This window comes from Antechinus flavipes, chromosome 3 (assembly GCF_016432865.1).
Source record: "Antechinus flavipes isolate AdamAnt ecotype Samford, QLD, Australia chromosome 3, AdamAnt_v2, whole genome shotgun sequence".
Lineage (NCBI taxonomy): Eukaryota > Metazoa > Chordata > Mammalia > Dasyuromorphia > Dasyuridae > Antechinus > Antechinus flavipes.
In genome coordinates, this window is record NC_067400.1 from 592,338,828 (window position 1) to 592,624,912 (window position 286,085).

At 35.7% G+C, this 286,085-nt stretch overlaps 1 protein-coding gene across 2 annotated transcripts; it reads right to left on the reverse strand.

Annotated features, from left to right (window-relative positions):
* Positions 1-1,434: 1,434 nt before the first annotated feature.
* Positions 1,435-185,996, reverse strand: PRDM2 (PR/SET domain 2). Of its 2 annotated transcripts, none has more exons than XM_051988511.1 (9): positions 185,889-185,996; positions 170,224-170,297; positions 146,567-146,684; positions 141,165-141,268; positions 134,760-134,912; positions 125,007-125,133; positions 76,279-76,392; positions 64,572-69,018; positions 1,435-3,323 (listed from the first exon to the last, which is right to left on the reverse strand). In XM_051988511.1, the coding sequence occupies exons 2-9, from the start codon at positions 170,230-170,232 to the stop codon at positions 3,317-3,319; spliced, it is 5,079 nt and encodes a 1,692-aa protein (XP_051844471.1). In that variant the 5' UTR covers positions 170,233-170,297; positions 185,889-185,996; the 3' UTR covers positions 1,435-3,316. The 2 variants fall into 2 exon arrangements, with proteins under 2 accessions (XP_051844471.1, XP_051844470.1); XM_051988510.1 differs by lacking the exon at positions 1,435-3,323 and adding an exon at positions 57,573-60,941.
* Between the last annotated feature and the right edge of the window lie 100,089 nt (positions 185,997-286,085).

Sequence of the window (286,085 nt, forward strand, 5' to 3'; positions counted from 1 at the left end):
AAACGGATGAATGTCCTTTACTTTTCAAGCATGGAGAGAATGGGTCTTTGATTGACTAGAGAGGTTGGCAGCCTGGGCAGGAGTCACAGTTTGAACAGGCTCTCCAAGGGTCATCTTCTCACAAGGAGGTTTTCCCTCTTGCTCTAATCCATGGGCCTTTGGACAATATCAGCAGAATAGGATGTCAGCGGGAGGAATAAGTAGTTTCTGGCTGAAACAAAGCCCTTAGCTCAGCCAGGGGAAGTGGTGTCACAATGGTGTCAGACTGTCTCTCAAGCCCTTCCCTGTTCTTTCCTTCCCTCCCCTCTCTTCTCTGAAAATGGAAAGGAAAATGGCAGGGTATGAGATGAGCCAAGAGAAAAGAACTAACAATCTACTGCTTTTACCTTTTCCTTTTATTTCTGTTCTTTCTAATCTTAAGTAAAATGTGTTTATTTCTCTTAATTTCTTGAGGCAAGGTGGATGCATTAATGGGAAAAGTTTGAGTTTTCATTTCTAACCTTTGTAGAATTAAGCCAATTCTGAGCCACTCCTGAACTTCCCTTATCAACAATGTTCTCTTCCTAACTTTCCCCTTTATCTCTTCCATTGATAGCTAATCTAACCTGCCTATTAACGCCTCCACTTCCCACCACTAACTTAATCTCTCATCAGTATCTTCTCCTCACTTACTGTCTAAAGCTTCCCCATCTATTAATACCTCCTTCACAATCTCTTCTGTCAATGTCCTTGATTCCTATTAATGATTTCCTTCAATTTCTCTATCATACTAATTTCTCATCATCTCTTATCAATGTTTATTCTTCATCTTTCCTGTCAAGTTTCCCCAAATTTCCCATCAATGCCTTTATTGATTTTCACTTCTTTGCCAACTTTCCATTAATGAAAGATTTTCAAATGCCCATCAATAGATGTTTTTAAAATTACCTATCAATGCTTCTTTCCCCACCTTCCCTATCAATATCTTCTCCTTCTCATGAATATCTCCCTCAATCTCCCACGTCAATATCATAATCCCCCATTTGTTATCTGTTTTTCAACTCTACCTTATAGTTGTGGCCTCCTAGACAGGCTTAGTGGTCCCCTGGAAAGCCCTATAATGCTGAAAATGTATAGAAAGATGTGGTTCCTGATTGGGAGGAAGGTAGGTGAAAAGATAGAAACAGAGAAGAAGAGAACAGAGGAGAAGGAAGGAGAGAGAGTCATAGTGAGCAACAGGGGAGAGGGAGAGGGAGCAGGAAGAAAGCTGTGGATGTTGAACAGCAAAGGGGATTACAAGTCAATGGTTCAGCTCCCAGAGCTCTCTCTTCCCTCTCAGAGTCAAAAGCTCCTGGCTAGCCCAACTTCCCACCCAAATGCAGAATTGCTACTGCAAGCGGAGAATAAGAGAAAAGGATCTTTCTTCACACATGCTTCTCCTATAGATGCACTTCATTTTTGTTTGTTTGTTTTTATTGTTAATTTTCTTCACATGGCAGACAAACAACAGAGTCTTCAGCAATCAATGTTCAGAAGACCAGCACTGACCAGGAAACACCACTTTAAAAAAAATAAAACTTTTTTTCTTTTTTTTTTTCTTTTTCATTATTGGGACATTCAGATCAGGAATCACATGAGGAGAGTGCTAAAAGATGACCAGCAAAATTTCACATGCAAAAAATGATTTCCCCTCAGTTAATAAACCTTACCCCCAATAATAGTCATTATTTTAGGGTAGAAGGAGAAACTCATGGACTTTCAGCCACAAAACCCTTTCCCTGGAAGCAGAAATACTTTGGGAATTGGAGGAGGGAAGAAGGAAAATTTTGTGAATTTGAACAATGAGAGGGTCAAAATTTTATCATTGGGATAAGAAAAATCCACCATTTTCATGCTAGAGAACTAATTTGGAGAGGAGAGTAAGGCTTCCATTTTATTACCTACTGAGAAAAGTTTTCCATTGATGTAAATGTGCAAATTGTGACATTAAAACTGTGATTCCATTTTTTTTTCCTGCCCATGTGAGGATTTATCTCCATGAGATCCTTCTCCTGGACCCATCTCCATCACCTTACTGCAGTTGGTTGAGTCATTAAATAACACGAGTTAGAAAACTTTAAAAATGGAGCATTTACAATCAGGGACATAAATACATGCTTTTAAAATCATCTTCATTCATATTTACAGAGTTGGGGGATTAAACCATTGTAGCCCTGAAGGAAAAAGGAAAAAACAAAACAAAAGCAAAACCCAATAGCCTCCAATCACATTATGTCAAGATTCTTATACTTTGATAAATGTCCTTCAACTTTGGGTTTGAAATATCAAGCCAAGAATATTTAATGGCGCCAAAATGATCCCAAGAGAGTCTTTCCACATGGCCTGCCTTCAAAGGCACAAAGCCTGGGAACTGCATTGGACCAATTCAAAATCCCAGCCTTAGTTCATCTATTCTTCCTAGGTGTAGAGGGCTCTCCCACCTCCACCCCTACTCCATCTGGCTGTTCCTGACCTCTTTTTCTATACTCCTAAATCATTTTTTTTTCCAAACTCATATGTTACTTGAAACTGAGAGCCTAGGGACTTCAGATGCCCATGACAGCATCATAGTCAGGGACAAGAGCAGAGGTGAAAGCATCCCAGCCCACCTTCTCTGCCTTCCCTGGAGAAGCTAGACTTGAAGGGAAGGCCCTAGGCCCAAAGTCAACAATACAGGCACTGATGGGAGTTTAAAATCTGGAGGTAAAGACCCACCAAATCAATTTTTAGGCAAGAAGGCTTGCTTCTTCCTTACCCCCTCCCAGGGGTGGGGGAGCCTCAGATCACCAGGAGACTTTCAGCAAGACTCCAGGAGCATCTCTGCCCTCTGCGAATTTCTGCAGAACTTGGAGAAAAAGAAGCTGGGATTGGGAAGTTGGAAGAGGGGAGTATCAAATCCAGGAACCTTCTCCCCTCCTCCAACTTCCCAATCCCAGCTTCTTTTTCCAGCTAATGGCAATGGATGACTTTAGAGGCAAAGACAGGGTGAGGGACTCTTGAAAAACAATTGCATAGAAAGAGAGACCCAAACCTGGCCATGACCTTCTGCCATGGGGTCGTGTTGTTCTTCCCCTGCAGCCCACCCCAGAAAGGAGACACTCTAACATCACCCTTGAAGGGACCCAGGGCAGTCAGTGACCATCACATGTCCCCCTAGGGCTCAGGTCTCCTTTTTGAAGACAGAAATTCACACCCAGAGACTCGTCTTTTTCTCTCTTTCTCAGGACCAAAGGACAGGAAGAGCGCGTCATGCATGGCAGCCTCGGGGCCCGTGGGCCTTGCTCATGCAGGTGTCATCTCAGGAGCTGTGGAGGAGCAAAAAGGCACAATTGGGTTAGGATTCGTTTGCCTGGCACCGGCTCTCCCACTAGGGCGATTCTGTCTCTCCTCCAATTGCACATCTCACGCCCTGTGAGACTCCCTGAGCATCATTTCCTAGACAAGGCCCTTCCTCATCTTCCCAGGTGTTAGAGCTCACCACATATACACCACCCATTACTTTATACATGTTTCAAACTTACTTACTGGAGTATAAGTTGCTTTCCCTTAAAGTATGCAAACTCCTCAAGAGCAGGGAAAGGTTTGTTTTTATTTGTGAACTGCTTGGTTCTTTGGATAGGACTTTGGGCCTGATGTCAGGAAAATGGGAATTTCAAATCCAGCTTCAGACACGTAGTAGCTGTGTGACCCTGAGCGAGTCATTTACCCTATCTTCCTCAGTTTCCTCAACTGTGAATTGGAGCTCATGGTAGCAATTACCTCCCAGGGTTGTTAGGAGGATCAAATGACATAATAAATCACTTTGCAATTCTTAAGACACTATATAAATGTGGATTATAATTATTACTATCATCATTATTTTTATTGGCATCTAGTTATTCATCTTTCATTTTTGAAGAGGACAGAGGATATCATACAGTAAAATCTTGACTCATGTGCAAACTGGATTTAAGTGAGGCAGAGTTCCACAAAGTCTTGACCTCGTTCCCTCTTCTAGAGTTATCGCAGTCCAGAGGCAGGACTAAAGTCAGTGGGGCTGTGATGGTCCAGGAGGCAGAGGATGATTTGGGCATCTTTGATGTCTGGCTAAGCTCCGGGAGTTCCATAGTTGCTGCTTTAGTCGCCATCAGGACCCCTGGAACAGGTTGTTCTCATCTGCCCATTCCAGAGAGGGAAGTGCTTGGGATAGACACCCGCCTAACTCACCAAAGGACCACCTGTTATGCTAATCTTGGTGTGGCCTATCTGCCATGAGGTTCTACTGGGCTATGACTGCCAGAAATGCTACAGCTTCTGGGAGCCACCGGGGAGAGTTGACTGGCAGGTAGACAGTAAAGGTGGATAAGCATCCCTGAAAAGTGCTCGGTAAGTCCTCATGCCAGAGGTGCTGGTCCTCCCTGAACATCTGCACCCCACTAACACCCATAAAAGTGTCTTGCAAACAGTAGGCATTTAGTATATTTTTGTTGAATGGACTAAATTCCCATACTGGCTGCCCTCAAAGATTTTCTGTGTCAGGCTTTTGGCTTTCTTGTTTTAGGTATCTGAGGAGGGGGTGTATTTTGAGATCCATTTCTCCTCCTAGAGGTCCCTGGAAGATCCAAGGACCAATCCTTTTCTTAGCCCTTAGCAACCACCCAAAATGGATGAAATCTAACTACTATGCCTTGGAAAATGGTGAATATAAGGAATCCAGGGATTCATGGGAAGAAGGACAATGGATGAAGTGACAATGAACAAAATCAGCAGACTTCACAAAGCTAATAGAAAGATGAACTGGGACAAATTGTAGAGAGCAGGAGCAAGGGGAGGGCAAAGGATGCAAGATCCTGCTTTGCTGTCAAGAGTTACAAGGAGGGGGTCAGTGGCAGAGACCACCAGCCAAACTATAAGGAAAGAGGAGGTGTCCAAGAATAGAACCCAGGAATTCCCAGGCAAAGAGCCCTTCCAGAAAGGGAGCTGCAAGTCAGCATACTTTGTCACGTTGCTTAGCAAGTTGCTTAGAGCATAGACTGTAGTAAGGGGATTTGCCCAGAGTTAAAGAGCCAATACAGGTCAGTGGCAGAATTTGAATCCAGGCCTTCCTGGTTGCAAAGTCAGCTCTCCACCCATATGTAGCACGATAAATGTAGAAATATGTAAAGGATAATTGCACATGTTTAAAATATATTGGATAACTTGCTGTCTAGGGAAATGGTAGAAGAAATGAGGGAGAAAAATTTGGAATACAAGATTTTGTAAGGGTGAATGTTAAAAGCTATTTTTATATATATTTTGAAAATAAAAAACAAAAGTTGTTTTTTTTTTTTTTTTAAACAGCAATATGGTGGCCTAGAACAAGTGTGACAAAAGATGGCAGGCCACAATAGAAACATCCCCTTAAAGCTATCTACTTTGTAAGACAAATATAGTTGTGAGGGTGGGCAGAGATACCCCTAGACACAGGACCAGGAGGGAATACACTGGGAGATATATTTAGGGAGGAAAGAGGGATCATCTGATAGCTTTCCTTTTTATCTAATTTGTCTTGAGAAGCAGTTTAGTGTAGTAGAGAGAGAGTTGGCTTTAGAATCAAGTTTTGCCTCTGAAACATGCTGGCCAAGTAACCCCAAATGAGTCTTCTTAACCTCTCAAAGGAGACAGGCAGCTCTTCATATCTATAAATTTCAGAGAAGGTGGCTCATGTGAATTGGGAGAAAAAAAGAAATAGGCATTTATCAAGCACCTACTATATTATCTGTGTGTGTGTGTGTGTGTGTGTGTGTGTGTGTGTGTGTGTGTGTGTTGGTCACTGTTAGGGATTTTATAAATATTATTTAATTTCATTTTCACAACCCTGGGAGGTAAGTTCTATTACCCCCTTTTTAGTTAGAGAACCTGAGGCAGGTAGAAATTCCCAATATTACACATCTAGGAAATATCTTATGTAAGAATTGAACTCCAGTCCTCCTGTCTCCAAGTCTGGCACACTAGCTACTTCACTATCTTGCCACCTGTAAGAGATGAGTGGAGCTTCTTCAGCCCAGAGCTTTCTATAACAATGAAATCACAGGCCCCCCCTTTTTCATCCCTATTCTGACTAGCTAGATACTAAGCTCAGCTGTTTCTATGCTACTTGGTGAAAATAATGCTGCTAAATGCTAGTAACTAATTGCTAATTGATAGTAACAACTGTCTAAATTCTTGTGCCCTGCAACAAAGCCCTGGTTATAGCTCTGTCAGTTTATGTTTCACCAACCTAGTCTTTGACAATCCAAGATCATATTCACACAAACAACACACACACACACACACACACACACACACACACACATTCCAAATCTGGGGCCAGTCTGGTACCCTGGGCTTCATTATGTGGACAGCTCCTACCAAATATAAAAAATATTCTAACCCTTCTGACCCATATCTCTGGGAGTTTCCTGGAAAATGTGTTACTCTTTGAAGTGGGACAGTAGCATTTCAGGCAGTTAGGTGGGCCAGGTGAATTGGAGTAAGTCAGACCTGAGTTCAAATCTCATCCCTCTAATAAGCCTTGCAAGTCACGCAAGTGCTTTGTGCTTCAGTCTTTTCAACTGTAAACCCTGCCTTCCAGGGACATTTTGCTAATCAAATGAAATAATACTAGTAAATCATTTCACAAAATTTAAAGTACTATTTAAATGCTAGCTATCATCATTAATATGATTAATAATATTAACTAGCTTTCCCTTGTCCAACTTTAAGTCTAATGCCAAGTATAATTCTCACTATGTTCTAAGAGTCCTATACAAGAAGCAGGGAGGGGAGTGAAATGCCTAGCATTGGCAACAAGTAAAAATAAAAGAATAAACAGGGGATGCTGGAGGCCCTTTCCACTCTGAGATCTGGGAATCTATGAAAGAAGGGCTGGAAATTTGGAATTATGTTCAAAAAGTTATCAAATTGTGCATACAGTAGAAACACTGGGCTTATATCCCAAAGAGATCTTAAAGGTGGGAAAGGGACCTGGATGCGCAAAAATGTTTGTGGCAGCCCTGTTTGTAGTGGCAAGGTACTTGGAACTGAGTGGCTGCCCATCAGGTGGGGAATGGCTGAATAAATTTTAATATATGAATGTTATGGAATATTATTGTTCTATAATAAATGATCAGCAGGATGATTTCAGAGAGACCTGGAGAGACTGACATGAACTGAAGCTGAGTGAAATGAGCAGAACCGGAAGATCATTGTACATGGCAATAACAAGACTAAACATGATCAATTCTGACGGACGTGGCTCTCTTCAACAATGAGATGATTCAAACCAATTCCAATTGTTCAGTGATGAAGAGAGCCATCTACACCCAGAGAGAGGACTGTGGGAACTGAGTGCGGACCACAACATAGCATCCTCACTCTCTGTTGTTGTTTGCCTGCTTTTTGTATCCTTTCACAGTTTTTTCCTTATTGATCTGATTTTTTTTTTGTGCAGCAAGATAATTGTATCAATATGTATATACATATACATATATACATATATATATTGGATTTAACATATATTTTAACACATTTAACATGTATTGGACTACCTGCCATCTACGGGAGGGAGTGGGAGAAGGAGGAGATAATTTGGAACAGAAGGCTTTGCAAAGGTCAATGTTGAAAAATTACCCATGTATATGTTTTGTAAATAAAAAGTTTTAATAATAAAAATAAAAAGTTTTATAAAAAAGAGAATCAAGAAGGAAAAAATAAAAATGCTCAGCAAATAGCTTTGAAGACTTTGAAAAAAAAAAAGAAAAAAGGGCTACAGCATGGGTCGGTTTAGCAACATAACACTGACAGGGGCGGCTGTGACCTAGGACCCAGAAATGGGAAGGCAGAGTAGCTGAAAAATAAATGTCACTTGCTTTCCCATCCTGCCTGGGGCAAACTGTGTGGGTGGCCGAAACTGGAGTTTAAAATTTTCATTCTGTCCCAAATATAGGACATAAAGTTATGGGCCCAGTTCTCTGAAGAGAACATAAGTCTTAGGAATCAGAACATGGTGTTCTCCTGGGAAAATGAAGTGCTTTTGAGCCATGTCTTTAAAAGCCTGAGCAATACTCAAGGTCTCCCATTTAAGATTAAAGTTAGTTTGGGGCATACTTCATTTGACTTGAGACTAAAAATTAAATACCAATATGGAAGTGTAAAGTGTAATCCTTGCCCTCAGCACTGAATGTGAAGCCCACTGGGCTTGTTGAGCTGCCTGCTTGGCTGATCCATGAGAAGTGTGAATGTTATGAAGGCTGATGTGACTGCTTAGTACCAGCGCTTTGGGGTATCTGCATCAATACGTAGGTGATAGCTGACACTGTAGATGTAGCATGAGGGCTGTTTTACACACATGATACGTGTGATTTCTCAATTCTGCCTCTTAAAAGCCTTATCACTTCTAGGTAGGAACCATCACTTGTAGAGAATCCTAGACACTGGGGTTCTTTCTCTTCTCTATCTCTTTGATAGAACACTTATTTTATCCACATCCATTTTTGCATGCTGTCTCTCCCCATTAGAATCTAAATTTCTTCACATCAGGCAACCTCTTTTTGCTCTTCCTTGTATCTTCAGCACTTAGCCCAGTGCCTGGGACAGAGAAAACATTTAACAAATTTTTTTTGCCCCCTGACTCAGTCTAAAAGTCTACTGAGCTCTTTTTTTCCCCCACTATGGGGAGAGGGAAGGCAGATAGGGAAGCACAGAGCTATAGTTCACACAAAACCTAACTTCTTCAGAAAGGTCATGGTGAAGGGCTAAGGGAATAGAAAGAAGGGTAGACATATGTGAAATCAATTAGATTCCCCTGTTCACTGAGGATGAATCAGGAATAGTATGAACATTGCTCTGAGAAGATAAAGTAGATCAATTAGAAAATCAGATCAAATTTTCAAAATCTTCATCATGATACTCAACTTCTCAGGCAGCATGGAAGACAGCTTCAGGTGCAGGCTCTTTTGTTTAGTGAGTGACCTCTTTCTGCCTCAGTCTCACTACCTGCTGCCCCCGCCCCAGGCAAATACCTGTTCCCATGCTGCAGCCAAGGAATCTTCCTATTACCCCAGGCTGCCTCTCACATTTGGGAAGGGATAGAGCTAGAACTTAAACTTGTTTGGATTGGATTGTACCATTTTCCATCCTTCCCTTAGAGAAGAACAAGAAAAGCCTCTGACCTTCAAGCAATGTACCATTTCATTTGTTTTTTAATAAATGATTCACTGCACATCCAGCCATTCTGGAGAGCAATTTGGAACTATGCTCAAAAAGTTATCAAACTGTGCATACCCTTTGATCCAGCAGTGTTTTCTACTGGGCTTATACCCCAAAGAGATACTAAAGAAAGGAAAGGGACCTGTAAGTGCCAAAATGTTTGTGGCAGCCCTGTTTGTAGTGGCTAGAAACTGGAAAATGAAAGGATGTCCATCAATTGGAGAGTGGTTGAGTAAATTGTGGTATATGAATGTTATGGAATATTATTGTTCTGTAAGGAATGACCAGCAGAATGAATACAGAGAGGACTGGCGAGACTTACATGAACTGATGCTGAGTGAAATGAGCAGAACCAGGAGATCATTATATACCTCAACAACGATACTGTTTGAGGATGTATTCTGATGGAAGTGGATCTCTTCAATAAAGAGAGCCCTAATTGATCAAAGATGGACAGAAGCAGCTACACCCAGAGAAAGAACACAGGGAAATGAATATAAACTGCTTGCATTTTTGTTTTTCTTCCCGGGTTATTTATACCTTCTGAATTCAATTCTCCCTGTGCAATAAGAAAACTGTTCGGTTCTGCACACATATATTGCATCTAGGATATACTGCAACCCATTCAACATGTAAAGGACTCTTGCCATCTGGGGGAAAGGGTGGAGGGAGGGAGGGGAAAAATCATCACAGAAGTGAATGCAAGGGATAATGCTGTAAAAAATTACCCTGGCATGCGTTCTATCAATAAAAAGTTATTTAAATAAATAAATAAATGATTCACTGATATACTTTTCACTTTTTTCATAACTGCCAAGTGATTTCCCTCAAATCCTCCTTCAACAAAGAAGCACAACCAAGAACAAGGAGCCAACTCATAGGCTGTGGCTGACCACACAAGCCTCATTCTGTACTAACAGTCCACCACCTTCCTATCGAGAGGAGTTATGTTGCACAGCAAACCCTCTGGTCAAGATTGCACTGATCTGAGAACCAGTGCCTTTTGTTGCTGTTTTTCTTGACATGATCACCTTTGTCTGAACAATTTAATTTGCTTAGCAGTTCCTAAACATTTCCTTAGGATAGGAAAGAAGCTTTGTTGTCGGGAATCCCCACTTTGCTCTGCCTCATCCTATGAATGAAAGGTATGTTACCATTCCCTAAAATGTCTCTCTCTATATTTTTATATATGGCTTCTTCTCAAGCTTCCCAGGGATCTTTTTGTGGGCACGCACCTGCTCCAGTCCCTCATATCTCTTTTCAGCAGCACAGCCATGTACTCCAGTCAATCTTTGATACGTATATATACACAAACTGTATACATATGTGTATATGTGAGTGGATAGATACATAGATTAATAGACAGACAGACAGATATAGGTAGATAGATGAACAACTACAAAGATAGATAAACAGACAGGTAGATGTACAGAAAGATAAACAGATAGATGATAGATAAGATAGACGATAGATATATAAATGAACAACTACAAAGATAGCTGGACAGAACTAAATGAACAATGACAAAGATAGACAGACAGACAGATGAACAGTACATACTATCTACCCAATAAAGATTAAGAGGCTTCAAAAAATTCCCTGGCCTCTAATATCTGCCCCTTCATTGCTTTATTTCAAATTCCTCTTGACTATTTAATCAATATTCTTGACGATTTAATAACAGTCTATTTTTCCAGGCACATCATTTTCTCTGTCTTCCTTACCCCCCCACAATATACATATACACATATACATTTATGTGTGTTTATGTGTATATTATATATACACACATACATACATATCTGTACAGACATATACATATATTACACACACACCACTACTACCACTTCCAGAAAAAAAAAAAAGAAAAACTTCTTATGACTAATATGCAGAGTCAAGAAACAATATTGGCCACTTTCAAACTTCTCTGACTCCTTCTGGCCCCTGAGCCCACCCACCTCTGTCAGAAAGGAGGTAACTTGCTTCATCACATGCCCTCTGGAATTATGACTGGTCACTGAATTAATTAGGGCTTTTAGGACTTTTAAAGTTGTTTGCTTTTCCAGCTGTCATGCATCAGTTGTTCCAGGGATTTACATTCTAGCAAAGGAGATAACTTTAAATAAATAATTAATCTTGCCCTAAAATATGTATAGAGTAGATAAAGTCATTTCCAGGGGAAGGCACCGGCATCTGTCCTTAATGTTGATGCATAGATCTGCTCACAGTCCCTCCTCTGCTCACAAAATGCTAGTAGCGCTATACTAACCCCTGAAATAATTAGGGGACATACAGTGCATAAAGCATCAGAACTGGAGTCAGAAAGATTCATCTTCTTAAGCATCAAACACTTCTTAGCTGGATGACTCTTAGAAAATCACTTAACCCTATTTACCTCAGTTTCCTCATCTGTAAAATGAGCCAGAGAAGGAAATGGCAAACCATCTAGTATTTATGCCAAGGAAACTCCAAACAGGGTCAAAAAGAGTCGGACACTAAAAGCAACTGAATAATGAAAACTAAGTCCTGAGAAAATTCAAACTTTTTCATCTGGCATTTAAGGCCCTCCACAAACTAACACAGACTACTTTTACACCCGCCTTGTTATCTATGCTTCAATCATATTAAACTTCTTTCTTTCCCTCTAAACATACCCTGTGCAGTCCTGCCTTCATGCTTTATATCACACAACTCTCTATCCCAAATGTTATCCCAAACCCAACATAAATGTTGCTACTTCTATGAAATCTTCCCCACTCTTTGTTACCTTATTCCTGATGGGCACTTCCTCTCCCCATAGCACTATATTCACATTTAAGCAGAAACTGTACTGTTTAGTTATCTATGTTCTGTTCTCCTATTAAACTTTACATTTCATAGAAGAAGGGTTCCTGTGTCTTATTTAAACTCTTTCATTCCAGCACCTAGCACTGTGCTCAGCATAGAGAAGATGCTATACAAATATTTGCTGCATTAAATTGGTACTCCAAATTCCCAGCATTACAGCCATTCTTTGGGGTTTGTTTTTAGTACAGACTGTGCATTGGGAGGGATCTCAGGATTTATCTAGCCCAACCCATATATGAAGAGGAATCTCCTCTTTGATCGTTTTGACATGTCAGTCAGCCTCTACATAAAGTCCCAAGGACAGGCACCTCACTACTTCTTGGGGCAGCACATCCCACTTTTTGTCAGCCTTAATTGTGAGGAAGCTTTCCCTTTTGTGGAATCCAAAACTGCCTCTGTGTTACTTCCAGCCACTGCTCCTAACGCTGTTAGAGCTGTAGAGTCATAGAGAAGGCTAGAACATTCCTCTTTCTCCCTTTTGAGAACAGAAGACTTTCTAAGGTACAAATGTTACCTAAAAAGAGTAATATATTAATCTATCACCATCTGTTCCTACAAATTCAGTTGTTATAATATGAGTTTATAAATTATTATGAGTTTAAAAAATAAAACCTTAGAACACTGAATGTTAGACTGAGAAAAGGATGGGCTTCCATTAGCATATGGAATTGGTATAGGAAAACACACAAAGGCTACTTTGAGTCCGGCTCTCATGCTAAGCATCAAGGGCAAAAAGGAGGAAATAAGTGGGGAAACTATTCCCCTACAAGTGCTAAGAGAGAGAAGGGGAAGAACCTGTGAGAGAATCTTTGCAGACTGTTCTGACCTGCCAGCTGGAGAGTGATTGCATCATCCTGACACCCTCCTCACTGAACAGGCAGTACATACTGTCCCAGGCGTACATGGCACAAGAGACATATCCAAGACAAAAGATCCCTATTACTTGTGGGCCAGGGAGTGGAACACCATGCTCCACCAGTTGAAGGAGATGAGTTGATTTCAGGGTACTTTGGAAATGATAACAATTATGAAACACTGAAATTGGGAACGCTTAATGCACTGTGATGCCTCTTAGCCAAAGGCTATGTGCCCTACCATTTTAAGGAGGGCAAGGAGGCAAAGGGTATGGGAAGAGCACAAGAATACAGAAAAAAAGATATGGGCTTGAAAGGCTGTCCTGCTCTCCACTGCTTTTGGGAACTCAGACAAGCCCTTTTGGGAAAACTGGACTGAAGCAGAGAATTGCCAAATTGCATAGAAGTGTCTTCAGAAGCCATCTCACCCAACCAGTTCCTCAAAAAGCATTCCTTTCTACACACAAGACATTTTCAGACTTCCAAAGAGAAGCTGGCCTCTAAGCTGAATTTTGAAGGAATATATATATATGTGTGTGTGTGTGTGTGTGTGTGTATGTATGTATAGCAGAAGAGTTTATGCTCGATAACAGAATTAAAAGGGAGCCCCTGGAATACAACAAATAGGGAGTGAAATTCTAGCTTAAGCCTTGAACACATCACTTTAATGACGCTGGTCTAAAATGCAATACAGTAGAGACAGAATTGAAGCAGAGAAACCAAAATGAAGATCATCTAATCAACTAATACACAATCATGGTGAGCATTAATGAAGGGATTCCTCAGTTTTCAGTTTTATCCTCTTCTCATCATTATTATCTCTCAATAATTCAATGTTTAATTTATCAATATTTATTTATTTAGTAAATAGTATTTTATTTTTTCTAATTATATGTAAAGATAATTAACATTCATTTTTATAAGATTTTGAGTTTTACATTTTTCCTCTTTCCCTCCTTCCCATCCCTCTTCCCCAAGATGGCAAGAAATCAAATATAAGTTCTTCATGTGCAATCATGATAAACATATTTCCACATTAGTCATAATGTAAAAGAAGCAACAGAACAAAAGGAGAAAAACCTACAATAAAAAAGTGAAAATAGTATACTTCAATCTGCATTCAAACTCTATAGATCTTTCTCTGGATATGGATGGCATTTTTCACCAGAAGTCTTTTGGAATTGTCTTGAATCATTGTATTGTAGAGAAGAGTTAAGTGAATTATAGCTGATCATCACACTGTGTAAGATGTTTTCCCAGTTTTACTCTCTTCACTCAGTATCAGTTCATATGTCTTTCCAGGTTTTTCTGAAACCCATCTGTTCATCATTTTTGATAGCACAATAGTATTCTTTCACATTCATATAGCACAACTTGTTCAGCCATTCTCCAACTGATAGGCATTCCCTTAATTTCTAATTCTTTGCCACCACAAAAAGAACTGCCATAAATAATTTTTGTACATATGGGTCCTTTCCCTTTTTTATGATCTCTTTGGGATATAGACCCAATAGTGAGTTATTACTGGATTAAAAGGTATGCACAGTTTGGTGGCCATTTGGACATAGTTCCAAATTGCTTGCCAGAATGGTTGAATTAGTTCACAACTTTACCAATAATGCATTAGTGATCCAGTGTTCCCATATCTTCTTTAACATTTATCATTTTCCTTTTCTGTCATATTATCCAATATATCCAATATCTAATATGAGGTGATACCTCAGAGATGCTTTAATTTACATTTCTCTTATCAATAGTGATTTAGAGCATATTTAAATAATAGTGTTAATTTCTTCACCTGAAAACTGCCTGTTCATATCCTTTTACTATTTGTCAACTGGGAATGATTTGTATTCTTAAAAATTTGATTCAGATCTCTGCATATTTAAGAAATTAGGCCTTTATCAGAATTGTTTCCTATTTTTCTGCTTTGTCTCTATTCTTAGTTGCATCTGTTTGTGCAAAAACTTTGTAATTTAATATCTATTTTCCATTTCAAAATATTCTCTAACTCATTTGGTCACAAATTCTTCCCTTCTCCATAGAGCTTACCAGGTAAGTTATTCTCTGCTCTCTTACTTTGCTTATGGTATCATCCTTTATATCTAAATCATATATCCATTTTGACTTTATCTTAATATGGTCTATGAGATGATAGTCTATGCCTACTTTCTACCATACTATTTTCCAGTTTTCCCCAGCGGTTTTTGTCAAATAATGAGTATTTATGCCAGAAGCTGAAATTTTTGAGTTTATCAAACAATAGATTATTATAATCATTTACCATCATATGTTTCTAATCTACATCACTGATCTACCACTCTGTTTTTTAACCAGCATCAAATAGTTTTGAAAATTGTTACTATATAATATTTAATACAAGTGGGTACAAGTAGGTTGCATTTTTTCATTAATTTCCTTGATTTTTTTTTTCCAGAGGCAATTGGGGTTAAGTGACTTGCCCAGGGTCACACAGCTCAGAAGTGTTAAGTATCTGAGATCATATTTGAATTCAGGTCCTCCTGACTTTTCAAGGCTGGTGCTCTATCCAGTGCTCCACCTAGCTGCCCCTCCCTTGATATTCTTTACCTTTTTTTCTTCCACATGAATTCTGTTATGACGTTTTTCTAGTTCCATAAAATACTTTTTGATAACTTGGTTGATATGGCATCAAATAATTAAATTAATTTAGATAGTCATTTTTATAATATTAGTTCAGTCTACCCATAAGCAACTGGTTTTTTCCATTTTTTTTTTTAAGATCTGACTTTGTGTGAAAAGTGTTTTGTAATAGTGTTCGTATGGTTCCTGGCTTTTTCTGGGAAGCAGACTCCCAAATATTTTATATTGTCTAGTTATTTTAAATGAGATTTTTCTATCTCTTCTTGATGAGCTTTGTTGGTAACATATGGAAATGTTGATGATTTATGTGGGTTTATTTTATACCCTGCAACCTAACTAAAGTTATTAATTAATTCAAGTAGTTTTTTAGTTAATTATCTAGGATTCTCTAAGTATATACCATTATGTTATCTGCAAAAAGTGACAGTTTGTTTCCTCTTTTGCCCTAGTCTATTTCCTTCAATTTCTTTTTCTTTTGTTATTGCTAAAGCAAACAATTCTGATATAATGCTGTGCTCATGGGATATTGTGCTCGTGGGAATCCTTATTTTACCCCTGATCTTATTGGAAAGGTTTCTAGATTATCCCCATTACAGAGAATGCTTGATGGTTGTTTTAGAGAGATACTATTTATCATTTTAAGGAAAGCCCGATTTATTTCTATTTTCTTTAATGTTTTTAATAGAAATGGATGTTGTATTTTGTCAAAAGCTTTTTCCACATCTATTGAGATAATCAAGATAATCATATAATTTTCATTGATTTTGTTATTGATATAGTCAATTATGCTAATAGTTTTCTTAATATTGAACCTGTTCTGCTTTCTTGATATAAATCCCACCAGGTCATAGGGCATTATCCTCAAGATACTAATTGTTGGCATCTATTTGTTAATACCTCCTTTAGGTATCACTATCTTTCAAACCAAAACTTTGGTTCATTTATTTTATAAGTTTGAAAAAAATGAAAAAACATTTGCCCCACATTTGTGTCCTTCTTTGCCTATTTTTCCAAATAATCTCTATATTATTGGAATTAATTGTTTTTTAAATGTTTGGCATAATTCACTTGCAAATCTGTAATGGGCCAGAACTCTGGAGAAATATACTTAGGCAAGCATTCTTATAACAAGGTATTAACTCAGTGGAATTGATGAGACAATGGTTATCTAGTTTAGCATGCTGATTAATAGTTCTCTAGTTCAGTATGATTGATTTAACCTTACAACAAATAATGGTTCCCTAGGAATATAATGATTGGTTTATATCATTATGATGAATGGATTTAGTTGTAATAGAGTATTTAAGAGGTTCAGAGTCAGACCTAGAGGAGGACTGGAACAGACTTGGAGAAGACAGAGGACTGGAGGCTGACCTGTCCTTCTCCTTCCCCAACTGAAACCAAGGTCCATCTGAAGGCCCTTCAGAAAGCTAGCCAGGGCCCCAGACAAGGAGACTAACTGTGAAGGAGACAATAAACACCTTAGGACTTTATCACCTGGCTCTCATGGTGATTACTTTGCAAAAACGAAGGCTGGTCCAAAGACCTCCAGAAAGCTAAACCAGAACACTGTACAAATTCATGTGGATCTGTAAGTTTTTTTCCTTAGGGAGTTCATTGATGGCTTGTTTGATTTCTTTTTTCTAAAATGGGATTAATAATTGTATTTCCTCTTCTACTAATCTGGGCAATTTATATTTTTTTAAATCTTCATCTGTATCATTTAGATTGTCAGATTTATTGGCATACAATTGGGCAAAATAGCTCCTAATTATTGTTTTAATATCTTCTTCATTGGTGATAAATTTACTCTTTTCATTTTTGATGCTGGTAATTTGGTTTTCTTTTTAAAAATCAAATTTACTAAAGATTTTTTATCTATTTTTTTAAACAAAACCAGCAATTAATTTTATTAGTTCAACAGTTTCCTTATTTTCAATTTTATTTACATCTCCTTTGAATTTCAGAATTTCTAATTTGATATTTAATTGAAGATTTTTAATTTGTTCTTTTTCTATCATTTTAAATTGCATGCCCAATCCACTGATTTGCAATTTCTCTATTCATGTAAGCATTTGGAGATAAAAATTTTCCCCTAAGTACTGCTTTGGCTGCATCCCATAAATTTTGGTATACTATCTCATTATTGTCATTCTCTTTGATGAAATTATTGATTGTATCTATGATTTGTTGTTTGACTTATTCTTTAGGATTAGGTTATTTAGTTTTCAAATAATATTTCATCTATCTTTTTGTAGCCTTTTATTATATATGCATTTAAATTAAATGCACACAAGAATGAATTTCATTTTTCTGCCTTTCTGCTGGTTTTTATGCTCTAATATATGGTCAACTTTTGTGTAGGTGGCATGTACCACTGAGAAAAAAGGTTTATTTTTTTCTATCCCCTTTCAATTTTCACCAGAAGTCTGTGATATCCAACTTTTCTCAAATTCTATTACCTTCTAAATTTTTTTATTTTTTATTTTGTGGTTAGATATATCTAGTTTTGATAGAAGATTGAGGTCCCTTTAGTATAGTTTCGATGTCTATTGCTTCCTATAACTCACCTAACTTCTCCACTAAGAATCTGGATGCTCTATCACTTGGTACATATATTTTTAGTATTGTATTACTTCATTGTCTATGGCATCTTTTAGCAAGGTATAATTTCCTTCCTTATCTCTTTTAATCTATTTTGGTTTTACTTTGAGATCAGGGTAGCTACCCCAGTTTTTTTTTTTTTTTTTTTTAACTCTGTCATGCTTCAAGTGTGTTTTCTGTAAACAACATGTTGTAGGATTCTGTTTTTTAATCCACTATGCCATTCACTTTTTTTATTGGAGCCTACTAACTGTGTATTTCTCTCCATCCTCACCCTACCTTTTTATACTTTTCTCTTTTCTTTCATTCTGTCCCTTTTCACCAGTTATTTTGCTTCTGACTACTGCCTCCCACAGTCTGCCCTCCTTTCTATTGGCCTTTTCTTTCTCCTTTCCTCCCTTACTTCTCTATAGGATAAGAAGGATTTCTCTACCTGAGTTTTATATTATTCCTTCTCTGAGTCAAATCTGATGAGAGTAAGATTCAAACAATTCTCACTTCCACCCTTTTTTTGCTCTATTGTTTTAAGTCTTTCCTGTCTTTTATGCCCCATTCTGCCTCACCTTTTCCTCTTTTCCCAGTACAATCCTTTTTTCACCCCTTAATTTTTTAATCATCTCCTCAATGTCAACTTATACCCACAAACTCTCTGCCTAAATATATACCTTCTAACTAGCCTAGTAGAGATGCAACTCTTAAAAATTACAAGTCTCATCTTCCCATATAAACCATTTAACCTTTTTGAATTATATGTTATTTTCTTTACTGTATGCCTTTTTATGCTTCACTTGAGTCTTCCATTTGAAGATAAAATTTTCTGTTCATCTCTGGTCTTTTCATTAGCAAAGTTTGAAAGTACTTTATTTCATTGACTATCCATCTTTTCCCCTAAAAGATTATGTTCAATTTTACTGGGTAGCTGATTCTTGATAATAATTTAAGCTCTTTTGCCTTCCGTAAATATGATATTACAAGCCCTGTGATAGTCCTGTATAATTCTGACTGACTCCATCATATTTGAATTGTTTCTTTCTGCCTACTTGCAGTATCATCTCCTTGACCTGACAGTTTTGAAATTTACCAACAATATTTCTTGGAGTTTTCAGTATGGGATGCATCTCTTTCAGAATGATGATTGGTGGATTTTTGTTTTTTTCAGTCAATTTTTGTCCTTTTTTCCCAAACTGTTGACTCTTTTTTCATAATTCTCTGACATGACTCATTTCTTTTCTCAATTTTTCTTCTACTTCTCTTATTTGATTTTTAAATTTTTTGAGCTCTTCCATGAGGACTTTTTGGGCTTGAAACCAATTTATTGAAACCCTTTGAAGTTTCACATATAGAACTTTGACAATGCTGTCCCTTTCTGAGTTTGTGTTTTGATTTTCCCTGCTGCCATAGTAGCATGGTCAGGGCTCTTTTTTGTTTTTTGCTCCGTTTTTAAAGTTGAGTTCTGCTCCCAGGGTACAAGGAGCACTATCCCAAATTTCTTGCACTGGCCACTGGATTTCTGTGCCAGGGCATTTGGGATTGGCAGCTTGCCCACTGCATTGGGATGGCTGGCCAAGTCAAATCTGTTGTGTCCTGGGTTCTAGGGCTAGCAGTTTGCCTGCTGTGCCGGGGGCTAGAGGTCTCACAGCTGGCCTGCTGAGCCACAACTTCTGTGCTGTGTCCAAGAGCCTCCACTTGTTTGCCCAGGTACCACCTGCACTGTGCTGAAATCCCTTTTTACCCAAGGGAGACAGATCTTTCAGGAAGTCCTGCTAGCTGGAAGTCCATGGGCTAGAAAATTGTTTCACTCCATCTTTAGGTGGATTCTGTCATTCCAGAATTCTTTTAAAACTTGTTTTATCATTGTTTTCAAGGGAAATGGGAGAGAGCTCAGCCAACTTCTTAGCTTCTCTCCACCATCTTGGCTACTCCCCCTCATCAAATATTTATGAAGCGCCTTCTAAGTTTTAGCATCAAGAATACAAAGATAAAGCCTTTTCCCACTACTAAATGGTAAAAATAGAGAGATTAGTGAATTCAGACAAAGGACCTGGGTTCCTATCCTGTGACTTGCTTGTCTAGGGCTTCAGTTTCCCCATATAGACAATGAAGAGATGCAAACATATGGGCTTTAAACCTTTTTCCACCCTCTAATTCTTAGGACCCTATAATAATAAATATATTTTTTTTATTTTTATTCCCAGAACTATTATAATGTTTTTATTGATTATTAATATTTTAATAATTTTAACTAGGTGAGGCACTTATGTGTTGTATATTCCTAACTCAAAAAATTAGGAAGAAAAAGGTAGTTTTTTGGGGAATGAAAAAGAAGAAGGGAAAGACCAGACAGCTTCAAGGGGAAGGAGTTCATAAGGTCACTGAAAACATTTCCATAGGGAGATAAGACATATTGGGTGAAAAATCTCATTGAGCACAAAGCCAGACCTCAAGGATTTTGCTACTTCCCCATAAGGACTTAATTGGGGGTTTGTTTAGTTTGCTGAAGAGTTTGCCAATGGCTTTTAATTAATCTCAGGGGAGCTTTAGAGCACAACACCACAGATAGGTTATCCTGGTTACTGAAGCATACAATGTCACAGTTTAGAGAGACCTTAGAACACAATGTCAGAACTCAGAGGGCCCTTAAAAAACAGAATGCAGAGCTGGGAGGGAGGGACCTCAGAACTTAGAATGTCAGAATCAAAAAGGGACGATTGGACGTGAAATGTCAAAGTTGGGAGGGCCCTTAGAACACACAATGTTTATGTTTTAATACATAAAATGTCATAAGGGGGGGGGATGGAATCTTAGAACAAAAGGCTTTCAAAGTGTTTTTTGTTGGTGCAATCTTATGAATGCAGATGTAAGGTAGATAACATAAGCTTTATTCCTATTTTACAAAGGGTAAAATCCAGAGGCTTCAAAGTTAAATGAATTGTCCAAGGTCAGAGTGAATATTTAAACCTGGGTCTCCTGACTCCAAATTCACTATTTTTTCCAGTCTACACACCTTTGAATTGACTATCCCCTATGCCTTGAATGCCCTCCCTCCTTACCTCTATTTAAATCTCCAATTTTCTTGAAAGCCTAGTTCAAATAGTACTTCCTACATGGGACCTTCTCTGTTTTTCTAACTGCTTGTGTCTCTGACTGAAATTACCTCATCTTTAGTTTGCATATAAATATATGCAATATATATTTATATATAATAAATATATGAATACATTTATACATATACATAGGATTTATACATAGGATTATAGTTCATAAAAGTAGAACTTTGAAGGAATCTCATCACCTCCAATGGTCAAAAAGCATTAAATGCTTACTAATAATCAATAAGTTTTAAGTGCTTACTGTGTGCCAATGAAATCAGCCCTGCCTTCATTTACATTCTGATATAGAAGACAGGGAGTAGACAAAATGAATATGGTACAAAATAGCATGAGGAAGATTGGGGGTATCAGGAAGGCTTCATGAAGAAGGTGGTACTCGAACCAAAAGAAACCCAGGAATAGGGATGAAAACCAGAAGTAGAGGGAAAGGGGGAGTGCATTCTCCGAATAAAGGGCAACCAAGGCAAAGACATGAAAGTGTGCAATGGAGAACTTCACACTTAGAGAGACAAGGCCATTGTAATTGGATCATAAAGTTCATGGAAGTCAAGTATAAGAAGACTAGAAGCTAGCAAGGGGTCAGATCATGAAGGAACTTAAGTGAGAATTTACATTTGCCTCCTAGAGGCCCAAAGGCCAGCAATCTTTGTTGAGCAAAGGGAATGCTTTAGAAAAATCACTTCTGTGTCAAAGATGGAGTAGGAAGAGACTCTAGGAGACTATTGTAATATTACAGGCAAGGAGTGAAGAACTCAGGTGGTGGCTGTTGAGTAGAGAAGAGAGGATGTATGTGAGAAATGTTGTAAAGAGAGATGATAAGTTTTGGCAACTGACTGGATGTGTTGGAGGAGTGACAGTGATTTAAGGGTGGTGATGATGTGACCAATGAAAGTTTTCATCAAGTATCAAAGGAAGTAAGTTTCAGAAACAGGTTTAGTATCCAGTTCCTCTCAATCCAGAGCCATTCTACTACACTGCCTTCCAAACATGTGGTCTCTTCCTACAGAATAAAAGCTCCTGGAGGACAGAGCATTTTATTTTTGTCTTTGGAAAAGTACTTTTCAGAGCACCTAACACAGCATTTGGCACACTGGGTTGTTTTAATAAATGCTCACTGATTAATTCCCTTTTTTTTTTCATATTACATAGAATTAATCTTTTCGATGAACTGGAATGGACTTTAACTCCCTTTACTTAGACATATCACTTAACCTTGGAGTATCAGTCTTATTTTCTATAAAACGGAATCATACTTGAACTGTTTGTTTTACCTATATTCGCAGAGTTGTGGAGAGATTTTCAATTGCAGAAATTGTTGATCTTCTGTTCCTACAATATACAGCAAGTCATGGATGTGAGAACAGAATGCCTAGAAGAGGTTGAATCCTCTAAGAACCCTATTGATTTGTCCTTCAAACCTCCCAACCTCAGGCCTCTGTCCTTTTCTTTCAAGGAAGATCCTGCAATGATAATTCTCAGCTCTAGCTTTGCAGCACCAATTTTTCTTCCAAAGGGATTGCACAAATCTTGGGGAGAGGGTTTCAATTTTAGATCTATTTATGTTCTTCTGTGCTCTTTAGGGAAGGGGAAGACAATATAAAAAGGGAGGGGAACATGGACCAGTGAAAAAGAATGTGTCAAAACTCTGGAGAAGACCAAATTAGGCAATGCATTCTCCTTTCTTGCCACTGGAGGGCACATTGATTAGTGACAGGTGATTTCTGGGTAGGAGAATCTGAGCAAGAGAACACAACTCTCAAAGGAAAGCAAGCCTGAGTAGCTTCCCCAGGAGATTGAACAGAAAAGAGCCTTAGAGATCACCCGGTTCAAGCTCTCCCTTTTTATAAGAGGGAAAACTGGAGTCCAGAGAAGGGAAGGAACTTGCCCAGACTCAGATAGCTAGCTAGTAGAAAGCAATCAAATCTGTCAAAACAACTTTCATTGGACAATCGAATACTGAAACTGAAGCTGAAAAACTTTGGCCACATAATGAGAAGACAAAGCAAAAGAAGAAGGGGACAGCAAAGGATGAGATGGATAGAGAACGTCATGGAAGCAATGAACATGAGCTTGGACAGACTTCAAGGGAAAGCAGAGGACAGAATGGCCTACACTATGGTCCATGGAGTCATGGAGAGTCTAATGTGACTAAATAACAAAGTGGGAGAACCAGAATTATCAATCAAGTCCCAAGCATCTGTAAAGCTGATTATGAGCCAAGCACTGTATTAAGAACCAGGAATACAATGATGGAAAATAATGAAATAATCCCTGCTGAAGAGGAGCTTGTAGTCTATGAGGAAGACCACAGGGAGACAGCCCAAATATCAGGCAGTTGGGGAAGAAAGAGCTGGGCAGATGGAACCCGGAGTCTGTAGACTTGGAACTCTCTCAACTGGGCTAGAGAAGTATTTAGAATTGTGAACTCTTATTGAAAAAGATACCTTAGATCATAGGATCATAGCTCTAGAGCTAGAAAAGATTTCAGAGACTAGTTCAACAATTTGGAAATGAGGTTACTGAGGGGAGAGAAATTAAATAATTTGTTCAAGTTCACACATCCAGTAGGTATCTGAAGTAGGATCTGAATCTAGGTCCCGATTCCAGGGCAAAGATTTTTTCTTTCCAGCAGACCTCCATCCTATCTAACCCCTCTACAACACAACCACAAAAAGGATTCTCCAGATTCTGTTTGACCACTTCCAGAGAAGAAGAGCCCACTGACTCCAAAATAGCTGTTTTCTTTTTTTTTAATATTTTATTTTATTTTATAATAACTTTATATTGACAGAATCCATGCCAGGGTAATTTTTTAACATTATCCCTTGCACTTGCTTCTGTTCCGATTTTTCCCCTCCCTCCCTCCACCCTCTCCCCTAGATGGCAAGCAGTCTTATATATGTTAAATATGTTGCAGTATATCCTAAATCAATATATGTGTGCAGAACCGAGCAGTTCTCTTGTTGCACAGGGAGAATTGGATTCAGAAGGTAAAAACAACTCGGAAAGAAAAACAAAAATGCAAATAGTTCACATTCGTTTCCCAGTGTTCTTTCTTTTGGTGTAGCTGCTTCTGTCCATCATTTATCAATTGAAACTGAGTCTTTGTCAAAGAAATCCACTTCCATCAGAATACATCCTCATACAATATCATTGTCGAAGTGTATAATGATCCCCTGGTTCTGCTCATTTCACTTAGCATCAGTTCATGTAAGTCTCTCCAAGTCTCTCTGTATTCATCCTGCTGGTCATTTCTTACAGAACAATAATATTCCATAACATTCATATACCACAATTTACCCAGCCATTCTCCAATTAAGGGGCATCCATTCAATTTCCAGTTTCTAGCCTCTACAAACAGGGCTGCCACAAACATTTTAGCACATACAGGTCCCTTTCCTTTCTTTAGTATTTTTTTGGAATATAAACCCAATAGAAACACGGCTGGATCAAAGGGTATGCACAATTTGATAACTTTTTGGGCATAATTCCAGATTGCTCTCCAGAAGGGTTGGATTCATTCACAGTTCCACCAACAATGCATCAGTGTCCCAGTTTTCCCGCATCCCCTCCAACACAAAATAGCTATTTTCCTATGGGACAGCTCTAGTTGGGAAAATATTTTTCCTAACGTCTAACAAAATTCTTGCTTCTCTGCGACTCATCCCTCCTGCTCCTCATTCTGACCTCTGGGGCCAAAAGAACAAAGCTAATCTCTCTTCCCATGGACAGTCTGAGTATTTGAAGATAATGATCTTGTCCCCCCCTGATTCTTCCCTTCTCCAGCTAACACTGATAAAAGCCAAAGCCAAGTGATGTCTTTGAGAATTTGTAAGGGAATTTGTAAGGTTATTACAAAAACCAAGCAGAAGCAGTCTGGTCCCTCTTCTGATACACAAAGACTTCACCTAGATAAATCTCTCCAGTCCCCTCAACAGATTATTTTCTGAGAGGATGGCAGTCCTCTGCAGTTCAATAATCTCCTCTAAAAGCTCCCCACCTAGTCAGTGCACCTAAGTGCCTGCCCCGCAAGTGATGTTGCAGGTGGGGTCTGACTAGGGCTGAGTTCAGTGAATCTATCATTTCCTTAATTCTGAAAAGCCAAGCTGCTATCTCTCTTAAGGTAGCCTACAGCTGTTGTAGCTTCCACCTGACATCATTAACTGGTGTCAGTCCACTAAGATAACAGGATCTTCTTCTCACAGCTCATAATCTATCACTCCCCAAAGCTAATCTGGTACAGCTGACTTTCAAACCAGATTCTAAGACTGTAAGACTGTATGGATCTCTATTCAATTTTCGATGTAGTACAAAGAACAATCATGGGCAAGAAGGAACCACAATGGATACAGCATCAGGTCTGGAGTCAAGAAAATCTGAGTTCAAATACAGCTTCAGATATTTAGTAGTTGTGTGGCCCTGGACAAGTCACTTCACCCTTGTTTACCTGTTTCCTCTTCTATAAAATGAGCTGAAGAAGGAAATGGCAAACCACTCCAGTACTTTTGCCAAGAAAATCCCAAATGGGGTCACAAAAGAGTTAGATATGACTCGAATGATTAAACGAAGAAAACTGAATTTGGAATCAGAATACCTAGCTTCAAATTCTAGATATATTATTCCATAACTGCATGACCTTGGGAAAGGTCACTTGTCTTTGATTCAAGAAGCCTTGTTCTGAAATTTTTCTGTGCCTTGGGACTACAAGGTCAGTGTCTAGGGAAGCCTGGAGATCTCTTCTTAGAAGAATATTTTTAAATACATAAAATAAAATACAGAGGAATACCAGGGAAACCAATTATGTTGAAGTAAAGATGTAATTTTTTTCCTGTCTAGTCTCAGGGATTCTCTAAAATCTAAGCACAGATTCCTCCAGTCTCTAAGATCCCTTACGGTTCTAAATCTTATCTTATGAATATGTCTACTTGTTTATCAGAATTTTTTTGGATCTTAATTGTAACATTCAACACACCAGCAACTATGAAACAAAATTCTAGGGGTCTGAAGGGAGTGAACAAATGAAGAATTTTAATAATGTAAATGAAAATTACAGTAAAAAACAGCTAAACACAGATAACAACAATGACAGATTACAGAATGTTAACAATGTTGGCTCTGAAGAAATGAGAAAGAAAGACACACCCCTCTTCTCAGTAATTAAAAAAAAAAAAAAAAGAGGATTAAGGGTGTGGAATATTACATACTATGGAAGAGCTGTTTGCTGTTCCTTAACTGTTCTGTGCTTCAAGAGAGGATACCCATATGTGCATTTGCAATAGTAGGTATGAGGAAATTATTGTGATGTTTACCCAAAAAAGGAAATTTTGTTGTTGTTGTTGTTTTAAAGACTGAAAGGGAAGGCCAGCATCCAGAGGGCATGGCCTTTTTAGATATATGAAGTCCCTGCTAGTTGTACTAGAGGTCATGTCCTTCTCAAAGTCATACAAACTTGATGATCCTGCCTTCATGGCTAAAAACCTGGAAGTTTCAAATGCAACATGATACAACCCAATGATTTACAGAAAGGCCGTCTCTTGGTAGCGAGCCCTCCAAGAGAACCAAACAATGGGCCCCTTCTCAGGCTGCCCAAGCCTGCTTCTAGTCGCAGGTAAGATATGTGGCCTCCTAATATTGCATCACCTCTCCACCAGCGGACCATATTACAGGGGCTATTGTTCACCTGTACCTGTTTTGCTTGAACTATTAAGGTCCCAGGGCACAACAAGCTTGCAAACCGCTGGCCCTGGAGAAATTGGAAGAGCTCGGGGGAAGCTGGGCCTGGCATGTGGTTACCCCAGCAAACTCCAGGAGGTGCAGAGGGAGACGGGCAACTCAACTAGTAACAGTGGCTGAATAACAAGTTGGAAACAGGCTTGTCTCTTCGAGGGGAGAGGAACAGAACCAGAAATTTCATTAGCATAGAGAACTCCTGGATAAAGAAATCCCTCTTTCAATGGCAGTTGGTACCTTCTCTGCTGATAGGCTAGCTAGAGTGCCAGAAGTGGCACTTCTGGCTCTAAGGTTACAGTGACTTCCCAGGCAGAGGAATCATAAGGTCATAGAAATATTAGCTAGAAAGGAACATCAGGGACAGCTCACCCCATTTTATACAGGAATATGCTGAGGTCCAGGGAAGTGAACAGACTTCTCAGTGATCACAAAGAGAAATCCTGGCTGTATAAATATAGGGGGGCGGGGAGAGTAAGGGCAACACAGGGCATAGAGGGTAAGCCTTGGAGTCACAAAGACCTGGATCCAAATCCTGATTCTGACATGTAGGATCACAAGCTCAGAAGCCACTTAGTCCACCCCCATTTTACAGTTGAGGAAACTGAGGCCCATAGAAGCTCAGTGATTTGCCTAGAGTCACACAATTAGAAAGCTCAAATCAAAGCCCCTTGTTTCATGCTCTGCCTCTGCCTCTTACTACATGACCTTCCTCTCACTTTGCTGGGGTACTTTCTGATCCTCAATAATCTAAGCAATCATATATTCCATTATAATCATAATCAGAGCTTGGGACCCAAGATGTCAGAGCTAGGAGGGCCCTTAGAACACAGGATGTCAGAGCTGGGAGGGCCCTTAGAACCCAGAAGGTCAGGGCTGGGAGGGCCCTTAGAACCCAGGAGGTCAGAGCTGGGAGGGCCCTTAGAACCCAGGAGGTCAGAGCTGGGAGGGCCCTTAGAACCCAGAAGGTCAGGGCTGGGAGGGCCCTTAGAACCCAGGAGGTCAGAGCTGGGAGGGCCCTTAGAACCCAGGAGGTCAGAGCTGGGAGGGCCCTTAGAACCCAGAAGGTCAGGGCTGGGAGGGCCCTTAGAACCCAGGAGGTCAGAGCTGGGAGGGCCCTTAGAACCCAGGATGTCAGAGCTGGGAGGGCTCTTAGGACCTAGGAGGTCAGAGCTGGGAGGGCCCTTAGGACCTAGGAGGTCAGAGATGGGAGGGCCCTTAGAACACAAGATGTCAGAGCCGGGAGGGCCCTTAGAACATAAAAGTGTCAGGGTGCAGATTCCTCTATATTTCAAGTAGTTATAGTCATAGATTTCTATTAGGAAGGGATCTTAAGAGTCCAGCGATTCCAACTTCTTCATCTTATAGAAGAGTAAAGGCTCAGAGAAGTTAACTGTTTTTCTTGGAGTCATTTAGCTAGTCAGTGCCTGAGGGCAGACTAGAAGTTGGGTCATCCTGCCTCCAAGGCCAGCACTCCATCCACTAGCTAGGGAAGAGCTACTGGTCCATATTAGGTGAAGAAGTTTCCACATTAGAGTAAAAAAGGTCATCTACACAGTTAGGGTCCAAATCAAGTCTACTGGCTCCCAACAGCAAGCCCTTTTTCTTTATTCTGTTGTTTCCTGATAGGAACCCAAATACTATGATCCATAGAGCACACCCTCCCACCTTTCACAAGGCTCCATTAAGAGCTATGGTTCGGTCAAAGTCAGGTGTTCATGTTCTATGATAGGAAGACATCCTATTTTCATTTATTTATTTATTTTTTTTTAAATAACTTTTTATTGATAGAACCCATGCCAAGGTAATTTTTTACAGCATTATCCCTTGCACTCACTTCTGTTCCGATTTTTCCCTTCCCTCCCTCCACCCCCTCCCCCAGATGGCAAGTAGTCCTTTAAATGTTGAATAGGTTACAGTATGTCCTAGATACAATATATGTGTGCAGAACTGAACAGTTTCTTGTTGCACAGGGAGAATTGGATTCAGAAGATATAAATAATCCGGGAAGAAAAACAAAAATGCAAGCAGTTTATATTCATTTCCCAGTGTTCTTTCTTTGGATGTAGCTGCTTCTGTCCATCCTTGATCAACTGAAACTGAATTAGCTCTCTATTGAAGAGATCCACTTCCATCAAATTACATCCTCAAACAGTATCATTGTTGAGGTATATAATGATCTCCTGGTTCTGCTCATTTCACTCAGCATCAGTTCATGTAAGTCTCGCCAGTCCTCTCTGTATTCATCCTGCTGGGAAGACATCCTATTTTTAGCTCCTAATGCTGAGTGGGAGACGTTAGGGAAATCAACAGGACCCTTAAATAGGGTCTGTATCTTGTTAAACAGGGGAGCAGGTGAGAGATGGGGAGCTCTTGCCCAGCACTGCATGGCAGTGCAGTCCACCGGCTTTTTCAGATGGCCTTGTCATCTCTGAGGCATAAGCCCATCACAGAAAAGGCATGCTTGCCATATGTGGCTCTGTAAGGCCACAGAGTAGGAGAAAAGGAGGAAGGGCTAGCTTTATAGAGTGAGCTGACCTTCCAAAGAGAAGGCCACTGATCTACTAGAACCTAGAAGAAAAAGGACTGTTGTCTCCTCCTATAGAATGTAAGCTCTGAGGACAGGGAATGTTTCATTTTGGTTCCTAGAATCAGAGATTCTACAGAATCTAGTACTAAAAGAGACTTTCGAGGCCATTGAGTCCAGTCCCTTTATATTCTAGAAGAGTTAACTGAAACACAAAGAGGTTAAATATACTCAGGCCCACATAGTTAGGGCCTGAACTCACATCTTAGGGACCCCTATCCCAATGTGCTCTCCCTTCAGCACCTGCCTTGTAAACTGATTAAGCTGGATCCAAGTGTGATTGTGAATAGAATTCTGGAAAAACCTGAGCTCAAACGTCTCCATTTATACTTGCTAGGAGCAGAGTAGACAAGTCCAGCTCGCCAAGACTCAGCTGCCTCAACTGTAAAATGAGGATCAGCATATCAACAGGATCTACCACAAAGCATGGTGTGCCAGCTATTGCATCATCTGACCCTTTCATTTGGCAAAGAAAGAGACTCAGGTTCAGTAAGAAGAATGAATTTGCTGCAGATAAAGCTATAACATGAACTGAAATTTCTTCATTTCTTCCAAATCAAGCATTCTTTTGTAATAAGAAGGCTGAGAATGAAAAGAACTCTGAGATATCTTCTAAGTATCAGAGTGGCTAATATGACAAATTTTGGAGGGAATACAGGAAATTGGGATACTACTGCATTGTTGATGGATCCAACCATTCTAAAGAACAATTTGGAATTATGCCCAAAGGGCTATAAAATTTACCACTGCTAGGTACATATCCCAAAGAGATTTTTAAAAAATATTTTATTATAATAGCTTTTGATTTTTCAAAATACATGCAAAGATAGTTTTCAACATTCACCCTTGCAAGAGCTTGTGTTCCAAATTTTTCTCCACCCCTTTCCATCCACCCTCTTCCCTAAATAGCAAGTGATCCAATATAGGTTAAACATGTGCAATTCTTCTACCCCAAGAAATTTCAAAAGAAAAAAGACAGACCTACTTGTTCAAAAATATTTATAACAGCTCTCTTAGTAGTAGCAAAGAATTCAAAATTGAGAGGATGCTCATCATTTGGAGAATAACTAAAACAAATTGTGGTATATGATTGTAATGAAATAGTTCTGTGCCATAAGAAATGGTATACAGGATGGTTTCACAAAAACTTGCAAAGACATATAAACTAATACAGAGTGAAGTGAGCAGAACCAGGAGAACACTGTACAAAATAATAGCAAGATTATATACATTGCTGAAATGTGAATGATTTAGCTATTCTCAGCAAAACCTTGATTCAAGACAATTCAACAGACTCATGAAGAAAAATTCTATCCACCTACAGAAAAAGAAGTGATGGCATTTGAATGTACAGATCAAAGTGTACTATTTTTCACTTTCTACATTTTTTTCCCTTTAGGTCTGTATCTTCTTTCACATCATGACTAATATAGGAATATATTTTGCATGACTGAACATGTATAATCTATGTCAAATTGCTTACTGTCTCAAGGAGGGGAGAAATAAAAGAGGAAGAGAAAACATGGAATTCCAGATCCTTTAAAAATCAGTGCTAAAAATTATCTTTACATGTAATGAGGGGAAAAATATTTAAGACAAATAAAAAAGGTTAAGGATAGCATAAGTCATCTAAATAACAAAAAAGACTTTCAGACACTGGGACCCTGCAAGGGAAAATTTAAATGGCACTTTTCCCTAGGGTCCAACCAATTTTCTACTTGCCTAGAAATAGGAGAGAAGGAAGACGGCTCTGCCTAAGCAAGAATTTAATCAAAGGGACCCCAGGTAGCTCAAAAAACTATATGTTTAGGACTGGAAGGGACCTCAGAGATTATGTAGTCAACTGGATTTCACAGAATATGTGATTCAGAACAAGCCACAACCTTCTGGAGATTCATTTTCTTCTTTAAAAAAATACTCTTTTTTTTTTTTTTCCCAGTAGAAAAAGATCAGAGAGCTAGTGACTTGCTCAAGCTTAAAGAATTATTAAATGGCAAAAATCAGGGTTTGAAATCAAGTCTTTTGATTCCAAATATAGAGTATAATGCAATGCATTGTGGTGTCTTGTACATGTTCTAAAATGTCAATCCCAGTCTGATCCTCATCAGCAATGTCATAGCTGGAGGGCCCTTAGAACCCAGGATGTCAGAGCTGGGAGGGCCCTTGGAACCCAGAATGTCAGAGCTGGGAGGGCCCTTAGAACACAGGATGTAAGAGCTGGAGATTAACTTCAAAAAAAAAAAAAGGATGTTAGAAGTGGCAATGATCTTAAAAGATTAGCTAGTCTACCATTGATTCAAAGCTGGAGAGATAAAGCCTGGTCATACAGATTAAAAGACTTGTCAAATATCACAAAACTAGTTCATCAAAATTAGAGAAAGCAAAAAAGAAGACAGATCTTTTAACATCAGCATTTATTTCTAGAGCTAGAACTATGATGAACTATGGATGCTACCTGGCCTAGGATATAAAACATGATTAGAAACCCAAGGTACCAAATAATTCTAACCCTTGAATGCTGAGTCCAAAGAGCCCACAAATTATACTCTGTATAGCTCATCTGTGAAGGGGCTTAAAAACCCTTTTATATAATATAATATTAATAATAATAACTGAGGCAGCTAAGTGATGCAGTGGATAGAGCACCAGCCCTGAAGTCAGGAGGACCTGAGTTCAAATATGACCTCAGACACTTAACACTTCCTAGCTGTGAGACCCTGGGCAAGTCACTTAACTTCAATTGTCTTGGCAAATAAATAAATACATGCATACATACCCCAATAGCTAACATTTAACACAGAACTGTAAGCTTTGAGAAGTCCTTTGCAGAAGTTATTTGATCCTCACAATAAACCTGTGGGACAGGCGCTATCATCATCTTCAGCAAACAGGAAAAATAAGTTCAAAGTTCAGTCACACAAAATAGATGTGAGACTGCATTTGAACTCAGGTCATCCTGAATCTAAATCTGGCACTCTATTCACCAAGTCACCCAGAATCTCATTGTTAAGCCTCCTCTTTGAATTTGTGGAACAGGGAACAGGCCTGAGTCTATTCCACAAATGGGAGTTTGAAGCAGTGAGAGAAAAGTGACTTCTTCCAAGATCATACAGGTAACCCATGAAATGACTCTTATAAGGACTAGTTTCTCTTAAGTACCCTAGAGAAGGCTGTGTAGAGTTTGATTTAATGACATAAATCAGCATAATAGGTTATCATAAACACCCCCACAAAATTTCTGGAATCAAATGCTTCCAAGGCCTCTGACTTGCCTTCATATAGAAGCAACCCTTTCCCCCCCAAAAAAAGCAATGACAACAAAACCAAGAGCTTAAGTTTCTCCTTCTCCCACACTACTTATTAGAAGTAATTCCTTAGTGTTGACCGAAACACTTCTCAGGTTAGCTGGGCTATCACACAAGGCATCCTTGTGCCTCACCTGCTATAACTGGGACTGTACCCAGATAAGGGAATGAAATTCTGCAGAGGCTGCTGGCTGTCCCGCCTCACAGGATCAGGTTCTTAAGGTTTAGAAAGTTACAGAGTTAAGATGCCGCCCCACTTTCAGAGGCTTTCCTGGCCAGCAAGCCTTCCTAAGTAAAAGTTTGAGGGAAGGTAAGAGCAGGACAGTCCATCAGTGTCTCCAGACGCTTGTCAGCCTGCATCTACTCATGGATCTGTTTGCTTTACAGGGTTATACCATTTTTGATCTGGAAAAGATCATCTGGCCCAGTCCCTTATTTTATGGAGGAGAATATTGAGGCTCTCCAAAAAGGAGTGACTTGCCCTTGATCACACAAGACATAAACAAAAGAATCACAAGATTTGAAAAGAGTTTCAGATCAGGATTTTTTCAGGGTAGTTAGGTGGTTTAGTGATTCTGGAATCAGGAGCGCCTGAGTTCAAATCCAACCTCAGATACTTACAGCTGTGTGATCCTGTGTAAGTCATTTAACCCAGACTGCCTCAAAAAAAAAAAAAAAAAATCACCATATTGCAGGTTTCAAAACAAGGAAATGAAGAAGGAAAGAGAAAACACTGATTAAATATTAAAAATTGCTTTCAAGATTGCAAGGGAAATAAATTCCTAGAAGAAACACTATGGTCACTTGTGGTATCTAAATCATTGCCTCTCTGTGTCTCCCTCTCTCTCTTTTCTGGCCCACCTGAACTTCAGCAGCCCCCCATGAGTATTTCCTGGCCTTAGCAGAGAACCTCAAGGTACACAAGAGGCCCAGTCATTCTAAAGTGTCAGTTTTGCAGGGATTGTAAAAGGTAGATGTGAAGTTATCTAGGATCTTAGAAATCACCTAACCTGATCTCTTCATTTTACAGATAAGGAAACTGAGTCCTGAAAAATAATGATGAATGTTGGAGGGGATGCGGGAAAACGGGGACACTGATGCATTGTTGGTGGAGTTGTGAACGAATCCAGCCATTCTGGAGAGCGATCTGGAATTATGCCCAAAAAGTTATCAAACTGTGCATATCCTTTGATCCAGCAGTGTTTCTATTGGGCTTATACCCCAAAGAGATACTAAAAAAGGGAAGGGGACCTGTATGTGCCAAAATGTTTGTAGCAGCCCTGTTTGTAGTGGCTAGAAACTGGAAAATGAATGGATGCCCATCAATTGGAGAATGGCTGGGTAAATTGTGGTATATGAATGTTATGGAATATTATTGCTCTGTAAGGAATGACCAGCAGGATGAATACAGAGAGGCTTGGAGAGACCTACATGGACTGATGCTAAGTGAGATGAGCAGAACCAGGAGATCATTATACACTTTGACAACGATATTGTATGAGGATGTATTCTGATGGAAGTGGATTTCTCTGACAAAGAGACTTAACTGAGTTTCATTGGAGAAATGATGGACAGAAACAGCTACACCCAAAGAAGGAATACTGGGAAATGAATGTGAACTATTTGCATTTTTGATTTTCTTCCCGAGTTATTTTTACCTTCTGAATCCAATTCTCCCTGTGCAACAAGAGAACTGTTCGGTTCTGCAAATATGTATTGTATCTAGGATATACTGCAACATGTTTAGCATGTATAGGACTGCTTGCCATCCTGGGGGGGGGGGAGGAGGGAGGGAGGGGAAAAAACGAAACATAAGTGATTGCAAGGGATAATGTCGTGTAGAAATTATCCTGGCATGGATTCTGTCAATGCGAAGTTATTATTAAATAAAATAAAATTTATATATATATAAAAAATTACCCTGACATGGATTCTGTCGATATAAAGTAATTATTAAATAAAAATTAAAAAAAAAGAAAAAAAAAAAAAGGAAACTGAGTCCTGGAGAAGGTCATGGTCCATGGAGAAGGGGTGCCAGAGGCAAGTTCTAAACCCAGCCTTGCACCAAGCTAGAATCTAGTTTCTCACAAACTGGAGCAAAGCTGGAGAAAAACAAAGCACCGCTTTCAAGTCTTTTCAACTTTGCAAAAGCCAGATACTATTGTTAAGAGATACTTCTTTGCTTTTGTTATTGGACTTTTCTCTTACGTTTGAGAACAAGGCTGGGCAGGAACATGGATTCTTACAGGTTCATGCATGATTTACTCCACAAATGGCTTTTCAGAAAGAAGCCACGCTACCCACCCCACCCCACCAGCTGGAAGAACGGTTGGACAGCTGTAGGTGATTACGCATGTCCCTCATTTGAAGAGGCAGAAGGGCATCTTGACCTACTATGCAGAGCTAACGAAGGTTAGATTTACACAGAAGCACATAAAAAATTCCACTTGTGAAATAAGACTGCAGGGGTGCTTTGGTCTCAGGGCAGGCTGCCCCAGACTTCTCAATAAGCTCCCGTCATCCACCCACCATCAAGACATTACTTCCTTAGTTAGCCACAGAACATGCTTGTACGATTCCCTCTTTGTATCCTATTCTAATCAGAGAAGCTGAGCTGGAATGAAAATGAACCTTAAGGTCAAAGGTCCCATTGTACTGGAGAACTAGCTCTCAAGAGAGATCACATTGTCTTACTCAAAGTGACACAGCCAACAAGTGCCTAGGATGGTCTGAATCCAAGTCTTCTGACTCCAAATCCAGCACTTAGTGCAGATGGTCCTAATTCACCACCACAATACCCTGTGAACCCAGAGAGAGAAGTAGAAAGGTGTAGGGGAAGAGCACTGAGCAAACACTTAACCACGGACATGATGTGATCAGATAGGAACTCTTAATTCTTGCTATAATCAGATTAATAGAACCATGACTATTTAAAACTTTTTTAAAATTCTTGTGACTATAGCTTTTTAAAATACCATTTATTTTAAAGATAAAAAAATACAATTTATGTGATCATCTCATTTAAGATCCCATAATAATTTCTAAAAGGAAATGATAATGGAAATTTCTGTAGTAGAATTAATGACTATTATCAATCAGGGACAATATTGGATTCTTCACATTTTAATACTTCTGATGATTTAGGAGAAATCTAAGTTTGAATCCAGCCTATTTGATTACTAATTGTGTGACTCTAAGCAAGTCGCAGTTTTCTTATCATAAAATGAGCATTGTGGTATTGAACTCATAAGGTCACTGTAATCAAATGAAATAAAGTTTCAAAACATTTTTAAGAATAATCTTAAATGATTATATATATACATATATGTACATATGTATATATATAATAACAAACCTTAAATCATATATATATATATATATATACATATGTGTATATATGTATATATATAATAACAAACCTTAAATCATTCTATAACTTCACATGTTAATTGGGAAGTAACAGGATCCATAGTTAAAAGAGATCTTAAAAATTATCACTGGACCAAATGAAACAATCTGAGAGGAAGGTATCTTTCCTTACTCACAGATTGAAGAAATAGAATAATTTATAATATGACCATGATAATGTCAAGGAGCACAATACTGAAAGACTCCAGAATCGATCCATTGATGGTGAAGCATATCTCCTACCTCTCAGTAGAAGAGGTAGTAGACCACAAGAATGAGGCATATATTTTCAGACATGACCAATGCATTGATTTGTTTTCCTTAATTGTACTTATTACAAAAAGAGATCTCCATGAGGGGCTGGGAGGAAAGGGACAGAAGTCATTGTAATCAGAAAGAGAATAAAACACTGGATTTTAAGTAAAAGGTTGGTTCAGTTTTAAAACTTGTTTCTGCCATTTACTACCTATATATAGTACTAAGAAAATGGCTTAATTCAAGACCTGCCTCTTTCTCTTTCTCTTTCTTTTTTTAAGACCTGTTTCTTTAATCTATCAAAGGCATGTATTAATCTAGTTGGGTTCTAAGATCTCTTCAAACTTGAAATGTATTTTTTTCTAAGGCCACCCAACATTTTAGATCAAATCCAATATCCTCATTTTACAGAAGAAACTAAGGTCCAGAGATATAAAGGAATGACTTGTTAATCCTCATAATGAATATAAGGGTTAGTTTTCTAATGAGGTAGTGTGGCATAGTGGGTGAAATGTTGTAGGTGGAATCAGGAAGATCTAAGTTTAGGGCCTGAAACCACTGTGGGTCACATGTACTCTGTGAGCCTCAGTTTTCTTAACTGTAAAAATCTGAAAGTGAGAAGAGACCTTAGTGCCCATCTCATCCAAACTATACACAAAAGGAATCTCCATTATATCCAACAAGGACTCATCCAAATCTAAACCATCTCTGAATCTTATTACAAGCTCATACATGTCCTATCTAGTTGGAACAATTTCGAATTAAGACAAAACACTAGGTTTGGATTCTTCTACCCAAAGACTAGCCCTGCTAAGCTTCTGAGGGAGGCTCATAACGTTGAAGAAATCATAGATTCCTGACATACACAAATAATTAGGGCCTCTGAGAAGATCTAAGGAAATTGCTGGGTATTTAAGACATAGTCTGTTGGTGTTTTTCTTTGTGGTTTTACTCAATATCCATTCAACAAATATTTATGAGTGCCAGCCACATACGGGTTCTCCTGCCGACATCCTGCTCAGATTTAGGGAATTTTTGAGCCAATGACTCATAAATATACTCTGTTCCAAGTACTTGTAGCACATGGAATATTGATATCTATCTTTGATGTAGATTTTCTGTAGAATAAATATAAATGGCAGCTATTGGTGTCAAGTTCACAGAAGAGAAAGCAGAGATTCAAAGAGTGACTTGAGAGAAAACAACAGGGGCAAGATTTGAGCCATATCTTCTTGATTTCATGCTAAGCTGAATTTGTTGGGATTATTATATCCTTAAAGAAATATCTCACATGTAAGAAAAAGTTACAAGAATTAAATCTATCTCTTAAAGAATTAAAATACTCTACTTTAGTATTTTAACACTCGAAGGAGCCTTTCTCCCCTTCCCAACATAGATGTCTCCCATCCTTACCACTACTATTGTCTCAATAAATAGTCCTGTGACCAAAATAATTCATCATCTTATAATTAACCTGGAATGAGGTCTGCAGATCAGAGACACACAGCTCAATCTTGGACAGTTACTCAGAATTTTTCCAGCCTAGTAAGATCTGCCAAAGCTTATACTCCTTTGAGTAGTGTTTGAGAATACAGGGTCACATCCATGTCATTTGGGATCTTCCTGGACATAGGAAACTTTACTAGGCAATAAGCAAGCTTTCATATTATTTGAGAAAGATGGAAATTTAATCTTTTGCCTGACTTTTCACTTAATAACCTTTATAAGCTACATTCAATTCCCTAGGTAGGAGGAAGATACCTCAATTCATCAGTCAGATGAATAAGCACAATATAGCATCATATACAGAAAGTTGTCCTCAATTCCAATAAAAAAGTTCAGTTATAGCAGATTGGCTGTGTGACTATAGACAAGTCAATTATTCTCTCAGTGCTCTGGATAGCTTTCTATGCCTGTAAATTGCAGAGAAGGTGCCAGCCTGAAGCAGTAGATGTAGTTTCCTCTCCTGAGGAGTTTCCAGCAGCAAAGAAATACTAGGTATGGTTGCATTTAACAACTCAAAGAAAATTAAGCTCACATTTTGTGCTAGACACTGTGGTAGGTGTTGGAGAGAAACAAAATAAAAATTAAATATTTGCTACCAGTTTGATTTTGAGCAAATGATTTCACTTCCCTGAGCTTCAGTTTCTTTATCTGTAAAATGAGGTTGGGCTAAAAGGTAAGTGAGTTCCCTTTCATTTCTGGAGTTATAATATTATGACACCAGTTTCAGTCCTTAGAGAGCTTACATTTATTACCCATGACTCTTTTTGGAGCTCAAATATATATTTGTACTTACCAGCTGGACATTTCCATTTGGATATACTGTTGTCAAAAGTGATAGGTCTATAAGCAAAAATCACTTTTCCTCATGAAAACAACTAATCTTCCTCCATTTCTTGATTTCCTGTTTCTGTTAGAAACAGTACTAATTCCCCATTCAGGCTGGTTAAAAGTACCCAGGGAAAAAGAACTAAGAGCACTGAGTGGAAGTCACAAAGAGGGAGATTTAGCATGATTATAAGAAAAGGTTCCTAACATTTGGAACTCTCCAAGAGAGGAAATAAACTATTTGGGAGTTCTTGAGTTCTCCTTCGCTAGAAATCTTTAAGCAAAGACTAGAAGATAGCTTGTTGGGTAATGTTATAAAAAGAACTCTTGTACAAGAGTTAGTTGGACTATAGATAGTTTCGACGGATCCTTACAACTCTGAAACTAATTGTAGTATCTTTGGTTCACGAAATATCAAGTTGATATGCTATTTTACTCAAGACAAAAAAAAACCTCCAGGATCTTGGTATAGTAACATCTCAGTTACCTGATCTCTTATCTAGAAACCTCATCCACCCAACTGAGAAACAGGTGGCCAAAACAGATGTTATAAAATCCAATGTGACAGAAAAGAGAGGATTGTGATATGCCCCCTCCCAGTCTATTTTATACTCAGCTCCAACAAGTTCAATTACCCGATTTTTAGTCTAGTAGTTTAGAAGCAATGGTGAAAGGCGTGGCTGGAGGCAGCAACAACTTAATTTGGCAAAGACAAGCAAGGGGGTGGGGTGGGAGGGACTATAAAAAGCAGATCACTAGCTGTGACTATTTATTCAATACAGGGAGGAAATAGCCTCAACAAGCCCCTGGAGGTCTAGATCAGAATAGAAATTAGTGATGATGCCCAGTCATAAAAAAAGGTTTAAGATATAGTCAGTGGACTGTCTGATAAGCAGCTTCGGGCAAAGCCTCTAATATTTGGTTTGGAGTCAGGAACACTTAGACTCAAATGTCACTTCGGATACTTAAAAACTACATGATCTTAGTCTAGTTTTACCTCCTTGAGCCTCAATTTCCTTATCTGTAAAATGAAGGGGTTTAGACTAGATGATTCTAAAGTCCTTTCCTGCTTATAGTTGTGAACTGCCTCTGTGAAGGAAGTACACAAGAAATTTCTCACACTGACAGAAATCAGCTCTTTCAGGATATTCTCACACCCTTTTTAAAGGAAAGAAGGGGCAGCTAGGTGGTACAGTGGACAGAGCACATCCCTGAAGTCAGGAGGACCTGAGTTCAAATCTGATCTCAGACACTTTACACTTCCTAACTATGTGACCTTGGGCAGGTCATTTAATCCCAATTGCCTCAGCAAAATAAATAAATAAATACAATAAAAGGGGAAAAAAAAGACTTTTTTTTTTTTTTTTTGGGATTAGGGTTATATGTTAAACATGGTTAAGGTGGGGATGGGGGTGAACCAAACAAGTTTTTTGACTTAAACAGGTAAGCTTCTTGAAAATTCATTGGTATGAAACAATTTATTTCTCAGTACGGTGTGATCTTTGACTTATCCCTTTCTCCACACATCCAATTAGTTAGCAAGTTCTGTCAATCTCAGCTCTCCCACAGTAATCTCCTGTCTAGGTTTTTGGCTGCAAGCTTTGTAGAGGGCCAGGCTGGGCTACAGAAACAGCCTCTTAATTGATCTTCCTGCTTCCTGTCTCTTCCAATTCAATCCATACTCCACCCAGACCATGCCACTTCCTACTCAAAAATTGTCCCTCCCTGCCTATCTCCTGCAGGTAAAATACAAAATCTTTCTCCTCAGACACAAGAACAATCTGGGCTTAACCTACCTCCCTAGCCTTATTTCAAATCAGTCCATTTCACATTCTTAGTATTCCAGGCCAAATGTCAACATCATATCCCACCTCCATTCGTTTCTGCAGGTCATGCCCTTTGCTTGGAATGCAGTTATTCATCTCCACCTGTCAAATTCCTTCCCTTTCTTCAAGCTCAGCTGCCACCCCCTCCCCAGGAAGCTTCCCTTCCTACCCAACCCTCAGCTGCCAAACTACAAGTGTTCCCTCCTTCCTGACTCCAATTCTGCTATTGTCTGTATCTTTTATTTGCCCCCATACATCCATGCTTATATTTAGGTTTATCTGTATATTTCTTTCTTCTCCCAAAGACTTTCAAGGGCAAAGACAGATGAATCTTTTTTTACTTCTATAGCCCTAGTTAACATAGTATTTTCTATGCTTTAAGTGTGTAATGCACGCCTGTTGAATTGTTTGTTGGTTAATTGCTGTACTCAGACATAATAGAAAGGCGATCTATGAATCACTGATTCATAGCTTCAGATCTGGATGGGACCTCAGAGGCCATTTAGTGCAACTCTCTCATTCTTCAAAGAAGGGAACTAAGATCCAGAGCGTTTAAAGTGACTTGCCCAAAGACCCATTGATTCCAATTCCTGAATCTTCTCATTGTGCCACACTACCTTCCATTAGTTCCTGCTTCCTTTGTTATATTCTATATTGAAGACAAAACAATTCGTTATGCTTATGAGGCAGGGTAGGTTGCTTAGATCTGTGATCACCTAGATATTTCTCATTCATGCTAAAGTGATTATTATTTGAGCAACTGTAGGCTGCCCTTTGTACAGCAACACAATCTGGGTAGAATATAGGACTTTTCATCAGGTATACCTTGATTCAAATCTCTCCTCTAACATTTGTGAGTTGTGACCATGGTAAGTTACAATCTCTTTAAGCTTTAGCTTCCTCATCTTTAAAATGGGGATAATAATTTCTACAATATCTTCTTCATGGGGTTATCCTGAGCCTCCAATAAGACGTTAATAAAGTGTGTTAGTAACTTGAAAGCAACTATATAAATGTTAGTTGCTGGTATTATACCTCCAATCTTGGTTTCAGCAGGTTCAGGCAAGTCAAGGGAAGGAGAAGGGAACAAGAATTTGTTAAGTACTTACTATGTGTCAGACACTCTGCTAAGCACTTTGCCAAGATTATCTTATTTGAAGAGAGAAGCCCCATGGCAAATTATCTGAGAGGAGAAGGCACATGGATCCAGATTAGGGACTTCCATTTTATTTCATCATTCACAACATAATGGCATCAGGCTCTTTTAGTTTCACTTTCAAAATTCTTTTTGCAGTGTTATAAGAGAAATCTTTTCTTTGGACCCTACCCAGTTTCCCTTCTCTCTTCTTAACCCCCACCCTTCAGCCTCTTTGGACTTTGAAATTCAATACCAGAGGAATAAAACATTATACAGGGGGGAAACAGAAAAAGATGGAATCATTATATTTCTTCGTTCTTCTTCTCACTCAATAGAAAAACTCTGTCCTGTTTCACAAAGGGCCTATTACTTCTGAGTTCTGAATAGTTGGAAGAAAGGGACATAAGAAAAAGAAGTGTGTATAGTCCTTTTTATTAAAAAAAAAAAAAAAAAAAAACCTCTGGCCTAGGGCATAACAAAGGTCTCTTTGTGCCACTGAATTCAAGGCCAACAAACAATTTACAGGCAAATGAATGAAAATTTTTCTTTCTGGACATAAAGATAACCAATGGCAGTTTTGGCTACTACAACTGAGGGAGCTACAGAGTCTAGTCCAAGGCAAGCCCAGCCCACCATGGGTTGTGACTTACCATTCATCTTACTAGGTTCATTTTACTAGGTTGATCCCATCAGCATTCAATAGCACATATGAGTTAGGAAAATGATGCTGAGGCATAAGGTCTGTATGAACACTGGAGTCTTACCTTCTCCCTTTTCCTAAGAAGATTTTTTTCCAAGGTCTGGTTTGGGCTTTTGTTTCCATTGGATGACAGGGAAGGACAAAGGACAGCTTTAAGATGTACACTACATAAAGCCACTCTGGGTTAATTGGCTGATAGGTCGACTAAGCACTGTGCTAAGATAGGAGGTTCCAAAGGAAAATTAAAAACAGTCCTTACTCTCAAGTGCTCCCAGTCTAATGGTAAAAACAACATATAAACAATTACATGCAAACAAAACATAGGAAGTTGAACTATGGATAATGAACAAAGGAAAAACACAATGGAAAAAACTTTTTATGGAAGAGGGGGATTTTCTGGGACTTGAGAGAAATCAGAGAGGCCAAGAAATAAAGATGAGGAAGGGACATGGGGGAGAGGCAATGAAAATGCAGTCGGGAGATGAAGTATCCTGCAGAAACACCAAGGAGGCCAGGGTCAGTGGACTGCTGAATCTTGAAAAGGCAAGAGGCAAGTAATGTAAAGTTTAAAAACTGCTAAGTTCTCCCCAGGTTACTTCAGCCTGCATTTTGTCTTTGTCTTGGCATGGCAAACAAGCTGAAGATGTATGGAATAAATAAACATGAAATTCATTACAAATTATTTTCTAAAAAGTGAAGAGGAAGGTTATTGATGAAAATCTATGAACCAAATAAACTAAAATAGAGGATAATTAAAATAATCATTGAAATGAAAAGGCAACATAAGAAAGCAGACAATATTCACTACATTAAAAACATTCTCATGAGAAGAATCATACCCTATAATGAAAATCCTATCCTCAGAAAGAGAGACATTCTAAGGCAATATTAGTGAAGCTATAAACTAGTTCAGTTGTTTCAGTCATTCCATATTTTCCTCTTTTCTACAATGAGGGGATTTGCTCTTTTGGCTTCTAAGGTCCAGCTCTAAATCTATGATCCTATGAATAGAATTAGGAATTCTAGGAGAAAATATATATTCTTTGACTCAATAATACAACTACTAGGTATACACTTCAACCAAGGATGCAAATGGTTTTGTAAAAGTCTCACTGAATAAAAAATACTTATGATGGCAACAAAGAATTGGAAACAAAGTGGATGTCTTTTGGTTAGGGGACAGCTGAGCAAACTGTGTATGTATGTATGTAAAGATATTAACCCAGTATAAGAAACAACAAACACATAGAATTAAGTGTAATCTGAGAAAACTTGTATGAATCAATATGGAAAGAAGTAGAATATGAAGAACAATTTACACAAACTCTCACAGTAATGTAAAAAAGACACTGAAAGACTTCAGAATTCTGATCACTATACAATCATTTCAGAGTTTTGATCAGGCAGCTTTTTCTATGAAAAAATAGTAGACTATAGGTGCAGGATGAATCTTATATTTTTCATATTCATATTTTTTCATATGTTTTTCATATTATAACAAATTAGCGCATGATTTTTCTTAAACTATATCTATAACAAAGAAATATTATGGTGGGGCAAGGCAGTTGGGGGAAATGTCAATGATATTTTAAAACGAACATCAGTGAAACATTAAAACAACCCTTCACTCCCCCCAAAACAACTATATTGGGGAATTGTGGCTGACACAACCAGCCATGTGAAAAAAGACTTGAGGTATTTAGTAAGCCAAGCTCAAACTTAATCAATAGTGTGATATGACAACCAAAAAAAGATAGTGTAAGTTTTGCTTCACTGAGGGACATGGTGACCAGGATTACAGAAATTGCAGTCCTATTGTACTCTGCCCCCGTCCTTCTGAAGTATTGTGTTCAGTTCTGAATACTACAGTTCCAGAAGTTCTTTGGCAAACTGAACAGTGCCTGAGAGAAGACATTCAGGAAGGGAAGGGGAAGGGCCTTAAGTTCATACTACATGAAAGAACAGGGGATATTTACTACTATTTATTGTCCTTGACTCAAGAGATATGAACTGGGGCAAGGATCAACGCTACAGAGACAAATTTAGGTCTGATGGAAATACAAATTTCTATCAGAAAGAGTAACAGACTTATTTTGGAACTAGTGAATTCGCACTCAGTTGAGGTCTTCAAGAATAGGATGAATTGACAGATTGATGTAGCAAGGATTCTTGTTTAGGCTAGCTGAGGTCCCTTTTTATTCAGACTGCACACAAAAGCACTGGAACTGGTAGTCAGAAGCCCTAGGCTTAAATCCCAACTCTGTGCTGACTGCCTGTAGTTTAATCAGTCTCTTAATTTGTTTCCTCATCTACCAAATGATAGAATTATAATAGTCTTTAAAGTAAATTCATCTTCCAAATTTATGATTCTATGAAGCCTGTGCTTTGATTGTGGGTAGGGACCACATTATTCATGTTTGAATATATCATAGCAAGTGATCAGTAAATACACATTTAATAAACAAATCTAGTGAACAATGTGCATTGACAAAAAGGCCCTTGTAACTAATGTGACAGACACAGCTTTGTTGTGTGCTGAACCAATAAATAAAAAATATATTCATTGGTACTTATTACGTTCTTGCTCCCTACACTCCTTCGGGATCATTGAAAAATAACATTTCTCTCACATATTCTGAAGCAACACAACTATTCATCTGGGTCATGTGCTTTCATTAATAATTCAACAGATAAGAATATATAAGCTTAAAAGCTTCTCTTAGACAAACTTTTTAAAGTACTACAGGGAACAAGTAAAATGGAGGGGAAATATAAATCTTAATTTTTACAAGGAAGGGAAAAAAAGGACTTTTTAGAACAAAGTAAAAAACTAACTATAATGTAGACTTGTATATCTCTGGCCACAGTATGATAAAATCACAATTCACTAGTATACTACCTACCTCCTGACAAGAGAGGTGATAGACCAATAAGCAGAATGAGACACATTTTTGGATACAACTAATAGGAGAATTTGTTTTGTTTGACTAAGCATTTATTAAAAGGATCTTTTTTCTTTTTCCCTGGGGGAAAGTAGAAGAGAAAAACAATAAACGTTTGATAATTTTTAAAATTTTTATATGAGAAGATATGTGTATATAGTTTTATTTTTATACATATCAAATACATACATACATACATATATATTATATATATATATATATATATATATATATATATATATATATATATATATATATATATATTTCCTACATGGTATATGGAATGTAGCATACATTATAAACAAACATATGGTAGGTAAATAAAATGTTAAGTTTGCAACAAGCTGTAAAGGGTTTTAACAGTTAACACTAAAATTTTATTTTATTCTAGAGGTAATAAGGAGTCATTAGAGGCTAAAGAAGAGGGCAGTTTACTGACCAGGTCAATTCAGCCCTTAAGGAAATCACTTTAGAAGCTGTTGAGATTATGTATTGTATAAGAAGAAACTAGTAACAGGGAGAATCTACATGTAGAGTCAGGAATATCACTTGTACCTTTTTTCTGCATCACTCTAGTAAAATGGGATCAAATTTAGATGGTTTGCAATAGCTTCTATGTACACATTTGTGAGATTGGAGAGGCAGTAATTGTTATTGGGTCATTTTTCAGTCATGCCTCACTCTTCATGATCCCATTTGAGGTTTTCTTAACAGAGATGCTGGAATGGTTTGCCATTCCCTTCTCCAGTTCATTTTACAGATGAGGAAACTGAGGTAAACAAGGTCAAGTGACTTGCCAGGGTCACATAGCTATTAAGTCTCCGAGGCCAAATTCGAACTCTGAACGATGAATCTTTCTGACTCCAAGACTGGTGCTTGATCCACTGCTGGAAAGAACAGTGAACCTGAATGGCAGAAAGCTTAAGTTCACATCATGGCTGTCACTTATGAGCCATTGATTGCCAAAAAGGCACTGTAACAATTTGGTTTCCTTATACTGTGGGGATAAGTCTTACTGCCTATTTCACATATAGGAACAAGGTAATCTGGGAGACAAAGTCTTGAGGCTCTTAGGCTTAAGATCCTGGACTGTTTGCCTCTGGATCTGAGGGACAGTAGTAGTCCAGGTACTTTGGTCCACCTACCCTATCTTCCCAAAGAACACTTCACTAATGTTGTATCTAATTGTTTTTTGGTGTTTTGCCCCCCCCCCCCACAAATGTTAGTAATAAATTCAATTTTCATAGTATTTTAAGGTTTCCAGTAGTGGAAAATGTAGAGGGCTGAAACTCTTGAGTCGTTGGACTGAAGTCGGTTCAAGCACTTAAAGCTAATTACCAATTGCACAATACTCTATGAGCATATGCTTGGAAAATGGTCCTTCCCACTATCCTGTGCTGGCTCAATGACTGGTGTATACAGAGGACTGTATATAGAGACTAGGGGGTGGAGTAAAACGAACCAGAGTCACTTTTTGCTGTGGACAAGGAAGAAGGTGGTTACGGAAATTCTCTTCCATCCCCTTCACTTCTACCCCTAAAGACCAAGAATAAAGACTAAGGACTTTTGCTTATCCTGACTCTGGCTGATTCTGAGGTATCCTGGGTGCTAGCGCGGTTGCCACAGGAAAATATTCATCTTCAAAATTGTAGGATTCCTATATGTTATCAGGCTCCCTCTTTACCTCTCCTTGTCCAGCTACCATCAAAACCAGTCCTTGCAGAGAAAGGGAATGGCCTACCCATCACCAACACAAAAATCCTGGGAAAAGTAGCACTTTTTAATCCTTCAGCCTGCTTCCAGGCTGACCCCTGCACCACAGTCCAAAGAAGCAATTGTTACATCCCTTGCATGCTGGTAATTTCCCTTGTACATAGTACAGTCGCTGTTTCCTTAACAGCCACATCTACTTAAGACCTGGGAAAGAAAATTCTTTCTCCCCAAATCCCTGGTACTGTCAGCTGATGCACTTTAAGAAGCCATATGTTTTTAATAATGAAAATAGTATTATTGCCTACTGTTGTACTTTAAAAACCACTGAGATATTTTATATATGGTGCCCACGTTAGAATGTGGGTTTGAGAGCCTGTCCTGATTTTCTATTTGTATACTAAATGGGTAGTGAAGTTTAATAAATGCTTTATGATTATTACTTTTGTTATTCATTTTTAGTATAGCATGTCCATCTCCAAAGCACGCTGAATGGCTCTCCAGCCACCATTTTCTATAGAATTGAAGGGCCCCAGCCCTGTAACTCAAAGGTCAGACTAGTGAGCTTTTCACTTACCCTGCCCAGTTTCTAGCTGACTAGGATCTTCCCAGACATCTATAAGCCATTATGCATTGCCATTAAAGGAACCCTCTTCCTCTCCTGTTCCCAGGCCTATCCTGCTCCTAGTACTATCATTCTTGGCAAGGACATCTCAAGCAACTGCCCTGTTACTCCTATTACTATACCGACTTTTCTCCCAAAAATACTTCTTCCCTGGTTGTCAAGCCCTTGTGTTGTCTTTCCCTATGGAAATTTACTCTTGTTTTGGAACCTCAGCACTTGTTATATAACCTGACACAAAGCAGATGCACCACAATTTTTTTTTTTAATTCATCCAGGGGCAGCTAGGTGGTGCAGTGGATAGAGCACCAGCCCTGGAGTCAGAAGGACCTGAGTTCAAATCTGGTCTCAGACAGTTAACACTTTCTAGCTCTATGATCCTGAGCAAATCACTTTACCCCAATTGCCTCAGAAAAAAAAAAAAAAAAATCCATCCATTCAAAAACTGTCTTAAAAATTACTATCCTATAAAAAGCACATCAATGTTTACAGTATTTATCACATCTAAAGTCTTTCCTTATAGCACTTTTTCAAGATTATGGTAATCCATCTTCCAGGGATCTACTTATCCTTATATTGTGTAAATGTTGATAAATCGACAAAGAAAGATGAGTAGTGGCAGTTGTAGAGATTCCTTGCTGAAGGGTAAGAAGCTAAGTAGTTATTGCCCTGATAATAAAGAGGTCTGATGTCTTCCTAGGATATGTATCTAAGACATGATAAAAAAGCGACACAAAATATGTCTAATTGGGATATATTAATATGATTTCAAGTGATTGACAAGGCCAAAGATGGTACTGCCAGAAGTCTAGACAGCACAGCTAAGGTTTCTATAGTCGTGGATAATGAACTTAAGACTTAAGGGGCATAGAAGATATTTCCCCCTGTGCTGCCCTTTGAAAGCAAAAGATTTAGGGGGGAAAAAGGAATATCCTTGAGAAAGGTATGGAAAATAAGAGGTGGTTTTCTGGAAGATAGGGCAGTGTCAAAAGAACTGGCCTTCCTGACATCAAAGACCTGGGCCCACATCATGCTTTGGACACTTATTAAGTGTGTCATTATGAAAAGTCAAACTAGCCTTGGTTTCATCTCAGGGTTATCATAAGGCTCAAATTAGTGTGCATAAAGCACTTCTTAAAGTGCTAGATAATTGTCAGTTATTCCTGAATTTAAAATACAGGGATGACAGGCTCATGATGATGAATCATGGCTCATGGATGGAGGGCACCGGAGCAATACATAGGAAAAATCTATTTGCCAAAAGCCTTGCAAATCTCTTCATGGGGGCTTTCAGCCAAAAAAAAAGGCAGGTGAAAAAACTGTGACTAAGGGGAAAAAAGGGAAGAAATGGACTCTCAGAAAACAAAATAAAAATCTAAGAAAGAAGTCAGAAAAAATTACTTTAATCATCTACAGATAAATGCACAGGACGGTTAATAAAGATGAACTTGAGAGCTCTTGACCACTTCCCTCTCTGCCTCCTTTGCTGCTCATCCTTCACAGAATGCTTCCTAAATGTGATGTACCCAAAGGCTCTGCCTCTACTACCATCCCTTGTGACTGCAGTCACCGTTTAATGATCACCTCTGCAGAAACTACACACAGATCTATCCATTCAGCCCTAGTCTCCACTGAGGTCATCCTGTATCAGAAATCCAGTCATTCAGTAAATAAATATTCACTATTCTTCCAATTATTTGTCAGGCATTATGCTTAGTCCTGGGGAATACCAAGAAAAGTAAAATGGCAGTTCCTCCTTTCAAAGACCTCAAAGTCTAATGGGGAAGATGGCATGTAAACAACTACTTGTAAATAAGCTATATATTGGATAAATTAGAAATAACTGGCAGAGGGAAGGCATTAGAATGGAGATTTATAAAGGTTTCCAGGAGAAGGTGGGATATTAGCTGAGGTTTGAAGTCAAGGGAATCAAGATGAGAAGAGAGAGCATTCAAAGTATGGGGAACAACCAGTGAAAATGCCCAGTGTTTAGTTCAGTGAACAAGGCCAATGTCACCAGATCAAAGTGTTACATATGCGTGTGCCTATGTGTTTGTGTATAAGATGTAAGGAGACAGAAAAAGATGTGGCAGGGTATGAAGCGTCTTAAATGCCAAGCAGAGGATTTTATATTTGATACCTGAGATAACAGAAAGCCATGAGTTTAACTGGTAGAGGGTGGGGAACAAAGTAGTGATGACACGGTCAGATCTAATGTTTATGAAAATCACTTTGCCAGTTAAAAAGAAGAAGGACTAGAGTAGGGACAGATTTGTGACAGGCAGACCACCTAGTGGGATATTGCAGTAGTCCAAGTGTGAAGTGATAAGGGCCAGGACCAAGATAATGGCAGAGTCAAAGGAGAAAAGAGGCACATATGTAAGATTATTTTCCTACATTCATAAAGATCCATACCATTCTTCAAAAGTCTCAGATTTGCAATCTTGGTATTACCCCAATTCCTTCCTTTCTCACATCCATATATCTAATCAGCTACCAAAATTTGCTTTTCCTGTATTCAGAAAATCATCTACCCCCTTTCTCTGCAGTCATATAGCTTCCAACTTCAGGCTCCTATCACAATCCAGATTATTGTAAAAGCCTCCTAATTGGCCTATCTGCTTGAAGTCTCTCCTGACTGCCAATCCACTCAGAATTCAGAGTTTCAAAGGTGACTTTGTACTAGTATGACCATATCATTCCCCCTTTTAAATCTGAGTGGTCCTCCTCCCCCCGCTCCAGCTTTTTTTAAGGACAAAATGCAAATTTCACCTTGTGGTTTTTAAAGCACTTCTTTATCTGGCACCAAATCTATCTTTCTAGTCTTACAAATTAATTGATTTTCTGCACTCACCAATCTAGTCTTCTTGTATTCCTCACACAATCTACTGTCCCAGACCCTGGAATGCAACCCCCACCATAACCTCTTCCTCATGTCTTCCTCTAAACAGCAGGGGAGGGAGGTGCTGTTAGATGAAAATATTAAGCACTTATTATGTTTCAGGTACTTAGAGCCGAAGTTTCACTCCTGAAGGAGTGTACGTTCTAATAGGGTAGGGAGGGGAGGGGGAACACTATGTAAACAACCCATGTACGTGCACAATATAAACTGAGTAAATGGATAGTATAGGACACTAGGCTCTGAGTGAATCAGGAGTGATTTCCTGAATAATGGTTGTTTGAACTAAGTCTTGGAACAAGCTAAGGAAAGTAAATTGAGGTGAGGGGTGAGATTATTGCAGGTGTGAAGAAGAGTTAAGTGAAATAACTCATGGAAGTGTCATTTATGAGAAACTCTAAGTCACTGAGTGTGACTAGAATGTAGGAATAAAGTGTAAGACCGTCAAGTTAGAAAGGATCAGGTTATAAAAACCATTAAATGTCAGTGTTATTTTAATCTGAGAGGTAAAAGGGAATCATTGGAGTTTAATGAATGATATGGTCAGAATAGTGCATAAGGGAAATCACTTTGATATGAGTGAAATAAGAATTAGGATGGAGAAGAGACTCTAGGCAAGGACAGTAATTAGAAGGCTATTGCAACAGTCCAGACAACAGGTGATAAAGAGACTACATTTGCTATAAAGAAGCCATGAGACTTTGCAACAGATTGGATATGCAGGATAAGAAACTGGTGGTCCCTGTGACACTTCTAAGGAAGAGAGGATGACGTGGGAGAAAAAAAAAATGAGTTGTTTTGGAAATAGCACATTTCACACAAATTAAAACAACTCTGAGGTACCACTTCACCCCTCTCAGATTGGCTAGAATGACAGGAAAAGGTAATGATAAATGTTGGAGGAGATGTAGAAAAACTGAGACCCTAATACATGGTTGGCAAAGTTGTGAACTGATCCAAACCTTCTGGAGAGCAATTTAGAACTATGCCCAAAGTGCTATAAAACTGTAACCCTTTGACCCAGCAGTGCCATTACTGGGTCTGTATCCCAAAGAAATCATAAAGAAGGGTGTAGTGGCAAGGAACTGGAAACCGAATGGATGCCCATCAATTAAAGAATGGCTGAATAAGTTATGGTATATGAATGTAATAGAATATTATTGTTCTGTAAGAAACGAATCAGCAGAAGGATTTCACAAAAGGCTTGGAGAGACTTACATGAACTGATGCTAGGTGAAGCGAATAGAACCAAGAAAACATTGTACACAAAAAGATTATGTGATGATCAACTGTGATGGACTTGGCTCTTTGCAACAAAAAGGTAATTCAGACTAATTCCAACAGACTTGTGATGGAGAGCCATCTGCATCCAGAGGGAGGATTAGAGGGATTAAATGTGGATCACATTAGTATTTTCACCTTTTTTGTTCTTATTTGCTGCTTATTTTTTTCTCATTTTTCTTCCTCTTCGATGTGATTTTTCTTGTGCAACATGATAAATGTGAAAATATATTTAGAAGAATTACACATGTTTAACCTATATTGGGTTACTTGCTGTCTAAGGGAGAGGAAGAAGTGGGGAAGGAGGGAGAAAAATATGGAACACAAGGTTTTGCAAGGATGAATGTTGAAAACTATCTTTGCATGTATTCTGAAAAATAAAAATTATTATAAAAAAAGGAAATGATACATTTCAGATGACTACAGCATGCCTAGTTCAAGATGTCTAAGATGCAATTGGTAATGTATATAGCATTATATAATTATAATTGTATAATGCATATATACTATAGCTCAAGAGATTTCTAGTTCTAGAAATCATCTGCACACAGATAACTGAAGAGATCACCAAGTGACAGTATACAAGTAAAAACAGAAGAGAACCCTAGATATATCACAGGAATGGGGGGAGAGGGAGATGACCCACAGTGGGCATGACAAGGATGAAAAACTAACAAAGGAGATTGAGAAGGGATCAGGTAGATAGGAGAAAAACACCCTTCTCAAAGAGAACAGTGTCACGAAAACCAAGATATTATCCACAAAATGATTAACTGTGTCAAATAAGAGAGAAAAGGTCAATAGATTTAGTAATTATTAAGAGAGAATTGTTAATTTTGGAAAACAGCTTCAGTTTAAAAATGAGGTCAGAAGCCAGACTGCAGAGCTTTAAGAGAGTGAAGAGAGGAAGCAGAGGCAATAAGTGTAGATGAATTTCTCAAGTTCGACTAAGAAGGCGAGGAGAAATGAAGGTTAATATAAAACTGGAAGGAACAGTAGGATCAAGTGAGGCCTTTTTTTTTTTTTTTTTTTTTTTTTTTTTTAAAATGGACATTCTTGCAGACAGCAAAGAGCTAGGGGAGGGAGGGAGGGAGGGAAGAAGGGAGAGAGAGAGAGAGAGAGAGAGAGAGAGAGAGAGAGAGAGAATAAGTAAGAAAGCTGGGGTAATAGTGGATACAATTTGCTAGAAAGAAAGAAATGAGATTAAGAGTACATATGGGCAGAGATTCCAAACATGGCTACCATGTGAGGACCCTCTGTCTAGTGCCCTCCTTATCTCCACCTTCGCCTATACTTTAACTTTGCTTACCCAATAATTAACCTCTTTTATCTGCCAAGAATAAAACTGTCCCTCCTTCCAGCTTTAAAAAAAAAAAAAAAAAAAAAAGTACATATGGAAAAATAAATAAAAGTATATGCAAAGGGATTGGCATTGGCAGGAAGGATCACTTTATTATCCGAGACCATAGAGAAGATGATAGAGGAAAACATCTGAATGCAAAACGAAGAAGAAAGAAAGGGGAACTCTTGGTAAATACCCTCTTTTTTTTTTTTTTTTTTTTTTTTTTAAGTGAATGAGGGAAGGTGTAGTGGAGGACTGAATTAGATCACACTCTATGAAATATGAATCATGGTTCATAGGACTTGCTTCTTGGCCAGACATGCTCTATGGAATTATGTACCAATCCTCCACGTTACTTCTTTTACAAAATCAAAGTAATCACCACCTTTCTATAAACTTCTCAATCTCCTACATGCTAGTGTGTTGCTTTCATTACTTGATAGATGGATGCAAAGATGGGCATTCACACATATACACAGTCTCCTTTGAAGCAGGTATGGTTCTGGAAGACAAAAACTTCCACTTTTATCTGTGTGACCCCATTATCAGAAACATAATAGGCTTGGTAGAATGAAAAATGACTAGAGAAGATCCTTTCTTGCTCAATATAAACAGGAAAGGCAAAGCATGTAAGAACATGGAAATCTAGCACAATATATCATGAAGATGGATCAGAAAAGGAAGAAAGGATCATAGCTTACAATAAAGGATTGAAAAATTCCTGGCTAGAGACAGAGTACATGTCACAAAGGCTGATCATTTAGCTATATATCATGTTAATTTTAACCAAATGGGTCTTTAACTAAAAAAATTGAAAATAATATGCAACAAATCAACATAACTTATAACTAAACTAAAAAGAATGGGGGAGGGGGTGGTGACAGATAGTTGGTATAGTAGATAGAACACAAGTCCTGAAGCCAGGAGGTCCTGAGACACTTAACATTTCCTGGCTGTGTGATCCTGGGCAAGAAAAAATGAAAATGAAAAAAAAAAAAATGGGGAAGACAGAAGACTGTGAAAGTTTAGATATTAAAGTAGTCACAGAAAGTAACAGCTTAGACTCCCCTCAAAATTTTCACATGATAAAATAATTTACATATCATTTTATAGTTTGCTAAGTACTTCACATATGGTATCTCAAGTGATTCTCACAAGCGTCTGAAATGCTATTATCCTCACTTTACAGATGCTAAAATTGAAGCACAAAGAGGTTGCTACCTGCACTTACAGATTACATATAGATATTACATGTTCAAAGCAGGATTCAAAGATAAGCAGTCCTGACTCTGAGGCAGCTGGTGACACAGTGGATAGAACACTGGGCCAGGAATCAGGTTAAGAAGATCAAATCTTATCTCAGACACCTAAAAGCTTGGGCCTCAGTTCCCTCAACTATAAAATGGGGATAATAATAACACTTAACTTGAAGGGTTGCTGTATCAAATGAGGCTTTACATAGTAAGTGCTATATAAATGTTTATTCTTTTTGACGGACTCCAGAATTCTATACATCAAGCTACCCTATTCTCAAATGTCTAAACACAAACACCCAGAATTTAGGTATCTTTGAGATGTGGGTGGATGAAAACCTTGACAGATTCTGAATGAATGACCATATTCAGGCTGTCAATCAACAAGCATTTATTTATTAAGTACTAGGTTCTAAGTATTGTGGTATACAAAAACTATCTCTGCCCTCAAGGAACTTACATGATAATGGGGAAAACAATAGCGACATATATGCAAGACATAGTTTTTGTTCTTCCTACTCAAAAAGGACCAAAATCATATCAGTGTCAGGGTCAATGTAAAGTGTGTCTGACTATGGCTGATCAAGACCAATATGAGCTCAGAAGGTTCTACCACAGATCAGGCCCAAGTAGTCCAATGTGAATGTTGGGATGGATTTGCCATTAGACTTCGCATAAGAAATTAAGTAGTAATCTTTTTTCCTCAGATATAATTTTCCAAATATATGTAAAGATATTTTTCAACATTGAATTTTGTAAGATTTTGTGTTCCAACATAATAGGCCGTGACAACTGATTGAATAATGGAGAGAAGGGAGGAGTCACCTGAGGATGACATTTACATTTTGAGTTTGTGTGACTGAAAAGCCCGGGTACCTCAATAGTAACAAAGTTAGAAAAAGGAGAGCGCTTGGTGGAGGAATGCATTGCAGAGTAAGTTAAGAGATGGGGACAAAATCTAGCTGCTCTTGATTAATGGACCCTAAATTCAAGTCACATGGCCCAGATAAATCTAGAAGTGGAAAAAAGTGACTGCTAAGGCATCAGTGATCTCTGAAATATCATGAAAAATGGAAGAGTTCCACAGAATGGAGAACAAATAAAATGGAGACAAGAGTCTGCAAACTAATTTGTAACACTATTGTAACATCGACTTTAATTTCTTAGAAAATTAAGTAATGTATCATTCAAGAATAGGTATGCCAACATTTATAAAAGGAAGCAATGATTTACAGGAGCCAGCATGAATTCAAGCTGTGAGGCATGCCAAACAACATTTGCTATTCCCCCTTCCCCCCCCCCTTTCTTTAAAAATAAAATCACCAAACTAGTAGAAGGAAATATTACTTGTATACCTCAATCTAACCAAAACTTCTGATAAAGGATTACATACCTTCTGTGAAGACAGACAATAGAATCAAATTCAATTCAGAATTGGCTGGATGGCCAAACTCAAGGAATAGTTAAATAAGTTCAATAGCAACATGGTAGGCCTCCAGTTAAGAGATATACTTTGCCCTATGCTATTTAACATTTTAGTCAATGACCTCATTAACAGGTAACAGAATCAAGCCCTAAAAGAATCCTGAAAAATTAAGAGCATTGAGCTTTATCTGGAAAGATGAAATTCACTAAGATTAAACTCTACACATGGTATTGGGGGAAAAAAGTCATCTTTACAAATATGACTGGGATAGTAGGGAAAAAGTCACTGATATAAAAAAGTTAGCAATATGATGCTTAATGCAATTCAGAATTTCACAAGAAGGGCTTCTAGGAAGAGAGTAGATAATTCTCTATCCTAATCTAACCTTATTGGAGTATTTGGTATCAGGCATCATGGTTTAAGAAGGGAATAGATAACATGAAGAGCATAAAGTTCCCTAAGTCCATGACATGAGAATCAGCTGTATGAAGTGGACATTCTTACCTAGGGGGAAGATTCAGAAGAGATAGAATAGCTGTCTTTAAATTCCTGGAGGGCTCTTAAGTGGAAAAGAAATATTGGACTTGTTTGGCCACAGACATGACAACCAAAAAGGGTGGGAATTATAAAATTATCAAAGTAACAATTAGGGCCTATGTCAGGAGGGGAAAAATAAAACTTCATTCACAACTAGCTTTTCAAAAGTGCATTATTGCTTAGAAAGATGGTGGGCTTCCCCTTCCTGACCCTCTCCAAAGTTTGAATGACCACTGATGAAGCATGTTAGAATAAGGATTCTTTTCACATGTGGGCTGAACTACATGGACAATGAAGTCCCTTTCAAATCTCAAATTCTGTGGACAAAATCAATTAAATATTTCTTATACTGATTAAGGTTTGGCTGTAACCCAACTTGAAGCTATGTGGGACCTAGTTTTTCTATTCCAATCTAGACAACCCAGAGGCAGGACTGATTTTTATTGCAGACGAAGGTATTGTGTATGCTATGAGAATTGAGGGAGTTGTTAAATATAAATTAATAAAGCAATTCCAAGAAAAATTTTTGATTATTCAAGAAATCATTTTAAAATGCTGCAAGGCAGGTGACCCTTAGTAATCAATAACTAGAAGGAGTTAGTAGACAGACAGCACAAGGCAAGATGAATAGAAATCTAAAAAAATGATATTGCCAAATATAAAAGGGAACATATGCAGTGGACTCTTGAATCTGACAGGATAAATATCACCTACAAAAGGAAAAGAAAACTATTTTCTACTAACAGCATCATCTTTAAATCACTTTCATTTCATTTTCTGGTTTCCTGATCATATCTCTTGCTTTCCTATTGTTCCTATTCCACTTTCAAGGTTACTCATCTTTGATAGTTTGCATTCTGATTAAACACACACACACACACACACACACACACACCTCCAAAAGGATTCCATAAACAGAATAAAATTTAGATATAATGAACACAATATTAAAGCCATAAAGTATGCTGTTATTTTAGCAAAAAAAAAAAAAAAAAATTTAATGCATGTATGACATCTACAATTTATTATTAATAACTGGCATTTTAATAGTGCTTTAAAGTTTGCAAAACATTTTACATACATTAACTCATTTGACCCTCACAACAACCCTGTGAGGTAGGTACTGTCCAGGTATTAACCCTATTTTACACATCAAGGAACTGAGGCTGATAATTAAAAGTTACTTGTCCAAGGTCACACAGCTAGAAGTGTCAGAAGTGAGATTCCAATCCCAGCCTCTTAATTCCAAATCCAATATTCTTTCCACTATGCTGCAAATATCATCCTTCTGAAGGTTTAAAACTCTCACCTGTTCTTTTTTTAAAGTTACAAAAACAAAACCACCACACTTAGATTTAAAAAAAAAAAAAAGTTAACCACTGGTTTGGAAAAAACAACAACCAAGCAACATTTGATTGAATCCATATTCATTTTGCATGAAAGAAAATTTTTAACATTCAAATGAGAATAGAATTAAAATGAATTTCTAATGAGAAAACACAAATTGACACTTTAAAATGCCAACAGGAACAAGCTGCTTCCATGAATAGTTTTTTAATCCTTCAGATTTTTAAGCCTAAAGACATTCAAACCAGCCACTCCTGTTTAAGAGCCTTACTGTCAAAAAGGTAGGCAATTATTTCAGTTCTTGTGCTTTCCCTTTATCAGTGTCTTTTACAGTAAAAAAAATCTGTTCCAGAACCTTAAAGAGAATTCCAGTGATATATTTAATTTGTATGGAGCTAAAAACAAGACCAATGGGATGTGCTGGCACGATAAACTAATCACTTTGGCTCCAGGTAAAGCATGTCTTGAACATTAGAAAAACAGGTAGAGATCAATTAGAGACAGGCTTAAAGAAAATAAGAAGACTATCCTGACATAAACTACACTGTCATCCTCATGAGTACAAGAAGTCTGTAGATCTAGATTGGGTAGTATTGCAGGGCAATCTCATCGTGGGCAAGATAATTCCAAAATCGATCAAAAGAAAAACATCTGTCCCCAACAATTAGCCAAATCCAGAGTTAAGTATTAATAACATATCAAGGATCATAGATGTTATTCACATGAACTGTAATGGATGTTAGCCAGTTCTATGGAATGGGCAGTCAAGCAGAAGAAAAAACGAACAAGTATGTCACTAGTATATGCTAAGTAAATTTCAGTGAAACAGGCAAACTGTTAATACTAAGTATCATCTTCCCTAGGCAGAAACCTGGCCATACAGCATAGAATGGTTATACCATTATTTTAAATTTCCCTTTCTGCCTGAGTAGTGAGGAGCTTTTAAAGCAGGTGTAAATACAGCCATCTAAAATATTAAACATGTTAGAACTGTTGTTTGTTTCATGGTATGAGATTTATATAATTTAAAATGACATCAACTTTGTTTAAAGGTAAAATTATGTCAACAAGATCAAAACACAGAGCAATGTTTAAAACAAGTGCCATGTGTATGAAATTCATCTCACTCTTGCAGACATTCATTAGTTCACAAAGTCCTCATTAGCACCAGTGCTATTATACTGCAGTCACCATTTGGTGCAGTGTCTCAATTAATACATCTTTAGCTCGATGCCAGAGAGACCACAAAATTGATTTTTTTCTTTTTTTGGTTTGCTTTTTTTATTGCACTACTCTTATTGAAGAACATAGGCTTTCAAAAGTCTTCTCCCACATTACCTTGATGATTGGGAGGTGGAGAAAAAGGTGGGGGAATTTGGACAATCTGGATTTCTGTACAAAATGAAAGCCTTTCACAAGTGTTTAGAAAGTTTACTTTATTGGTTACAATTATATAAAATGTTTCTTCAGAGCCCATCTATCTGGTCATTAAGTGTTTGCAACAGCATAAAAAGATCTTTTTAAAGATCTGACAGGTTCACAAAATTTATTTCATGCTGGGGGTGGGCGAGAGGGAGAGCAAACACCACTCTGTAGTCTTCTACCTGTACTAAAGATTTCTGTCAATGGTACATTGGTTGAAAGCAAAGGGACAACCCCATTTGTACAACAAACTGTAAATTTTAATGTTTGCATTAGAATAGTCTTTAGATCACTCTTCAACAAGAAACAGTAATGTAACTAACAGCAAACTTCAAATACAGGAACACTCTCCAGATTAACAACTCAAAATAAAACAAAAAATTAATGTAAAATGTAAATCACATATAATACAATTGAAGTGTCCAAAACAATTTAAATAATTTTAAATATTTTATTTTTTTAAACTGCTACAAATGCTTTATACAATATTTCAACATAAAGTCCCCATAACAGAAATGTAACAAAATGGGAATGATAGTGAAAGAGTTAAAGTGGCACAAATTCACCAAACAAGTATTAAACTACAAATTTTAAGAGGTAGATTACTTTTAAAAGTCAAAAACAAATAGGGTATGTGAATGAAATTAACCATTTCCACCAACTCTGTCATTGACCCTTTTTGAAAAGGGCACAGAAATGCATGGTAAAATATTTTCCAACAGTAATATCATACTTAAGGAGACCAATTTGTTACTTTTAATCTCAATAAGAGAGTGAAGTGTAAGACCTGGTACAGTAAACTCATTTAATATTTATGTGTAGAGACATACATTTATACAGACCTGCTTTCTTTTATCCTGTGCATTAATAAAATGCTACACAGCATCCAATAATATTATAGTTATAAATTAGTGCCAGGTAATAATTTGTAGAGGATAGTTTCCATTTGGATACATAAAAAGAAAATTAGAAAATGCATAAGAGTTCAAATCCAACCTGGTTTCCTCAAAATTATGCTGGCAATCCACTCTTGATAAGAAAAAAAAAAAAAAAAAAAAAAGAAAGAAAGAAAAGAATGGGGTAGGGAGAATCCTGACAATTTAAATTCCTTTCCTTCTACTAATTCATTTAAAAGAAGGCATCAAGACAATGTGACCAAAATACTTTAAAATGAGTGCATAAGAATTTGTCATCCCTGAATCTACAAGAAACTATTGATAAAACAGGGAACTTGCTTTGCAAGAATAAATTCAAATTGTCTTTCTCTGTGCCATTCACCAGAAGCAGGGCAACACTAAAATCTGAGTTATCAGTCCAGTGATGACAGATTCAGTTCACCTCAGCCCATTTTTACAGTACCCTTTTCTTTGCATCTGAATCATCTTGTAGCCCAGCATGCATCAGGCACCAAGGGAGAAACATATGCCTGACACTAACAACATTAGCACAAAGCCTGCAGGCAATCACGGTTGCATTTAAGATTTTTTTGAGTCAGCTTCAACCGGTCTTGAAAGCTTGGTGGATTTCACATCCATTGTCGTAGTGCTTATCCTAAGTTGAGCATGCAATAGCTTTACTTTGTCAATTAAGATTTGTTTTGTTTTGTTTTTACAGGAGGTTCCTAGAAAATAAGAAAACTGAAGATAAATGACAAAATAATATAACCTGTTTATGAACTGAACATGCTTAAAAAGAAAAAGGTGAGTAGACCATAAGACAAACAGTATTAAGACAGTGATGCAAATGAGCTTGAAGGAATATTTAGGACTTAAAACTTCTGATCAAAAGAAGACAAACTAAAAGAAGTCAGTCAGCAAAGAATTGCTTTTGTTTTATCAGCAGACTTTCCCGGCAAAATCAAGTTAATATTAATTAGAAACCTAACATTTAAATTCTCTTTAAATACAAGATCTCCTGTTAATTAAGCAATCTATAGGATTTTTATCTACAGGATTTCTTATGCAAGTCTATGCATAAATGAATATGAAAATTATTCTAAACTATGCTTACTCCTATTTCACAAAGATTTTAAAGCATATCATTACTGGAATGAAGACAGGAGATGGAAAATGCACTTCTTTCGCTATAGCCTTCATTTGGCTATCCTGGAAATTAATTTAGGGCTGCAGACCTGATTATTTAGCATATAAAAGAAAAGTTCCAAAGCTAGCTTTGGAAATGGCATTAAAACAGAGTTCATTTATTTTAAGCAAGAAGTGTGATAGGTATAGGGGAAGCCAAAAATTGGTGATACATATTTTCCTTTGCTCTTTTGTGCCATGAAATTTCTTTTGACTGGTCTATCGTGGGCTAGGTAACAATATTGATTAAGATGTAGATTGTGCTAAGCACCAATCATGACACTGAATGGAAAAAGTTTGTATGACTTATATGACAAAAAGGCTGAAAAATCGTGGGGGGAGGAGGGAGGGGTGCGGAAAAGGGGAGGAGGAAAGAGGGTTGTGCACAATGGGGAGGAGATATCACTATTATAAAATGGTCCTTTAAATGAAAAGTAAGGGTAAAAACAACGTAAACTCTCTGATTACTATTCCTTAAAAAAAAAGTTAAGAAAAGAAAAATACATATTGTTTTGTAATGGTGTCTGGAATATGAACCTCAAACAACCAAAATGATTACTAGAAATTATACTAAAAATAACTTTATGCCATATAATAGCTGACTTTTTATAATCCAAAGTTTTCATTAGAAAGAATTTTGGAAGCTAAAAAGTATTTGAAAGTAAGGAGAATTTTCATTTGTTTTTAAAGGAGAAAATTCTTTAGTTTCCAATTTAATTCAAACAAATATTTATCTGGGCTATAGAATCAAAAGCAGCTGCCATACTTAAAAGAAAATGACTCAGGAAACCAATGTTTAGAGTTGCCATTCAGCAGACAGAGCTTAGAAAAAGAAAATGACCTTTGTACTTTATTGCACATTTTTAACAATCAAGTCTTCAAGGCTCCATTTCCTTGTGAACATATTGGTTTTTTTAAAGAACACTTCACAACATTTATGGTCAGCTACATGATAGGACCCTGATAATGAAAGTAAGACTGTTTAGGATTCACTCATTTTCCAGTCGCCACAATCACGTATATGACCCATGAAGAGACAATGATTTCATACCTGTTAAATGGAAAATTATATCACTGGTTCAATTCTTTATCTAAATGTTTAAGTCTTTCTGCATATCGAATTTTAATTCAACAATATAATAATTCTTCAATTGATTACTTAGAGTAAAAAATAGTACCTCTAAACCATAGAAACAGGAGTAATGCTGTATTCGATAGGACTTTTCAAACTATTAAATATTTTGAGATTATTCAAAGTAGTTTTTACATAATTTCCAATGAAGGATGTATTTTATTTTATTAATGCAGCTGTTGTGTTATTCAAATTGTGCTTTTCATAATTTTCTTTTTTTAGATCAACTTTCCACTCAAAACCAAAAAAAAAAGGATTCAGAACAAAAGAAGCTATTCCCTTTATAAAATATTCAAATAAGAGGCCCTCCCCAAAGACCTATGTGAGGCACATACTGGAGGGATTTTAAAGAATTAATTACATGGAAGTGCCTGAACTCTTAACAAATTCATGAGGCTGTTCCTAACCATGAATATAGGCAGAAGAAAACATAAAAAAGAATCTGTGCCCAACAACCTCTTAGAGAGGTGGTTTCACCTCAAAATATGTATAAGCATATATAGGCATGTGATATATTTATGTAGGTAATGGCTCAAGAACAAATGTAGCTTAATATTTACAACAACAACAAAAAAAAAACAATTAGTATATTCATGAGGTTTGTAATAGTTGAAGCTAACTATCCTAATGGTTCTTCCTCTGTTGCTTGCCATAGTATAGTATATATCCTATACCAAAGGACAAATACTTTGAACAAATGTACAATGATACATAATAGATTTTTTTTTTTTAATGTTCTTAAGTTGACTATGTGTCTACGGCAATTTCTTCCCAGACAGAGTAAGAACAAATTAGCAGCTAGAAAGAAATTCTGGAATGACAGGTTAAGCAGCACTGTTTCAAAAGGCAAGAATTTTGCAGAATTTGGGGCATTATATCTGGTAGTGAATGCATGAATGAATATATTCTTGTGGGATTGCTTTGTACACAGGAATCCTAAGAATGTGTTCATCATCTCCAAAATTTTCCCCTAGCTGATTAAAAACATCATAAAGTAAGGGAATCTAATGTGGCAAAAATAAGTGACACAATCCTTTTGGCTTTCATCAAAAATCATGGGTCATTTTAACAACAGTAATATCAAATATTCCACCAAGATTCAATTCTTTATGTAAAAATAAAGATGTTTCATTAGTATGCAAATTACTTTCATGGTAAAATTATATGCATACCAAATAATTGTTTTAAAATAAATTTCTTCATGATTTATTAACAGTAAATGTTTGATTTACATATCGTATTTATATACCTATATATTCAGGGTTATATAAAAGCTTCTCTGATGAAAAAGGTCATGAGTGCAAAAAAGCATAAGTCCTGCTATAGAACATAAAACTCTGGTATCAATTCATACATTCCAACTTAAAGATAGCAAAACAAGAATCCTGATCCATTAAGTTAATTGATCCATTAATTAGAGGGGGGGAAAAAAAAAGACTTGGGAAGTTTTCAGGGTTCCTGTGTTGCTGTCCCATTCCAAGTTCTCACAGCCTATCTAACCCTCATCTTGCCTCCCTGACCAAAAAAGGAGCACTACTTACCATTTTCTTGCTAAAGAAAAGGATGGGTAACATGTAGCATATTCAAAAAAAATGTTGACATTTTATTAATATGCTAAATACTTCAAATGATAAACAATGAGCAATAAGAATGACCTGATGAATAGTAACAGAGAAAGAAATTACTGTCATCAAAAGAAGCAGTCAGCATGCTCAACAATGTCAGGAATCATGTTTAAAGTACGTACAAACAAAAACAGCTCAAGACACAAATTACAAAGAACATTTTCACTGAAGTTTCGTTTTCTTTTAGTGCACTGACAGTACTTTTACCAGATTTTCAACCCTAGTTACAACCAGCTATTTTCTGTAAATGATGCCAAATCCTCATAATTTCTCAGGGATGAAATAAAACCTGGCCATTCACACACCCAAAGCACCTTCAACTTTTATAATTATTGTCTTTTAGTGCTCAAATTATTCGATTCAAAGATATAACAGAAATAGGGGCTTTTCTTCCACTAAAAGAGATGGCTTACCTGAAGTCCTTGGGCTCCTGCTTTGTACTGCTCTCTTCCTTTTTGCTTTCAGTGAGGTCTGCAGAGGCAGCCAGTTGCAAGCTTCGAGTGATGGGCCCTCCACTCCTTTCTCTAGATTTGACACTAAATCTGTCTGATTTTTTCTTGCTCGCTAAAGCAGGCTTGCTTGGCAAAACAGCTTTGTTTTTCTGTACCCTCACATGCAGATTCCGGGACGTTTTGCTGGAGAGATGAGCAGAATGATTCTTGGCTACTGCTTTTGACTTCTTCCCCTCCATATGAGACATTTTGGCCATTCTTACAGGACTGGAGTTTCTTAGAGAAGTAGAGCTTGATTTTTTGGACTTCACTGAAGGTACAAACTTCACCTTCTGTTTCGCTCTAAAAGATGGAGAGGGTGATGGATTTGTGGTAGGTCCTGAGCTTCGTGCTCTTGTCTTGCCCAAGTGGGTTTGCATGCTCTGCATTTTAATCTCAGCATCAGCTGTCCGTCTTCGTTGGTTACTATTTTTCTCACTGTTTGCAGGTGATGAGATCCCACCTTTCTTGGACGAATGAGAAACACTTCTTTTGGTGGAAGGAGAAATTGGCTTTTTAGGACAGCTGTAAGCTGCATGTTTATTCAGGCTTCCAATGTAAGTGAACTCACGATCACAGTAAGGGCAAATGTGTGAGTGAGAATCTGAATCGTTATTTTTTAAGTCTGCTTTTTGCTTGGCAGATTTATTTTTTTGCAGAATTGCTTTATGTACTAACTGATTTTTCTTCTTCAGTGCACTTAGTTTGAGCTTGTTAGATGACATTTTGCTGAGTTCAACACTAAAATTTAGTCTTTTGGGTTGTCCCATACGTCTAAAGGCATTTTTCCCAGAGTTATCTATAACCACGACACCATTTTTGGGTTGTACAGTCTGTTTCAGTGGTACTGGATTTTTCTTGGGTGTGTACCTTTTTTTGTCACTAGCTGAAGCACATGCCAAGATATGTTTGTGTAATTCAGGCATGTTGTCAACACCTTTCCCACATTTGGTACAGCGAATGGCAGTAGTAAAGGTTTGTGGGATGTTGTGAGTGGTGAAATTTGTGGCTGTAACCCCTATGCCCATAGGGTTTCGGTGGTGATACTGAAATGGGGGTGGTTTAAAGCTTGGGTAGTGCTGATTGAGGCCCAATCGAACATCTGGATCTTTCGACTTAACTCCAGAAGCCATTATTTTTATGGTAGTATAAAGTTCTTCTGAAGAATCATTGACCTCTTCTTCCTCCTCCTCCTCTTTAGAAGCTTCTAAAGGATGCTCTGGTAGACAGTGAACATGGTCTGCCTTAGCCTTAGAGGGATCTGTAAAATTCTGGGGCCTGAGGGTGCCACTTTCAAATTGATGGTGTGTGCATTCTCTATCTGGATGGAGATCTCGCTGGTGCTGCTGTAAATTGCACAAAAAGGCAAATTCTTTTTTACATACTGAACATACAAATATATTCCCAACTCCATGAAGCAAAAAACGATGTTCTGACAAGCCCGTTTTGTCCCTAAACAGTTGCACACAGAATTCACATTTGAAGGGCCATTCTTCAGCATGAACAGTTAAATGTTTGGTTAGGTCTTTAATAGAAAGAAAAGGTGATTCACAAACATTACAAATAAAGTTTTTATTGAATGTTTCTTGAACAATATCCTGTTCATCTGATGTCTGTGGGTCATCACTTGGTTTCTGATCCTCATTCTCTGTGTCTTCTTGTTTGAAAGATATAGGGAGAGGAGCTTCCAAGTTATCACCAGATGAAACAACAGATGAGACCACTGAGAGTGGTGGTGGTGATGGGGAAGAAGAAGATGAAGATGAGAATGAAGAAGAGGATGAAGAGGAAGAAGATGAGGAAGAGGAGGAGGAGGAAGAGGAGGAAGAGGAAGATGATGAAGAAGAGGAGGAGGAGGAAGAAGAAAGTATAGGTGGCCCAGGTGAAGCTGCAGAGTTCAGAGGCTCAACAGATGGAACAGGAGATGCTGATGGAGACACTGTAGGTGAAAGAATGGGAAGTGGTGATTGTGTAGTAGTATTAGAAAGTGGTGAAGGACATGAAGGAGGAGAAACACTGGAAGATGGAGCTGGAAGTGGTAAAGGAAGAGTAGGAAGGAGAGGTGGCGGAGGTGTAGCCACAGTTAATACAGGTGGGCAGGGTGGAGGAGAAGATGGATTTGTAGGGATTAGGAGAGGAGGCAGCTGACCAGAAGACACAGAAGTCTGTGGGAGGGGTGATGGAGAATTGCAAGGAGAGGAATGAGCAACTGGGGCGGGTAAACTAGAATCTGGGTCAAGATCTGGTTCTGGCTGGGGATCTAATGATTTACATGGACTCGGGCTCCTATTTTCATCTGGAGCCTTTTCCATAGCTAAATCTACGCCATTGTATTCATTGAGAAGAACTTTCTGTAACATGCAGGTTGTTGGTTTCTTCTTCTTTATAACACTGCAGGTAGACTGTGCTGAATTGTTCTCTTTGTATTCCTTGATATCAATGTCACCACAGGATTTCTTATTCACACTAAGATCCAATACAGATTCCCAAGGGACCTGGGCCTTTCCTGCAAGCTCGGACTTCTGCTTTACACCACTGGATAAATCCAGAGGCTGCTGATTGCACACATTACCAAAAGTGGTGCTGGCTGCCCAGTCTTTGGATATTTTGTAATCATCAAAACAGGAAGGGCTCACAGTGTCACTCTCTTCCCGCCCAGACAAACTCCAGGCAGGGGAACTGCTATGACTTTCCAATTTGGGTATTTTAGAACTAACAGCTGGATCGTTCCATACTGCTTTGCCCTCACTCTGTTTTCCAAAATCTCGAAGAGCAGGACTATGCTGTGGAGAACTTGGAGGAGAGCTGGTTCTTCGCTTAAACCTACTTGATGACACAGGCAACATAGAAGAAGATGATGAGACAGATGAACTTAATTTAGGGATGTCTGCTGTGGATATAACTGCTGTTAGCTTGTTGCTATCTTGTGTTTGAAGAAGCTGTTTGAGCTTTGAAGACAAAAAGACATTTTTCTCTTTGTGATAAGAAACAGTCTCTGCAGTGGATCCACTGAGAGGTAAGTTTAAGGAACAGGATGGTGTTATAGGTTCTGGATCAGTTTCTGCCTTAATTTTAGGTAAAAAAGGTGGACTGGTGGTTCTTCGCTTCTTTGAATCATTATTTGTACTACTAGAGGAGTCCTTGGGAAGATCCTCTGCTACATGCATTTGAGAAGTCTTTACACTCTGAGTAATTTCCACTGTAACAGGAGTAAGCAAACAATTTAGGCCATACAAATCTGCAGTACTAGGTTCCATTTCAATCACATCACAATTACTAGTGCTGTTATTAGACTGAATCTTCCCATCAATATAATAATTTAAATTCTCAGAGATATTGCTAGAAATATCCATAATGTAGACATCATCTGATTCTCCTTCTTCTTCTAGTTCTGTGTTTGCTATATATACATTCTGGGTCGGCTGAGTCTGCTCTGCTGGAAGTTGTGGCTCTTCAAGTAAGAATCCTTTTCTCCTTACTCCTTTAGGAATCAGATGACGTTCATGAACCCTACGCTGATGTCTCCTCATGTTTGTATGTGTTCCAAACACCTTTTTACAGTATTTGCATGGATGCAGTTCTTTGAGGTCTCCATTCTCTTCCGCAACAGAAGAAACGGCAATTTCTTGAGAAACTCTCTCTGAATCCAAAATCATGCGATCCTGCAAAAAATTGGAAGCATTTGATTCATCTTTAAGACTTATATCATCTCCAAACACTGGGCCATCTACAAGGTCATCAGGCTGTTGAAGAGTTGAGATTGGTTTCCTTTTTGGCCCTGCTTCATGACGTCTCTCATGCCTTCTCCTGTTAATCTGGGTGCCAAAAGCTTTTCCACAATACCTGCATTTGAAAGCATGATTGACAGTAGATATATGGATATGCATGTGACGTTCCAGTCCTTGTTTGGTTGTAAACTTCCTTTCACAATGTTGACAAGGAAACATGAATGTTTCAAATACATCACCGTTGGAATCGCCTTTTGTTTTAGGAATTTTGATAGCAGGCATTACTTCAAGAGAGCCATCTAAATTTTCTTCAGTTGTATTTCTTGGTTCTTCTGATGTTTGTTTTTCTTCACATTCTACTTCTGGCTCTCTCTCAGAACTTTCATTTGGAATATTAGTATCTTCTTCCCCTTCCTCATCTTCTTCCTCTTCTTCATCTTCCTCTTCTTCCTCCTCCAAGTCATCTGAGCCACAATGTACTACTTCAGGTGTCCCTTCTGGCAGTGTTTGAGGCTCAGAGACAGGAGGAGGGATTATTAATTTGGGAAGTACATCCTGATTTACCATCTCCTGAATGACAGCTGTCTGTTCTAGGGAGAGCACTGCTGAAGCTGAAGGCTTCTCTTCTTCCTCTTTAGGTCCTAGAATAAATAAAGGAAAGTAGAAGTAAAAAAGAAATATGAAGTTTGCCAATTGGAAATAATTTCATATTATTCTAAATATTCTTCTTGACACTAAAATTTTTAAAACTCATGAAAAGTAACATATAACTCCTTTCTATTCAATTGTCTAACAGAGCTGCATAATAATTACTTCATATTAATGAACCACTTCAAATTTACAAAACATTTTCTTCAAAACAATCCATTATAAAGATGAGAAAATTCAAACCCAGAGAAGTTAAGTGATTTTTCTTCCCAGCCATATGGCTATTAGAAGCCTTAAACCCAGAGTTTTTCCCCCCACTACTCTTCAGTGAATATCTGTAACAAAGCTCAGTAAATGAGAGGCAGATGATGGCACAGCAAAGGAAAAATCAAGACACAGGGAAGAAGCGGGAAAAACCAGGACCATGTAAAAGGAAGAAAGAATATCCAGAAAGATTAGTGTCAAAGCCTACAAATAATGACACTATGAATCATGATGATTGAGGAAAAAGCCATTAGATTTGACCACTGTGGAATCATTAGTGAAACTGGATGAGAAATGAAAGGTTAGGAACTGTATACAAATATATATATATATATATATATATGTGTGTGTGTGTGTGTGTGTGTGTGTGTATATATATATATGTGTATATAATATATATATACATACACACACATATATATATAAATATATATAATTTTTTTTAAATAAGAGAGAGAAAAATATATAATAATTTAAGGAAATGGCAGGATCATGCAAGTGAGAGATTCTTAAAGGAGGAGGAGCCTGGGGAACATTAAGTAAGGCAATGAAGGTAAAAGACAATTGAAGTAGGGAGAAGGGGTAATCAAAAGTACAAGCCCATAGGCCTTGGCAAGAATAATACCTCACTTTGAAATTGGTGTAAAGACAGGATGAAGGAGGGAGGGAGGAAAGGAGGGAGGGAAGGAAAGAAAAAGGAAAGAAGGAAAAGGAAGGAAGGAAGGAAGGAAGGAAGGAAGGAAGGAAGGAAAGAAGGAAGGAAGAACCACGTTACTAACAGATGGTATCAACTTTTTCAAGCAATTAGGAAGAAAGGAGATGTTGTAAAAGAGAGGAGGTGGCAGCAGCTGCTTAAGAGAAAAGTGCGATTTTTCTTCTCTGTATTTCATTCTTTTGAGAGGAGTTGGTAGTTTTGTGGTCTGTAAAATCTTCTATCCAGTGTTTTCTCAACAGCACTACTGTAACCAGTACATTTTTCTACTCTTTCATAATTAATCGAGCATGTAAATAAGCAAGGCTTCAAAGTAGGGCAAGATCCAATTCAGCTTGTCTTTATCTTGCTATAAAGAAGCTACTCACATCCTAGATACTGGCAACTTGACATTTTATGAATTTGTTTATCGTGTGTGTGTGTGTGCACGCGCATAAGCATATATCCTGTATATATATCCTGTACACACACACACACACACACACACACACACACACACACGTAATTTCAAGTTGGTAGAAATTTATTTTTGTGATGATAGAATTGATTCTATTTTCCAAATATCTCCTGAAACCCTAGTCAAGAACCAGATGGCAGGACTGCCACTGTTTTATCTATACAGTATTAATCTATACAATAAATTATTTTGCCTCAGAAATATTTATCCCGGCTTGCTTTTGAAAGGAAATCCCTAGACTCCAAAGAGAAAACCCCACAACTTCAAACAAAAATGCCAATAATAAGGAAATTTACACTATATACATCCATTCCGGCACATTATGTCATAAATCCACGAACAAATACTTCTGATCAATTCATTTTAAAATAAAAGTTATTTCTCCCCAAATGGTTGTTGACAATGGGGGAAAAATGCAAGATAGATATAAGTAGGCTAAAAAAAGAGGTGGCAAGCATGCAACCCAAAAAACTGAAAAACCAAATCAGCTTAGAATATAATTAGAGATATTTAACAAAAAGTTAAAATGCAACAAAATATAGATAATATATTGTGAGACTAAGTCTACATGAGGCCAGGAAAGTCTGAAGATTGGTGACCATTCCATTTTAAAATTCCATTTTAGCTCGAGTTTCACACCACTGGGTACACAGCATGCTACCAATAACAACTGCTTATACAGAAAATATAACACTAAAAAGGTGTATAAAACAGAAAAGCTGATAGCTAATTTTGTTAAGATGAATAATAGCGGACAGCTCACCTATTCCACACTGATATCCATGAAAAATAGAATTAGGATCCAATGAGAAGGTATGGACCATAAATTTAATTCTGGAAAGGACTACTGATTTCATGTCCCAGATTAGTATCTAGTCACACAGGAAATAAGTGGCAGAACTAGGATTCAAATATTGGATGTTTTGTAATTTATACCAAGAAAAAGGTATTCAAAGGGATAGGACAAAAGAGCTATTAAATTATTGCCTTTGAATATCTAGAACCAGAAGATGGTATTCACTACTATAGAAAAATAAGACACTATAAAATATTGAATAGATGTCAATTTCATCATCTATCTGGGTGCTTTGTTTTGAAAAACAAACTAAGAAAACTAACCTCTTCTTTGTGTAGAAATGTCATTTTGTTATTAAAATGGAAGAAAATACCAGAAAGCAGAAATATTTTAAATCATCTAAAGGAAATCATGATTAGATAACACCAATAAACAAAGATACCTAAATACAGTTAAGAGAAGAGTGTTCTCTTGAATTTTCCCATACTTGGATATTTTTGGTTTTTATGATCTCCAAGAAAATGCAAAAGTCTCCATTAAGTCTAATATCATATAGCATGAGCATGCAAGGAAAAAAAAAAAAAAAGAAGCACTATATATTGAAAATTTAAGACTGGGAGGAGTGAGGAGAAAAGAGAGGCAAACATGGGATAGGGATAATTAAAATAATACTGATCTTTGAAGTCACTTCAAGTTCCAGTTTACAGTAATACCTGTATTACCTTTCGACAATATCTTGAGTTTTCAAATCTATGAAAAGAATAAAATACTTTCTGCCTTGCATCTCATTTAGGATTGCCATTATCAATCCAGTCATGTAATGATGATGATATTGCATCCTCGTAGGCTATCCCAGCAGAGAATACAAACTTACAGTGATTCCTTCTGAAACTAAAAAGGCTTGGCATACAAGCCTGGAAACAAAAACTGTTTTTATAAACCAAGAACAAGTCCAGCTCAGCTCAGAAAAGCTTATCACCAGAAAGCAGGCCACCCCAAGTAGTGAAGTTTTTAGGCCCAGAAATTTGTGAAGTACCTACAGCTGATGAAATGGCAAGTACTGTGTTGTTATGACAAGATATAATAGAAGTCATGGAAAGTACTTGGATAGAAATTCAGATAGAATGATACTTCTACATCAATGATTTTGGAAGAACTCGGGACAGTTCTTAATTGGTAGTGAGAAGGGAGGCAAGAAAAATGGCTCAGAAAAGTCCAGAGAGAAGAGCAAGTTAGCAATAACTGGGCATTTTAACCCATTAATCATGAAATCCACAAATACACTTTCAATATGCTCTAAAAACTATCATTCTGATATAAAAGGGGGAGCCCGTTCAGTCTATTTAAAATGATTCCAAACGCTATTTGATTAACGTTTTTGTAATTATCTCCTTGAACCTGAGTAAATCAGTAAGGACTTTCCAATTACTTAAATAATTGTTAAAATACCTACAATTTCACTCTCCCCCATCTTTCCTCCCACAAAGGACAAGATTTGTTTTCTTCTCCTACTGAACTTTTGTTCTTTAAGTCATTCCCTACATAAAAAAGCCAAATGAAATAACTAACTCTATTAGTATCTGAAATATTTAAAAGTATATTGTTGAATCTGAAATATCATTTCTATATTTATCAAGCTTAGTCAAGAATTTGTCAGCTTTCACTACACAAATTTGAAGAAACATTCTTCTTCTTTTTTTTTTTTTGCAATACTTTTTTCCTGAATTTTTTTTTTTTATATAACTTTTTATTGATAGAACTCATGGCAGGGTAATTTTTTACAACATTATTCCTTGCACTCACTTCTATTCCGATTTTTCCCCTCCCTTCTCCACCTCCCCTCCCCCAGATGGCAAGCAGTCCTTTACATGTTAAATAGGTTACAGTATATCCTAGATACAATATATGTGTGCAGAATCGAACAGTTCTCTTGTTGCACAGGGAGAATTGGATTCAGAAGGTATAAATAACCCGGGAAGAAAAACAAAAATGCAAGCAGTTTATATTCATTTCCCAGTGTTCTTTCTTTGGGTGTAGCTATTTCTGCCCATCCTTGATCAATTGAAACTAAATTAGCTCTCTTTATCGAAGAGATCCACTTCCATCAGAATACATCCTCATATAGTATCGTTGAGGTAATGATCTCCTGGTTCTGCTCATTTCACTTAGCATCAGTTCATGTAAGTCTCGCCAGTCCTCTCTGTATTCATCCTGCTGGTCATTTCTTACAGAACAATAATATCCCATAACATTCATATACCACAATTTACTCAACCATTCTCCAATTGATGGGCATCCATTGAAGAAACATTCTAAACCAATTTCTTCAAAAAACCTATCATGCCTTCTCTAAGTTATTATTGAGATATTAGCTACAGTCAAAAGACTGGCCAAAAAGTAATGAATTTCTTTTGTCATGGTAATAAAAAATTAGTTTAACAAAGGCAACTAGAAATTACCACCTGTGTCCATGTAGGGAGGTTCCATATCAAGAATACACCTCTGATGGGTAGTATTCATTTATTCAACAACAAAATGCAGTGAATAAAGGAATGGCCTCAAAGCCCTTCAGACCTATCTCGGATGCACATTGGCTCTGTGACCTTGGGTCAACCTGGCCAAGTTACTTAATCTCTTGAGGCTTTAGGCGAATTTCAACAGATCTGTACTGTTATAAATTTCTTTACCAAGAACATCCCTATAGCAATGAAAGCATATGTCCAGCCCCTACAATATCTCTTTCCTTATTCATTATGTCAATCTCCCCTTTTTTCTAAGCATACCAGTCTTGCTTTTCCTCCTGTTCTAATATATCTATATTATAAAACCAATGCAAAGTGCAGTGATGAATGAAAATTAGTTCTCTTATGTTCTGAAAATACACAAAGTGGGGCTGCAGGACCCAGTCATCAAGCAGAAAGGCAAGAAAGTGCTAGGGCCATCAAATAACAAAAATGCAGAGTTATTAACTGAAATGTTATGTAGTTGATGTATGTGTTAGCAGTATGGTTTTCTCTTTTAAATAATAAAGTCAGCTTTTCTTCTTCTCTAAGTCAAATTTCACATATTCCACTTCCATGAATTTTCCACAAAATGAGGAAAACAATAGTTCAATGGTGCTAATTTCAAAAAGAGGTTCATTTGTGACCTTCCTTAACCAAAATTTCCACACAGGATGTTGCTTTAAAAAAGACAAAAGAAAATAAAAAAAAATCTTTTCAAGTTTGGAATTCTATCAATAGCTCAGTTACACAACAATAACTTGCTTTTTACAAGGGTAAAACGTATACATTTAGAAGGAAATAAAGTGCTATTTAAGTAAACAATTCCAGACTTGGCACTTAACATTTTGAGATACAGAAGTGTACAAAGTAATAAAAGCTAAAAGCTGTTCAGCTCTACTAACTACTAAGGAGAACAAAAAACAGTCTCCATGCCTCTGATGCAGGTTTCTTTATTTTCTATCTCTAGAAAGAACATCGAGTACAAACATGCATCAAGTAAAATTGTTTAATGAACAATGGCACAATTAATTACTCATCATATCCATCATTTGTTAAACAAAATACAGCACACATCCAGGGAAGTACTACAAATGCTTTTAAACAGTTGCAAAAGGGTTTTAAATATTAACTGAATCTCGTTTCAAAGATGTAACTGTTTTAGAAATCTAATGTTACGTCAAAAAAAAATACTTTTTGAATGTAATCTTTTAAAATGTAGAATTTTTCAACTGAAAATACTGTCACAAAATTGAGTAATGTTCTCCTTCCTGTTCTGACAATTTTCTCAGCAAAATCCATGGCCCCTACTCTGATAAGTCTACTGATCTCCTGAAAGTGAGATTGCTTATGTGCATTTTATAACTCATCATGAAGATTTACAATCCTGTATAAATATTACCACCAATGATTATATTGAGGAAATGATGTTAAAAGAAAACTCAGCTTCCAGAATTTTCTTTGCAAATGAATCTGAAAATCATTCATTTTAGAGTACATATAAACAAAAGAGAATTGAGCAAGCTACTTCTTTTACCTTCATTTAGTACATAACAAATGGCGATACCTTACTACATAGCTCTACGAGCAGCTCAATAACTCTAACAATAAACCAGTAGCTCTACTTCCTAGGGAATTCTAAAATCATGTCTCATTTGGAAGGCTCGCATTCTAGTGTACCCAGAATATTAACATTTAGGGTATCTTTATAACATAACAAGAAAATAGAACAAGCACTAGTATAGCGTCAGCAGGACCAGGTTCGTGTGTGTGTGAGTGTGTGTGAGTGTGTGTGTGTGTGTGTGACAGACACAGAGTCAGAGAAAGACAGACAGAGAGAAATTAACTGCAGGAAACTTCCTTGACCAATGTGGGGATGAGAAACTATCAGATGTCTTGAGGATCTAAATCCTAAAACCTTAGATATGGGTGAATAATTAATGAGTAGCTATAGAGAATATTTTACAAACCAACAAGACTCACTCCCCTCTCCTAATCTGTCACCACTGTTTGTTTTAAGGAAGAAAAATCATTGTCACATATAAATACATATATAGCTTGTTGCTATTAGATCAATGATTTCATCAGTGTGAAATCTCCCTAAAGAGCAGCAACTCTTCTGTAACTAATAGTCTTGGCTACTGGCTAGTGCATTGAGCAGTTACATGTCCACCATATGGTCAATCACATCAGTTATATGTGTCAGAGGCAGGCCCTAAATTTAGTTCTTTTGAATTCTAAGAGTACCTCTGCATATATATATTTTTTAATTTCCATCTTCTTCTTATAGCTAGATATATATCTATATATCTAGAAGATATCTTATATCTTCTTATATATCTTATACCTAGTAAGCAAAATTACACCACTAGAAATCATTAAATTATCCCTTAAACATACAAAGCTATATTTCCCCATTATCATTCTTCTAAAGTCCTTGGGAAGGCAGAACACCAAGAGTACAAGTAATCAACAAATCAAACATGGTCAAATCTCATTTTAAAGTTCAGTCTCAAAACTTACCTTCTTCAGAATCCCTCATGTTTGCAGAAGCTGAGTCACTTTCACCTTTCTTTAGTTTTGCTTTGTCTCCGGTCTTGTTTGCCTTATTTTTACCCTCCTGGGATTTTTTCTTCCCTGAAAAATAAAAAAATCCATGTTTTATTGCTATTCTTGACATTAAACAGTAGTATAAAATAGGGAAAACAATGATGACAATTATTAATCCAATCCTGGCAAACTGTTTACCTTTAGACATTAACTACTTTAGTTTCTTTTAAATAAAATAATGGACAAATTACCAATATAAAAAGTTGAGTGGAAAAAGTAAAAGGCAACATTTTGTAAAATAAATACTAAAAGAAACTTGCTGTGCCTATTTTAGTAAGGGACATGGGGGAATTAATTCCATAAAATCTGATTTAAAAGTGCTGAAAAGAAAACAAGATAATAGCATCATATAATACTGGTAATTCATAAAAAGCAATTGGGCAGTAAATATTGGCAAATTTAGAAGTTTTAAAAATTATTTTTATTTATTTTATTAAATATTTCCAAATTACAGGTAAATATTTTTAAACAATTTTTAAAAATTCGGAGTTCCCAATCCTATCCCTTCCAATTGCCCCTCCCCACTTCTTGAGTTTGAGGCAAACATTTTGATTTCAAGTATACATTTGATATCATACAAAATATGTTCTGGTGCAAAAGAAAATATAAAACAATAAAAGAAATTTTTTAAAAAGATATGCTTAATGGACCCACACTTAACACCATACACCAAGATAAGATTAAAATGGGTCCATGATTTAGGCATAAATAATGAGTTTATAAATAAGAGGAACATAGGATAGTTTACCTCTCAAGACGTGTGGAGGAGGAAGGAATTTGTGACCAAAGATAAACTAGCAATCACTATTGACCACAAAATAGAAAATTTTGATTACATCAAATTAAAAAGCCTTTGTACAAATAAAATTAATGCAAACAAGATTAGAAGGGAAGCAACAAACTAGGAAAACATTTTCACAGTTAAAGTTTCTGATAAAGGCTTCATTTCCAAAATATATAGAGAATTGACTCTAATTTCTAAGAAATCAAGCCATTCTCCAATTGACAAATGGTCGAAGGATATGAACAGACAATTTTCACATGATGAAATTGAAACTATTTCCACTCATATGAAAGTGTTCCAAATCACTATTGATGAGAGAAATGCAAATTAAGACAACTCTGAGATACCACTACACCACTGTCAGATTGGCTAAGATGACAGGAAAAAATAATGATGAATGTTGGAGGGGATGCGGGAAAACTGGGACACTGATGCATTGTTGGTGGAGTTGTGAATGAATCCAACCATTCTGGAGAGCAATTTGGAATTATGCCCAAAAAGTTATCAAACTGTGCATACCCTTTGATCCAGCAGTGCTACTACTGGGCTTATAACCCCAAAGAGATACTAAAGAAGGGAAAGGGACTTGTAGGTGCCAAAACGTTTGTGGCAGCCCTCTTTGTAGTGGCTAGAAACTGGAAAATGAATGGATGGATGCCCATCAATTGGGGAATGGTTGGATAAATTGTAGTATATGAATGTTATGTAATATTATTGTTCTATAAGAAATGACCAGCAGGATGAATACAGAGAGGACTGGCGAGACTTACATGAACTGATGCTAAGTAAAATGAGCAGAACCAGGAGATCATTATATACCTCAACGACACTAAAAAGAGCTGTCATAAATATTTTTGGGCAGATAGGTCCTTTCCCCTCTTCTCTGATCTTTTTTAGATAGACCTAGTAGTGGTATTACTGGGTCAAAGGATATTCACAATTTTTAAGCCCTTACAAATTGCTCTCCAGAGTGGATTGGTCAATTTCACAACTCTACCAACAATGCATTAGTTGTTTCAATTCTTACATTTCCCCAAGGCATTTAACCATTTTCTTTTTCAATCAATCGATAGGTATGAAATATTAAGTAGTATTCCAGAGCTGTTTTAATTTGCACTTCTTTCATCAGGAATGATTTAGAACACTTTTTCATATAACTATTGAGAGCTTTCCTAAAACTGCTTGATCCTCTCCTTTCCCATTTATCAACTGGGAAATGGCTCTAGTTTTTATAAATTTAGCTCAGTTGCCTATGTATATGAGGAATGAGGCTTTTATCAAGGAAACTCGCTGTAAAAATGCTTCCCCCCCCCTCCCATTCCCGCCAGTTTTTAATTTTGGTTAAATTGGTTTTGTTTGTACAGAAACTTTAATCTTACAAAATCAAAATTATCAATTTTACTTCCTGTCACTTTTTCTCTTGTTGGTCAGAAACAATTTCTTTTATCCATAGATCTGACAGGTAGTTTTCCACCTTCCCCTAATTTACTTATAATTATCGCTCTTTACATCTGAATCATTTATCCATTATAATCTTATTATCATGATATACAGTGTAAGATATTGGAATTCATGCCTAATTTCTGCCAAACTGCTTTCCTGTTTTCCTAGTAATTTTTGTCAAATGCACCAAAATCTTTGGTTTGGGGGTTTATCAAACATTAGAATCCCATGGTCACTTATTACTTTATATTATACACCTAAGCTACTCTACTAACCCACCATTTTATTAGACAGTACTAAACTGTTCTGATGATTACCGCTTTGTAATACAGAAAATATGGAACTGTTAGACTGTTTCAATTCACACATTTTTTTATCGACTCCCTTGATATCTTTTTTCTTTTGTTCTTCTGGATTAATTCTGTGACTTATTTTTCATAGGTCTATAAAATAATTTTTTGGCAGTTTGGTATGGCACTGAATAAATAAACTAACATAGGTAGAATTGTCATTTTTATTATAGAGGCTTACCAATCCAGAAGCAAATAATATTTCTCCACTTGTTTAGCTCTATTTCTGTGAAGTGTTTTGTAATTGTCTTAACATAATTCCTAGGTTTGTATTGTTAGGTAGATCTTCAAGTATTTTATACTGTTTACTGTTATTTTAAATGGATCTTCTCTATCTCTAGCTGCTGAGTTTTACTGATAGTATGGAAATCCACAATTTATGTTGGTTTATTTTATATCCGGCAACTTTGCTGAAGTTGCTGCAACTAGTTTTTTTTTAAAAGAGTTCTCAAAGTACAACATCATATTATCTGCAAAAAAGTAATAATTTTATTTCTTCACTGCCTATTTTTTCTTTCAATTTCTTGCTTTGTTAACTGGTTTTTCAATAGATGCTAATCATTTTAAGAAAGGCTCCCACTGATTTCTATACTTTCTGGTGCTTTTAAAACGAGTATTGGATTTTGCCACAAAATTTGTTTGTGTTTCTCTTCATACAATCGTGATTTTTGTTGTTTTGTTATTGATATTGTCAATTGTGCTGATAATTTCCTTAATATTGAATCAGCCTTGTTTTTTTCATATAAATTTCACCTGGAGTGGTATGATATTTGAAATACATTCTAATACTTCATTAAAATTTTTTGAATTTCTTCTTAGCAGTATAATCATTTAAAACAATTCCAAAAGACTCATGATGAAACATGCTATTTTTATCTAGAAAAATATAGGGATTCTGAATGCAGACCAAAACAGAGTTATCTTCACTGGTTTTGGAAAAGTGAACATTTTATTTACAGTTTTATTTTTCACAAGATAACACAAGATATTTGTTTAATATGATCACACATATATAACCTATAAGGTGGGAGGGAATGAGAAAAGATTTGGAACTCAAAATCTTATTAAAAAATGAATGTTGAAACTATCTACCTAATTTTTTTTTTTTGGGGGGGGGATTTGCATCAATATTCACTTAAGGAAATAGAGCTATAATTTTCTCTCTGTTTTTGTTCTTCCTAGTTTAGGTATCAAAATTACATTCATGTGGGTAAAAGGCATTTGGTAAGACTCCTTCTTTACCTATTTTTCCCCAATAGTTTATATGATATAAGAATTAACTGTTCTTTAAATGTTTGGTAGAATTCACTTATAAATCCATCTGGTCCTGGGGATTTTTTCTTGGAGAGTTCACTGATGGCTTATTCAATTCCTTTTCCAAAACTAAGTTATTTTAATTCCTCAGGGCAGTATATATATATATAAACTGGACAGTATAAAATATGTAATAATATAAAATATAAATATAGAAAGGATAAAATATAAGCTGGTCAGTTTATAGTTTTAAAATTTCACTTAAATTGTCACTTTTACTGGAATATAATTGGGCAAAATAATTCCTAATAATTGCTTTCACCACCCTTTTCATTTTTGATACTAGTCATTTGGTTTTTAATTTTTTCCTTACATCATAGGAAATAAGTCTAGTTACTTAAAAAATAGAATAAACTTGAGTATCTTTTGGGTACAGTACAGTTAGTCACTTGCACTTGTCAAAATGAAACCACAGAAATATGAATTCTATTAAGCTGAAAAAAGCATAATGGACTCCAAGATCAAGTGCAGAATAACTCACTATCAAGTTATAAGGTATTCATAGTATTCTATGGAATTCCACTTTAATTTAATACAATTCAATATTTCATTGAACAAATATGAAAAGAACATTCTTAAAATACTAATTGCATTTTTTTAAAGTAATATCATAATCTTCTGGAATAGGAAGCAAACACTTTAGAAGACAGAATGAAAATACAAATGTTTCTGGTAAATTTAAATAAGCTAAAAACAGTAAGATAAATATTCAATAAACAAATAACATGTTCACAATAGAAAAAATATGAAATGTTCCTAAACTAAGTCTAAGGAACAGGACTTTGTATGTTGTAACTTTTACCCCTTCTATTTCATATTCTATTTCTTTTCTTTTTTCATGTCTCACAGTGTTTTGTTTCAAGGACAAGTACTACTTTTAACGAATTTGCTTAACGTTCATTTCCTAAACCTTCCCAGACAGACTTCAAGGTATCAACCTGATCTTTTCTTTTCTCAGCACTGTTTCAACAGCAGTTTTAAGGTTTATAAAATGTTTTCTTCGAAAAAAAAAAAAAAAAAAAGACTGGGGGGAAATTGACACAGAGTAGGTAAATAAAGCAGTTAGACAGCTAATAAGGAAAAGGGATAAACTTGAACCCAAATCTGATTCCAAGTTCAGAGTTCTCGCCATGACACTACACTTTCTATAATAAATGGGTAACATGTTAGAAACTAGTGCTAGGAAACATAGGATGGCCAGCTACAGAGCAATATTTATGAATTAGTATAGAGGACCGCAAATATTGGGGAACTCTGAGAAAAGTATACTAGAAGCAAAGATTCTTACAACAGGGTGTTAACATAGTGTGATTAATGAGATGATGGTTCTTTAGTTCACATACACTTAGTGTGCTGTAATGATGTAATCATACTGAGGTATTTAAGGGCTGAGAAAACTGGAAATAGAGACACTCCCTCTTTGACCATACTCATGATGGCTCTTCAGCCTCCTGCACTCCTCCATTAAGATCAAGGCTGATCCCAAGATCCTCCAGAGAGCTAGTCCGGACATTACAAATTAGCTATTATATCACATTTTTAAAAAATGGTTTTCTAGTAAAATAACAAACCTAGAAAAATATATGCTTTTAGGTACTGAATTTTGCAGAGAGATGAAGAACATAACAAATTAAAAAAATATTCAATACCGTATAGGGGCAGGGGAGGAGGGGAGGGAGAGCAAGAGATGTGGTTTCTCAGAGACTATCCGGTAAAGTACGTAAAGCCTTAGGCCTTAGTTTTGATTTCCTAGAAATCATGAGATCTTAAAATTGTAAATTTTGCTTGCTTAACTTCTTTCTAGTTGGCCCATTGTCACCCCACCCTCCATATAAGGGAAAAGTAACAGCAAGAGCCAAACACTTTGCTTAAGGGGATTTTGAGGAGAGGTTGGGTATTGCCTGTCTATTTAACCAACCTCTTTATTTCTGGACCCAGCTTTCTGACTTACTTACCAAGTACAGACTGCCCACTTCTCATGAGATTCTAATAAAAACTTTCTACCTTCACTTTTAGATATCGCTGAGTGGTCAATTTAGGTTAGGGTCTCTATGCCCCACACAAACACTATTTAGAATTCAAGACTAATTTTTACAAGGAAAAAGACCCATATGTACAAAAATATTGGTGGCAGCCCTTTTTGTAGTGGCCAGAAACTGGAAACTGAGTAGATGCTCATCAGCTGGAAAATAGCTGAATAAGTTATCATATAAGATTGTTATAGAATATTATTGTTCTATACAAAACAATCCAGCAGAATGATTTCAGAGAGGCTTGGAGAGTCTTACATGAACTAAGTGAAATGAGTACATAGCAACAACAAGATTATATGATGATCCATTCTCATGGATGTGGCTCTCATGAACAATGAGGTGATTCAGACCATTTCCAATGGTCTTGTGATGATGAGACCCATCTCCCAGAGAGAAGACTGTGGAAACTGTGTCTGGATCACAACATGGCATTTTCACTTCTTCTGTTGTTGTTTGCTTGAATTTTATTTTCTTTCTTTTTTTTTTCCTTTTTGATCTGCTTTTTCTTGTGCAGCAAGATAATTGTATAAATATGTATGTGTATGTTGGATTTACATATATTTTTACCATGTTTAACATATACTGGATTACTTGTTATCTAGGGAAGGGGATGGGGGAAGAAGGAAAATTGGAACACAAGGTTTTGCAAGGATCAATGTTGAAAAATTATCCTTGCATATGTTTTGAAAATAAAAAGCTTCAATAAAAAAAGGAAAAAATTACTAATCTTTAAAAGATCTCATTAAAAATTATAAATATTTTGCCTCAGACAAAAACAAAAGTATAATATTTTGTAAATATGTAAAGATTATTTTAGATAACTGAGAAATTCTTTGGATTCTCGCAGAACTGAAATAAATAGTTTTTGAATTACTATGTCAAGTTTTATATACACTTTCAAAATTAAAACAAGTTATTAAAAGTTCACACTTGTTCATTATACTATTTATAATCTATTCTAGTCCTTTCTTGAAGACCTGCTGATGGACTTCAACAATTTTTTTTTTCTGTATAGGAGAATTCAAGATATTTCCAATTTATTAATAATTCATTCTTTGATCTCCCCTCAAGTATTTTTTCTCTTTTCAAATTAACAAAGATAATTCATGTCTTTCCCTCAAATCAAAAGTTTACTATCTCTTTAATTCTTTTTGGATTTGGTTGTTTGGGAAATGGGGACAGAAGGGAGAAAGGGACCAAGATATGAGAAAAGAAATATTGCTTAAAGAAAACAGGATTCTATACTTTTAGTTTTTTGGTTTTCAAACTTTCATAACATTTTCTCCCCTTCCCCCCCTTGCCCCCCCCCCCCGATTAAAAAGACTCTTTCAAACATAAGGGCAAACCTAAATCTATGTATAAATTATTTTGGCATTAAGATCTGCCATTGATCAAAATATATTACCAAAACAATTTGTCAAAGTAATTCTATTTAACAAATGATACTTAATAATACTTGTTTCATTTTAACTAATGATTGAATAAAGAATAAATGCTTCTTTGTTGGTTATGTGAATCAAAATTCTGCTCCTTTGCCAAAAATTTAAAAAAACTAATAGTTTACTAGCTATGCTTTCTAATACAAGAATATATATTAGTGTTCTTTATCTCCTCAATAATCTGGATTTAATCACCTTTTGTGGAAAAGTTTTATATCATCCAAGCAGAATGAAATTCAAGGACAACATTTTCATCTTGGCTTCTTTGTCACCAGACTTCGCACAGATTAGACACTTAAGAAATGTAAGCTGAACAAATGGCAAACTAAGAAAATTGTAGACTACTCATTTCTCACAAGACAAAAAGAGTCAAATATTGTTACCATGATGCTTCATTGCACAGATTACCTGATCTGGACCACACTGAGTCCACTCATATCAATTAATGCCTAGAAACACACCTACTGATCAACTACTGTGGATACCCAGAAAATAGAATCTTGATAAGCTTTTAGGGATACAATGCCAAGCTTCTTTAGTTCTAGATGCAGCCAAAAGTCATAATAAACATCTGGGAGAGCTTGGTATTCACCAATCATCAAAGCAATACTGGTAGTTTACAAATAAATCAGTGGTGCAATCTCATCATACAAACAAGGAACAAAAGACTGTACTCTCTAAATGTGAGTCATTTCTGAATATGTGAAATATTTAAGATAATGAACAAGTTATTTTCAAAATGAAAAAACAAACAAACACCACTGAAGTTTTCCTCTAGGAGTATTCCCTTAACTCTCTCAAGTACAAAATGTGTTCCATATATTAAGTCACATTATATATCAGAAAATAAAATTAGAAATCTCAAAGATATGGAACTCCAAATATATAGACACATACTAATTTTTTTTCACTTCAAAATAGGAAGAACAAAGTATGCAATCTCCCTTCCATCCTCAAAGTGGCTTACTAATTGTTACAGTGTATAGAGTACAAAGTCTGGAGACATTTAGATCTCAATTCAACTACAATCTTAAACTCACATAAACTGTGTGAGACCCAGGTAAGTAAAAATCTCTTATTTGCCTCAGTTTCCTCATCTTCACATCTATTAAGTGGGTATTACAATGGTACATACCCCAGGGCTATTGTGAAGATTGAATTCGATAAAAATTGTTAAATGCTTGCCATTGCATCTGTCATACAGTAAACAGTCTATGTTAAAATATATATAATAATATACAAAAATGTCACTGTTACTTTAAAAGATAAGTATATGGAATGTCACATATTATCACATTGGAAGCAAAAAGACATGAAACCCGCATCTAACATATTTATCAAATCTTTCTTAGAATAATCAAAATTTGTTTCACTGAAAATACATTTGGTCTGATACATATGTACATGTGTGTTTGTGTATAGATGTATGTGGACACATATCTATATGTATGTAAATATTAATTCTGAAGTCGAGAGAAATCCCTGAGCACTAAAAAAGCCCCAATAGTTATGAGATAACCTACTCACTTTAACTCTAAGCAACTGTGACTACCACTAGAATGAACTAATAGTAGGGCACTGGCTCTAACTTGGAATATAAATGCAAATTATTAAATTGAGCAAGATCAGGGATTTCACAAATTTGAATATTCCTACCAGCAATGCAAAATGTAATCCTTCCAGGTCTTATACATACCATCCCAAGAAAAGAGTTTTTTTGAGCTGTCCAGTTGATATTAATTGAATCTATAAATGGAACCCTTCTTGCCAAACTCTTCTCTGATGAATTACATCTTTATTCTAATTATGCTATAAAATCCCTTTCTTGTCCCTCCATCCAATTTTGGGTAATTTCACAGTTTTCCTCCAATACCACTACTTGGTCTGTATTCCAAAAAAATCAAAGAAAATAGAAAATGATCTATTTGTATGAAAATAACTTTTTGTGACAGCAAAGAACTGGAAAACTAAGGAGATGTCTATCAACTGAGAAATGGCTGAAATACACTTATGATGAAATAGTATTATGCTATGAAATGACAAACAGGATGGTTTCAGAAAAACTTGGGAAGTCTGATATGAATGGATTTAAATTGAAGTGAACAGAACTAGGAGAACACTGTACAGAGTAACAGCAATGTTGCAATGATGATCAAATGAAAGATTTCACTACTTTGATCAAAACAATGATTAAAAATAATTCTAAAGAACGTATGTAATTTCTTTTTTGCAAGATGGCTAATATGGAAACATGTCTTATATGATATCATATGTGACCAATATCATATAGCTTGCCTTCCAGAGATTTTTAAAAAATGAATGTTACAAAAATTTAATTAGAAGCATTTGAACAAAACAAAATATATTTGAAATACATACACACAGTCAGACTAAGTTGATGTGTTGGTTAGTTTTAGAGAACTACTTTTTTTTGGGGGGTGGGTTCTTTTTTTATTCTGTGTTCTTTATTCTTTTATTCTTTGTTACCCGAGTAAGGATAAAGAGGGATATATTTTAAAATGAAGGTGATTAGTTTTTTAAAGTTGATAACAATTTTTAAAGACTATTTTTAAATTTACTTTCATCTTTTGTCTTTAAAGTTTTATTCTTAAATTTACCAAACATTTATTAAGTGCTTACTATATGCCTGAATGACTGTTTCATTGCATCCCTTATGAAACTTTTGTTGGACTAATTTTTCCTTCATGGTTTTGGTTTTATGAGGTACTCAATCTTCCATCATTCTTCATAAAAATTTTTAAAAACAAGTTTACATTCTAAATCAGTGTTTCTCTTGGCTTCATCTCTCTTCACTAGACAAATAATTGTGTTTGCTGGCTGAAAAAGACAGTTTCTAATTTTTTTTCTTTTTATGGCAACTAATTTATATCAGGTAAACTCTATGAAATTATCATAATCAATGGTAATATCCTTTCCTCCATCCACATTCCATATCTTTCACTATCAGTGTAAACATGTCTGAATAGGTCAAGTTGGGATTGTTTTAATTTCATGCAACAGTTATACTTTTATTTTTTCTTATAGCCACCTCTTCATTTTTATCTATTCTCTAACAACTTTTGTACCAACTTTAAACAAAGAGCTCACTCAAGAGTGACTCCCATTACCAATAATTAAATTAAAACAATTTTATTTCTAAGTAATGTTTGACATTTATCCATTGTCCACTTATACTAGATGATGCAATGGATAGAATGCCAATCAGTGGCCAACTAGGTGGCTTCCTCTTTCCCTCCTCTCATTCTTTTCTTAACTTTTTACAATCTGGCTTCCACTTCATTCCAACAAAATGCTCTCTCGAAAGTTAACAATGAACTTTTAATTGCTAAAAAGAATGAAAACAGTTTCAATCCTCACTCTTTTACCACACTGTAGGTTTTGACACTGTTGACCACCATCTTCTCCTTGACATTCTTTTTTCTATAGGTTTTGGGGATATCACTGATCCTGGTCTTCCTCCTACGCTACTTGATCACTTAGAGTCTCTTTTACAAGAGCTTCATCTGGATTAATTCTTCTAATCATTTGTTTCCTACAGGATGCTGCCCTGGTCCCCTCTCCTCTTTTCCTTCTAAACTACTTCACTTGACGATCTCACCAACTCTTATGGACTTAATTACTAATACTACTATATCATCATTCTCTATATCATATTATATCATGATGATATCCCTAACATATAGAATACCTACTATATGTCAGGCACTGTACTAAGCACTTTACAAATCTTAGCTCATTTAGTAAGGCTATTATGCCCTTTTCCCAGATGAAGAAACTGAAGCAATAGCAAACATTTAGTGACTTGTGCAAAATCAGGACAAGTGTCAAGACCAGATGAAGACTCCAGATCTCTTGATTCCCTAGACCAGCACTCTCTTCCTTGTAGTGTGCCTCGCATCTCTATGCTGACTGTTCTTAAATCTACTTCTCCTGCTCTAACCTCCCTGCTGACTCTCAATCTCACATCTTCAACTACCTTTCAGACATCACAAACTGAATGGTCAAAAGACATCATAAAATTCACATGTCTAGAACATAAAAATTCATTCTTTTTTTCCATAAGCCCTCCTCTCTCCCTAATTTTCTTATTAGGGTCAAGGGCAACACCACACCCCCATGTCCCTTAGGCTCCCAATCTCTCATTCCCCATATTCAATCTGTTGCCAGGGCCTGTCAATTTCACCTCTGCACTATGCTCGATCTCCTGTCTCTAGTGCAACTACCATTCTGGTACAGGCCTTCATCACTCTGACTATGGCAACAGCCTACCAATGGGCCTCCTTGTCTCAAGTTTCTCTCCACTCCAATCTAGCTCCCATTTAACCACTAAAGTAATTTTTCTAAAACAAAAATGTGATCCTGTCTCTTCCCCTTACCCCTAATCTCAATATTTCCTATAAGCTTCTGAATCAAATACAAAATTTTCTGTTTCACTTTCAGAGTCATTCATAACCTAACAGCCTCCTACCTTTCCAACTTCTTATACTTTATTCCCCAACACATACCCTTCAATTCCATGACACTGACTTCCTTGCTGTTCTATAAAATATTTCATCTTTAAGCTCCAAGAAACTTTTTTTACTGTCCCCTATGCCTGTAATGCACTTCCCCTCTCCTCTCTGCCTGCTGCTTCCCTGGCTTCCTTTAAGTCCCAACTAAAATTCCACTTCTACAGGCCATTCCTGGTGGCTCTTAATTTTAGGGTCTTCCAATTATTTCCTATTTTTCAGATGTGGTTTATTGGCTAATGTCTTTCTTAAGATCCATACCTTAAATCAAAAACAATCTGATTCTCACTGGCCACTCATAGGTCCTCGATAAGTCCCATTTGTTCTTCATTTGAGTCTGGATTGACTCAGATTGAATGTAAACAGCAATCATGTGGCCAGAAATCCTGAGGAGATTCTTTGCCTCCACTGCTACCTAGCCTTAATCACTGAATAAATGTGGTCTAAGTCAAACTGAGACCTGTTGAAGACCTCAGCTTAAAAAAAGCCAAGCTCTCTCATTACATCCAGGGCCATCTGCAGTTGTCCTGAAACCCAGATGGCACTGGAGGGAAAGTGAGGCAGCTACCTATGACAGCCTTCCCTCATTAAACCCAACTCACTCCCATGTCATGGCATCTCCCCTTCCCAGCCCCACTGATGTCTTGGTTTTCTTCAAGAACAAAGGACAAACCACACAACATTCCAGATGTAGAAACTACTGCCCAGAAAAGCTGTAACTCAGCTCAAGTTGCCCACCTAATTAGTAACAAAATCAAATTAGGACAATGGGAATCAGTTTTCTGATTTGTAATCAATGCCACTTTCTACCATATCATACTATCTTCTTCATAGAAAGGAAGTTCTTATATAAAATGAGGAGGTAAACAATACCTGATATTAACTATTATTATATGTTTTTCAACAAATAAATGTTATTCTGTACTTTTGTTTAAAACTACAGTAATTTTGCAAAACACACCAGTTAATTTTCAGACTCTAAAACTATATAAGTGCCTATAGATCAGCACAGAACCCAGTGGAAGCCTGATAAGTACACATGTGCACTTACCATCAGGTTCCTGTAGGGTCCTACATGGTGGCTACTGACAGCTGGATCCTCCACATGGTCTAAACAAGAAAGATACAGGAATGAAACATAAGGAAAGTGAAATGGAAACAGTAACAAAGAATATAATGAAGAACAGAACAAAGCTGTGTAAATATAGAGGAAAGTGATTCATAGCAAGGTGAAAAAGAAATCAGAATGAAATAGCAAGACAAACAATCAAGTAATTTATGGCACAGTGGATAATGCCACACCTGAAGTCAGTACCTTTACTAGAACTGTGTCCCTAGATAAGTCACTTGACTCTGTTTCAGTTTCCTCAACAGTAAAATGAACTAGAGAAGAAAATAGCAAACTACTCCAAGATCTCTGCCAAGAAAACCCCAAAAGGGGTCAAGAATAATCAGTACAACTAAAAATGACTAAACAATAAATCTATAGCAATGACATAAGGGAAATTTCTGATGTAATATTGCTTAAATTTGTATTTTGGGTTATTAAAATCAATTTGGTTTTTCATTATTTTTCATCCTATATTTCCTAATGTCTATATCATACTAATCTATTAAAAAGGATAAATTTTTACTATAAGATAGCTTATAGATTTTCTGGTCCAATCCTCTCATTTTAAAGATGAAAAACTGAAATCTTGAGAAGGTAAACAACTTCAAGTCTGACAGTTAAATGGCCAGGCAGAGCAAGGATTTGAACCTAGGACTTTAAACTCTGACGAGAGGTTCATTCCATTCCATTCTACTATACTGTCTCTTGCAGAACTAGACAATTCCTATTCTCAAAACTAAGGACCTCAGAGAGCTCCTACCTAGCCTACTCATTTTATGTGTGAAGTCTGAGGGGTAGAAAACCTGGACTCCCAAACAACTTGCTGAATGTTACACCTATTTTCTAGGGGTTTTATATTTACTATTTCATTTCATTTAAAAATACAGAACTAGAAAACTGAATTTATCAAAAAGGAACACCACAATTGTTCAGTCTGCCAAGTAAATAAATTCTTAACAGTCAATGGATCAAAAACTTCTAAATAGTCCCTTTAGACCAAGAAGGAGAAAAAAAAAAATCAAGACAAAGTCTCTAATTCTTTGACAAATATTCAATTCAAAACCACTATAGTAAATGTAACTAGCAAATGCAAAGACCCACCTGGAAGTAAGACAATGAAAATGATTCATTTTTCAAAGAACCATGAAGGAACATACCACCAAACAACTGGGCAAATGAGATGCACAGCTAAAGGCATGAGAGAGAACACAGAAATAATTCAACCCCAGTCTAAAACATGAACTGCTAGACTTAGACTCAGAAAAGAAAGTAACTTTGCCAAAAGCTATGGGTGAAACTTTCCAGAAGGTACAAAACCTCAGAATAACCAGTCAAGTATCAAAAAGAGAGATAGAAGATAATCTGTATGTAACTTCAGTTTTCCTGTAGTAGATTGGCTTAAGATAGATTGCTAAATTTCATCAACTTTGAAAACCAACGTCTTTTATTTGGGAGTGCTTGCCATTAGAATGTATAAAATACAAACTTAAGCACCAGTGCATTAATCACATGAATGCTAAGTTTTTTGTACAGTTAATCATACAGAATATGCCCCAAATACATGATAAAAACAAAAAAATTGGCAATGAAATCAAGGCGTAATTATGAATAAAAGAGTAAAAGACAGCAGGCCAAAGATGTTAATGGAAGTGGGGAAAAAACAAGATAAGACTTCAACAGTTTAAAAAAAAAAATTCCATCTTAACCCTTTTCAATCTTACTTTCATCCTTACCATCATACTGAAATGGAACTTAAAGAATATCGACAACCACTAAACTGCCTTGTCCTCAGTCTTCATTCAATTTCCTCTGTTACATGAAATTCTGCTGGGGAAGCCTTCTTGAATTCTTTCCTTCCAATAGGTTTAGTAGAATTGTAATTTATGTTTAACCTATATCAGATTGCTTGTTTTCTTGACAGGGTGGGGGGAAATGAAACTTTAAAACTATCTTTTAATATATTTGAAAAAAAAAATACTACTGAAAAAAAATTCCTATCTTTGGCTTCTGTAATTCAGATTCTGAATTGGAAAGGACCTTAGAAAACCTACTTAGGTCCAATACATTCACATGAAATGGCAAATGGAAAATCTTTTATTTATCCCTATTAAACTTCAGCCCAATACTGTGGGCATGTTACAAAAATTTTAAATCCTGATTCTGCCATTCAGCTCTCCCAGGCTTTTGTCATCTTTGACTATTAATCATGGACAATTACAGCTTCACACAAATTGGTGATTAACAAAAATCTTATAGTATCTTCACAAAATAACACGTTTTAAGGGGTTATTATTATAATCACCAACACAATAAGGGCAAGTGTTGTGATAAGGGAGGCACTTGTCAGTGGCTGCTGGAGGTCTAACTCAGACTTATAGAATGGATCTCTTCATGTGAGCAGATGATGATGATACAAGTAGATTGAGAGGCAGTTGCTGTTCTCTGATTGCTCCACTGAGAGGCAGTTTCGTTGTCTGACCTCTCTCCTCTTACCTCTGCCTCCAATTTATTTCATTCACAGTCCACAAGCAACACCTGTGTCAGTAAAGGCTGCTTTGCAACTCTTTAGACATTATGATTCATAGCTAAAGAGGCTCCTGGAGAATTGACTTGCCCCTTCACCTAGGTATGGTTCCTTAATAGGTAAGAATTGAGTAAAGTCACATTTCTACAGCAACCTGTAAGTTTATAGAACATGAGACTAAATAAGCACAACAAGAATAATATACTCAAAAATATGATAAAGCAGCTACACAAATAAGCATCCAATCCCCCTATGATCAAATAGGTTAACAAAGACAATATTTTGTAAGGACCTGGCAACTCCCTTTAAAAAAAAAAAAAAAAAAAGCAACAGAAAAAGCTGCAAAGAATTAGTGAATCATTTACTCTCTGTCAAAAGGCAACTTTCTCGTCATAAGTGACATGATAAATATCTCATGCCCAAATATAAAAATATAGAAACAAGGATGGCTGTACAGTTATCTACCAAATTTGATCAATACAACAATACCTTTATTTATCTATTTTTAAACAGTTTCTTTGATTACTGCCATGACTCTTCCATTCAATCCTTAAAATGATAACAAGCTTCAATTTCTACTATGCAACAGAAAACTTACTAAACTATACCTTGGATCATCAAATCAGACAGAATTGTCCCAGGTCTCATCTTTCTAACACTGTCTCTCTTAGTAATAAAGAAGCAAAGTTCCTTTTGCTTTCTGCACTATTATTTTTCTCAAACTGAAAATCACATAAATAAACAGCCTCACTCTGGGGAAAACGGAAACTATTGTGCAGGAATAATATACCTATCATGACTTGGACTCAGTTTCTGATAAACAATTCCATTACTGATCAGGGAAATATGTAATAATACTTTTTTATTCTATTCCTACTTCCTCCTAGGCATGACTCTGACTGTCTAGACTTCAAAATCATGTCTCTACTGACATTTTAACATAGAACTTTCCTCAGCGCCTAGGACCCTTCACATCCTAAAAAATCCCACTACTCCTGCAGTGTGCTTACCTTGAATTACCTATCCCTCTGGCATGGCCCTACATCACTCCATTTTTCCCCTACTGCTAAGTCCCTTAATTTTTCCTTTTTAAATTTAATTTTATTTTTTCAATTATAGCTTTTTATTTACAAAGTATATGAATGGGTAATTTTTCAACACCAACACTTGCAAAACATTCTGTTCCAAATTTTCCCTTCCTTCCCCCTTTTCTTCCCCTAGATGGCAGGTAGTCCAATACATGTTAAATATGTTTAAATATATGATAAATCTAATATATGTATACAGTTATCTTCCTGCATGAGAAAAATTGGATCTATAAAGAAAGAAAAAAACTTGAAAAGGAAAAAAAAAATGTAAGCAAACAATAATGGAAAGAGTGAAAATGCTATATTGTGGTCCACACTCATTTCCCATTCTCTCTGGGTGTAGATGACTCTCTTCATTAGTGAACAATTATAACTAGTTTGAATTATCTCATTGTTGAAGAAAGCCATTAGACCCTTCATTTTGTAGGGAAAAAAAAAAAAATCAAAGACATCTTCATTCCCCTCCTAGCCCTATACTTAACCTTGAAGGACTTCAAAATAATGTTCCCCTTTGCGAGTCCCTTGTGTGTCATCACCCCATCTTTAAGCTCCAACAGGGCAGGAGACTGTATTTCTTTATGCTTATATTTGCATCTCTGTACCCTAGTATTGTATCTAGCACTTAATAAATGCTTGCTTCTTTCCTTCTTTCCTATCTCTGTATGTGTTTCCCTTTTTTCCTTCTCCATACCCAAATGTCAGTTTCACAACCTCTACTTCAATCAATCAGGTAATTTAAGAGATAAAAGTGAACTGGGTCTGATTTCAGGCTCAGTTTGCCATCCACTCTACCATCCAACTGCTATTTTTCCATATAAGAGCGCATTAGCAGATATCCAAATGAAGAATTCCATAAATATAGCATCATGCATCTTAAAAGTAAAGTTCTAAATGCCTGATATTATCATGTCAAATTTTTAATTTTTTCTCCAACATCTCAATTAATTCTCCCTTCTACCTTTATATCATATTTGCATGGAAATATTGCTTCTGTTGTATCTTCTATTGATTTTCACCCAAAAACTATTCCCTTCCCCTGCCTCAGTAATCCCCCAGAGATGGAGCGAAGATGGCAAAGAAGGCAAAGAAAAAGCAGTGCTCACCTAAGATAATTCGGCCAACAAAGAAATCTATATTACATGTCAGTCATATTAATAGTTTTAGATGTATGTGTATATATATGCATATATTTATATGTATCTTGTACATGTAGGTGGTATACATGTATATATGTACACATTGTATGCATATGTATACATAAATATATCTGTGCTTAACTGTAGCCTGTTTGGGGAGGTAAGGGAGTAGAAGGAAGGAAAAAAAATTGAAAGTAAAAAGCACATAAAAGAGAACAAAAGAAAATCTACAAAGAAGCCAAAAAAAAAAAAAAAGACAGTTATGAATATAATGTCTTCTATTATTATATATGCTTGCTTGAAATGGAAATTTATAGTTACATATTTTGAAAGCTTCCTTATATTCCATCAATCACCTTCTGAAAAAGATCCCCAAATGAAAACTCCTAGATATATTATAGCCAAATTCCAGAGCTCCCAAGTTAAGGAGAAAATATTTCAAGAAACCAAAAAACAACAACAACAACAACAACAACAACCAAAAAAAAAAAAAAAACCCTTAAATACTATGGAGCTAATACAAAAAAATTATAGCTTCTACAATAAAGGATCAGAGGCCTTGGAATATGATATTCTAAAGGGCAAAGGAGCTAGGATTACAACAATGAATCACCTACCTAGCAAAAGTGAGTAAAATCCTTCAGGGAAAAAACCAGATATTTAATAAAAAAAAAAAAATAGGACTTTCAAGCATTCTTTATGAAAAGATCAAAGCTGATTCAAAAATTTTACTTTTAATTAAGACTTGAGAGGCATAAAAAGTTTCAGAATCCCTGAGTATGGGAAAGCCTTCTGGAAAGCTTTGCAATGAAAGCAGCAAACTTCAAGAGCCAGGGCAGAAGAGATCTTTTTCCTCAGAGTGCAATGATTTTTTTGTAGTTGTTGTTCTTTTAATGTTTGTTTTAATAAATTGTGAGCACTGGAAAATTTACTCTTAATGGTGTCTGATGTGACATCCTGGCTGAATGAACCCTTCCTTTTCCATTCATCACTTTGGGAGAGAATACCTACCATCTCATCTCCACTGGGAACAGCATTTTCCAGCAAGACTTTCAGAGTCAAGAGATCTTTGACCTGAAGCAGGTATGCTCAGAATCCAATGCCCAAAGCCCTGGTGCCTTAACACGTAGAAAACAAATAGCCTGAGAGGAACAATTTTTTTTTTTTTAAGTCATTCTGATATGTGTGTGTGCATGGAGGAGGAGGACTTCAAACTCTTCAGAGAAGAAAAGGTTTTGAATGAAAAGTGCCAGTTACAGATTGAGGAAAAGATGTTACATAATGAGTGCACAGAATTTAGTTGAGAGGGACAGATGGTATAAAAATAAATAAAAAATCATTCTTAATGAAGAAACATAGATTTACTTTTTGTTAATCAGAAAATTAATTTTTAAAAACTGAGAGGATTGGGGGGAAAGGGGAAATAGAAAACAAGGAAATACTCTGCCATCTCCAACTTACTGGGCACCAACTAGTCATTAGTTTTTCAAGTAATATATATACAGCCGTGCTGGTTTTATCTAAGCAGTGACTCATAAGATTAGTGTTCTTGAGATTCATTTCAAAGCACCTATTTTTTATCCCAGTTTCCGGTGTAGTTTGGGGGAATTCATGAACTAGAGAGTTTACTGTTAGTCCATTTGATACACCAGATTACAGGTTTTTATTGTTCATGTGTCTTTGCCTTAAAGTGAATTTTTACTCAATTTTTAGATCCAAAGGGAAGCTTAAGAACATGCCCAGTACTGTATATACGTATATGTTTTTGCATATATAATAAATACATAACCATATTCTATGTATGCCCACACAAACATTGTTAGGGCATAAAAAAGTCCCTTTTATGAATTGCTTTCTAAAAGGATGACCTATTTTTTTCCTTCTTAAATATTATTGAGAGTGGCTTCCTTCAAATCCAGCACTGGACCTTGATGCACATTCTTCTCTGTGGTCAGCAAAATTTAAAGAGGGACAATTTTATGGTTATGAAGCTACCCCTAAGTTTAATAATAATCAAAGAATGTAACACATGAGTATCATTCTCTATCCTGTATTTTTCAAATGTTTCAAGGCTCCAAAGAATCCTATGTTGTTTGGGTTGTCCTTTTTTTTTCTTTTTTTTTTTTTTAAACCTCAGTTCCTCAAATGCTTTTAACAAAGCTGCATAATAAAGATACACATATCAGAAAATCCTTTTGTAGAATGGTAAAAGACTAATTTTTTTTTAAATGGTAGTTTCAAATTTTATTTTATTTTCCATGGAATAAGTTCTGAACTGGGGAATTAACATCAAGTTAAAAATCTAAGTTGATTTATACACCATCAAGAAGTTAAGCATAGAAGATCTACCTTAGGAATAAATAAGGCAAAATTACGTCTTTGTATGACAACTTCCTGCAGCATTTGAAGAAAGTATTTAAACTTGTAGAGGCTAAAAATTAGTTGGAATATATTTTGCTTAATTGTCTACTTATTCATAAGTTATTCATATTGGAGTTATTCATAGGTATCTGTGTGAAAAATTCCATTATCCCAACATTCACCTGTTCATTTGTCCATTCAACATTTATTAAGCACTTACTGTACGTAAGAAATAGTGCTAGACACATTTTGTATGCAAAGTACCAAGTATCTGGATATTTGGCAGCCTCTGGATGCCTGGATTCCAGATGATAAGATTGTTCACTATTTAATTATAATAATATATAACTATATAATAATTATATAACAAGATAGTTATGCTTGTGTTACACAAGTAAATCAGATTCCTTTATTTGGTAAATAACATGGTATAAGTCCTGGGAAATCTGGGTATATTTCATCAGCAAGCATTTTGCTATTAAGTAAAGAAAACCTTTTAACATACTTAAGTGTTTTTTATGTCCCATTTGAACATAAAAGTATCAGTACTCTGTAAAAGCCATAACTTCATCCCTTCTAACAATATAAAATCAACTTGACCAGAACCAGGACTAGGAAAAGACTTCCTGGTTTTGTTTTGCTTTGTTTTCCCTTTTCATTTATCACCTAAAGATTTTGAAACTGGAATAATTTTTATTCATAATCACTGGTCTTTTTAATTTGTCACAATTAAATTATAATTCCATTGGACAAAGATCATCTGTCAATTGTACCAAGATCCATAACCATCCATGTTATTATCCTGTTACATTGTTTATAAGAAACAAAAGTAGGTTGGGCTAGTTCACATCTGCTTATTTTCTTGGATTGTTGACATATACCTTGTTTTTAAATCTGTATTTAATAATATTATATGCAAGCCATCTCTACCTGCAGTTTATATTTTTTCCTATGAAAACATATATCTGTCACTATTTCTCTCCCCAGTTCTTTATTAATCTAACAAAATGCTTATATTATATTCAGTATCCACCCAGGAACTGCAAAAATTAACTCTGCTCTATTCTCTTCTGACCATCAAGAGATGGCTGGCACTTGTGCCTCTATCTATAATCTTTGAACAGAGGAAGTTGTTCTAGAGATGGTCTTGCTCCTCCCCTATGACAAGAAAAGTTATCATTTCTACTCTGCAACTGAAGTGATGCAGTAGTCTTTTCTCCTTCTTTCTCTATATCATATTCTTCAACTCTCCAATGTCATTCCCCTCTGCTCCGTTGCCTTTTGCATTCCCCAGCTTATTTATTTTCTCCTTTAGCACAGTGATCAACATTTACTTTTTACACAAGGAAGAGATATTATATAATAAAACTTATATCATCCTCTGGGTACATCACTCAAGTTTAACCCCAACCCAGAGCTCACTTCTAATTAAAAAACTGGTAATCTACACCTGAATATTCCACTAGCACCTCAAAATGACACATCCAAAATCAAAATCCAATCCAATTCTATCACCCCACCACCACCAGAATGCAGTTCATCTAATAGCATCCTGAATTCCACAATTTATATGGAGTTGGAAGAGAGCTAACAAATCATCTAATCTCTCATCTTTATATATGAGAAAAATGAGGCCTTGGGAGCTTAAGTTTTCCCAAGGTTTCAAGGGTAGTAAAGTTGTAAAGCTATAATTCAAAGATAATTTAATAAACTTTTACCAAGTGCCTGCTACATAAATGATATTGGGCTAGATGCTAAAGATAATGAAGTAACAAGTTCTTGTTCAAAGAGTTTTCCAAACTCCTTATATTCTAGAATCTCTCCATGTAAATAATACTAACCAGCTCTGTGGAGAGAAGAGAAACCTATTTATGTTTCTAAGCATTGTTACACATGCTAATCAGACCATGGGTGAGTTGCAGTCTTCATTGAAGACCTTAGTACAATAATATCTTACTGCCCAAGCCTGGTCTACTTCCAACATTCCCTTTTATTGTAGAAGACACCACTATCCTTAAAGTCACCCCAATATGAAACTTCAACATCATCTGTGACTTCTCCCTTTCCCTCCCCCCATTTCTAATCAGATGTTAAGTTGTCATTTCTCCACAATATTTCTTCCATCTACTTCTTTCTCTGCTCTCAGAACTACCAAACTAATTTATGCCTCATCACTTCTTGCCTGGATTGTTGAAAAATTTTTTTAATGATTTCCTTTCTTCTAAAGCACAAGTCTGAGAGAATAACTCCCCTACTCAATAAATTCCAGTGGCTCCCACCAATTGATTTATGATCAAAATATTTCATTATTATCTCATCCTTTAAATTTTCCTTTTGTTTAAAGTTTTATGATGTGCCTAAATAGTTAAGACATTGCATGTATCAAATTTATAAAAAATAAATATACACATATGTAAGGGGTAGTTTTTGAGGATTTTTTTGTTTTTGCAGAAGGCACATAATCATAAAAAGTATTCACATGGGGAAGAACTCTGGAAAGGATGGCAGATCAGATTGGTAAATTTCAAGCTCTTCAGATTTCCCCACAAACAGAACAAATTTGCACTTCAGGGCAGAGACTGGTAAAAATCCAAGAAGACTTGGGGCACAAGAGTCCTCCTCGTACAACTACAGAAGATCCGAAGAAAGATGCAGGGCTAGGGATTAACTTCTATGAAGCCCTGTAGTCAGCCTAGTGGGGTGGGAGAACCTCAGCAGGAACCACAAACACTTTCGCCACCCAGATTGTGGAGTCAGGGTTTGAGTTTAGGAAGACTGAGTGAACCTCAACTGACTGGGAATGCCAAGCCCAGCTGTGCTACTGAGACAAGGCCCTGGACAAGAACAAACTAGCACCAGCTTGGTACAGCAGCTGGGCAGGGGCACTGTTAGCTGTGGGCACTTTCATGAACACAGCTCTTCATTTGGGGTTTCTGGTCAGAGTGGAGAGCTGAAGGAAAAGTTGAGGTACTATTCTCTATGATTAAAGGTGCTTATACTACCAAAAAAAAAAAAAAAAAAAAAAGACCTGGCAAAGAAGAAAGAGCCAGGCCATTGAAACATATTAAAGGAATAGGGAAGACCAGGATTCATCTTCAGAAGAGGACACTTTAGTTTAAAAAAGCTTCTACCCCAAAGAGCAACCTGAAATGGCTTCCTGACACCCAGAAATAATTTATAGAACTCAAAAAAGAATTTAAAAATCAACTGATTGCGGAAAAACTAAAAAGAAAAATAAAAACCATCCAAGAAAAAAATTTATGAAAAAAAGTTCACCAACTAGAAAAGGAGATACAGAGTCTCAAAAGATGAAAATAATTATTTCAAAATTAGAATTGGGCAAGGGAAAGCCAGTGAAGCTATGAGAGCTCAAGAAATAAAACAGAATGAATGAATAAAAAGAATGAAAAAATAGAACAGAATGTGAAACATAAGAAAAACAACAAATTTGAAGAACAGATCAAGAAGACAAAACAATAATAATTAGACTGTCAGAAAGTTGTGACCAAAAAAATAATGTTGACACAATAATTCAGGAAATAATCCAAGAAAATTGGCCTGGAGTAATAGAATATGAGGGGAAAGTAGAAACAGAAAAAAATCCACCAATCACCACCCCAAGATCTTTTGTGAAAAACACAGGAATATTATTGCCAAATTTTGAAATCCCCAGATCAAAGGGAAAATTTTGCAAAAAACAAGGAAAAAAATTCAAATAAGCTACACAATTAGAATTGTGCAAGACTTATGAGCAGTTACCATAAAAGACCACAGGTCCTGGAATCATATCTACCAGCAATCAAAAGAACTAGGCCTGCAGCCAAAAATATTACATCCAACAAAATTATATATAATTTCAAATGGGAAAAAACAGACATTCAATATACTTAAGAGATTTTCAGGCCTTTCTATTAACCAGACATAAACTTAACAGAAAATTTGACATATAAGAGCCAATATGAAAGATCAATTTTAAAGAACTTAACATGGACAAATTGTTTAAACATGGATAAATTATTTGGGTTTTTTTTATGTATATTATATGCTTTAAGATTCACATCAACAATAGGGTAGCTCAAAAGACAGATTGGCAGAATTAAGATAAAAATAATAACCATGTTATGCAAATAAGGTACAAAGGAAGAATTAACAGAGGCACTGGGAGAGGGGCTCCTAGTTCTGAAAACTAGGAACATGTTCAATAGTCAATACTACATATATACCCATGAAGTGTACAACACCCTCCAAAATCTATAAAATAAATAAAGGGGGAGGGGTGGGCAAACGGAGAAGCAAAGGGTGAGGGAAGAATCCCTGGATGGGAGGAGATTAAGTAATAACAAGACAAATTTTGGAGCAGAATTTAACTAAAGAAGCAGCAAGGATAGGAAAGACATGTATGTATATTTGGGGTAGATGTGAGTGTGTAAAGTATCTATTTATCCACATATGTATATATAAACATATTTTTCCCTTAACTGTAGCTTGCTTGGGGGTAGGGACAGAAGGAGGAAAAAGAATAACGTAAATAAGGTGTGCAGCAGAGAATCAAAGAACAATTTGCAAGGAAGTAAAGAAAAAAAGGACATTCATGAATATAATTGTTTTCTACTAATATATATACTTTCTGGGTAATTTGTTGTTATATATTTTGAATCCTCCCTAATGTTCTACTGGAAACATGACAATGTTCTCTTTTGTTTTGCTTTATTTTGTTTTGTATTTATCTTACTGTTTTTTCAAATTGAATAAATTAAAAAAAAATTTTTTTTTAACTAATAGTGCTTCCGTGTCCTTAAGAGATTGGCTTAATCATGGAAATGGAGGGGAGGAAAAGAAAGGAAATATAAAACCAAAACCAAATACTTGAAGAATATATATTGCCTTGATTATAACACGATGCTTATCTGACCATGTCAGTACATACTGTCTTGGACTGAACAAGGAAGATATAGCTATCTTTCTGGGTTTCAGTTTATTTACTAATAATAGCTAAGATTTATATAGTGCTTCAAGGTTTGCAAAGTACTTTATATTTGTCTCATTTATAGAACTATCATTTACTATTGTACTTATTTAGAAAACTATTGAGCTATACTGAATTGGGGAAAACTGACAAGTCACCCAAGCTGCTCATTGCCACAAAAATTCATCTTTTTAATGCCAAGACTCACCTGTCAGTCTAAAGAATATAAAAATCTTAGAAGAATAAAAGGGCAAATTGGATGCGACATATTTCTAATAGCAAAGCTGATCTCAAAAAATTACAAAATTTGTCATCAGAGAAATCTTGTCAGAAAAGTAAATAACTCATTAAGAGTTGGGGATTACAGATGAATAATTCAAATGCTGCAGCTATAACTACACAAAAGTCTTCTATAAGGTTCTCTTGAATCTAGTTTACTTTACTCTGCATCCATTGATATTTATCTTCCATGTTTCTTTGGATTCATTTTCTTAACAACTAATGTTTGGACAAATGATCATAGATTACTATGAGAAGAGCATTAATCTCTTCAACTGTGATTTGCTAGCTTTTATTTTGCTTCTAAAAATTCAGAAATGGCAATGATATCATATATGCTCATCATAACCATTCTGGAAAACAATTTGACTTTATGCAAATAAAATGATTAAAGTCCCTCTGATCCAGAGATTATACATACTAAGCACATACCCCCAGTTGGTCACTAACAAAAAGAAAAGTTCCAAATATACTATTTACAGTAGTACTTTCTATAGAAGCAAAGAACTAGAAACCAAAAAGATGCCCCCTGACTACAGAATAGCTAATTAACTGAATGCAATAAAATATCACTGTGCTATAAATGATAGCATGCAAAGACCTATTTGAACTAATGTGAAGCTAAACAAGCAGAATCAAAAGAACTAATATGTATAACAACATAAATGGAAAGAACTACTACAAAACAAAACTCATTGCTGAAAAAAATAAAAATAAAAATGAAGTTTGATCCAAAAAAACTGAATATGAAAGGGCACTTTTCTATCCTTTCCAAAAGATGAGAAAAGCACATGGAGAAAACAATATTATGTCAAATTATTTTAATATGCTGGCTGCTTTTGCTTTATGTTTTTTCTCTTATTTAAAAAAAAAAAAAAACTTTGTTAAAAGGACTGTTCTCAGAGAAGGAAATATAAGCAATATAAAGCTGCTAATAAAAAAAATTAGTTTTTAAAAAGATAGTATACCATGTTATGATCCATATTGGGCCAAGATTAATTTTTCTAAAATTCATTTTTTTTAAACCCAGACTAAACTCAATCTGCAGAATTTCTATGATAAGGCCATACCAAATAAGTCTTTTGTGAATGGTAAGGATCTAGTACAATATCTTTTTGAACTCTTCCTTCATTGGCATTTGAAACAATAAAGTGAGGAACTAAGTCAGAATTAGGATAAGTAATACCTACGTTTTAAGATACCTTCTTCTCCCCCCTCTCCCGCAGCATTATTACAATTGGTTTAGGCACACTAAAAACTACTGATGGTGGTCAAAGGATATGAACAGGCAATTTTCAGATGAGAAAATTAAAGCTATCTATAGCCATATGAAAAAAATATTCTGAATGGTTATTGATTAGAGAAATGCAAATTAAAAAAAAAAAAAACCTCTGAGGTATCACCTCATGTCTATCAGAATGGCTAAGGTAACAGGAAAAGAAAATGATAAGTGTTGGATGGGATGTGGGAATACTGGAATACTAATGCACTCTTCGTAGAGTTGTGAACTGATACAACCATTCTGGAGAGCAATTAAAGGGTTATAAAACTGTGTGTACCCTTTGATCTACTACCACCAAAGAAATTATAAAAAAGAGAAAAGTATTCATGTATGCAAAAATGTTTGTAGCAACTCTTGTTGTGGTAGAAAGCAATGAGAAATTAAAGGGATGCTCATTAACTAGGGAATGGCTGATTAAATTGTGATATATGAATGTAATAGAATACTACTGTTTTATGAGAAATGATGAGCAGGCCGATTTCAAAAAAGCCTGAAAGATTTATATTATATGTATGTAATATAATACAAATGTTTCAGGCTTTTCTGATATATATATATATATATATATATATATATATATATATATATATATATATATATTTTTCAAGCATCAAGCTTTCCCCCCCCCTCACATTTCCATCATTTTAAAGAATAAAACAAAACCACATACTTAAACATAATTAATCAAAACAAATTCCCATGGTGACCACATCCATAAATGTATGTCTCATTTTGCTCAGTGAGTCCATGATCAATCTGTCAGAAGCTGGGTAACATTCTTCATCGCTAGTATTTTAACATTATAGTTAATCACTGTATTGATCAAAGTTCTAAAATATTTTAAAACTTTATTTCGACAGCATTAATGTTATAGTACAAATTGTTCTGGTTCTTGCTCACTTCATTATGTAACAATTCATATACATCTTCCCAAGTTTCTCTGAGTCTCCTTTATTTCTTATAGCAATGATATACTACTATAGCCATACAGCATATGTTCAGCCATTCCCTGATTGAGAGGCACCCCTCTTACTTCTAGTTCTTTGCTACTGCAAAATGAGGTCCTAAAGATATTTTGTATATACAATCTTTAATCTTTAATTTTAATGTTTTTGAAGTATAGGCCTAGTAGTGGTGTCTCTGGATCAGAAAGTATGGACAGTTTAAGAACTTTTGGTGGCCACAGTTCCATATTGCTTTTCTTAATGGATAGATCAATTGCTAGTTAGGCTACTTCCAAAAGTGCATTAATAATTCTGTTTTCTCACAGCTTAATTTGCTTTTCTGCTATGGATTTGGAGTACTTTTTCAAAGGATATAGACAGTTTGGATTTCTTCTTTTCTTGAGAATTGCCTATTCGTAGCTTCTGTCTACTTATCAATTACCAGATGTCTTATATAAGTCTCTAACAATTCTTGAAAAACTAAACCATTATCGGAAAAAACTGCAAAGATTTTTCACCACCTGTTTTCCTTCAAATCTTAGCTGCATTGGATTTGTTTACATAAAATCTTTCTGATTTTATATATCAGAAATTGTGTTCTTTATATACTAAAATCTTCTCTGTTTGGAATATGAACTCCTCATAGATTTGAAATTTCTTCCTTGTTCTTCTCATTTCTTTTATTGATCTTTTATATCTAAATCCAAATAGAACTTATTTGGAGCTTTTATGTGCAATGAAGTATTGGTATGAATACACCTTCTACCGGACTTAGCAGGGTGTTTTGTTTTTGTTTTTTTTAATAATCTTTTCCCCAGGAGAAAGGTATTTGAGTTTATCAAACATTATTTATAAATTGAGTGCTTACTTGCTCCACTGATTGACTTCTTTATTTTTTTAACTAGTACCAAACTCTTGATTACTGCATTTTAATATGATTTGAGAACTGGTATTGCTGGGTTTTCCTCTTCTTTCCCCATTTTTCCCTACACCAAAATATTAATACTTTTTGAGGTAGCAAATAACCAAAAATAAAATAGATGCTCATTAATTGTAAGAATAAAACTAACAGTGTTACACGAATATTACTGGGTCATAACAAATAAAGCTCTAAGGAATCACATAAGTAGAACCAGAAAAACAATACACATGATGACTATAATGTTAACAGTAAACACAAATACCACCAAATACTTGAAATTGAAAGTATTTAGTAATTATATATCATTAATTATAATAACAAGATTAAGCAGTCCACAAACATTTATTAAACACCTAATGAGACAGGCACTGTGCTAAGCACTGAAGATACAAAGTAAAAGACAATGCCAGCCCTCAAGGAACTCACAATCTAATGGGGAAAACAACATAAAGAAATTTAGTTCCAGGAAAGCACCTTCTCTTCTTTGTAGAAGTAAGGGACATAAAGTGTGAATTGTGACATAAATTGATAGGTATTATTGATGTGTTGATTGATGCAGCTGAAAGGGAAGGGGAAATGTTATTATTCTGAAATGATGGTGGTAACACATATAAAGTGGCCTTGAGTTCATGAAGACCTAAATTCAAGTTCCAAGCAGGATTCAGGAGATGTGACCCTGAGGCAGCCCTTTTAACTTTTTGGTGCTTCAGGCAACTCTTCAATATTACTCTGCAGTAGAGCAAGCATTATTCTGCATTAACAGAACAAATTCCTTTTCTCACCAATTAAATCATAGAAAAGAAAGTAGGGTGGAAAGAAAAGGTCTTTTCAAAATAAAAAGTATTAAGGAAAATAAAACTCTAAAAAAAGACAACAGAAAAAGTGTTTGAAGAGTCCAGCAACATTCAACATGTTTCATAAATCTCAACACAGATCTTAATTTCTGACTATTTCTGGGGTGTAAATTATCTTTCTTAACAAAGCAGTGTCCACTACTTCCAGGGACAATAGTGAAGAAACTAGGGTTGGAGGAGTTTCCCCAAAACCATAAAAGACAGGAGGGCAATTATTAATCAAGCAGAATTGTAGAAACAATTTAATTTGGTTAGTTCAAATCAAAAACGATTAACATTCATCATTTCTAGCATCACTATTTCAAAAATCCTCTTTCAGATACTATATTTGTGCTGCTGAAATGAGTGCCTTAGTGAAAAACAACATTCAACAAGGTTGAAAAGTCCAATATTTTAAATAAACCAATTAAGACCAACGAATATAATAGACCATAACTAAGTTAATTAGATTACAAATCCTGGTTTTTCTAAAGGTGTGTTTGTTGTTTTGCCTTATTTATTCATGAGACTTTATTACTATTGAAATTCATAAATTGGTTGGAAAGGATCTTGGAGTTCATCTAGTCAAAACGAAGAGACTACCAAGGCTTCAAAGGGTTAAAAAACTCACCTATGGCCATATAGGAATTAAGTGACAGGGTCAGGACTTCACATTTCCTAGACTCAAAGAGCAGTCTCCCCTCCCTCCCCCCACTCCTATCAGCATGCTATCATAACAATTAATCCCTTCTACTTAGCTATTAACTTTCATTGTCAAACTCAACTCACAGAAATAGAGACTCAGAAGACAGCTCCGAGGCCATTTAGTTCAAACTCTCTAACAAGGAATTCCTTCTAAAAAAAGAACCAATAGGTTACTCTGTCTTTGCTTGAACTTGTCAAGTTCTGAACTTGTCCTTTCTTCTGGAAGAAAGGAACCCAATATCCAAGATAGTGCAGCCCACTTTTGCATCATTCCAATCAGGAAATTTTCTTTGCATTAAATCAAAAATTATTTCTGTCATTTCTCTCTTTTGGAGCCAAGAAAAGTTTAATCTTTTATTTGCATGAAAACCTTTCAAATACTGAAAATAATGATATTTCCTGCAAGTTTACTCTTCTTCACATTAAGTATTCTTATTTTTGCTAATCCTCTTGTGTCATGACTTAAAGCCTCATTTTTACCATTCTGGTTGCCAGTTCCTGGACACTATAGTTTATGAAAGAGAGCCCAGAACTGAAAATAAAACACTATACATATGGCCCCAAATAGGGCAGCAGGGAGGAGTACAACCTACTACTTTTTTTGACTACCTCAACTCATCCCATTGAGTCACACTGAGCTGGCAGGATCTCCCAATTCTTTTTCTAGTTATGTCTTCTTGATCTGATTTTTTGAACGTTAACTTGAAGATACCACACTTATTTCCGTGAAATTTTCTATCATATAAATTTTGTCAATATAGTAGTCTATCAAAATCTATTTAAATCCTGTCATCCACCCTGTTAATTATCATCCCCAACTCTGTCAAGGATAAATTTGATCAATATATCATCTATAACTCTGAAGGTCCCTGTCTCCCTTATCTTATAATAACTATCTCAGTGAAAAACAAAAGCAAAAGAACAAAAATGAAAAATCCAAACAAAAATCTTCACGCTCCCATAGGGAAAGAATTTTTTTTTAATGAAAAAGTTTAAAAAAGAGAAATAGCATATTTCATTATATGTGTGTATATATTTCTCATTATCTACATACATATATATTTATAATAATATATAATGTATAAAGTAGTGAAAAGACAAGCCCAAAGAATATATAGACTTAACAGTACTTACTTAGATTCTGCTTTAAGAGATACATTTTACATATATTATTTCATATTATTACATTATTTTTACATACATTACATATTATTACAATTACATATTTACATATATTACAATTATTACATATATTATATATATATATAAAATACATTTTACATATATTATTTCAATTTTAAAATAACCTTTGCTTATGGTTCCAAAGGATGGTACTATTCCCATTTTCAAGACGAGAAAATTAAAGATCAGGATAAATGTTTTGCCTGAGGTCATAAAGTGCCAGAGGGATTTTAAACTCAAATCCTCCAGGCTTTGATCCTAGCAGTCCACCCACTATACCAATTTAGCTGTTTCAAAAGTTTTCTTGTCAAAGAATGGTCTGCCAATTCCTTCTCCGGCTCATTTTACAGATGAGGACACTGAGGCAAACAGGGTTAAATGACTTACTCAGGATCATACATCTTGTAAATGTCTGTTGTCAGATTTGAAATCAGGAAGGTAAATTTTCCTGACTTCAGGTCTGTTCTCTATGCACTGTGCCACCTAACTACTTGGATGCCCACCACAAAATTAACAAGCATAACTGTTGAGTATCCACGTCATATTAAAGCTTTTTTTTTTTTTTTTTTTGGGGGGGGGAAGGGGAAGAGGCAAGGAACCTTGTGGTATGTCTACTTTTTCTCATGGCTCCCTTTGAAATAAAAATTCTTAGGTTCAATGAAGAATAATTTGGTAGGGAGGAGATCCAAAGGACAGAATGCTGGACTTAAGAGTCAGGAACATCTGAATTCAAATCGTACCTACCATAAACATTACATTTTGACAACTAAATTCACTGTCTCTTCAGTAATCTTTGACAATGGCCAGTGAAATTCAGTTAAAATTAGACACAACAGAGTTACATAGGTACAAACTCTGAAACCACCTAGTTCAACCCACAATGATTAGTTAGGCATAACCTGTTCTAAGATTAATACCCAACTGCCCCCTCCTCTTTTGTAACCATTTCCATATTATCATTTTATATTTTTTTAATTATGAAAACTGGATTTACAAAAAACCTTTAAAACACTGATTTTTTTTAAATTAACATTTATAAATAGCAATGTACTAACACCAACACTTTGCAACAATACCTGATTCACCCACCTCCTTCCCCAAGGAAGAAATGCTGACTTGGTGGAGAGTAAACAATAAAAGGAACTGATGAATTGAGACAATTTTTAGAAGGAGCAAACTTTATATAACAATGCTTTTGAAAGTTCTAGTTTAATTCCAACAAAAACTCAGTGACGATGGAATGTAATTACTACCTGTTTGATGGCCTATGTGAAGCTGTAGTTTCAATTCCAGGCATACGTAGGGTAACTACAAATAATTCAAAAATCACAATCACAAATGACTGCTTCTTTTTTTTTAAACATGAAAAACAGATTTACTTCTGAAAAATGTGACATTAAAATACATTTCTTGTAATTACTCATAAAGAATTTACTCCAATATGGCAGTTCTAAAAGGTCATTACTGTTCCAACTTGTAGAATTTAAATTCTATAATTATGGTTTCTTGAGTCAAGGAAACTATTACCCTGGTCTCTTCCTTTCCATATAACTACCATTCTCTACACTAAAACAGATCATACTGCTTTGCATAATCACTCTCATATTTCAACAGATTCCATTTTTTTCTTATTCACTTCTCTCTCTCTAAATGACTGCTTCTTGTCAAGACCTTGGCTAAGCAGACACGAAAAATATCACAAGTGTCATAATACAAGAATTACTATCTGACAAGTTTCATGATACTATCTGCAGTTCAAAACAGCCATGGAATAATAGAAAACTGATGATTAAAAGGCCCCATTTAAATCTTTATATTAATGCTAAACTACAAAGTGGGAAACTATAAAAACATAAAAATTAAAAGTATAATGAACACAAGATCACACACAAATGTTCTTAAATCCAAAGAATAAAATTAATAAAGACCTAAAATGTTAAGGACCAGGAAAAAAAAAAAAAGGCTAAGGAATTGGATTTCTGCATACCCTGTTAAAACAAATATGCACTGTCAAACATTAAGTATACAAAAGCAACTATTCAGTTTAGGGTTCTAAGCACCAGTGAACAAACCAGTTTGCCTTCATTTTTTGTGGCATGCAGTGGCTCATGAAATCTTTAGTACAAGACAAATCTATTAGGATTATAAGGACAAAAGAAAAAGTAATCATTCTACCTTTACTAGAAATAGTATCAGTCTAAACAAAGAAATACGTTTGACTTGAATCACTGGAAAGTCAGTCCTTTACCACTAAAGTGATTTTTTAAAAACCTACTTGATTATCAATTTTTGCTAAATCATCAATAAAATCTATAATACAATGTAAATGAAATACTTTAGAAAGAGATGCACCAAAAGCTATTTTTTATTTTAAAATATCTGGAATAAAATGAATGGCTCATTTTTTAAATACTACAATAAAAGGCATACTCCTGGCATTACTCATCTGTTTTGTGAACTGAAAATAACTTATAAACATTTACCATTCTTCTGTTAAAATAATCTCTTGAAAAACATTTTAATAAGTCACTGATAAACATGACAGCATTCAGAATTTGCCAATACCAGGGTTTTATTTTTTAAGTTTTTTTTTTTACTTTTACAATGCAGGTTTTCCAATCTACCTTAACTATCATCACTTGGGATTTGTTCTGCTTAACATGTCTGCTTTCTATTCAGAATCAAATCTTTTTAAAATAAAGCTACCTCCATCTGAGTTTCTGGGAGGCAAAGTTGAAAGGAGTGAAAATACTACTTAGAATATTTTTTTAGGGGCAACTAGATAGCAGAGTGGAGAGAGCACCAGCACCAGAGTAAGGAGAATCTGAATTCAAATTTGAACTCAGACATTTAATACTTCCTAGTTATATGAACTACAACAAATCACTTAATCCCAACTGCCTCAAAAACAGAAGGAAAAAAAATTAGATTTTTTTTTTTTTAATTAAGAGCACACAACTGATAAGCAGGTTGGTCTTGCCTATATAGTAAAAAACAGCTATTAAAAAAAAACTCATTGGACAGTATAGCTGTGTTGTTGATAGAAAATCCAACTAAAATACTTTCAAAGTAAGTTTATTCTCTATTTTATCAATTAAACACTTTAAGCATATACTGTTCAACATACACACATACACACACACAAACATGCACGTGCTCATGTCCACATATACAAATTCTCTTTTTTCTATATCAAAAACTGAGTAAATAAAAACACCGATTAAATAATTTTTTTACACCTCAAGAAATTCCAGAGATCTGAAACACAAAACAGGTTAGGACAGATCCCTTCATGTTCCTTCTAGCTTTGTTTTATTTCTTCTTTGTAAGAGATAAAATAGGTTACCAGGAGGGGGGGAGGGGGAAGAAAGTTGTCATCCTAAAAGAGATGATGCTACACTATGTTCAATATTATTTATTTGGATGGGGAAAAAAAATAATAATAAAAGGCAATGGCACAAACTTTTTTTTTTTTAAGTACTTATTATTATAACTTTTTATTGACAGCGCTCATGGCTGGGTAATTTTTTTTACGATATCCCTTGCACTCACTTCTGTTCCAACTTTTCCCCTCCTTTCCTTCACGCCCTCCCCCAGATGGCAAGCAGTCCTATACAAGTTAAATATGTCACAGTGTATCCTAGATACAATATATGTGTGGCACAACTCTTACTCCTAACAAAACCAAAATCTATTTTATGGGGAAGAATAGTCATTAGAACAAGATAACAATGAAGACCATCTATATAGATGAGATTAGAAGGCAAAAGCACTGGATCTGAAGCCTATAAGGACAAGCCACTTACTACTCTTGGACTAGAAGTCACTTGCCTACTCTAAGCATCAGATTTCTTAAATATGTTATTGGGGGGCAAGGGATATTTAGACTACAGAGCTAGTTGAAAGGGACCTCAAATGTGATCTAATTCAGCTTTTTCACTTCACAAACGAGAAAACTAAGGACTAAAAAGATGTGTTTGTTTATCCAAGGTCACACAAGTAGAAACAACTTTAAGGTCCTTTCTAGCTCTAAATCCAATGATTTTATGAATTTAATAAATATCACAACCCCAAACCAAACCCAGGTTGAACAGATATTCTCATTTTTAGCCTGCAAAGATCTTAAAAATAATTTCCAAAACTTGATTTTATGTACTTTTTGTTGCTTAACATATTTTGCCTAAAAGACTGATTTTGTTTTCTTCCATCTCACAGACATTCTGCCTTATAAACAGACTAATGATTTGCTGCAGATAAGAAAACTGAATGTAATGCTAGTACAACAAACTTAGTGAAAGCAGGACTGCAAAAATTCCAGTTTCTTTCTGCACCCTGCATTGCAGGGGAACGTAGACTCTTCTATACCAAAGCGTAAAGAACAGATTTTTCATGAACGTCCTGAATAGGAAAGTGATAAATCAAAGAAATATTTATAAAAAACTAGTAACAGCAGATTAGTATAAATATACTTTAAAAAACCAAGAAACAGCAAAGAACAAAAAAGTAACTACATATCAGTTTATTTTTTAATGTAACATGATTCAAAGTTATCAGCTACAGTGTGTATCTTCAAAGCATCAGCCAAATATATACCTATTCTAAAGTACTGAAGAAACAAAAGAATTTAATACACTGAAAAAAATAATTCCACAAATCTCAGGATTTGTTAGTCACAGCCTTATTATTTAGATTTAAAAGAAACTATTCTCTTTACTGAAAAGTAGAGAAAGCAATGAGAACTTAACATGGACAACAGGGATCAAATAATAAGATTTAAAGTGCCATTATTTTTAAAACGTTATTATGGCATGATATAAAATACAGACCAATCATGTAAAATCTGAGAATTTATTTTGTGCACATGCACACAGTGGAACTACCAGAAAAATGCAGAAAATGTTTCACTGTCAATAAATGAAGGTAGGTAAGAGTTAGTGAGTTAAGTCTTCTTCTCCCACACATAAGATTCCTCAAACTGCAAAAAGAGGGCTTCCATTTCACCAAATATCCTATTAGAACCAACATAACCTCACCAACAGCAAGGCTAGGAGTGTAGAATATAGCCCCATGCAATGGGAGTCTCTATAACTTTGCCAGTTGTACTACTTCCTCTTTCTAGAAAGGCTGTTACCACCAGAGCTAAAACTCTTTAAGATTTTAAGATTACTCCTAGCTCTGAGCATTTGAGAGATTGGCAGGCGCCACCCCCCCAAAAAAAAAAACCTCTCAAAACAAATTGATATACAAGACTCAATTGAGATTTAAAGCTAATTATTGCCATTAATTTAGCCAAGTCTATGTCAATGAGCTTTAAGTAGGAAGGAATCTGCTCAGTAAACAATGAGAATTACTATTATGATTCCAACTAGAGGAACTGCAAGAATAGGGTTGGCATAGAGGACTAAGAATACAAATATAATGTAGATATTCCACATAAGCTGTTATTGATTATACTATGAGATATACTCCTGAGGCTAAAAAAGAACAATTAGTCTTCCCATATGTATTAATAAAGAAATTACATTATACTCTTAAGTATGATCACAGAATTTAGAATTGGAATGATCATCTCATCCACGGTAGTGGAATGTCTGCCCCACGGATCACATAGTATAAATTATTTGCTAAGGAAATCCTGATGATAGCTGAAAACTGGGTACAACAACCTCTTATTGTTTGGGTTCTGTAAGTTGATAATTTTTAATGGCCTATGAATGATGTTATAAATATCCAAATGACCACTGGCGAAAAAAGATTTCCTAACCCCTGATCTAATTCAACCCTTCCCCCAACCTTCTTTTAAAAACCCAGGGATTCTAAATTCAAATAAAGAGTTCTTTTCAGTACACTTACAGTTGTATGTCTCTGAGAAATTTTTGGAAAACTAAATGTTACAAGATGCATTGGAATATAGTCAAACAAATATAGTCTATTTGATGAAGCTAGTAAATTTTGGGCAATTTATTGTTCCAGCTGCTTCACTGAGAATCATAATTACCTATTAAATGTTAAAGGAGAACATAACTTTAGCAAAGAAAATGAAGAAAATAATATAAACACAAATATTTTAAGCAGGTTGGTTTTACAAGTTATTAGAACATATTGAGGAATCAGAGCAATTTGAGAGCAGAAAATTCATTTTCACTCATCACTATAAAACGTTGTCTTTTTGTGTTGATTATGTGTCATACAATATTAAAAGATCATTACTTCAATAACTTAGAATAGATTTGGCTAAACAGCCCTGAACTATTATAATGTATTTTTTATGTTCATTTGCACAATTTTTAAAAAAAATCATATTTTCAGTATTAACATTTGACAGTGGGACAGCCATAATATTACATCTTTTCTTTATGTCATAAAGAAACTCGTGAATTGGCATTTATAAAGCTCAAAACTACAGAACATTTGAAAAAAATAAAAACTATCCCAAAACCAAGATTCCAAAGTAAATCTATTTGAAATACCAAATCAAGTGCATATTAAGAGTATACATAGAAAAAACACTAGAGAAGCACACAATTAAATATAGTAAATTTCTCACCTATTCATTCAAATTTGAACCTAAATAAAGATGTGGAAAAAATAATGCATTTGTGACTTATTAATTTTAACAATAAAAATTATTGTGACTTTTATCCATAAAATTGTAGAATTTCAGAGTTGTAATTTTAAAGATCATGTACTTCAAGCACACATGGTCGGAAGAGCCCAAAACTGCTATGTGACTTTCATGAAGTGACGCAATTAAGAAGCAGAGCTAAGGAGTGAAACAAGGTCTCCTGACTGATGTTAGGGATCTTGCCACCTCATTGCCTTATCTTTCTCACAATAAACCTTAAACCTTAAAATCCTATTATTCCTTTTGCTCTTCCTGTGGTTCCAATATACAAACTACCAGGTGGAAACTCATCTAGAAACCAGGAATGCTTCATTGAGAACATCAACATCAACTCTATTGATGAGTTTTTGTTATTTTAATGGGGAAGGAGAGAGAAAAATGCTTAGATAAATGGAAAAAAATAAAATTATTCTTTAAAAATTTTAACTTTATAGATTCTTGGGCACTTGAGAGAAGATGATTGGCGATATTGGTACCCTCAAAATAGTAAAAGAATCCCAGCAATCTTGGTGAATCATTTATAGAAGAAGATAAGGATTTACTATGGTCAGTTTTTATTAAAAGTAAAAGCATGAGCACTTATATTAATGAAATTATAGACTTGTCAATCACTAAAAGTGATTTACAAAGGTTGGCACAGTGGATAGAGCATCCCGTCTCAAGTGAGGAACTCATTTTTCTAAGTTCAAATCCAGCTTCGGACTCTTCCTAGCTATGTGACCCTGGGCAAGCCTTTTTTATCATGCTTGTGTGCTACAGTTTCCTCATCTGTAAAATGAACCAGAGAAGGTAATGGCAAACTACTCCACGATCTTTGCCAAGAAAACCAAATTTCAAACCCAAATCTTACAAGAAAACCCTCATGAAGAGTGACTGAAAAATGATTCAATAATTATCATAAGTTAAATATTTCAAAAACACTTACTGACTTCTTTCAATGGTGAATTGTTTACTTTCTAAAAACTAAATTTTCCTTTATTTTATTTTTTTTGGAAAGAAAGTTCTTGGAATAAGTTCTTCTCCATAGTTGGGTTTATCTTACTGTCAGTTTGACAAATTTTCATGTAGTCCTTAATTTATAAGTGCACAGTTCCTAAACTCTACATAAAATAATATCTAACATTACATATTAAGATATAAAACTTATAGTTTTTATTTAAAAAATGTTCAGTTACTGAAACACAATTTTAAAACCTGCAAATCGCTTTGCCCTTTTAAATTAATCCAAACAATTATGCCCCAAAGGGCATACCCTTCGTGTAGATCCAACAGTGCTACTACTGGCCACTACTGGATCTGTATCCCAAAGAGATCATAAAAAAAGGAAAAGTATTCATGTGTGCAAAAATGTTTATATCAGGTCTTTTTGTAATGACAAGGAATTAGAAATTAAGGAATTTGCTTATCAATTGGGGAATGGCTGAATAATATGTATATGAATGTAATGGATTATTATTTTGTAATAGATGATGAGTCAGCTAATTTCAGAAAAGCCTAGAAAGACTTACATGAACTCATGCTTAGTGAAATGAGCTGGACCAGGAGAACATTGTACACAGTAATAGCAACACTGTGCAATGATCAACAATGATAGACTTAGCTCTTTTCAGCAATACAATCCAAGACAGTTCCAAAAGACTTGTGAGGGAAAATGTCATTCACATCCAGAGAAGTAACTATGGAGACTGAATCAGATCAAAGAATAACTTATCTCATTTTTTTGTTTTTTCTTTCTCGTTTTTCCCTTTTGTTCAGATTTTTCTTTCCTAATGTAAATATAGAAGTATATTTAAAATGACTATATATATGTATACACACACACACACACACACACACACACACACACACACACACACACACATATATAATCTATATCAGATTGCTTCCTGACTTGGGGAAGGAGGAAGGTGAGGGAGGGAGAAAAAATATGAAACGCAAATCTTACAAACATGAATGCTGAAAACTATCTTTGCACATAATTGGAAAAATAAAATACTATTTAAAACTAATTTTATTTTTAAATGGACAAACCAGAACAAATTCTACTCATACCTAACCTGTAAAGGATTTCAGGCCAAGCAATAAACATTAAAGTCATTCTTACAACAAAATAAGTCCTACCTAGCACCTTGACATAAACAGATATGAACTTATATGTGCTAAATTAATTTCACATTTATAACAATTATACTATATCTATCTGCTTTGGTTGCTTAGTACCCATACCAATCAGGCCTGGGGAACTGTGGTTTCAAAATGTGGAGTTTCTTGTGGTGCCAGAGTGGCTAAGCTGGCCACTTCATAGAACTCCTTATAGCCCCATCTCCTGGCACTTTGCCAATCTGCCATTCTGCATGCGCCATGTGGCCTGAAATAGTCCCGGAACGTCAGCAGGAACCAGCTCCACTACAGCTCAGCTGCTGTCTCCATCTATTAAATGTATTATTTAACTTTAAATAGAAGCACTCTTGTCATCTTCATCCTTGCTGTTTGTAGCAGAGGTAAACTGACTTCTTTACTATGCTAAACAGTAAGGTGATTTGGGGGAAAGAGGAGGAGTTGGAATTTCTATATGGTTGTAAATATAGTAGGAAAGGATATGAAAAAAAAAAGGATTGTTATCCTTCAAGTCATGAAGAGAAAGAAATTAAGATGATAGGCAATGAAAATCTACAGTGGGTGACAGAATTCTCGCATGAAATTATTTCTTATCCAGTATAACAGGAAAATCAGGCTTAACACTTAAATAATCTCAATTAAGATCAAAGGATTTAAGAATGAAAGGGACATAGGAAATAATCTAATTCAACTCCCAAATTTTACATATAAAGAAATTAAGGTGAATTGACTTGCCCATCATCACATAGCTAGTGAGGAACAGAAAATAGAAAACAACCATGAATTCTTCATCACAGCACAATATCAATTACGACAAGAAATTTTTCTGGGTGAAGTGAAGTTCTCCCCTCAAGGTTCTAAATCTAAAACTTCATTATCAAAAAGGAGACTAATATAACTAAGAATTCTTTCAACATATTTTCTTTAGGACACAATCCGTCCAGAAAATACTAATTCATAATTTCCAGTTATAAAGTACTTTAATGTTTGCAAAGTGCTTACCCCAAAAAATCCAGGGAGGCAAGTAGCCTTAATCCCATTTTACAAGTGAGGAAACTGAGGCTCTCAGAAGTCCAGGGACCGTGGTTAGCTAATGAGAAAAGCTTTGAATACTGGTATCCTAACTCTAAATCTAATGCTCTATCCTCATAATACTAAAATGCCTCCCTAAAAAGAATAATTCAAAGAACAAAGTAAGTTTTATAGCTCATGTAGATTTTTGCCCAATACTAAGCACTAAGATTAAAATATCAGGAAACAGATTTCATTCTCTAAAGCTCCAACCTACACAGAAATGAAATCTTCCAATGAGTGTAGAGAGATCAGTGACTCTAGTTATTTTATTTTTAGAACTCAAGCACTAACTCTCTCTAGTAAATATTTCTTTTTCTTAAAAATAATGAAATATGCAAGTGACCTTATGAAGATATTTAAAGATCAAAAGGCTAGACACAAAAACTCAGTCTGTTCCAGTCAAAAAGTCATCTAAGTTGATTTCTCTCTAGACAACATGCACATGTGTATATATCTATTCACATACATACATAATACATATATACATAATAGTACATACATAATAAATATGTACACAAAATACACATATTGTACAACTTAGTGGACTCAATCAAAAATGTCTTAATTGTATTAATGACTTAATGTAAGGGTGGAGAATCTCTGATCTATCTATGGACAAAGATCTGAACAGAGTCAAATGCAAGTTACAAGTACTAAGAAAGGTTCTGGTTCTCTGACATTAAAAATGCTTCTCCATTCAACACACAACACAGTATAATCTTAGATCTTTTCTCAGTCTCCCCTTTATTAGCCTCCTGCTATTATCTTATCAATCCTTTTAAATCCAATTCCAATACCAACAGAATCCCCTGGTAATCTGCCAGTAAAGACTGTTCCACAAAGGAAATATAGGGAACTTCAGTACTAGCTGGTATACAGATACTTGTGTACATGTTATTTCCTCCCCTTTAATATATAAAATATAGTTATACTAGACTATAAATTCCAAGAAGTCAAAACTATAGATTAATCAAATTTTATCTCCTCAAATGTCTACAATAGTACTGAGCACACAAAAGTTCTGTGCTTATTAAAAGTAGTTATTCAATTCAACAGACATTTATTAAGTGTCTATTTTAGAGATAAAGTAAATACAAATACTTTGTAAATAAAAGGGAGGGCAGAGTACAGGGAGGGGAAAGGAAAAGTGTTAATAATAATTGTTGAATTGTTTCCTATAGTTAAAATACCCCTCTATTCATTAAAATCCTACACATCTTTCAAAAATTAAATTTAACCTATCCCCTACAGGAAACTTTCCTGAGTACTCAGGTGCAAAGTAATCTCTTTCTCCCTTCCCTCTTTTTTAAGCTGATAAATCCCATGCTCATAATCACATTTATCTACCTACTATTGTTAATTATCTTTTCACACTTAAATCTTAGTTCCGTAATAAAAGCCAAGAATCCTGTTTTCTCTCTTTTAAACTTGCCATTCTGACAACTTGGAGAAAAAGATGCTATTTCCCTGAACTTTTGTCCCTATGTGATGATTTTTTTTTCATTTAAATGGATTTTTTCCTAAAATATATTATATATTCTCCTTTCTTCTTAAGCTGAAGAGTATTTATTTTTATCTGGAGGGCCCTAGGATCATCATTCTGAAGAAAACCTCTGATTAGAAGACATTCTCAAGACATCTATGATGATGGTGAAGACTAACATCTCCTGGATCCTTTAAACTTTGTTCAGGTTCTTTAAACTTGATTCAGCTTTCTCTTCCCAACTTTGGAATCAGTGATACAAGTTTTACTGGCCCATCTGTCAGCTGAGGTCCAGTTCAGAAGGGCCTAAAGAATTCACCTATGTCCTAGAGTTAGCAAGTGTTATTCATCTCCATCGAGGTCAGTTTTAAATCCCAGGCTCTTTGAACTCCTCTATGTTGTTGTTGTTGTTCAGTCATGTCCCTGTGAACCATACTGTCCATAAGGTTTTCTTGGCAAAGATACTAGGAGTGGTTTCCCATTTCCTTTTGCAACTCATTTTACAGAAAAGGAAACTGAAGGAAGTAGGAAGGTAAATGACTTGCCCAGGATCACACAGCTAGTTAAGTGTCTGAGGCTAGATCGGCACTCAGATCCTCCTCACTCCAAGTCCAACATGCTATCCACCAAACCATCTAGCTGTCTCCTCCATGCTTCCACTCACCAAAAAAGACAAGCTTTCCCCCATATATTATAATATACTAGACAACTATACTTTTTTAATTCTGAGTTTAGGGAAATGCACGTATATCTCCCTTCCTGTAAAATACCACTTAATACTAGAGTGCTGTCACTATGACAATATGATTATTTGGAAATACCTTCCCTTGGCAATGTATCTCATTCTCCCTCCCCCCATTATGACGTGATTAATTAATCAAAATACCACTTTTGTAAAAATTTGCTTAAAAACTTAATAGATTTAGAGCACGGGACTATGAGGTTCCCCATAAGCAAAGTATACAAAAGGATATAGACTTTGTAACACCTCTTAATTTTGCAACACCACTTAAACCATTTTTGGTTGTCATAAAGTCTTTTTTGTTGTTGTTTTATTTCCGTTTCTCAGACCATGTTCTAAAGAAAGTCACTAGCTAACAGATGTTGGGCTAAGTATTTATAACCCCCATATAACCGAATAGGTGCCACAGAAAAAACACATAAGGATCATTCCATTCTGTATCTGCCACCCTACTAGATTTCAATTCCACTGTACAGAATTAACTCCCTTTTAAACTCAGCATTATGCTGGTAACTTAAACTAGCACCACCCTCCTTCAGTTTCTTCTCCTCTCTGATTGGAGGACCCCATACCAAATTCTGAGAAGCATTCCTTTATAATGGGGAGAAATTAGGCTCATTCCACTTTGCACCTGCTGCTCTGCCTGGTTTTACCTCCACAGAACAAGACACACCTCCAGTCAGAGTCCCACATTCTTCATGTCCCTTTAGATTTTAAGCTTTTTGAGGGCAGGGATTGTCCATTCATTGTATCTCTAGAACTTGCACAGTGTCTGGCACATAAGAGGTACTAAATCAATATTTATGGGATTGGATTGTAGAACTAGAGCTAGAAGAAATCTCGAAGGCCATTCAGTCCATTCCCCTTATTTTAAAGATGAAGAAAATGAGAACCACAAGTTCACACAGGGGGGTGCTATAAGGAGGATACCAAATATTTCTTTAGTGGTTTGTGTTGTTGCTTTGCTCCTCAACAAGCAAGTTAAGCAAACATCTTCATAAACTATGCACATAAAACATAGTCTTCCTGCAATTCAAACCAAAGTAAATGGTCTACAATCATCAAATATTAAGTTGTCTCAGTAAGAAATCAATTTGTAAACTGAGGGGATGAGACCTAAGCCACCCAATACAGCTATCATAACCAGTACCATTTAAGGGACTCCTCAATCATTATTTTATTATAAATACCATCACCACAAAAATAGGATCAAAATTAGGCAGCCTTCAAAGTTAAGATGCCAAAGAATGTCTGATATACACTTATAGTCCATCTTTAGATCAAAGCAAAATTGTGTTGGTTACATTCGATGGTCAGAAGCATGAAGTATGAACTGTCCACTTTGAATCAGTATCACTCAGAACATCCATTCTATTCCAGCCTACATGAGGATGATGAATTCTGAAATGTATTATATTCAGCACACAGCAGTACATACAGTAGCTATCACAAAAAGAAAACTTAATAAGGGACACAACTATGTACTGCATATGTCATCATATGACATGCACACACATCACTGTGTGGTTTTACATTATAAAGTAATTTGAGCCTTGCAATAAACCAGGAGGTACAGTATAAATACTAGCAACCCAGACTCAGTTACAGATTTAAGTGCCAAAGGTGGGATTCAAACCCATATCTTACCTCCTAGTCTAGCTGTCGCAAACATAAGTTTGGAGTTACATAGTTTTTTCTCCTTCTCACCTAAAATAACGGACTTAGATTTTCAGCATCTACCATACAACTTCAGTGCTTGACCTTCCCATCCAATTGTCCGACAGGATACTGGGGCTTCATCAACATGGGCAACCTGCCATATGCCTTTCTATAACAAGTATACTACAATCCTCCCTCTTGTCAACTTTTTATCTGGGAATAATCAAATCAATACCACCTCTGCTACTGGAAGACGCATGACAATTTACTATTCCAGGGATTCACACAGAAAGCCCCTAACTGTCCAGATAAAAATTCCTTTCCTGATACTGCCCTAGTAGAATGTAGGTTCCTACCAGGAAGCACTATTTGATTTTTTTTATTTATTTTCTCAGGACCCCACAGAGTACTAAGCATAAAGAAAGTGTTCAATAGATTCCCGCTAACTGACAACCCAAAAGTGAAATTTAATCTGATTCATTTAGTTTGACATCACTGTGGGAGAGGCTTTTCTTTAAATGTTTTTGAATTTACACATAAATCCTATGTAGGATTTCTTGTGGCCACATGTATTTTTTTAAAAACATGTATCCACATTGTTGGTGGAATTGTGAACACATCCATCCATTCTGGAGAGCAATTTGGAACTATGCTCAAAAAGTTATCAAACTGTGCATACCCTCTGATCCAGCAGTGTTTCTACTGGGCTTATACCCCAAAGAGATACTAAAGAAAGGAAAGGGACCTGTATGTGCCAAAATGTTTGTGGCAGCCCTGTTTCTAGTGGCTAGAAGCTGGAAAATGAAAGGATGTCCATCAATTGGAGAGTGGTTGAGTAAATTGTGGTATATGAATGTTATGGAATATTATTGTTCTGTAAGGAATGACCAGCAGGATGAATACAGAGAGGACTGGCGAGACTTACATGAACTGATGCTGAGTGAAATGAGCAGAACCAGGAGATCATTATATACCTCAACAACGATACTGTTTGAGGATGTATTCTGATGGAAGTGGATCTCTTCGATAAAGAGAGCCTTAATTGATCAAAGATGGAGAGAAGCAGCTACACCCAGAGAAAGAACACTGGGAAATGAATATAAACTGCTTGCATTTTTGTTTTTCTTCCCGGGTTATTTATACCTTCTGAATTCAATTCTCCCTGTGCAACAAGAAAACTGTTCGGTTCTGCAAACATATATTATATCTAGGATATACTGCAACCCATTCAACATGTAAAGGACTGCTTGCCATCTGGGGGAAGGAGTGGAGGGAGGGAGGGGAAAAAATCGGAACAGAAGTGAATGCAAGGGATAATGCTGTAAAAAATTACCCTGGCATGCGTTCTATCAATAAAAAGTTATTTTTAAAAAAATATATGTATCCAAGATTTAGGCATTTAAAAATCTGTTCCCACATAATAGTTAATTCAAAAGAAGTTAGGAGTCACCACATGTCAAACTTTTGATTCTGAATGACAAGCAGGACTTTTTTTTACTCACTTGGCCCTAATTAGATTATTTATCTAGGGAATGAATTTCAAGTAAGTACTTCAACCAAGATATAGTACTCACTGGTTTTATGTTGAACTATAGTTACTATAATAATCATTTAACAAATGATGGGTTATCCAGCAACATGTTAACTAAATCCAAAGTTGTCTCTTAAGCTCCCCAAAGTTATTAAAAAAAAAAAAAAAAAAAAAAAACTAAACAGAATTTTCCCTAACTTTCTTTTATACAGTCTTAAATATACAAACTATAAGACCCCATTCTTCATGGCAAATGTTTCCAACTCAATTCATCAACAACAAAATTAAGTAACAGTGTAAATAAAAGCACACAAGATGAAAGATGCTATGTTAAAGAGCAGAAAAGTTTCAAGGAAACTCATACGAATAAAACAGAATTTGCTTTTAGTGACTGAATATAGATACCTAGATAGCAACTTACTTAGAAAATCTAGAGAAAGATAATAGTCATTTCAAGTATGAATAAGGTAAATCAACATCAATATCTTAACAAAAAAATTAATTTAAGAAATGCAAAACAATCCCAATATTTTAAAAGAACAAGAAGTGGGCAATATTTTAGTTCTAACAAGTTTTTCCAATTATAAATAAAATATGTAAAATTACTGCTAGGGAACAAATCCTTGATTTGGATGAAAAACAATTTTACTGAGCAAAAAATGTTATTCATAAATGGACTGGTCTTTTCAGAGTTTCTTTTCCTTGGAGACGCAAAAATTTTATCCATTACCCAGGGGGAAAAATGTCAAAAAAAACTATATAGTTAAAAAGTAAAAAACTAATAGTTGAAAATGTTTAATGTGCATTTAATATGACATCTGTAAATAATTCATATTTAGGGATATCTGATGCATGGGATATTACTAAATTATTGACATTTATAACTGAAGTTGGCAAACAAATGTGAAAATTTATTTTTACATAAAACATCCAAGCTTATGACACGAATTACGTATGCATGTATATTCAATCTCTGTGAAGGTTCCTCAAATTCACAGTAATACTCCAAATAAAAGCTTGTCAATGTGTCAAATAGATTATCATATGAAATACTCAATCAAAAAATTGTCCTAAACAGAAATGATTGGAGGAGGGAAAAAGAGGAGAAAAGGGTAACCATAACCTTAAACTCAGATTTCAAAATGTCTTGTCCATTAAGTATATTCTATTACATTTTGAAGGAAATTTCCACCGTGAGCGACATTAAATGACATTGTTTTTATTTTCCTAGAATACTACTGCTGAGGTGGAGTCTTCACAACCTAACAGAGCTTATTAGTAATTTTTAAATTTTTTTTCTTTCTATCCCCCTGAAAGCAAACCATACGTACACTAGAGAAACACTACTATATCTACTTTTTAACTGTAATTATAGAATTATTTACAAAGGTTCAATTATTCATCACTTAAACAATATTAAAAAAAAAATTAAACTATACGTCCAGTTTTACCAACAGTCGAATTGTTTGACACTCTCAGCTGTGGCTTGCTGCCTTAAGACCAAAAGGAAACTCTGAGAGAATCTTGCACTGAGGTATGCTTCTACAAGCTGAAAATGTCGCTCTTTACATTTTATGTCGTGTGGGCTAAAACTGCACTTCAAACACAGTAACTTAAAAATACTCCTTTCCCGTCAGAGTTCAAACTCTTTACGTTTACACAGACTGGTCGCCCACAGCCCACTTTCTTTTCCCCCAGGAGCAGCCGGCTCTTGCACCCTCTATCTGCGGAGGAACAAGTCAGAAAGGCACCGAGTCGGTGCCCGATTCCAGCCCGACTCAGGGAGCCGCGAGTCCGGGGGCGCTGGCGCGGCCGCCTATGATTCAGCAGACACGCCGCGGTCCCTTTAAGTCAGAAGTGCTGAGCCCGGCGGCCGAGCGGGTGAACCGCGGAGTCCGCAAAGGTCACCCAGCTCCGGGAGCGCGGCCCGGCCGAGGGGGGCCCTGCCGGCGCCGGGGAAAAGTTTCTAAGTCGGACGACCCTCCTCCCTCCCCAGTGCGGGCAGGCCCGCGGGGTCTGCGGCCGTTCTTCGGGCCGGGCCGAGGCCGGCGGGGAGAGGATCGGGACGAGGCCCCGGGGGGTGAGGGAGGGTGAGAGGCCCGGGAGGAGAAGAAGGAGGAGGAGGAGGAGGAGGAGGAGGAGGAGGAGGAGGCAGCAGCAACGACGGCGGCGGGCGGCCCCTACCTTTCTTGGCTTTCGGCGAGCTCCGCTTGCTCCGGGTATTGGCTCTCTCTTCCTCTATAGCAGCTGCTATCTCCGGGTTGTCTTCCCCATTGTACCACACTAGCAGCTCCTCGCCCGGCTCAATTGGCTGCAGGGAGAACAGAGAGCCAGGCCACACCAATCAGGACGAGGGTTGTTAGCGAGGGGGGAGCCAGCCCGGGCTCCAGGCCAGAGGGCGTGGAGCTGGCGCTGGCGATTACAAACAGCTGGACGCGGCTCTCGCCACAGATTTCCTAACTCACTCACTCACTGACTGACTGACTAACCAAACAGGAAGAACCCTTTAACCCGCGGCGGCGGCGGCGCGGCAGCCAAGCCTGGGTCGGATAGAGCGGCCGCGCCTCCGCCCCTGCCCCCGGAGAGCAGCGCGCCCCTCAGCGGGGAGGAGGACCGACGCCCGCCTCGGGGCGAGCGGCAGGAGGTCCGTCAGACTCGCCTAACTGGGCTGGCTGATCCAGGGAGATGTGAGATCGCCTTCAAAAAAAAAAAAAAAAAAGGCACAGGAACTCAAGGATCCAAGTCCATGGCAAAACAGGAATAAGATAAAGTATAGCCAGGAGAATATCTGCCCCTGAGAGAGGTCATTCGACTCTACCAAGAGAGGGTCCTGAACCTCATTCAAGGTTCATTTATTTATTTTTAAAATTTAAAAAAAAAAAAAAAGGGGGGGGGGGGCAAATAATGGAACTGTTTAGCCTTGGGAAGTTGTTAATTCTTTCAAGACTGTCAGATTTCAAAAAGGCTCAATATTTCTTCCCATATTTCACTGTAAAGTCCAACTCATTAAGAAAAGAATTTCAACCTGAAAGACCCCAAAGGAGATTGAAAATTGAAAAAAACTTAAAAGGCAACAATATAATTGCTTATTTTACATACATATATATACACACACACAACTCAGAGAGGCAATAATTGCATAAAAATCAAAATTATTAAATTACAAAATTGTATTTACTATTCAAAAAATTCAAAAAGAATTTAGGAAATTCAGCTTAATAATACTGCATATTTAGAAAGAGATTAAAAGTAAGAGACACAAATGAAAGCACAGAAATATGTTTAAGAGAATGCCAATTAACTGATATAATGACAAAAGTATACATGCCATTCTATTTATAAATACACTACTATTTATAACATACTAAAAAAAGACAGACATCACAAGTACAGAAATTATAGTTTTATTAATAAGGCATTTTAATATTGCTAGTCAACTACTTAGGAAAAACCACTCAGGAATAGGACAATTATTTTAATGTTTTGCTCCTATGTATCGTATCAGAATACTTAAACATCAGTATAAGTTTGAGAAGAAAATATTGAACTTTGAAAAAATATATATTGCATACAAACTGATTAGATGGAAATTTAGATCCTTTTAAGATGAATACTGGAATTGACTAAAAATCCTTTAACCTTTATAGATTCTCCATACATTACCAACACCCTCCACACCACACAAAAGATCTTTCAAGAAATATAAAATCTCTCCTACATGATAATATATTCATCTATAAGTTCTTGTCTAGAATCAATTAAATTTAGACCAAAAAACTTATTAGACTTTATCAATAGTTAAAAATGGTAATTAAAGTTACTTTTAACATTCATGGGAAACTGAATTATGTTTATCAGTTTATCTATATTTCCCTAACTCATACATCCCAAATATAAACATTTCTTACCCATAAGTCAACCTGTTCCATGGCAATGTAATTTCAAAATATTTGTCTTCTTGTTTATTGGCATGTGCAATAATTGGAACATGGGAAAAAATTATTTGAGGAAAAAAAGCAAAGTAAAATAAACATCTAGATGTTCTAGGTGAAAAATAGGAAGAAGGTTAAGGAAAGTTATTTTCCTTTCTCAAAACTCAAAGACAATCTCCAATTTTTTTAGAGTAGCACAAATTGCAAGCAATTTCTACATCCCTGGTATTCTATTCCAAAAGAGTTTAAGATTATGTGGTTTTTTTTCTTTAAATTTCCAGTACTTAGTATTAAGGAAGCATGTTGTTTAGCTGAATAGAGTGAAAATGGGAGGAATGCTACATTTGAAATCAATCAGGAGAGCTGAGGCAGCCTGATATAGAGTATGAAGTCTGAATGTGGGAGCCAAAAGATTTGGGTCCAAATCTCTGGGTGGTCTCTAGCTGGTGATCTTAAACAATTACCTTAATTCTTTAGGGCATTAACTTTCTTACCAATAGATTATTAGGCCATTAAAATGTCACCTACACAAAATTACAAAAATTCCCAAAGATGCCTCAGTGCTATTTATATTAGCAAATGGTTTCCTATAAGAACACAGTTTCACAAATAGTAATACTCCTTCCATTTACCATGACTCTTTTATTCCTTTTTTATGTCCTATCTGAAAGAATAGGACACTTTTTAAAACTAAGTCAATAAATATGTAGTTTCAGGGATCCTTTTATAAAAAGATTAGGTGACACCATTTCTATTTGACACCAAATATCTAAATGGTTAGATGGAGAATAGATGGGAGTGCAGGGGAGAGAGAAATAAGCATAATGTCAGTTTCTTTCTTCCTTTAAAGCCTTTAACACAGAAATTTGGCATAATGAATATAATGAAAAATTAGATAACAAAATATAACAAATGACAAATTCAAAAAAACATTAGGAAGATCTATATGAACTGATCCAAAGAGACATAAAGAAAAATATAAGACAAAAAAGACATGCTATGTTTACATTTATAATCTATGTAATATATATTATATATATTATATGTATAATATTAGAGATTATATACATGTGTGTATATACACACATACACATATACATAAACTGGGAAAGAAGGAGAGAAGGGAGAAAAGGAGAGAACATGACATCAATTTAGTTAATAGAAGCTAAATATTATCTTACAACATCCTGAAATCTTAAAATCTTTACAATTTACTACTGGTTAACTTGTGAAGTGGTTTAGACAGTTTGCATTTCAATTTGGAATTAGGAGTGAGCTTCTGATACCCTTTGACCGATAATTCCACTATAAAGTAGAAAGACAAAAACAAAAGTTCTATCAATATAGTGAGAAAGAGAAAGAGAAAAAGAAATAAAGATGTCTGTACACATTTTACATACACATGTCTTGCTATATAATTTTGTATTATATCCATTAAGCCTTAGTTTTTTTAAGTTATATCTTAACTTAGCCATAAATATAGTATGACAGAATCATACTGTTTTTTGAGTTCGCCACTTATAACAACAAATACTACTATGAAGACTAGAGAGCAAGAAGAGGTGTATAAAGAGCCCCACTTTGTCATAACCAAGAACTGGAAACAAACTATGTTCTTATGAACTGGGCAAAGGCAAAAAAACAAATAAAAAATAAAATAAAATAAAGCAAAACACTAAGGCATAATGAACTTAACAAAAAATTAGGTAGCAAAATATAAACAAATGAGAAATTCAGAAAAACATGGAAAGATCTATATGAACTGATCCAGACAGAAATAACAGAACTAGAGACAATATATATATATATATAGTGAATCTAACAATGTAAATTTAAAAAAAAAAAAATGGATCAAGTGAAACTGAACTCTTAACAAAAACAAAACCAAAAAACAATAAAGTCCTGGAGGACAGATAATAAAACATTTTTCCTTCTTCATGACAAGAAGTTACAAACTTCCAGAAGAGAATATTCTATATCAAGATAGAGACAATCACTATTTTTGATGCTTTTCTTTTTCTTTGTTAAAAGGGAGGGGGAGAGGGAAGGAGGAGAGAAAGAGAGGGGGCTGAGAGAGAGAGAGAGAGAGAGAGAGAGAGAGAGAGAGAGAGAGATCATAATCTAAAAGGGATTGGAGGTATGAGATTACCAATATAACAAAAGGCATTATTAAAACATAATTTTCAAAAAAATTTAACTTAAAATCTTGAAAATATGACAAAACAAATTCAAAATTGGCTAAAAATAGGGAAGGCCAAAAATAAAATTAAGAACATTCAAAACTGACAGATCAGCTAAGAAATAAGCAGCCAAAATATCTGGCACAGATTATTTTTCTTATAGAATAATTTGTCAATATAAATTAAAGCATAGAAAATTGGTCATATCCTTTGAGACAATTATCTCATTACAGATACTATATTTTAAATATAACAAACATATAAAAGAACTTTTTGTCTATTTAAAAATAGTTACTTTGTGCAAGCAAAAAACTGGTGAACAACCAAAATAGTCAACACTCAAAAATTGAAGAAAGTATAATCTGTTTGTGAATATTATGGTGATATTTAAAAGGAAAAAAGTTCACTTATAAAGAGTGAGCTAAGACCTTGTGAAAGCCCAATCAATAAGGCACAACTTGGGTAGTTTCTACCAGAATGGAAAGTCTATTTCTACACAATTCCTAAGGATTTTCTAAATATGGAAAGGCCTACACAGAGAATATTTACAGAAACACTTTTCAAGGTAGCAAAAAGGAAAGGAGGAAGGCTAATAGAGAGGAAACAAATGGTTTCTCAATTGAGAAATGATTAACAAGCATGTGAATTAGGATGTCAAAGATAAATGATTATACCATAGAAAGATACAAGCATCAGGAATTCAGATATATGGAATGATTTCTACGAACTCATACAGCACAAACTAACCAGCACCAGAATATACACAATCACAACAACATTAACAAAAACACTAAAAGGTAATGGCATGCTGCAGAACTCTTAATAACCAACCAGTATAGAGAACTGATTATGAAATATTCTTCTTCCCTTCTTTCAGTGGAGAGGTGAGACACAATGGATGAGGAATGTGGCACAGTAAGAGAAAGTTACATTTGGCTGATTTTCCTATAATTTATTTTTGTTATAAAGGAAGGTTTCCAGGGGAAAATCAAAAGGGAACAAGAAGAATGAAGTAAGAGAGAAGGGGGAGGTCTCAGGAAGAAAAGACTCATTTAAAGAGAAATGTTGGTGTGAAAACAAAAGAGAACAATACAAACTTTTTAAATTTTGCTTATAGACCTTTTACAATTTATGATTTTTGTACCCTTGTGCTTCTATCCTTTGTGAATATATTTCATTTTAGAAAAATATAATTTTAGAGGCAAATACTGTCTCTTTTTGAAATGAATGTTGAATAAAGAAAATGTCCAATAGTCAACCATTTAATACTAAGAATGAAAAATATATATGATAGTGATATATAAAATAAAAATGATCAAAAAAAAAAAAAACCAGAATGATAGAATAAAACAAATATATGGTATGTTATTGTGGTTTTATTCTCTTCTTCTTAACAAAATAAAAATGGTTGAAATTTTGGAGTTTAGGTTTAAAATGAATTCCACATTTGGTTCTCTTGGAAATGGTAGCTCTTTTTAAGTGTTGTAAATAACACATTTATAATTTTAAAAATTTTTTAAATGATACAAATACTTATCAGAAAACAGATAACATGGCTTATAGATTATTTTAAAAACATACATATAGTAGCAAGGATAGAATTTCACTAAGAGGTAGTGAATTGTTTTAAGTATTCCTTAACAAGCTTAATGATCCTATGATCCTTTTCCAATGAAAAGGTTTCTTTTGTTTTTCTTGTTTTTTTAATGCATGAAATAAATATGTTTTCTGGTGAACACCAAAGATCAAAATTCATAAGAAATTCATAGACAGGCCAAGAGTAGGCATTTCCCAATCACAAGGCACATTCATGTGCAGAGCAGCTTCTAACTCTTCCCTATAGTTTCTCCTGGTGTTACTCCTTAGAACTTCTACTTATATCACTTCTTCCAAAGGCATATTAATTTGCAGGTACTATTTTTAACAATCAAAGAAGTCGGGGAAGCTAGGTGGTGCAGTGGATAGAGCCCCAGCCCTGAAGTCAGGAGGACCTGATTTCAAATCTGGTCTCAGACACTTAACCCTTCCTAGCTGTGTGATCCTGGGCAAGTCACTTAGCCCCAATTGCCTCAGCAAAAAAAAGAAGAAAAAAAAAATCAAAGAAGTCCATATTATCAAAAGAAAATGAATTCCAAGGGATCTGAACTACCAACGTCAAGGCAGTACAGTTGAAAAATTCTAATAACCAACCTGTCTTTCCTAAGCCTTGCTAAACCTAAGTCATCATACAAAGAACTATCTGCATTTATGGTTGCTAAAGGATGAGAGGCTTGGAGAAGTATTTTACCATACAATGAAAATTATAATGCTATTTGCGTTTTCTGTTAGGCTTTTTGATACTTCTTAAAATTGTGCTATAAATTCCTCTATCCAAGTAGGAAACAGTTAGTTTTATCATGCGAGCTCACTGATCTGTAAATCTGGGAGTGCTGCTCTCTTGGTTTAAGTTACACTGTTCTGTAATTCACAGAGGTTTTCCCAATCTCTCTAATTATATTCCTTGTTTCTTAAGCCACAATATTATTTCATTACATCCATATGCCACAATATGTTCAGCCATATCCTAATTAAAGGACATCTAATTTATTTCAAATTTTTGCTACTGCAGAATGCCACTAAGATTATACTGTTATATATTAATCAACCTACAAGCATTTAAGCATCTAATATATTCCTGGCACTAAGGATTCAAAAACAAAAAATGAAATAATCCCTATTCTCAAGAAACTTATCTAGTCAAGATATAGCACAAGCACATATATATGTAAATTTATTTAGGGTAAGAACTGTAATTTTATTGACTTGTAAGTTAAGAAGCTCCCTCTCCCCCAATGTAGGCAGGGCATCATCACCTGACATATTCTTGAACTCTAAGAATTGAAGTGCCTTGCCCAGGGTCACACAGTTAAAATTACACACACACACACACGTATGTATATAAAAGATCAAAGAGCTTGAACCAAATTGAGTTTTTAGTGATTTCAAAACTAGCAGCCTATCTATTATATTATGTTTTCTTCTCAGTATATACAAAATATTCAGAATACATGTCTTTTTAGAATAAAGAAAAATGCAAACTTATTATTACTATTATTAATAAAGTAGCTAGAGAACACTAGTACTTGTGTAAAAGAAGTGCTTAAACTGAGCCTTGAAGAAAGTGAATTTTATAAAGCAGAATTGAAGAGGGAATGTTTCCCAGGCAGCAAGTACAAGGCAAGAGTTAAAAGATGGAATACCACATGGAAGAAGCCAGTCACACTAAATTGGAGGGGAGGCAGGAGCTATGTAAAATAAGGGCCAGAAAAAATAGGTTGGGTTCTATCTATGAAGAACCAAACCTAATCCAAGTTCTGCTACTCTACTGTGTTGATGACTTTAGGACAAGTCATCACCCCACTGTGGGACCTTAGTTTCCTACAAAAGATGAAATAATTGGATTTAGGTTATTACTTCTAGTTGCAAATCACTTCTATCACTTCTAGTTACAAATTCTAGTATCTTACAAAATACCATTTTGCCATTTGTTTGTGGCACATGGATGAAAGAGGGTAGACACAATGCTAGCAGACCAACATCAAAAGGCTATTTTAATATTCCATGGAGGAGCATTAAAGGCCTGAGCAAAGATAGTACGCATTCTAATAAAAGATTTGGCAATATAGAAGTAATAAACACTAAAGACTAGTTATTTGAAAAGACCTATAAAACATATAAATCTTTAGTCAACCCAAATTAGAAAGAGGAAGAAAACCAAATAAAATTTAAAATGAACAAAAGGAAATCCTAAAAGAGAGGAAATAAAAATTATCAAAATCAAGTATGCATTTAGTTATATGCCAACAAAATAAGGGATTCAGAAGAAAATATAAAATACACAAATTAAAAGAATATCAAATAAAAAATAAAAGTGAGCTAGATATAAATGAACCACTAAAAGGAAAAAAAAAAAGAATGCTAACAAATTTTATTATTTATATTTCACATACTCTTTTTATCCTTTTATTTTTAGTACCAGATTCTCTCCTTCCCATACTCATTAAGATGGCAAGAAAAATGTTTTTTATAAATATGAAGTTATGTAAAACAAAATATTCTCTTATAAAACTGAGAAAAAAAGCCATCTACAAAACTCAAGAAGTACATATAATCCTAAAACTTAAACTAAGGAGGAATAAAACAAAGGAAGAAAAATGTAGAATTCACTAATTGAGTACTGATTCAAAAGCTTTTTCAATGTCTTATTCAAAAATGATTATAGAAATTTATTCCAAAAAATTATTCATTACGATCAAAAATTATCATCACCTACTTTCTGGGGTTGTTGTAAGGACAAAAATGAGATAATTTCTGTAAACCATTATATAAACTAAAACTACTATATAAATAGCAGCTACACAGCAATAACAAAATTTAAAAAAACAATAGAGAGGTTCCATTCAAAATAAAGATGAAGTATGTAAAATATTGGAGCCAGTTAATTAATACACACTCAAAATCTGTGTAAAATGATCCTTAAAGAAATAAAGAATAATTTAAATAACTGGAAGAATAGTTAATGCTCCTAGCTAGGCCATTCCAATAGAACAAAAATGACAATAATACTTAAATTAATTTACAGAATGAGTGCTACTAGCAATCAAAATAACCAAGGGGATGCAATAAATTTGGAGGAATAAAGGTAAATATTATGGGAAAATAATAGTAGACAAAGAAGATAATTTTAATTGACTGATATTTTAAAACTTAGGTTTTTTGTTTGTTTGTTTTGTTTTTTATAATGGTCCCTTCTAGCTGCAAATTCTATTTGTCCTACAAAATAATTCAGAAAACCAAAAAACAATCAATGTACAAAATCTCTGATATGAATCTAATAAGCAGGAAATATAGAGAACTAACAGAAATATATGACTAAAAGTCATTTAATTATAGTAGGTAGGCAAAGCATATGAATAAATAGTTCTCAGATGAATCACAAACAACCAGATGAAAAAAAATCCTAATTTACCAAGAAGAGAAATGTAGGCAAATTTTAACAACAAAAAAATTGTTTCATGTCACACCCAGAAAATTAGCAAAGATAAAACAGTGAATGTTGGAGGACCTGTGACAAAACAAGTACACTAATATGTACTTGTGGAGAAATAATTTGTTCAAATAATTCTTAATTTCAATTTGGAAGCAAAAAAAAAATGACTAAAATGTCCATATCACTTGACCCAGAATATCTACTATCTAAGCACATAACCCAAAGGAGGTCAACGACAAAGAGAAAGCACTCATATACACCAAAATAATTTATATGTACTATATTTTCCCCAATAGCAACAAACTAGAAGCAAGGTAAATACCCAATGACTGAATAACTGCTAAACAAAGTGAGATGCACATAGGTAAATGGAATATTACTATGATATAGGAAATTATGGCCATTTTTATTATGGTAAATTTAATGTGTTACAGAGGAGGAGTGTGAATATAAGTGATATAAAAACAGAAAATAGGAACCTGTGATTTCATTGATACAGGAAGGAAGGAAAGGAGAGAAGAAAAGAAAGAAGTTCTCCCTATGCAGATACCAATACAGTTGCAGATTGGTAATTTATCTGTTTTATAGTTTCTCAGAATTGCCTATCATACTGCAGGCTTAAGTGACTTGTCCACAGGAATACTGCTAGTACATGTCAGAGGTAAAAACAAAAGGTATCCATCTTTTGCTCATCAAAAACAAAAGATAGTAATAAATACTTTATACACACATAAGCACACATATACACAGATTTTCTTTATAAAAATGGCATTTGAACAATGGAGACAAAGGATACCTTCAAAGTTTTATAGTAAATGGTCCTGTTGATTTCCAGTGGAAAAAGATTTTGCTCCTTTCCTGATCGGGCCCAGTTCACATACCGAAGCCAATTCCCTTTCTTTGGATCAGTGGCATCAACACACATCCATCCCAAGTTTGGATAATATACCTTAAAAAAAAATTATTATTGTTGGTGTTGTTAAAGATGTGGTACTTTAATATATAATACTTCATAGTACACAGAGAACTTCCCTCACAATTTTGTGAGACAGGAAATATAATTGACCACCCTAGCCAACAGGAGTTGCTTCTATTATTTAGAACAATAATTCCTAATGTGGGGACCAACATAATTATTTCAAAGTATGCTGAGGCCCAGGTGCATAATGAACCTTGTTATTTTGAGTTTTCTTACCTCTAACAAAAGGAGTCTTATGATTCAGAACAGTAAGAACAAATACACCGTATTAAAAACAAGTTTATTTCTATTTTTCAAAAGAGATTTAGATTCTAGTTAATATAAATTATCTTTTCAGCACAAATTAATTCATAGTAGCTTTTTATCACATTTTTTCAATTAATAAAGGCTGAGAATACAACTACTATCAAATGGAGGTTTCTGAAGTAATGAAATCTGAAGAAACAAAAAATGCAGAATATCAAAAGAAATAATGGGAAAATATGGGAAAAGGAAACTGCATTTCCAAACTGCAAACAACAGTATAAAGCATATTCAATAAATCATTTAATATTAATTTTTTAAGTATATCAATGGAATGGATTTAACAAAGGAGAAACAAATAATGAAATTCAATATCCCAGGGTTTGATAAACCTGAAAATATAAATTGCTTAGGAAAAAATTTCCTATCTGATGAAAGCTGCTAGTAAAACTGGACAGCAGTCTAGCAGGAATCAGGCTTAAAAGTCCACTCTACATATATTCAACAATAAATTCAAACTGATAAGCAACTTGAATTTTAAAGTTTATACCATTAAGAATCATAAGAGAAGCAGATTATATATACCTTTTACAACTTTGCAAAAATGTATCCTTAAATAAACAAGGGCTAGAAACAATTTTAAAAGATAGAATAGATAACATGAAATAAAAACACTTCAATAAAAGTACATCTAGTTAGTTAAGAAGTGATAAAAAGAGAAAAAAATAGCAGTTAGACTTAATACCAAAAGTCATTTTTCACCAGCTAAGTGACCAGAAGCTATCAACAGATTTCTTCAAAAAAGAGCTGTGAACTATTAACAACCATATGAAAGAATGCTTCCAACTACAAATATTAAGAAAAATGCAAAATCAAAACAATCCAAAATGTTTCACCTCATATCCAGCAAAAAGACAAAAATTATCAGATGCAAAAGTCAACATTGGAAAAGAAACTGAAAAGAGTTGTAGAGATAGATTAATGCATTGTCGATAGATTGAATTAGGACAATTTTGCAAGATTTATTGTCGAATATGGTATAGAATGTTAGCCAAAATCTAATTTCTAACAGACTTTTCCAATTTTGCCAGATGTATTTAAAAATTGTTCATTTATGTTTTCAAGTTTAAAGAAGAATGAATTATTGAAAAGTAGGAAGTAGGTCCTTTCTACTTACAACAGGAAATGTATTTTGTTTTTAAAATCAAACAGGTGTCTGTATTTTATTCTACTAAAAATAAGAAACCAGTGACACCTTTTGAACAGAGAAGCAGCACAGTTAAACCTGTACTTTGAGAATATCCATTTGGCAGTTAAGTAGAAAACAAAATGAAAAAGGAGAGACAGAGAGACCAATTAAGAAGCCACTCTCCCAACCCTGAATTTAACTACCTGATATATACTTGTATTTTTATGTATTCACTGAATATTTACGTCTCCTTCATTAGAATGAAAGTTCCTAATATGTACAATCTTATACATGTTATTTCATTCTTTCTACATGTATTCTCTAGTACCTATATGGTACATAGTGGACACTTAAATACTTATTAATATGTAGATATAGAATGTAAACTAAAAGTCCAAGCAACTACTTGGAGTGGATAAAGGACTTGATCTTGGGAAGATCTGACTCCAAATTTTGCCTCAGATATGATGTACTATTGAGCAAGTCACTTAACTTCTCTTTGCTGCAATTTCTTTATAATACCAAAGTATTGGACTTGATATCCTCTAAGGTCCATTCTAATTTGCAGTCTATGATCCAGTGTTTCCCATTTAGGGATTAATTTTAGTCCAAGCAGTTTGAGTAAAAAAATCTGTAATTATCCCTTACGCAATAAAAGACAACAAATATATTTTTCCTATGCATCTTTGAAGTATGTACGTGTTTGAAACATTATTATCACCTAAATGAAACTATTACGACCATTTGCAAAACAACTTTGGTGTTCATACAATGATTACATTCACTTCAGACCACTTCTAACTAAGCATAATGTATTCTTGCAGTTTGTCACTAAATAGTTTCCAAACTATCCAAAAACTCAGCATTTTAGTAGCAAACCCAATAAATAGCTAGATGTATGGGTATATCTTCATTTACATTCTGTAACCTGCAGCAGAGTAATCCTCTCGTTTCTATTACCCTATAATCATACTTCATCAGCTGCATAATCAAGCTGTTGACAAACATATGCATTCTTACAGCACAGTATCAGGTTATTTGAAAACCATGTTAACTAGGCATTCATATTACAAGTCGTCTAGAAAGCATCACAGACCCTCACAAATGTTCTGCCAAAAACAACAACAACAACAAAAAACCTTACTGAAGTAGTAAGGTTATTTTCCAATTTAAATTTATTCTCCATTTACTTCCAGCTGGAAGAATTTCAAATGAACTGATTAGAAAAACTGATCAATCATTCAGTAATCTTAATCAGAGTATTATTGGGTATGCTACTAGTAGGAAAAAAAGTCTGAAGGGAATCTTCTCTTACAAAAGTTAATTTATATGTAAATATTGTTAAAAGTAAAGCAGTATATGAAATTGAACTTCCAAGTATACTCATTGTTTAGTACAGTGCTTGTCACTAGGCAATAAAAAAGTAAATATCTCATATAACAGCTATTCATGTTCATTAATTTGTTAGGTAGCAAAAATCAATCAATTTCCACTGCCCAGAAAAAGTCCTTGTAAAATTCTAACACTATCCAACACATATTTGTATGAACAAACATTTTTACTTTGTTGCTTCAAATCAAAATGTAGAAATGCATTTTACATAGAACTAGATTTCAATTTGTCTAGTGTTTAATTAAATATTGTAAACTTTTGAACAAAAAAATTTACAATACTGAAATTAAATTTATGTCATTACATGGCATTAAATAAAAGTTATGGTGTTCCAAATTGTACTACTTATTTAAATTGTTATTTCTGGGACAACTAGATGGTGCAGTGGATGAGAGTACTGGCCTTGAAGTCAGGAAGACCTGAGTTCAAATTCAAATGTGGTCTCAGATACTAGCTGTGTGACTGGGCACATACCAACTGCCTCACCCCTTCCCCCCCCCAAAAAAAAAACCTAAGTTAACAATGTATTTTGAAACTGTGTTTTGGATGTAAAGGAGACATTTTAAAAATTCTGCTGAATTGAAGGTATTTTTTTCTGAATTATCTCCCATGACTCACCAGCATTTGCATTAATTGGTTGTCCACTACTATGCAGTTTTAACACATTAAAATTTGGCTCTTTCTGTACCAAAAGTTTGGAGACTTCTTGGTTGCCAAAGCTCTCATTTCTACTTCAATTCTCTCACATAATTACCCATTTAAAATAATGACTCTCATTACTAAGAAAACAGATATGGACATAGGATAAAAAAATTAACTAAACTTTTGTTACAGAATGAATAGGCTTACAAGAAAGACTGAGTGCACTCCACTGCAAGAACCCCTTAGCATCCCTGGTTTCATGGTCCTATTACACTCAAAATCTCAGTCACTTCCACATTGGCATGAAATCTAATAGGAGGACTTATGCAGGAATGATATTAACAACTAAGGCAGGGTAAATATAATAAACACCACAGGACAACAGAGGAAAGAAAACATTGCACTTCATCTTTCTTCATCTTGAGAACATGAAAATTCTGAGGAAAACAGCATAAGCCCCTAAGCACTCTAAGGGCATTGGTGATTTGTGTACATCATAAGAGGAGCTCCTTTTCATGTATAGATTGGACATGAATCTCTTCCAATTCTCAAATTCTATGATTCTATAAAGAACTTAAATATTTGTTCTTCAATCAGTCGGGGGAGGGGGGGGAAGTTTCTTCCCACTGTACTTAACTCTGTGTAACTTGCTACTCCATTTTCACTGGTTCATCTGAACAGGTAGGGGGAGTTAATTGCCTCTCTCCCTCTAGAAGCTAACACTTCTAGAGCACTTTAAGGCTTTCAAAGCATTTAAACATACAGTCAATCCTCAATATTCATACCTTTAGCTTTTACATCTTTAAGCATTTGTGTAATTTTTGGCAACCTTATTTTCACTTTCACATTGGTAACCCTGCACATCCATGCTTATATGGAGGAGTAGAGGAAAAAAAAAAAAAAAATGAGCGGTATGATACACACAAGTCTGTGGAGGAGCTGGTATTCTACAAGGCTCTGCTATGCTCCCATATTCCAAGATCCTTAAGGATCTGGATACAGCACACAAAGCAGATGTCACTGATGGATTATTTCTAGCTAGTGCATCCTTCATCATCACCAATGCCATGTACTATCCATGAAGGAAAGAGTTTCAGAGATGACATTAAGCCCTCACCAGTCTCAGTATTTTCCAACAGTAGTAGCTAAAGTCCCAGCAACCTCTTTCATTATTTTCAGAGAATAGCCAAAGAAGACCAGTTTACAGCAGTAAAGTATCCAGTACAATACCCATCTGACAGAATGGGAAGTAAAATTCAGGTAAATAAAAGTTTTAGTTTTAAGAATCTTACTTGCTATAGTGTATAACACTGCAGATAAGTGTTATAAAAATAAATATTGTCTAAAAATCAATTTTGGGGGGCTTTTTCAATTGATAATGTTAGCAGAAAAGATCAGAGAATTCTAGGAATTACAAGCAGGAAAAATGTTTTGCAGGTTACCAATTTTATCTTGTATATTATATTTCAAGATTATTTCATGATTATGTTAGAGAAAGCACATATTATCTGATGCTTTGTTATAAAGAATTATATGCAGAAAGGCTCATTTTTAGCAATTCTAGCTAAAGACTACAGTCTTTGATGGTCACAGGAAATTAAGCCCTTATTTTCAGTAGATTCAATGCATCAACATTTCATGTTTTTTTTTTTTATTTTTATGTCATTTTCTAGGAACATTACCCCCCAAAATTTGAGAATTCACTGTATTATTTTATTCTCATATCATTCCAGTGAGAGCTCTTATTATTCCAATACTACATATGAAAAAAATTAAGGCAAACAGAAGTTAAAAAACTTGCCCAAGCTCACACAGCTAGGAAGTATAAGAAGTTGGATTCAAATTTGGGAATTTCTGACTCCAAAGCCAAGCACTCCCTCCATTATAACACATAACTACATATAACAACATTTTCCCCTTTCCCTCCCCCATATTTATGTACTATTTTAATTTTGCAAAATGCTTCAGTTGAGATTTATAACCATCATGTCAAGTACTGCTGGTATTATTTCCATTTTGCAGATTTTTAAAAAATCAGTTCAAAGGGAAAGCTAGGTGGAGCAGTTGATAGAGCACTAGCCCTGAAGTAAGGAGGATCTGAGTTCAAATATTATCTCAGACACTTAACACTGCCTAGCTATCAGACACTTAACACTGCCTAGCTATGTGACCCTGAGCAAGTCACTTAACCCCAATTGCCTCAGGGAAAAAAGAAAAAAAAAAAAAAAAAAAACCAGTTCAAAGAAAAAACATCTGTACTTTTAAAATACCTGTAGAACTAAATGAAAGAAAAATACTAAAATACTCTTTCCTTTGAAATTAAGACGTCTTGCATCTTAATTTCTCCTAATTTTAGAATTCCTAAAAATTCTTAAATTTGAACCAAACTGTTTCTCATAATACACAATACTATAAAGTACAAGACCACTTCACAGGAGGCCAAGCTCTTACTGCAAAGCCTACAAACAGGGCAAACAAAAAAACCACAGCTGATATTTACTGCAGAAAAAGGCCAAGTTTTGGTTTCACGAGCAAAATAACTGCACAAGCTCTTATTTGTGCTTCAAGGAAGAACATTTCATATAATGTAAACAAACATTCCTTGCTTTACATCTAAGAATCTAAAATGTAAGGAGGGAAGGATTAAAAATATATTAAGAAATATCAAATATTCAGGGAGAAAAAAAATCTTATGTTAAAAAAGATTGCATGCAACCCTTATTCATAGCTTGGCTCAGAACCCTGTATATACTCACCTCCCACATGTACACATTGTTCTTCACCTGAGATCTTTTTTTCTTGTCACCAATAAATGGGCCAAACTTTTTCCCTTTTAAAATTGGCTTTGCAGCCCAGACACCTAATAGGTAAAAATTAACAACAAATAGATTGGGTTACTGTTTTTTTGTTTTTGTTTTTTTTTAAGAGTAAAAATAGATGCAAATTTCAAAAAGTAAATAAGGAAAGATCAAAAAAGGCTAGCTTAGCATAAAAGTAAAATTTCATTTAAAAAATGGCAACAAAAATTTTGTTTTATTATGATGAAAAAAGTATACGTATCTTTTTAAAAAATTTTTTAAATTTATTTATTTATTAAAAGAAAAAACTGTCATATACATAGCAGAACCTAAGAAGATTCAAAATATGAAACAATAAATTTCCATCTCAAGAAAGCCTATGTAATATTACATGTTGTTGTTTTCTTTTGTTTTGTTTTATTATATATAGCTTTTTATTTACAAGTTATATGCATGAGTAATTTTACAGCACTGATAATTGCCAAACCTTTCGTTTCAATTTTTCCCCTCCTTCCTCCTCCCACCCCCTAGATGGCAAGATGACCAATACATATTAAATATGTTAAAGTATAAATTAAATACAAAATAAGCATAAAGTATACATATCTTAAGCTATCAAGGGTATATAGTTTATAATCACAAAGCTAAATATTATAAATAGAATTGCATTATACTTAAAGGACAGGTACTTAGACAAATTCTTGCTTTATTAATTTAAAAGAAATATTTTGTAAGACAACTTAGTATAAGCAAATCACCACATTATAATATGAAAGCCTTTCATTACATAAATTAATTACATTCAATCTTAATATGCATAATTAATTAGGAATGAGTCATATCTAAATGTTAAACAAAACTGAAACCATCACTTAGGGGATCTTTTCCTAGCTTTGTAACTCACTGGTCAATGCTGACCCGTTCATAAGCTTAGTTCAATCAAAAACTGTGGAAACAAAATTAAAGTAACAAGGCAGTATTTCACAGAGTAGCACCTTACTCATCCAGCCCCATCTATTCAAAGCAAAGCAGGAAAGAAACTTCCCCAAAAGGCTTCTCCTGGCAGCCCAAGGAAATGACAAAGTCCATGCTGCCCTACAGCGTATGATTTGTCCTTCTGGTAGAGGGTCCTTCCACAGTTATTTCATACAAATTCTTAACTAGCAAGTGTAAGTAATTTCAATTTCCTAGCAGATTAAGAGAGCTTGTACTATTTTTTTATTAAAACTTACTGAAGGTAATATATATTCCTGTGGTGTTCTCCCTATCAGAACAAACAAATGTCAGCGTGACCATATAAGAAAGAAAACACTGGAAACACCAGAGACAGAACTTGAAATGTATAGCTACATAGAGCTATTTTGTATGCAGGCAAATAGTCCTATATATCTCAATAAAGCCTAGTAATATCACTGTATTCCAGCACAGTAGAGCAAGTAAGTGATGGTGATTGAATCATCAAGAGAAAACAATTATTTTCAGAATATTTTGCAAGATTTCCTGTAACGTTCAGGTTAGCTTTCTGGAAGTCCTTCGGATGGGCCTTGGTCTCAGCAGGATAGTCACCACAAGAATGATCAGGAATAGAGTCTAGAGTCTTAATTCTGACCCAGTCTTGATCTTAATGAAGGAGTGCAGGAGGCAGGAGAGCCATCAGGAAGTTGGTCAAAAAATGGAATATCTCCTTTCCAGTTCTTCTTAGCCCTTACATACCTTGTTGTAATTACATCATTACAACATACTGATTATGTGTGAACTAGAGAATCATTACATCACCAAGCTAAGTACTAAGTATATGTATACTAAAGAACCATCCTCTATCTCATCAATTCCACTGAGTTAACATCTTGTAAGTATCCTTGTTTCAAGTATACTTCCAGAATTCTGGCCCTCTATAATTTCTATGAAAAACCACTTTAAATATAAAAAGTTTCAGTACTTATGGAATAAACCACTCAATCAAAAGTTGAAATCAAAGGACCCAAACTCATATTCCAGTTCTCCTACTATTATTAACCATATAAACTTGAGTTAAAATTCACTTCTATTCTTTGGACCCATATTTTCTCCATAAAACAAGGGAATTACAATAGATAAGATTCCTCTACAACTTTCAAACTAACGAACCTATGAATAATTTTAATAAATCTTCTATCAAGAATGCATTATTACTGATTTAATACCATTCAATTTCTCCTATAATCTTATGGTTTTGTTTGCTAAGAATTATAAACAAAATTTAAGGTGAGTTACCTCATTCTGTCACAAGTTTGCTATATTTTACAACTGAAACTTTATTATTAATCTGTAAATGAACACTTTGCCTCCTCTGAAAAATCAAATAATGCTAGATTTTAAAAGAAACTCTATACACCACTTGGGACAAATATTATTTAAATAAACTACCACAAATGTCCATCCAACCTCTCCTTATAAACATTCTATAAAAAAGAACCCACATTTTCCAAGGCAAGTGATTATTCAATGGGGAGCTCTGTTAGCAGGTTTTATCTTATTTCAAGCTTAAATTTGCCTCTGTAGCTTTTAGGTCTGTTCTCTCCAGGCAAGCACTATAAATCCAATCCCTCTATCATATTAATTTCCTTCACATATATTATCAATTAAACCACCATTGATTTTACCTCTACCATATGTTAGGCATTCTTGGAAGACAGCCATCATGTTCCTCCAAGATTTACCTTCTCTAAGTCAAACAATACCTTTAATTCTTTCAAAGAATCCTCATACCTCATGAACTGTAAGTCTTTCACCTTCCTGGCTCCAACCTTTCCTTTGATATGCTCCAAATCATCAATGTCCTTCTTACAATTATACAATTAATTAAATCCAGAATTTAAAAAAAAAAACAAACAAACATAAAACCATGCTCTAAATGTGGTCTGACTAGGAGAGTACTCTAAATGTGGTCTGACTAGGAAAGTACACCAGGGCTATATTCTTCTTACTCTTGGAAATTACTATTTTAAATCCAGCTCAAGATCAAATAAGCATTTCTGGTTTCCATGCCACATTGTTAACTCATATTAAGCTTATGATCCAATGAAGATCTCCTAAAAAGCCATGAGAATTGCCTTTTAACATCTTTGGTTCCCATCTCTAAATCTATTCACTCAAAAAGCACTAAATGTTCACTAAGTCCTAGGCTTTATCCTAAACAATGGAAATATAGAGACATAAACAAAAGAGTCCCTAACCTGAAAGAAGTTACATTCTATTGGGAGAAATAAGAAGTACACACACATATAAATACAAAACATATACAAAGTCATTTCAGGGGAAGGAAACAGCAACTGGAGGAAAAGCTTTGTGTAGGAGGTAGTACCTCAGTTGAGCTTTGAAAGAATCCAGAAATTTATTCACAGTGGCAGAGCTAAGGCAAGAAAGCATTTCAGTCCTGGGGGACAGCCTGCACAAAAGCCTAGAGACATATAATGAGGAGATGTGCTTTAGTCAGGGACCTAGAAAAATTACCTTACCTCCCTGTCTCTACTGTTGAAGGATTTTTTGGCTTGACCAAGGTCATAGGGTAAGGCAAGGATAGAAAGGGAGGATCTAGGACCCTGGCTTGATTCATGCCACTTACACTATACACTGATATTTTACAATTTGTGTACATAGTAATAGCACAGATTTGTTATTATGCTCAGATAAACAATCCAAGAGAACTCATTTTCATATATTACAGAATAAAATGAAATATATTTTCTTAAGGACCTTGCTCCCATTTTGCTTCTGATGTTTATTTAGTATGAAGTTGAGTCCTTACTTAACCATATTTTAGTCTAAACTGTTTTTACTAATTTTTAATGACACCTAGGTTAAAAGCAAATTTCAAAGACTATAAAGGATAAGTGGGATTTTGTAGGCTATCTTTATAGAAAAATCATACCAGGAAGGACAGGAAGTTCTCAAGAATGAAATTCTAAAGCCACAAAGAGGAACCAGTACATTGAGGAAGAAAATGTCGCCTAGAGCCAGAAATGGATGTGAAAGAAGCTCCCCAATTGGTTCTGATTTTAAAAAGAAGATGGAAAAGCAAGCAACTAGGTATGAGTAGTCAATTGTGACATGATGAGACAAGACTAGCATCAAGAGTGTGTAAGATCACAGCACATGGAAACTAATAAGGAAGATAAAGGAGCCAAGTCATTTGTAGCTCTGATGAGGATCGAAAAAAAGATCAGCCCGTGCTGGAGTATTGAGGAAGAGGGGGAACAACGGCCCACTGGGCCCTCACAAGTACTTTCTTAAGTGAGAAACAGAGAATAAACTTGCCGAGCTATTTGTACTTTGATTTTTGAGAGACTATACACAACCTGAGAATACTGAAAGCCTAAAAAAGGCAGGTCTCCCAATTTTGAGAAAGAGAAGCAAATGGAATCAGTAAATCATAGGCCAAGTGGTTTGAATTTGGTTCCTGGGGAATTTCCAGAATGTATCATACAAATTTTAAATTTTTATCTGTATCTTTTTTAAATTTCATTTCCTCTTCATCTTGCCTCAAACACAAAGAACCTTCCTCTTATTCTTTGCCATCTCCTCCAGCAGACTGCCCCACTGTCACCTCCACTTACCCTCAATTTCTCCCTGTCTGCTAACTCAGCCCCTACTGTTTACAAATATGCCTATGTCTCCCCAATCTTTAAAAAACCCTCACTTAATCTATCCACCTCTACTACTCTGGGACAAAACAAGGACCAGAAAGAACCCTTGGGTGACAACAGCATGGCCATGATCACTAATTAATCAATTCTTTCTGCTAGGTGAATTCATCTAATTGTATTACCAACCCACTTCCCTCTCTCTATCTTACAAGGAAAGTCAACAACTTTGTTAAAAGTCAATAATTCTATATCTAATGAATTCACCTAACACATACTAGTCTAATTTGGTCAGTTTTCTTATCTGTTTATAGAAAGTCTTATCCAATCATAGGATTATTATGAGGTAGTTATGATATTTATGAGTGATATTTATGACAGTACAGTAAAAATTGTAAAGGACTCTATAAAGGGAATGGGCTATCATCATTTGTTATTCAAAGAGAAACTTTTAAGTACTTTGGCATAATCTTATTTTTGGGTAGCAACTACTCTCATTTACTTTCTTTTTAAGTAATTTTTTTAAATTTCCTGTCTCATTTCAATTCATTTTCAACCTGAGATGTAGATTGTAAAGTTCTTAACTACTATTTCATCTATTCAAGTCAGACAATAAATATGTAGAAAATTCCCTTATCTTAAAATATGAAAAATTAGATAACATTCCAAGGTTGCTAATTTTTTGTTGTTGTTGTTGCTAAACTTTGTCTAATATTTCTTCCTAACTGTGTTACTCACCAATCCGTGTCTTGTCAACAGCAGATGGAAAAAGCCTCACTTCCTCAGGAAGTCCTCGAAACACATGTTCAGGTACATCAGCCAGGGTCTCTGGGGCTTCCAAAGACTCAAGAGTGTTCTAAAAAGTTTAAAAAAAAAAAAAAAATCTTATCAGAAGGAAAAAAACAAACAGTTTACTTTGTTGTTCTTCAAGTTTAATTAAGCAGAAAGTAAAATAAATAAATACAAGAATGTGGGCATGAAGTGGGTATCCCAAGTAAAATATGCTATGAGATACTCCAATAGTTGCTTTGTTATTTCCCATTACTTGTTTATAGGTTTCCAAATAGTGGACAAAAGAATTTTTAATAATTCAATAAAAGTACCTGGCACGTTATAGTTGCTTAACTAAATGCTAATTATTTAAATAAATAGCCTATTTTATCAAACTACCTTAACCCAGCAGCCAAATAATATCAAAATTCACTTTTAATCATATTATCCAATAGACTTACATCATACTTTAAAAATGGAACAAAAAACATTTTAGTCTAACATATATCTTAAAAACATCATGACATAAATAACTAAAGGCTTATGATTTTGTCACTATAATAATCAATTACATTAAATTTTTCCATAATAAAAAGAGTTAACCCTAGCATAATGGATAGAGACCATCTTCTAAAACCACAAGACCTAGTTTCAGGTCTCATCTCTGACTTATACTGGCTATCATCACAGGCAAGTAACAAGTTTTCTCTCAGTGTCCCTCAGATAAGCATTTACTAAGCACTTTCTGTATGCCAGTCACTATGCTAAGAACTAAGAATACAAAGAAAGGCAAAGTCCTCCTTGTTCTCAAGCTCACCTTCTAATGGTAAAAATAACTAAAAATAATGGAGATCCACATAAAACATATACACAAGAAATGAAAAGGAATCTCAGGAAGAAACAGGCAATAGCTGCTGGAGGGAAAAGAATAGGGAAGTAGGTAAGGTCTCCTGAAGAAGGCAGAATTTGGGCTGAGTCTTAAAGGAGCCAAGGAAAGTATGGAGACAGGGATATGAGGGCTCATCTTCCAGGCACTGGAACTAGTCAGGCATGCAAATGTGATGCAGATCACGTGTGAGGTAAAGCAAGAAGGCCACTGTAGCTGGATCATAGAATATGTGGAGGGAAGTAAAGTATCAGGGGACCAGAAAGGTAGAAAGGGACCAGATTATGACAAGCATTAAATGCCAAACAGAGCATGTTATCCCTGATCTTGGAGGTCATAAAGAAACACTGGAGTTGAATGAGTGAGAGTAAAACACCTATGACCTGTATTTTAAGAAAGTCACTTTGGCAGTTGAGTGCAGAATGGATTAGTGCTAGGAGAAATTTGAGGTAAAAAATCATGGTGATGGTCCAGGTAAAAAGTAGTAAGGGCCTGAATTAGGGTGGTATGAGTAGAAAAAAGGGAAAGCACATAAGGGATGGTTTTGAAAGCTGAAATAAAAATATTTAGAAATAGATCATAAATGTGGAATGTATGAGAAGACAAGGATGACCCTAACACTACATGTCTAAAATGTCTACAAGGACATTCCAGTTAAAGATGATCAAGATAGTTGGTGACTGAGGCCTGAAATTTAGGAGACTAGCTAGGGACTGAAATTCTGGGAACCATTTGCATAAATATGATAAAAAGTTAATTATCTCCATTAATAGAGGGAAAATTCTTATCAATAAGTACAAAAATGAGATTGAGTCAAAATAAATTGAATGAAAATAAAGTAAAAAGGACACTAAAATAAGTTCATCACTCCCACCCCCCAATATCCGTGTCCCCCCCATACAAATACAAAGAGTGAATACAGATTTAGATCTATAAAGGTAACTTGGTACACTATTCTAGAGTTTTAGAAATAAAGAAACTGAGGCCTAGAGTAAAACGACTTGCCCAATGTTCCTAAAGTAACAGATCAAGATTCAGACCTAAGTTTTCTGACTTTACATCTAGAACTTTTCACTGTACAACACTGTTCCCTATTCTTTTAAATTAATAATAATTTAGTTCCCTGGATAAAATAATTTTCATGTAAAATCATCAGAAATGAAAAATGGCTATTATAAAACTACAAATCAAATTGTGGGAGATATATCAATTCAGAGTATTAAAAACAAAATTTACAAAATTTTATCACATAAAAGCTAAAAAAAGAACAATTTCAGTTCATTGCTAGACAATTTTAAGAAGGAATAAGCATTCTCTAGTTCTGTAGGTCAGACAATGATGTGACACTTTATTTAAAATAACTTTAAATAAAAAGGACAAATCAATCACTGCAGACATCTCAAAATTACTAAGAAAATATTTTGCACTAAACAGAAAAATATCAGTTGAGGATTGCCAAAGGAACCAATCCCAACAAGATGTAAATTAAGTATTAATTGGATGAATTTGTCCCCAAGTCACAATAAACCACTGCTTTTTCTTGGCCTGGAGGAGATACGAAGGAAGACTACACAATTCCCTCTATTAGCTAGAGAGCTAAGAGCTGGCCCAGGAAGATACCACAACAGCCTATAGACCCTCTCATTCCAGCTTCAAGATATTTAGGTCCACACAACTGGCAATCAGATATTGTGAACAATAGCAACTCATAAAAACTGAGGTATGGAGAAGGTGGAATCGTTATTAATGGAGGAAATACCCTCACTTAAATATATGCCAAAAATAGTAAATTATATCAATTGATAAAATCTGATCATTCAAATTTCTGACCAAAAAAGAAAGCAGTCTCTACTGAAGAATCTATGGGAACACAGAGGAACCCCAGCATATGGGAGCGAATTATACTCTGTTGGTATATTTGTGAATTGTGAATATTCAATTATGTAAGAAAAGTGACTCAATTGTTCTCACACACAACAATCCTATTACTGAATATATAGCACAAACAGTTCAAATACTTATAGAAAAGGTTAATATATAACCCAAAATATTTATAATAGCACTTTTTGTGGAAACAAAGTAGATATCTATCAGTTGGGAAAAGTTGCATGTATTTCAGTATACAAACATAAGGATATATTATTACACCATCAGAAATCTAAAATATGTATTACTCAAACATAAAAGACTTGTTATTGAATAAGGGAAAATAAAGCAAAATCAAAAGAACATTCATACACCAAAATAATATAAATGGAAAAAATAAGATATAGAGAAGGCAAACTGTACTTATTTTAAAATTCTGATCTTAGCAACATATAAAATAGGCATTTCTGTAGATCAGAAAACACAGAATGCCTAAGAAATTGTAATTCTCCACTCTGTACAATGTGACTTTCCTCCCAAATACATAATAAATTTACCATGTATCTATCAAATCTATCTTGCCTATATATAAATTCCTTCTGATTTCAATGTATTCTGTGCATTTGACAAAACAGACCACTTCTGTGACCCTTTTCTCTTTTTTGTGAGGAAGAAGTTTGGGAGGGATGAGGATCACTATCATAAACCAAATCTTCTCTTCCCATCTTCAAACTTGAGGGATGAAAGAAGAGAAGGAAAGTATTTATTTTTAATTTCTCTCTCACATACCCCCAATTTTAAAAATACATAAGTAAAAAATCAAGCAAAATGAATTCCCATATTGGCTAGGTCATAAAATATATGGCTCATTCTGCACAATGAATCCATTACCTGTGTCAGGAGCTGAGTAGCATTTTTCAACTTCCACTATAATCATGGGTTAGTCCTTGTGTTGAAATCTCTCAAAATTAATTTTTAATAATATTTTTAGATAAATTGTTCTAACTTCTATGTCAGCTTATACAATACAAATCTTCCCAGGTTTCTCTGAAACCCTCCATTCTCTTCTCTCCTTCTCTTCCCTAATATTGCCCTTTTTCTAATTTCCTTATTACTATTAAGAGTACTACCATCCTCCAAGTCATCCAAGCTCTAAACCCCCATTGTGCAAGAAACCTGTCCCATTCAGTCTAGTGCCTTCCCAGTGAGACTACCTCCAAATTATCTTGTATATATAATCTTCTGTTTCAGTCAGAAACTCTGAGGATCTTCCCCTTCCAGACTGATTCTTTTGTGAAGGCAAACTAGGCCATCTGTTGCCTCCATTCTTACCTAGCCTTTAATTACTTGAATGGTTGTTGCCTCAGACAAATTGAGATCGGGAAGTCTTTTGCTTGAAAAAGTCAAGATCTCCCACTGCATCCTGGGCCATCTCCAATCATCCTGATCTATATCTGGCTACTGGACCTAGAGGACCCTACAGGAGAGAGGCTGGTGACTTTGCATGGTTCTGCCTCACTTAAATCCAATTCACTTCCCAGAATAGACATCACCTTCCAGATATCACTGGTTCATTAGTCCTCTTGGAAAAGGAATGATGAATAACAACAAATAATATAAATTTATACATAATATATATGTAATATATGATATATATATATATAAATAATATAGCTTTATACACTTTTTTGCATGTTGCACTTGTTTGCATGTTGTCTCACATCTGATTCTAAAGAACAGAGGCTTTTCTTTGTATCCCCAGGATCATAAACACAATGACACATAGAAATATTTAATAAATACTAGGTGACTAACAATAATATTCAATTACATTGTTTATTTTAGCAATTTCCCAACTGATGGACATCCTCTTACTTTCCAGTTCTTTACTAGTACAAAGAGAACTGCTATAAATATTTTTGTACATTCTCTTCTTTTTAAAAAATTTTTCTTTGGGGTACAAGCCTAGTACAGGCTAGTGACTTTGGAAGCATAGTTTCAAACTGATTCCCAAAGTGGTTAGACCAATTCACAGTTCTATCAACAGTGCAATAGTGTGCCAACTTTTTAAAAGCCTCTCCAAAAATTGTAATTTTCTTTTTCTGTTCTCTTTATGGGTGTGAGGTAGTACCTAAAAGTTATTTTAACTGGCCATATTGTCTGTTTGCTAGCTTGGATTTTTTTCCCTCAGAAAACTACCTGTTTATTATCCTTTGCATATTTTTCTATTATGGAAATGGTCTTGTTCTAATAATTTGAATCTATACCTTATAGACTTAGGAAATACAAACTATAAGAAAAATTTCCTACTTCTGTTTTCCTTTTCATTTTAATAGCAGTGGTTTTGTTTATCCAACTAACTTAAAATTTCATGTGATCAAAATGGTCAATTTTATCTTTTGTGATCCTCACTGTTCCTTGTTGAGCCATGAAGGGTCTCTAATCCATAGCTCCAAAAGGTACTTTCTTCTTCACTCCTTTTAATTTGTTCATAATGTCATCCTTTATATGCCATGTATCCATAGGAAATTTAAATTAGTATATAGTGTTTTATGTTTATTATTTTTATATTTATTATATTTATTTTATGTTTATAAATTAGTATATGGTATATATAAGATGTTAGTATATATCTAATTTCTGGCAGAGTATGTTCCAGTCTTCCAAGGAATTTTTGTCAAATTGTAAATTATTACCCTAGAAGCTAGGGTCTTTGGGTTTATCATACAATAAATTACTGGGGTTTTTGTGTCTGTATACTTAGAGGGGGTAGAAGTAGAAAAGAATCAGATTAAAATGTAATTGGGAAATATTTAGCAAAATGCATAAAAATACATTATTACAAATGTTAATTTGTGGTTTTCTAAATCAATTTTCAATAGTCAGAACAGTCATGAGTAATTAATATTTCTTCAGTTATTTAAGTCTCTATTTCTCTAATATTTATAAGCTTTCCATGTGTGTCCTGATAGGTAGACCCCCCAAGTACTTTAAACACTAAAGTTCCTCTAAAAAGTTTTTCATCTCCTCTTCCTTGATTTTGTGGGTAATATCAAGCAAACATTTACATTATATTATTTAATTTACTGTGTCAATTTGATCCTTGTTATCAGCCCTGTAAAACTGAGGCAGTTATTATGGTCAATTAATAGATGAAGAAATTGGGCTCAGAGAAGTTAAATAACTTGCCCAGGTATACCAATTAAGTATCTGAGGCAGCATTTGAACTCAGGTCAGTCTTTATGACTCCAGGTCCAACACTAACTACTGTGCTACTTAGCTATCTCTTACATTATTTTAATTAAATTTGTGGTTGAACATTTAAAGTGCTTGCCATCAATAAGAAGTGATAAGTTTTATTTCATTTATTCCCACACCTTGTTGAACTGTTATAAATCACTTATTTCTTGATCACTCATCCAATGAGAAAGGGCTCTTTATTACATATATATGTATACACACACACACACACACACACACACACACACATACTTCTTTATTAGTTCCATACTTGTCTTAAAGATCTGATCCTTATCAGAGACATGTGATTCACAGTTGTGTCCCCCTCCCCCCCAATAACCATCTTACAGAAAATATTCTTTAAAGAAAAGAAATGATGTGGAGAAAAGAACAGCAAATGCTTTAACTTGTAAAGTTCCAGAGCAGCTATCTATGGCCAAATAAATCACCAATAATAATAATTAGCCAGGGTATAAGATAACTTTGGGATCAACACATGGTATTTTCATCTTTTTGTTGTTGGCTGTTTGCTTGTTTTTTCCTCTTGTGTTTTTTTCCCCCTTTTGATGATTTTTTCTTTTTAATGTTTAGAAGAGTTGCACATGTTTAAGCTATAGTGGATTGCTTGATTTCTCGGGAAGAGAGGGAGAAAAATTTGGAATACCAAGCTTTGTAATGGTGAATGGTGAAAACAATTTTTGCATGTATTTGGAAAAATAAAATATTTTTAGAAAGATAACTTTGGTTGTATAATCCATAATAGTTGTGACTTATACAGCAAAAGCCTATTAAGTATCAAAAAGTCACACTTAGCCCATTAACCCTTCAAACACAAAGTAGTTCTACTTTGAAAACTAATTAACCAAAAACCACTTCTCATTAAATTTTTTCACAAACTAATTGTGCTGCTCATCCCTAACTTTCAAACCAACAGTAGGCCCAAGTAAGCTATTGGTCAATGGATTTCATTTAAAAAGTCAAAATTTGAACTAATGACTCTTCTTTTGAAACACATAAGAGTTCAAATTTAAAGTTAACTTAAACATTAGCAATTTTGCACCTCAGAATTCTCAATTCCAATGAAATTGCTGGATCAGTCTTTATGCCCTATAATTCAAAATTTAAAAGAAAACAATAATTAAGAACTCCTCCAAAAACAATAAGACTGATCTCTCAATTTGTTGTTACCACATATCAAATTAAAACAACTGGAACTATGCCCCAAATGTTACTAAACTGTGCAAATCCTTTGACCCAGCTGTATCAAAGCATCAAAGCAAAAGGAAAAGAGCTATATGTTTAAAAAAAAAAAAAAAAAAGTTTATACAGCTTTTTTTTTTTGTGATGGCAAAGAATTGGAAACTAAGGGGTTACCTATAAACTGAACATACTGTGTTATATGAATGTAATACTATTGAAAACATAAGAAAAGAAAAGGTGGCTTGAGAGAAAACTGGAAAGAATAGTATGAACTGAACTGATACAGAATGAAGTGTACCAGGAAAATAGTATATACAATGACCGATATTTTAAAGAAAAACAACCTACAGAACTCTGAGCACCTCCTGACAAAGACTGCATGGATAAACAGAATGAGACGCTTTCACTCATGGGCAATATTCAGATTTGTTTTGTCTTAAGATGCTTGTTACAAAGGAAGGTTCTTTTTTTGTTGGGTTTGTTTTGTTTTGTTACTATTGGATGATTAGTGAGAGTGATGCCTTCCAAAAGAGAAAATGTCCTTAAAGCAATTTTTAAATGCACAGAAAAGGACTCAAAAATATTCAAAGGAAACAAAGACAAAGACATCTTTGAAATTTATTATTGAATTGAATTTATACTTTAAAAACTAAGCTGTATGTAGATGATTTGCAGTTACATAACAGACTTTTTGTGTTCTTTGTATACAGAAATGTTTGTATTTCTGTTGTATATCGAGTTCAGAATAAAAAAAAAAATTTGTTTAAAAAAAATTTGTCTTCCTTTCTCCAGTTGCTTTACTTTACATAACCAGACTGAAAACTCAAGTATAAATACTGGCGCTTCTCGTTATTCTATCGTTCACCACACAAAAACAGGCACACAGAAACCCTAAATAAAAGCTTGTAAAAATTAATTGTTGAATTGAATATACTATGTGTTCATTGTTCTCAACATTTTTCTAAAAGTGGAAGTTTCTAAAACATTATTAGCACTAAATATTTAAACATTTAATATTCACCATTGCAAGAAATATCATTTATTCAAAACAGAAAAGTCAAAGTCAAGAAAGCTCCCAAACCAAAAACAAAAACAAAAAAACCCACAAGAATTCTTACCATAGGAGTTATCAAAAATGTTTAAATTTTTCTTCAACTATTTTGTCATTACCTTATTTGAGAGTCTAAATATAATCATGAAAGGGAGTGAGGTGATCCAATGGATAGAAAACTAGCCTTGATGTCAATAAGCCTCCCCTCATACTTCTGGTTCACACCTGTTCAGCTGGAGAACACTAAGCAAATCACTTAGGCTTTCTCTGCCTTATTTTCCTCATCTGTAAAATTGGGATCCTAATAGCCCTTGTTCTCCATTATTGTGAGGATCAAACAAGGTTAACTCTTTCTCTTGGTGGCTACTTCCCTGTTTCTTCTTTTACCTGGCTCAAGGGATATGAGCCATTTAGTATCTATTGAGAAGTCAGTGTGAAAAAATCTTAAAGCACTACAGAAATGCCAGCCATTACCATTGCTAATTCATACAACAGTTCCAGTGCTTAAATCATAAGGGTGGAAAGGACTGTTCAAAGGCTAGGCCAGGGCAGTACTCAAAAGACCTATAGAGTGGAAGAGAGTTTCTATACAGATCTAATGACAGCTAAACCTTTTTAAATCACAATTTACCAAGGGACTATGAAGCAGCCACATAGATACACTGATAAGTCTTTGAAATACTGAAGTAAATAAATAAGGTAGGAATAGGGTTATTTGATTGCTTTTTTGGTTTTATAATCTGATTGACCTTTTTAAAAAATGCCTATTTAGAAAATCAGATTCTTTGAGCAGTAAACTAACCTCAAGCCAAGCCTAGCATGAAACATTGTTTTCAAACTTTTATTTTAATAAATTTGTATACATATCTCTACACACATTGATGTGCATAGAATGTAAACAATATTCTGGTTTGGGGCTCATGTTCTATATTCTATGTTCTATGATCCCACTACTCCCCCCAAATTCCTAAGCACAGTAAACTGAGAATGGCTTACATACTGGGAAGTGGGGGGGGGGGGGGGGAAATAGGAGGAAGAGAGAAGTCATCACAATTAAATCAAACTTTTTTAAAAAATTATTTCCATAAATAAGGTTGCTTATGTATAATTTAACTTAGATACAAAGCAAAGAAACCAAATGGACATAAACTAACCAATTTAAGTATAAAACACAATAAAATGTGATTTTTAAAAGGAAATCCTACAACCCTTTTTCTATAAGGTGGGATTTTTGGAAAGATTTTTGTTTTTAAGTCTTCAGCTTCAGCAACTGATAATTGATACTCTCTGATATATAAAGGGAAGAGGGGAACAGTTGGGGAAAATTACATTATCTAATACTTAAATTAGGAAAAATGAAGACCTTGCTAAGAAAATTAGTTCAAGAAAACCAAAATTGAATTATACAGGGTATCCCAAAAATCACAGTGCATTTTAAACTGCATCAAAGGCAGCTACGTGGTATATCCCACTAGGAGGCTTTTGCAACAGTCCAGCTCAGGTGATAAGGACTGAATTCAGTGATGGTTGTGTCAGAGGAAAGAAGATGGTTACAGGAGACGCTACAGAAGTAAGAATCATCAGGACTTGTCATTCAGTGTGACACCAAGATTGTGAACCCAAGTGCCTGGAAGGATAAGGATGCTTTCGCACAAAACAGAATTAACAAGCCACCTCTGGGGTTACATGTAAAATCTGAGGTCCCTGGGGGAAGAAGGGGGAGAGGTTATTTCAGTAGTCTCGGATTCCAAGAGTAAAAGATGGAAGCTAGCTAAGCACAGAGCAAGCAGTGTCTTTTGAGTAGGACTCACACCAGCAAGAGACCTATGAGACAAAGGCTAAATCATTTTCCCAAGAGAGATGGATTCAGAGACTCTTTCTGTAGATGAGGTTCCTTGCAGCAGGAGCCCCACTGGAGGCTCTGGTCTGGGGGGTGAACTTAAGCAGATACTCCAATATTCCAAGGGGCTTGTGATCTCATTAACTGGGGGGAGGGGCAGTTCTGAAATGTCATAAACCACAACTACCCATAACTACTTATCCTGTGCAGCTTTTATCCATGGCTGTCCATAAATTCACCATGGGGGGAAAAGGAAAGGTACTCCACCCAAAGTATTAGATTCTTCTCTTGATACAAAGAATTTTAGCAGAATCTATGAGCTGCCCAATTCTTCATGCACTATGTGGCAAGGCTATCTTTTTGAATACATTTTTCGTGACAATTTTTACATCAATTCTATTTCAGAAATCCTTGTTTGCAATGTGTAGCATCTTCTCACATCTACCAAGCATTTCTCTTTTGCCCCAGGAATGATGCTCAACCTCATTACTTCAAGCCTCTCATATTCTATGATTCACAGCTATAAATCTCCAGAAAAACAGAGGTACAAAAAGTGGACCTCTGTCACTAAAAGAATTGCAATTTCCCAAAAACAGAATAACCTACTCTTTTCCTATCCCATTATGGGTCCAACTCGTTGTGCCATTTTTTATTGGCCATAAAAAATGAGTAGGTAAAAATGCCTTCTTTGCAGGATCTCTCCCAAAAAGATTTCCCACATAAATGTCAAATTGTACAAGATTTTCCAAGATACAACAAATAATTATGTTTCACCACTCTCTGACTGTAATAGTAAAGAATAAAACAAGGAGACAGAAATCTGCCAAATTTATCTATCTCTGTCACAGAGAAGATACGGCAGTGAGTTCTAGGCCTAGGGCCACCATATGCTCTTGTTAGTACTTGACATTGTCTTTATTACTTTAAATGCTGAATTACTCAAAAAACCTGGCCTAACTATCCACACAGGAAAAACCAAGTAGACTTAGGATACCTACTGTCTGGTCTACAATAACCAAGTCAGAATTCTTTCATCAACATCTATGGACAGATAGCAAAGTGGACAATGAATTAAGATGATTTGTTTTTTTTTTTTTTTTTAATTCAGACCTGTGATTTTTATCATTATAAAGAACATCCTGTGAAGAAAATCCCTCAAACCATGAGATTAGGACCTGATGTGCACCTTAAAGAAAGCATCAATTAACTAAGATTTAATCAGGGTAGAACCAATATTTTTTTTGACTTTGAGATAGGCTATTTTCATGATACTTCTTAATTAATCATAAAAGCCACATGGATTAAAATGGAAAAAAGACAACCCAATTTTAAATGAAACAGTATGAAACTGGTTCCTTCTGCTTTGATATGTATACATGTATGCGTGTGTGTATGCATGTATATATATATACATGTATGTGTATATATGTACACACACGTAATTCCTTTAACTATCAGAACAGTTATCTTTCCTCCTCACATAACCCACTCACAGTATTACTTCTGTAACTACTCTAGTGATGACACTAACCCATGCTACATAATTACATCATTCTTCCCTGCTGTGAGGTAACTGGGGTGTCTGAGAGGTGGTCTAATAAAGTCCACAAAAGACTGAACATGGAATCAAGAAAAGCTGAATTTAAATTTTGCTTCAGACTTACTAAATAAATCACTTACTCTTAGTCATCCTTTCCTCATCCATAAAATAAGCATCATAATTGCATCTACTTTGCATAAGTAACATAATATGTGAAAATATATAAAAACTTAAAGTCCTATAAATGTTAGTTATTATAATTATTTGTGCAAAATTGTTTGACATATTGTACTTAAAAATTCTCAAAACCACATTCATTCTCACATTGAGCCAACATAAGGGCCCAGGTCATAGGTCTATTTAGGTAATCCCCAGTGGAAACCATCACCTGTCTACATGGCAAAATTCAATAATTCTGAGATCCAGACCTGACTTTTGCCTAATACACACTGTGTATGTCAGTCAATTAATCACTAAAAGCATTTACTATGTGCTTTCTATATGCTATGGATGCAAATAAAAGTCCAGTCCCTCAAGGGACCAAAAACAATCAAAGGAGAAAAATACTACAAAACCAGAAGTTCAAAGGGGGTGGGTACTTGACAGGTATCTGGAATGGAGACAGGATATTCCTGTGGGGTTGATCTGAGCCATAATAATCTTTCTTCTATATACTTTAAAGTCATTCTTCTGCTCTTAATACAACCTATTCCTTCAGAAATAAAATTCAAATTTAACCACAATGCTAAGGCACCATATAACATTGCAGTTGCATGCTCACTGTACTATTAAGACTATAATAACTTGTAAGAAAAAAAATCTTTCTATCTGCCTTGGCTGAACTTTGTATTTCCTCCAATATTAATATGGTATCCTAATTCCCACAGATACATAAAAATGTGTGGTGACAGAGACAATGAACTATCATTCAAGGACCAATCTAGCAAATGAGAGGTTCATCAACAGGACCTACTGACTTATAGTTTGTGTGGAGGATTATGATACTCATCATAAGAAACAGTATTCACTGTCACTTGAAATATTAAAGATGTATTTTAGAATTACAGCTGTCTAACAAAAGAGTATAAAAAATTACATAATGGTTCAGTGATCCACTGAACCAAAAAAAATTTTCAGTACAGTAGAAAACTCTGCCATCCATAATTATACTCATTATGCCCAAGAATCATGCTTAATTGCATATCCTGAAACTGTCATCATGACACCCCAAAAGAAATAAACTAGAGAGCTCCCTATTCTGACCATTTTAGAGTAAATACTGCTCTGTTGCCACAAAAATTCCATAATCTATCTTATTCCACATATTTTTCAAGTCAGAGGTCATAAAATTAGATTCAATATTCTCCATAATTTTAAGTTATGAAAATAAGTAAAAGATTCTTCCCTTTTAATCATGGAATTTCAGTACCAATAGCTTTTATTATCAGAGATAATCAATTAGCTATTGAACAAGGTTGTAGATTCAGGATGCAACAATTGGTTACTCCAAAGACAAAGTTTATGTTATTTCATTAATGAATTTAAAAGAAATTAAATTGTACTCCTACTTCAGTATAAATTTGTAAATTTCTAAGAATTAACCCAGATATAATTAGCTGCCACTTGACAATGATGACAATCATAATTAAGCTTACCAGGAGCAGACATTAAAAAATATCTGGTCATTAAAATAATCTTAAATTACATGAACACTCCTGTATTTGCCACGGTTTGGCAAATTTAATTGCTATTCTGAGTCCAAAATGTTTATATAAATTAAACAAAGATCTTATAGTGAACAAAGCATTAATTCCTAGTTTGTTAATAAAAGAAAAGCTCTACAAAGACTACAAAGAATCTAATATAAAGACTCTTAAGGGAGCAGGAAAAATCACATAGCATATTTGTGCACAATTCTTCAGAATGAGATGTAATTTATGTATTTTCAAAGCTTAACAGGACTATTTGTCAGAATGAAAAAAGATTCTTCAAATACTGAGTTACTCAATTATGAACAATTACGGATTTCTGTTATTGTTGAGTTTTTTTAAAAGTCACGTCCCCATTTGGGGATTTTCCTGGCTAAGATAATGGGATGGTTTGCCATTTCTTTCTCATTTAACACATGAGAAAACTAAGACAAAAAGAGTTATGTGACTTGCCCTGGATCACACAGCTAATAAATGTCTGATGCTGTATTTTAACTCAAGAAGATGAATTTTTCTGCTTCCAAGTCAGTCTCTATTTAATGTGTCACCTAGCTGAACCAAATTAGGAATAGCTAAAATGAAGCAATGGTCATTGAATCACTCTCCTATTCAAATGCAACCCATATTTGAAGTATCAAGTGATCAAGGACTGCCTTCTATCAAAGGCATAAGAAAACATAAAATTAGTCTATGGCCTCTTTTGAGATTTTATGAATATGACAATATGATATAGCAAGCACTAGAAAAGTGGTCAGGATATGAACATTCTCTTCATCCACTAGGACTTATTTTCCTAAAGCAAGGAGGAGCATTTCAAATGAAATTTTAAGTCCATAAGCATTATTAAGTGCCCTCTATGTGCCAAGCCCTGGGAATATAAAGTCAAAAAGCATTCCCTGCCCTCAAGGAAATCACAGTAGAATGAAGTAAGACTACAAACAAACAGCTCCATATTTAAAAAAAAAAAAAAGGATATGGAATAAATTAGGAATAGTTTCAGAGGGAAGCATAAAGATGAAGGGTGAAAAAAGTGCCTTTTGCAGAAGGTGAGACATTAGCTAGGACTTGGAAGAAAACCAGAAACTAAGAGGCAAGAAGGAGGAAAGAAAGTATTCTAAGAATAAGAGACAGCCAAGGGATGTCCAGTCAGAAGATGGTAAGTCCAGTATGTCAAAAAAGGAGATTCTAAATTGTAGAATAAATGTAAAGAAATAAGGCAGAAGAAAACCAGAAAGGTAGACAGGGCTACCTTTAGGGATGTTAGGGATGGCTTTAAAAGCCAAACAAACAACTTTAGTTTTGATCTTGGAGTTTGTAAAAAGGGAGGCAATGGAGTTTATTAGGGGAAAAAGGACAGGTTATACCGTCAGACCAGATAGCTAGGTAGGAGAAAAAACTAAAGCAGGGAGAAGAGAGGGTGAAAGAACTACCAACAGCAGACAACTACAATAGTCTAGGCATGATATGATAAGGCCTGGACCTGGAGGGGAGCAGTGTCAGAGGAAACAAAAAGGGTATAAACAAGAGATGAAGAGACGCTACTCAAGGTATTATGGACAAGACCTAGGTTGTTCGTCTGTATGGTGGGAGGATGGTAATTCCCTGAACAGTAATAAGGGAATTAGGAAAAGGAAAGTTTTGTGGAGGAAAAGAATAAATTCAGTTTGGGTCATGCTGAACATAAGATGTTTATGAAAATTTGAGATAGAACAAACCTCTTAATAAAGACAAATCCAGTGTAGGATTTAGAGGAGGAACTAAGGTCAAAATCAAGGAGGAATCCTTTGGTTATCATCTTACTCAAAAGTGCAATAGGGGGTGGAGCCTGACCCTGGCACAGAAACTAAGAATAAAGATATGAGTAAACAAAAAGACATCAAATACTATTTTTTAAAGATTATAAACGTAGAAATAACTAAATTCTAAACTATAGAAAAGAACTGATTTCACAATAAGCACACAGCTAATACAAAGAAAAAAATATTAATTTTCTTCAATAATCACAAGAATTCCAGCAAAAATGAACCAAGAGATTTTAGAAATTAAATAAGAGCTCTGACAAAAAGAACTGGAAGGAGAATAAATAACTTAGAACAAAAAATGATAAACCTTACCCAAATAATGGAATTTCTGAAAACTAAATAGATTAGAAAGGAACCAATCACTATGGCAAATATAAAAAAAAATTAAAGATTGAAAAATAGAAAATTGAAAAACAGAAAATAAGATATTTCCTATCATGAAACAACTGACCTGAAAAGCCCTAAAAACATCAAGATAGTTACAGTAATGCCTTTATCTCTTTGCAACGCCTATCAACTGGGAGAGGGCTTAAAAAGATAACAAAATATTATTATGTTGAAAAAACATCAAATAACATAGAGAAGTTTGAAGTTATATGACCTGATGAAATAGGAGGTAAACTTAGACAAGAAATCAATATATATAACGATTCAAGAATATAAATGGAAAGAAATGCAATCAAAGAAGAATGTTTCAAAACACAAGAATGATGCCAAAGAAGAAATATAAAAAGATCACACATATAAACATATAACCTTTTGCTGAGGTAGGGAGTTCTATGGATATGGAACAATGTATGTATTGCCAGATTTTTTTCAACTGATTGATTGATTTTACTGAGGATTTTTCTCTATTTCCTCTTTTTTTAGTTTTTTTTTTTTTTTTTTAATTTGTTACTATATGAGTCTCAAGGAAAAGGAAGAGAGAGAACACGGAATTAAATTTAAGAAATGTAAAAACAAAGGATGTTAATTTTATTTTAAAAATTAACCTGGACATTAGGTTAAGAAGAGTTAATTTTATAATTATCTGACTCCTGAAAACCATAATCTAAAAAAAAAAATTCAAAGTCAACATACATTTATCACATACAGGCACTATACTAAGAGGTAGGCATACAAAGAAAGGCAAAAAAAAGAGCTCACAGTTTAACCATAGAAAACAGTCATGTTTTTTATCTTCATTTATAATTTGTGCCTCCCAATGCCCAACTTTATTAAAGTGATATGGTACTTCCTATCAGGAAACAACTGATCTGAAAGCCCTTAAATAACATCAACAGTTTTGTTTTTGTTTTTTTGATAGGAAAGCTTATCAATTGGGAGATGGCTTAAAAATATAATGGAATATTTACTCTGATAAAAAATTGTGAATGAAAAATATAATCCTTGTAATAAACATGTATGGTTCAACAAAACAAATACCCACACTGTCCACACCTGGAAAATTATGTTTCTATGAATTTTAAGTTCATTACTTCTCTGGTAGAAGAATTAAACTATTGGAACTAGAAGGAAAGTGAAAACCTTCAGAAAGAAAGCAAAGAAAGCAAAAGTCCCAAAAATATGAATCAAAACCCAGAGCTTCCAGATCAATTAAAAATACTCCAAGTAGCCATAAAAGACTCAAATGTATCCTCAAATGTGGCATTAGAAACTTCCCAGCTTTGTAAACAAGGGCAAGTCCTTTTGTCAAGGACAAAAAAAACAAACAAACAAACAAAAAAAAAAAAAAAAAAAAAAAAAAAAAACCACACACACACACACACCAATAGGATCACAGAAGACCTAGAAGCTACTGCAATAAATAAGAGATCTTAGGATACAATATTACAAAATGTCTAAGCAATTCCTTAAGAAGAAAATCAACAACAACAACAACAAAAAAAAAAAAACCCACTAAGAAGTGCCTATTAATTTCCTTATCCTCCAATTATAAACTTTCTTCAAACTGGCTTCAGACCTCATCATTCACCTGAAGAAACAGTTTATCTCCTAATTCAACGTTTTTTTGGGAAAACTCCAATAGCCCTTTCTCATTTCTCATTCTTCTCCATCTACTTCACTCTTTGACATTAATGATCACCACATATTCTTTTATAACTCTTCTCTAGATTTCCATTAGACCATTCTCTGATTTTTCTGTCAGTCCCTTCAAAATCTCCTTTGCTAGATCTTTAGAGAACTTATTACCACGACTAAGGATTTCTTGTCCTTGATCTTCTCTTCTATTCTATGGTATCTCACCATATCATATCAACTACCATAACTATGAAAATAATTCCCATATCCAAGTATCCAACTATTATCTCTTTTCTTTTTTTACTGAAACTTTTTATTTTCAAAACATATACATGGCTATTGTTCAACATTCACCCTTACAAAATCTTGTGTTCCAAATGTTTTTCTCTCCCTTTCCTCAACACCTTCCCCTAAATGGCAAGTAATCCAATATATGTTAAACAAGTACAATTCTTCTATACATATTTCCATAATTGTCGTGCTGCACAAGAAAAATCAGATCAAAAAGGAAAAAAATAAGAAAGAAAACAAAATGCAAACAACAACAAAAGCAACTATGCTGTGATCTGCATTCAGTCCCCATAGTCCTCTCTCCAGGTTCAGATGGCTCTCTTCATCAGAAGATACTGGAACTGGCTTGAATCACTTCATTGTTGAAAAGAGTCACATCCATCAGAATTGATCATCATATAATCTTGCTGTTGTCATGTACAATGATCCCCTGTTTCTGCTCACTTCACTTAGCAATAATTTCTGTCTTTTCATGCTTTTGGAAAATAGCCTACTGATCATTTTTTATAGAATAATATTCCATAACATTCCTATAATAACTTATTCAGCACTTCTAATTTCTTGCCACTACAAAAAGGGCTGCCCCAAACATTTTTTGCACATGTGGATGCTGTTCCCTTCCTTTGTGATTTCTTTGAGATACAGGCCCAGTAGTGGATCAAAGTATATGCACAGTTTCACAGCCTTTGGGCTTTCCAAATGTTGGATCTGTTTACAATTCCACCAATAATGCATCAATGTTCCAGTTTTCCCACATTCCTCAACATTCATCATTATCTTTTCCTGTCATCTCTGCCAATCTGAGGTGTCCAACGATTATCTCTTTACTGAGCTCCAGATCATATCATCTTTGGATATCTCAAACTTTATATCCTACTGATATTACAAATTCAATATTCCAAAGCAGAACTCATTTTCTTTCCCCCAAAAAAGGCACTCTTTCAAACTTTCCTATTAATGCCCAAGGCCTATTATCCTCCAGAAGTCACCCAGGCTTGCAATCACAGTGGCTTGCAAATTGGGTGTTATCCTGAACTCACTCTCACAGCACATGGACAAATGTAGTCAAATCTTGTTATTTCAAGGGCAGCTAAGTGGTGCAATGGAGAGAGCGCCAGTCCTGAAGTCAAGAGGACCTGAGTTCAAATATGATCTCAGACACTTAACACTTCCTAGATATATGACCCTGGCCAAGTCACTTAATCCCAATTGTCTCAGGGAGGAAACAAATTCTTGTTATTTTTACCTTCATATTATATTGCATGCATATATGTAGAGGGCTGAAACTCTTGAGTCATTGCACTGAGGTTGGTTCAAGTACTTAGAGCTAACTACTAATTGGACAATACTCTATGGGCATATTCTTGGAAAATGATCCTTTCCACTATCCTGTGCTGGCTCAATGATTGGTGTATATAGAGGATTATAGGAGGGACTAGGGGATGGAGTAAGACTAGCCAGAGTCACTTTAGTGGTAAAGGAGGAAGAAGGCGGTTGCAGAGATTTTGCTTCCATCCTGTTCACTTCTATCCCTAAAGACCAAGAATAAAGACTAAGGACTTTTGTTTATTCTGACGCCGCTTGATTCTGGGGTGTCCTGGGTACTAGCATGGTCATCACACATATACATATATCCCCCTCTTTTCATTCAAAATCACCATCCTTGCAGAGAATTCATCACTTTTCTCCTAAACAAGTACAATAAATAGCCTAGTTTTCCTGTTTCAAATCTTTTCCCCAATTCAAATTTGTCCTTCTTGATTTTCCTAAGATATAAGTCTGACCCTGTCTTACCTTACTCAGGAAATTCCAGTAGCTGTCCCTTTCCTAGAGGTGCACATGAAACTTCTTCAAATTGTTATTTAAAATCCTTCACAATGCAGCACCTTCCTAACTTTCTAAAGTCTACTACTGCCCCTCTATGATCTAGGTAGATTAGCTACTGCTATTTCTCTCGTATAACATTCTTTAAACTCTTTTCATAGCTTCCTCCCTCCCCCCATTTGCTGGAATGCCCTAGAGGGGAAGAAGGAAATAAATATTTATAAAATACCAATTATGTATCAAGTACTGGGCTAAACACTCTATTAATATTATCTCATTTGATTCTCACAACAACCCTGGAAGGTAGATATCTTATGCTCATTTTATAGCTGAAGAAACTGAAGCAAACAATGAAATGACTTGCCTATGTTTACAAAGCTGGGAAGTTTCTGATGCCACATTTTCACTCAAGTCTTTCTGACTGGAGGCCCCAAGCTGTATTCACTGTACAACCTCACTGGCTCTACCGGACCCCCCCCTCACCTCCACCTCTTATGTTCCCTGGCTTACTTTCAAAACTCAGTTTTTGCAGGATTTTCCAGATGGAAGAAGGTGGAACTTACTATTTCTTTTATTTGGCTTGCAGGAGAAAAGTATATAAACATATTGCCCAAGTTTTAAAAATTTCAAGCCCAATTTGTTCTGTTGCTCAAAATGATTTTGTTTTAGTCACATTCCTTAAGTTTTTGGTATGTCATCTCATTATTATCATTTTCATTGGTGAAATTTTCTATTGCAGCTATAATTTATTCTTTGACCTACAAGTTCTTTAAAATTATATTAATTAGGCTCAAAATGATTTTTAATTCTTTCTTTAAAGGTCCTTACCAAATATATTATTTGCATTTATATGCAAATTGCATTATATGATCAGTATATAGTATGTTAAAGACGTCTTTTTTTACATTTTTTGGTAAAATCATTCATATGCCCCATATAGTCAATTTTTGTTAAGTTTCCATGTTGTACTGAAATTTTTTTTCTATTAACATTCAATAATCAGAGATTTATAATCTCTAATTTTTCTAATGTTTTATTCAAGTCTTTAACTAATCCTTGTCTAGTTAAAGTTGTACACTATTAATTCCCTACCTTATCTCTATTTTATCGATATTTTATCAATATTTACCAGTCTTATTTGAAATCATGAGTGTTACTTCTAGTTTTTCCAAGATGAAGCATAATAGATTTTGCTTTAGATTACTTTAAAATCATGCAAATCTGTTTCAAATGGATTTCTTATAAACAAATTGTCAATTTCTAAGCTTTCTTATGCTTTCTTGTAAACATATTGTCAGATTCTAAGTTCTTATACTTTCTGCCCTCCCCTTCCATTTAATGGTGAGCACATCATGTTCATATTCACAGTCATGATTTGTTAATTGTGCATCTCCCTCCATCCCATCCACTTGTAATTTTTCTTGTAATGTTTCTTGTCTATTTTATAAATAAGGTGGTTGACAGAAGAAAGGGAGCTTGCCTAACACTTCCTTTCTGTTACAGCTTCTTTTTCTTCTTAACCTGACCCAATCCAGGTTTTTACTTTCTTTCCATTTAATCTTCCCTTCATATTCTTCCATACAACAGTTAAGTCTGTTTTGCTTATAACTATTCCCTTACCAATCCTAACCTCTTTCTTAGACCTTTCTCCACCCCCTGCTTTGTTCCTATCCCTTTCTTGATTCCCTTTTGAATTTAATGTACATTTATCTGATTCAGATGAAATAAAAGGAGAACCTGGAAAGAAAAGGACAGGAAAAAAATGACAGATCTTAGGTATCTAATAATCAGGTATTTCAGTTATAACCTAATAATTTATATACACCCAAGTCAAACAAAATTCTCATTTAGGAAAATAAAGGGTTAAGTATTTCTGGTGAGGTGCCAAAGCTAAATCTACAGAGAAAATTTGCTTAGTACAAAAACTAATATGGTCTAGATAACAGTGATGATGTGTTTATGTAAAATGATTAAAAAGCTCAAGGGTAAATTAATTCAAATAAAAATATGTTATAGATCCCATTGTTTTCTTTGAGGGAATCATTACAGGGACATAATGATAACACTTCCTTTCTTTTTCAGCTCCTTAAAATTTAACAATTCTAAGAATTAAGATACTATTTCATCAAGTACCATATGAGGTACTATACTTGCCATAACCAATCTAAAAGAATGACCTTTTAAAATAGCTTATGTATAAGTACTTAGAAAACACATCTGGAAACTCAAGTTTCTCTAAGCACTGCTTATTAATTATTAAAGAATATAACTAAAAATAACCCAACTCCAAAGACATAACTCAGTTGTTACTATACTCCTAACCAATCCCAATTTAACTCAAATTTTAAAATAACCAAATTATTTCATATAGAGATATCTATAAACTCCTTAAGCACTGATTTCCCATGTTCAATGTATTAAAAATTAGTAAGACGCAAATAAATTTAGAATTTATCGAGAAACAAAGTGATGAAAACCCCTTGAAAAGGAAAAAAAAATTTTCCCTCCTCAAATCAAAAAGGTTTGGTATGATAGTAAAGACCAATTATTATGCAACTAATTCTCTTCAAATAATTGAAATGTAGATAATGTTGGCATAAATTTAATGAAGAAAAGTGAACTACTCTATTTAATCTAAACAAGTGTTTATTTCATCACCATTTGGACATTTAAATTATACTCAATTCAGAAATGTGCTATTAATCAAGATAATACTTGAGTTGATATTACCATGTGGCATTAAAGGCTATTCTCCTGCAGTTCTGATGTTAAAACTTTCCAGAAGCAAAATGAAATCATGAAAGTAAGAAAGGTCCACAGAAAAGCAGTTTTGAACATTGTAAAAATTGTAAAAATCAAGTGTGACTTGGAATGCCAAACTGAAAATGGAAAGCATTACAAAAGTTTTTCTATTAGAAATAAGGTATTATTCTTGGCTTAATATTGTAAGTAGCCTGATGCTGAAACTGCACTTACATCTGGAAATAAATCATTACTGAACAGTCATGCAGCACAAGCACCACCACACTATGGTCTCTTCTATATAGCATTAGGAATCAGTCTGAATATGACCTGAGTACTTGGGCCAGGAAAACAGTAAACTCCCTTGGGCTAATGCTTAGTGCACATTAAAAAATAATAATAAGACTAATAGTAAAAAATAAAAATCTGGACTTACGAATATAATTTCAATGGAACAATATTCCAGAATTCATTACAATCTGTTTTCCCTCCCCACCCCCATTTGCAAAAAAAAAAAAAAAAAAAAAAAAAAAAACTCGCCTTCAAAGTATGTCAGTAAATCTGCTAGTCTTTAAATAATAAAAACCACCTGCTCCATATGTTGGCCAGAACCTTTTCTTTAGATGTATGGTACTTTGAATTACAACAAACAAAAACATTTTAATTTTTAAGACATAACTAAAAGGAAAATTCTATTTCCAAAAATTTCAACAAAAAAAGGAACTAACTATATCAAATTTGCTTCACTAATTAAAATAAGTTATGATGATCAGAACTGCATGAAAATATGAACAAAAAGTTATCCAAAATGGCAGAAGATTGAGGAAGGGGAAGGCTAGGGGAGACATGCTTGTGAGGTTCATGATTTCAAGCTAACTTGTGAAACTGATATGCTTCATTCTTTTCAACAAAATGTTTTTGGTTTTGTTCTGCATAAAATGACATTTGATTTGAAGACACTTTTCCATCATGCATGACAGGCACTTCCTATAATAACACCTTCCATGCTACTGACATGTTCAAGCCATGACAGCTTCAATGCCCGTATAATTCCATATCTTTGTAAAAGGAAAAGGAGATTTAAATATCTGTCCCTTGATTTTTATGACAATGGCAGGTCCTTCAGGACTCTGAACAATGTAATTCTCTCACTGGATCAGTTTTGACCCTACAAGTCCCCATTTTAAAACAATGAAGAATAACCAAAAGAGAAGGTGTTAAAATAGAAGTCAACAGCTTGTATAATAAGAAAATCATCACTGGGGAGTCTAGGTCTGAAATGGGTTCTCAAAGAGCATCTTGGAGCCAGTATTTTATAAATAGTACCATGGCTCTTTTGGATAAGAGCACAAGTTAAATGTCAACACAGTCAACTAAGGACGACGACGACGACAACAACAACAACAACAACAACAACAACAACAAAACAACACTAAACTTCACAAACAATGCATACTGTGAAAGACAATGGATTGATTAAAGATATTAAGAAACACAACTACACAGTCTTACATTTTATGGGGATGAATGTTGTGTTATTATGTCTGTTAAGAAGTAACTGGACTAACATCTAGGTAATGTACTGTTATAAATTCTTATTGTCAAACTCACCTGATTCATTTTGAATTCCTGTTGTGTTCTGTAAAGATACACACAACAAAGAAACTCCTTTGATTACATGAGTCCTAAAAAGAAAAACAGACAATTGTAATATGTACCTACCTACAATTTACAGTGATTTAAACCCACACACAGAACACTACAAAGTTGCTCAAAAGGATATTCATAAAGCAACTGTACACCAAACCAACTTCAACCTAAAATGATGTCTCCCCATTCACCAGCTTTGCTATCACCATCCATAAACATGGATCTCACTAATTCTCCTTATTTCTACATCACATTCTAATGCTAAAAGTAGACTTATTAGAAAGGATGACATCAACCTTCTGATTTGGGAGTTGCATCACCCTTAAGAATAATGAAATCAGCTTTGTTAATTTCTGGAAGCAAATTTACATTTTAAAATGCCCCTCTTTTTTTTTTCAATTAACACTAAATTTAACAGAAAAGACTACTTAAAAATTACTTTCTATTTTCCAAGTTCTTACAGTAGGAAAATAAGGAAAAGTCTTAGGGCTTTGTGGCACCTTAAAGTTTACAAAGCATTTTCACAAATGTAGGACCACCAGTTCCAGAGCTGGAAGAAACCTGAGTGATCATCTGATCCAATATTCATTTTATGGATGAGGAAACTAAGGCCATGAAGAGTATCGTCTATAGTCATGGCGGTAGAATAGACTAGGGAGCAGGCAACCACAAGTTAAATCTCCTGCTCATTGGTCTATTTTTCATTAAGTTCTCAAAGCAATATCATATGTTTAGAAACAAGTCAATCTTGAAGTAAATGCAGAATGTTTTGATGAACTATGCTCCCTAAATTCAACCTCTGATAGAATATTATTTTCTTTTAATCAAATGAAGCTAAATTATCCCCAATAAAAGTATAATTATGTTGATAGAACAGTTAATCACAGGCCACAGAATAACATTACTCACAAAATACATATGGCATAATTCAAAATACAATATTAAATTAAAATGGCCTATTTTACCATGAGGATTCTTTCTTCATTTAGTTTGGGAACAATATTTTTATGTGAAAAGTGTGTCATTTCAAATACAACTTTCACTGTAACATATTAAGAGTTTGGGTCACATTTCTAAATATGTGTATACACACATACACACACACAGACAGACACAAGTATACATGTGTATATACCCACACACTGTCCCCAAAGTCTTAGGGCAATTTAGGCACAGTACATATTTGAAACTAATTCTTATCTCTAAGAAATTGATTTAGAACTGAAAGGGCTTAAACCAACTTCCTCCTTTTACAAAGGAAGGAACTCAGACCCAGAAATAAAATGGTCTGTAAAAGTAGCAGAGTTAGGAATCCAGGCCAAATCCTAACTCCAAATCCAAATGAAAACTTTCTTTCATACACTTTCTTTTCTACCCAACTACTGTTAGGCAAGTCCTGTAATGTCTCTGATATTGTTTTGAACTAATTGGCCTTTGAAGTCCTGTCCAGCTCTAAATCTTTCCTTAATTTTTAATAGACATCTTCATAACTTTTGTATATTTCTCATACTGAATGTTTTTAATTAATTTAAAATATGATTATGCTCTCCTTTGTGAAAGATATTGCTAATTCTCCACAGCACATTTTTCCAAGCCATTAAGGATAATGGATTTGATCTGGTCTATCAACCTGACCCTCACAGTAATCAATGAATGGCAAAATGATTATTGGTCAATTGAACTATAGCTTCCAGTTGTGAAACAGAACAAAGTTAACTGCCACAAGGACTGGAAACCGTGGCCCTGGTCTTGTTTATTAGCAATATGCTCTAACCAATATGGATATAAAAATGAAGGATGATTTACATTTTATTTTGTAATAGAATTTTTAGAATTTATAGTTGACTTTGTGTTCTATTAACAGAATTCAAAAATCCCAGAATCATCTTCTTGCCACTACAATACATACAAAGAAAACATAAGTGAAGGAAGATAATTTATCACAAACGAATGTAGCCTTCTCTTCAAAACTCATTATTATGAACATTAGAATAGCACACAGTAACACGTTTTGGGCTACTATGATATATTCATATCTTTGTCTTTACACTGAATCCTCTCTCCCAGCCCTATTCAAGTATATGAGGGAGGGGAAGAGAATTAGTGACCTCAATGACCCCAGCCTATACTCCACAGAGCATGCTGGTCCTTGTAGCATGCTGACTATGCACCTTTCCCCCCTTCTCCTGACAATGTCTGTTCTGTTGTTTCTCACAAATCTGCTCTAAACTCTCTTCACTCTCTCTTACTATTTCACCTCCACTGCAAAAACAAAACAAAACAAAATAAAACAAAACAAAAATCTACAATTTTGTCTTTTTCTTGCCAATTTTCAAGTACTTCTTGGCTTTGGCACTGGCAGAGCCTGGCTTGGGAAACTATCATTAGCCCCTGAGAATGTCCTTTTTCTCAGATTGGTGAACCAATCAGAAATGAACACTTTCCAGATTCTTTAATCCCTACGTTCTCAGATCTCCTAGCATAGAGGCTGGTCATTAAATTTTATGTCACAGATCCCTATGATTTTTCATAAATTTATGTGCAGGTGACTTGTATCCCAATCAGATGTTCTATAGATGTAATTCTTACTAAGAAGTAGTCTTGATTTCTATTAGTCTCCCTCTTTTCAAAACATTTTCAATATGCAATTTGCTAAAGGTATAACACTACATATAGTATAAGAAGAACACTAGCATCAAAGTATCTAAAGTTCAATTCCTGACAAGCAATATGGTAGATAGATCATGAGTCAAAGAGCCCCAGGTTGAAGCCCTACCACACTTGTATTGATTAGGTGACTAGGCAAGTTAGTTAAATCTAAGAATAAGCTGCAAAATGCTGTGATCTGCACTGACAGAGAACAGTTTTTCCACTGGGAATTCCCCTCACTGATCAAGGTTTTACTCTCAAAGTCAGTTTGAAATAACTGGCTGTCAAAAATAAACTAAAACCAAGAAAAAGGGATGAGATGGAAGATTATCTAAGATGGGTGTATCAGTAGTTACAGGACTACTAAAATATCAAATTATATCCCTAAAATGAACAAAATGTAAAATACAAGTTACAATGCCATATACTTTTCAGGTGCAATACTTTGGTTTTGGGGTTGGATTTCTGTTTTTGTTTTAGGTGAAGTACTTTGCTATTAGATCTTAGATCTATATTCTCAGAATCATACATATTCTTAATAGTATCTCTTAAAAGTTTAGCAAAGATGAGAATTTCATCTATGAATCTTTGAAAGCGAGGGACTTATCTTACACAATGAAAACTTATTAACAGGTATACAGTTTTAATTTTAAAAGGGTAATATGCCAGGATGTTTAAAACCTGCACTCTGGAACTAAGCAGGTGAATGTTAGAGGGTTTTTTTGTTGTTGTTGTTTTTTAAGTCAACTTCAGGGTTAAAAACTGTGGATTACAACAATTATGTCCTTGCAGCTCTGGCACATACAAGTTCATATCCTTCTTCAGAAAGGTCTTAAGCCATTCTGATTTTACAGCCTCAGTCTTTTCTGATACCATTTTTAATTAAGGACAGGCTCCCAAAGAATGACTCTTCCTTTAATATAACAAAATCCTTAGTTTGCATAAAATGTTTAACATTTTTCAGAACTCAAACTCAATTAAATTCAAAAACCTACAAAGTTCAAGGTGAGAGAAGCCACTCATGTCAAGGTGAATGAAGTCAGTCAGTGAACAGATATCTACTATATGCCAGCTAAGACTACAAAGAAAGGGAAAAGACAGTACTTGCTCTCAAGAAGTTCCCTACCTCCTCTATCTTCCCTCCTCCCTCTCTCCCCGCTCATCATCCTCCCCACAACCAAGTTCTCTTTGACTCATTGACACAGGCCTCCTTGTTGTTCTTCTCTCAAGATACTGTGTCACCAGATCTATGGGAATTTTCACTAGCCCTCCCCCTCATGGTTCCAACGTTCTCCCTCATCTTTCCCTGGATTCCTGTAAGTCCAAATTTAAATTCCATCTTCTAGAAGTCTCTTCCCCTTACTGATACTACCTTCCCCTCTACAAAAAATCTCCAATTTATCCTATATATATCTTGTTTGTACACTTATTGTTTGCATAATATCTCCCCCATTTGACTATAAGTTCTTGAAAACAAGGGGCTGTCTTGTGTCCTTTTTGTATCCCCAAAGTTTGTAGCAGTATAAGCATCTCATAAGCACTTGTTGACTGACTTATGGGGATATCATGGCAGACCTGTGAAGGAAGCCAGAGGATAGAATTCTATATAGCAAAGGTGAGGAGAGAATACTTTCCAATATGGGGAACAATTTGTTGAAAAGCATAGAGGAAGGAATATCAGGTGATAGAACATGAAATCTGTAAGAGAAGGAGGAGTAGGCCAATTGGATTAAAATGGAGTACATATTGAGAATTCAGACCAGAATGGTAGACAGGGGTCAGATTGTGATTTATTTGTTTGGGATGGGGGAAGTTCAGGGAGAAAACCCAGGTCTATGTTTTAATAATATACCAACTTGGCAACAATGGAAGCTATTAATGAATATTAGTTTCAATGGCATTACAAAGCTAGTTTGGTAACAAGTGCTCAGTAGTAATACAATGACTACAAGAAATCACAGAATTTTTTAGTTAACAGGAACCTGGATAATCACTTACCCATATTCAAAAAGGAATCCTTATTAAAATATAACCAATAAGTAAGTTTCCTGTCTTTGCTGGGACCTATTACGTTCCCAAGGTATCCTATTCAAATTCTAGACCGTTCTCATTGTTGGTGAATTTTTCCTGACACCAGGCCTAAATCCATACTATTTCTGCCCTCAGAACAAAGTCTCATTCCTCTTCCCCATGAGTTTCAGACATTAGAGAGAATAATGATTACCTTCCTGCCCCACCTCCAAAAAAAGAAAATATGGTTTAAACAGCATACAGACCCTTCAACTAATCTTCATTACCATGGATTACCCTGAGTGCCACTCCTATGGATTTTCTCTTAATTTATCAACATTATTCCTAAATGTGAAGTTCCCAAAACTATGAACAAATTACTCAGAATGTGGCCAAAACAAGGAGAGTATAGAGGAACTATCACTCCTTACTTGTCACCATTACCTGATCTTAACAGTCCACAATTCCATTAGCACTCTTAGCTATCATATCATACTACTGATTCATTGAGCTCACAGTTCACTAAAAAAAATTTAACATTGTTTTCAAACTGCTATCTAGCCATGCCTTCTGAAAGTTAATTTCACAAGTCTTAAGAGTTTACACTTTTACCTAGTAAGTTACAATTTTATTAGATTCAGCCCAATGTTCTTGTTAAAGTTATTTTCTTACAACACTCATCTAGTTATTAACAAAGCTCCTTGCTTTTTTGCCATCTGAAAATTTCATAAGCCTATAATCCCTGACTTTAGCCAAGTCACTGATAATGTAACTGACACAGGGTCAAGGACAGATTTCTGATATAGTATTGAGGGCACGCAATAGTCAAGAAGTTATGAAATCAAATCCTGCTTCATTCACTAGCTCTATGACCCAGGGTAAATCACTTTTGATCAATGTGCCTTATTAACCTTATCTATAAAATGAAGGTATTGAACTTGATGGCCTCCAAGATCTCTTCCAACTGCAAATCTACAATTCTTTGAAAGCTGCAACCAAACCAGTAACAATTATTCTTTGGAACGAGGTCATTCTTCTAGGTGTAAATTCTTCTCAATCTATCTTTTCCATGAGAATAGCATGAGATACTTTTGTTAGATGCCTTCCAAAGTCTAAGAACTAGACACTGCCACCATTAGGCCCTATTAAGTCATCAGGGCTTCTTCAGCAATGTTATTACCAACACTGATGATAATGACCAATTTCAGCCCAGAGAAAGGAAGATAACATACCATTCATTCTCTCCTCTCTATAAAAAAGTAAAGGATAGAAGCAGCTAAATGGCACAATGGAGAGAGCACCAATCCTGGAATTAGGAGGACCTGAGCTCAAATCCAGCCTCAGACACTTGACACTGGCTGTGACACTTACTAGCTATGACCCTGGGCAAGTCACTTCACCCCAATTGCCTTGCCCTCTAAAAAAGGGAAAAAGGACCACAGAGCATGAATGATATATATGTATATATATAAATGAATATAAATACACACACACACACGCGCGCGCGCGCGCGCGTTATGTAGTTACTTGCATTGGTCAGCTTTGATTATTTTCTCCAAATTATGAGGGAGGCTCATTTAACAGTTGGGAAAGGATTTTGAAGCAAAAACAAAAAGATATTAATAATAAAATTTGTCTTTAAAAAATTACTAGCTAATAGTATAACAGTTGATGGTGAAGGTAAAGAACAGAAAACTACCTATACACTCCAGGTAAATATTCCAGTGTCTGAGTCATAACCAAATGTCATAAATAATAAACTACATGGAATAACTTCTGATAGTCATTCACTGATGCCCAATAAATGAGCAATTATTTGTAAGTGTACAGATGCAGAAACTAAACACATAAATTATGTGGAACTTCCCGCAGTCTGAAGAGATTGGGGCAAATTACAACCTGAATTTCAGTTTCCTTTTCTGTAAAAGAAGGCTGTTTCCCTAGGGGATCTCCATTCCAATTTTAACTTCTATAATTCTCTGACATTAGAAGAAAAAGTATACTATATGCATAATTCTAGGTAAATGAGGGACTTGCCTAGGTAAAATAAAAAATTTAAGATTTCCAGCCATTTCTGTTGCATAATAATCCCAATTTGCATATATCTATATTTGAAATTACTGTTGCTATCATAAGGGAAGCAACGGAAATTGAAGAAATAAGAGAAATAAATATCCTAAGCCAATTTAATTTAATTTAATGCAATTACCATGCATTTATTTTCCTAAGCATTTCAATGATTTTCATTAAAAATTACAATGGTTTGAAAAATGTACATAGATACTTCAGTACCTTCACATCTTTTGTAAAATACTTATCAATCTTTCTAAATTACTAGTGTTACCTCATTCCTACAATGAAAAAAGAAATCATTGTTCCACTCAAAGTATTTTCAGATTTCTTACTATACAACTACATGGCAATGTTCATACAGAAAAGAAATTCCTTAAGCTCCTCAAAAGTCCAAACAAATTTTTGAGATATCTGTATCTTAGGAGGGCAGCTAGATGGCACAGTGGATAAGAGCACCAGCCCTGAAGTCAGGAAGACCAGCATTCAAATTTGACCTCAGACACTTAACACTTCCTAGCTGTGTGATCCTGGGCAGGTCATTTAACCCCAACTGCCTCAGCAAGAGAGAGAGAGAGAGAGAGAGAGAGAGAGAGAGAGAGAGAGAGAGAGAGAGAGAGAGAGAGAGAGAGAGAGAGAGAGAGAGAAATCTGTGTCTTCTCTCAAAGGTGTGAAAAGATAATACTAGGTGCTTTTCACAATCTCCATTCTCATTTACCTTGAAATCAAGAAAGGTTTCATGGAGCAGGTGAATTTGGAAGGTTTCCAAAGAAGGGATTCAAAGAGGCTGATGCAAGAAAAGAGTATAATCCAAGCATAAGGGACAGCCAGTACAAAAACATAGTGACAGAAGATGGATGTTACAGGATGAGAGAGTTATACGTAAGAAGTAATGAAAATATAGTATTAGCCTAAATGTGAGAAAATTTCAAGTGTTCATTCTATTCAACAGAAAAACCCTTCACAAGAGCCCAGATCTCCAATAACATTTCAGATGTGCATAATTAAAGTGTTAGAAAAAAGGTAAACCAGTCACAGAACAGAATCAATGTTCTCTCAACCTAAACTTTATTACTTTAGTATTTAAATCTATAGTCCTTGTATTACTAACTCTATCTTTACAGATACACAATTTCCTCCATATGGGTACTCCCTCCACTGGTAAAGATCACAATTACTGTTGGGAATATGCTGCAACTTGCTTACTCTAACCATCCCATCCTATCCCATCCAATCTAACAAGCTTTTATTTATAAGTGCCCATCATGTGCAAAATATTGTCCAAACACTAAAGTTATAAATTCAAAGCAGTCCTTGCCCTAAAGGAACTTTCATCTGAAGTGAGAAGGATAAAAGATACTACATTTGACCAAGTACATAGATTTCTAAGGAGAGAATCTAAAGGAATGGGAAAAAGGCTTCCTCTAGTAGGTTGGTTCATTCCACTGCCTTTGGGTCACTTGCAATTCTGGTTCAAGAAGCTCTTTGATTCAAATTATCTGAAAGAACTTTGGGCAGCTTTATGTCATTTAAAGTTTTGTACAATCTCTCAAAAGAGATCTTATTCAATTTCAAATATGACTGAGTTCAAATCACTGTCCATTTGTAATGTATGTCCAAACGACACATAGATATTCAACTAATTCAATGGTCAAGTGACAGATGCCCATTCAACTTCATGTCATAAAAGTCTAGGCCAGTGGTTCTCAAACTTTTGTTTTCAGAATCTTTATCCTATTAAAAATTATTGAGGATCTCTCCAAAGCGTTTTTGTTTATCTGGATTATATTTATAAACATTTACCATATTGGAAATAAAAACTATTTTTGAATTTGTAGACCCTTTAAAAGGGTTTGAGATCCCCAGGATTCTCTCCAGGGGTCCTCAAACTTTTAAAATAGTGGGCCAGTTCACTGTCCCTCAGACTGTTGGAGAGCCGGATTATAGTAAAAACAAAACTTTGTTTTGTGGGCCTTTAAATAAAGAAACTTCATAGCCCTGGGTGAGGGGGATAATCATCCTCAGCTGCCACATCGGCCCACGGGTTGTAGTTTGAGGATCCTTGCACTAGACCATACTTTGAGAACCACTGGTTTAAGCAATCAGCATTTCATCCACTTTCTCTTTCCACTGTGAATAGCTTAGCCACTTACAGGAGCAGGCAAGCACTTCCCTTCCATCTAGGTTTTGTCAGATTTCAACTCAATACAACTGGCAAAACATTATCTGAATGGGAGACTTGCGATAACTTTATTTTGATAAAGAATACCTTTTTTATTTAAATGTAACAGGTCATCGCTAATGGTACTGGCAAGCTCAGAAATTTATTTTTAATGTCTTGTTTGATAATAAGACTCAAAGGATAAGTGAACCAAGTTATTTCTGGAAGTTTTATCTTTCCAAAAGCCTTGTCTTTATTAAGTTAATAAGACAGCTTGTTCACAGAGAGTCTTTAAGGTCACATTTTGTTCTGCTCCATCAATTAGAACTGGAGGTACTTTTAGAGACTAATCTACTGATTTTTTTCGGATAGGGAAATTGACAAAGAAAGAAGAGGCTTGTTCCAAGTCACCCACTGTGTCCATGTTCCCTTCACTACATCCCGCTGCCTTCTTAATGTTCACCTTAACAAGAGTTAGAAAAAAATTGAGATACAGGCTAATGCTGAAAGATTTAAGTTAGCTTTAAACAGTCTGATTTTTAAATCCTGAAAACAGACTGCAGTGCACAGTGGCATAAAACTACATGAAGACGTCTCAGTAAATTCACATAAGAAGAATTTTATAATATCTCCATCATACCCAAATAAAAATGCACAGCTCTTCTTTTAAAAAACCTAGCAGAGAATAAACTGTTTTAACTTTGCAAAGCTAGAATGGAAACATAAGACTAATTAGAAATTTCCTTTTGTTCAAAATGTGAAAGCCACAAAGGTAACAATTCTCCAAGAATATTTAAACTTGTGAAATTTACAATATAGTATTAAAAGACTCAGCTAATAATATCTATAGATAATGACCCTTCACCCCAAAATAGATGATTAAATCAATATATAAACTAATCTACTTAACATAAAAACATTCTTTTCTTAAATCAGACAGGAAAGAAAATTCAACATGGATTAAAGCAGCAATTCTAAAAAAATATGCCACAAAGAACTAGCTTCAAAATGAAATAGCATAAAGTGTATGTGTGTATATATATATATGTATGTATGTATATAAAATCTGCATGTGATATTTTAAATAACCGCTACTGGAAATCTTCACTTTCGAAATGTAACCATATTGCTTCATTCTCATTTAAAAAAAAAAGAAGAATGTTATTCACAATTTTGTCATAAACAACTGGCTTTTCTGGCTTTTCCCAGATCCAATTCAAAATTCACTTTTTAAGTAAATAACATAAAGTCATAAATATATAATCATTTCATAAATATTCATTTATCTGAATGGAACTAGAAGCTAACAAAAGTAAAAGTATTCAGTAAAACTAATATTGTAAGAATTGTAAAGAATAAATAAAATGTATTGAAAAAGTTAAATATGGAGATTTATATCAAAGAATCAATTAAGTGCCTAGGAAGTGAAAAGCAAAATGAAAAGCAAAAGAAGCTTATTATCTAATTGGGATGAGGCATAATTAATAAAACAAGATGAAAAAGATCACAAAGTTATATCCTTGTTTATTGATCTTATTGATGTGTTTTAAGGATCACTGAGTTATAAAGCATTTTCATGACTGAAAAATCCAAGGTATCTTTCCTGCAAAAAGCTCAAACTTTCAGACAACTTTCCATATCATAGTAAAACTGAGAGGAAGTGATATAATCTCATCTTCAAACTTTAAAACATAAGGGTTCTCACATATTGCAGAGGCCAGCCCTAAAGTCAAAGTTGGAAGTCTGATCTCTTATTCTATAGGTAAGCAAATCACTCACCCTCTCAGCACCCAAGGGGGAGGGGGAGGAGATAATTTATAAGAAAGATTGGAACTTAGAGAGAATCCACAGTTAGGCTTTGGTTTCCACATGAATAAAATCCTAGGTGCAGAAATTTGAAATTTAAAAAAAAACAAACTTAAATTTGCCAAATTGTTACCATCACCAAAGACATACATTGAGCCAAAGCAAGTTAACGTCCTCAACAAGTTCATAACAGAACTGAATAAGTGTATCCAGCCAAGAGCAAGAACAACTAAGCAACTACCACAGTTACAAAAGAACTCTCTGAACACTGTAAAATGAGGCATTCGCTATACTTGAAACAGGAACCTACAAAACTATAGCCAATCTCAGCAAACTTTAAATTAAAAAATAAATTTGAAATATAGTAATTTCCCCATAGTTCACATTACAATTAATCACACTGTCATCATCAACTGAATATATATGTGTGTGTATGTATATGTATATATATATATGTGTGTGTGTGTGTGTGTATACATATATATATATTCTAGCTTTTAACTACTTAACTTTTATGAAAATACCATCAAAAGAATTTAAGGCTATCTTAGTAAAACCCTTATAGAGAAGTTCATATAAAACTGTATTTTAATGATTTCCAAAATATACTTTCAAATTAAAAGCTAACTTATACTACTAACATTTGCATATAACTGTATATTTCAAGTACAATGTGAAGAAGTGTGTATATATGCAGATAGCCACCATCCACTAAGGAAATGGAAACAAAAACAAAACCTCCAAAGCTATCACAGTAATCATGTGCTGAGATGGCTTAGTATTTGAAATTTTCCATATAAAAGTAATCTGAAATATACCACTAAAGATACACTTACACACAATACTCTCTTTGATGGAAATACACATGCATCTTCAGCAAAGTATTTTAGTTTCTATGGAAAAGAGCATCTGTTATAATGAAGTCTTGTATAAGCACCACAATTATATTATTCACTAAACATCTTTTTCGACCAAATCAAGTTATTAAACACAGTGCTGGAGCATGGAATGGGGTAATAAAAGGATTTTAAATTTATTTATTTTTTATTTATATTTTAAATTTATTAAATTTAAATTAAATAAAAAATTACATTAAATTAATACACTGAAGCACTACTTGCCCTCAGGAAGATTACATTCTACTAGAGAGGTTACACATGTAAGTGTAAAATAAGTACATTTAAACGAAGGTAATTTTTGTTGAGAATTGTCAAGAAAGGCCTCACATAGGAAGCAGAATTTAAGCTATGTGCTGACAGAAGGATAGAGATTCCAAAAGACAAAAAGTGCATGAGGAACAGACTATAGAAACTCATAGAAGCTAAAGATGTAAATGTCATGTATTTAGGCAAAAGGCAGCTTGGCTAGATCAAAGACCAGGAAAAGAGTTCATACATAATTAAGTCTGGAAAGGTATAGAAATCTGATGACATGCGGTAATAATTCAATTAACACTGTGGATACTGAGAGTTAGATTGACTTCATAAAAACTCTCTGGCTCCAAAATACATAATGAGCGCCTTCCAGAGCAAAACTGCCAAAAAGCAACAATTTACAAAGCCATTAAATCAAAGAGCATAAAGAGACTGCAAGAGGGCATGTAGTTCATGTCCCATCTTCAGAAAGGACAGCATAATAGCATCTTAATAATCAGATAAGAAAATCCTAAAAGATCTTCAGAAAAAAGAATATTCATAAAGTTCCCTAACCAATCCAGTCTTGGAGTTAAAACTTCAATCTAACACAAGTAACACAGAATGATATCATTTCAGAGCTGGAAGAATTCTTGGAGATCATCAATTCAATCCCCTCTCTTCACAGATGAGGAAACTGAGGCCCACAAAAGCTTTTAAAGAATGTGTTGATCAGCTATCAAATTCAAACAAATATTTTGAGTGATTCATGGGCATTTAATGACACAATTCTAACTTAAAGAAGAGAATGACAGAATATCTCAGACCTTCACATCAAAAGTATAAATGACCCAACGTGGACAATTCCAAACAGCGGGTGCCTCTGCAGGATTCTGTTTTTGTTTCCTATAAAAGAGTGGGAGGCAAGGTAGCAGATGGGTGAGGTTCAGTCCAGGACCTCAGACCCAATTCTATCAGTGCTAAGAACTATTTGACCTTGGGCTAGTCACTTCATACTCACAAGCAGGATTTTCATTATCTGTAGAAGGTGACTTGGAGATCTCCAAGGTCTCTGGTAACTTTAAACTTTCTGATCCTGTGTCTGCAAAAAGTGACAGCACACAGTTTTCTTTGTACAGAATTAATAATAGTTTGAAAGCAAAGCTTGCAAAAACACAAACCAAGAAGGTATCAAATCACAAGCTAAATGAATTAATAACTATAAAAGCTTAAAACAGACCAATATTAAAAGAAAAAATAACTAACTAGGGAAAAAAAAACCAACAAAATCACAACTAATATCTCTTGAATTCCTGTATAACCCGGAGAAGGATTAACAGTACAACTTGAAACTGAAAGTTATGTATTCCAATCGCAAAGGCAGAAAATACAGGCTTAAATTCTAGAAAATCATCTAAATTTTGTCTATATTAAGGTTGAACAGGAATAGCTTATTTTAAAATTCAAAAAGAAGCCTCTTTAAGCAAACTTTTTGTCCCCAGGACCTTTCTCCACAAGATATTCTGCAAAATCCCTGAAATGGTGACATATGTAATTCAGGCATCTTAGTAAAGGTGCCAATACCAAAGGAAAAAATGACAAAGAAATCTGAAACACCAGAGGAAAACAATTTATCAATCAAAAAAAAAAAAAAAATCAATCAGAAAATCCAAAATGGGAGAATTTCCTGAATTTGAAGTCAGAGGAAAAAAAGATTTTACCAAACACATCATCAATATATATAGGGGCAATTTCCCAAATAGAAAACCTTTTTCAAAACCTAAGATGATTTGTAACAGGTCCTACCAAAAGGAGAGGGACATATACTTCTCTGAAAACTTTTGGAAGAGCTACATAGACTCTTTTCAAAAGTCAAAGCTTTAGTTAACATGGAAGTAATAATAGAACATGGCTCTCAATAATTCTTTCACAAAGCAAATAGACATTTTTCTACAATGACTGGAACTCAAATACAACAGGGCAAATTAAAATGTATTACAAACTCTAAGGAAAATAGAATCAGGGAAAGCTAACTCTTTAACATTTTATAATACTTATTTTTAACATTTTATTTAATAAAACTTTTTTTAAACAATCTGCAGAAAAGGCAATTTAAAAGAACTGGCCCATCAACCTTCCTTTCTCCCATAAATCAAGTTAAAATTTAGGCTGTTTCTGAGCACAAGTTTAGCTTTGTTCTATCTTAGTACCTCCCAAAGACCAGGCGTTTATACCCACAAGTCAAAATAGCAACAGGTGGAAATCAGAGGAACCAATAATATCCATCTTATACCTTAGGAAAAAAGGTCCCCCTGAGTAATTTGCAGAGATTATTACAAATTTATCAAACATTATTATGATATCTAGCACTTATAAATTGACAAAGCTTTACAAACACCAATTTACTTGCTACTCAAAATTACAACAGCAGATAGGTACTACTATGATGCCCATTTTCCAAATGAGAAAAAGGAAGCAGGTTAGATCCCCCTGCTCCTATGTATTTCAGAGAGAAAGCTGACTTCTTGATTCCAAGTCCCACACAGAATCTAGCTTCCTATTCCCCATATGGCTGTCACCTATCACAACCATTCTGAGCCAGGAGCCCCTAGAAGGCAAAGGGTATCTTAGGTCTATGAGTTTTCTCTAGTCAGGGATTTGTACGTGTTAGATGCTTATCAAATGTATCAGACTTAATTATTGTAGAACTGCTTAAACTATAGCAGCCTACTTTCACAAAGCTTTATATGAGATTACAGTAGAGGCAAAATTATCTTATTCAAATGTCATTAACTAGTTTATTTGGAGGAACTACAATGTATTTAGTCATAACAAGCTGTTACAATTTTATTGCATATTAGGAGGCCATCAAAATCATTGTTATGGAAATAAACACACACGACACAACTTGTAGGAACAGGATAACAGACTTTAGAACTTGAAAAGGGACCAAAGATATGCACCTCCTTTTACAGGGGAGGAAACTGAGGCCCTGAAAGGCTCTATGATTTGTGCATGACCTGAGAAGTACGATCAGAGTTAAGGATCCCAAAATAGGTACTCCGACCCAAAATCCAAAATTCCTTTTATCAAACTTGGGTAATAAAAATTTCCCAAACAGAACAGTAAATGCAAGCTCAAAAAAAAAAAAAAAAAAAAAAAAAAAAAAAAAAAAAGGCATTTTAAAACAAGGGGACATAATAACGGTATTAGAACAAACAAAAATTCCTATTCAACACTAATGTGTAGGAAAGGAAACCTTCGATTAAGAGGTTGTTCCTGATGGCGTGCAAGTGTCTGCGCGCATCTCTGTGCGTGTCCGTGGGCCTGTGTGCGGGTGGAGGGGCTGGGTCCGCTACTTCCTCGGCTCGGCGCTCGCCCCGCGGCTCGAGCAGGATAGAGCCTGGGCAGAGAGCGCGCTCAGAGCGTGCGGCTGCGGCGGCCGGACAGGTGCACGCGGCGGCTGGCAGCAGGCGGGCGGGCGCTCCCGCTAACTCGGCCGGCGAGAGAGAGGTCCCGGAGCGGACGCGCGCCCCTCCCCGCCGCCTGCGCGCCCCCTACTTCTTTTCCTACCCACCCCTCCCCCTCCCGCAGTCACCTGCCTCTCTCCCCGCTCCGTGCTCCCGCGGCCCCTCCCCCGCGCCCTCCGCTCCCCACCCAGAAGAGCTGACGGATAAACGGACGGAGGGGGCGGCGGCGGCGTCGTTGCTCCCCGGCCGGACTGCCTGTCGCGCGCTCCCTCCCTCCGTCAGTCCCAGCCGCCGCTGCCCTCGGTGAGTCCGGGCCGAGCCACCTACCTGTGCCTGGCGCCTTCGCCGCCACCCGCGGCTCTAAGGATCCCAGAGCAGGCGCAGCCGCCGCTGCCGCTCCACACGCCTCAGGGCCCGGGATTCTCGGGACGCCATTTTGTCTCCCCGCCGGAAGTGACGCACAGTGCCCAGCCGGCGGGAGGGGCGGGGAGGGGCGGCGAGGGGCAGGGTGGGGAGTGGAGAGCGTGTGCGGGACCCGGAGTTTTGCGTGTTTCCTAGACCGCGGGTTCCTACATTTAACTCCTCGCACTTAGCAAGCCCTATAAAGTTCGCTGCTGGGAGGCAGTGCTCAATTTCTTTATCTGTAAATTGACGGGATTGAATTCCATGGCCCCAAATACTCTGATTTGTGAAGATTCACAAAACGGTGAATGCAAGCTCAAAAGAAAAATGACATTGAAAACCAGGAGAGGGGTTAAGGTTAGATCTCAAATACTCTGATTTGTGGAGATTCACAAATAGTGAATGCAAGCTCAAAAGAAAAATGACATTGAAAACCAGGAGAGGGGTTAAGGTTAGATCTCAAATACTCTGATTTGTGGAGATTCACAAATAGTGAATGCAAGCTCAAAAGAAAAATGACATTGAAAACCAGGAGCGAAGGTTAAGGTTAGTCTCTAAATCTGTGACCCTAGAAAATGACTTTTTTTTTACCCAGGTTTTGAACCCGGCTTTTGAATAGGACTCTTCGCCTTTCCAACTTTTTTCAGTCATCCAGCAGCATCTTATCTTCACTGCCTCTACCTTGGAGTCACAAGAGTCAGTGATCTTAGATGTCACCTCGCCCAAATCCCTCTTTGAGGAAGATGGAGAAACTGAGATTCAAAGGTCAGAACTAGTAAGCAGCACCTGAGATTTGAATCCAGGTCATAGGATTATTGATGGCCAAATCTATCTTATCCCGAAGTTCCCTCTCGTTCTCAAGCCGCAGTGATAGAGGTGGACCTTTTGAATATCCTATAGACATCTTAAACTCAACATTTCCAAAATAATTCATTAACTTTCCCCAAACGACTCACCCCTCTTTCTAACATCTCTGTTAGATTGGCCATTCTTCTCACTGATCTTTGTACAGACTTCCTCTCATATCTGTAACATTATTCCTTTAAATCCCCATTTATTGGAATTACTACTTAAATTCAAAGTTCAACTCAAGAGCCAGGGATGACATCTTTCCTAATTCTCCTCATTTATTATTCCTTTCCAAACACTAAAATTACTTTGTATTTGTTTTGTATAAATGTTGGATGTACAAATTGTTTCCTTCCAAGAGAATATGAACTGCTAAGGGCAAAGATTGTTTTTATTTTTGTCTTCTGCCTTGCACAGTAAGAGCTTATTCGATTGAATTGGAGGGGATCTCAGTAAATTTACAAATTGTGAAATGGAGCCCCAGATCTCTTATGCCAAACAATAATATTTCCTCTTGGCCATGCTGCCTTCATGGCCTCACAATATAATTTTTTTTAAGTCTCCCAAGCATTAAAACGTTCAGTTGAGAATCTTTAAAGTTGGATGCATGTGTGATACAAAGGAAAAATTTAGCAAAAACAGACTTTTTCCATGGATAAGCTGTGCCTGTTATATTATCCTATCACTTTTTAGAAAGATAGCTGATAAACTGAAGAAAGGTCAAAGTAGGGCAACCAGAGGGTAAATGGCCTCAAGTCCACAGGGTAGGAAGATAGCCTGAGGAACCAACACTGGTCAGACCCAAAGAAGATAGCTATTTTCGAGCATTTGAAAGGTTAGCATGTCGAGCTTCCCCTTGGATCCCAGAGGCAGAAGCAGAAGTTATAATAGCAGAGCTAGATTGTCCCAATGAGGAGAGCATTGAACCTTCTGAAATTAACAAAGACATTCAGTCACTTATTATCTGTGTGACTCCCAGATAAATTATTTAATTTTTGCCTTGATTTCTTCATCTGTAAAGTGAGGAACAACAGCTATTTTCCAGGATTGTTATGAAAATCAGTGATTTTTGTAAAGTGCTTTGCAAACATTATTATTAGGAGGATGTTACAAATGGAGTCAATTTAGTGCCTCAACAATTAAAAATGCTCCTAAAATGAGAAATAGTGGGCTTCTCCTCACTGGAGGACTCCAAGCAAAGGTTCAATGGCCATATGTCAGGTGTGTGGTAATGGGGATTCATGTTTAGCCAAGTATGGGACTGAATGGCTGAGGTGCTCCCAATTCTGAAATTCTATCATAAGAGTCAGTCATTCACTACATGAAGGGCACTGGATTTTAACAGGTCATGGGACCTGTGTTCAAATTCTAACTCTACCACTTATTTTGTGACTTATTTTGTAACTTCTGACTATTGTTCCCAAGCCAGACCTGCCCCCTTCTCAAGTCAAACACCACAGAAATCCACAGTCACTAGCCGACAGGTGCAGGTTTATAATTTCATCATCTACCAATTCTAGACATACTAAAGAAAGCAACCAATAGGGAAGTAGCACCAATAGAATATAGACCAGGATATTAAAACACAATCTTTAAATAATCTCTTCCCTGACATGGCACTTTGTTCTCCTTTGAGTGATGAAGGCAGGCTAATTATAACACGATTACCATACATTAATATCTCCCTAAGTGGGTTTTTCTGAATATGTTCTATGTTACTGCATACCCAGTTCCACCAAGGCTTTAGGAGTTTCCCATGTTAGCAAACTCCTCCTATAACCGCAGGATTTACATAATTTGTGATGTACTCAGGACCATTTACTCTATAAAAATCCTTGTCTTGGTTTGCTGGGGCTGCTGACTCCTTCAAGAAGCTTGGCTCATCTAATGAATGTATAAATGTCATTAAAATTCCTTTGCTTAAGTTGGAGACTGAGTTAGAATTCTTTAAGAATTGTCCTGGGATGTGTCTTGATATCAGACACATACCTTATACCTCATGATGCTACCACTAGCATGGTACAGGTCTTCCTACCTTAAGTCCTTTCCAACTTTAGCCCATCTAGTCTCCACGAGACTGTCAGATGTTCTTCCTAAAGCTCAAATCTGGTCCCATCACTACCACCTGCATTTAATAAACTCCAGTGGTTCCCTATTATCTTCTGGATCAAATATGAAATCATCATTTGGTTTTGAAAGTCCTTTATAATCCAGCATGCAATCTGCAGTCTAATGATACTGGCCTCTGAGGGTCCATCCCATAAGATATTCCATTACCAGACTCCAAGCATTTTCATTAACTATCCCCATGGACAGTTGATGTACTTTTCTCCCTCCTCATCTCTTTCTCCTGATTTTCCTGGCTTCTCTTTCAAGTCTCAGCAAAAGTCCCAACTTCTGCAAGAAGTCTTTTTTCACCTGTCTTCATATCGATCTGATATCATACCCCATTTAACTTGTATAGATCTTGTCAGTGACAAAATTCTTTGCACGTTGTTTCACTTGTTAGAATTGTGAGGTCCTTGAGGGTGTCATCCAGAGTATCTCTGTTGCTTATTAGCACATAATAAGGGTTTCATAAATGTTCATTGACACTTGTGCCATTTCCTCCTCTGGTCCCCAGCTTTCTCATCTGTAAAATGAAGGAATTCAACAACATGATCTCCAAGATTCCTTCTAGTGTCAAATCTGTGCTCTATAATACCAGAATTAAAAATTCCAGTGAATAGACACAAACTGGATGAAAATCATTACCAGTTAGAACTTTCTCCCTGTAAAGGGCTGAGAAAAAAAGACTCCAGATCCTTTGGGCATGGGCATAAAACAAGAAGGTTGCAGTGATCATGAGGGAATTTCAAACAATCCTCTGTACTAGGATTGGAACTTTCATGTGTGTTTTTTTTTTTTTAATCATTGTGATATTTACATTGGATTTTATTTTTTTCTGAATCATAATTCCAGTAAGATTTCAGCAAGAAAAGCATATGCCATCCAGAGACAGCTGAGTTACACCAATGGACAGTTGCACCTGTCATCACTTCATCTCCAAGCCTTAGTTTCCTCCTCTATGACTAGGGCAGTTTTGGCTGTGGAATCTCCCTCATAGTGTAATTTTGAGAATCACCTGAGGTAACTGATGCAAACCATACCTGCTACCTATTATTGTTATGATATAATGTTTATAATATCTTTCTAAATAGCGACAACATGGTTTAGTGAAAAGAACTTTGGATTTGAACTCGGAGCATATGGATTTGAATTCAGATTCTGCTCCTTACTGGCAATAATCTTGTGCATTTTATTTCATTCAATGTTATCTCTGAGCATGGCACAAATGACTCTGCACTTTAAACCATTAAGACTCTTATATTGGAGAGAAGGAACTGACCACCATAGGTAGCAGTCAGCTGGCTCACTTTAGTAGTTCTCATACTGGTGAGATCATGGATTTGGTCCTTATCTTCTGATTGTATGAGTGTGTGTGTGTGTTTGGGGGGTGGGTGGGTAATGAAGTAATTGTTATATGCCAGACACTGTGATAAGTACTGAAGATAGAAATACAAAAGTCATGATCTTTGCCCTCAAAGAGATTACAATTTAATTAGAGAATAGTGTGGACCAGGAAAAACACTTTAGGAAGTCTGGAATGAAGAGTGGAACAAATGGTAATCAAGAATACATACTAGAAACATGTTAGTACTCTTTCTAGAAGACAAAAATAACTGCACTTAACACATAATTAGCAATACTTGTTAACCTAGGAAGGTTCTAGAACATGTACTTGCTCTCTCTTCAAATGCTACCTCCTCAAATCTTTGTTCCCAGTGTTCAAGAGTCTCTGACACATAGTACCTTGTGTCCTAATTTGAGGCTTCTCTCTTCCTCCTCTCCATCCACCTTTGAATTTTTCTTCAAAGGTGATTTTAAGGTACCTTTTGTACCACATTTTTTTGTTATTGACTTTTGGCATCAGAATTGCATTTACAATGCTGATCAGTTTCCACATCTGCAAAATGGGGGTATTGGACTAGATAGGTCCAGGCCCAGCTGGACTAAACAGAGCCAGATTCTATGATCCTAAAATCTTTCAAAGACCCTAACTAGCCATTGAGAAAAGGAAAAACCAAGGATAATGCAGTAGAAGAAAAAACCAATGTCAAAAGTATCTCATGTAGTTGAAATAAGACATCAGCTCTCTAATCAGCAGTTGCCTTTATCCAGAGCCCTGCCCCAAGTAATGGATTTTCACTACCTTGGAACTCATGGGGTTAGGAGGAAGAGGAATCCCATCAAAGTACTAAATTTAAAAAAAAGCATAATTGGCTTCTCTATATATAATTCATTTATGATTGTTCTTTGAAACCATAGGAGATGTGGCTAGGTTTAATAGAATAAAATTATGGATAGTCTTCATTACCTTAAAAAAAAAAAAAGTACTTAGAATCATAGCTTGAGAGTTTGAAAGGGCCTTAGAAATAGAAGAGTAATGAAGTAAAAGGTAGACAAATGCAGAGAATAGAAAATATAAATTAGGAAATTTCTGTCACAAATTAGTAAAGAACCTATTAAGGGGCAACTAAGAGTATACTGGATAAAGCACCATCCCTTGAGTCAGAAGGACCTGAGTTCAACTGTGGCTTCAGATACAATGCTTACTAGTTGTACAATCCTGGGCAAGTCACTTAACTCCAATTGCCACATACACACACACACACACACACACACACACACACACACACACACAAAGAGTTAGTTACTGGTTCTTCCCAATTTTTTTTCTGAAACCATCCTGCTTGTCATTTTTTCCTAGCACAATAGTATTCTATCATAGTTATATGCTACACAAGATAACTATATAAATATGTTTACATACATATTTAACATATATTTTAACATATTTATTTAACATATTTAACATATACTTTAACATATTTAACATGTGTGTGACTACTTGCCATCTAGGGGAGGGAGTGGAGGGAAGAAGGGGAAAAGTTGGAACAGAAGTTTTTGCAAGAGTCAATGTTGAAATATTACCCATGCATATGTTTTGTCAATAAAAAGCTATATAAAAAAAATTATATGCTACAAATTGGTCAGCTATTCCCCAATTTATGAATGATCCCTAAATTTCTAAATTTTTACCACCACAAAAAGAGCCACTATAACTATTTTTATACATATAGGTCCTTTTCCCTTTTCTTTGCTCTCTTTGTGATATAGACCTAATACTGGTATTTTGGGACCAAAAGGTATCCATAGTTTTGTTACTTTTTCAAGCAAGACTGGCAAAAGGATAGGAGAGAAAAAGTATTGTCCTCAGAGAGGGAATTCTAATAGCAGCTCTGCCACATACAAGATATTGGACTTTAAGGAATCCACAACATGAAAGCTCTAATTTCCTTATTCTCAAACTGGTTCCCATAGGCTTTAGAGCAGAAGTGACTTAAAGAGTCTAAACTGGTCATTTTACAGAATTAGGAGATGGACACTTATCAAGATGCAAGGAGGCAGAAATGCTACAGTAAACATTTTATCTGCAGAACTGTCTTTGAATCCTGACTCTTCCACTTACTAACTATGTGCCTTTGGACAAACCACTTAATCTCCCTGGGATTAAACTTCCTCACTATAAAATAAAACCATCTTTGGCTTTTTTTATATCCTTAGCATTTAGCACAGTGCTTGGCATATCACAGGTACTTAATATATACTTAGTGACTAATTGGCTGCTTGACTAGATAACATCTGAGTTAGCTTCCAACTCCAAATCTCTAATTTCTATTGTCCATGTTTATAAATGATGAGAAGCAATGTGGTGCAATGAGAAAGCTAAATTTGGAGTCAGAGAAGCTGTGCTGGTTATTACTTATGTGATCAGAGGCATTGGAAAATGAAGGGATTTGTTGAATTCCTTGACAGCTAAGTTCCTTTCTACTTTGTATCTATGATTCAAATAGCAGAAGCAGCATCTGAACCCAGAGTGTCTGATTCCCAATCCAACCCTTTTGCATTGCCAGCCACAGAGCATTGTCCTACTGATCAGATGTTGACATATTTGTCCATGTGATTTGAAACTACTGTAAAGTAAGGAAAAATATGAGAGTCGGATGAAAAGAAATATACAATTAACAATCACAGTTGTGAATATGAAAGGAATGAATTCAATAAAATCAAAACATGATGGTTAGATTAAAAAATAAAATTGTAAAGGGTTTTACAGTTCTAAACAATATATTAATGATTTTGATGGTAATTAGCCCTGATTATAGTGAAGTACAAGCTAGTGACACTGAATGTGACTCCCTTTTCTCACTATCAGTCAAGTATGAAACCTACTTTATCTCCTCAGAAGCCTTGTTACCTCATCCTTGGCTGGCTATCATTCTCCCATGGTTCTCATCTGTCACTAATTCTGGACACACAAAGCAGAACTGAGTTCTTCAAAAGAAAAGCTTGAAAAGAGAAGATAGTTGTTTGAAGGAGACGTTTAACTATCCTCAAGTATTTAAAGGGTTGTCAAGGAGAGGTTAACCTTGTTTTGTTTGATCCCAGAGGGCTGATCTGGAAGCATGGGATAGAAATAACAAAGAAACAAATCTAAGTCTGCTACTAGGGAAAACTTTATAACCTTCCAAGATATGCGGAGGTGGAATGTGCTATCTTGGGAAGTAGTGGGTTCTCACTTTCCAAACAGAATTAGAGGGTTTAAGGAAAACTTGTCAGGCCTGCTATAAAGATACTTTTTTCAAGCATGAATCGGACTTTATGGTTTCTTAGATTCCTTCCAATTCTGAGATGCTGTAATTCTGTACATAAAGATTACTTATCTAGAGGCTGATCTTTGAATCCTACCTGATAGAGTAATACAATCCACCTCCTTTGGGTTTTTCTTCAAAACCCTATCTTTCTTATATCTTCTAATTTGCCATTGATTCTGAACCTATATTTAGAGTTATCTCTGCCTCCACCTCAAACTCATTAGAGGAAAGGTAAACTAGTTTTTGCCAGATCATGGATTTTCTTCAGAAAATTAACTCTTCCACTTACCACCACATAGCCCCAGTTCTTCAAAGATGCTGTTTAGGTTACCTCTATTGGTCTTTTATTTACTCTTAGACTCATTGAGCAAAGTCAAGATCTACCAACTCCTATTCGTTACTCCTTCCCACATTCACTTAAGATGTGAAATCCCCAGTGAGAGGAAACATGACTTTTGATAGTTTTTTTAAAATTAATTATTCTTTCTAAGAGGCAATATAACCTAGTCAATAGAGAGCCGGAAATTAAAATCTGGCCTCTGACATATACTTGCTTGTGTGACTCAAGAAGTCACTTTTTTTCAGTGCTCTAGGCAACTCTGTATTTTTTTTTCTTTTGAAACATTATTCTCAGGAGTTCTTAGGCTTCACCAGACTGCCTAAGTAATTTGTGACACATATAAAAGTATAAGAATCTCTGGTCAAAAGCAATAAATTACAAAGAAGTTAGATAGTTCAGTGATTATGGAATCAAGAAGATCTGAGTTCAAATCCTATCCTCTACACTTACAAGCTTTGTGATCCTGGTCACTCTCATCTTCAATTCTCCCTCTAGGAGTTTTATGAAGATCAAATGAGATAACACAGGTATATAACCTCTTTGAGACAGTTGCTGTTATAAATGCTAGATAATCTGAACTGTGCATACAAATATATGGGAACTCCTCATGGGGAATTTCCTATACTAAGGAAATCACAAGTCCTGTTCCTATCTCCTATCCTAATGAATGAATAAGTGAATGAATGAATGAATGAATGAATGAATGAATGAAAGAAGTTTTTATAAATTACTTACAAATGCTAGATACTTGCTAAGTGTTTGCAGTATGATGCAGAAGCATCAGTCCCTGCCTTCAAAAAACTTAAATTTTAATTAAGGAGAACACAGATATGGGGGAGTGGTGGCCAGAAAAGAACATTTTGGTCTAGAAAGTCAGAAGGAGGATGAGTGGGAACAAAAAGGCAGTCAGCTGATACATACTAACAACATATTAGTATTCCTTCAGCTGATAGAAACAACTTAGCTAGTTAGCAAGAACAATGGCTTAAATTAGGACGCTACTAGACATGTCCTTCCCAACTCCTTCCAACTCCTATCCATCAGCAAAGTCCTGAAACCCCTTTCCTGAACTAGTTTCTCCTGCTTTCTTTATGTAAGTCAGCTAATCCAGATTTTAAGTCTCTTCCTTAGCTCCCTACCTGATCTCTTCTCTCTTTCTCTGCTTACCACCCCCCATCTCCCATCAACTGGAATGTCTTTAAAAACAGATTGAATGTGGCTAGCAATGAAATAGCCTAAGTATTCTCAGCCATGTCTCAATTGAAGAGGAATGAGAATATTCCATAGCAATGGTAAACTTGGCATTATTAGAGACATTTGGAGGCAATATTTTTTTAATCAGTGTTTCTTCTATTGGCTGCTATGCATGGGAGCCAATGAGGTATTTCATTGATCTTCACATTACTAAGGGGGAAATCAAAGTGGTTGCCTGCTGTTGAGATTCTGGCATATGGTCTTCACTTGGTTATTTTCCTGTGCATTTGCACTTCTGAGAAAAAAAATTCATTTTGACAAAAAAAGAAAAAATGGCAAGGAGTATCAAAGCTCAGAAAAGACAAGCTGACTCACGTTTATGAGTTGTTTGGAATTTCCATGTGTTTCTCTGCAGCTCATATTGTGGCAGTCAAGCAGCAAGTCTTGACATGTGGGCTGAAAGGATGTCTCTATGCTCCAGACCTTGTTTTAGAAGACAAAAGTTTGTTATTTTAATATCTATGTTTATATATTTTATATGGAGGTCTTTAAAACATTAATGACTGATTGGTACCCTTCTACATATTTCCTTTGAAGCCTTTTGAAATCCCTGGAGAGAAATGCATAGTTCTCTCAGCATTAAAGAGTCATTTCTGGAGAGGACTGATTTTGAAGGCAAAATACAGGTCTCAAACATAAAACTACCAACTATAAAAGTCACATAGCCCTTCCACCTGCCCTACTAATGGATCTCTCTTGGGTTCCTAGTTTATGCTGAATTTCCTTCACTTTTATGCCAATGCAATACTAGTAAGAATAGTTAAAATTTACCTAAAAATATTTACACAAGAGTTTATTTGATTCTCACAACAAACCTATGATGTAATTATCCCTCTCATTTATCCCATGAGGCCCAAAGTAAGGTACCCTTCTTTGGGTACCTTTGGTGTGAGACAATTGAGGTTGCCAGTCAGAAGTGACTTGTCAGGGTCACATTGCTAATAAGTGTCAAGTGTCTGATGCTAGATTTGAACTCAGGTCCAGCGCTCTAACCATAGTACTATCTTTGCCTCACCAGTTAACTTTTTCTAAAAAACAAAGCCTTAATTTTATTTTTAAGTTGTATTGATACATTTGTTTTTATAGCTTTTTTTTTTTTTGCTTCCTAGTCATTTTCTAAATTGTCATCCTGTCCAATGAGTCTTTTCTAATAACAAAGAAAAACAATTCAATTAAATCAACTCACACAAAGACCATGACTGATAGTATATTCCACATTCTATACCTATAGCAAGCCTCCACATTAATGAAAAAAGAGTAGTGCTTTTTTTCTTCTTCTGTAGGGGTTATAATGATAAGAATAAAAATAAAACTTACATGTAGCCCTTTAAGCTTTGCAAGATATATTATTTCATATTTGAGATTTCTTAAACCATAGTTTTATTCCATTTCATTCATAATAGCATGATATTTTTCAGGCATTCTCCTGAATGTATGTTTTCTCTAACATTATTCCTGCCTTGAACTTCAGTTTTTTTATAATCATTTGGCTGCTGGACAGTTCCACCTATATGTCCCATTGGTCACCATAAATTCAGGGTGGGTTGAAACAGATTGTTAAATTTTCAGTGTGAGGATATGCACCTCAGATATGGATAAATGCTACAAATTAGGCCTTGATTTATTATTTTGTTGATTGCCCAGACTTAAGAAATTGATGTAGAATAAATCAGTGATATAGCATAAATTTAAAAGTTTGTCACATGCATTTTTCCACCAGAGAGGATTGTTGTTAAACATTAATAAGCAGACTGCTATATATCTCATTTCATTTTCTCCAAAATCCATTTTTCCTAGCCACAAATTTTTGTAACCTTGGAGTCATTCTTACTCCAACTGCTAGTACTCCTTTCCAGCCTCACCAAAAGAAAAACAAAATAGCCTTGTATATATTTTATATACACTCATTTATGAACATCTTGTCTCCTCAAAAAAAAAAAAAATGTGAACTCCTTAAAGGAAAGGACTATCTCAGTTTTTTCCTTGTATCTCCAACACTTGGCATCTAGTACTCACCCAATAAATGTTGATTGTTTCTTTACTCTCCCTTCTAACTCACTATTCCCTCCTAGTTGCTAAGTCTTGTTAATTCTAACACCTCACTTTTTCTAACATTATCCCTCCTTTTCTTGAATACAGCCTCTACCCTTATTACCTATCACCAGGACTATTACAATAGCCTCTCAATTGATATCTCTCTCTCCCTCTCTCTCTCTCTTTCTCTATCTCTTCTCTTCATTTCTCTCTCTCTTTCTCTTGTTCTCTCTCTTTCTCTCTCTCTGTCTCTTTCTCTCCCCTTCTTTCTTATCTTTCACATAGCTGTTGAGTTAAAATGGTTAAAAGACAGATATGACATATTTTGCATCTCTAAAAAGTTCATTAGAACATGAAGTTGAAAACAAAATCAGTATATTTTGCTAAGGGAAATGATGGAATGGGAGTAGGGAAATCTATTTTTCAAATTTCTCAAGATTTTTGTATATAACATATATAGAAAATTAACATATATATGTGTATATATGCAAGATATATGCACATGCATGTGTCTTTTGTCTTATGTATGTGTGAATAAATTTGTTACCATACATATGTGTGTGTGTTATATTTAATAACATATTTAATATATGTTATATTTAATATATATTTAATAATAATTTATAAAGAGAGAGGTAGATGGGTAAATTTGTAAATAAATTTGTAAATCAGCTACATATAGATATATAATATGTTGAGAGATATATAAAACCAAAATTCACATTCCAGTATATAGGTAGTATTCTTCATTAGAATATGAGCTTCTTGAGAACAGGGGCTGTTTTTTGGGCCTTTCTGTTTATATCAAACAGTACAGTGTATGGCATACATAAAGTACTTAATAAATGCTATTTCTTCTTTATCAAAAGATATGAACAACTAGTTATCAGAAGAAGAATTGAAAACTATTAACTATATAAAATATGCTCCAAATCACTAATAGTAAGAGAAAGCCAAATTAAAAAAAAGAGAGAAAGCCAAATAACCCTAAGATTTCACTTCACATCCAACAAATTGGCAAAGATTACAAGATAGGAATAGTCAATATTAGGGGATTGTGGGAAGACAAACTAATGCATTGTTGATAGAACTGTGAATAAGAGTAATTTTGGGAAACAATTTGGAATCATGCAAAAGAGTATCCTACATTTTGATCCAGAGATTGTATTCTTAGGCATATGCCTTACAAAGCTTATTGATAAGGAAATATGTGCAATATTTATAATAATAGTAATAATACCAAATAGAATAATATTTAATAATAACACCAAAATATTTGTATCAGCACTTTTTTATGATAGCAAAGATTTGAAACAAAGTAGATGCCTAGCAAAAAAGGGAATGGATAAATAAATTGTCATACATGAATGTAACAGAATGTGACTGTGCTATAAGAAATGAAGAATGTGTCAAATGCAGAGAAATGGGGAAAGATCTACGTATACCAAGGCAGAGTGAAGCAAGCAGAGCCAAGAACACAATGATCACAATGAATAAAATGTCAATAGGAATAACAATAGATGCAAACTGATTAAAAGAATGTTGCAAAATTATAAGGGATGAGCATGGCCTCAAAGAATAGATATGAGAAGATACCCAGACTTCTTTGCAGAAGTAGGAGGTCTGTGTGTGTGTGGAACATCATATGTACTTTCTGACTTTTTCAAGGTATTAATCAGTTTTTCTGATATAGTCTCTTAATTTTTCCCTTTAAAAAATAATATTTGTTATGTGAGATGGCTGTGTGGTAGAAGGAAGGGAAGGATACTGAAATGTAAAAGCAAATGGGGAAAAAAATCATCAGTGGTTCCCAATTTTCTCTAGAATAAGAATTTTTGCATCAGAAACATTCCATAATATGATTCCCACCTAGCTTTTTTTCCAGACTTATTTAATATTACTCTTCATCACACACACTCACTATTCTAGTCAAATTAACTGGCCAGGTATCATGGCATTTAATTTTACCACTCTGTAATTTTGCGTCCCCAATATATGCAACGTGCTCCCTCCTTACCTCCACCTCTTGGGACCCCTCTCTTCCTTCAAAGAATGGCTCAGACACATTCTCCAACCCTAAGTCTTATCTGTGCCCTTTGGAGAGCTTTTTATTATGGTGCCAGATCCTATACTAAGCACAAGGATGCAAAAAGGGATAGTAACTGCCTTCAAGGAGCTTATAATCTAATGGAGAAGATAATATGTAAACAAATATATATAAAGCAAGTTGACTCATATATGGATATATTTTGAAGATTCTTCTTATATGTAGAAACCTATTCTTTCCAATTTCTCTTCATTTAAAAAAAAAAGAAAAGAAAAGATTTAATGCTTACTTTTGTTTTTGCCTCACAGGCATTTCTAGTTATAGTCTCCTTCTAACCCCCCCACCTGGAGAGGAACCTTCTCTTATATAGAAGATGAACAATCAACACAATAACTGCATCTAAATGTATGCAATATTTCCCCCTAGTTGATGTCTACCTCTCCACTGAAAAGTAGGAGGTATGTTTTATTAACTGTGCTCTCTAAGACTGTTCTTGCTTTTTGAGTTATGCAAGAGTTCAGTTTCCTTGGTTTTGATTATTTCATTCTTCATTAATTCATACAAATATGGCCACGTTTCTCCGAAGTATTTTATAGCACAATAAAATTCCATTATAATCACATACTACATCTATTGCTAGGCATTCACTTTATTTCTAGTCTTTTGCTGCCAATGTAAAACAATCGTCATATATAGGACCTTTTTTTTTCTGCTTTCCTTCTCCCTGGGGTATATCTCAGAAGTAGGATTGCTGTGCCAAAGGGTATAAACAACTTAGTGACTTTTCTTATTTATTTCCAAATGATCTTCCAAAATGCTTTCAAGGGAAAGCAGGAAAGTGACTTAATCAATCCTGTATTTTGGAAAAGTCACTTAAGGCATCTATGGAAAATGGGAAAAGAAATCATATTGATAGATAACATTTACTTAGCACTTACTGCTGGGTGCTATGCTAAATACTTTACAATTATTATCTCATTTGAGCCTTACCACAACTCTGAAGGGTAGATACTGTTATTATTACTTCCATTTTACAGTTAAAGAAACTGAGAGGAACAAAAAAAAAAGTGACTTGCTCAAGATCACACAGCTAGTGTCTGAAGTGGTATTTGAACTTATAAATTCTTGACTCCGGTCTAGTGAGAGATATACTACTCTACCATCTAGTTGCCCCTAATATAGTACAGGATAATACAATATAATATAATTATTCATTATATGATGATATAAGATATGATATACAATATGACATACTATGTACTATATCATATATTATTTTGCATTAAATTTGTTATAATAATATCATTTTAATATTATGATATAATATACAATAAATATTGCCTAAGATAAGAAATCAAGAGTGCTTTAACTACTGTGGTAGCTATGTAAGTGTATCTATAAATAACTATGTGTAGAAATATTAGGGCCTTAATTCATCTGTTAATCCAGATTATTGTTTGTAGTATTCTCTTCTCTAAAAGATGTAATGTTCTCTGGGAGCAGGTTTCTTAGGGGGCTTCTGGAGGCAGCCTTCCTTTCAGTTCAGTGTAATCATCCCAAATGCAGCCAGGGAGTTAAAAGTCCAGATCCTTTATTTTCTCTTGCAACATTTTACCTCCTTCACTTGGGGCTCTGCTAATTTTCTGGAGGCCTTTTGGATCTTGGTTTCAGTGTTCTCCAGAGGACAGCCTGCCACCACTTCTCTTATCTTCCTTTGTTCTGCCTAACTGCCCTCTCTGCCTTGTGAATCTCCCAAAGTGCATCCTGGTTGAGGCTCCTAGGTTATATATACTCTTTTAAAGGTGTGAACTCTAAAAAGTACTAAGTACATCTAGGGAACTGTTAAGCACCCTGCTAAACAACCATTGTCTCTATCAATTCCACTGAGTACCTTGTTTCAAGTTCTTGCCCATAACATTTCATTGTAAGATCAGATCAATCATACTGAACCATGCTAAATTAGATAATTGTTGTCTCCACTGTCTTAGTACCTTGTTAGAATCATAACAGTTGTTGGATTTCAGAGAGAGATTTGGAATTATGCCCAAAGTGTTATTAAAAGTATTATTTTAAAAATATCTTTTCACCCAGCAATACTACTATTAGATCTGTGTCCCAAGATGATTAGGGGAAAAGGAAAAGAACCTACATGTTCTAAAATATTTATAGTGGCTCTATTTGCAGTGGCAAAGAACTGGAAATTGCAGGGATGTCTGTTGATTGCAAAATGGCTAAACAAACGATGGTATAAGTTTATAATGGAATAGTATTCTGCTATAAAAACGACAGGTTCAATGATTTTAGAAAAGTATGGAGAAACTTCTATGGAATAATGAAGAGCAAAATTAGCAGAAGCTACAGAATATTGTATAAATAATAGCAGTATTGTTTTAAGAACAGCTTTAAGCAACCCAGTCATTCTAACTGTCATAAATACCCCAATTAACCTGTGAAGTTTGAATGCAGAAAGGGATATTCTTATGGTGTAGGAAATGATGACCTAGTTCATTTAGAAAAACATGGAAAAACTTGGACTTATGAAGGAAGATGGAAGATGTTATCTACCTTCTGAGAAATAGATCTTAGGAAGAAATGTATGAGTGTATAAGTGTATATATGTATATGTTTATAAATATCTATGTATGTGGATTAATTGTAGCTTAGTTGTAGCCTTCTTGGGAGAAGAGGAAAAAGTGAAGTAAAAAGTATACAGCAGAGAGCAAAAACAAAGCCAATAAGGAAGCAAAGAAAAGCTAGGTAACTTTGAAAACAAAATGTAATATTTATTATATAGTTTTCTTGAAATGGACTTTGTTTTACACTGAATCCTCTCTTATGGTCTGCTATGTACATAGCATTTTTTTTCCTTTTCCTATTTTGTATTTAAATGTAAAATACAAAAATACAAAAAAAAATTGTGACACAAAAATAGAAAACATTAGTAGAAACTTTAATAAATAGAGCATAACCTCCAAACTCATTCCCAAATTCACATTGATACTGGTTGATTGTGTCCCTAGAGAAGCGGCTGCTGTGTTGAGTTTAGAGGGAAACCTGTTGGCAGTTATCCTCTAAATATTGTAACTCATGAACCCAAACGATGTATTTGCCCTTCACAATCAGCCAATAGAGTGAATTTAATTTTTAGAAAAGCCATTTCCTCAAATGGTCCATCAAGATTAGTTGTTTTCCTTTGTTCTTAAAGAGCACCAAAATGACATCACTATGTTAGTCAAGCTACCGTGTGTCCAGCTGTGGCTCATCAGAACAATACAAGTTCAGAATGCTGTACCACAGGTTGGGTATAAATAGTCCTTATGAACATTTGGGGTAGATTTTCTAAATTTGCTCATCTCACTTTTTTTTTAGCTACTTCAGTTCTGTTTTGCTCAAAGAATGTGGCACTTTCTCTGATGAGGGCATGCCAGGCTGAGCAGGCTGGGACCAGCATCTGTCATGTCACTCAATTAATTCTAAAGTTCTTCAAAGAGACTTTGAGAGTGTTCTTATATCACTTTTTCTGACTGTCATGTGAGCTCTTGACTTGAGGGAGTTCTCAGCAAAATAATCTTTAAGGCAAACATGCTTTTGGAATTTGAACAATGTGGCCAACCCATTGGAGTTTTACTCTCTGCAGTGGAGTTGGAATGCTTGGCAGTTTAATTCAAGAAAGGATCTCAGTGTCTAATACCTCATCCTGCAAGGTGAGCTTCAGAATCTTCCTAAGAAAGTACAAATGGAAGTAATTCAATTTCCTGGCATGGCACTGGTACACTGTCCAGGTTTCACAGGTGTATAATAATGTGGTCAGCACAAGAGCTCTGTAGACCTTCAGACCTAATCTCTTCTTTTCCAGACTTTCCTCTGTAGCCTCCTCTGAGCTAGCTCTGGCAATGCATGCATCAGCCTCATTATCAATGTGTCTATCTCTGGAAAATATACTGTCCAGGTAACTGAACTTATCCATAGAATTCAAAACTTCTCATTTGCTGTAACCAATGGTTCCACATATGGATGGTGTGGTGCTGGTTGGTGAACTACCTGTGTTTTCTTGTTGTTAATTGTTAGACAAAAATTATCATAAGCAGCAGAGAATTGATCCAACTCTATTACATGTCGACTTCAGAAACTACATTGAGCACACAATTATCTGAAGACAAAAAGTCATGCACCAACTGTCCCTTCACTTTAACATTGGCTTGTTGTCTTTTCAAGTTGAATAATTTCCTATTATTGAAATAGCTGACCTTAATGCTGTATATGTCCTCACTGAAGGCATTTGACAACATTGCTGAAAACATCATGTTAAAAAGCATGGGAGCAAGTGCAGAGCCATCTTTCACTCCATTGGTGATTGTCAATCATGAGGGCTTATGGAAAATTATGTCAAAATTTGATTGCCTGGAAGATTCATCAATATTGTACATCAGTTTCATGATGGCATGCTTGCCTGAATTGTGGATAATGCTCCCCCACAATGCTTTTGACACAGCAAGAACTATAGTTACAAACCATGCTTCTCCCCACACTATCTAAAATGCAGACATATTTTGTGGGAGGAAGAGCAGGCATGAACTTAAATTACAATATAAATGAGGAATACATGTAGGGGGAATGGGGAACACATTTCTCCAAAACAACTTACAATTCTGAAACAACAGGGCATTGTAGTGTTATCTTTCTGAAACATGCTCATGAAGTTCACCGTGAGATGGGGCATTCGAGTCAGTAACAGACAAGTGTCTCTGATGTTGGAGTGGACTTAACAAGCTTGGTGACTCTACTAGATAGACAGTTCAGCTAGACTTGCTCTTTTGGGGGTAGGATATCTTGACCAGATGAGTAAATCAGCTGCTGAGTTGGCTCCTTAATAGTCTTGACTATTGCTAAACTGGCCTGGAGAGGTTTCTCAGCTATTAGACTACTGCCAGATTGGTCTAAGCAGATCTCTTGACTGCTAGGCTATTCTATTCAAAATATACCATGTCTGCTGGATGAATCAATCTTTGGATTCACTAGGCTTGCTCTTCGATTGAGTTTTCATCAGCTCCAGCTTCTGGTTCAGCTTGAGGGTATTCCAGGACTCTTCTCAACATGGGGAATAATTCTCCTAGACCAGGATTGGCAAAAGTCTCCTTTTTGCACTTTTTTGGAAGTAAAAATCTAGCTTCTTTTGTCACCATTTCTTCTGACTAAGATCAGTGTTCTCCAAGTGAGAATTCTTACCTTTTGTTGGTGATGATCAGCCCAATTATGCTTACTAGACTCTCTTTGGGCCTTATGCATATACACAGTTAGAGCCAAAGGTGTGGAGGACTCTTTAAGGACAAGTTCATTTATCATTTCAGAGCAATTCAAGTATCAACCCCTTTCTAAGTTATAGAGTGTTTCTCCTTTATATGTAAAAAAAAATTGCACTCAAAACATTTAAATTATATTTTTCATACTCTATTATGAATATGAAAACAAAATTCATTATGAAACTACAGATCTCTACTTCAAATTACTTGCTTTTTTAAAAGTATATAATAAATTTATGTTATTTTTCAAAACTCTTGCTTGTTTGTACTTCATTCTGAATGGTCTTGTTTTTATGCAATTAAAAAATGTTTTAGTAGCACCCATTTTTTTTGGGGGGGGGGAGGAAACTACTGTTGCTAATGCCCTTACACTTCATTCTTCCATTTAATGTAGATAAAGAAAGGAGAGGGGGAAAAATACTTGTAACAAATTAACATAGTTAAGCAAAATTAGTCCACTTGGTGGCTAAAAATGTCCAAAAATGGTTTCTGGAAGTTAAATCTGTGGGCACTGTTCCAGGTAGGGAAAAACAGCATGGCAGATGGTAAGATGACCTTGCTGGGTACCTGGATGAGACAGGAAACATGTTCTAATGTGAAGCTGGCTCAGTATATTGGATTACATATGTTGGAGCTCACTTATTCAGCAATCAAGTCTGCTCAGCCCCAGGGCAGGAGTTCTGAAGAAATCATTAGCTAATTTGATTTTAAAGACGGAGATAGTAAAAAACCAAATTAACAAATTAAAAAAATGAAAAGGGAATTCACAACAAATGGAGAAGGAAAAAAAAAGGTAATCAGAAATGCCTATATTGAATTATATGACAACAAAAATAAAAAACAAAACAAAATGGATGAATAACCACAAAAATAAATACCAAAATGAAAGGAAATGGAAATAAAAATTCTAATAACCCAATCTTAGGAAAAGAAACTGAGGAAGCTATAAATTCACCCACCATGGGAAAAATAAATCTCTAAGTACAGACAGATTTGTAAGTTAATTCAATCAAACATTTAAAGAAGAAAAAATATTCACTATGATACACAATTTTTCAGAAATAAAGACAAAACTATACCAAATTCTATGAGACAAAGATTGCCTCTTATGGTCATTGTTCGTAAAGAAAAGCAGAATAAATTAGAGAAAGGGAACAGTGATTCAACATCAAAAGTTTTAAGAAAAATACAGTAAAAAGATTAGAATAAAATGTAGAAAAAAATGATTTATTTACAAAGTTGGTTTTATACGAGGAATGCAAAAGTATTTAACCTTGAGAAAACATTGTTTTCCTAAAGGTAATTGTCAGTAGATACAGAAAAAAAGGAAAACAATACAGGTTTTTAATGTTAAACACTAAAGAAAAATAAGTTGGAATGAAAAGGCATTTCCCAAATATTATTAAAAGCATTTTTTAAAACCACAAGCTAGTATCAGTCATAAATTGAGAAAAACTGGAAACTTTCTTAATGAGATCAAGATTGAAAAAAAAAAAGAAGTACACTATTATCACTGTTGTTTGACAGTACTAAAAGTTTTGGCTACAGTAATAAGTCAAGAGGTAAAAATTAAAGAGGAATAAGTTTGGTAATGAAGAGATAAAATCAACCATATTTGTGGATAATTTAATAGTTTATTTAGTAAACTAGTACTACTATTTAAAAAAGCTACAAAAAGTATGAAATATCTGGGGAGCTAAATTTATCAAGATATCTCTATTCTACAAAACCTTCTACAGATTTGAATTTTAGAATGGTAGCATTGATATAATTTTGCCTTTATATCTGAAGCACTCATGTAATTTCTTACATATAGATGATACAATATAAATGTTTGTTCAATTAAATTGAATTGAATACTCCTGCAAAATCATTTTCTCTGAAATAATGAGATATTATGGAGCAAAACATAGCTGGAAACTCCCTTTTATTCTCTACTCCAAAGAAAAGTAGCCAATTATTTCCAAATTACATTTTTGTCCTCCCGTTGGGATACCCAGATTCAGGAACTTTCATTTGGTCCAGGCTTCTAGCTCTGCCCTTCTATCAGAAGGGTGGGATTTGGCCAGGTCTTCATTTACTACAGTGAATGCCCAGATTTAGTCTTGAGCAGAAATGGTCCTTGTCTTCTTGAGTCATCTCTCTACTATTTTAAGAGTTTATAAAATTAAAAATAACATACAAAGAAAATTATAAAATTAATAAATAAAAATAAAATTAATAAAAACCACCATTATAAGATCAACTTACTATGTATTAAAATAAATAAATTTTCAAAAATAAAATCAACACATATAGCTTGTGGAGGTTCTAGTTATGGAGAAATCCTAATATTTGGACAAAGAACTGTATCCTCCATTTGCTCTGGGTACAGAATTAAAATATAGGCATGCATCAGAAAGCAACTATGATCAGTCAGATATTTTTATATGGAACAAAATCAAGAACTAGAAATAACTTCAAGAAACATTGAGAAAAAGAACAGAAATGTACCTGCTAGCCCCAGGCACCAGGTAAAGAGCTGTGTGGGAGGTAGGGGAGAAGAATCCATCAAACCATTTCACAGTTTGTTTTTCAGTTCTTAAAGGGACAGTCCCAAGTGAAGACATCAATCTGAGTTCTTTGCAAGAGAAAGTAGAGGCTTGATTACTGAATCCAGACTCTCACAGTTACTACCTAAACCTGGAACTCACACAGTAAGACAACTGGAAGAAATGGATTACCATGCTACTATTACAGCATACAGTATATAGTCCTCCTAGAGATCTTTCCTTTGTTCTTAAAGAGAATTTCTAAAGATTACACTGTCAAAAACTTACCATCCTTTCTCCTAACTTTAATTCTAGTTTCTTCCATAACAGAAGAGAACAGCATCTCTATAAGAATAGAAATTCAGGATTAGAGAACCAGTCTAAACATGTCTTCAATGGAGAGCACTGGGCCTGTAGTCAAAAAGGCTCAACTTCAAGAGTTCAGATTCATTTTCAGATGCTAGCTTTAGTTTACTTAGTTGATCCAGGGCAGTTTACCCTGCCTCAGTTTCCCTATTTGGAAAATTAACTGGAAATGGCAAACCTCTCCAGCATCTCTGCTTAGAAAACTTCAGATGGAACAAAGAGTCAGACACAACTCAACAATAACAACTAAATACTTCTCAATGGCCACTAACAAATGAAAGAATTAAATAAAGATTTTCAATATCCCAGTGAGGTAGCTTCAATATAGTAAACATGAAAATACTGTCCAAGTTTATTAATAAACTAGGGAGTCCCAATGTGGAGTATACATACCTCTCAGTGAATATAAAAAGATTGGCAAGGGGATATGGGGACTTTTTAGTAAATAATTATATTATCCTATTGAAATTAATCAATCTATCTTTTTACTTATACCCATATACATGATAAAATCTCAAATTTATATCCTTTCATACTGAATAGGGGGTACAGAAAGATTTACTGAAAGTCAAGAGGCATGGGAATTGAGGAAGAATGGGAATTTTTGCTACATAAAGTTAGACCAATTGTAATTACTAAGGGGATACTTTATAAAATTTGCCAAAAATCCAACAAATATATTGATATGGATGCTATATGAATAACAAAATTCATATAGGATAAGAAAAAGGTCAAGAATATGTTGCCAAATAATGAAAAAAGTAACAAAGAGTGTTTAGCATTACCAGATATCACACAAGGCAGTAACTATTAAAAGTATCTGGTACTGGAATAAGAAGCAGAAGAAAAAAGTATATTTGATAAGCAAAGAAGCATAGAAGAAACATAGTAGACTAGTTTTTAATCAATCTAAGAGCACAAAATGCTGGAGAAAGAACTCTTTGTTCAATAATCATTGTTGGGAAAATTGGATACAAGTATAGTAGGACATATTTAATTTTGACAAATATTTGCCAAGTGGCTAATATATGATAGGTTCTAGACCCTGAGCAAACTGAAACCAAATAAATAGGGCTTACATTTTATTGTGTATAAAATGTGCATGGACAAATATGTACAAAATTAATCTGAAGTTTTTTATCAGAAAGCAAAAGAACACTAACAACCAGCAAACTTTCTCCTAGGAGTCTTGCTAAGACTGAGCTTTGATGGGAAGTAGGGATGCCAAGAGATGAAGATGAAGAGAGAGAATTTTCTAGATATGGGGAAATAGTGTTAAAACATGGCAGTGAAATGCTATAAGGGAAGTCAAGGTCGGGGAAAGAGTTGTGAAGAATAGTGATTACACTAGTTTAGCTAGAATGTTGTATGTGTAAGAAGTAAAATGGATTTAGACCAGCATCTTATATCATGTAATCACAGTCAGTTCCAAATGTTTTAAAAAGTATGAATGTAAACAAATATAAACTTAAATAAGGTCATACATTTAAAAAATTAGAGAATGGAGTTGTAATATTCCTTACTCTAGATGGAATAATTAACTAATCACAACAAAAAGAATAGAATAATAGACAAAATATATTGCTTCAATTTATAAAAATAAAAGGTTTTATGCAAATAGGACATTAACTGTGTGTTAGGCTCTGGCCTCACATGGAGTGGGTTCAGTCCTAGGGAAAGCTGACCCAGAAAAGAGGGGCTCAAACTTTTCTCACTTTCTCTGGCTCATTATTGTTCTGTTCAAATCTTTTGAACAAAGTTTAGGTATGGTTTTAGGCTTAAGTCTAGGGTATTATTACAATTGAAATGAAGCTAAACTGAGAGACAAAGTTTTGATCAATTTATTAAGTAGGCTATGACTTCTCAATAACCAAAGGCATTGAGAAGGGCTAGTAGGGTCCTTTAAAACAATTAGCAACATTAAATAGCAAAATCTCAAGGAATATAGATGTGTCTTCTTCTGCTGAACTATTGATAACAATCAGAATTGAGATTATATCATTTGGGCCTCCCTTCTGAAACTCTTTAAACCACAATCAAGACTTGTGATCTAAGTTTCAAGCCAAAGACTCCTAAGCAATAGGACTTGCTACAGTATTTTAAAATGAAGAGATTTGACCTTTTGCATTAATCAGGTTTCTCTGGAAAATGGGAGATGAGTGGGATTACTAAGGTAGAAGTAATTACAAAACAAAAGCTTGACCTTTAGGCAAGTTTCTCCATGGGTACTGGGTGAAGATTTTTTTTAAAATTATTATTTATTTTAAATACATTTGTTTATTTAAATAAATAAATTAAAATTTTAAATATAAATAGAAAATTTAGATATAAAATAGGAAAAAGAAAATGAAAAAAGAAAAAGAAACATTGTCATGTGTACAGCAGAACATGAGAGGAATCAAAAATATGAAATAATAAATTTCCATTTCAAGAAAATCTATATAATAAATACTACACATTGTATTCAGAGCTGTTCATCTTTTCTTTGCTTCTTTGTAAGTTTTCTTTTGTTCTTTGCTGTGTCCTTTTTATCCTTTTTTTTTTCCTTTTTCTCTCTTCTCTCCCAAGAATGCTACAATTAAATGTGGATATATTTATATATGTCACATGCATATAGATACATATATATATGCACATATACATACATATATGTAGATATATATAGCTATTTATAACCATATAGATATATACACATTTATATTCATATGCATCTATATAATATTGTACTACCCTTGTTTGTCCTAAAGGGGGATAACTTTGTCTTTCATAAGTCCGAGTCTTTCCACATTTTCCTTAATTAAACTCATATTCGTATACCATAGCAATAGTCTGACCTTATAATATCTAGCTTTAAATAGTCTAAAACAATATTGATTAATATGGCTGACATAAAATGTAGTTTCCCTATTTTTCTTCTTTTGATCCCATCTATTTTAGCTTTCAGTTTTTCTAATATCAGTGCTTACTCCTCTCCTTTTTGACTAGTGAATTGTACTCCTGATCATCATTATTATGTTTGTATGTATCTCTTTATTTCCTATCTTGGCTGACTTCTCTGTTTTACTTTTACTTATTACTTTGTCTTACTGCTACTTAACCAACCCCACCTCCAAGGACCCTGCCTTTATCCTTGCCCTGTACCCTTTCCCTTCCTCTTTTATCCTATTTCTGTAAATCTATAGGCATTTTCCTCCCTTATTCTATTCCTTTCCCCTCTTCTTTATCAATTTAGAAAACTTTTGTACCCTTCTAGATCATGATAAAAAAAAATGATGTTTTCATTGTCAAATGCCTTCAAAGAGGATATACACAGCATTAAGGTCAGCTACCTCACTGATGATAGATTATTTAATTTAAAAAGATTACAAACCAAGAATTCTATGGATAAGTTCAGTTATCTTGGCAGTATACTTTCTAGGGATAGATGCGTTGATAGATGATTGATGCATTCATTGTCAGAGCTAACTCAGTGATTGGGAGGCTCCAGAGGAAAGTCTGGGAGAGAAGAGGAATTAAACTAACTACCAAATTGACCACCATTGTGCTGACCACATTAATGTATGCCTGTGAAACCTGGACAGTATACTAGAGCCATGCCAGGAAAGTCAATCACTTCCATTTGAATTATCTTAGGAAGATTCTCAAAATCAGTTGACAGGGTAAGATACTAGAGACTGTGGTCCTTTCTTGAACTAAATTACCAAGCATTTAAATTCTGCTGCTCAACTCTTTTGGGCTAGTCATATTGTTCTAATGCCAAATGTAAGCTTGTCAAAAAGACTATTTTATGCAGAAATCACATAGGGCAAGCATCCATGTGATGGTCAGAAAAAGTGATACTTTCAAGTTCTCCCTTAAGAACAAATTGGGGCCACTAAGTGTTACAGTGGTTAGAGCACCAGCCCTGAAGTCAGGAGGGGCTGAGTTCAAATCTGTCTCAGACACTTAACACTTCCTAGCTGTGTGATCTGGGCAAGTCACTTAACCCCAGTTGCCTCAGCAAAAAACAAAAACAAAAACAAAAAAACAAAACAGAACAACAAAAAAACAAACTTTAGAATTGATTGCTTGTGTTCTCTGAGCAAAGCAGAATTGAAGTAGCTCAGAAGAAATGTGAGATGCAAAAAGTTAAAGAATATATCCTAAATGTTCATAGCAACTATTTGTATCTGACCCATTGCAAAGCATTTTGAGTTCACATTGGTCAGCCACAGTGGGACACATTCTAACAACTCTAACATAGTGAAGTCTTTTGGGAGCTCTTCAAGAAGAAAGGGCAACAACCAATACCTTTATACATACATATATATATATGAATGTGTATATGTATATATATATATACATATATATGTCTATATATGTGTGTGTGTGTATTTATATATATGCATATATGTATGCATTGTTTCCTCTTTAACCCATTCTCATGTGATTAGGATTCCAGAACTACAGCCCCACTCCTCCATCTAAATCCAGTGTCAGTTCTTGCTCTAGCACATCATTAGTATAACATGATTACTCTTTTTTACTTTTTCCTGCAGTTTTTCTTTTTTAGAATCACATCATATTCCAGTTCGTCCTTGAAATTAGTCTTTGATGTTTACCTTATACTTCTCTTGGATCTTATATGTCAAATATTATATTAATTTCAAGTCTTTTTTTCCCACAAAATCCTGGAAGTTTGACAATTCATTGCATATTCTTTTTTTTTCTTTCTTTCAGGATTATGCATAACTTTGCTAGGAATATTTTCAGCCACAATCCCAGTTCTTTTGCTCTTAGATAAATAGTGTTCCAAGACCTATGATCTTTTAAGGTAGTTGCTGTTAGGTACTGTGTGATTTTAATTGTGCCTCCACTGTATTTGGATTTTCTCCTTGACCTGAGGGTTTCAGAGTCTGGCTGTGTTGTTCCTGTAAGTTTTCCTTGTAGGATCTATAGATGGTGATTGGTAGATTTTTTTTTCTATTTCAATTTTCCCCTCTTGTTCTAATACTTCAGGATAATTTTCTTTAACTATTTCTTGTATTATTACATCAAGATTAACTTTTTAATCATAGTTTTCAGATAATCCAATTATTCTTGTGTTTTCTCTTTTTGATCTGTTCTCTAAAGCAATTGCTTTTCTTATGAGATGTCTAATATTTGCTTCTATTTTTTCATCCATTTCATTTTCTTATTTGAGCTCTTAAAACTGCTGGCTTATCCTAGCCCGATTCTAGTTTTCAAGGAATGATTTTCTTGCTTAAGATTCTGGATCTCTTTTTCTAGTTGGTTGACTTTCTTTTTATAATCTTGTTTTTCTTGTATTATTCTTTTTTTTTTCAATCTCTCTTATTTTATTTTTAATGGTATTTTTTGAGTTCCATGAATTCTATTTGGGCAGGTGACCATTTAATGTTACTAGAGTTGTTTCTCACTTCAGTATGCTCCTCTGAAGATGATCCCCAGTCTTCCATATTTCCACAGTAACTTTCTATGATTTCTTTTTTCCTTGCCTGTGACAACCCCCAAAATCAGCCAGAGTCAGGATAAGCAAAAGTTCTTAGTCTTTATTCTTGGTCTTTAGGGATAGAAGTGAACAGGATGGAAGCAGAATCTCCGCAACTGCCTTCTCCATCATCTACGCCAAAAAGTGACTCTGGCTAGTCTTACTCCACTCCCTAGTCCCTCCTACAATTCTCTGTATACACCAATCATTGAGCCAGCACAGGAAGGACCATTTTCCAAACATATGCCCATAGAGTATTATCCAATCGGTAATTAGCCCTAAGTGCTTGAACCGACCTCAGTGCAATGACTCAAGAGTTTCAGCCCTCTACACTTGCCTGCTTTTTTCAAAATTAATATTATTGGCAGAGAGGACACATGTTTCTTTCTGATCTTCTCCCATGATCTTCAGATTAATTAGCAAATTTAGCCTCTGAATTAGCAGAATCCATGAATATTGGGAGTGCAACAAAGTACCAGCAGAAGATAATTTTGAAGATCTCCAGAAAAGGTCTGTTTCAATCAGACATGGAGGGCGGCAGGCCAAAGCAAGCAGGCCAAGCACAGATGCCAGTGCAGCAGTGCAGACCCAAAGTGGTGCAGGATCTGCAGGACAGTGTGGACTCCCCATGGTGGAGAATCTGTGGGGAAGAATCTACAGCAATTGAAGTGGACAAATACAAAAAAAAAGTTTAAAAAATTAAATGAAGAAAATTCACTAAAAATCAAAACTGAACAAATGGAAATGAATGACTCAGTAAAACATCAAGAATCAGTCAAGCAAAACCAAAAAAAAAAAAAGAAAAAATAGAAAAAAAAATGTAAAATACCTAATTGGGAAAACAACTGACCTGGAAAATAGATCTAGGAGAGATAATCTAAGAATTATTGGACTTCCAGAAAATCATGATTAAAAAAAAGATCCTAGACACTATTTTTCAGGTAATCATCAAAGAGAACTACGTGGCTGTCATAGAATCAGAAGCTAAAATAGTCATTGAAAGAATTCACCAAACACCTCCTGAAAGAGACCCCAAAATTAAAACTCCAAGGAATATCATGGCTAAATTTCAGAATTATCAGACCAAGGAAAAAATATTACAAGCAGCCAGAAAAAAAGAATTAAAATGCCGAGGAGCCACAAGAAGAACTACCCAGGACCTAGCAGCTTTCACCTTAAAGACCTGGAATTTGATATTCCAAAAAGCAAAGGAACTTGGAATGAATAAATTATCCCACCAAACTGAGCATTTTCTTCCATAGAAGAAGATGGACATTTAATGAAACAGGTGAATTCCATTTATTTCTGATGAAAAGACCAAAACTAAACAAAAAATTTGAACTCCAAATATAGAACTCAAGAAAAGCATAAAAAGGTAAAAAGAAAAGAACTCTTGAAAACTGTATTTCTGTTATGGGTATACATAGAGAATGCACGTATAATCTGATTTTATTGTTATAACATAAAAAAGAAACTAGAGTAGAAAGGGAATTGTACCGGAAAATTATTATATTTATAGCAGGTTGTTGGTGTAATCACTTCTACTCTTTCGATATGGGGAAGGGTGCCTCTGGCCTCAGGTCCCCCAGTTCTCTCTGATCCAGAATCCCAAACCAAGAATTCCTCCCTCCTGTAAGTGCCTGCACTCGCAGTGTCCCTGCTCCACCGCTTCTGCACTCATGGGGCACTATGCTGGTTCCTTCTCATCCAGGGCTGTGTCTTGTTAGTACAGCTGAGTCTGGTATTCCTTAACAGCAAAGATTCCCTCAATCTTCCCTGACTGAGATGCTGAGTTCTCTATGCTGTCCATGAGCTGAAAATTCCTGTGGCTGAGCCTCCCACCCCAGCTAGTCCTAAGGCTCACAACTTCTTGTTTCAGCAGAACTAGCCTGTAGGTGTTTACATTTTACACAAAAGAAACCTTCATCCTAGCATCTTTTATTCTAGGAGGAACACTGTTCTGTTCCTACTCTTGTTTGTTTTTAATGCTCTAAGTTCGACCTAAATCACTATTTTTTTCTCAATTGTGGGAGAGATCTGAAGAGCTTGAAATTTTCTGACCTACTCTACTCTCTTCTCAGCATCTTTTCCTTGGGGGCAAGGGTTACAAGGGGAAAGCACCTCAAAAGGGAATTAAATCTAGCTTGATTAAGTCTTAACAAAATAGAATTAAAATATGTTTTCAGTTTTACAACTCCCTTTTTGGATATTGGTAGCTCAGGCCTCCCAAGAATAACTTAGCCCCATTAAAGTTAAAAATCAGGGCATAGTAAAAATTATTTATGTCCATGACTCCATAAAATTTAATATTGATGCAGCAATAATTACAGAAAAATATTATGATAAGGAGGCTAGTATTTCTTCTTATTCTAAGCTATAATCTTAACCTGTGGGAATAAAGATGAAAACAATTTTACATAATATTTTACTTTCTAACTTGAAAGGGGATGGCCCCCAAAACATCAGTATTAGTCTTATAGCATTTCCTCTCCTGATGTTTGAGACCACCTGTGATAGATGCATTGGCAAACTCCATTGGGACAGTTCCTTTCAATCAGGAGTCCTCAGAGATTCATTGGCACATAGGGAAGGATGATAGGGAAGAGTAAAGTTAATTCAATCTCTTTCCTAGTAACTCACTCCCAATGTTCATTTCATATCTTAGGGTTTAGATATCTCTTGTAATTGTATGGTTTCTGGAAACATTTTCTCTCCTCTTGGGCATTCTGGAATGAGTCTTTTCTCTCTCTCTCTCTCTCTCTCTCTCTCTCTCTCTCTCTCTCTCTCTCTCTCTTTTTTATTATTTTATAGGAATGAGTCTTTTCTCAAAGCAATTCCTTAAGAAGAATATCTGCTCTTCTGGTTCAGGTTACTTATAGAGATTCTTAAATGTTTCTGATATAGCCTTTGTAAAAACAGAACTTAAGACAATTTAGTACACCCTTCTATGGTTTTCCAATAATCAGAAATCAGGAAGCCGATATTCACACAAAGCTTCAGAGAATTTGTTTTTACATCTTACCTGCTGTTACCTAAATCTCGTATCTGATATGAATACTTCTATCAACAAGGTAAAGGGAGAATCCTAAATAGAAACCTATGAGAGACTGACTTATAAGAGGAGACTTTTTGGTAAAGAGTAATATTTACCAAAATAGATACCTGAAGTAGGGTGCATAAAAGAAAAACTTTCAGTTTTAAATTAAACTTTATTTTTTTATTCCTCAATAGCATTTTATTTTTCCAACCACATGCAAAAATAACCCTCATTATTCATTTCCATAAAACTTTGTGTTCCAAATTTTTCTCCTCCCCCCCCCACAGCAATCTGATATAAACTAAATATGTGCAATTCCTTTAACATATTTTCTTGTTAAATTAAACTTTCAAAAAAATGAACCCTTCACTCAATTCAATTTTGGAACAAAAGAAACTTATCTAACACTTATCTTATATCTTTATCTAGTTCTCCCTATGATAGTATAGTATCACTATGTCAGTTTGAAAGAAAACCCATTCTTATACACAAGCACAAAATTCTTAAGAGAGTGATAAGCTCAAGAATTCTTTTTATTCAGTTATTCAGGGAATTAATATTCCCTATTGACATTTGAGTGTTTTTAATATGAAATAGCTGCAACTTATATGTGTTATTGGCCATCTGATTTGATAGAAAAACTTACTATAAAAGAAGAAAAAAAGAGGGAAAATACTCCCCTCACTCTGACTTCAGGCATGAGTTATTTAACAGCCAATAATTTTTGAAGTGTGAAGTATGAAGATAGGTTTGTGATTGGTTAGGTGAGAAAATGTTTTGTTAGAAAACTGAGTCAAACTTAACCCATACTAAGATAACCCTTTTGATCAAACTTGTAAATTCTACCCTAGCTTCCCAGAATACCAATGTCACATTTAGGGCTATTTGGTAACTATCTATTATTGTTTATCTCATGCTATCATATCACTTTAAATCACACTATGAAGTTTCTGATACATAAATATGTATAAATACATATGTTTAATAAATATAAATATGTAAAATATTCTAATAAAACATACTTCTCAGAAAGGAGCTAGAAGCAGGAAGGCTACTGCTTTCTATATGTTCTTTCATCAGAATTTCTCCCACTTATACCAATGAAATCAGTGGGTTTAAATATCACATATTTTTAATAGCTTCTTATTCCACAAACTGGCGAGATCTACTCTGTGGTTTTTAATCTTAGAACATTTACCAAAATAGTAAGAAGTTAAAGCTATGAAATGAAACTCTCCTTTGTAATTTCTATGATTTTATGGTTATGAGGAACCTTAAAATATATTGTTATTCCCAACCAAAATTATAATGCCACACTCCAGCCTGGGCATGGGACAAATTCTTAAGAGCCAGATAAGTAAAAGTTGTTAAGTGTTCTAAAGATTCACTGATACTCAAGTCATTTGCAGTTTCATTACATCTTTTTGCTGACTCGCATCCACTTTTCAGAATTTAAATTGAGCTTTCTTTTTTATATTCAATATTCCACTCCTTTCTTTAAAATATCTAGTTATTTTTTGGATAACATATTCAGGTATATCCTGTAATTTTTAAATTAAGAGAGTTACATCTTTCAGTTTTTAACAGCATTGCTTATATAATGGTAGCATACATTTTTAAATATTAATTTTGGCAGTCTAAATTGGTTACATCAAGACCAATATGGAGAAATCTTGATTAAACTATATTTTAAGGATAAAACTTTAGGGACAAATGATGTCAAATGTTGGATGGCAACATGAAAATTAAGCTTAACAACAATAATAAATTTTACTTAAGCTTCTTAAAAATAAGGACTAAGTTTAATCACTCTCAAGTCACTCCTTGATATAAATAAATATCTCTTCTTTTGGGGTCAAAAAGAAAGTTAAATTTGCAAATTGTCTTTGAAATCTTACTGAAAAAATAAAAACAAAACCAACAAACAAACAAAACAACAGCATCTTCCTAAAACAGTGAAGGCAGTCTGCATGTAATCTTTTCTTCTACTAAAACAAACACAATTTTGAGCTACTGCAAAGCATAATACCCACAAGCACACTCAGTTTTCACACACAGTCTATGTTAAAGACTGGTTATTTTTATGCTTATACCTATCCTAACTTTTCAAGGCCCACAAGACAAGTTAGTTTAATATATCCCAACACAGGAAACATAAAAGATACTAACACAGAGACACAAATGCACAAATAAATAGGCACAAGACCAATACAATTTTGTAAGGTCTTTTATAATAGAGACATGGGATCTCAGAGAATGCCCTTAGAAATGAACCCCTTTCTTTTTTTAAGAAAAATTGAAGCTGTTTATTTTAAAAACATATACAAGGATAATTTTTCAACATTGACCCTTGCAAAATCTTATGTACCAATTTTTTCCCTTTTTCCCCCCACTCCCTTCCCTAGATGGCTAGTAATCCAATATTTGTTAAACATGATAAAAACATATATTAAATCCAATATAGGCATATATATTTATACAATTATCTTGCTGCACAAGAAAAATCATATCAAAAAGGAAAAAAATAGAAAGAAAATAAAATTCAACCAAACAACAACAAAAGAAGTGAAAATGCTATGTTTTGATTCAGATTCAGTTCCTACAGTCCTTTCTCTGGATATAGATGACTCTCATCATCATAAGATCATTGGGACTGGCCTAAATCACCTCATTATTGAGAAGAGTCACATCCATCAGAATTGATCATCACATAATCTTGCTGTTGCCATGTACAATGATCTCCTGGTTCTGCTCATTTCACTCAGCATCAGTTCATATAAGTCTTTCCAGGCCTTTCTGAAATCATCCCATTGATCATTTCTTATAGAACAATAATATTCTATAACATATACTATAACTTATTCAGCCAATGGGCATCCACTCAGTTTCCAGTTTCTTGCCACTATAAAAAGGGCTACCACAAACATTTTTGCACATGTTTCCCTCCTTTAATCTCTCTTTGGGAGATAAGTCCAGTAGAAATACTGCTGGATCAAAGGGTATACACACCTGACCATAGCAGAACCCCTTTCTAAGAACTACATGCTTCAGCTGAGTAATCTAGTCACAGGCTTGATTCTAATAGATCTGATGAAGGTTTGGGAGCCCCTAAAAGAAGCCTCTTTGACAGTTCATGGCATTCAAAGTGGTGACTAGTTTTAGTGCCTGAAGTTAAAGGTTAAGGGAAAAACTCTTTAGGTTGCCTAGAGATGTTGGTGCTTTTGGGACAAGTGAATCTCTCCTGAAGGAACAAGGAGGCATCAAATTTCCCTATTGATCTTTTCTTTCTATGAATCAGTTCACAGCATCATACGCAGCATCAGAATGGCTGTCCTAAGTGTAATTGTGTTGTGTGGGGGGGGATATAGTTTATGAAATAATGGAAGAGAATATTTAGGGCAATTTTTTTTCTTATCAGTTATTTAAATATAATAAAATGGAATCACAAGAAAGATACACATTAAACATCAATGGTGAATTTTCAAAAAGATATGAGTGTGCACACATAAAAGTCTCTCTTTTAGGTAAAAGATGAAGCTTTTAAAATATAAATTGTCTGCAGTTTTAATTTTGACTGGGTGCTATGTTTCCAGATTTAATAAGGATTTCCCCAACCTTTTAGAAAGTATTTCTGTTTTCAGACTTATTAGGGCTTCCCCATAAAGCCCTACTGGGGTATGCCTATTTATCCTTCCTCTGCCTAAATCAAGAGCCTCTCTTAAAGTGAGGAAATTGCCAGTTGATCTCATTAAAATATAGACAGGACACCACCAACAACAAATAGTTCCAGCTTCTCTAATAGTGTGTGGGATGTTCCTTGGTTCAGAAACATTGGAACTGAGTACCAACTATAGCCCTCTTTGGTACACTCTTTGGTGGAGAAATCTTTGGTACAATCTTCTATGGAGAAATCTCCACCCTCTCCCTCTCTTCCCACTCCTGCCCCACCAGGTGCAAATGTCATCTGAACATTCTAGGCCCAACTTTCATCCCTTCATGGTCACCATTCAAGCAGGATTAAAATTAAGGTAGACCAAGAGACAAAGTTATGAGCATGTTAGCCAGGCTAGCAGTAACCAACAAATTGGAGCTATAGCCTTTCAATAACCAAATACATTGAGGGAGAATTGACAGGGTCTTTTATAATTAGTAGCAAGATGACAACAAAATCTCTAGCAACATAGGTGTGTTTTCTTCTAGTTGGTTAGTGATGGGTGACATAATCAGAATTGATATTACATTGTTTGAACCTTCTCTTCTAAAGCTCCCTTAACTACAACTAAGAGCTATTTTTTGTATGGGAATTACTACAATAGTTTAAATGGAAAAGGTTTAACCTTTTAGATTAATCAAGTTTCTCTAGAAAGTGGGTGAAGGTGGGATTAAAAAAGTGGGGGTAATTGCAAGACAAAAGCTTGACTTTTAGGCAAGTTTCTCCAGGATGTGAGTGGTGGATGAAGTTTACAAAGGGAATGAACCTCAAAAGGGAATGCTAAATCTAATTGAATAAAGTTTTATCAAAATAGAATTAAAATCATTTTTTTCAATTTTAGTATCCTTTTAAAGGGATTAACAAAGTATCTTCTAGAAAAATCTAATTGTACAAAGGAGATATGAGGTATAAAATAGCTATTTCCTCTATGAATGAAGAAATGTCTAAAATACAAAAATTTCCTAACTCTGCATTAATAAATATGTAAAAATGAAACATTAACCTATCATCTATTATATTCTCCTGGAGGATAAAGACAACTTTGTAGGACTACTAAAAAAAATTGTTCAAATTTACCTCATTCTGTACTGTCCAAACAATTCACAAAGTCCAGTTCTTCTGACCAGCTAGCAGAAGCTCTTTAATACTTTCAGTTACAGAATCCTCTTGGTTCTTGTGGAATATTTTCAAGAAGACAATGTGCATCTGACACTACATGTGTTGCTCCTCAGTTTTGGAGCACCCATCTTTCAAGATTAGTTACCTATGCTTAGGTAACCAAAGCAACAGAGGCAACAAGGGACTTAAAGTTCAGTCTCAGGCTCTTGGCAAACATATGTTTTCATTGTGATGTACTCAGAGTTTGCACTGCTTCCTAGGAGTGGGAAAAGCCCTTTCCCTTTCAGCTGGAAGCACAATGGGGAGCTGTCATTGGCTATAACCCAGGAAAGAGAGAGGAGATTTTATCCTTATTCCTTTCTATAAATTACTGAGGCAGTCCTTCCTAGTTTCATCACCAATCATCTGTCATGCTACTGGAGGGCATGGAGATTTGGGATCAATCTGGTTACTGGTCATTTCTAGCAAAAAAGCCCAATCATGTAATAGCTGGACACATACTCAGGCTCATCACTATAGTTACAAGCGTGCAGCAAGAATAAAAGGAAAAGCTATGATCTGGGAAAAATCTTTGCACAAAATATTTTTGATCAAAGTCTGACATTCAAAATCTATAGGGGAATGACATAGTTCCAAGAAAAGAAAAAGAACTGTGTGCCCCAAAGAGGAAGGGAATGGGCATTTATGTAATACCTACTTATTACATATCAAGCAGTGTGCTAAGCACTTTATTTGAATATTTCATTTGATCCACAATAACTACCCAGAAAGTAAATGCAATTATTATCATCTCCATTTTTACAGATGAGGAAACTGAGACAGATAGCTAATAAGTGACTTGCTGATGAGTGTCTGAGGTCAGATTTGAATTTATATCTTCTTGACTCTAGATCCAAAACTTGATCTACTTCATTAGCCAGATGCCATAAGAAATAGCAACAACTGGGGCAGGTAGGTAGTGCAGTGGGTAGAGCACTAGTCCTGAAGTCAGAAGTAGCTGAGTTCAAATCTGGTCTCAGACACTTAACACTTCCTAGCGTGATCCTGGGCAAGTCACTTAATCCCAATTGCCTCAGCCAAAAAAAAAAAAAAAAAAAAAAGCAACAACTAGAAACAAAGGAACAGGAATAACCCAACCTCTTGAGAGGTGTTTAGCAAAACATGCCCAGTTACAGGAGGAGAAACAAGGATCAAGACTACAATATAGAGGAGTAACTTCTACCTTTTCTTCCACTTATTCTCTGAGTTTTTTGGATTGAGGAGAAGGGAATTGATCCTCTAATTACTTCAAGTGGAAGACTATCTTTTGGAAGAGCCCAAAACTTTATGACAATGATCTAAATTTGGGGTGAGATGTTGCTTTGCTGCCAACTCAAGTGTATTTCTCTTTAAAGGAAGTCTTAAAACATGTGAGACACATCATCTTCCTTTGGTGATTCATAACCTATGGAGAAATAAATCTTTGGTGATTCCCACCCCAGGACTTCCCTTAACTAATACAGTTTTAGGCTGCACCAATCAATAACTCAATTGATAAACTTTCATTAAGCATCTCTGTGTTAGGGATAATGATAGATACTGGAGATACAACTAAAAAAAGAATTCCATCACTGTTTTTAAGGAGTTTATATTCTATTAGGGAATATAAATCATGCTAGTTAAATAATTAGATAATATAGGAGACAGGTATTCTGAGTGTATTCTTTTTTTTTTTTTGCTGAGGCATTTGGGATTAAGTGACTTGCCCAGGATCATGTAGCTAGGAAGTGTTAAGTGTCTGAGGCCACATTTGAACTCAGGTCCTCCTAACTTCAGGACTAGTACTCTATCCATTGCACCACCTAGCTATCCCATTTTTAGTGTATTCTTAGTGTTTTAGGCATTTCTTTCTGAGGAAATTCTCATGACAAACATGGTCTCTTGTGTTTAAACTCTTAGAAAGTTATTTTAGAGGTGCCCAACACACAGCTGAAATACTCTTTAGTTCCTGCTAAAACTTCATCAAAATGTAAATGGAAAATGCTTAGCAAAGTGAATAAAAACACAATAAAACATAGAAAATTACATTTTAAAACTAAGTCAATATGTCACAGAAGCAATCCTTATATTACTGGATTAGGAGCCCTATTTTCTATCTGAACTTGACCAACACTAATCTAGAGAAGTTAAATGACTTGTCTAGAATTCACATCTACAGTCAGGATTTGGAACTAGACTTTCCTGATTAATTTAAGGCCCACTCTCCATTTGTTTAGGAAACCCATCTCATTCTTCATCCCTCATACAAGATAAATACAAAGGGAGCTTTTAAGAGAGCAGAGTGGAAAGAGGGGAAAGAATGGGCAACTGGGTAGTTCTGGAAAGCCGTCATATACAAGATGGAGTGTGAGCCAACATTTGAAGGAAAGTAGGAGCCCAGGAGGTAGGGGTGAGAGAAGGCATGCTTGGCTTGGGGGATGTAACACAAAATGCAAAGGCACAAAGATGAGGGGAAATGGGCTTTGTGAGGAATAGCAAGAAGTCCAGGTCATCAGGCAAAGGCTTGGCTAATTTTCTGTCATAGATGATGGGGATTATTCAAGTATTAGTTAGACTAAATAACCTCTTAGCTCCATTTAAAAAGCTGAGATTCTGAGTTCTTTCCCTTAAAATTTTCCTCTACTATCTCATCTCACATGCAGAATACATATGAAAATCTGCCATCTAGTGGTCAATTACAGGAAACGTTTTATTGGTTTTTTGGGTTTTGTGGTTTTGTTCCCATTTTCCCCAGAATATATTTAAGGCAGTCAAATCTTTTTCATAGACATTTATTCTCGAGGACAAAACAATTTCATTCTGTCTCTCTCTTGTCACTCTCTGTTTAAGAAGCTCTGATGTTTCCCAGGTACTTTTAAAACAAAATACAATTCCTATTTAAAGCCCTTTACAATGTGGTTCCAAACAAGCTGGGTTCTCATTAATCTTCTCCACACTTTTTACATTCTTTTTTTTCCCCTGAAGCAATTGGAGTTAAGTGACTTGCCCAGGGTCACACAGCTCGGAAATGTTAAATGTCAGAGACCAGATTTGAACTCAGGTCCTCCTAATTTCAGGGCTGGGGCTCTGCCTACTGTGCCCTCTAACTGCCTCCAACATTTTACATTCTAACCAAACTAACAGCCTTACTATTCTTCATAAATGAGATCCCAACCCTCACCCAATTCTGTTTCTTTGTACAAGTTTTCCTCTTGCTGCTATGTTCTTCCTGCTCACTTTTCCTTCTTAGAATCCCAAGCTCACTTCAAGCTGCTTCTCACAAGAAATTTTTCCTGATTATTGTTAGCATTTCCTCCAGGAAATCAGGGTGTATATATGTGTGTGTGTGTGCATATATATGTGTGTGTGTATATGTATATGAGTGTATGCTATATACCGATGATATATAAATAATATATGTGTGCATATATGCATATACATCAACACACTATACATATATACACATGTGTGTGTATTAATACATATGTAGTATGTATATATATGTGATTTACTTATACGCACACATACACACCCAGTGTAGTATAAGCTTCTTGAAGGCAGGATCTGTTTCATTTTTGGTTTTGTATCTCCATTGCCTAGCACAGAGCCTGACACATAATTGGCACTTAATAAATGCGAATAGAATTAGGTGACAGAGTCAGAAAGATGGCATCGTGGGAGGATATAGCTTCTAGAGATAAGGAAGTAAGAATCCTGTTTTCTGCCCTCTGGCTACATCACATCTGGACCGCTCCATTCAGTTCTGGTCAATGCAGTTTAGGAAGGCTGTACCTCAGATCGTGAGGAGGATAACCAAGATGATGAAAAACCGCAAGATCCTTCCATGGAAGGATCCATTGAAAGAATTGGGAAGTTTTAAGCTGGAGAAGAGAAGACAGGGTGGAGATGAGGAAGACAATCACGGTTTTCAAGTGGAAGAAGTGAAGTCTCATGGGAGCAGGATTAGACTTGTTCTGTTTCGGCTGAGAGCAGAATTAGAAATATTAATAGATGGAAAAGTTGCTATTGATACAAACTACACCAATAAAGAATGGGAAAGCTCAAGAGGTTATAAACATCATCAGAGCAGAAGCTTTGAGCAAGGGTGGGATGACTGCAGATTTGTCAGAGAGCTTCTTGTTCAGCAGCTATGGGTTGGATCAGTTTTCTCAGTTCCCTTCTAGTTCTGAAGTCTGTGATTTTGTGATTATATGTATTACTTTTCAGTTTCAAGAGACTGTAATCTCATTCATAAGAATATTCCCTCCAATGATAAAGATCGTGATTCATACATGTCTCCTCAGCTGGTCCATGTCCTTCCATATGTTCACCAAAAGGAGTCCCCCAACTTAGTGGGGACAGTCTTCCTCACTTTCTTTTGGCATTATGAGATTATCATATCTATAGTATTCTTGTATCCATACATCCATACATCATTTGGTATTAAAAAGATGTACTTTCATTTCATGAAGGGGTTTGGAATCATTAAAAGAGCTCTACTATTTCCTGTATTCGCCTCCTTTTGGAAAAATTATCATTATCCATAGGCCATGTATTCCCAATGTATGTCTATTGATGAATGAACTTTATACATTTTGTTATTTCTGTTATTACATCTTTCAAAAAATGCTGATTCAGTCAGTGAGTCAATAAGCAAACTTTAAGTACCTACAAATCACGCACTATGCTAAGTGCTGGGGATATAAAGAAAGGAAAGAAATAATCCCTACCTTCAAGGAGCCCACAAATAAAATAAAATAGCTATATTTTGACATGCTATATATGGGATAAATCAGAGATAATGAATAGAGGGAAGGCACTAGAATTAAGAGAGATCTGGGAAGGTTTCTATAAAAGATAAGATTCTAAACTGAATAACTCATAATTTTTTTTGAATAATGGAATTGTTGTATGGGAAACATCTTTTGAGCCTCAAAGACAGTATTTCACTCTACTAAGTAGAAAAAACTTGACAAATAGTCAACAAATAATGAATTTTTTTCATGTCTCATCTTTACAATATTTTTTGGTCAATTGAATAGCCAAAGTAAAAAAGATCACTGTGAAGATGATGTAAGTTTTGCAATCAAAACTAATCTAGTAAACAAACTCATATACCTTCCAAAAGGAGTGAATGATAGGCTCATGGCAATGAGATTGTCCCCTTGCAGGAAAACACCATGTCACTATCATCAATGTCTATGCTCCCACAAAGACAAACCCTGATGAAGTCAAAGAAAAATTTCATGAAGACCTGGAGATCCTTATCATCAAGGTGCCAAAAGAGGACAAGTTTAGAATTCTGGGTGATTTTAATGCTAGACATAGCAGGCAGTCCTTGGGGGGAGATTGGAATTGGAAACAGTAACAGCAATGGTCATTTACTATTGAAGAATTGTGCATCTCATGGTTTTCTCATCACCAAAACTATATTCTGTTTATCTAAACACAATAAAACTTCATGGATGTACTCTAGCAACAAACACTGGAATTTAATAGATTGACTATGTGATTGTAAGAAGAAGAGACAGAAAGGATGTGAGAGTGACCAAGGCAATTTGTGGTGCAGATTGCTGGACTGATCATAGACTTATCCTCTCCAAGCTGAATGTTTGCATTCAACAGAAGCAGTGGTCCCAAGGCAAAAAGACTACTAGAAGAATTAATGTCAATAGACTAGAGTTCTTCTGGGAGAGGGAGCAGTTTGTTGTCAACTTGGAAAGTAAGTTAAACTAACACATGGTTGGCAACAATGTAGTAGAAAAGGGGTGGACAGTTTTCCAAGATTTGGTATACAGCACTGCATTTGATTGTCTGGGTCAGAAAGCTTGCAAATATCAAGACTGGTTTGATGAAAATGATGGGAAATTCAGAAGCTGCTAAATGAAAAATGAGAACTTCACAGAGTGTACCAGTGGGATAGTTCATCCATCTCTAAGAAGATAGCATTCAATTCCATCAAAAGCAAAGTACATTAGAAACTTAGAAACATTCAGGATTCTTGGCTTAGTAAGAAGTCAGATGAAATTCAGTTTTAGGCCAATAGTAATTATCCAAAGCATTTTTATGATGCACTGAAGGCCAAAGATCTATGGGGCATTTTAACTACTCAGGGCTGATAGTGCCACACTAATTAATGATAAGGACATGATCCTAGAGAGATGGGCTGAATCCACCATGATCTCAACAGACCATCATCAATCAATGCTGAAACTATTGACCATTTACCTCAATCCCTTCTTAGCTGAAGTTCCACTGAAGAAGAGGTTTACCTTCATGGGGTAAAACACCAGGGGCTGATTTTATTCCAGCTGAGATTTACAAGATAGAAGGTTCATCTGAATGAAATTTTCCAGATTATATGGCAAGAGGAAATTATGCTCCAGGAGTTCAAAGATGTCTCCATTGTCAATCTTTATAAAAGTAAAGGGAATAGATTGTCCTGTGACAATAACAGGGGCAGGGACTGTATCTCTTAGACTCTTGCTAGAGTTCTCCTTAGTAGGCTGATCTTAAACCTGGAAAAAAGGTCATCTACTTGAGAGCCATTGTGGCTTCAGAAGGAGCCGAGGAACAGTCGATATTGTGTTTACTGTGTGACAACTTCAGGACACATTACAGGAGCAGAACAGAGGTCTGCATACAATATCTGTAGATCTGACCAAAGCCTTTGAGACTGTCAGTCATGAGACCTTATGGATAATTATGTCAAAATTTGGTTGCCCAGAGAAGTTCTTCAGTATAGTACATCAATTTCATGCTTGCCTGCTAGGAAAATGGGCGATGCTCTCAAACTTATCCAGTCACCAATGGAATGAAACAAGGCTGTGTGCTTGCTCCCATGGTTTTTACCATGATGTTTTCAGCCATGTCGCCAAATGCCTTCAGTGAGAATAAACATGAAATCAAAGTCTACTGCATTGATGAGATGCACAAAATTAGAGAAGCTACCCCAAAGAAGAGGAAAACTAACCAATCTTTTCCTCATTCAGACACCTTGTGAATCAGTCTTTTGATGTCCTTAAAACGGTCACTTCTAACACAGAGCCCATCTATGTCCAATTGCTTTTCCTGTCTTTGTTTTCTTCAGTGACATTTCTTTGTGTTCCATAAAATATCTGGTTAGAGTACAATGGTGGAATATCATTATCCTCAATAATAAAAATAATTTGTTAAAAAAATTGCAGGTCATTTTGAATTTTTAAATTTGTTATCTTCCTTTCAGCTTCATCCTTAACTACTTTAAAAATGACTTTGCTCAGCTAAGGCTCTTGCCAAATTTTCTTTAAAATTATTTTACTACCTGCTCCTTCTCTTTTATGAGGTGATACTGGTCATAATCTTTCACAATCTTTCTCTATAAAATTTTACAAGCCAATATATTCTAAGCTGGTGTTATTGCTTAGTATATGTCTCCATTTGTCAAGTATGTTCTGGCTAAGTTGTTTTTCAATCATTTTTATCTCCTCATCAATTTACATTTATTGGACTTTGGTATTAAATTATTTTCATTCGAGTTAATATAATTTTCCAAACACATCCCATTTTTTTGTCAACAATAACTGATTTAATAAGTAAGAAGTGAAGTTGTTTTGTCTGTACACCAAATCTTTTCTCATAGTCTGGTACCACAAAGAATAGCAAGTACAGCATAGGATTAAGAAAAATAATAGACAAGGTTAGTAATTTACATGAGAGAATATCTAAAAAGAATCAACAATAAAAACACATGTTCTCAGAAGTGTGTGGAAACATGCAAAATATGGGTTAAAATTAGGGTTCTCTAGTGATCTTGATGCAAGGTTGAAATGTTCACATCAAGTTTTTACATTACTGAGATAAGATGGGAAGGGACATATTGCTGAAATTTGCCATTGATAACTTTAAGGATACCTTATTCAAGATGAATAAATCAAGGAAAGGATGAAATTGTATATTAAGAATATCGTTGCTGTTGGTCTTTTGTTTTTGAAGATGACCAATGATACCACAAGATGATGTCTTGATTTCTGAATAAATTGAATTTGTGTGTACAAAGTCATCAGCCTCATTCTCTCATCCAGGGTCATCAAGGTTCAGTGGCAAGACAAAAGTTGCAGCTCTGGATGCAGTGGATGACTTTGTCATCTTTAACATACAACTAAACTTTAAGTGCTCCACAAAACCTGCTCCAGCCACCTTCATGTTTATTGGAACAAATTTTCCTCATCTGTTCATTCCATTAGGGGAAATCTTCACATGCTTGGGGCAGACCAACCACTCCCCTCATTCCCACACATATACTCCAGCTCACCAGCTAGCTTGCATCCAGTCAGTTATTCTCAACCTGGTATAGCCTGTCAGCAGAGATGGTTTATTGGGGTGTGGCTGCTACATGTGCCAGTTTCTTGGAGCCACAGATGAGAGCTGGGTGAATCAGGGGAACAACAAAGGGGGATGAGCAATCCTATAAAGGGCGTGGCAAGCCCCCATCCCAGACGTGTTAGTCCTCCTTGAATAGCCCCAAACATATTCATGCGAGGAAATACAATTTCATGCTTAGCATGAAGCATGGTATAAAACATTTGGGAACTATTAATGGAGGTAGACATTAATAGTGAAACTTAAAGAAGGCATCAGATTAGACATTCCTCCAGCAGCACAACAAGCTTTATAAATAAGTGGATTTATAGCATTTGCTCTTGTGGCATATGTACAAACCAGACTTTCCTATGAGAGAGGTTATAGTTCTAATTGCAAATACTCATCCATGTGCTTTGCTACAAAATGTTTCCAGTTTTCTAATGATTTGGACTTTCGAACAGATGATGAATTTATCTCTGATCCAGAAATTAAAGATAATATAATTTTAAGAATAGAAGCATAGAAAAGTCATCCTTTTTTAGATGAACAAAAATTCAAATCACAAAGCACTATACATGTGACATATCTCTCTATTGCTGCAACCATTGCTGTGCTAAATGCATTGCATGGAAGATGATTTAATGGCAAAAACAATTACAGTTGCACATGATCATCTTCCAATTGACCACAACCAGTTCCTTGTTTCTATGATAGCAGTATAATAATGACTGGTTCCCATTTGACAATGAAAAAGGACTAAATCCCTTACGTACAATAATAGCAATGATATTGATATAAGATGTGTCACAGAGTAGTCAAAATGAGAAATTAGATGAAAAATTTGGGAAATAACATCTCACACTACTCATGAAAGTATTGCTGGCAGACCATTTGCTGTTGTCTCTTTATCTAAAAGACATTTTGTGACTCATTTTCTTTTTAAATTATTGTAGCTTTTTATTTACAAAACATATGCATGAGTAATTTTTTCAACATTGACCCTTGCAAAACCTTCGCTTCTAAATTTTCGCCTCCTTCTCCACCCTCCTTCCCTAAATGGCAAGTAGTCCTATACATGTTAAATATGTTAAAATATTTATTATATCCAATATAATGTATACATATTTATACAGTTATCTTGCTAAACAAGAAAAATAAGATCTAGAATGAAAAAAAAACTGAGAAAGAAAACAAAAATGCAAGCAAACACTAATGTAAAGAGTGAAGATGCTATGTTGCAGTCCATGCTCAGTTCCCATGGTCCTCTCTCTGGGTGTTTATGGCTCTCTTCATTACTGAACAATTGGAAATAGTTTGAATCATCTTATTGTTGAAGAGAGTCATGGCCACCAGAATTGATCATCATATAGTCCTATTGTTGCCGTCTATAATGATGTCCTGGTTCTGCTCATTTCACTTAGCTTCAGTTCATGTAAGTCTCTCCAAGCCTCTCTGTATTTCTCCTGCTGGTCGTTTCTTACAGAACAATAATATTCCATAACATTCATAGACCATAACTTATTCAGCCATTCTCCAGCTGATGGGCATCCACTCAGTTTCCAGTTTCTTGCCATTACAAAAAGAATTGCCACAAACATTTTTGCACATACAGGTCCCTTTCCCTTCTTTAAGATCTCTTTGGGGTATAAGCCCAGTAGAAACACTGCTGGGTCAAAGGTATGCACAATTTGATAACTTTTTGAGCACAGTTATGCTCTGCAGAATGGTTGGATCCGTTCAGAGTTCCACCAACAATGTATTGATGCTGTGACTCATTTTTAATAAATTTATCTTTTAAAGGTGGAAGAAGGGAAAGGAGAACCCAATATTCTGAGCTTAATTCTTATCATAGAGGAAAAAATGGGCATCAAAAATGAGGAAAAACAGATCCCATTATAGAGTCTGTCTGGGGAAAAGAGTAAAGTGTAGATTGACATATATTTTAGATTTGGAAAGAGTTGATTTCTAACCATTGAGAAAAAGAATAAGTAGGATCCAAAGGCTTAATGTTTTTGAAGAGTAGGTTAGACAAAAAAGGACAGGAGATTCCCAAAAATAAAGTTCTGAAGATACAAGTAGGAATGATTCTGATGAGATGAAGAAAAGAGCTGCCTAAGACACTAATGTGGCTGTAGAGGGACCTCTTCAATAAATTCAAAAATTTTAAAAGCTGCATAAAAGACACACTTAAGAGCAAATACTAAAAGGTTAATAAAATAGTAATGCAGTTCTATAAGAATAATATTTGGAGTGCTAAAGATCAGAAAGACTTGAGGCTGGTGATGAATATATGTGTATTTGTATCTGTCTGTCTCTGTCTCTCTTTGTCTCTGTCTTTCCATTTGTCTGTCTCCCTTTCTCCTCTTTCTCTCTCTTTCTCCCTCCTTTCCTCCCTCCTTCTCTGTCTCTCTCTATGCCTCTCTCTCTCTCTGTGTGTGTGTGTCTCTCTCTGTCTCTGTCTCTCTGTGATGAATACTATGGTACATTTTAGCTATGTCAGGGATAAGAAGAGAAATAAATATAAGACATATTGATGCTCAAGGTATAGTGGGATAGTGAGAATGGGGAGAAGGCTTAATTGCTGAACTATTACTTTGTTTCTATGTTCTTTACCAAGAGAAATGGCAGGAAGTGCACACTCAAGATTACTGAGGAGATGACCAGGTAATATCTAGCCATCTCAATGAGTTCAAGTCATTAGATCCTGATGAATTGCATCCTAGAGTGCTGAAAGAATTGACAGCTGTGACTGCTGTGACAGTATCAAGTTATACATCTTTAAAAGATCTTGGAAAATAGGAGACATGCTACAGGACTGGAAGAAGGAGACATGCTAAAGGGAGGGGGAGGGAAAGAGAGAGACAGAGAGAGAGAAAGAGAGACAGAGAGACAGAGAGAGACAGAGACAGAGACACAGAGACAGAGATAGGGAGACAGAGAGAGAGAGAGAAGGAGGGAAGGAGGGAGGGAAAAAGGGAGAGAAAGAGGAAGAAGGAAAGACAGACAGATGGAAAGACAGAGACAAAGAGAGACAGAGACAGACAGATACAAATACACACATAGAGAAACACATAACCATACACACAGACACACACAGAGATGTAATCAGAGGCAGAGAGAGACACAGAGAAAGAGAGACAGAGGGAAATTTGGAAAGAGAAGCAGGGATCACTAAAAGTGAATATGATTTCATAAAAAATTGATCATTGTAGATTAACCTGTCTAGTAACTATAAAGTTAAATCAGAAAAAAAGCTGTACATTTAGCATTCTTATATTTCAGCAAATCACGGCATAAAAGCTCTTGATCTCGTCAGAAAAGAGGAGAGGTATACATTGGATGGATTTGAATAAAATAATCAAACCCAAAATGTAGTTATTTATTGGTCAATATGGATTTGGAAAGAAGTCTGCGGTGATGGACTGTGGTAATGATTCAAGTTTAGTCTTGAACATGTACTTTTTATCAACAACTTACAGAAAACATCGATTTATTTGTCATATTTGAATATGACACAAAGCTGGGAGGAATAGATAATATATTGGATGACAATCAAGAACCAAAAAGACCTCACTGTTCTAGAAAATAAGCCTGAAAAATTCAATAAAGATGAGACATTGCTTAAGATCTCTTCCTATCCTTTGTACATGTAGTAAAATATGATAAAAACTGGAATCAGAATCACTTGATTTATTACTATATATTTAATTTTATCCCTCTGTTCTAAAATAAGTTTGGGGTATGTTATGCTAATTTATTTTTCATGAATAAGGTAGTAGAAAGAGCAGAGCCACAATGACAGAGCAGAGACAGCAACCCAGCCAAATATTCCAACATTCCCCTCCAAACAACTTAAAAATAACACCTCAAATCAAATTTTGGAGTAACAGAGACAACAAAAAGTAATGATGAGACATTTTTACAGCCTAAGACAACTTCGGAGATCAACAGACGAGATCTGTGACACTGGAGTAAGGCCGACCTGGAGCTCATATGGCAGCAACATTAGTGATGGGCCTTGGAGATGGTCATAATAAGAAAAGCAGCTTTAGGAATTTGCAATCCAGAGACAGTAAGGGTGTCAGACAGTTGGTCAGAAAGAGTCTATGAGGACCCTTTGCTGGCACTGAATGAAGCTGGTGCTGATTGACAAATCTATTGCCCATCTATAATTCTGAGTTGTAGTTCCAGGGCAGAATGGAATGATTGTCACAAGAGTGTATGGGCGTTGGTCACAGTCCCAAGGCAGAAATGAGCACTTATACTTATGATCATAGAAGATCAATACTCAAGAAGAGAGTATTTTCAGGAACAGCAGAAAAGAGACCCTTTCTGGATAAAGAGAGTGCAGAGAAGAACAGGGATCACACCTTTCCCTGGATCATACCACCTTGGAAACACTGAAAACTTTTATACCTCTAAAACTAACTCTGAAAATGATAGCACAAAAAAGTCTGAAGTTTGGGACAGTGTCTTATCATTTCCATGTGAGAAAAGCCCAACTTTAATATAAAGTTCAAAGTTAAAAAAAAATAGGCTGAAACAATGAGTGAACAATTAAAAAAAAGAGCTTCACCAATAAAAAACTACTACTACAGTAACAGGGAAGACCAAGACACAAACTCAGAGGAAGAAAACAATGTGAAAACAGCCATGACCAAAACCTCAATACTAACTAGGGAATACTAATGGGAAAAAATACTAATGGGAGACAAATCCAACAAGAATTCCTGGAAGAGTTAAAAAAAGAAATGAATGGTAGCGGGGGTAGAGTAATAAAAGAAATTAGAATGATACAAGATAATTATGAAAAGATAATTAACATCTTGGTAAAAGAGGCACAAAAGAAAGATGAAGAAAATAATACCTTAAGAAGCAGAATTGGCCTAGTGGTGAAAGAGACACAAAAATTCACTGAAGAAAAGAACTCCTTAAAAAGCAAAATAAGAAAAATAGAAAAGGAACTCATAGAATTAAATTCTTTTTTTGAAAAATCTTATTTAATATTTTATTTTTCTGAATTACACATAAAAATAATTTTAGAATCTTTTTTATTTTGTGTTCCAAATTATCTCCTTCCTTCTCTTCTCTCTTCATTGAGAAGGCAAGCAATTTGACATAGATTATACAGGTGTAGTCTACAAAAGTCATTTCTATGTAAGTCATTCTTTGAAAGAAAACGCAGACCAAAAAAACAAGAAAAAAAATATAAAAAGTATCTTTGATCTATATTCAGTGTCTATCACTTTTATCTCTAAAGATGGACAATACCTTTCACCATAAGTCCTACAGAATTTGCGGAGAATAGCTAAGGTTATTCTGGTCCTGCTCATTTCACTTTGCATCATATAAGTCTTTCCATGTTTTTTCTGAGAGTATCTTGCTCATCATTTCTTTCCCCACCATGCCGAGGCAATTGGGGTAAAGTGACTTGCCCATAGCCATACAACTAGTAAGTGTTAAGTATGTGAGTATGGACTTGAACTCAGGTCCTCCTGACTTCAAAGTCAATGCTCTATCCACAGCATCATCTAGCTGCCCTGCTCATTATTTCTTAAAGCACAATAGTACTTCATCACAATCATATAAGGTAACTTGTTCAGCTATTCCTCAATTAATGGATATCTCTTCAATTTCCAGTCTTTTGCCATGACTAAAAAAACTAAATATTTTTGTACACACAGGTTCTTTTCCTTTTTAAAAAAACTCTTTGGGTTAAAGATCTAATAGTAGCATTTCTTGGTCAAAGGATGTGCATGGTTTTATGGCCCTTTGGACATAGTTTCAAATTACTCTCCAGGATAAATATTCCCTCCAACATTTGTCATTTTCCTTATCTGGCATATTAGCCAAACTGACAAGTGTCACATAGTAGCTGGGAATAGCTTTAATTTGCATTTCTTTCATCAATAATAATTTAGAGAATTTTTTCATATGACTTTGGATAGCTTTAATTACTTTGTCTGAAAACTGCCTGTTCATATCCTTTGATATTTTATCAATTGAGCAATGTCTCTTATTTATATAAATTTGATTCCATTTTCTATATGTTTGAGAAATGATTTGTATCAGGGAAACTTGCTGTAATTTTTTTCACAGTAATGATAATGAACTATGCATTTCCTTTCATCCTATTTTCCCACCCTTTCTCTGCTTTTACCTGTCCATTCTCAAAGGTTTTTTGCTTTTGACTTTTACCTCCCCAAAATGTGCTCACTTCTTTTAGCTTTCCTCCTTCTCTTATTTCCTTCCCTTCCTATTTTCCTATATGGTAATAGAGATTTCTGCTCCTAAATGAGCCAATTTTTTGAACCAATTCTGATGACAATAAGATTCATGTACTCCCCTCCCTGCTTCCCCCATTTTCACTCCACTGTAAAATCCTTTTCAGACCTCTTTTATGTCATATAATTTATCCCATTCTGCTTCTCTTTTTACTCTTCTCTTTACTTTCTTAACCTTCACTTTAATTTAATTTAAAAAATTATCATTCCATTACATCCAATTATACCTCTGCTGTCTATGTATACTTTCTAACTGCTCTTAATAATGAGAAAGTTTTTAGGAATTATAAAAATCATAAATATAAATACCATCATGTAGGAATACAATTTAATAAACAGTTTAATCTTATCGAATTCCTTATTCTTTCTCTTTCCTGTTTATTTTTTTATTCTTTTTTTTTTGTATCTTGTGTTTCAAATCAAATGTTCCACTCAGTTCTGGTCTTTTTATCAGGAATGCTTGAAAATCCTCTGTTTCATTGAACATCCATTCCCACCAAGGATTATACTCAATTTTGTTGGATAGGTCATTCTTGGCTGTAATCCTAGATCTTTGCCCTCCAGGATATCTTATTCCAAGCCCTCTGATCCTTTAAAGTAAAATCTACTAAATCTTTTGTTGTTCTGATTGTGGCTCCATGATATTTGAAGGGTTTCTTTTTGACTGCTTACAATATATCGTCTCCTTGACCTGGGAACTCAGATTTGGTTATAATATTCCTGGGAGTTTTCATTTTGGCTTTCAGAAGATGATTAGTGGGTTCTTTTAATTTCTGTTTTACCCTCTGGTTCTTGAATATCAGGCAAGTTTTCCTTGATAATTTCTTAAAAGATGATGTCTAAATGGGAATGCTAATAAAGTGTTACTGGAGTTGTAAACTGGTCCAACTATTCTGGAGAACAATTTGGAACTGAGCCCAAATTTTACATGTCATCCAGCAATATCACTATTTGATCTGTGCCTCAAAAAGATCAAAGGAAAAGGAAAAGAACCTATTTGTAGAAACATATGTATAACAGCTCTTTTTGTGGTGACAAAGAATTCAAAATTGAAAGGATGCTCATCAATTGAGGAATGGCTGAATAAATTGTGTCATATGATTGTGAGATAGTACTATTGTGCTATAAGAAATTTTGAAGATGATGATTTCAGAAAAATTTGGAAAGACTTATATGAACTGATGCAAAGCAAAGTCAGTAGAACCAGGAAAATGTTGTACACAATAACAGCAATACTGTATAATGATGAACTGTGAAAGCCATAGCTACTCTGATCAATACCATGATTCATTACAATTCCAAAGAACTCATGGTTAAAAAACGCTATCTACATTCAGAGAAAATTGATAAACTTTCAATGAAAATTGAAGCATCATTTTCTTACTTTTTAAATTTTTCTTGCTTTTTTGTGTGATATGACTATTATAGAAATATATTTTACATGAATTCACATGTAATTGATATACTATTGTTTGCTTTTTCGGTAGATGAGGGAAGGGTGGAAGAGAAGAAGATAATTTGGAACTCAAAATTAAAAAAAAGTTAATAAATTAATAATTTAAAAAATTAATAAAGGGTAATATTTTCTATTAATTAGCCCAATACTTTACCTTTGGTTTATTATATAACCATAATTAGAAAGCCTGGGAGGATTCTGGGAAAATGGTGGACTAGGTTACTAAATTTCAAGCTCTCCAGATTTCTTTCAAAAACAGAACAAATCTTCATCTCAGGGCAAACATATACTGGTGAAAAGTCAAGAAGACAGGGCAGAACAGGGGTCCCCCTGGTATAACCCAAGATTATCTGAAGAAAGAACTCAGGCCAGGTATTAACCAGTGTGAGTAGAGCTAGTTCTGCAGAAACACCAAGTGGGGACCCCACGGGCTAGCTGGGCTTGACTGAAGCCTTAACAGGAATCACAGAAATTTTCATCCCCTCAGACTGCATGCAGAGTACCGGATTTGAGTGGGAAGACTGAGTGAATACCAGATTCAGCTGTATTGCAGAGATAGCATTGGGTGAGAAGGAACCAGCACAACAGGAGTATAGAGGCAGGGGAACAAGGGTGCTGCTGTCTTCGGGCACTTGCAGGAGGGTTAGAACTCTTGGTTTGAAGTTCTAGGTCAGAGGGGAGAGCAGAAGAAAAGCCAAAGGCACCATTTCCCCACCCTATGACTGGACTTATACTACTAATACCTCTTATTTAAAACAGACAAACAAATAAACAAAAGAACCTGCAAAGAAGAGAGAACCCAATCATAGAAACTTACTATGGGAATAGGGAATACTGGAGTGCATCTTCAGAGGAAGACACTGAAGCTTCTTTTACACCAAAGAGTAATGGGAAATGGTTCCCTGCTCAGAGAGAATTTTTAGAACTACAAAAAGAATTCAAAAATCAAATGAGAGTCATTAAGGAAAAAATTAAAACCAACAAACAAATAAATAAAATCATCTAGGTAAAACAAGATTATGGAAAAAATGTTACCCAACTAGAAAAGGAAATATAGAGTTTCAATGATGGAAATTAACTCTTTGAAAACTAGAATTAGTCAAAGGGAAGCCACTGAAGCTACAAGAGACCAAGAAATAACCAAAGAGATTATAAAGAATGAAAAAATAAAACAGAATGTGAAACATCTTATAAAAAAGACAACATCTTATAAAAAAGAGAACAGAACAAGAAGAGAAAATATAAGAATAATTGGATTACCTGAAAGTTGCAACAAAAAAAGACACAATAATGAAGAAATAATCCAAGAAAATTGTTCTGGAGTGATAGAATGTGAGAGAAAAGTAGAACTAGAAAAAAATCCACCAATCACCACGTCAACAAGATCCTTTGTGGAAAAACACAGGAATATTAATGCCAAATTTTGAAACCCCCAGATCAAAGAAAAAATTTTGCAAGAAACAAGGAAAAAAATTCATATATGCTGGGACTACAATTAAAATTGTACAGCAGCCACAATAAAAGACTGCTGCTGGTCCTGGAATCTTATCTTCTGGCAAACAAAAGAACTAAGCCTTTGACCAAAAATATCATGCCCAGCAAAATTATCCTTAATATTTAATGAGAAAAAATGGACATACAATGAACTTGAAGATTTCCAAGACTTTTAATCAATCAAACCCAAATTCAATAGAAAATTTAACATATAAGAGTCAATATCAAAGATCATTTTCAAGGAACTTAACATGGACATTTTTTTTTCATGGGAAATGTATACTATATGTTTAAGAGTGACATCAGCAATAAGGTAGCTCAAAAAAAAAGATTGGAACAGACTTAAGGTAAAAATAGTAATTATGATATATAAATGAGGTGCAGAGGAAGAATAGATAAAGAGGCAATAAAGAGGGGAGTAGGGCTCCTAGTTCTGATAAGTTACTCACATCAGGAATTGGTTAAATAAGCAACACTTACATATATACCATGAAGGATATAGCACCTTCCAAAATCTACAAAGAAATAAGGGGAAGTATGGGTGAATGAGTAAGCAAAGGGTATGGGAATAAGACAAGGGAGGGATTGATGGGTCCGGGGAGATTTAGTAATAGCAAGACAAGTTCAGGAGCAGAATTAAAACAAAGAGTCAATAGGGATAGGAAAGATATGTGTGTGCATATGAGTATGGGGGGCATTTATTGCCAGAATGGTCAACAGATGTTTTCTTCCCTTTGAAGATTTTCCCCTTCTGTGTCCTTAAGTTCTGTTCTCAACCCTCTTCTCTCATTTTTCTATGGTATTCCATTTCTATGATATTATGTTTCTGCTATTTTTTCCTTCATATCACTAACTTCTATACAGATGTCTTTGAGCATTTTATAAAAAACATACCCAAACTGGAACGTGTTCACAAGAAGGTAACTTGGAAGGAAGACACTCTAGAGATTCTTTCATAGTTGAAAGAATTTCATGTTTGAAGAAGAAAGAAAGGAAGGATATAATGATCAAATATTTAGAGGTTGTCATGTGGAGTTGTGATTAGTCTTGTTCTACTCATTGGGTAGAGGCAGGAGTAAGGAGTGGGAGTTGTAAATTGCCAAATTTTAGCTTAATGTCAGGAAATTCAAGGTGTCCCAAAGAGAAATGGGCTGCCACAAGAGACAAGAGACATTGGTCCCCACTCCGCTTTGAAGTCTTCAAACAGAAGCCAGATAACTACTTATACATTCATTCATATCCCTCACTTACTCATTGTGATAGGGAAGTTGGAGTAATCCTTGTAGGCTCTCTTGCCACATCCAAATTCTCCCTCTATCACCATCCCCCACCATCATATTCTCCTTTGACATTTATTCAGTCATTTGTCACCCAAGAAAGACTCTGGTGGCTATTATCTACCAGCCTCTAGGACGTTTTCTTTACTTCCTCAATTAGTACTAAACTCACAATCTCTCCTCCCCAATTTCTGCTCTCATTTAAAGCAACTTCAATGTAAATATGATACTTCATTAAACACTCTCATTTCCCAGTTCCTCAACTTGCTCTTTTCCCATTATTTATTTATCCACCTTTTCTTAATTACACAGAAAAACCTCCTTAACCCTTTTTAATGCTTCATCTTGCCATCACTCACAGGTGTTCTACCTCCCTGTTCATGAACACTAAAATTTCTTTATATTCCATGATCTGTTGTCATATTTCTCCCTCTCCCTTGTATCCTCTAATCTTGTTTTTTTTAATCCACACTATGATCTCCAATTCTTCTTTTATTTAGTTCTTTTCCAGGTCATCACTTTTGCACTGTCTACACTTTCTCCTATCTCCATCTTGACCCTGTGATAAGTCAGTTCAGCTCTACACTGTCCTCAAGTCTCTTGCCTCCTTATCCTCAATCTTACTCTGACAAGCGTCAGTCTTAGATTATTCCTATCATCCATTGCCTTTTCTCCTACTCACGTGCTGTTGTTTGTTTGCTGCCCTTTGTTCTTGAAGACCAAAATGAGACATCACCATATTAGAGTTAAGTTACAGTGTTTCCAGCTGTGGCTGATCAGACTTATATGAGGTAGAAATATTCTGCCACAGGCCGGACACAAATAGTCCCTATGAACATTTGGGGAGCTTCTCTAACTGTGCATTTCACGTTTCTTTAAAGCTAATTCAGTTCTTGAATTGAATTGAATTAGTTTTTGTTACTGAACACAGGGGAAGAAAATAATGGAACCATGTTAACTAGCTCCAATACAAATTTGTATTTCATAATTCCAATTGGGCCCTCCCTGCTGCAAGACAATCTTTTTACATCTTCCTAATTCACTGCTCCACTTTTCACAGTGACTTTTCCAAATATTTTCATTACTCCTCAAATCTCTCATGGTACCCCTTGTACCCATCTTCTCAACTGAGAATTTTGCATTAAATTTCACTGAAAAAATTGAGGCCATTCACCAATTCACCCTCTTCTCCCATCTTTCTTAATTCATGTCACCAAGATGCCATCTGTAATTTTCTCTTTCCCAAACATGAGCTCCTCTAGATGCACAAGTGATCCCAATTCATCCCATTTTCTTTAGCAGATGACACTAAAAATATTTTGGGGATACTATGTTTTCCAGAGCAAAGGTCCAGAAAACAGGCTGCATCCTAAGCAAAGCATGATAATAATCCTTTGGGCCCTGAATAATATCACTGTGTAGCAAAGTGTATTGCTTGGACCAGCATCAGGTATTCCCTGAGAGATTTAGTTCCTCCTGTTTCCCAGGATCATCTACCATATGTTCACAATTGCTGTTCCTTGCCACTGACAGGTACTATACTCCTATTCCCATCACAGAATTCTGGTTCTGTGTCCCACCAGGTGGCCACAATTCCCCCAAACTTGAAACAATGACTGTTCCAATGGGACCCAAGAATACGTACTAATCATGAAGATTATCTCTAGATCTAAGAATATTTTTGTTGTTTCCCTCGTTAGAGTGTAAGTTCTTTGAGATTGGGGACTGGGTTTCTTTGGGTCTTTCTTTATATTCCCAGTGCCTGACACACAGGAGGCATTAGAGACACAGAGACAAAAATCCTTATTCCTAGAAAACTTATATTCTATTGAGGGAAACAATGTGCACATATAGGTATCACTTTGTTGGTCTCTCTCCCTCCATATCTAGTTCAAACTTACACTTTGGGTCCTCCAAGTTCAAAGTAATCTGAGGCTACACTTCTATACCTATAGCTCACAACTCCTCTCTGGTGCATTGATCTTTACTCGAGGTAGCCAGATGACAAAGGTGGTTTAAGGAAGAGGCATATAATTAAATGAACAATATTATTACATATAATTACATGAACAATAGGAACAAGTCCACACCCCTGAGCTAGCTTGTACAAGGATTGGCCACTGAGCAGAAAGAACTCATCTCTCAGTCGTCTTCAAGAGAGAAGAAATAAATGTCCATTAGTGCTTTCTCTCTCCCACTCATCTGAATGTGTCCCTTGGAAATCTGTGATTCCCTTCTCGTCTCCCAATGAATGGAGAAGGGGCTTCCCTTGCTCTACCCTAATTGGCCATGATGACAGCTGCTTGCATATGGCAGCAAGGTGCTATGTGAGCCTGAGACTAAGACCAAAATCTTTGACTGCCCTTTCGATTTTGTGTCTGTTTTCCCTGGGAAATCCTGAGAAGTGTCCTTTTCAAACCTTGGGAGTTCAAACGTTCCTTTATTCTTAAGTCAATGCTGCCTAGCAGTGGTAGGAGTTTTCTGCTGTGATACCTCTTCTTAGAAAAGATAACATGACTAGGATTAGCCCAAGCCATGTCCTGACTTGTTAGAAAGACTTGGGGAGAGTTGTTCATACAGTTAAGACCTTGACACAACTTCATTTGACTCATAACAGCCAAGTGGGGGAAATGATGAGAGAATGGATGTCAGGTGAGTTCTTATTCCTGTCTTTGCAAATGTGGCAAGAACAGTTCTAAATCAAGAGCAACCTGGCTTTCACTCTGATTTAGAGATTCAGGTTTTAACACCTTTCCTTGCTTCACTAAAATGCTGTTGACACCTTCTCCAAAGTGTGGTTCAGAAACAGAGAGTGATGCAAGATGATTATGGTGGTAAGAGACAGTTAAAATTTTACAAACTTATTTAGAGTGGCTGAAAGAACTGACTCTTACGTTAAAGAATAAGAGAAGTGGTAGAGATAGAAATTAAATTTTTAAAAATCTATTATTGTTTAGTCATTTTTCAGTCATATCAGATTCTTCATGGTCCCATTTGGGATTTTCTTGGCAAAGATACTGGAGTGGTTTGCTATTGCCTTCTCTAGCTCATTTTACAGATGAGGAAACTGAGGCGAACAGGATTAGGTGAATTGCCAAGGGTCCCATGATGATGATGGTGATGATGATGATGACATGATGATGATGATGATGATGATGATGACTAATAACTAGCATTAGAAGACCTTAATTTAGGTTCTACCTCTGACATTAACTTGGGCAATTCATCTAACTTTGTAGATCTTGTTTTTTTCATCTAAAAAATGAAGGATTATATGGCTTTGAAGGGTTCTTCTGGCTCTTCCAGTGTTAAGTCTATTACCAGATGGACTCACATTTGCATAATATTTTAACTTTTGAAAATTTGAAAAGTTTTAAGTGATAGGTAATGCCAAAATTATTGTTCCCATTTTACAGATGAGAAGACTGTGGCCCTGAGAAGTTAAGTGACTTGATTATGGTCCTCAAATAATCAGTACTTGAGGCAGAATTTGATCCTGATGCCAAGTATATCACTCTTATCTCTGGTATAATAATGCTACACTTTTGCATAGGGCATGTATTACCACAACTATGAAGAATGTTATAAATGAGGGTATTATCTTCAGTCCTTAGTATTGTATTTATCTTGAAGGAGTTTTATGGATGTCAATGGTTTTTATGTTTTTTAGAGTCCTATCTGAATATACAATCATAGTTCTCATTCCTTTTAATGAACCCTCCCTCAAACAGAACAAAACCGATTGACAGCGATGTATGACAATATAGGCAACGTTCTCCACCCATAGCTCCCTATCTCTTTATCAAAAGAAGGAAGATACCACCTTTTTCCCATTTTTGTTTTGGAAGCAATTGGGGCTAAGTGACTTACCCAGCTAGCCAGGTTTGAATTCAGGTTCTCTCTTTTTTCCTCCTTAGGCAAATTAGGATTAAGTGACTTGCCCAAGGTCACACAGCCAGGAAGCATCAAGTGGCCAGATTTGAACTCAGATCCTCCTGACTTTGGGGCTGGTGCTCTATGCACTGTGCCAATTAGCTGCCCCTAAGTTCTCTTAACTCTAGGAATAGTGCTCTATTTACTGTGCCATTTAGACACTTCAGGAAATATATATATATATATATAATATAAATATATATATATATATATATATAATATAAATATATGTATATATATATATTTTTTTCAATTTACTCTTTAGACTGATCATTGTAATTACTTGAAGTTCAGCTCCCTCTATATGGTTGTTCCCATGATTGCAGTCTTTATATAGCTCATTTCCCCTAACTTTTACTGCACAGCAACTCATAGAGTATCTTTTTTTTTCTTTCTTTTTTTTTTTTTTTGCATGGCTATTACTTAACTGAAGAATTTCCAGAGGAAGATCATTAGCATGAGCAAGAACCTCAAGGTTGGACTATCTGAATATTGGTTGTAGGAACTAAGGCTGTTTAAGCCAGAGAAGAGAAGATTTATAGAGTTCATGATAATTTTCTTCAAATATTCCAAGTGGTAGGTACTCATTATCCCTTGTGTGTCTGTTGAATGCCCTTCTTTCCTCACCTCGGGCTCTCAGGTACCCATTCCTCCTCACCAGTTATATTTGAAGGAGTCTTGGCAGTGATTAAGAAATTGAGATGAAAGTCTTTCCCATGACAAATGAGAGTGTTCTCTCCCTTTTGCTGGTAAATAAAGGCTCCATTGAGTCTTGCCACTAGCTGGTGCTAGGATACAATTTATTGAGTAAGCAATTGGCGGTAATTATTCATCCTGAGTGGGCCTTTGGTGTTACAGTGGATAGAATGCTGAGCCAGGAGTCAGAAAGATTCATCTATCTGTCTGCCAGACACTCATTGTATAACCCTGGGCAAGTCCCTTAACCCTGTTTACCTCAGCTTCCTCATATGTAAGATGAGCTCCAGGATCTTTGCCAAGAAAAACCCCAAATGGAGCCACAGAGTCAGAAATGACTGAAAAATGACCGAACAACAACAACAATAATGGGTTCTCCCTCTTGGTCTGATAAGAATGAAGCTTATTTGTCATTTCCACTGCCTGGTTTACCATTGCTGGGGAAAGAATGTATTTTGGCATTCTATGCCCATCTAGCTCTGTTATAAGCTAGGTTAACTTCTCATAGTTTGCCTTGACCATTATTTAAAAAAAAATGATTCTCTCTCTGGGCTATCAGAATTATAACTACAGTTAGCAGCTTCTAGGGAACCTACCCTGCTAGTCAGGGAGAATAGAGAGAGTAAGCCTGGGGGAGAACAGGTCGAAAGTAGGATCACATAATGGATACAGTGATGGATGTATGGGTTAAAAAGATCTGAGTTCAAATCTTGCCCCAGTCTGAATGGTTCAAAAACTTAATATCTGTCTGTCTGCCTCAGTTTCCTCTTCTATAAAGTAAAGATGACAATAATAATATTTGCTTCCCAATGTTATTGTGATGATCAAATGGCTTAATATACGTATAATAATTCCTAATCCTTAAAGTACTATTAGGGCAGCTATTATTATTGTTATTTATGAAGATATTTTAAAGAATAAGCATATGGGCACATATTTTTAGAAAGTTTTAAAGTGAAATTTCAGGATTGTAGTAGGAATCAAACATTTTCAGGCTTTCAAATAAGCAAACAAGCTTTTTGTTTTTAACTCATAAAATGTGTTACTTTATATTGTTAACCACATATGTGACGTCAAATTTCTTGAGATGATGATGAGGAAGTACGGTATTTGGAAAGAAGGTTAGACTTGGAATGATGAAGTATAGGTTAGAATCCAGTTTCAGACATTTATTAGTTGTGTGAACTAGGGCAAGTGAACTAATTTCTAAGGCATGCTTCAAAGTCCTGAGAGTAATACCAGTGCTCTCTGACTCGAAGGACTTCTGGGGAAAAAAGACAAAAAACGAAAACTGGTATTTGTGGATGAAGAAAAAGATGCTATTTCTTTTGCAAGCTCATTTTACAAATAAGGAAACTAAGGAAAACAGATTTAAGTGACTTGCCCAGGATCATATAGCTAGTAAGTGTTTGAGGTCAGATTTGGACTCAGGAAAGATGAGTCTTCTTGACTCCAGTCCTAGTGCAATGTCCACTGGCCCCCTAGCTGTCCATCCCTGCTCTAGTTATGACTTTTATCAAAATTGGGATTCCAACCTCTCTCTCCTGTTTGGAAATCTAACGTTCTTTCCAGTACACCAGATTACTTCTTGGCAATTCTATCTTTCAACAGCAGAAGTGATTTTTTCCTTTCCTTATTGATATCTGGTATAGGGCATCACATGGGAAATTGGGGCTGGGAAATGGATAGTCTTACTAGGTGTGGGGAGAATGAAAGAAATCTATGGGACAATCCATTCTTTCTGCTTCTTGCATGACATCACAGATGAGACTCATGTTGAGCCAGCACTGAATAACATGGCTAAGAAACTCTGAAAACAACAGTGTTGAAAAAGAAGGAAACTCGGTCATTTCCTGACATATATTGATTCATAAAGTTCAGAGGATTCTTGACTGGCACACCAATCAATTACTAGATATTACGGCTTTGAAATGGGAATGACTTCATCGTGTCAAAGCTCTATCAACATGACATCCAAACACTTGGGCAATTCAGCAAATAATTCAGTCAATTATCCAGAGATTTTGCCCACAGAATGTCAAGCCAGATTGATGGCTGTGTAAACCTTTGTTTAAATCATTCACAGAAGAGCCTTAGCTAGTTAGTTATGCTTCATTAAAAATCCACAGCTGCCAGGAAACTATACAGGCCTGGAGATCGCTCAGGATTACAGAATCACAGCTGGAAGCCACCCCTTCCTTTTGCAGAATGATTGACCAATGGTCTTGTGGAGTAAATATGAAATAGTCGGGGTGGTGTGAATGAGATAAGAGAGGACCCAAGGGGAGGATTATAAATTTAGGGGTAGACAGACTCCCAGACCTTTGACTAGTTCAAAGATTTCAATTTGTGTAGGAGAAATGTGGAACTCAGAAAAGCTTTTCTGAAGTCACATAAGTAATGTGTTAGAAATGGGATTTGAACTCAAGTCTTATTATTGCCAACCCTGTGCCATTCCCACTGGGATGAACCAGCTCCATGATCTTTATGACTGCCCAATGAGAGGACTTGTACAAAGATAGGATGGATAAGGGCTGCTGTCCCAAACCACATAACCATCCGTGTATTTAGAAATATTACTGCTGTTGCTTCTGCTGTTACTGTTACTACTGCTACTGCTTTTTGAAGAGAATCAAAATGATATCCCTGTGTTAGAGTCATTGTTACAGTGTGTTCACTTGTGGCTGATTGGATCAATATGAACTTGGGATGTTCTGCCCCAGTTGGACACAAATAATCCCTATGAACATTTGGGGTAGCTTCTCCAATTCTGTGCATCTCATGTTTCTTTTGGGCTAATTCAATTCTGCTTTATTCATAGAGCACAACACCTTCTCTCATGAGGGCACACCATGCTGGGCGGTCCTGTGCCAATGTGTCCCATGTCAGACAATCAATTCCAAAGTTCTTCAAAGAGACTGCTTTTTGTATATCGCTTTTTCTGACCACCTTGTGAGTGCTTGCCTTGTGTAAGGGCTCCACAAAATAATCTTTTTGGAAAGTGTACATTTGACATTTGAACAATGTGGCCAGCCCTTTGCTCTCTCTGCAGAAGAGTTGTAATGCTGGGCAGTTAAGCTCAAGAAAGGACCTCAGAGATGGTACCTCATCTTGCCAGGTGATCTTCAGAATCTTCCTAAGACAATTCAAATGGAACCGATTCAGTTTCCTGGCATGGCGCTGGTACACTGTCCAGGTTTCATAGTCCTAGAACAATGAGATCAGCACAATGGCTCTGTAGATTTTCAGTTTGGTAGTTGGTCTAATACTTCTCTTCTCCCACATTTTCCTTTTGGAGTCTCCCAAACATTGAGCTAGCTCTGTAATTTTTTTACTGCCATTACTACTAGTACTACTACTACTACTATTATTATTACTATTGCTGATATTACTAATACTACTACTAAGCGTATTACTACTACTAGTACTTCTGCTTCTGCTACTACCGCTACTACTACTACTACCACTACTACTACTACTATTATTACTACTACTACTAAGAGTATTACTACTAGTAGTACTGCTGCTACTGCTAATACTACTACTACTACTATTACTATTACTACTAAGAGTATTACTACTAGTAGCACTGCTTATACTGCTAATACTACTACTACTACCACCACCACTACTACTGCTACTACTACTACTATTACTACCACTACTACTGCTGCTGTTGCTGCTGCTATTACTACTACTATTACTACTATTTCTACTACTACTACTACTATTACTACCACCACTACTACTATCACTACTAATTCTATTACTAGTACTAGCTAACACTTATATAATACTTTAAAATTTGCAACTTCCTTTACAAATGTTAATAGTTAATCCTCACAACAACTCTCAGAAGTAGGTATTATATGCCTATTTTATAGATGAGGAAACTGAAGCAGACAGAGAGTAAATGACTTGTTTAGAATCACAGGGTTGATAAATGTCTAAAGCAAGATTTAAACTCAGGTTTCCGACACCTGGCCATCTATCTCTATATATCTAAATCTATATCTATATCTATATCTATCTATCTCTTGCACCACCTAGCTGCCTCTTTCTATCATTGCCACCATAATACAGATACTTATTTTAACTAGAATGCTACTTATTATATTTCTATACACTATACTACTTACTATAACTGGTGTGTATCTAGATTTTTTAGATTTGTGATATGTTCCATATTTTACTTGAAACCTTGTAGATATTAGAGTAGACTAGTTCAGGAATCATGTTGATTTTTGTGGCTAAAAAGTTATGATATAAAGTTCAGCTATCATATCTGACATCCTAACCCTGATACTACCAGTGGTCCTCAAATTTTTGTTCTCAGTATATTTATCCTATTAAAAATGATTGAGGATCTGTCCAAAGAGTTTTTGTTTATGTGGGTTATAGTTATAGATATTGATCACATTAAAAATAAAAACCAATTATGAATTTGTAGACTCTGAAAAGATTTCAGAGATTCCTCAGGATGCTCTGGAACAGACTTTGAGAACTATTGCTCTACACCTCCCCCCCCCTCCCAAAATAGAGTGTCCTTATGATGAAAAGACAATGTTTTAGTGAATTGGTCTCAATAGATCAATCCAATCCATGTAAATGCTCATCATGAAGTCAAACCCCTGATCCTAAGCTCATCCCGGGATCAAAGGCATAGGTTCTAACCCTCCAAATTTAGAATAATCAATCCAGAGGCAGTATAATATAGTGACAATAGTCCCGGATTTGGAGAGATAACACCTGGATTTGAACCCTACTCTGATGTCTACTCCTTCCATAACCTTGGATAAGTGACTTCAATTCTGGGCTTTGGTTTCACTCTCTGTAAAATAAGAGAAATGAATTAAATGAGTTGAAAATCCAGCTGGTCCAATGAATTTTTAGTAATGTGTGAAGATTGAAAAGAAGGGAATTTAAACTTGAAATGAAGAAAATCTTCCCAAAGGGGAGGGGGATAGGAGAGAGAAGTAAAGGGGAAGAAAGAAACTGAGAAACACATACATGCAGAAAGAGGGAGACAGACAAAAACAGAGATACAGAGAGAGAAAGATAGAGATGGAGATAAAGAGAGACAGACAGAGGGAACTAACCCTATCAGGGAAGGCTTCTGGAAGAGATGGTCCACAAAATGAGCCTTAAAGTAAAGCTTCTTAAACTATGGGCTGCCATCCCATGTGGGGTCATATAATTGAATATAGGGGTCATGAAATTATGATTATCAGTAAGTGATTGATTTGCATACCTGTTTTATATACCTGGGGTCATATCAAAATTGCTCCGGCAAAAAAGGGTCAGGAGGGGAAAAAATTTAAGAAGCCCCACCTTAAAGGACCACAAAAGGCAGATGGGAGGGCAGAGTTCATAGACAGTCTAACCAATGGTTCTGAGAGAAGAGACAGAATGGCAAGATCAGGAAAACAGAAACAGGCCTGTTGGGCTCTAAGAAACCTCCTTTTGATTGATTGGGCCATAGGATTTAGAGCTGCAAGGGACATAGGCTGGCATCCAGCACCTGGTTGTTACTAATTGCAAGTTACCAAAGTTCCCTTAGCAGAATTCCCAGTTTTCCAAATGACCTTCTCTTGTCATTTCTGTTTGAAAGCACGGTACATGAGTCTATAATTTTCCAGAATAAGGAGCCTCTGATAGAGCCCCTCTCCTCCCCATCTTCCTTCAGCATATTCTGAGTTAAGGAAATCGAATTTTCTCTGAAGAAACATGAACATGAATGAACTTTAAAATTCTGCAGCTGCCATTTCAGAGGAGGCTGGCACTTGCCAACATTTCCGTGAGTTGTGGGGCATGGGTCCAAAGTGGAAAAGATATTTGTGTTCCATTTTAAAGACCCTTCTTTAGAACAGGGAGGGATAGGCTTATTCCGAGCCAAAGCTAGAAACCAGGGCTGCCTTGCCAGGCCGCTAATTGCTCCTGCTGGCTTGTTCCCTTCTCAGAATTTCTTCCTGGAGCAGCGGCTTGTGAAGTTGATACCTCGAAGAATACACAAGGAAGGAATCTAGCAAGGAAAGTAAACAGGAAGTCTTGTGGGCACCCACTTCTACCCAAGCTGAGCTCAAATAGCATTTGTGACATGACTTGGCTACCACTTTTTTAGACTCTACTCTTTTAGGACACTTCCTTCCCCTGCTGACTATTGCCCAATTTATTCTGTCTCCTCTTATTATGTAATATTACATAATTATTATATTATATAACAATATTATTATTTATAATATTGAATCTTAATGTGGGGAGACATCATGAACTGAAGTGTGATCACCAGGGGAAGGATAATTAACATAAGCATGGAATTCATTTAATATTTGTATTAGTCATTATTATATTAATATAACATTGTAAATAATATGATGATATGTTATATAATTAATTATATTAATCAACAATTATAAAGCTCTTTAAATTTTACAAACCACTTTATATATTTTAGCCCAATTGAACCTCATACCAGTTCTATGAGGATTATGATTATTCCCATTTCTCAGTGGAGGAAACTGAGACAGACAGAAGTTACCCTGTACAACCTAGCCACCTGTTAGAATGGCAGCTTTTAGAAGTGGGAATTTTCACTTTTGTATTTGTAATCCCAATGCTAAGTTACTTTTCAGTCATGTCCAACTCTTCGTGAGAGATTTTCTTGGCAGAGATACAGGAAGGGTTTGCTATTTCCTTCTCCAGTTCATTTTACAGATGAGGAAACTGAGGCAAACAGGGTGAAGTGACTTGTCCAGGGTCATACAGTTTCCAAATACCTGAGAATAGAATGAGTCTTCCTGACTTTAAGCCTGACACTCTAACTACTGCACTACCTCGCTGCCCAGAGCCTTATCTAGCTCTTGGCAAACATGATATTTTATTCATTCATTCATTCATTCTTTAAAATTGAATTATATAGAAGACTCAATAAAAAAAGTATCAGATTGACATCTCAATTCTTTCTTAATTTCAGTGCCTTCCTTCTGCTGATTATTTCTTATTTATCCTGTTTATAGTTTGTACATATTTATTTACATATTATCACCCTCCCCCCCATTTGATTGTGTGTTCCTTGAGAAAAGGGAGTCTTTTGCCCTTCTTTATGTCCCCAGTCCTTAGCATAGTGCCTAGTACACAGTAGGCACTTAATAGATGCTTATTGACTGACCTTAGTAAAGGCTGAAAGTCCTCTACTCACTCCAGCCCACGTAGGGCAAAAAAGAGAGAATGGGAGTGGGGGAATGCAGGCCAGCCTGGATTCTCCCTGCATTAGTCCTGAATGTCTCAGCATGATCCACAGATCTGTGCAGAAGAGACCTTGGAGGTTAATTAGTCAAACTCTGTCATTTTATAAATAAGGAAACTCAGGCATCAGGAAGTTCAGTGACTTCGTGAGTTTTGGTTTAGTTTTATGAATTTGGTTTTGTTTTTTAAGCAGATTTAGAAAATTTGAATTTGGTGCTCACTTAGATTTTCCCCAGGAGAGTAAATTGATTCACAGCACTGAGAGTATGAAAATAGTTTAGTTAAATTTTTCCCCTTCTTATCTGAAGGGAGCGAGGATTAGGGGAGTCTAGACCCCATTGTGCTCCTCAGCAACTCCTGGGAGTTGCTGTCTCCTGGGAGATTCCATTTCTCTAAGTTAAACAATATAGTTATAAAATTTAGAGCTGGAAAGAATATAACCCATTATCCATTTTAATCTCTCTCTCTCTCTCTCTCTCTCTCTCTCTCTCTCTCTCTCTCTCTCTCTCTCTCTCTCTTCTCTCTCTCTCTCTCTCCTTTCCTTCCCTCCTCTTTCTTTTTCTCTTTCTTTTCTACTTTTTTTCTCTCCATTCTCTTTCACTTTCGCATTTCTCTTTTGCTCTGTCTCTCTCTGTCTCTTTTTATTTCTCTCTCTCTGTATGTCTCTGTCTCTCTGCCTGTCTCTGTCTCCTCCCTGCCCCCTTTCCCCTTGTTCTTACTCTCAGACTGGGTTTCCTTATCTTGCCTCGTTCACACTAACTTTCTATCTTGCTTCCTAAGCACAGAAGCTCTGACCTTCTCTTTCTCTGTCTTAGCTGACTGCCCCACCCTCAGAATCCTGAGGTGTGACTCTCCATTTCTGCAGACTCCCATATTGGTGCCAGACTCAGCGGGGGACATCTGACCAGCTTTAGCCCTATTGTAGCTCAGAACCATGGAGCTCTATCAATCTGCCAACCTCAGCTTCCCCAGTGGTTTAGACTACTGTGTACAGATATGCACTGCCCCAGCCAGATCCAACACCCCCATCTTAAAGATAAAGGGCCAAAGAAGTGAAACAGTTTGCTTAAGGTCCCTCATGCAAAAAATAGCAGAATTAGAATTTAAATCCTCGTCTTTTGCCCAGACCCAGTGCTCTCTCTGCATGACACACCGTTCCTCACGAGCATTATTATTGCTGGTCTATGTCCAACGACAGCTGAACAGAATACACTCAATCCCTTTCTATTTTAATATGTGTTAATTAATTTATTGTCGATATTAATAATATTTCATTTAATTATTTTTAAATGCATTATATATAATTATTTATATATTAATATAAAATATATAATAGATACATATAAAATATATAAATTAGAATTTAATTTAATTAATAATATCAATAGTTAATAAATAAAAATAATCATTATAATATTAATTATATATATATATAGTCTTCTCCTGTATCCCAAACACTTAGGATTTTTAGATTGTCTTGGTTAGAAAGAGCCTAATTCAGCCCACTAAGCTGCCTGAATTTTAGCAGTAATTGATCCCTTCAGAGATTATATTGGATCAAGCCCTCCCTCAGGATGCTTCCCAAATGCCAAATTAGTGTACTAAGTATGGTCCATTTAGACGTGCCTTAGGTAGTTTTTGGCTCCATCAGGTTATTGTTTTGGAAAACAAAGATTAAGTATTGGAAAAACATCCTAATATTTCTACAAGGCAGAAAATCCCCACAGGACACCCAGGACGGTAAACCTTCCACGCCAGATGGGACACCCATTTGTTGCTGATTTTCCAGACAAGCAAATCTTCTGGCTGCTGCCTGAACATGCCTTGTTATCTCGACCAATCGGCCAGCTCCCAGTCAAGATGCTCACCCTTTCCTCTGATTTGGGGCCCTCTTCTTCTTTAACTACAAATTAACCTGGAACCTCAGAGCGTTGTATTTGGAAGGAACTTCAGACTCCATCTAGGCCCTTCCATACCTGAACAAGGCTCCCTTCTATGCTATAAAAACAACAACAAATAATGACTGACATTTAGAAAGCACTTTAAGATTTTCGAAGTGCTTTTTCACATGCATTGTCTCATTTGATCTTCACGGTAACTGTGGAGCAAGTGCTTTTGTTATTCCTGTTTTACAGATGAGGAAATGGAGACAAATAGAGGTTAACTGACTTGGCCTGGGTCACATGTGTGAATAATTAATAATAATATGTGAACTAGATCTTTCTGACGCCGGGTCCGGCCCTAACCACTGCTCCACCTTTTGCTCGAAGACCTTGAGGGATGAGGAATTCATGACCTTCTGAGATAGCCTGTTTCACTTTGAGGATTTTTTTTTCATGATATCAATCTGAAATCTGCCTCTGAAATTTTGCAATTCTCATCTGCTTCTCTTAGTTCTTTCTCCCTTCTGGGGCAGCCAAATCCATCTTCGCTCTGACAAGTTTCCAAATATGGGAAGACAGCCATTGTGTCCTGCCCTCACCTCAACTAAACCTTTACTTTTTTCAGGCTAAACCTGCCCAGGATTTCAAATGATTTTCACATGGAAAGATCTTAGAGCTTTTAACCTCCCTTATGACCTTTCTTTGGTCTCCTGGAAATCTCAGGATAGCCTTCAGTTAATCAGAACCCTTCTTGAAGCACACTGTGCAGAGCTTAACATAATGTTCTAGATAGGATCTGATTAAAGCATAAAGAAAGGGACCATTACCTCTTTATTCCTCCCTTCATGCAGTCCGAGTCTGTTATATTAGATTGTTGAATCACTGGGAGCTTGTGGTCCACTAAAAGCCTCAGATTTTCTTTAGGCTTCCTCTAGAAAGCTATCCCGGTTAGCCCCACCCACACGATGCCCTATGTTTCTTTGTGCATCCTTATTATGTTCTCAGTTTTTATTAATTTCATATCTTCTGTTTATTTTCCATTTACAGACATCATTTGTTCCTATACGTTACAAACCTGTTATGTTATATGCTATATGACAACTAGGTGGCGCAGTGGACACAGCACTGGGCTTGGAGGTGGGGAAAGGGAGAAAAATTTGGAACGCAAGATTTTGCAACGTTGAATGTTGAAAACTATCTTTGCGTGTATTTGGAAAATTGACATACTATTAAAAGGTAAAAAAATGTTTTTTTCTTCCTTCCTTGTCTAAAGACCAAAGTAGCTAAGCTAAGGGAGGCTCATCACCATGTTGTCTAGGACAGGGCTTCCTAAACTTTTTCCACTTGTGATTCCTTTTTACCCAATAAATTTTACACGATTCTGGGTATATAAGTATATAAAATGGGTATACAAATCAAATATTTACTGATAATAAATCCTTACAATCTTCACATTGAATTACTTCCCATATAGGGTCACAATCCACAGTTTAAGAAGCTTTGGTCTACGAAGCATTGATTTTTGCCCATAGTGCCTCTCAAAATACCATTTACTGGTTCACATTTGAATCCTTCTCTGATGTCCTCATCTGCTTGTGCCCTGCTCCCCACTTAGTCTTAAATGGAATATCTATCTATCTATCTATCCATCCATCCATCTATCTATCCATCCATCCATCCATCCATCCATCTATCCATTCATCTATCCATCCATCCATCCATCTATCTATCTATCTATCTATCTATCTATCATCCATCCATCCATCCATCCATCCATCCATCTATCCATCCATCTATCCATCCATCCATCCACCTATCTATCTATCTATCTAAATGTGGTTATGTGTGTATATGTGTGTGTGTGTGTGTGTGTGTGTGTGTGTGTATGTGTGTGTGTATAGAGATATTTGTAAACATCTATCTATATGGATAGATGAGTATATCTCTAGATACATATGTAGATATATAATGCAGGTGGTAGTGTTCTGGGTAGACCCCTTGGCTGCCTCTCTGGTGGAGGTTTCTTAGGGTACACTGCGTTTGGGCAGGGCAAGCTGCTGTCTTCCTTGGGTTTGCTCTTCATTGGGCAGCTCAAGTATTTTCTCCCTTCAGTTATTAGCTTGGCTGGATGGTTTGGTGGTCTATGGCAGGAGTGAATATTACAGTGCTTTTATCCCCAAGGTCAGTGAGCCATGGCTTAGGATCTTTTTCTTTCCTTTGACAATTGTGAGGCTGTTTGTTACCTCCAGGTAGAAAGTGGGAGAGGTCATGCTTCTCCTATTGAACTCTCCTTCTAGGACAGAAATCCCTCTCCCTTATACATAATTATTTCTAAATATTCTCTTTCCTTGATAGAACATAAGCTTCTTGAGGTAAAGACTATTTTTGCCTTTGGGTCCTCAGAGCCTGGCATTTAGGAGGTGCTTAATAAATAAGCATTTATTAAGCATCTATAACGTTCTAGACATTATGCTAAGTAGTGTGGATGTAAATAAAAAGCAAAAACAGGTCTAAAGAAGCTCATAATAATTTTAAGGTTTTAAAAAATTATCAAACATTTATTTTTCTTCTTTCTCACTGGAAAAGAAAAAGAAACACAAAAAACAAATATGAATAGGCAAACAAAATAAATTCCCATATTGAACATGTCCAAATATATGTGTCTAATTCTGCATATTTAGTCCATTATCTCTTTGTCAGGAGGTAGATGGGTCTTAAATTCCATTAGGTAAGACAACATATAAAAATCAGAATATACATAAAGAATACATAGTAGCTTGGAACAGGGTGTCTTAAACTTTTTCTGGTGGCAATCCCTTTTTTTTTTTTAACCAGCAAAATTATTATGCAACTGGTATATATGTACATAAAATAGACGGGCAAATCAAGCATTTACTAAGGAGTCATAATTTTGCAACCCTCACATTCAAGTTACCAGACCCCATATGCTGTCATGTTCCACAATTTAAGAAGCTGGGTAGTAGATAGACATTAGCAGCTGAGTGGACTGGGAAAGACCTCTTGGAAGAGGTAGGTACTGAGCTCAGTCTTAAGGAAGATAAGGATTCAAGATTCAGAGATTGGGAGGGAAACTGTTCCAGGTATATAGAACAGTCAGTGCAAAGGCATTTTGGTGTTTGGATCAGAGAGTGCATCGAAGGGAGGGGAATGTAAGAATGTGAGTAGAATGCAAGGAAATTTTAAAGGGAGGAAAGAGGGCAAATTGTAAAAAGCTTTAAATGACAAAAAAGGCAAATCATTTTAATAAGTGTTTATGAAGCTCCTATTAAGTTCTGATCATGGTGCTAGGCATTGGGAATACAAAGAAAAGCCAAAAATTAAAATCAAATCAAATCCCTGCTGTCAAATATTGATCGTAGTTTAATAGGGCAGAACGCATGCAAACAAATGTGTACAAATGAGATAGAGATGGAGAAAATGGAGAGAATCACAAACAAAAAACCACTAGGATAAGTTATAGTTTTTAAAAGGTAGGATTATATGGGGCAGCTAGGTGGTGCAATGGATAGAGCACCAGCCCTGAAGTCAGGAGGATCTGAGTTCAAATCTGCCCTCAGACACTTAATACTTCCTAATTGGGTGACTCTGGGCAAGTCACTTAACCCCAATTGCCTCAGCAAAAAAAAAAAAAAAAAAAAAAAAAAAAAAAAAAAAAAAAAAGATAGGATTTTATCTGGGATGGAAGCCAGGGAAACTATAGATAAAGGACTTTATTATTTGATTCTGAAAGTGATTAATAAATGCTCACTGATTGACTGATAAAATTCACAAAATAGCTACAATCTATATCATTGCCACACAAATCACAACTCATTAAGCACTGAAGTACTTATTCCCAAATTCGGCAGGGCTAATGTTTCCTATTTCTTTTGCATATTTACATAATATCTGATTACTCTTTGCCATCAATAGATGCTGCCATCCTAGTTCCAAAATTCAGACCCAAGCCTACCCTTTTGTTGTCAGAGACAGTGTAACCTTGAGAGTAAAGCATTAGACCTGGGAGAACAGAGAAGGAGCCAGTCTTTTCTCTGTCTCCTGGGTTGCTCAGTTCTGACATTGGCCTGGATCTTAGGATGCCGCTGGATGCTTCGGCTCCTTGACATCATGATAAGGAATAACGCCTTCCTTCCTTGTGAGGATGATGGGAGGATCAATAAAGAACACTTTCTTTCCAGCCAACTGGCTGGAGAGGTATGATTGAAATTCAAGTGGGACTCAGATGAATCAGAGTTTTGGGGTTTGAACAGAGTTTTGGGAAGCTCCAGAGGGCATTTGGTCATTGTCCTAGACACTAGCAAGAAAGACGGGGCTTTTTTCCTAAAAGGGGCTAGTGTTATGGACCATCTAGAGTTGGCAGTGGTGGTAATGGTGGTAGATGGTGTCCTGATAATAGTGATGGTGGATGGTAATAGCGATAGCAACAAGGAAATGTTAGAATCCTAGTGTTAACTCAATGGAATTGATACAATGCTTATTAGTTCACACATTAGAGCAATTCCTTACAAGGTGTTAAGTCACTAGAATTGATAGAAACAATGCTTAAGTTAACACCTTTGAGAATTCACACATTGGCTCACACATTGGAGTTCACAAGTATGGGAGATAACACAAAACTTTGTAACTTTGTGAATTCAAACCTCCCATAATCCCACTCTCAGAGGTGGAGTCAATCTTTGAGTTTACACCTCTAAAAGAGCATAAAAAGAGCTTCAGTCAGTCAGTCAGAGTCAGTTCAGAAGAAACCATGAGTCGGAGTTGAGCTAGAGCCAGAAGTCACTTTGGAATATTCACAGAGTGAGAGTTCAATTCGGGAGATTGAGAAGCTAATCTGCAGTCAGGCAGAACCAAGATTCAGAGAGAGGCCGAAGCTAGCAACAAGAGCTCTAGGAACCAAAGAAAGCTAACTGGGCTATTTTGGAAGAAACAATAAAGAACCACTTTAACACCTGGCTGTGTTTGAGGTGATTATTACTCTGAATGGAAACTAAGGCTGCCTCCAGAAAACCTCCCCAGGAAACCTGCTCCCAGAGAGAACCATCATATTATGGAAAAAAAAGAGAACACTACAAGGAAGGGATGGAGAAAATGTGTGTTGATTGGAGATTAATGGAATGAGAGTAAGGGCAATGGCACCTCCCTGCTAAGTAACATTCCTGCTCCTCCTCATGGACTCATATCCAAGTACCGTCCCAAAGACTCTTGCAGAATCTTACCAATAATAGTTATACCACTGACAAGCATCATGGGTAGCTGTTTGAGCTTCTTGGTAATCCAGGAATCACAGAGTGTTGGGATTATAAGGAATTTAAGAGGCAGACTAATGTCAACAAGAATCTCCCCTATAGGATCTAATCTTTGTTTGAAGTGCAAATTACTAGGCATTTTGAGAGAAAAAAATAAAACAATCCCTTGTCTTTGAGGAACTTATGGTGTGAGGGAGAAAACACAGATACATATGTTGTTGTTCAGTTATTTCAGTCAAGCCTTGAGTCTTCATGATTCCATGTAATGGGCTGAGGCTTGAGTTGATGCACTGAGGTCCCAAGCACATGAGGCTAAATAGTAATTGGACCATACTCTATTAATATATAAGCTTGGAGAAAGAATGGCCCCCACCCACTCTTTGTGCAAGTCCTGATGTGTTATATAGGAAATGACGATTTTGGTGGGTGGAGGCAGGGGAGTGGAAAAGGAAGGGGAAGGAGAGACTTTTGGGATTGCCATTACCACGGTTGGCTCAGCTCACATCTCTCTCCGTTAGCTGATTTCCTGTCGCAGCTGCCCATATTGCTATCGCAATCTTTCTTGCCTATATTTGCTATCGCGATCTTTATTCACCTCTTCACTTGAATAAAGACTGAGGATTTTTCCCTTAACCTGAGTTCCTGACTCCGGCTGATTTTAAATAAGTGATCATTACAATTCCATTTGGGGTTTTCTTGGCAGAAATACAGAATTGATTGGCCATTTCTTTCTCCAGCTCATTTCACAGATGAGGAAACTGAAGCAAACAGATTAAATGACTTGTTCAGGGTCACAACTAATAAGTGCCTGAAGCTGGATTTGAACTCATGAAGAGGAGTTTCCTGACTAAAGTGCTCTTTGGCATCCCCAGTGGCCTTTGGATACATATGTAACTTTTTACAAAAGATAGTGGACCTATGACTTCATTAGTATGGGTAATCCCAGATGGAGAGATTCTCTCTACCAGTGTAGGTCGGTACTTCTGTACTTTAGTCTTAGAAAGTGGCTGAGGGCAAGGAGATGCCTTGCCAAGCTTTCCCTGCTGGGATGCACCAGAATGAGACTCGAACCCAGGCCTTTGTGTTTCTGGATAGGCTCTCTATTCGCTTGACTAGATTGCCTCTCATGCAGATGCAGACTAGAAACCAAGCAGCTGGTGAAATAAAAGGAGAGGAGAATGAGAAACATTAGATGTTGGAAGATCAAAAAAGACTGCAAGAAGTAAATAAGAGGGCAGCTGAGTGGTGCAGAGGTTAGAGCACCAGTCTTGAAGTCAGGAGGACCTGAGTTCAAATTTGGCCTCAGACACTTAACACTTCCTCTCTGTGTGACCCTGGGCAAGTCACTTACCCCCAATTACCTCAGCAAAAAAAAAAAAAAAAGTAAATAAGATTTATAACATGCTCTTAATATAGGATCTGGCAGATAGTAAATATTTAATAAATAAAGGCTCATTTTTCTCTTTCTTCCTTTACATGAGCTGAGCCTCAGTGTTACTCCACAGTTCAGTCAACTAATAAGTGGGCACTGGCTTTGTAATTAATTTTTGCCTACCACAAGGGGTATTGCTGAGATTTTTTTTCCTTGCCATGCAGGAGCTCTTGCCTTCTGTCACTGACTTCATAGAGACTTAACAGTAAAACTAAATGGTAAAAATGTAATGACCATTTTTGTCCACCTGCATTTTTGATTTCCTTCACAGGCTAATTGTACACTATTTCAAAGTCCGGTTCTTTTTGTGTAGCAAAATAACGGTTTGGACATGTATACTTGTTTTGTATTTAATTTATACTTTAACATATTTAACATGTATTAGTCAGCCTGCCATCTGGGAGAGGGTGGGAGGAAGGAGGGAAAAATTGGAACAAAAGGTTTGGCAATTGTCAATGCTGAAAAATTGCCCATGCATATAACTTGTAAATAAAAAGCTATATAATAAAAAAAGAAATACAAAAAAAATGCAATGACCAGTTCGTATCATCTCTCACATAATTACAAATTGTTCCCCAGAATTGTTTGGATCAATTTGCAGCTCTCCCATGAATGCATCTATATGCCTATCTTCCTACAGCTCCTCCAACTCTATTTTCATGTTTACCATTGTGAATTTTCTGGGTATGATGTGAAATCTCAGAATTGTTGAATTTCAGCTTCTATCATTCTCACTGATTTAAAGCATTTTATCTATGTAGAATCTTTTATCTTATTTTCCTGGTCCCCTATGAAATATATACTTATGCATATGCATGTATGTATAGATCTGAAAGTCTTTGACGACAGGGTCAGTTTCATGTTTGGATCTTTTAAAAAAATCCTCAAGATCTGGCACATGATAGGGGGCTTAACAAACACTTGTCAGTTGCTCAACTGAAAATATTGTCTTCCTAAGTTATTATTTAAACCTGAATTCCATTGTGTAGACAAGCTTAAGAGTGCTTATTTGAGGGTTTGAAAAGATACTGACAAGTTCTCCTTCTAACCTGTCATCTTCAGGTAAGCAGAAACAGTTCCCTGCATGAGCTACCAGCTGGGTGCTATGCTAGTTTGAGCCCATTGTTAACAAGAAGTAGATATTTAAACTTTTTATCTGAACATCAGAAAACCTGGAATAGGTTCATTTGTTCTATGGTAGAGGCTGCAGCTTCTCTTTCATGAACAGATTGTCTCAGGGGCTAATTATTCAGCTTCTACCTGGCATTTTTCCTATCTTGAAACAAGTAAAAAAACCAGAGGACCATCTCCCCTAGAATGATACTTATCCTTTAGTTCAGACTGCTGGGACAAGTTATCAGAGCATCTTCCTTCTTAAACTGGACTCATCCCTGATTTTGAAATAGAAATTAAGAGAATCCCACATGTAACTTTATTATTTTTTTAAAATTTTATTATAGCTTTTAATTTACAAGACATATGCATGGGTAATTTTTCAGCATTGACCCTTGCAAAAACTTCTGTTCCAACTTTTCCCTTCTTTCCCCCTACCCCCTCCCCTAGATGGCAGGTAGTCCCATACATGTTAAATATGTTAAAGTATATGTTAGATACAATATATGTATACATATTTATATAGTTGTCTTGCTGCACAAGAAAAATCATATTTAGAGAGGAGGTAAAAATAGCCTGGGAAGAAAAACAAAAAATGCAAGCAGACAATAACAGAAGGAATGGAAATGTTATGTTGTCACATGTAACTTTAAAAAGATAGAAAATACGTTGAAGAGCGACGGGGACAGATAAAGAAGCAAAGCTGGAATAGCTATCAAGAACCAGAGAAAGATGGAAGGGAAAAGTGACAGAGATAAAGTAAAAGAGAGGGATAGAGGTAAATAGAAAAATGAACAGAAAGATGGAAGGGGAAAAGAGAGAAAAAGCAGAGAGATAAAGAAACAGAGAACCAGAAAGACAGATAAAGAGACAGAAGGAGCAAGTGGCAGACAGAGAATGACAGAGAGAAAGAGAGAAAGACATAAGGAGACAGGAACACAGAGACAAAGAGAAGCCGAGACAGGTGGAAATGCAGACAGAGAAGAGACTAAGACAGCATGAGAGACTGAATGAATGAAAAAGCATTTGTTAAGTACTTTCTAGGTGCAAAGCGCTGTGCTAAGCAGTGGGAATATAAATAAAAAAGCTGGGGTGGGGGAACTCCCGCTTTTGGGGAGCTTCCCTTCTAATGGGGGAGACAGAACAGAGAGGAGGTTTCAGCTATAAGTCACCTGGAAATTTCCCATGATCATTAGGATCTGGGATGAAGCAGAAGGTAATGCATTTTGTCCAGTGTCATTTCTACTGATGAAACCATGTCTGTTTTTAACGTTGAGTTGGATGACCGTGCTAAGAAGCTTCCTTGAAAACAAGCTTTTTTTTCTCTGTCTTCAATAGCTATGGCTGTGGAGGGAGAACAACAGCAACTACGGAAGCACTTAGCAGGGCTCATGTCCACACGGAATGCTTTCTTGGATGGTGGCCATGGAGGCTGTGCTGGAAGCTGGACCCGGGGACTGGGAGAAGGAGAGGAAGAAGTGCCGCTATTTCTCGGGCTCTTGGACTTCTCTCCCCTTCTGTTACTTGGCTAACTAGATGGCACAGTGGATAGATCTCTGGGCCAAAGTCAGGGATGAATGTGGCTTTATATATACATTTTTTGGCTGGGTGATTCTAGGCAAGTCCCTTCACCTGTCTACCTCAGTTTCCTCAGGTGAAAAATAGAGAATAAAAATAGCACCCGCCTTTCAGGATTGTTGGGAGTATCAAAGAGCTATATTTGTGAAGCTCAGTACTGACCCATGGTAGATGCTTAATAAATGATTATTTCTTTCTTTCCTTATTTGTGGTAATTAGTCAACACTTGTTAATAATAGGGGTTCCTTTCTCCATAGAGGCTGCTTCTCTTGATGAAAGATGGAGAGAAGGTACAGAGGGCTGGGAAAGGCTTCCAACAGCAGGTAGGATTTAAACTAAGTCTTGAAGAAAGCCAAGAGAAGGAATGAAGAAGCAGATGGGGACCGAGACCTTCTCAGATATGGGTGATCATAAAAGACAGGGGTAAAAACAGAGAAGGGAAAATTAGAATTAGAAGGGGGGAGAGAAAGAGAGAGAGAGAGAGAGAGAGAGAGAGAGAGAGAGAGAGAGAGAGAGAGAGACAGAGAGACAGAGAGAGAGAGACAGAGAGAGAGAAACAGAGAGAGACTGAGAGAGAAATGCAGGGAAAGAGACAGAGAAACAGAGATAAGAGAGAGACAGAAACAGACACACACAGAGAAAGGCAGGGAGAGGGAGAGACAGACAGACAGACAAAGACAGAAAGAGACAAAGATAGAGGCAGAGAGAGAAAGAAGGAGAGAGACAGAGACAAAGACAAACACACAGAGACCCATTCACAGAGAGAGATAGAAAGGTAGGAAGAGGGAGAGACACACAGAAAAAAGTACTTACACTTTTGAAAAAATAAGAGCCTAAGGAGAAAAATACTTCTATAGATGAATTTTGTATCCAGAGCAGGTATGGAGGTTACAAATCATTCCAAGTTTGTTAATATGTCTGGAAAGGAAAAAGATCTGTCTCAACAGCTGCCCTCCAAACCATATTAAAGCTTTTAAAAGGTTGGGCAGAGCTGTCATTCAGAAGAAGTGCTAATCTTCTGCCCCTCCACTGCATTGACCAGCCTACCTAAGCGATAAGGAGCACTGGATGAGTTATTTCTCTGCAGATGCCATCCTGAGATTCATTTTAACTTTGGTGTTAGAAACTGGCAATTGGAATTTGGGGTAGAATGAATATGAATGCTAGTTCCTTGCGATGCCTTAATAAACTGGGAGCCAGGGAGAGGAGAGGATTTCCTTCTGGGTAGAAATGGTGGTTGGAGAATCTGAGGTCATTTCAAGGAGAGTGTGATGATGATGATAGTGAGAGGGATGGTGGTGGGGTCTTGTATGGACTCAGGTCTTCTTGATTCTAGACCCAGTGCTCTATCCCATGTGCCATTTTGCTGGTGGCCACAACCATGAATGATAAACTATCCTTTACTCTTCCCTCTCCCTTATTTTCTATATTCTTATTGGATTCTACCTCCTCAAAATTTCTGATCCCTTCCCTCCACTAATACAGTCATCGTGACACTAGGTCAGGTCCCCATCATGTCTTATTTCATCTGTTTTCATGGGCTCCTTCATTATTTCCAGCCTCTCCCCTATCATTTATACAATTATCAAAACTCCCTCTTCCACTAAATAATAGGTGTGACTATGTCCAAATCTCTTTCAGAGCTCCTGATTGCCTCTGTGATAAAACAAAACAAAACTCAACTTGGCAATTAAAGCCTTCACAATTCACCTTCACTTTTCCTTTCCCATTTTCAATGACTTTCATATTATCCCTATCTGTAAACTCTCTGTTCCAGCCAAATCAACATAGTCATTATTCCTCAATCATAGCATCCAACTCTCAGCCCTTTGCCTTTGCAGAAGCTATCTCCCATGTTTTCAATGAGCTACCCCCTCTCTTCTGCCTCTTAGACTTCCTGATTCTCTTTATGACTTAGTGTGACTGTCTGCAAGCGGTCTTTGGGGCCTTCTTCTCTGAGCTAATCTTAAATATTAAATATTTATGGTAAATGAATATTTTTTCTCCCTCATTAGAATGTAAACTCATTGAAGGCTGGTTATATTTTTCTTTTTCTTTACATCTCTAGAATTTAGCAATAATGCCTGGTAAAGAATAAGGACTTACTAAAAGCATGTTAATGTGTTGTTGCTGTTGAGTTATTTCAGTAACATTTAACTCTTTGTGACCCCATTTTCTTGGCAAAGATAATGGAGTAATTTGCTATTTCTTTCTCCAGTTCATTTTACAGATGAGAAAACAGAGGCAAGCAGAGTTAAATGGCTTACCCAGCATACACAGTTTGTATTTGTCTGAAAACAGATTTGAATGCAGGAAGATGAGTCTTCCTGATCTCAGGTCTGGCACATCATCCTTTTTGTCACCTAGCAGCCCGCTTCTTGATGTACTGATTTACTGAAGAGTTGGATAATTAGGATATTGGTTGTGTGGGTGCAGGGAAGAGAATGGTTATGAGAGATGTTGTAGCAACAGAATTGATGACATATAATGACTGATGTAATGGATAGAGTGTTGGGTCTGGAGTCAAGAAAATTCAAGGTCAAGTCCAGCCTTGAATAATTCCTGGCTCTGTGACATTGGTCAAGTCATTTCACCTTATTTGTCTCAGTTTCTTTATTTTTTTGTTTGTTTGTTTGTTTGTTTTAGTTTCTTTATCTTTAAAATGGTGATAATAATAGCACCTACTTCCAAGAATGATTGTAAAGACTCAAATTAGATAAAAAGGTAATGTACTCTATAAATACTAGTTAGGTGGCATGGGGAATAGAGTGCCAAGCTTGGAGTCAGGAAAAATCTTTGTGAACTAAAATCTGGCCTTAGAAACTTACTGGCTGTATGACCCTAGGGAAACAAATCACTCCATCTTATTTGCTTCAGTATTATCATGTATAAAATGAGCTGGAGAAGAAAATGTCAAAGCATCTCAGTACTTCTTCCAAGGAAACCCCACTGCAGTCATGTAGAGTAGGACAGAAATGAAGAAAACGACATAATTATTGTTGTTATTATTATTAAGATTGAAGTAAAGAGTCAAGGTTGTCACTAAGATTGTGAACTTGAGTGATTGAGTGATGGCATTAGGGGAACCAACAATCTAATTATTTCAATCATTTTCATTCTGATTCTTTGCCACCATGTTGGATTATTTTTTACTCCATACTTTTTTTCTGGGTAAGCATCATGAGGTAGTGCATAGAATCACAAAGACCTAGCCCAATCCCATTTCTGATAGTCACATGATCATGGGCAAGTCACTTAAGCCCTCTGAGACAAAGGTCAGTCTCTAAGAATATATCTTATAGATGCATCTTGATCTTAGGTGGAAGATGAATGCTCATGTTGCTTAACTCACAGATCTTGAATGTATTAATATTCTTGCCTAAAACTGCGATAGAACAAGGCAGCTAGAAGGACTTTCCTTCCCTGAAAATGATCTTTGAAATCCAAAGAATACTGGGGATCTTCTTTTAAGAAATCCTTGACTCCCAGCAAGTCATCATCGTATCATTAGACTAGATGAAGAGCTCAGATTGCTTAGAGATTTCAGGAAAACTCCAGTCCTGGATTTGCTGCTTCTTTACTGAGTGTGGAAGACATGGATGTTTATTAAAAGATACTCCATTTCCATCTCCCCTAGCTTTCAATCACCACACTTCCTGCTCAGGGAAACTGGTTACAAGATCCAAGATCCTGCTCCACTCGGCTCATAGAATTCTAGGGTTTGAATTCTAAGGGACCCCAGAGGTCATCTAGCCCAACCTCTATATTAATAGATGAGAAAACTTATCTTGTCCTGGTTCTCAAAGATCAGACCAGAGATTTCCAACTGGAACGAATCTTAGAGATCATCTTGAAGTCCAATGACTTGTTCAGGGTCACACAGCTAATAAGAGAGGGAGCATTAGATTTTAAATCCAGAGTTGGAAGAGACTTTTTAAAGGTCATCTAGTCTGATCCTCTCATCTCACAGGTTAGTAAAGAGCCTAAGTGATTTGCCCAAAATCCCAGGTGATAATTATTAGTGGTAAGATTTGAATCCAAGTCTTAAGGAATCCAAGCATGGCATTCTAATGCCTGATAATTAATGCTCCTCTTCTACTAGGTTTTAGAACTAGAGCTCTTCCATTAGGAGATCTCAGGACTCACAGAGATAACTTAAATTATTATTATTATATTCATTATTTATTATATTTATAATATAAACGTGTCATATTTATTAGTTCTTAAAATAAAATTTTACTATATAAATATTAAAACATTTATAAATATTATTTATTATATATTAATATAAATATGTAATTATAATATTATAATATATAAAATATGTTATATTTATTATTATAATAAAATATATTGTTAAAAAGAATATTCTAATCTTAGAATAACAATATTTTGTCCTATTAATTATTTGTCCTTTTTTGGTTTTGTGCTTGTTTTTTTTTTCTTTCTCATGTTCTTTCTTCTTTTACCTTTTAATCTGATTTTTTGGGGGCAGCATGACGAATATGGAAATAATGTTTGGAAGAACTGCACGTGTTTACCCTATAGTGGATTGTTTGCTGTCTATGGGGGAGAAAGGGAGAAAAATTCGGAATACAAAGTTTTGAAAGGGGAATGTTAAAAATTATCTTTGCATGTATTTAGAAAAATAGTTATTAAAATAAAAAAAATTATTTGCCAATTTAATACTGTGGAGGGGTGCACTTTAAATCCTTAACTCTCCAGATGAGGGAAGCTCAAAAGCTCATTAATTGAATGAGGACCGTTGTACTGTGGTCCAACTGTTTGTCGCAGAGTTGGGGTGGGGTGGGCTGTGGGTTTGGGCCGACGCCTGAGTCCACAGGCCCCAGACAAAGAGACACATGGCTCTCTAGACGAAGAATTTATTTATACATCAGCGGGTCTCTGCTGCAGGGGGTGGGGCTGCACAAAGCTCGAGTTCACATTCCTCGAGGCAGCCCCCCAGCTCAGATTACCCACCAGGCAGCTGGAGTGCCCCCATGCTCCGAAGCCTGTCTGACCAGGAATAGCCCCGAAGGTTGCAGAACTCTTATCAGGATTAGGAAACAGTTGGTTGGAGTCTGCAGTCACTCAGGACCATTACTATCTCCCAGTTTGCCTGAGATGCTGACTAGTTTTCCCCACATAAATAGCTGTTCCAGGCTTGTGAAGAACGATGGCACAGAGACAGCAATTTGTTACTAGCACGAGACTTGTCACTGGTGTTGAGACTCCATTAATCATGGGGCAATTATGGCCATGGATTTAGAGGGGTGTCCAATTCAAATGAAGAATTTTTCCCCATTAATTTGAGATTCATCCACAGGGCCTAGTGCTGTGGAAAGAGGCATGAACTTAGTATTCAGAAGACCCAAATTCAAATCTTACCTCAGACTTTCTGAGTTGTGTAATCCTACTCAAGGTATTTAGTCTGTTCAGTTTCTTTTATTATTAATTAGGGCAGTTATGGCCCTGGATTTAGAGGAGTATCCAATTCAGATGAAGAATTTCCCCCCATTAACTTGAGATTCATTCGCTGAGCCTGGTATCGTGAACAGAGAAATGAACTTGATATCCAAGTTCAAATTTTACCTCAGATCCTCATGAGCTGTTACCCTACTCAAGGCACCTCTTTCAGGCTTCCTTTGTTATTATCTCCATCTGTAAATGAGGATAATAATAATATCATTTAAAAGGATAGTTTAAGGTACAAATGAAAAAGTAAAAGGTGATTTTGCAAATATTGTTGGGACCTCCTTATATCATAGGACCCGTACAGTGCATTAAGCACAACAACCACAAAATAAAAGGAGACCTTGCAGATCTCAAAGTGCCAAGAAACATGTGAGCTGCTGTTATTTCTCTGGGTATTGGAATGACCAGGTTGCCCAATGGCTAGAACATTAGACTTGGAATCAGAAAGAACTAAGTCCAAATTTGGCTTCAGACATTAGCTTGAGTGACCCTGGTCAAGTTACTTATACTGTCAGCCTCAGTTTCCTCAACCATCCATTTGTGGATGGTTGTGAAGATTAAAGGAGCTAATATCTATAAGGCATTTAGCACAGTGTCTGGCACATAGTAAGTAGGTGCTATATAAATTCTTATTCTATTATTATTATTCATGTTATACATCTGAAGAGCTCTGATCTAGATCTAGTGTCACTTTATACTGTTGTGTTAGTTCCTCAAAACCAATCAATCAAAAAAAATAATTCATAAAGTGCTTACTAATTGGGGCTACAAATAGAAATGAAAGAATCTATGCTCTCTAGGAGCTTCTATTGTTCAGAGTATACACAGTAAGAGGAAGATCAACTTATTTGTTTGTTTATTTTTTTAAATTTTGGAACTTAATTATTTAGATGTTTACTATCTCATATTAGCTTTTTTTTTTTTTTTTTTTTTTTTTTTTTTTTTTTTTTTTTTTTTTTTTTTGCTGAAGCATTTGGGGTTAAGTGACTTGCCCAGGGTCACACAGCTAGGAAGTGTTAAGTGTCTAAGGGCAGATTTGAACTCAGGTCCTCCTGACTTCAGGGCTGGTGCTCTATCTATTGCGCCACCTAGCTGCCCCATCACATTAGCTTTTACAAGCTGGTAGATGCTGCAAATTATTTTTTCCACCAAGCTATAACCACACATTCCCAAGACAGCTTAAATAGATGGTTTAACTAACATTAGTGCACACCACCATTTTATCAATTACATAATAAAAACAAATTATCAAGTACCCAAATATTAAGTTATGCAACATAAAAAGGCATACAAAATATAAAAAGTCTGCTCAATTCATAGCAGGAAATCATTTTTCCCCCTCTAAGGGAAGAGAGGCAAGAAGAATGAGGAAAGAAAAAAAATCACTTTCAAAAAAAGTATTAGATTTCTATTATTCCAAGATAGCAGAGTCGAGAAAATGATAAGCCGAACTCTCGCAATATTCTTCTTTAAATAACTTTTTTAAAATGCCTCAAACTGAATTTTAGAGTAGCAGAGCCAACAAAAGTTTTGAGAGAGTCATCATTCCTTCCTGAAACATGGGAGAAGAGGCTGGCCCAGAGCCTTTGTAAATGAAACATCAGTGATGGGCCTAGGTGGTGGTGATAGAAGCAGCAACAGCTTTGGGAGTTCTCAGGCCAGAGATGGTAAGACAATCTTCTGGCTGGTCAGAAGGAGATTACAGGGGACCCCTGTGTTAGCACTGGATGCAAGAATAGACGCTATCTGGCAACATCTTTGGCTATATACACTTCTGGACTGTAGTTTAAGGGCAAAGAGTACCACATTCAGTCAAGAGGGAGTGAAAGCCCTGAGGTACAGTATCACTTCCATCCCCAATAGATCAGGAACCTTGAACATATTGCTTCTGATCCCAAGGGATTGGGGATTTTTTCTGGGAAAGGACTAGAATCCAGACCAGAACACTGACCACACCTCTCCCCAGATTACAACACCTTGGAAGCTCCCCAAAACTTCCAAATCCATGGAACTAACTCTGAAAATAGCAATGTGAAAAAGCGTGAAGGTTGAGATGATCCCCTCTCCTTCCCACACAGGGAACGGTGCCCAACTGTAGCAAACAGTTCTAAGTCAGGAAAAAGGGTGGGAAAATGAACAAACAACAACCAAAAAAAAACCCCATCATATAAAGCTATTTTGTTGACCAGGAAGATCAAGACATAAATTCAGAAGAAGAAAAAGTCAAAATAGCTACAAACAGTGCCTCAAAGAAAAATGGCTAATTGGACACAAATTCAACAAGAATTCTTGAAGGGACTAAAAAAAAATTTCAAAAAAATAATGATAGAAGAAAAATTAGGCAAGAATCAAGAAGACCTAAGTTCAAAATTATCCATTCACTTGAGTAAATTATTTAACCTGTTTGCCTCAATTTTCTCATCTGCAAAATGGGGTTAATCATAGCACCAACTCTTTGGTTGCTATAAACATAAAATAATATTTGCAAAGCATTTTGTAAACTTTAAAGTCATATATGAATATTATGATGATGATGATAATTGTTATGATTTTCTCTACATTGAGCTCGAATTTGCCTCCATACAGCTTCACCCACTGATCATAGTTCTTCCCTCTAGGACAAAATAATCTAATAATAAATAGATCAATCCCTCTTTTCTCCTCCACATGCCAACCCTTTAAAAACTTACAGATAAATATCATGTCCCTCTTCTCTAGTCCGAACATTTCTTGTTTCTTCAACATATTCATAATCCTCATTGCCTTCCTCTAAATCTTTTACAGTTTATATCATCATAGATTCAAACCTTAGAGGCCATATAATCCAACTCTGTCATATGACAGACTGTCAGTATCTTCCAATGTGTTTTCATAATTCCCAGAACTGAATCCACTGTTGCAGACCTGAAATGACCAGGGCAGATTACAGTGGGAATATCACTTCACTTGTCCTGGAGACGATCTCTCTCTGAACATAGTCCAAGTCACATTTTCTATTTGGATGATCAGATCACAATGTAGGTTTGTGTAGAGCTTGGGGTCTACTAAAGCTTTCAGACTTTTTCCAAACCAATTAAGAAACATTTATTCAGTTCATAATAAATTCTAGGCACAGTGCTAAGTTTTGGGAATGCAAAAAGAGAAGCAAAACACAGTCCCTGTTCTCATCGACCTTACAATCTAACAGGGGACGCAACTTACATACAAATATGTACAAACAAGCTATATACAGGGTAAATAGGAAATAATTGACATAGAAAATGTAAGTATTAAGAGAAGTTAAGAAAGGCTTCCTGTAAAAGATGGGATTTTGGTTGGGACTTAAAGGAATGAGTAGATATCTTACTCTGCCTTCTATGTATTTGTGCTGATGAAGTTGATTTTTGGACCCTCAATGTAAATGAGACTTTACATTTAGCCCTAGTAAATTTCCTCTTCTCGGGTTCAGCCCAATATCACCCCTTCACAGATCAGTTTTGTGTTCTCAGTCTCTCACTCTCTGGGTAACTGCTCATCTGGGGCATCATTTACCCCAGCGGAAGTTCAAGCTTTTTTTGCATGATTCACAATGTTGGGTGGAGGAATGACTATATGGCATCTGCCTTTGTCTTCCCTGTGTCATTCCCTGTGTTCTGGCCATTGTTTTAGGCCACATTTCTTTCAGCACTTCCTCCTTTGACATGACGGAATGGGAAGGTCCAATAACATCTGCTAGTTGCAAAGGAAACCCAGGTGCCTGCCAGTGTATTGTTCCATGGAGACAGTCAAGGTAATGGCTCCAGTTCAAAGTTGAAAAGAATCACTGTGGCTTTTGAAGCTGGGACTCATCATTGGACAGGCTGAAGGGAGGGGGCTGACCTCACGCAGACATTGCTCAGGTTGGGTCAACAGATAAATGGACTCATACTATTTTCAGAAAACCAGGTTAGTCAAAAGGATGAGTGGAGAAAATTTCCACTTCAAAGGATGGGGAATTCTTTTTCCATTTATCCAGAAAAAAGCTGAATTTAATTTGGTACAGTTGGTTGTTCTTTTTCACTTTTCAAAGATGTGGTAGGTTTAAAATCTTGTCCTTTTGCATAATTCTCCCTCCATTTTCCCCCTGGTAAATCTTTTTGAATAACAGAATATTAAAATGTGGGGCTGAAGAGCTGTCCAGTCACATTCATATCAGCAAAAATTTCCTCTAGAATAACCCTGACCCAAGTGGCCATCCACTCTTTGGTGGAAGATCTCTAACGAAGAGGGACCTACTAGCAACCCAAAGCATACTAGTCATTTTTGAACAGCTCTAATTATTAGTGAATTGTTATTGTTTTCTTATTACATCCAACCCAAACCTACTTCTCTGTAATTCTCACCCTTTGATCCTTATTCTACTCTTTGGGACCAAATAAGATTAGTCTAATCCCCTCTGTCCCTTAGGAAACCACATAAGTTTCTCTAAGGAAGCAATTTTCTCATATTTAAAATTCCATTACACATTGAATAAAATTTTTTCAGCTCTCTGATAGACCCATGTCTCTGTATTTCAAGAATGCTGGATTTGAATCTCATTAGATTGCATTTTTATTGGAAATTAACTTTTCTTTTTCTGAGAAATCAAGAGAAGTTCTACTCAGCAGGTTGGCACAATGGCTAGTATGTGGAACTTAGCAGTAAAGATCTGGGTTCAGATGTTATCCCAGATAATTACTAGCTATTTGGCAGCTGAGGATTTGGGTTCAAATCTTGACTCTAACACTTATCTACGTAGCCCTAGACAAGTCACTTAACCAGTGTGGGTCTCAGTTTCCTCATCTACAAAATGAGTATGTTGAACTAGATAACTCTTAAGGTCCATTTCAGCTTTAATCTATGAATACTCTCCCCTCTGACTTGGGTATTGACCTTTCAGGGAAGTTATAATATAATCACAAGATGGACAATAGCAGCAATGTTGTGGTAGTTACTGGGAAAATGTCTCTTCTCTCCTCCCCACACATCCTGCACACCAAATCCTCCTTGGCTGAAGGCTATTTGCCACAGCTCAGTGATTATTCTGGGTCAGTGACTGGTGAGTAAAAACTTCAGCTCATATTACCCACTTTTTAAAAGGGTCAGAATGTGTTTACAGGATGAGTAGAATGCAAAGGGTTATACCACATGTAGTAGATTTCGTGATATCATTTTTCCTTTATCCACACCCTGACCGTATCCCAAACTTTCCTTTTACTGTTAAGGCCATCATCATCCTTCCAGTCACTCACATTCATAGTTTTATGTCATTCTGGATTCCTTATTCTCCACCATCTCACACATCCTATCAAATGTGAAATCTTGTCATTTCTATGTCAAATTGCCAGTATCTGCCCCTTTTTTTCTATTGACACTGACCCCATCCCACTTTGGGCTTTCTTTCCCTCTCATGTGATTAATGTAACATAACCTCCTAATTGGTATCCCTGCCTTCAGTCTCTCCTTTCTGTGATTCATCTCACACATAATTGCCACGGTAATTTTATTACTAAATCCTGATCATGTCATTTCTCTATTCAATAAACTCTGATGATTCCCTATTGACTATCTAAGGCTGGCAAAGAGACTAGACTGTGTTTGTTGGATAATTATCTGGCAAGACTATGGAGTTTGAAGTAGACTGACCAGACTGTAGATCCAACTATTGAAGGACTTTATAAATCATCTAATCCAACACCATTATTCTGCAGATGAGAAAGACAAAGCCCAAAGCAATTAAATAATTTACATGAGGTCAAACAAGTAGTATGTGCCAAAACTGAGATTTAAACCCAGATTCTCTCTCTTCAAATCCTGGATCTTTTTCTCTGAAACCCACAGCACCTGTTTGTGAACAACCCCTCTTTTACCAATTGTAGAACTGTATCTGTGCTATTCAGAGTCAAGGGCATCTGTCAGTGGCCTTAGAGGCAAGAAAATGTGAATTCAAGTCCCACTTTTGACACATAATTGCTGTGTGACCCAGAGAAAGTCACGCTGGACTCTAAATTACAAAGCAATCATAAATCTGTGTTATCTGGTTTTTTTTTTTTTGGTTGTTTGTTTGTTTTGTATCTTGCCATGTTATTGAAATTACTATCTCAATTAGCTCCTTTTCTGATTTTCTGGAGTTTTCTAAGTAAATCATCACATTATCAACAAATTGGGATAATTTTTTTTCTGCCTTTCTTATATTGTTTTTTTGCTGTTACTGCAATTTCTAGAACTATATCAAATACAAATGGGGGAAGGAAGCATACTTGCTTTACTCTGGGACTTACTAAAAAAGTTTCTAGTGTTTCTTCATTGAAAATGATGCTAAAGGGGCAGCCAGTTGGTGTAATGGATAGAGCACCAGCTCTGAGGTCAGGAGGACCTGAGTTCAAATTTGACCTCAGACACTTAACACTTCTTGGCTGTGTGACCCGGAGCAAGTCACTTAACTCCAATTGCCTCAGGGGAAAAAAAGAAAATGATGCTAATTTTCTATTTTAAATTTAAAATGGTCCTTTTGTGTGTATGTTTTGTAGATAAGTATTGTATTTTGTCAAAGGTCTTTTGTGACTCTATTGATACCATCATAAGGTTTTTTGATATTTTTGTTTTTAATATGATGAATTGCATTAATTATTTTCCTAATATCCAACCATTCTTAGAACTCTAATACAAATCCAGTTTAAAAATAGCAAATATTCCTTTAAAATTGCTTTAATCTTTTTTGTTAATATTTTGTTTAAAATTAGGGTTAGAGTTAGAGTTAGAACATCAATATTAATGACAGTGATCTACAATTCTATTTATTTTCTTTGTCCTTCTGGTTTAAATATTAGGATAATATTGTCTCATAAAAATTTAGTAGAGTTCTTAATTTTGAGAATAATTTTCGATTATTAATTTTTCTTTAAATATTTGCTATATTGAACAAATTATGGTATATGAATATTATGGAATATTATTATTCTATGAGAAATGATTAGCAGGATGATTTCAGAGAGACCTGGAAAGACTTAAGTGAACTAATGCTAAGTGAAATGAGCAGAACCAGGAGATCATTACACACAACAACAGCAAGAATATATGATGCTCAATTCTGGTGGACATGGGTCTCATCAACAATGAGGTGATTCAACCAGTTCCAATGGTCTTGTGATAAAGAAAGCCATCTATACCCAGAGAGAAGACAGTGGGAACTGAATGTGAACCACAAGATAGTATTTTTACTCTTTTTGTTGTTTTTTGCTTGCATTTTGTTTTCTTTCTCTTTTTTTCCTTTTTGATCTGATTTTTTTTGTGCAACATGATATTTATGGAAATATGTATAGAGGAATTGTACATGTTTAACATATATTGGATCACTTACTAACTGGGGGAAGGGGTTGGGGTACAGGAGAGAAAATCAGAACACAGGGTTTTATAGGGGTGAATGTTGAAAATTATCCATATATATATTTTGAACATAAAAAGTTTTAATATTAAAAAAAGAAATATTTGCTAAAATTCATCTATAACTCTATCTGCGTCAGAGATTTTTTTAAAGATTTCCTTTGTAGCTAGTTCAATTTCCTTTTCTAAAATTAATTTGAGTATTTTATATTTTTATAAATTTTGCATTTTAACAAATTAGCTATTTTGTAAATATATAATATATGTGTATTATGATATAAGCATATAAAATATGCAATAGGCTGATTTTATTTGGTAGTTTCTTCTCTAAGCAGATCTGCATCAATAAGGTGAGTTTCTTTGCTAATAGTTCTTTACATCAATGAAATTATAGAAGTGGTAAATAGATGGGTATAAATATCTAATCTCTTCACCATAGAAGGGCATCTCTTTCTGATCGTTGACTAAAATGCTTTTGTCTATGGTACTTTGCACATGGCAGTTAGTTAAGAAATATTTGTTTTAATTCAGTTGAATTGGCTAACCTTGTACACTTCTGAAGACTTAATGAAGAATGAAGACTGAGAAAAATCCTGGATTGTAATAAGATCATAGATGCAGAGATGAAATTCTCATTGGTTCAACTCCCTTCTGTACATATAAGAAAACTAAGAATCAGAAAGAAGACAAGATCACAATGCCAGTAGATTGGAATCAGAAAACTTTGGTTTCATATCTTGCCTCAGGCATATATTAGCTTTGTGATCCTGGGCAAGTCACATAACATCTCAATGCCTCAGTTTACTTATCTGTAAAATTAAAGCATTTTGACTTAATGGCCTCTAAAGGTTCCTTCCAACTCCAAATCTGTGACACTATGAAAATCTTAAATGATTCGCCCAAGATTACCCCAATAGTAGCTGGGAGGCAGAGCCAGGATTCCAAATTGGATCCCTTAGCTTCAAGTTCAGCACTATATTGCACTGTGCTCAATTTTATAATGAAAAGGTCAATGGAAACCTTGAAGAGAACAATTCAGCAGAGCTGTGGGTCAGAAGCCAGTTGGCAGTGGGTAATGTGAACCCAGCATGCTTCTCTTTTTAACACTGATGGTATACATTCGAGGGGGAAGGTTAGAGAGAATTAAAGAAAGCGGCTAAAGAGAAGGGCAGTGGGAAAGAGCCAGGGATCAGTTAATAAGCACAGTGCCGTATTCCATACAGTCCTTCCTAGCCTCCTATTATGCAGCCCACATTGCCTCACTCCAGAAGTGGCAGCTTGCCAGTGACTCATGGAATGCTCCCTGGGGATCGTGAAAGAGCTTATAAACAACTGTTTGATGGATTTCTTCTGACACTTTCCCTATGTGGTGAACCATTACTGTGATCAGGGCCATTCAGTGGGTTCACTCATGACTCTCCAGCACCAATAGAGCATTCATTCGTTCTGCATATTGCTGACCAATACTTGGAAATACAAACCTATGCTCGTTTCAAGATGGAGTTAAACTATGTGCAAAGGCAATCTTTATTCAGAGAAGTGGTGCCTAAAGTATTGGTCTTAGAGCCAAGAAGACCTAGTTTTCATTCCCATTGACATTTGCCTTTGTTCACTTAACATTTTTGAGACTAGATTCCGCATTTTAAAATGAAGCTCATGGAATTACTTTGAGGAGCAAACCAACTCAAGTAGTTAAGATTTTTAAGTCAATATAGTCAAGATTATATATTTTATATAATAGTATTTTATTTTTTCTCTAGTTACATGACAAGAACATCTGTAGCATTCATTTTTACAAGATTTTTAGTATCAATGTTTTCTTCTTCCCTCCCTCCTTCCCTCTTCTGAAGAAGGTAGGCAGTTTGATCTAATTTATATGTGCACTATCATGTAAAAGATATTTTCATATTAATCAGAATTGTGAAAGAAGAAACAGATCAAAAGGGAAAAAAACAAAAGATTAAATAATTTATGGGCTAGAACTCTGAACTTGAAACAAAGATTCTTACAAGGTACTAATTCAGTGGAATTGATGAGACAATGTTTATCTAGCTTAGCATGATGCTTAATAGTTCTCTAAGTTCAATATGATTGATTTAATCTTACAACAAATAATGGTTTCCTAGTGATATAATGATTGGTTTATACTCAGTGTATGGTATATAAGCTGGGAGCCTCAGCTAGCCAGAGAAGACAAAGGACTGGAGACAGGAGATTAAGCTCTCAGAGAGGAGAAGAGAGAAATTAATTTCCACCTTCCCGTCAGGCTCCTGGTGGCAGGCTCCTTCAGACAGGCCCTGAAACCAAGAGCTAGCTGAAGCTCTAGGCAAGGAGACAAGACTTTGAAGGAGACAATAAAGGATTTGGATTTTAATCCCTAGCTGGTCTTGTGATGATTATTGAACTGAAAAGAAGGCTGCCCCAGAGACCTCCAAGAAAACCAAACCAAAGAACATTACAAAAATAAGTGAAAAAAATGCCTCAATCTACATCCCGAGTCTATCAGTCCTTTATCTGGTTATGTTTAGCATTTTCCTTTGTGAGTCCTTTGTATTTGTCTTGGATTATCTTGTTACTGAGAACTGTGTCAATCATAGTTGATCATCACACAATATTGCTGATACTGTATACATTGTTTTTCTAGTTCTGTGTATTTCACTTTGTATCAGTTTCTTTCCAGATTTTTTTTGTTCATTATTTCTTACTATACAATAGCATTCTATTACATTCATATGCCATTCATCCACTGATGGGCATGCCCTTAATTTCCAATATTTTGCTACTACAAAAAAGGCTGCTATAAATATTTTTACATATGTAAGTTCTTTTCCATGTTTCATGATCTCTTTGGGATACAAATAGAGTATTGCTGAGTGAAAGAATATGCACAATTTGATTGTCCTTTGGAAATATTTCCAAGTTGCTTTCTAGAATGGTTGGATCAATTCGCAATTCCATCAACAATGCATTAGTGTCCCAAATTTTTATATTCTTTCCTACATTTATCACTTTCCTTTTTTGTCATATTGGCCAATCTGATAGGTATGAGGCAATATCTCTTAATTTTGACAAGAATTTTGACAAGAATAAATTTTGTCTTTGACTTTATGTCAAGAGCTGTGCATTGTAGAAGGAAAATGCTACAAAAATATGAAATATTATTATCATTGTATTATATACCAAATCAAAGGAATTCTTTTAGATCTAGATCTAAGTAAATCTAGATCTAAATCTTTATCTTATTTCTCTGTATGTGTCTCTGTCTTTCTCTTCCTCTCTTCTCTCTGACGTTCAGACTTACTTACTTTCTAAGTACTTTCTGTCTCCTTATAATTCTGTAATTATCAGTGGTGTTATGCAAATTTAAAAAAACAAGAGAGAGTTTCTGAGTAATTAATAATCAACTTATTAATTAGGCTAGCTAATAATCAATAAATTGATGGTCAGCAGTTACTCTTGATATCCAAAAACAAAATCATGAAAAGACTGTGAATTTTAATATAAGGGAGTATCCTTGATTGGTGGAAATTTAATGAAGAGGTGGGCTAGTAGTTTTCAGCTCCTCTTGTGAAGAACATGGCTTGATCATGAGACCCAATCACTTCCAATAATCTGGAGAAATACATCTCCAACCAGACTACTCTGGTTAGTTTTCTCCTTCATGAGCTGGGTCACATTTAATTCTAATGGAGGATTTCAAGGACAGATTCATCCAGAATCAATTTTGCTTATATTCCTTCCCCACCCCTTCCTGGATGGGTAAATTCTGGCCCAAGATTGAGGAGCATGTTCCCTGTGGCTTAAGTGTAATCTCATCAACCACCCATATCTTTCAGAGACCGACTGACTGAGCTTCTATAGTATCTTGTCCCTAAATGAGGAAATAAAAAGCCCAGATCCTAATTTATAATTTGTTATTACTATAATAATAAAATAAAACTATTTCTCAATGGTATTTTTCGGTCTTTTCAGTCTTCTAGAGGGTTGGAGAATTACAGGTAGATAAACAGCTCTTTTAGCTCTGTCATTTTATAAATAAAGAAATTGAGACTCAGGAAAGTTGCATAATTTGCCCATAGTTACAGAAAAAAATGAGCATCCAAAATGGGTTTGGAACTAAGGTATAATATCTCCTTGTTAGAGCTCTGATTATGTTGATCAGGTTCTTGCAATGGATATTCTTTTTCTTCTATTTCAGAGATATCACATTCAGAGAAAAATAGATTTAGAGCTGGAAAGAACCTGAGAGTTTGTTTAATCACAAATGTATGTTTGCCTAAAAGACTATTTTGTGGAGAATTCACAGAAGACCAATATGCACACGGAGGTCAGAAAAAGCAATATAGGGACACTCTCAAGTTCAATAGGAAGAACTTTGGAATTGATTTGTGACATTGGAGATACTGTTATGGGGCCATCCAGCATGGTATACCTGCATCAAAAGAACTGCTGTGCTCTATGACCAAAACAGAACTGCAGTAACTCCAAAGGAGTTACTGCAAAGGAATGTGAACTGTGCAATTTTAGAGACATCTCCACTTCAAATAATCATGTGGACTATTTGTGTCCAATCTGTGGTAGAACCTTCCAAACATATATTGATCCTATCAGCCACAGGCAAAGACACTGTACCTTTACCCCAATATAGTGATGTCATTTTGGTCCTCTTCAAGAACAAAGAACAATCAACTCATCTATGGATAAGGACTTCAGCTGAGATCTATGGAAGTTCAGGTCACACAGATAGTAAGTATCAAGATCACAATATCAATGAACAAAAGTCCCTGGACTTCAAATCCAGGTTCTTTTCCATTGAACTATTTTGCTTCCCTCTTCTTCCACCTCTCTGACCACTGCTTCTCTATCTCCTTTCCTGGATTCTCATTAATCACTCCTAGTTTCTCAATGTTAGTTTTCTCAAAGGGTGTGCCCTAGACTTCCTTCCTTCCCCTTTTTCCTCCCTCTTGTCAATAGCAGAGCTTCAGAATCTCATAATCAGAAAGAAACCGAGAAATCAGTTAGTTCCATCCCTACCTGACCAAGAAAGGGGTTATCTGATTTCTGTTTAATAAGGGGAACCCACTGCTTCACACAGAAGCCCATTCCACATTTGAAAAGCCTGAATTGTTAGGAAGGTTATTCCCACATCAAACTAAAATCTGTCCCTCTGCTACTTGTAGCTATTGTTCCTCATTTTATTCTGTGTAACCAAGAAAAAATAACTCTAATTCCTTTTCCTTGTGACTGTCCCATATGTCACTATAGTGACTTGTTTTCTACCCCTGCTCCCATCCTCATGCTGAGTCTTCTCTGCTTCAGGTCAAACATTCCCTCTTTCTTCAAAGAGTCTTCCAATGGCATGATCTGTAACATCTCAAGGAACTCTTACACTCTTCAGATTATCAATGATCTGCCCAAAATGTGATGTCCCAAACTGAACTCTACATATGGTCTAACAGAGAGAAGCATACAAGGATTAATATTTCCTTCATTTGGTTCAATTCAAGAAATATTAAATATCTCCCGTATCTAAGGTGAGATTCTGGTATACAAACAAAAGCAAAGCAAGCCCTGCCCTCAAGAAACTGATGTTCTACTGTGGGAATAAGTCAATGAAAGTATATTGCAAGTTATAAAAATTAATTTCAAGACTTAAAACTTTGATCAATGCAATAAATAACCATACTTTCAGAGAACCCAGTGTGAAGCATGTTGCTCATCTCCTGAAAGAGCTGATAGACTCCAAGTGAAGCCTGTCATATTTTTTGGATGTGGCCAATGAAGAATAAGTTTTGCTTACTTGTTTTGCTTACATAATAATAAAAATAAATTTTGCTTATTATGCATATTTGTTAGAAGGCTTTCTTATTTCTTTTCACAGATGGGAGAGAGATAAAAAAAGATTTTGGTTCATTGAAAAAATAAATAGAAGAAAAAGAGTGATTATAGCTGGAGAAAACAAGAAAAAGTGTCCTGCAGCTGGTGATATCTGAGCTGTGCTTTGGAGAAAACCAAGAGTTTTAAGAAATAGAAGTGATGAGAGAGTATCTTCCAAGTATGGGATACAGCCTCTGCAAAGGCAGAAGATGGACTACTGTGCCTTGGAAACAGTTGGCACAGACCAAATCCACTGGAAGGGGAATGGATTATAGCATTAAGACCGAAAAGGTAAATGGGAACTTGACCTAAAACTTACCTCACAAGATTGTTATGAGGATCACAGGAGATAATGTGTAAACCCTAATCTATGCAAAACTTTAAAAATATTGTATAATAATTATAATAATAATTAGTTATTATTATGAATGCCTTTAAATGTGAGGCTGAGTTTTGCATTTTGCGCTAGAGGCTATTAGAAGTCATTGAAGATTTTTGATTATGAGAATGTCATGGTCACATCCATGTTTTAGGAATATCAGTTGGGCAATTTTGTGGAAGTGAAAGGAAGAGGGGATTCTGGAGGCAAGAAGAACAATCAGAAGGAAGTTGTTCCAATAATCCAGCTGAGAAGTGATGAGACCCTGAGCCAGGATGGAAGCAGTGTGAATGGAAAGAAGGGGACTTAGGAAAAAGAGGCTATGCAGGGAGAATTCACAAGATCTTGTAAATGATTAGACATGGCAGAGGTGGTGAAGGAAAGGGAAGAATCCAGCATGGTTTTAGCATTTCAAACATATATGGCCATAAGAATTGTGATGACCTGGGCAAAAATTGAAATGTCTGGGAGAGGGACAAATGTGAGAAGAAAGGTAACAAATTCTGTTCTTACTGTGGTGAATGGGAGATACTTATAGGATATCAAATTCCAAATATCCAATAAGCAAATGGTAATGTGGGTCTAGAGCTCAGAAAGAGGCTAGGAGGAGATACAAATTTGGATCTTCCAATTACTCACAATGCACCAAGCAGTGTGTGAGTGTCTAAGGAAAAATATAAAAATACAATTTTTTTCAAGGAACTCATATTCTATATGGAAAAAACATGCACATATATACATAAATAAATAGAAGATATATAAATATGTATATGTGTTTGCGTACACACAAACCATCCACATACAAGACATCCTTGAAAAGGAAGGTAGTAGAATCTAAGGAGGTTTTCTTCAGAAGATTATCATTGCATTGAGTCTTTTAAAAATATTTTATTTTTCCAAATACATGCAAAGATAGTTTTCAATTTTTAACTTTCTAAAGCCCTTTGCTTCAAGTTTTTCTCCCACCCTTCCCCTTCCCTTCCCTTTCTAAGACGGCAAACAATCTGAAACAGATTAACCATGTTGCGTTGAGTCTTGCAGGAAACTAAAGATTCTAAGAGGTAGAGGGGAAAAGGAAGGAGATCAATTATTACAGGCATGAAGTAATAACCAATCTTGGATTTCTCCATGTAATTGGCCCCATGGAGTTGATAAGATCATCAAAAGAAGTATAGATCTAGAAGCAAAGAGAAGAGAGCTCAGTGCAGAAGCTTGGCTACACTCAGGAGGCAGTAAATGATAATCTAGCAAAGGAGACAGAGGAGGAGTGGTCAGACGGGTAGAAGGCAGACTGAGAGCATGTAAAGCCATGAAGACAGTATGCTGGAGAAAGTGATCCAGAGAGTGAAAAGCTTCAGAGAAATCTAGAAGTATGAGAATCCCAGCACACTTGGCTAATTAATCAATTAAGGAATCAATTAATTAATTAAATATCAGTTGTGTATCTGTTTGTTGACATTAACATTAACATTAGGTCACTTCATATTAGCATAGAGCCATAATCTTTCTTTAGCAACTATAGTGGAGAGTTCTTTTTGTAATTAGCAGGTTTTTGTATTTATTTCCATCTCAGGGGGTTTTATATGGTAGGGCAGGGTAGGAGAAGACGTTTGAAATCAGATTCCTAGACTGGTTACAAACTAGTTGTTTGGTGAAATCTTGGAAAAATACTTTTTCTACTCTATCCTTCCTGCCTCCATGGCTTCCTACAGTTTTTCCCTCAGGTTTGTAGTATACTCCTTCTTCACTTCTGATTTGTTGATTTTTTGTCTTCTAAGTCTCAGTTTAGGGGCTATCAATTCATTGAGATCTTCCCCAGCTCCTCTAAATAGCCATGTCTCTTTCCTTCCTCCTCAAATTTCTTTGTATTTTTAAAATGTGTTTTAATGATGGATTCCTCCTTCTAAGCTCCATCAAAGGAATGCAAATGAGCTGTGTGCTGTTAAATATTCTTTAGAAAAATAAATATATGCAAGACATATATTTAATTTAATCTGCATTTTTATTACTTCCTCAAGCCTAGAAACTCACCCAAACAATCAAATCCTGATTTATAGGGTTTTTTGTTTGTTTTTCTGTTGCCAGTTTCCAAAATGTAAATGTTCACATGGGAAGCTAGGGGGTGCCATAGTGAATCGAGCATTGGAATTGGAATCAGGAAGACTCATCTTCATGAGTTTAAATCTGGCATTAGATAATTACTAACTGTGGGATCCTGGAGAAATCACTTAATCCAGTTTGCCTCAGTTTTCTCATCTGTAGAGTGAGCTGGAGAAGGAAATGGAAAGCTACTTTAGTATCTTTGCCCAAAAAAACTCTCAAATGGGGTCACAGAGAATCGGACACTAATGAAACAATTCAAAAAAAAAATTGGTCGCAATGAAAATGTAATAATCAACTATCTTTAGCACATCCCTGAATGTAAGCTCCTTGAGGGAATGGCCTCCTTAACACTTAATAGTATAACACATATTGGGTAATTAATAAATGTTTGTGGAGTTGAGATGAATTCACAGTAACTTTGTTTGATGCCTTAGAATTTAGAGGGGTTTGGAGAAACAGGATTTGTATGTTCAAAGCTCTCTTAAGAGAGGGCCTAGAGAAGAAGACTTTAAACAATGCTTTCTTTTCTCTTGGCAAGGAGAGTTATTTATGTTCAAATTTCCCAGTAAGAAACATTGAAGCATCTAATCATAATAATGCTTAATTGTAATTGACAGAGGAGTCTTTGAGGTTTACAAAGCACTTTATTACTAGTTTAATTTTAAGGAATTTTACAGTTGAAAGGAGGCTCAGATCTATTTAGTCCAACTAAAATCTTTAAAAAGTCCCCATGATAATATTCCAAAGTGTTCATCCAGCCTTTGTTTGCATTCCTCCACAGACACTACTTCTCAGGGGAAAGCAGCCTGTTGTACTTTGGAACAGCTCTTATTGTTAGGAAATTCTGACATCTGGTCTAAATTTTGCCTTTTTTATAGCTTCTACCCATTATTCCTTATTCTCTCTAATCAGGTCAAGCAAGATGAATCTTCTATCTCCTTCAGCTTTTCAAGTATTTCCAAGACAACTTTTGTATTTCCACTGATTCTCCTCTTCCCTTGGCTCAAAACTCCTAGTTCCTTCTAGTACTTCTCATATGACATGGACATGGACTCAGGATCCTTCATCATGTTGATAGCTATCCCTTCCTCTGGACTTCCAGCTTATCCATCTCTTTCAACTTTGTTGTCCAGAATCAATCACAGATGAGATGTGACAAGGACAGAGGAGAATTAGGAAGTCATCACCTTGGTCTTGGGTATTAGCCCCTCTTAATATTCTCCACTTGTCTCTACTCATGGAATCCTCTTCTTCCTGAACTCCAGCTATTGATTCTACTGATTTTTTGGCTTCTTTTGACTGTCAACTAAAATCCTACCTTGGACAGGAAGTTTTTTCCAACCCTTTTTTTTTCTAGTACTTTCCTTCTGCTAATTATTTCTTACTTTTCCTGCATGTACCTTGTTTGTATATATTTATCTTCATGTTTTCTCCTCCATTAGATTATAAGTTCCTTGAGAATAAAGACTGTTTTGTCTCTTTTTGTATCTCCCAGTGCTTTGTGCAGTGTCTGGCACGTGGTAGGTCTTTATTAAGTGTTTATTTATTGAATGATTTGATCCTTACACAAAACCTTTAAGGTTAGATGTTATATTATAAAATAAAGTATATAATGGATATGTAGCATATAGATCATACATACATATACAAGATTATATGATGATCACTTCTAATGGATGTGACTCTCTTCAACAATGAGATGATTCAGACCAGTTCCAATGAAGTCATCATGAAGAGAACTATCTGTATCCAGAGAGAGAACTGTGGGAACTGACATAGTATTTTCACTTCTTTTGTTGTTGTTTGCTCGAATTTTATTTTCTTCCTCATTTTTTTCCCTTTTTGATTTGATTTTTCTTGTGCAGGGAGATAATTGTATAAATACGTATGCATATATTGGATTTAACATATATTTTACCATGTTTAACATATATTGGATAATCATAATTTAGGGGAGCGAGGAAAAGGGGAGGAAATTGGAACACAAAGTTTTGCAAGGCTAAATGTTGAAACATTAACCATGCATAGTTTTTGAAAATAAAAAGCTTTAATAA

What these genes read in the sequence shown, in the direction of transcription:
- PRDM2 (XM_051988510.1), bottom strand. An exon ending in ACAATGTGTACATGTGGGAG is followed by an intron (nt 134,913 to 141,164) that starts GTGAGTATATAC and finishes TTTTTTTTTAAG; the next exon opens with GTATATTATCCAAACTTGGG. An exon ending in CTCGCCGAAAGCCAAGAAAG is followed by an intron (nt 76,393 to 125,006) that starts GTAGGGGCCGCC and finishes TTTATTTTTCAG; the next exon opens with GGAAGAAAAAATCCCAGGAG.